Consider the following 229,568-nt stretch of genomic DNA (forward strand, 5'->3'; position numbering starts at 1 on the left):
TAGACAAATACAAACCATTTCCGTGAGAAAGTATGTGGCCTGATAGCCTGTGTGCCTGTTCAGTCTGCGTTCCTGGAGCTCACTGCTGAAGGAAGGGCAGCTTCAAGGTCCTGCCTGCTCTCTTTCTTGGGCTTTATTTTTATTTTTTAACCAGACTGGGACCATGCTGTTCTACATCTAGAGGGTGTCTTTAATAGCCAGTCATTTTAATGACTGTTCTGCATTGTTTTTAAAGGTTTCTTAAACACTGTGCACTGCCATTTTGTGTGTGTATGAGAGAGAGAGAGAGAGAGAGAGAGAGAGAATTACAAAGACTGACTTGACTTCCCTCAGAACAGCTCTTGAGACGTTCCTTTGTAAAAAATAAAAATGGCCACCTTATCTATTGGAGGACAGAGACGTAAATGTCACATGGGCTGCCCTGGGCTGCCTCAGGTGCAGAGGGCACTATCCTGTTACCAGAGCTGAAGGAAGAATTAACTGCTAGTCCAGTCAGGTTTCTGAGGGAGGAACCATCATGTCCTTCAAATGATGGCTGAAATTAGGTCAAGGAGCTCGGGTCTGCAGTAGAAGGTTTATCAATAATTAATTAATTAATTAATTACCTGCCTTCAGAAGATCCAACGGCAGGGCAGAACAATAGGAAACACAGCTTTAAAAGCCATTTAAAATTGATATAAAATGACAGCTAAAGTGGGCCATCATATAATCTCAAGTACTCAAGACCAGGGTAGAGCGTCTTGTCATGCAGTATATAAATATTGTGAACTGTAATAAAATAAACTATGGTGTGATGAAGAAATAAACTATTCAAAATGAAACCTTTGGGTGAGAATAACGACACGTGAGGGGAGAAAACCATTCGATTATGTGGGCGGGGCTTACCTGGGGCTCCCCCCATATATTTTATTCAAGTTGCGCCCCCTGCAGAAAAGAGAGCGGACTTTCTGTCCTCGATGTGACGCACGAAGCGGAGCAGCGACCACGTCCCCCCTCAGTACCCAGGACCCCTTTCCCGACGCCTTCCGGGGCGGGTGAGCAACACCTGTGCAAGACCAAGTGTGCACCTGCCAGCCGCGAGCGGCGCTTCCCACGTTCTGCAAAGCGCACCTGGCGGCTTCTCTGCTCGCGCAGCCTCTGAAAGGGGGAAACGTTAAGCCCCGCCCTCCTCCTTTTCTCGGACCGCCATTGGTCTTTAATTTGCATTGCCCCGCCCGTCAACCCTCGCGCGCCGGCGAAAGGGCCCAGGCAGCCGCCGGTCGCTATGGCGACAAGGGGCAGGCGCCAAACAGCTGCTGTTCCCGCAGGAGGAGCTTCGCGGCGGCTGACGCCGGGCCCGGGTCTCCTGGGGGTCTGTTGCAAAGGGGCAGGGGAGGAGGTAGGTCGCTCTGCTGCCTCTACTGCGTTGCATATTCACGCCCCACCCTTTTCTCTCCAAGAACTCCCCCACTCCTCCTCCACTCCCCACCACCACAACAACCCTGCCAGGTAGGGTAGGCTGAGAGGCAAGGACTGCTCCGAGGCCGCCACCCTGTGGGCTCCGTGGTGACCAAGTGGGGGATTCGAACCTTGGTCCCTCTGGGTTCTAGTTTGGCGCTCTTCGCCACTGTGCCACACTGGCTCTCCCCGCACTCTGCTCTCCTTGGTAAGTGGGACTAAGATTGTTGCCTGGAATATGAAGGACGCAGGAGCAGTCTGGAGTATTTTTTTCCTCATTTGTGGGCAATCTCGGGTGCTTGCTTCGTAATTATGAATTCTGCTGCTTTAGCTACAGATTTATGTATATATGGGACCCAGGTGGCGCTGTGGGTTGAACCACTGAGCCTAGGGCTTGCTGAGCATAAGGTTGGCGGCTCGAATCCCTGTGACGGGGTGAGCTCCCGTTGCTTGGTCCCTGCTCCTGCCAACCTAGCAGTTTGAAAGCACGTCAAAATGCAAGTAGATAAATAGGAAACACTACAGCGGGAAGGTAAACGGCGTTTCCGTGTGCTGCTCTGGTTCGCCAGAAGTGGCTTAGTCATGCTGGCCACATGACCTGGAAGCTATACGCCGGCTCCCTCGGCCAATAATGCTAGATGAGCGCGCAACCCCAGAGTAGCTCGCGACTGGACCTAATGGTCAGGGGTCCCTTTACCTTTACCTTATGTATATATATATATACTGTAGATACTGTATATTTTACAAAGTCGTTTTTCCGTTCCTATGGACACCTCTTAAGAGATGATGGCCAAACTTTGCATGGAGGTTTGTGACATCAAGGAACAGGTTGTCGTCTGTGTTGGGATACAAGTGGGCACCACTGAGAACCAATATGGTAGATTGTGCTTTTCAAAACTGCCATGTTTTGTTTTGTTTTGTTTGTTTCTTAAGAGTTCCTGAGTCGCACTGGGCACAAGACTGCTTGTTTCCAGTAAAGTTCCTTGGAGATGGAGGAAGACACCAATGAAACGGAACCCCCTTCTCAGGGGACAAAACAATCGGAGGAAGCAACTGAGGCACCAAGAGAAGAGATGGAGGCTGTGGGTGCTGCTATGGACTCGGAGGCAAGCCTTCAGAGCCAGCCCAGTCCGCAGCCCCAATTTTCAGCAGAACCCATGGAAGTCACTTTTGACAGAGAGGCACCAGCCCAGGCCCCCCAAGATGTTCTCCCAGCAGAAACCAGCAGCCCTCCGACCCTGCTGGAAAATTCCAACGAGACTGCTGCCACCAGTTTACCTGGTGTAAGTATTCACACAAAGCATTTGTCATGGTGAGTCCCGTAAATTGGCAGAGGTGCCCCAGTGGCCCAAAGACATGGGGCTTCTTGTTCTGCAGTTGGGCACACATGCAGCATCCTAGGAAGCTTACCTTTCATTTTGAAAGACTAATAATAAAAACACGATGTTTCTAGTTCTCAGGAAAGTATTGGTAGGCCTCGAAGTATTTGGAGTATTGCTGGGTGGACACCAGGGAGAAGAGTTTCAGGGCCTTGCAGTTTGGGCATGAAATTGATAAACTATTCAATTTTTGACAGCAAACTGAAAATGTATAACCTGCAAAGGTCTTAACAGCTGGACACCCCCCTCTCCCAACTCTTTTTCAAAACTTTGGCTTTGTGAAGGTGCTATCCTAAGAGGGAATATTGTTGCTTATTCATAGGCAGGCAAGGAGACCAAAGTGGGTGGCAATTTGCATTTGAACTTTCAAGTGCCTATTTATAAGTCTGTAAGTGGCTTTGTCATGCTGGCCACATGACCTGGAAGCTATACGCTGGCTCCCTCGGCCAATAATGCGAGATGAGCGCGCAACCCCAGAGATGGTCACGACTGGACTTAATGGTCAGGAGTCCCTTTACCTTTAAGTGCAGATTTAGCAATGATTGCCATAAATAGAAATACAAATTAGAATTAATTATTAGGCCATTTTCATGCATTTGTATGTATATATTATTGGGTTTTTAATTTGAATCTATAATATACTTCTCTGTTTATTGTAACATTTGTACTCTGCTAACATTTATTTATTGATTATTGTCATATGATCATACCCCTTGAATGAAAAAAAAACTTCAACGTGGTTTTCAAAAGGAATAAAACAATAAAGTTATCAATAAAAACAGCTAAAATATTTTTTTAAAAAATCAGTGATAATCTAAAAGCAAATAAAAACACATGTCAGTGTTCTTCATGTCTGGACAGACTTCCCTAAAGAAAATTGTTTTTAGCAGGTGCTGAAAAGAGTCCAGTGAAGGCGTCTGCCTGAGGTCAATAGCCAGGGAGTTCCAAAGATTGATTCCTTACAACTGCGAAACAAGCATTATGTGGCACCTGGGCCACTTCTGGTAGTAGTAGCAGTGATGATAATACTGGGAATATAAAACATCTTATGATAGTGGGGAAATCTAGCCAGGGAACTTCTGGTGGTCAGTGTCAAGAGCTGTGGCCTCTTCCTCCTTTTGCCTCTTTGGACTGGACTTGGTGGTTTCAAAGAGAGAACAGCCACCTCTGACAGTTTAAATAGAGAACTCTCCTTTGCAAAGCAGCGTGTTCAACCCAAAACTTTGTTTTGCCTCTTAGGAAATAGCAGCTAAGCAGCCTTCAGAGGAGGAAGAGCCTAGAGTCCCAGAAGTAGAAGACCAGACTCTTGAGGAAAGAGCAAGCCCTCCCACCAGCAACAAAAAGACTCAGGAGTTCCCCGTCAGGGAAGCAGCAGACAACCAAGGGGCAGGTCCTGGTCCTGCTCCGGAAGTGGAGAGCCTGGCTGGGGCAGTGGAAGGACGTAGCCTCATGCGCACCCAGAGTGTTGCCTGGAGAGAGGAAGCCAGGAGCCCCAGAGAGGTAGTGGTGAGCCCCAGAGAGCCCCTTGGCTCGGCACAAGCTGCAAGCTCCACAAGCAGTGGTGGGCCTGGCACTCCGGCCAGAAAGGCCGAGGCTGAGGTGAGCCACGAAGTCAATGTTGCCCTTGGAGGCACAGGGCCCTCAAGTGAGGATGAAAGGACCAGCCGGGAAACGGGGGTGAAAACAGCCCAAGGAGAGAGTGGCCTTTCCAAAACACCGACTGCAGCCAGCAGCCTGACTCCAGCAGAGGGGCAGGAGGAGTCCGCTGTCTCTTCGGCCCTCCCTGGCATGACATTAGAGGAGACCAGCAGGCCGCTCTCGGCGCACCCACTTGTGAGTATTGCTCAGAAAGGGAGCGGCATCAGAAGAACAGTGGAAAAAGAGAGGCTCCACCTCCTTTCTGTCTTCTTACAGTAAAATGCAATCACATCTTACACACATTAAACTTGTGCGACTTCACACATGCACGATTGAAGGCCGGTCAGTTTGAATTCCACAAATTAAATGAAGGCAAGGTTTTCACCGTGCGAAAAGAGCTTTTAAGCTCTCTGTCCTGCTTACCGGGACAGGCCATCTCATTGTGCCTTCTCTGGAACTGTGGGGATGTTTGCACAAGATCTTGTGGGAACTCAGGCAGCGTTATGAGAGCATTGCCAAGCCGGCAGGCTGAGTGGGCCTTGCCCAGTAAAAACTCTCTTGCTTGGGAGACAAGGCCCATGTGGCATGCCAGCTCTGGAAAAGAAAGGTATGCATTTTTGCATATATGCACCACACTCAGAACATGACCCCAGTGTAAGATCTGGTTGTACTGAACATTTTTGAAAATCAATAAAAAAATAATTGGCAAAAAAAATCTGATTGTACTGTACAGTACAAGCGTTATTGAGAGTCACCCAGTGAAACATCAGTTTCATTCAAGGGCCCATCTAGACATTTTTAAATTGTGCATTCATGATGGTTTGTGTTTGTGATGGTGTCAGGGCAGCTCTGTAAGGACGCATCTTTTCCCATTCTGTTCTGCACCCCCCCCTTTTCTGTTCCACTGCCAAAAATGACGTCAGAGTACACTCGCAATGTAAGCACATGTAACTTGTGCACATTCAGCTTTATGCACTTGGCAAAATTAAAAAGGGCGCGAAAGGGGGTGAGTATGCAGGGAGGAAATCTTTGGCAATCCCACCCTCCATTGCAGCCAATGTGCTTTGACTATACACAATTTTGCTTTAGGTGCGATCCCCGGAGCGTAACCCCTGTGTAAGTTGGGGGCTTACTCTATTTGTATCATTGTCTGCTGTGGCGAAATGATTCAATTTACACAATTTACATTAATTATGTAAATCACATAAGGTGGTCATTATATTATTCTACCACCTTTATTCCACAAATGTAATTTTTTTTTTGCAGAAGACACCCAGACCAAAAAATAAAAAATAAAAACAAACTACCAGTCTGGAAGGCCACAAAATTCATGGTTGCATACAAATTTAATTTATGGCATTTGTGCTCACAATATGTTTTTGATTGCCACTGGGGGGGCCCTTTCCACACTTTGCATTTATTGCTGTGCACACTTTACGACAGGAATACTTAGCATATTGCTGCTGTATGATGTGATCTGACTCACCATTTGTAACTCCCTCCCTCTGCCCCGTCTCTCTTCCTGGCACAACCACTCCCCCTCCCCAGAGTTGCCAACAGGCAGCTCCTTCAGCTCCCCCCATCACTGTCCTGCTCTGACCAGCCCCTCCATAATGCTTCCTTGGGACTCATTACCTGTACCAGTTGGGCTTACCTCAGTAAAAAGATGTTGATGTTGGGGTGTGTTTGTGTGTGTGTGTATTTTTTTTTTGCTAAGCAGAGCCTCCCCCCTCTGGCTTTTTCTTTCAGAGTTTGTCTTGGGTCTTTGGCTATAACAGCGAACTCCCAGTTTTCAACCTGCTTGATGAAGACTACCGAGTGATCTTATACGTCTCCTCTCACACGGCCGTGATCCATGATGTCCTCAGAAACAGGCAATATCTCCTCCAGGTAGGGGTCAGTTCTGTATCGGTGCTGGAGAACCCATTTGTTCTCTCCTCCTCCCATCAGGCCAAATGAGGAGGAGGCTTCAGGCAGCAGACACAGATAGCAGGAGGGTGAGCTGGTGTTGGAGGACAGAGCTGAGTTTAGCACGTGGCCTGTCTTTTTTTTTTTTTGCTCTGCCAACTTGAGAGATTTTTCTGCATGAGGCACAGAACAAGATGGTGCCACATCCCATTGGGCAGCCACCTTGTGCTACCCCTCAGGGCAGCAGCCGGGCAGATTGCAGGGGCACACACACAGCTCTCCATCATCCCAACACCGCTCCCCTGCTGCCCCATGCTAGGTTCCTTCTGCTAGTCTGCTGCCCTGCTGCCGGTGATCCTGTCCAGTAAGCGTCTGCATATGAAACTGGACGGGGCACCCTCTTGCCCTGTACCACAGGTGGAAAAGGGTCCTGTGTCGGAAGGGTTTTTTCCTGTTTGCTCTTGTTGTCCTACCACCCGCCTGCTTGGCGGCACATCTTGCCTAATGGAGAGAACTGTAATCTGAAGTAGCCATGGTGAAAACTGAAGGGTGGTGGGTTTTACTGTAGATGACTTAATCCAGGTCACATTTCCCTCTGGTCATAGGGCGCTCTGTTTGAGGCCAAAATTTGTGCCCTGCAGCTCTCACACTGCCTTCCCAGAGCTGGGCAAGCACTAACGAGGCTGGGGTATGGACTCTAGGACCCTGTCAGAGCCCTCACACCTCCGTCCCAAAGTACTGTGCTTACTAGGCTTTGGGAAGGAGCCCCTGCTCCTCATGTAGGGAAACCGGGTGTGCTGCCCTAAGTATGCACCTGCCGTCGGCAGTGGTCCTGACCCCCACTGAGATGGATTCCCCGACCGATTCCCCGCAGGGTTATGTCCTCGATAAGAAAAGGTCCAACATTTAGCATACTGGCTTGAGGGAGATTTCCCATGAGCTGCCTCTCCAGGGCTTGCTCTCTTCCTTTGACTTTCCAGGGACACACAAGCTGCATTTCCTGCATCTGCGTAAGTGAAGACCGAAGGTGGATAGCAACAGCTGACAGGGGCCCCCAGAGCATGGTGACTGTTTGGGACGGATACTCTGCGTAAGCATCTGGTGGTGGAGGTTTGCTAACCATTTATTTCTGCGTTAGACCTCTCCCACGATAGTGTTGGTGTTGTGACTTGGTGAGTAATTGGGCAGCCATGAAGTCAAGGTCTTGGCTGCATCTGTCCCACCAGGGCATAAGTGAACCTGCTTCGATTTCAGAGCGTTCAGTGTGTGTTGTGTTCTCCAGGATTCCTGTGCACACCATATTTGACAGCCACCCAGAGGGCGGAGTCTGCGCCATTGCAATTTCCCATGATTGCAAGTTTCTGGCTACCATCGGGGCTGGAGAAGTGCAGGTAAAAGGAGCATTTCCTGTGCTGAATCCTCTAACTAGAGTGCCTCAAATTTGTGGAGGAGAGAAGTGAGGGGGGCACTCTCGATGGTGGGAGGGGAGGCCGTGAACAATTTTGTTTAATGGGCTATAAGCACTCAGGAGTCAGGATTTCCCAGAACATGGACTGAAGAGATCCTCTTTGGACTTTGGGGTGGGTCTTCTAAGGGAAGTGTGTTCTGGCACTTTTTCTGATCTGAAAAAAAGCACTGGGGGAGGTACTGGGGGAGGTATTAGAACAAGTATACACACTTTGAGGTGAGGTAATCCTTCAAACAAACTTGTCCCAAGCTCTAGTTAAAGGTAGGTAGCCGTGTTGGTCTGACGTAGTCGAAACAAAATAAAAAAATTCCTTCCAGCAGCACCTTAAAGACCAACTAAGTTTTTATTTTGGTATGAGCTTTTGTGTGCATGCACACTTCTTCAGATACCTTCAGATACCCAAGCTGTTAGGGGCCTCAGAGACCTAACAAATGGGCAGTCAGTATAGTTCTTTGAGACAAAGTGTAACCTCACTCCTGTCCATAATCATGCTGACCCGATGCCCAGTTAGGTTTCGTCCAGAGTAGTATGCCATGGGGGATGTGCAAGGTCTGTTAAGGCTTAGGAGAGTATGTCATTTTGTTGCCTTAAAATGCTTTCTTCATCATATCAGAAAGTTTGCATTTGGAGGTGGACCTCACCTGAGACAAAGCCTATCTGCAGCGTAGAAATCCAGCCGCAGTTTGGTTTCCAGGTGAGACATGGTTTGTTTTATTGATGGATGGGTGGCTGGATTGGATTTATATCCCACCCCTTCCCCTCCAGGGAGCCCAGATCCTCAATTTAAAAGCAAAAACAAAGTAAGAGCATTTCATCTAAGAGCAACTGAGCAACCCTGCCATGGTATCCTGTTTGTGGTGGTGAGGGTGTTCTTAGGATCTCTTAGATGACGCCTTCATCCTCCTCCGCTTACTTACGGTACTTTGTATTCAGCCTTCCCCTCATAGAGCTGTAGGCAAGGTACATTGGATCCCCCCACCCCCTTTACCTTCTTATCAGCCTGTGAGATAGGCCAAGCTGTGACATGCCTCTGGCCGCTGCATGAGTACCTGGCGATTTGAGCTCAGGTCTCGCCATTCCAAATGCTCCACACAGGCTTGTCTCGTTCTTTTTTAAAGCACCGTTCTTAACCTGAAACTGTTCTTAACCTGAGGTACCACTTTAGCTAATGGGGCCTCCTGCTGTGATTTCTGTTCTCATCCTGAAGCAAAGTTCTTAACCCAAGGTACTATTTCTGGGTTAGCGGAGTCTGTAACCTGAAGTGTCTGTAACCCGAGGTGCCACTGTAGTAGAGACAACAACAATTCATCAGTGTAGCAGAAAAAAAGTGTGTGAACTGACTCTTAGTTAATAGTTAGGCATCAGATTTCATTTAAAGCAGCCTTTCCCAACCTGGAGCTCTCCGGATGTTCTGGACTACAACTCCCATCATCCCTGCCCATTGATCACACGGTCTGAGTTGGGGTCTGAGACATCTGGAGGGAGTCATCCATTTGAGGAAGGCTGACTTAGGGGTCAACCTCCATGTAGGCTTCCAAATGAGAAGAAATTATAAGTGCCATGAGCTAAAGCATGGGTAGGCAAACTAAGGCCCGGGGGCTGGATCTGGCCAAATCGTCTTCTAAATCCGGCCCGCGGACAGTACGGGAATCAGCGTGTTTTTACAAGTAGAATGTGTCCTTTTATTTAAAATGCATCTCTGGGTTGTTTGTGGGGCATAGGAATTTGTTCATATCCCCACCCCCCCAATATAGACCGGGCCCCCACAAGGTTTGAGGGACAGTGGACCGCCGTCTGCTGAAAATGTTTGCTGACCCCTGAGCTAAAGTGTCATTCTGCTACTGCTGTCACCTCTGAGCTTGTTCTTTTTCCAGAATTACATTGCCTTTAATTCCCAAGACCATAAAGAGCTGGTCAGCAACAGTAAAATTCAAGTCCTCTTCTACATATGGGTAAGGTGGAATAAAAATGTCTGCCGTACTTTGGAATGTTGTTTTAGCTGGTAATATGTTCATGGGGGATGTAGGTGTTCACTATTTTATGACTGCACAGCTTCAACTCAGAAATGGTCAGAATTCAGCCTCCTGGAAATCCCAGCCAAGGTTCAAGGCTGCCTTTGGCCTGGGTAGTGCCGGCACTTCTGAAAACGGGCCATAACTCAGCTTTTGGTTTGCACGCAGAAGGTCCCAGGTTCATTCATTAACACATTCAGTGCATTTATCCTCCGTTCATCAGCTGGAAAGGTTCCCAGAAGGCTTATAGATCAACAAAAAAAGACACAGGCTCTGCCCTTGTTATATAAAGACATGGCACGAAAGGGAAAAGTTCTGGGGAGGAAAGAAGAAAATGATGTTAGAAGGTTCTTAGAATAATCTATTTACTGGAAATGGGCTGCTCACAGTGAGGTGGGGCTGGGAGACAGGCTTTGGTGGTGTCTGAGATTTGAATCTGTTTTTTTCTCCATGTCTCCTTAGAATACCGACATCTTGCACTACCATGCTCCCACCCTGACAGATAAAGTGAGTATTGCATTAAACACCTTAGGAATGTACAGAACTGACCCCTTTGGAGGGCCTTTGGGAAAGGCGCCCCCCTGCTCTTGCTCTATCTCTCCACCACTGTTGTTGCCAGCTGCTGCCTGTCACCATCTTCTTCTTTATCATGGTGCCCCCTGCTTGCTTGCCAGGCAGAGAGCCAGTGGGCAAGCAGGCAGTGGCATCTTTTGCTGCTCCTCCTTCTCAGCACCACCCATCAACTGGGGGTGGGGCTCAAATAATTTATGGGGAGGCAAAGGGACCGCAGCCCCTAGGAGTTTGCTCCTATGTTTTGTGTTATGGTTCTGCAGCAAGCAAATCCAAAGTCCTTCAGCAAAAACAGGTGACCAGAAGATCTGTGGGCAAACTCACCATGGCTGATTAGATACCCAGAGGCCAATTCACACAATTGGCTGACCCTGGCTATCTCCAGTCCAAGGGCAGTGTTGTAAACAGTTTAAAGACTTGCCTGTTGGTACCTTGATGGCGCAATTAAACTGAAAGCAAACCTTTAACCTGGAGGGTATGTTGTCCCATCCAGCCCTGCTGCTTGTATTCATGTCATTTGACTCATTCTGTTTTGAATGTGTAATTGCTGAACTAATAATAATAATAATAATAATAATAATAATAATAATTTATTATTTCTACCCGACCCATCTGCCTGGGTTTCTGCAACCACTCTGGGCGGGTTTCAACAGAACATTAAAAACAGAATAAAACTTCAAACATTAAAAACTTCCCTAAACAGGGCTGCATTCAGATGTCTTCCAAAAGTCGGATAGTTGTTTATTCCCTTGACGTCTGGTGGGAGGACGTTCCACAGATCTTGAGGCTGGCGTGCTGCACACTCTGCCCATCATCCTGCCCAGCCAACGGATTTTGAGGGGCATGACTGGGTTTGCGGGGAAAGTGGAGGAGGGCAAAAATACTCTGCAGTTGTGCTCCAGAGTATATTCTGAACCGGCAGCTCAACACATTTTGTGCAGTGGGAACAAAGGGTTTTGTGTTGCTGGGAACCCGGAGATTAATAAGGATCATAGAAGCATAGAATTGTAGAGTTTGAAGGGACCCTAAGGATCATCTAGCTCAGTCATCCTGCAATGCAGGAATCTCAGCTAAAACATCCACGACAGATGCTCACCCAACCTCTGCTTAAAAACCTCCAAGGAAGGAGAGTCTACCGTCTTCCAAGGGTGTCCGTTCCGCCGCCAAATAGCTTTTGCTGTCGGAAAGTTATCTCCCCTCCCTCCATTTTCATAACCTTATGTCAATATTTATTTTTTATTTATTAACTGCATTTCTATCCCACCTTTTTCTCCAAAGAGCTCAAGGCAAGTCTGGCTCATCCATGAGGCGAGGCGAGGCGGCTGCCTCAGGTGGCAGGATTCACAGGGGCAGCAGATCTGGCCTCAAAGGAACGTGTCGCCTGCTGCCGCCGACGCAGTGGCAGCAATGGCTGCGGCACACGCTTTGAAGGGTGGATCTGCTACCTCCTCGGCAGCCTCTTGCAAATGGTCTCCTCCTACCCTTGTTCCCAAAGGAGAGCTTCACTCACCTCAGCTTGTTCCCTGGCCGGGGGGGGGGGGTTCTTTTGTGGCTCACCTCAAGTGCCAGAATGTCTTGGCTTGAGGTGGCATACATGGTTCTCCTTCAGTCCCCACAACAACCCTGTGAGGTGGGTTAGGCTGAGAGGCAGTGACTGGCCCAAGGTCACCCAGTGAACTTCATGGCTGAGTGGGAATTCGAACCCTGGTCGACCCAGATCCTAGTCCAACACTCAAACCACTACCTTACACTAGCACATGGCAGTCTCTCCTCCTTCCTCTCTTCCTTTCTAATCTTTCCCTCTTTCCTTCTTTCTTTCAGGAGTGTTGTAAGGGCTGGTTCTCAGAGCTCCTGCCCACTATCCTCCTGCCTTTTAAAAACAAAAACAAAAACAAAACAAAACAAAACGCCTTCAGCCATACAACATCTCAATTGGCTCAGAGACTTAAATCTGTATTTTCCACATAAAAATTAGCATATGCAATATTTTGTGCAAATTGTGCCCTGTGCCTATGCCCAAGTCTTCCTTCCTTCCTCTCCTCCACCTTTCCCCGATCTCCTTTGTTTCTCTTAGTTATATGGATGGGGCAGAGGAGCTGTGCTTGCTGCTTGTGCAGTGCTGGGGGTGGGGGTGAGAACTGCTGAAAACCCACCCACCCACCCTGCCCTCTCTTATTCTCTGGTAGGGACAGGTGAGGAATTTGCTTCGAATGCAAGACCACTTAATTCACACTCCCTGAAACAGTATCAAACTGAAACAATGTGCTTGTGTCTGAATTAGGTGATGCAGTTTGGCAAGCAAAAACCTCATATATTATGGGATACAGGACACAAGAGTGTTGAAAGCGATGTGCAAAATGTGTTGTGTTGGCTTACAAGAATGTGTCCATTGGAAGGATTGTGCAGCTATAGAATTTTTTAAATAAAGATTTGCCAACTGATGCAGAAATGGGCTACAAACTGAACTTAAAATTGGAAAAAAAGAGAACTGGAGAGAGAGCTCACATTCTTCTATCTCTGTTCTCTGCCACTTGTATGCATTTGAAAGCTCTTCTGTAGCGGGCTGCTTTGTGTTTTGCTTGGTGGTGAAGGGCATCTTTCCCTTTCTCCCTTCTCCAGTCATTCAACAAGGTCGTGGGGATCTTCAGCCAGACCATTTTCCACTTCAGCTCTACACAAGCCATTACTGGGACTATGGAAGGGAAGCTGGTGGTCTGGGATGCCGTTTGCCCTCACTCCAAGTCTTCTGCCATGTGCCTCAAACCCTACAACATGAAAGCCATCAAGCTGGTGCACCTGCAGCGGGATGGGATCACGGTGCTGGCCATCACAGACAAGTGAGCAGCTTATCTCTCTGCCTTGTCGTCTGGGCATCAAGCGACCATGCTAGATCTTCAAGTACCTAGCCATAGCCAGGCCAAGTGGAAAATCCACAAAAGTATTCAGTAAATCCATAAATTCCATATGTGTCTGGGAGAAGGCCATCTTAACAGGCCCATCCTACCCCTTACGGGGGGGGGGGGGGACACCTGTCACCAATAGCCCCAGTTAGGGTTGCCAGACTCAATAGAGGACAGGACTTCTGTGCTTTTAATTGCCCTGCTCTCTTTTGAGTCTGGAAACCTTAAAGAGAAACCAGCAGACCCTTTGCTTGGAAATGAAACAAAGGGTCTGCTGGTTTCTCTTTAAGGTTTTTCCAGACTCAAAAGAGAGCAGGGCAATTAAAGGCACAGAAGTCCTGCCCTCTCTTGAGTCTGGCAACCCTAGCCCCAGTTAGGTTTGCCAGACCCTCCAGGGCTGACCTGAAGCCTCCGGCCTTGCCTAACCCTCTCCAGATGGCAGGAGGAGGGCTTGAATCTCCAGCGGGGTGAGAGGGCCCTTTAAATAGGAAGACAACATGTGCAGCTTGCAGGCATCAGCCCAGCAGTAGCCAACTGCAAATTATTGGATTGACTCTCAGGGCACGGGGTCTGCCCTCCTTCCCTTGTTCTTCCCCTGTCCCATTAATCCCCATCTCTATACATATTGCACAGACTTTCCAGGGGCCACCCCCTATGACAGTGTTTCTCAACCTTTTTTGGGCCACGGCACACTTGTTCCGTGAAAAAAATCACGAGGCACACCACCATTAAAAAAGTTAAAAAATTTAACTCTGTGCTGCCCTATATTATAATTATGACTGTAAGAAACACTTGCCAAATATTGCTTTCCGGCGGGTTAGTGTTGAGTATTGGCGGCCGCCAGGCTTGTTTGCACTGAGCTTTGGGAAAGAGGAGGAGAAATATTGCTTTCCGGTGGGTTAGTGGTGTTTATTGGCGGCCGCCAGGCACGTGAGAATGCAAATCGCCCTTCTCGTCGCCGCACGTCGCGGCACACCAGCCAGCGTCTCGCGGCACACTAGTGTGCCGCGGAACAGCGGTTGAGAAACGCTGCCCTATGACATCACTGTGGCCCCAATGACATCATCAGGGGGTCTCTCAGGGTTTGGGCCCTGAAATCTTAGGGTCTGGGATGCTGCTGACCTAGCAACCCCAGCCCAAATGCAGCCTGCCACTCTTCTGGTCCAATTCGCCCCTCCTCCCACTGCTGCCTCACTGTACTGTATTTAGTTTGGCTGTCATTTATGGGACACCTGGTGAGTGTTAAGAGAAGTTCCCAAATTTTACCCAGCAGAGGGCACTGCTGCATTCAGTAACAGAGAAAAGTACAAAAGCAAGTGATGGATTGCAGAAAGGGGTTGGTTGTATCAAGCGCTGGCCTCGGTCCATTATATCTGAAGGAGCGTCTCTGCCTCCATCGTTCTGCCCGGACACTGAGGTCCAGTACTGAGGGCCTTCTGGCGGTTCCCTCGTTGCAAGAAGCCAAGTTGCAGGGAACCAGGCAGAGGGCCTTCTCGGTAGTGGCGCCCGCCCTGTGGAACGCCCTCCCGTCAGATATCAAAGAGAAAAACAGCTACTAGATTTTTAGAAGACATCTGAAAGCAGCCCTGTTTAGGAGGGCTTTTAATGTTTAATAGATTACTGTATTTTATTTTTCTGTTGGAAGCCGCCCAGAGTAGCTGGGGAAACCCAGCCAGATGGGCGGGCTATAAATAATAATATTATTATTATTATTATTATTATTATTATTATTATTATTATTATTATTATTATTAAGGGCTTCACAAGAGACCTGCCATCCTGTCTCACAAATAGCACACAGCACAGCAGCTCTATGAGAAGACCAAGGCAGCACTAGATGTGGTTGCAGGCTAAGCAGCTGCCTTGGCAATGCAGGCAACATATTATTTATCACAGGACCTGCTCTGTCACAGCAGACAAGGGCCAGAGCCTTAACATCTGTGCCATGGGCTTCCTGGAGGGATTGTCTGAATTGCTAACTGAACCTCAGAGAGCCAAAGAATCCTAAGAAACATAGTTTAGTGCAAGAGCAAGGAATTGTTTAGCCAAATCGCCAGCAAATTTCCCTCTCCCTTGGAAATAAACATTTGGAATGAGATTTCCAAAGCACACCTGCTCACTCGCCTCATTAAAAGCAAGGCCTGACCAAAGACGTTTGCTGCCTGAGGTGACGGAAGAGATGGCAGCCCTCACTCCACCCCAGCTACCAAAGCTGTTGAATTTGGCCTCAACAATGGCTGCAAGACGGTGCCCTCTCCCCCAAGTGGTGACATTCGGCTGCTGGCCAGGCAACACATCTTCTTAGACTTTGGCAGCGTTCACCACCCCCAGCTTCTGCCTCACTCTTCCTAATGGCAGGGCTGGCCCTCAAAGGATAAAAGACAGACACGGTCTGAACAATATACATGAGTGTAATAGTTAGAATATAGAAAACTGCCTTATGCTGAGCTAGATTATTAGTCCATCCACCCCAATATTGTCTACACAGACTGGCAGCAGCTCTCTAGAGTTTGGGGCAGGGGACATTGCCATTGGGGATTGAGCCTGGGATGGTGAATACAGGTGCTCTACCACTGAGCTATGGCTTTCCCTATCTACTTTCAATACGTGGTTGAGGTAGAGCTCTTTCTGGTGACGGACATTGGTCCTGATGATAATAATGTCCTGTGCTCCCTATTTTGTGGCCCTTAGCTGTCAGTAGAAGCCATTCACATTATGCTTGTCCAGATTCTGATTTGGCAGGGCAGAGGGAGATGGGCAATGCAGGCAGCAAATGCTGTTCTGCCCCCTCTGAGCTGGTGTGCTGCACTCAGATATGGCAGAGGCGCTCCCCACTGCTTGTCTTGGACATTCAGCTGCTGTCTTGCTGACTTGGATACAGAGAATGGGTGCCAAGGCATTGTGGCACCTCATAGAATCATAGAATCATAGAGTTGGAAGAGACCACAAGGGCCATCCAGTCCAACCCCCTGCCAAGCAGGAAACACCATCAAAGCATTCTTGACATATGGCTGTCAAGCCTCCGCTTAAAGACCTCCAAAGAAGGAGACTCCACCACACTCCTTGGCAGCAAATTCCACTGTCGAACAGCTCTTACTGTCAGGAAGTACTTCCTAATGTTTAGGTGGAATCTTCTTTCTTGTAGTTTGAATCCATTGCTCCGTGTCCACTTCTCTGGAGCAGCAGAAAACAATCTTTCTCCCTCCTCCATATGACATCCTTTTATATATTTGAACATGGCTATCATATCACCCCTTAACCTTCTCTTCTCCAGGCGAAACATACCCAGCTCCCTAAGCCGTTCCTCATAAGGCATCGTTTCCAGGCCTTTGACCATTTTGGTTGCCCTCTTCTGGACACGTTCCAGCTTGTCAGTATCCTTCTTGAACTGTGGTGCCCAGAACTGGACACAGTACTCCAGGTGAGGTCTGACCAGAGCAGAATACAGTGGTACTATTACTTCCCTAGATCTAGATGCTATACTCCTATTGATGCAGCCCAGAATTGCATTGGCTTTTTTAGCTGCTGCATCACACTGCTGACTCATGTCAAGTTTGTGGTCTACCAAGACTCCTAGATCCTTTTCACATGTACTGCTCTCAAGCCAGGAGGCAAACCACAAAATGTCACCCCTCTCCCTGCCAGGGAAGGGGGGGTGAATGAAGATCTACATCAGTAACAAGGGGGGCGGTAAAGATCTACATCAGAATCTGCTAACCCTGCGGATCCTGCCACCTGAGGCACTCACCTTGTCCTTTGCCCCAGGAAGCAAAATGTCTTTGGTCCACCCCTGTAGCTAGGTTTTTCTTTTAAGAGGCCAATCCAGAGCAATCACATATTGCCTATTTTAGGTTTTAATGTTATTCTTTGTGACCAATGTGATGGCAGATCTCTACAACAAATTGATTTTCCTTTTAGGAATTTTGTGACCTGTGATGTCAAAGGCCATGTGAAATTCTATGATGGAGACCTGCAGCTTCTTCACTGGTACAGCCAGTTTAAACTGGGATGCATCCGATCCATATCCTTCTCCAAGAAACCGATATGTCCTGTGGACACCACCAATTTCCCCACTTCTAGCACTTTAGCAGGGCTTCCCTTTGTTGTCAGGTGAGAACTGAAGAGAATCGCATTTGGTCCCACCCTGCAGGGCTATTTTCTACTCATGGTGATGTTGTCCCTAAAGCTGCCGCCACTTAAGGCCGTCTGTGCAGCTCCGCATTCATTTTCTGTGTATGTATCAGTCACAAAGAGGTAAGTCATACAACGAACCATACGGAAAAATGGAAATCAGTGGTAGGCATCCAGTAAATAATCATATTCACTGCCTCAGCATGTTACTCTGGATTAGGAATCAAAATTCTGTTTCTTTTTCATGGTGCAGGAATTTTATTATTTCCACGGCGGATGCGTTGGTGGTCCACGTCAAGACGGAAGGGACGAAAGTCAGCAAGTGCCTAGAGGAGCCCAAGAACGCTGTCCATGCCATCAGCTGCCACCCGAGCAAACCTCTCATGGCCAAGGGGAGTTACTGTGGGCTCCTGAAAGTGTGGAACTACAAGATCAATAAATACCTCATTAGCCGAATCTTTAAGGGTGAAAATATCCAGAGCCTCTGCTATGACTCCAGCGGTATTGATCCATACTCCTTCCTTTGCAAAAGGCAGAGCTATAGCTAGGGGGGGGGGAGAGGCTAGCTAGGCTTTTTGCCCCGTGTGAAGCCTTCAAAGGGGCGCCATTGAGGCTCCAAGCCTGTGTTGTTTGTGCATGCAAATGCCTGGGTGTGGGTGTGCCAAACTGGGTCTTTAACCTGTGTGAAATGAAGCCTAGTTTTGCCCCTGCAAAAGGAAGCCTGGGGAGGGGGAAGATTTTTGGCAGGGTGGGGGTGTAGGGAGGAGAGTGTTTCAGTCTATTGATGCCTTTGCAATAATTCTTTACATGCATACTGCTTAAGTGATGCTAGTTCTGTTATTATGGATCCTCAAAATCAGATTGACTCTTTCTGAGGAAGATTCCAAGGAAGACGCCCCATTGCTGGCCATTAACAGTGGTTTTTGTTTGTTCTTATTGCTTCCACACCAGCAGGGGTTTTTTTGGAATTGTAATCCTTTTAATTCTCATTTTAAAGGAAACATTATTTCTAGCTAGGTGCTTTCTAGAATTCTTTGTGTTGCCCTCCCATAATTTTTCAAACCTGATTTGCAGGACTTGACTAATAATAATAATAATAATAATAATAATAATAATAATTAATTGCACTTGCAGGGCCAAACTACTGAGCTTTTTTGGGGGGGCTACTGTGCCTTTAATCAGACGCTTCTTCCTTGTGGAGTCTCCCTCTATAGATTTCCTGTTCAGCATAGCTGAGGAATTGCCCTTTATCTCTTCCCTGTGGAGGGATGAAGAGTCGGCTCATTGGTGCTCTATCTTTTGAACAGAATGCAAATAAGAGTCAGAAGTCACAAGCGGGCAGTTTTTAATTAAAATTCCTGGACAAGAATAATTTCTTAGATAGCCCTATGGGAAGATCTTGTCCTTGCCAATATAGCATTATATTAGTTGCTACAAGGAACCAACACTTTAATACTTTCCCACCTAATTATGAGAAACCAGTAGAAAAAGATGTTGCCTTATACCAGCCATCGCTGACTTGGTTCCCTCCAGAGGTTTTGTGCTGCAGCTCCCGTCATCTTAACCAGCACAGAGCTGATGACGGTGGTTGGTTGTCCAAAATATCAGGAGTAAGCCAGGCTGGGGCCGTACGCCTTAGATAATCCAATCTTGCTGGGATGAGAAGTGTGCAGAACAACTATTTCTCCCATGCGTTTTTTAGGTTCATTATTGGCAGCCGGATTCATTGATGGAAGTGTTTACATTCTGGATTCTGTATCTTTGGAGAACGACTGTCCAGAGCCTTTCCGATATTCCAGCACTCCCATCACCGTCATGAGCTTCTCTCCTGACTCCCAGTATCTTGCGACTGCGGTGAGTATTCCTTCCCCTTACGACGTGTGAGTCACGTGGTGCTTTATTCCTACAGAAGCATTTCTTCTCCCTACAACACAGAAGCAGTCTGAGGTAATCCACTTCCTGGGAAAATGGAATCAATGTTTTACTGCAAATACAATTCGGCCCTTTCCTCAAGGAGTTCAGAGCAGTGTCCGTGGTTCTCTCACCCTGCCCCGTTGCCCCCATTTTATACTCCTAACAACCTTGCAAGGTAGGCTAAAAAGGCAGACAGTGACCACAATGAACTTTCACGGCCAAGAGGGGATTTGAAGCCAAATCTCTCCATGCTGGAAGCCCAAGGGCAGAGCACCAGCCTTGCCTGCCGTCGCTACAGGTCCCGGGTTCAAACCCCTATGGCATCTCCAGGTAGGGCTAGGAGGGACCGCTGTCTGAAGCATCCGTGTAGCTACACGGAGCAGTGGTCTGACTCAGTATAGGGCAGCTATCGAAGTCCAACGCTGCTGTGGCAAAGGAAAAATGAAAGGAAAGAGAGAAATGATTCATTGATAAGAAGTGGGGTTTTTCTTTAATTGTCTTTCAGGATGAAAACATTTCATTGAACCTTTACAAACAAATCATGGTTGAGGGGAAGAAAGTCTGGGACCGCCTGGCAGCCTTGCACTCCCATTACAAGCCCATTCGCACCATTCTCTTTGGGGTTCACTTGGACAGTGATGAACCTTGGCTCTTAACACTTGGCGAAGATCGACTCTTGGTAGGTGCTGTGAGCAGGACACAGTTTCTGGTCATGCTGAGTTGCATAGAGATGTGTTAGTCTGGAGTGGTTTCAGAATGGAGCCATTGGAGGCTGTGAACCAGGGACTTTGGAGGTCCAGCCAGTGGTCCAAGTCAGGTTGCCCAATGGCCATGACTGGCCCCCACTCTTCAACTTCAGCACTGTGGAGGTTCAGCAAGGGTTGAATACCAAACTCATTCCACCACACATTCAGTCAAATACACCAGCATTTCTCCTAATGCACGCATTTTAGTACTGTATACAGTTTTCTTAATACATACCGTATTTTTCGCTCCATAGGACGCACCTGACCATAGGATGCACCTAGTTTTTAGAGAAGGAAAACAAGAAAAAATATTTTGCTTTCTTAAATTGTCCTAGGCATAGCAGCCAACTCCTAGAGGCCTAGGTGCCTTTGCCCCCCCATTTAAATATTTGAGGAAGCTTATTTTGCAAAGGGGGAAAGCTCCTTTTTTTAAAGGGTCAGCTCAAAGTTGTGCAGCTTTTTTTGCAAATGGGAAAAGCCCCATTTGGGGTGTGTGTGTGTGTGTCATCTCAGAGTTGTGCATCTTTTTGCAAAGGGGGAAAGCTCCATTTTTTAGGATCAGCTCAAAGTTTCTGAGTTTCCTTGCAAAGGGAAAAAATCCTGTTTTTATGGGGTTCAACTCACAGTTCTGCAACTTCTCTAGGAAAGAGACCCATTTCTACAGTTTCCAGACAGATAATCTAATCAGCCAGTCACATGTCTCCCTCTGCAGACAACAATTGTGGCCTAGGCAGGGGGCCGGGAAGGGACCTAGCTCTCTTATCTCCCTCTCCGATCTCTTGCAATCAGCTGCTGAGTGGGTTCCTTTCACTTTCCCTCTTGTTAGCCTTTAGCTCTTTAAAAGAAAAAGCACGAACTGCCTTTAGCCCCTGGGCAATTCGGCTCCAGGGACCACACATTCGCTCCATAAGACGCACAGACATTTCCTCTTACTTTTTAGGAGGGAAAAAGTGTGTCTTATGGAACGAAAAATACGGTGCCTTTTTGGAAAGCATCATTTCCTGTCAGGAGCAAGCCAGCAGTAAACCAGACCATGCAAGTTGGGAGCTCACTCTTTATTAGCAGGAACAGGATCTGCACAGGACTGTCAGGCCTAATGAGCACAGCAACGTACCTCCAGTTGGTCTTGCCCCCATGAAGCAATTGCTGTGACTGAAGGTCCCTGCCTCCCAGGAGCTGCCTAAGTCCCTTCTTCTTGAGGTTTTTCCCCAAGTAATTGGAGACTGGACTCAGCTTGTTATGTGTCCAACTCTTCGTGACCCTATGGACCAGAGCACGCCAGGCACTCCTGTCTTCCACTGCCTCCCGCAGCTTGGTCAAACTCATGTTCGTAGCTTCGAGAACACTGTCCAACCATCTTGTCCTCTGTCGTCCCCTTCTCCTTGTGCCCTCCATCTTTCCCAACATCAGGGTCTTTTCCAGGGAGTCTTCTCTTCTCATGAGGTGGCCAAAGTATTGGAGCCTCAGCTTCAGGATCTGTCCTTCCAGTGAGCACTCGGGGCTGATTTCCTTAAGAATGGATAGGTTTGATCTTCTTGCAGTCCATGGGACTCTCAAGTCTCCTCCAGCACCATAATTCAAAAGCATCAATTCTTCGGCGGTCAGCCTTCTTTATGGTCCAGCTCTCAGTTGTATACATCACTACTGGGAAAACCATAGCTTTAATTATATGGACCTTTGTCGGCAAGGTGATATCTCTGCTTTTTAAAATGCTGTCTAGGTTTGTCATTGTTTTTCTCCCAAGAAGCAGGCATCTTTTAATTTCGTGGCTGCTGTCACCATCTGCAGTGATCATGGAGCCCAAGAAAGTAAAATCTCTCACTGCCTCCATTTCTTCTCCATTTATTTGCCAGGAGGTGATGGGACCAGTGGCCATGATCTTAGTTTTTTTTTATGTTGAGCTTTAGGCCATATTTTGCGCTCTCCTCTTTCACCCTCATTAAAAGGTTCTTTAATTCCTCTTCGCTTTCTGCCATCAAGGTTGTGTCATCTGCATATCTGAGGTTGGTGATATTTCTTCCGGCAATCTTAATTCCGGCTTGGAATTAAGGGAGACAATATACAGCTGCAAATAAAACATTTTAAGTACTGTATGTTTTAAGTGCAATATACAATGTGACACTAGATGGCGATGGTGAGCCTTATTGAAAACTCAGTATACTGTATTTTTCCGTGTATAAGATGAGCTTTTTTGACCCAAATATGAGTTTAAAAATTTAGGCTTGTCTTACACACAGGTAGTGCTGAGGGGGCGCGTGTGAATGGTTTTTTGGCGCAAGCCCGAGATTGTAAGTGGCAATTTTTGGCAGCTCCCCCCCCCCCAACAATCAAGTGGCCAATTGCCACTTAAAAACTCAGGCTCGTGCTTCGTTCCGGTGGGTGAGTGATTTTTGGCATTGGCCGCTTGATTGTTGTGGAGGGGGGGAATGCCGAAAATTGCTCACCCGCCAGAATGCAGCACACAACCGCTCGTGTCGCAGCTGCCTGATCGCTGCCATTAGCCCTCCTGCTTGCCACTGTGGCAGCCAATAGACAGCTGCCCTTGTTGCAAAAGCTCCCACAATAGGCAGCTCTCTATTGGCTGCCACAGCGGCAAGCAGGAGGGCTAATGGTGGCAATCAGGCAGCTGCAACGTGAGCGGTTGTGTGCTGTGTTCTGGCAGGTGAGCGATTTTCTGCATTCCCCCCAAATAATCCTCCCCAAAAGCTCAATCCCCCCTATTTTCTAAATTTTGAGGCCCCCCAAAAGTGCTGTCAACTTTTCCTTTTTTTGCGGGAAATTCCCTTTTCAGCGCCCTTACTTTCATATCCGGGAGTTAACAGCCCCTTATCTTCAAATCCGGGGGTTGACAGCTATGCCCAAAATAGGGGGTGTCTTCTGGACGGGGGCGTCTTATAGATGGAAAAATACGGTAATTTTTTTTTAAAAAAAATAGCATTTTCAGAATGTTTTTATATGTGTGTAGTTTCCATCACGGTGTCTGTGTGTCGCCAATCTCTCATCTGTCCTTTTCATGCCTCTTCTAGTTCTGGGAGACAAAGTGAGAGGAGAGCTTGTTGCAGCAGGAGGGGGAGACACTGTGACTCTCCCCCAGCCTAACTCATCTCTGCCTCATGGCCTCCCTCCTCCCCTGCTTCAGCTTCTACCTCTGATTCTGGACTTCTCTCTGCCACAGACTCTCCCAGCTCACTAAGCCCAGTCACCTCCTCAGCTTCCAACACCTCCACCTCCCAGTCTTCTTCCTCTTCTTCCTCTGACCACTCATCGTTGTCCCACCACCAGTCCCTAGGCTCTGAGCCTTCTTTCCTTGGAGATTTCCTTGGGGGTTCCCCAGCTCCCTCCTCCCACCATTCCTCTGTGTCCAGTAAATCCATGACATTTCCTTTGTATGGATGCATCATGGTATGTTAGTTTCACTAATCTGTGCTTTTTTTGCATGCTTTGGTGTGTGCATTTCTATACGCATTACCGGTACTTTGCTGGAGAACTGCATTATGAAATCCAGAAAAGTGCAAATTTTGAAGGAGGGTTCTGTTGCAGTTTGCCTATTGTTTCAGAAAATGTAAATTTGCTAGATTTCACTTTCAAACGTTAACTGGATCCAATTTCCCTCACATCCCTAGTTTGAACACAGTTCCTCCACACCCCCAGTAGAGTCACTTTCACACATTCGGCTTCAGGGAAACCAGGTGATGGACACTGATATTTGGACACTGCCGCCCCCCCCCCCAACACTGGGTCTCTGTTACTTTGTTTCCAGGTGGAATATGACCTGGAGAAGAGCGTCAAGGATGAGCTGGTTGTCATCCGAAGGGACCGCATCGAACAACATGCTGTCCCCAGGTGCATCACCTGGTACCCACCTCTCACCACAGAATATTTTTTCCTCACTGCCAACGATCAGTACAAAATGAAAATGTATAATGTAACCACAAGATTGTGCAGGTAACCTGGCAAATCTCTGGTTTATTTCTTCCGTGTCTCCTGCAATTATCCCACCCCTATCTCCCTATAAGTGCTGTACAGTATTTGTGTATCTTTCCAAGTGCAACTCCAGACAACCAGGTTCCAGCATCATCTCGCCACCTGCACTCCCACCAATGCACTGCTTCACAAAGCCGATGGAGCTCTGTGTGGCAATGGTCCCACCTCAGCTGCAGTATCAGTCCTGCCGCCTGCTCAGTTGCAGTCTTCTTGAGCTTGACCTCCTCCCTCTCCTGAGCTACAATATCTTATCTCTGGTCCATCTGACCTTTCATAGCTGCTTCTGAAACACAATCCTTTCCTTCCTGGTCACACAGCTTGCTGATTACTAGCTGGTACCTTAACCCCTAGGGACCCGGGTGGCGCTGTGGGTTAAACCACAGAGTCTAGGGCAGGGGTCCCCAGACTACGGCCCGGGGGCCGGATGCGGCCCAATTGGCCTGCCAATCTGGCCCGCGACGACCCCCGCCGCCCGCCGCCCGTTCTTATGGCGCGCAGCGCGGCAGCACTCTTCCGGGTCGGGAAAAAAGCGACGAAAATCCTTTGTGCGCATGCGTATGGGCCTCTCCCGACCCGGAAGAGGTCATTTCTGGTGCACTTCCAGGTCGGGGGAGGCCCATACGCATGCGCACAACGGATTTTCTGCGCTTTTTCACCCTGGAAGCGCGCCGCCGCGCCAGTAAGCGCCCGTGTGCATGCACACGGGCGTGCACTCCCCTGCCCGCCGGCCCACACAGGCGCGTGCTCCCCCGTCCTCCAGCCCGCCGCGCGCGGTGGGAACCGGCCCAAACGTCGGTAAGTCTGGGGACCCCTGGTCTAGGGCTTGCTGATCAGAAGGTCGGTGGTTCGAATCCCTGCAATGGGGTGAGCTCCTGTTGCTCGGTCCCAGCTCCTGCCCACCTAGCAGTTCGAAAGCACATCAAAGTGCAAGTAGATAAATAGGGACTGCTCCGGCGAGAAGGTAAACAGCGTTTCCGTGCGCTGGTTTGCCAGAAGCAGCTTTGTCATGCTGGCCACATGACCCAAAAGCTGTCTGCAGACAAACGCCGGCTCCCTCGGCCTATAGAGCAAGATGAGCGCTGCAACCCCAGAGTCGGCCACAACTGGACCTGATGGTCAGGGGCCCCTTTACCTTATCCCCTAGACCAGGGGTAGGCAACCTAAGGCCCGTGGGCCGGATGTGGCCCAATCGCCTTCATAATCCAGCCCACGGATGGTCCGGGAATCAGCGTGTTTTTACATGAGTAGAATGTGTCCTTTTATTTAAAATGCATCTCTGGATTATTTGTGGGGCACAGGAATTCGCTCATTCTTTTTTTTCAAAATATAGTCCGGCCCACCACATGGTCTGAGGGATGGTAGACTGGCCCATGGCTGAAAAAGGTTGCTAAGTCTGAGGAACCTGAGGTCTATCAGATGTTGTTGGACTCCAGCTCCCATCATCCCTGACCACAGGTTCCTTTCGCAGTGCTGAAACTCCTACCCTCCATTAGCAGGTCTATGGGAAGATACTGCAACTAGGGCTGTAAGCTTTAATTTGTAGATAGATTCATCAACTGAAATTTCAGTTAATTAATAAGTAGGAGCCCATTGTTATCATTAGGGAGGAAAGTTCAGAGCATGTTTTTACTTTTTCATTGCGGCACTTCAGTGCAAGGAATGAAAAGCAGGATACTAGGCTTTGCCTACCCCTTTCTTCTGACATGGAGTGGTAGTTTATATTTATTAAGTTATGAGTTAATCTGACCTATCTCCAAAAACAGTGCATTCTATACCCGGATAGGCATATATGTATGTATATTTAATAGATTGGGTGGCGCAGGGGTTACTCGAGAGAAACTAGTCTGTGGGGAGTGAAGGGGTGGCAAGGATTTATTAGATGACCACGATACAGGATTTTAATATACGTGGGGCAATGGCAAATGTATGTTTTTGTGGGGGTGGGGAGAAGGTGGAATGCCTGCTATCCTTCACTATCCTTAGGTGTGATCCCTGGATTAATTTGTTAAAAGTCAGGTGCTCAAGAGCTCCTGTTGTTGCTTTATTTTAGAAAGACTGTTGTGGGACCGGCCTATGGCTCCCCCCTGGAGAAGATTCTGGTGCTTCCAGTCGCAGAGGGACATGATCCTCAGAGACGGTACTTGGCCTACATTACAAAAGACAAGGCAGGTGAAGGTCTTTGGACCAGCCCCATCCTGAATCCCTTCGAGGTCTGGGATGGGCTCCCAGTTCTACCTCTGCCCTCCTCAAAAGTTAGGGAGGCTTGCAACCGACATTGGCGATGGGTCAGGGACAGCCGTGGGGTGTTGAGCACATTATTGTACACAATCCCAGACACAGGCACAGTTGTACAGAACAACCACAAAAAGTGCTACAAGGCACATTGCCATGCTCTTTTGTCTTTATGGTAAACTACAGTATTTATTTTTGTCCATATATTGAGGCACATTGTTGTGACATCCCAGGTTCTCCCAACTCAGTCTGCTCCTTTTTCAAAGCCAGGATGGCAGGGAATACCAAAGTCTGCTGGCTTTTGTTGGCTTGTTGCATGACTCCAGCTGTCCCCTCAGTTCCTGAACTGCTGGCAGATGGCCAAATAGATGTGTCAATCTTCAGCTGCCTTTGGTAGGCGTCTAAATTCCCCAGAGAGGTCTTCTCTCTCAACTTACCTGTTATGGTGGGAACAACAGTGGAGAATTCCTTGGCCTTGACACCAAGGATGGAGGTATCCCTGGCCTTCCGTACATAGAATTTAATTCCAGAATTGTAGAGTTGAAAGGGACGCTGAGGAATATCTAGTCCAACCCCCTGCATTGCAGGAATATGCAGCTGTCCCATCCGGGGATCGAACTTGCAACCTTGGCATTATCAGCACCATGCTCTAACCAACTGAGCTATTTCTCCATGTTGGACTCCAGCTCCCATCAGCCTCAGCCAGCCCGGCCAGTGGCCAAGGTTGATGGGAGCTATAGTCTGGCATCATCTGGTGGCCTGCAGGTTCCCCATCCTTGGTGTACACTCTAGGCTGTGGAGTGGGGAAGCAGACTAGGTGAGTCTTTGGGTTTTCTGGATTCTTCCCTAGGTCGGCCTTCAGATACTGCCCATAGACGGGAACCCACACAAGTCCTCAGCTTTCATTTGCCACCCTTCAGGCGTCACCAACTTGGAGTGCTCCTACGACGGATGCCACCTCTTCACGACGGGGGGTGACGACTTAACTGTGATGAAGTGGGACATTAATTTAGTGTAAGTCACAGCAGAGTTTTTACTTCCCCTGATCAATGCTGGGATGGCCAGCAAGGTTGACTTCCAGAGCAAACCACCAAAGGGCTAGGAGGAGGGAAGCAATTCAATTCGATTTACGTTTAAAGGGGGACTTAACTAATTCACACTTATTGAAACACAGCCATCCTTAGAAATTTTCACTTCTCCAAATTTTGCAATGCAGTTCTAGAGCCAAGTAATGTGCACAAAAATGTAAATACAAGGGTAAAGTGTGCATTAAAATTCATGTCTTAATTAAAATAAATATATTCATTTCAGTTAGAGAGAAATGCTTAGTGTAAGGGTGTTTATTAGAAGAAATCCACAAGAAATGCTGATGAGGACTTAAAAAACCATTTTAATGCAAACTGATGTGGAAATGTGGAGAACTGAACTTATATTTGAAAAAAGAGAAACTGGGAGAAATTGAGATGGACAGACCTGAGAGTGCTCTTGAGTGTGGGTAAAAGGCAGTACCTCAAACTGGCAGGGATGCAGGGCTGGCCCCATCTATTTCCTTATTTGTTTGTTTGTTTATTAAATGTATATAATGCCCTTCATCAGAAGATCTCCTCAGGGCAGTTCACACAATAAAATACAATATAAAAACACAGGTAAATAATTTGAAACAAAACAAGAAAACAATAACGCTACCATTAGGCAAAGTGAGGTGGCGGCCTCTGGCCATGGGGGGGCAGCCCCCTTGCTCTTTCGTTCCTGAGCCTCCCCTCCTGTACCCGCCTGCTGGAGGACAAAGCTGTGTGTGGCCTGTCCTGCCCCCACATCATGAACCTGCTGTCCTTCAGCGCAGGGACGCTCTCCTGTTGCCAGAACCGAAGTCAGATTCCCTTGCCAGTCCAGTCGCCACTTACCAGTAAATGGATCTCAAGTAGGAAGGATGCTTATCTACCTGAGATTTTGGAGAGTTGCTATTAGAGAACATGGGCCCCAGCGGCGTAGCAATCCCTCCCAGGCACCTTCCAGCTGGAGGGCACCCAGGAGGGACGTGGCATCTTGGGCCCAGGATGATAGCTACGAGTAAGTGGTAGCTGAAAGCACTGCAGGAATTGTAGGATATTTTCAGCAGGTTGTGTGTGCCATGTCCGGGCATTCTGGGGTGTGTTTTTTGTAGGGGGTGTTCAGACGCTTGTCGCTTGGGGTGGGAGTGGGGTAGAAATGCTCCCCAGGACACTCCTGGCAGTCAGCTGTGGGGCCACTGCTGTAGGGTAGAGGTGGGGAACTTGTGGCTCCCGATAGGTGGCTGGATTCCAACTCCCATCAGCCACGGTCCACATGGCCAGTCGCCAGGGGTCATGGGAACTGAAGTCCTGCAACATCTGAAGGGCCACAGGTTCCCCCTCTGCACCCTGCTTTAGGGCATCTGGCTAACTAGCATCAGAGCAAGCAGAAAAAAATACAGTGGGACAGCTGTACTAGTAATATTTTCTCCACGCTGGTGCATACATGCACACTCTTTGTCTATGTGACATAATCGGTTGGAGGTCCAGCCTGAGCAAGATTTAAACGAAGGCACTAGAATATAAATGATCCTGCTTTGTAATTGTTGGCTGCAGTCCAGGCAGTTTTGAACGGCTTTGTAGTTTGTTTATGGAGGAAGGCGCTTTATCAGCTAATTAGTGGTTTACTGCTGCCTTTGGCATCTTCTGTGTGTCTGCAATATTTAATGTCCAAGTTTAACTTAATTATATAGAGAAGCATCAAGCGTTTTGATCGCAGAAGGCACAGCCTCCTCCAGGGTGGAGGTGCATAGATCAACATTTATGTTGCTCTTTGAGGTTGAAGCAAGAGGAAATATTTGAAATCACCCTGTGTATGCATGACACCAAGCCATGGTTTGTTTTAAGTATACTGTAGTTTGTTCAACAAGCCACAGACCTTCACACAGATGGGCAAATGTTTCTTTCCCCAAAGCATGGTTTGTTTTCCAGCTTGGCAAATGTCTGGAATGGGGCACTAACCAAACCATGGTTAAGCCTGGCTGTTGGTTAAGCGTGGGCAGGACTGGAACAACAACATATTGATGAGGAGGATAAATTTACAATAAAGCAAGGCAAAATACCATTGCAATTGCAAAGTGTAGAACTTCAGCAAGGCTTGCAAACAACCATACAAAAATAATTTGTAAACCTTGCTGCAATTTACACTTTGTAATTGCAATGATTTTTTTTGTCTAACTTGAGCTAAAATGGTGAGACCATGTGCTGATTTATTTAATAAAGCTTTTGGGTTTCCTGAAGCAAAGAGTGGGAGCCAGGACAAGTGGGTTCAGGCTGACTAGAATATGCGTCCTTGAACTCTGGTCATGCTGTCGCTTGTCTGGATGGAGGGTAGAGAGGGACGTGTGTTTGTGTAGGAACCAGACTACTGTACTAAGGTAAAACCCACATTTACTGCTTCACCCACTTCTGCATCTGGCCCGCTGGAGGTTGTTCAGAAGGGGATGTGGCCCTTGGGCTGGAAAACCTCCCCCGTCCCTGCTATATTCAATCATGCTGGGATATGCAAGGATTCTAGTTGCACAGAACTCCTCATTGGGTGGGGTGGGGGGGATGAAGCACTCTTCAAGCAGCCCAGGCTCCACCCTGGTTCAGTTATCACTTTTTCATTAGTTTTGTGTCTCCAGTGAGATGCTCAAATGCAAAGAAGGCAGCACAAAGTGGATTCTTGCCTTGGCTCCTGCAGGGATGGGCTTGGAGGCTGAAGGATTAAATTAAATTAAATTGCGGGAATTGAGGGGCTTCATTATTTCTGTGTGAGGTGTGTGTTATGCCTAGAGTGAGAGTTGTGGACTCTTGTATATATTAATTTTATTGTGTCTTATGGGGGGTAAGGGATTACTATTTCATGTGCTCAGACCAGAAGGGGAGGAGGGAAGCAAACAGCTGGAAAATACAAAATCAGCACAAAACTAGCTGCTGTTTTTGTTGTGATTGTCAGAATGTTTTTAATAGATCATATATACGGATGTCTCCCCACTTACATGCGTTCAGCTTGTGTGTGACCTCCTTCTATGTGTGGTGCTGGGAAATAATTAAATTGATTTAAATTGCAAAAAGATGTGAAAAGAGCAAAAACGGTCCAGAAAGAGGGAGGGAACTGCAAAAACCATGGGAAAAGAGCTAGCAATCCCAGGAGCCTTTGTAACTATAATCCTGTCGCAGCTTTGCACCAACCTTTGAGACATGTGGAAAGTTGGAGTTTGTGAAATGAGGTTTGGAGGGAGCGGTTGTGATGGAGTTTGGCAGATTTTTGTGGCTTTCCAGAGGTCTGGATGATATTCTCCACTTTATGCGATTTCATGTACATGTGTGTGACATCGTACAACTAGGGGGTGTGCAGCTGCCCCCCCCATCAAGTAAATGAATAAAAATACTTAACTAACTGACCAATTGTGTCAAGGTAACTCGGTTTTGCCCCCTCGACATAAAGCCTGTCCCCCTAAAATAAATCCTGGCTACGCCCATGCATGCCCAGTACCCAGGAATGTAACCTGGTAAGAAGGAAGACTCTGTGTGTGTGTGTGTGTGTGTGTGTGTGTGTGTGTGTGAGAGAGAGAGAGAGAGAGAGAGAGAGAGAGAGAGAGAGAGAGTTTTTTAAAAAATATTAAAGTTTGGTTGTTTATTTAAAAATGTTTTAGGTGCTTTTGTTTTATCTGTAAGCTGCCTTGAGTCCCTGCCAGGGAAAAAGGCAGCATATAAATGAATACGAATACAACAACAACCACAATTTGCTAGTTAAGATGCCCACCTGCCACTCACAAAAGGAGGGGCCCCATGAACTCAGGACGATGTGAATACTCCCCTGCTACACCCCCCCTCCGCCATCACCACCACTTACCCAACAGCCCCAACAGCCCAACTAGTAAATGACCTGGCTTCTGCCAGACCTCCAGGCAACGGACTGAATCCCCTTATGTCATTCACAGCCATTGTTTTGGGGTACAAAATGCACCAGGAAAGTAAGAGGACCCACACAGCTCCCACATGGCCCAGCTCTTCTGGAACAAGGGTTAATGACCCACCTAGGGGTGGCGAGATTCTTTTGCCAAGCAGCCAAGAGGAGGGCTGGGAGGGGCAACAATCACTGCATTGGTCATGTGGTCAGAAATGAAGAGATGGAGCGAGGTTCAAGCTCCCCCAGCTGGTAGAAAACAGCATGGTCCCGCTCAGATTTTGAATGCCTGGCAACCAGGGCCGGCTCTAGGTAGACCACCGGTGGCGCAGGGCACCACGGCGCCGGCCCACCAGGAGGGCGCCGCGAGCTGCGCCCGCCCGGTCTGCCGGTTCGACAACCGCGCTGTGCCTGCCCGTCTGCTGTGGCGCTGCGCGCAGCACCCACCCACTGCGCTGGGGAACGGGGCGGGGGGGGCGCCAGAGGGATCCGTTGCTCCACGGCGCCAGGGGCGCTTAAGACGGCCCTGCCTGGCAGTGGCAACAAAGTAAAAGTGGTGGATTGGGCCCATTTCTTGGGCTGCTGCAGCACGGTGCCCCTCCCCATCGCTTTCAGCGGTTCCACCTGTATATCTGATGTATTCTGCTGGCATGTCCGTCATGCTTATGGTATATCTCAAAGCTCCTTCTCATACAGCAAAACTCAAGTATAGGATTGCACTCTTTAGGCTTTTTTGGAATTACACAGGATAATTTTAATTTTAAGGACCTGTTTTTCAGTGCATTAGGTGGCAGGGGCAATGGGGATGTGTGGGGCTCCTGTCTCATCCCTCTCCTCCAGACGTGTCTTTGTTGCTCTCCTCCTAGTGCTCTGGAAGCAGCTACTTTGCTGGGGGGTGAAGATTTGATCCCATTCTACAACCTTCTGGAAGGTGGCAGAGAGGGCGAGTTTTTCAAGGTAATTTAAGACTTGCATGCTCTCCTTATTTATAGCTTTGTTACTCTGCCTTTCCGCGTCCACACCCTCGAGGCAGCTTACAATAAGTCGATAAATGAAATATATATCACCAAAAAGCAGCAGCAGTAGAACCACAGGGATAAAAAGTGAGTCCAGCATCAGCCCAAGATACATTGCTGCCTGAAGCAACTCATTCCATGCAGAGAAGCTGACTGGACTGGTGGCTGAATCTTATGCCAGTGCTCCAACCCCTTCCTTCTGCTTCCTGACCCCATCCATGCTTCACCCTGGAGAGGGCCAGCCCTGGTGAGTCAGCAGATGAAAAGCAGCAGTCAAAAATAAGGAAAAGGACTGTGACTATAATTAAAGCAGAAAATAAACTTCACCTGGCCCCTTAACCCTAACGGAAGTGGTACCAAGCAAACTTATCTGGGAAGAGCTTCCAGCAGTTTGTGCACCACTGTAGAGAAAACTCTCCAGCAGCCACCTCCCTAAGCTCAGAAAACAGCAAAACACCGAGATAGGCTTTTGACGAAGTTCCTAATCAGTGGGAAGCTTCATTGAAAGAAAGTGCTCCTTTAGATACCTCACCTCCATATTGCTTCAGGTTTTAAAGTTCAAAAGATATCAGAAGAACCTGGCTCCTGGATAAGACCCAAGGCACATCCTGTTCTCAAAGGAACCAACCAGATGCTCATTATGGGAAGCCCAAAAGCATCTTCCTTCAATGGCACTCTTCCTTCTCATGTCCTCCAGCAACTGATATTCAGAGGCTGACTGTCTCAGATACTGGAGGCAGTATTTCAAATTGTGCTTCCAGTTAATGCTGGAGTAATATGTTCCTTGCTGTTGGGTCCCACTAGCAAGCCACATTCTACACCAGTTGAAGTTTCCAAATGCTTTTCACCTCCCCCAGATCCAAGTGCCCATTGAAGGACCCCAGAACCCTGGAGCCAGCACTGTTTCAAAATCCAGCTGTTATTGCATGTCCAGTTAGTTGCTTTGCACATGGGATCATTGCATTTTTCCATTTATACTTGATCACTTCCCCCCACTACATGTTTTTTAAAAAGATGAAACATGAACCGAATGTCAGGGTTCAAGTTTAGAGGAAATGGCTATTAATTATATAATTTATCTAGCTATCTAATTCATCACCTTTTATGTTTTCCATGCCACAAAACTCAGTGCGCCTTTTTCATAAAATCCCAAAGCTGGAAAGGATCTCAAAGATCATCTAGTTGATACCCACAGGCCACTGCTGATGTAGGAAACCCATTACTACACAATCCCTAATTGGAGGCCATTGAACCTTGTGCTTAAAAGCTTCTAAACGGCCTCGGTCCAGTATACCTGAAGGAGCGTCTCCACCCCCATCGTTCTGGCCCGACACTGAGGTCCAGCGCCGAGGGTCTTCTGGCGGTTCCCTCGCTACGAGAAGCCAAGTTACAGGGAACCAGGCAGAGGGCCTTCTCGGTAGTGGCACCCACCCTGTGGAATGCCCTCCCACTAGAGGTCAAAGAGAACAACAACTACCAGACCTTTAGATGGCATCTCAAGGCAGCCCTGTTCAGGGTAGCTTTTAATGTTTGATTTCTGTATTTTAATGTTTTGTTGGAAGCCGCCCAGAGTGGCTGGGGGAACCCGGCCAGATGGGCGGGGTATAAATAATAAATTATTATTATTCTGAAAAAGAGAGTTGGCTACCTTCTATGGCAGTGTGTCGAACAGCTCATGTAGCCAGGAAATCCTTCAAAATGTTTAGTCTAATCCCAATTTGAGCTGTTTGGTTCCATTCCTACCCTCTGGAGCAAGAGGAAAGAAATGTCCTCCATTATGTATGTGGAAGTAAATGAATATTTGAAGGTGGCTACCCTGTTACCTCTCTTAACCACATGCTCTCCAGGCTGTGAACAGACTCTGCTCCCTCACCTTCTCCTCATGGGCTGTGTATTACATTTCCCCCTCCTCCAGGAGCTGGAAGACTATTTTTATTATGCTCAGCTGCGTCATCAAGGTATTGACACCATGGAACCCAGAAAGGTGTCCACACACATCCCTTTGGAGCAAGTCCCTTTTGTCATGCGCGCCATGGGTTTCTACCCATCTGAGGAACAGGTCAGTATTACTACAGGGGAGAGTTGCACAAACCTGTGAGTAGGAATGGAATGGAAGAATCTGTCCATTTCAGTTATCTCCCCACACAATGCCCCCCCTCAAATGTTGGGCGCAACTCGGTGTCACTGTGTCTTGACGTTGTGGGGCATGCTGGGCACCCACAATGTGGGACTTAAGTTGGCACCCCTGTTTAGAGGAGTGTATTATATATGGGGAAATGGCTTGCAAAAAACATAAAGCATGAAAAATATCCTATTAAAATATGTATACAATCAGAAATTTGCACTAAATTTCTCAAAGTATACATACATATACTGACAAATTTTCACGAGGACTTAAAAAAGTACTGACTACTGCAGAAATGTTGAGAGCTAAAGACTGGGGAAATGATCCATATAAGGGCCCCATGCTGGTTTCCTGCTGTAAATTCCACCGTTCCAGCTATATGCCACCGAAGGTACTGTTCAGGTACTGCAAGCAGTGGTGATTGCAGTGCTTTTTTTCCTGGGGGTACTCAAGGGTACACAGTACTGGTACCTTCCCCCCACCAATGCTAAAAGTGTGGCACTTACTGCAACACTTTATGGTGAGTACCAGCCATTTTTTTCCTTAAAAAAAGAGGACTGAGTGGTTGCAGTGGTGGAGGAACCCTCTCTGGCACCCGGGGCAGGGCAGCCCGTACGGACTGCGCATGTGCAGTATCCCGCCTGTGCGCACTCCATACAGAGTGTCGCACATGTGCAGGCTGTACAGGCTGTCGCACATGTGCAGTCCGTATGGGCTGCGGCTTGCACAGTGGCTGTACAGGCTGCCACACGAGCAGCATCCTGTACAAACTGTGCATGTGCGGCAACCTCTATGGAGTGTGCATGTGTGGCAGCCTGTACGAACGCTGTGCAAGTGGCAGCCTGTACAGACTGTGCATGTGTGGTGACTCACATGGCATCCCATACAAACGGCACGAGAGCAGCAGCAGCCCATATGGATGCCACGCCCTCGGCTGCTTTCTAGCTGGGGAGAGGCAGGGGCCATCTTGTCACCCCCTCCCAGAGTGGCACCCGGGGCAGCCCGCCCCCTACGCACCCCTTCCTACGCCACTGAGTGGTTGGATATATTTTTGACATGAAATTGGCACAGATACCTGCCATCTCAAGGTAGGGCTGAGAGAGACAAACCTGGAGAGCTGCTGCCAGTCAGTGTAGACAGTACTGAGCTAGATGGACCAACAGTCTGATTCTGCATAAAGCAGCAGCTTATGTACTGAGCCAGATGGCACTGCATTGAAGAGAAGGGGTTTCCAGGGAGACCCAAAAGCTCCCTTGTAGGTTTTCTTGTGCATGCCTCCTACTTTTTCAGAGCAATCCTACAGGCAGTTGCTCAGAAGCAATGAAAGTGTGCGCAAATGATTGCAGCTGTATCTCATCTGTCACTTAGGGATGGCGGAAACCGCCAAAGGGCATTGCTGGCTGGTAGTCCTGAGGATGGGAGAGAAAGGGACATAGCAGAAATAGTGGTGAAAGAAGGTGCAAGTTGTGGAAGCCCCACTGAGCAAAAATTGTCCTTGTGTTTCAGGATTGCACAGGGCTGTGGAGACAGTTCAGCCCAAGCAGCATCTTCCCTTTGCAGGCTGTGTGTGTGCTTTAAAGAGAAGGTGCCTATTGGTGGCAGAATGACAGGAAAAGCTCTTCAAGGGTGACCAAACATGTAGCCCAGTTCCCTGCGCATTGTAGCGTAGCGGGGAGGGTTCATGGCCTACTTCCCTGCACTGAGCATAAATGCGCAGGCACAATAAGAACAGCGCTGGAGCTGCCCCACTTTTATGAAACAGCCAGAGGGTGTGAAAAGAGAACCAGCTCTTCTCCCCACCTCACTAATCCTTTGCGACTCGTTTTCCCCTATGCATGTCATATCCTTGGAAAAATGCTTCTTGGGAATGATGGGAGGGTTGTGGAGAGAAAGTGATATTTCTAATTTTATGACGGGAGCAGTAATGATTATAATAGCCTTGCAAGTGTCCTCACCTCTCTTCTTCCTTCTCATTCATTCATAAATCTCTTTCCACTAACAGAATCTGTGTTATCAGGACCAGATCTGATTATCTGGTATCTGTGGCTGGTAAATCACAGTCTCTGTTTTTTTCTTTTCAGGAGGTTTTTATTGAGGGGTATGTGTATTTATTTATTTATTTGATTTATTAAAATGAATATGCCACTTGGTTGTGAAAAACATCAAATTGGTTTTTTAAAAAAAGAATAAAGCAATGACATTACCAGTAAAAACAACTAACAGCAGATTAAAATGCACACAAACTTTCCACATAACTGGGGAAGCTTCTGTAAACAAAAAGATTTTTAGCAGGCACTGAAAAGAGTCTAGTGACAGTGCCTGCCCGATGTCAATATGCAGGGGGTTCCAAAATGTGGTGCTGCCGCACTAGAATATGGATTCCTTATGAATTCAGAACATCTGTAACAGTGCCAGTTCTGCAGATTGAAGCAGTTGAGTGGTCATATAGTGGGTTACTAGAGAGAGGCAATTCTTCAACTTCTACCCCAATACCCAAGTTTCTAAAAGTTAACTCTCTAATTGGGAGAGGTGCATTATTCTCTAGGGTTCATGCCTGTTAATTCATGAACATGAATTCCAAGCTTGCATCCCCTTGAGCTCTTTAACACTGCTGAAGTAGGGTTTTTCAACAATTATCTGGAAGCAGAATTAAAACAGAGGTTCCATGCAGCATTTGCTTGTTCATATAATATTAAACCATGGTTTAGTTTTATGTCTAAAAAAGGCTGTTTGTGCAAACAATGCTTTGTGTGGTTTTTCTGCTTTTCTGGACACTTCTCAGGTGCTGCTCCAAACACTAATGGTCTGATAGTTCAGATGTAACAGCAAACCAGTTTGCTTAAGCTGGACTGTATTGTATTTGTTTTTTTTTGTTTTTTTGTTTTTTTTGAAACCACCCAGCAGACTGTGGTACACAGATGGTATAGAAATGGAACAAATATATATTTGGACATCATTGCAAACAGCAGCAGCCAAATGGGTAAGACTAAGAGGAATACTCATGCAAACCATTTATTCCCAGTCCTTCTGAGCACGGGTTGGGGAAATGTGACCTCTCTATGCAGCAAAGTGTTCCTTTTTCAATGGCCATGAAATGTCTTTTATTGTTGCCTTGGCACAGAAGGTCAAAGCGTTCCAGTGGTGTCAGCAGCTCCCTTTACAAAGGCACATTTTTATCCCTTTAGATAGAAGACATGCTAAATGAAGTCAAATTCAGTGAATATCTGGAGACCGGCATGCAAGTGACTGACATCGATTTAGGCGACTTTATCAAGCTGTATGTGAATCACCGGCCTGCCTTTGGGCTCTCACTAAAAGAAATAGAAAATGCCTTCAAAGTGCTGGGCTATGAGAATGAGGACAGCGAGGTGGCCATTAGCAGGGATGAACTGCTACTGCTGCTACAACAGAGAGGTGGGCCTCAACCCAGAGGAGGGCAGCATTGGCCCCAAAACAGATTTGTCACAAAGCTAACAGGTTGTGTTTTTACCTTATTTGACCCAGGAGAGCATTTCACAGAAGAGGAGCTTGCAGAGTGCCTCACCACTTTGCTGGGTGCAAATCCTGAGGGGGGCCGCTCAGAGCTTGGCACCTACGACGCTACAGGTACTTGGCTACAGCAGTGGCGGAGGAACCTTCTCCGGCACCCGGGGCGGGGCAGCCCGTACGGACTGCGCATGTATGGCATCCCACACATGCACACTCCGTATGGAATGCCACACGTGCAGTCCGTACGGGATGCCCCACATACGCACTCTGTATGGGCCACCACTCGCACAGTGTCCATATAGGCTGCCGCTTGCACGGCAACTGTACAGAGTGCGCATGTGCGGCATCCCGTATGGACTGTGCGCACCCTTGACTGCTCTACAGCTGGGGGGAGGCAGGGGCCATCTTGTCACCCCCCCAGAGTGGCACCCGGGGTGGGCTGCCCCCTCTGCCGCCCACTTCGTACGCTCCTGGGCTACAGCACTTACTATGAAAACATCAGCAGAATGACAGCTAATAACCTAGAACAGGCATCCCCAAACTGCGGCCCTCCAGATGTTTTGGCCTACAACTCCCATGATCCCTAGCTAACAGGACCAGTGGTCGGGGAAGATGGGAATTGTAGTCCAAAACATCTGGAGGGCTGAAGTTTGGGGATGCCTGACCTAGAATGATGTGTATTAAGCCTAGTGTAAGCTGTTGAGGGGAGAGCCCTCCATTGTCCTGCATCCTAACATCAATTTCAATGCCTCTCGCCTTGCAGGTGCAGATGCCTTTATTGAGGAAGAAATTCCAGAGGAAATCACAGCGACGCACTTCATAAGAGACATTCTTGACTTACCTATTCCTGAGCCGAGACGGACAGAGACGGAAACAACAAAGACCACAAATGAACCTGAACCTGGGAGCAGCACCCTGATAATTAAATCTTAATGGCCTCTGATTTTTCTTAAGCCTTAAAAAGAAAACACATTGCTGTAGCTGCCTTAAAAAAAATTTTTTTTTGCATCCCTTTAGAAATTGTATTTTCTTTTGAAATAAAAAATGATCAGAGCCAGGGTCATGGAAGATGAAGGATTTTTTCTGGTGATAACAGAATAAATGATGGGAAGGAGGGAGCTGCGGCCCATGATAGGAAAAGAGGTGGCAAGGGAACACCTACCATAGCTGCATCACTCATGACTCATGTTAAGATTGTGGTCCACCAAGACTGCCCTTTCACATGCACTGCCAGTAAGCCAGGTGTCCTTCACCCTATATTTGTGCATCTGGTCCTTCCTGCCTAAGTGCAGAACCCTACATTTGTCCCTCATGAAATTCATTTTGTTAGTTTGGGTCCAGTTCTCCAATCTGTTAAGATAATTTTGAATTCTGATTCTGTCTGAGGCAGGGGCGTAGAAAGGTGGGGGGCGATAGAGGCACTCCGCCCCGGGCAGCACGATCCCGAGGGAGCCATCGCGGCTGTCCCGCCCGCACTGGGCGCTCCGGTGCCGGAGCATGAAGCTCCGCTACTGGTCTGAGGCGTTAGTTACGCACCCCAAAGCTTGGCATCACCTGCAAAATTTATGAGCACATCCTCAATTCCTTCATCCAAGTCATTTATAAAGACGTAGAGCAACAATAGGCCCAGGACAGAACCCTGCAGCATCCCACTGGTCACTTTTCCCCAGGATAACAAGGAACCATGAATGAGCCTGCCTGGGTTAGCGGGTGCAAAATACTTGCCTGGCCCTGGCAAACCACGCTACACCACTGCCTCAAAGCATGGGCGTAGGCAGGAGGACAGGGGGCAGCTGCCCCCCCTAGAAGCAAAAAATTAATGTATTTTACAGACCCTAACCAGCACTTTTCCCCTCCAAAAACTGAAGTGGAAAGGGCTTTGCTTTAGCATGAGCAGCTCAGTCTCTGCTTCCTGGGGGCGGGGGGGGCGGGCGGGAACACAGCTGTAACAAAAACACATCAAATAAATAAAGCAAAGTGGCTACCGGTAGTTAAGCAGTTAAGACAATGGAGCAGAATACCCTTTCAGGCAAGATTTGATAGCCACCACTTCACCCTATTGTTCTTCAGTGGGAGTTGTTAATGAGCATTCAGGGATCACATTAAGAGTTCTATTGGCGATTTAATGAGGGTGCAGAGGATTCAATTTGACTAAGGTGGCTCTGCAAGGCTAAAAGGAAGTGAATAAGAAAAGGGGGGGCTGTACCTTTGATAGACATAGTGATGTTTATAAAAAGCAGTGGTGTTCCAGTCTGCCCCTCCTCCTGCATCTGTATACTATAAATCAGGGGTGGCCACCTCCCAAGAGACTCTGATCTACTCACAGAGTTAAAAACTGGGAGTGGTCTACCCCCTTTTGGGGGGTTCAGGTCAAAGCTGTTGAGTTGTTTTTAGGGAAGGGAAGCCCTGTTTTTTGGGGTTTCGGTCAATCTTGTTGAGCTTCTTTTAGGAGGGAGGGAGGCCCATTTTTGTTTAGGGCTTCAGGTCATAGTTCAGCTTTTTTTAGGGAGGAGGAAAATTTTGGGTGAGCTTTTTTTAGGGGTCCCAGTGATCTAGCAGTGATCTACCACAGACATCCAGTGATCTACTGGTAGATCACAATCTACCTGTTGGATGTGCCTGCTATAAATCAAGCAGAGAGAAAGCTGCTTACAGGCGTACTGGTATCTTCCTCTTGCTGCAAAGTTCTAGCATCACAGCGTCACCCAGAGACACCCACAAATGTGAGTTATCCCTCTCTCTATTTCTTCCTTCCTTCCCTCCCTCTTCCATCCTTAATGAAATACTGGGGGGGGGGCAGAGAAGCCCCACTTGGAAAGCCGAACAACATGGGGGGGGGAATGGCTCTTTCAAATACAGTATCTACCAGTAATTGGGGGGGGGGAGACACCTAGGCCTCTAAGGAGTTGGCTACTATGCCTAGGACAATTCAAGAAAGCAGAATGAGTCATATGCTATGGTAATATATCAATAGAATCATAGAATTGTAGTCGGAAGGGACCACAAGGGTCATCTAGTCCAACCCCCTGCAATGCAGGAATTTTTTCCGAAGGTGGGGCTTGAACCCACGACATGGTTGAAATATTATGCTGATATGCAGCAACGCCTCAGAGACGTGACTGTGGCCGTGCCTTGCCTCACCCTCGCCTGCCCTGCCACCCCCTCTCACCTACCCCACCCTCCCTTCCTCTCCAGCCAAGCAGGGTAGCCGCCGACGCTGCCAGCCCCAGAAGCACAAGGTGGTAACCGCTGCTGCCGCTGCCGCTGCCACCATGATGTCGCCGGCCCCGCTGGTCCTGTAGCCCCGCCCATGTTCCCACTTCGTGGCCCCTCCCCTCCTGTGCCCTGGCCCCGCCCCTGAACGACCATGGCTCCCCCCCCAGTTTTGATCCTGGGTACGCCCCTGTCAAGGACTCATTGCTCCGATATGGCCCTCAGGGATTCTTATTCTGAACAATCTTTGCCAGATGAGAGGGAAAATCCAGCCAAGGGAGAAATGTATTACACACACACACACACACACACACACACACACACACACACACACACACCTATACAAGTGGTGGTTGTTACGGTTCTTCTTCTCCGGCGATCGCTTGTAGCTCACATAATGTTTACATGTTCGATGTTCCAAGTAGCACGTTGAAATGATCGTTAATGATAAAGGCTTGATGTCGTTGGAGTTTGCTAAGGCCAATGCTAGGTTGGAAGATTTGATTTCTACCCTTACAGAATTTAGGCTTGCATGGGGAATCTTACGAAGCCAAAGGGGATATATTCTATTGTAGTTCTGATACAGAATCTGGTAAGGATTCTAGAGTTACTTCTGTAGTGCTGGGATGGGGAATCTGTGGCCTCTGGATCTTGTTCTACTCCAAATCCATTATGCTTCATAGAAAGCGATTCACAAATGAAATGAATTAATAAATAATAGCACCCACCCCTGGAATCTGACCTGGAAAGGATCAGGGGGAGATTGGGTCAGGAAGACAATAACACAGGAAGAATGGAAGACAATAACACAAGGAAATTCAAAACAGTAACAATTTATTGTGCATTTATTCAAAATCCATTAAAAATATTTGTTTTTATTCCATGCTATTCCAGTTCTCTTTCTTCTTTTCACCAATCGGTGAAATCCCGTCTCTGCCTTCAATCAGCTCGAGACCGAGACACGTGGAGTTACACAGGGAGTAGATCATATATCCTAAGGAACGGGAAAACCCAAAATTCCATGAGATCTTTTGAGGCAAAATAATGTGAATAATTTTCAGATCTCTCTCTGTCCCCTGCCCTGCCCTGTCTTTTGCCAAAACAAAGGTAGCCACCCTGTGCCCAGACAGCAAGACCCCCTCTCTCTCGGCCTCCCTGAGGTGGTCCAAAGGAAACAAGAGCAAGGCATAAGGCCCCAGCTTGGCTGCAGGAGTTGCCAGAAGGAGGTCTACAAAATGCCATCCAACCATCTTAGGGACTCCACTCTGCATCTGTGGAGGGTTTACTCTGGAGCCTTTTCTTCTCCTGAAGCCATTCCATGAGGCAGCAGAGGTTTAGAATCAGAGTTCTCCTCCATGGGCTCCCATCTGGGGGGATGAGCCCCATCACGCCCTCACTCCCCTCTACAGCTTCCTCTGGATCTCATCTGCTCCATCTGCCGGAGCCTGTTCTCTGACAGAGGGGAAAGTCCCTCACTCACCGAGGGTTTGAGAGCCATTGGTTACCCTCCCCTGGTTCCCTGACCTCTTCTCATCCTTGACTGCTCATCCTTGTCCCACCACCCCTTGGCCTCTGTCCCCACAAGGCAGCTTCCCCCTACCTGATCTGGTCCCACAGCCACTGCATCCCTTCTGCCCCCGTGAAAATATGGATAAGGAGGTCTTGCCGCCATCATTCTGTCCCCTGCAAGAGAAAACAGGTAAGCAGGATGCCAGGAGTTCCTGCTTCTCTCACAGATGAAACAGGGTGATATGGAAATCGGGGTACACTGTCCAATCCTATGAGTCCAGAAATGAACCCTCGGATACGCCTCACCCCTTTGCATAAGCTGATTTCCACAATCCCCTCAGGAAACTCCTTGAAACAGCACACATAACAATACCTAGCTCAGGATGTTCGAAATGACGGCTATCACCTCCCTTTACACAAATCCCTTCCCGCCGCAGCCGAAGCGTCAACGCCCCCCCCCTCCAGGAGAGAGATTATCGAATTCGAGACACCCTCACCAATCATGCCCCAATAAACTATGCCAGCATAAAGAAGAAATTGTTTTATACTACTTTCAGTAAGGGTTTTCTTCTGGGTACTCTTCTGAGCTGAGATTTCGTTTCCTTTAATACTTTGTTGCGAGCTGTCAAAACGTTCCTCTGAAATGTCAACGTACTTTCGCTGTTAACATGTAGCCGCTCTTTTCCCTTTTACCCGTTACAATATTTATGTAACCCTTTCCTAGAACAGAATCTGAAATGTAACCCTTGATACCTTTTTCGTTCAATATTGTATCTATTTGATGAAGTATTGTCACAAGCTTGAAATCTTGTACGTTGCCCTGTATATTCTATGGCTTGACATCTTGTACGTTGCCCTGTATATTCTATGGACTTCCTTCATGTACCCTTCCCACCCTGACATCCCCTATACCACACTGCCATCTAGCTGGTCGCGAACAAATGACACCAATACACAAGTTCAAGGAAAGAAAAACAACTTTATTTAGAATTCAATATCATCGACGTCTTCCGCACCTCTGCCCAAGTCGCCCTGAAACAATAAAGAGAATATCCGTTGCATCAACTGGACTATCACCGGGAATTATCACCTTTTGTTTTCCCCATCAAGGACTATCAACCCGTTTGTCTTTACCAGATGACCCTCCTCCCAAACCCATTTCCCGCCTTTCATGTAACTATGTAACATGTGAAGAAAAATCCTATAAAAATGTGAAACTCCCTTTGTTCTGGGTTCTTCACTCCATCTCGCTGTGTGAGGGGGAAACCGCTGTTGCAACAGCTTTTTATTTCTTTGTTTCTTTGTTGGTGAATAAACTTTGCCTTGCTTTTGACAGCCCTGGCTTGATCTCTGTCCTTTCGCAATCGGTAAGCGGCAGTAACTGCGTTTGCTTGCCGGGATCTCCGGACTCTCCCTGGGTCAGGATCCAATTAATTGGGTTCATAGGGACCCCCCAAAATTTACTTCAAGGGCATCTCTAACTACAGGTGGGCTTTTGAGAAAGTCTTACCTGCTGAGTTCATTTGGATGTTGCCCTCACTCTGGTGTCCGCACTGCCTATAAATCTTCAATTATAATATCATCTGGATGGAAGAGAATGAAAATTAAAATGAGATTTTCCCACAGGCCCCCCCCTCCTTCAGTCAAAGGTGGGAACATAGCTGCCAAGTTTTCACTTTTCTCACGAGGAAGTCTATTTAGCATAAGGGAATTTCCCTTTAAAAAAGGGATAACTTGGCAGCTATGGGTGGGAAAGGCCTGCCAGGCAGGGAGCAGGTCCTGCAGGAGTCCCAGCAAGAAGACCTCAGAGGTGGGTCTTGGGCAAATAAAGGGACAAGGTAGTTTGCTGTCTCCAAGGTGTGGGGCTCACCTTCTTCTGGCTTCTGTCGGAAGCAGGCCAGGTCCGGCCGAACTACCGTCATCTGCAGAGGAAAGAAAAATCAGGGTCAGTTGGCAGCAAGAGAGCACAGAAGCAGCACCAAGCCAGGAAGGACGGGTCTCACTCTGTCTTGGGCCCAATCCCTTGTTCCAGAGGACCTCCCTGGGCCCTGCAGCCTCCTGGGCAGAGGTGGAAGGGCAGCCTCTGGCCTCACCCTGGCCCCCAGGGACACACACCGCATCATCTGCGTTAAAGGTCACTCAGGGATGTGCTCTTGGAGGGATGGAAGCAAACACAGGAAGGAATAGAAGGCGAGCTACTTACTCGGAGGCGGGGAAATTTTCGGGCAACGGCCAGCAGCAACGAAATGCTGCTGGCCGCTAATTTTTGAGCCTCCCCGCTTTCCCCCAGGGCGTATCCTCGCAGGTCCTGCAGGAGGAAAGAGCGTCTCAGAGTCAGGGGCCAGTCTGGGCCAAAGCGGCCCTCACTGCCCCCACCACAGAGTCCCTGGCACTTCTGGACCATGAGGGTTTGCCAGCTTTGGTCTTGGACCAAATTGAGGGCCAAAGAGGCTCTGTGCCCCAGAAATGGTGCAGTCCGTTGGGTAAGGGACGGGGGGGGGCAACCCTGAAACCACCCCTGATGCCATTGGGACACTTACGCTTAAAAGTTGCAGGAGGGTGCCCGGATTGGGGGCTTCCATTAGGAGACTTCCTAGGAGGAGACGGAAGTGGCGCTTCAGCTCCTGCGGGAAAAGAGAGAAGAGAGTTTGAATGTTGGTGAAATATGATGAAGAAGAAAGAGCCATGCAAAGGGAATTTGAGACACAGGACATACCTCTCTTTCCTCCTCCTTTTCTGGGCCCTGAATAACTGCCTCCATGGTCTTATGGAGGATCGCACTGATCATGTCACAGCTGAATTTGGGCCTCATGGTACTGCAGAGATGAAAGCGAGAGGGTTAGACGCTTCCTCTGAGTCTCCCTTGGAGTTCTGCCCCCCCCCACCCTCCATCCCAAAGACCCAACTCACCTCAGCTGGAGGAGGGCCTCCAAGGCAAGGGCCAGGGTCAGGGGGCGATCCCTGAAGTGCTCCAAGGGCCCCAAGATGTCCTGGAAGAGAACAGAGGAGGAAAATCAGCTCTTTCCGGGGCCTCCAGAGGACAGCTCCAACCCCCAACACCAGGCTTGGCTTTACAGGGGACCCTAAGCCGGCAGGGTCCTCCTCTCCGCAGATGCACAACCCTTCCCCCCACCTCCCCGCGGGGGTCCCTCACACCACCCCTCACTCACCAGAATGGCTTTGGCCGTCTCCTGCTTGGAGCACTTCAGGGTTCGCAGCCCCCTGAGCTCAGCTGCCTGGCAGCTCTGGATGACCCCGAGGATGTAGAATTGCTCATCCTCGAGCAGCTGAAATGCAAAAGTCAGGCTGTCAGTTCCTTGTGAGGGGAGGGCTTCTCTGCATCTGAGAGTGCAGAGTGGGGGGCAGGTCTGAGGGATCCAGTCCCTGTTCTTGTTTTCTGCAATACTCACCCCTGGGGAAGGGATGTGGAACCGCAGAACTGCAAAAAGAAGGACATGCAAACAGGTGAGTCTGTCCCTGAGCCCCTGGCAAGGCTATTCCAATAGTTTTCTCCTGGATTCCAAGTCCTACTACAGAGGTGGGACATCCCCAGGCCTTGGGGGCCAATCCTGGCCTCCTTTCCCCAGAATGTGGCTCCCCAGGGAAGGTGCCCCTCCCGCTGGCAATTGCCCCCCCAGCCATGCCCCCCAGCCCAGCCCCCTGCTTCATTCATTGGACTCCACGAAATGGGTTGGCCTCTGGGGGGAGGGGGTTCCAGCCACTGGCCCAATGGACCTTGGGTCGGATTCAGCCATCTGGCTCTTTCCATCTTTTGACTAGCTTCCCCCCCCCCATGCTGATTCCTGCCCTCCTCTGTCCAAAAAAGGAGGGCCACTTGCTCACCTGGCGCCACGGGCTGCTCTGGGCCTTGCTGGGGGGCCACCCTGTGGCAGCGCCGAAACAGGCGCCTTAAGCACCTGATCCTAGAAGAGATGAGCGGAGAGAGAGACTCAGACGCCGGCAGCCCAAATTCTTGTGTGTGAGGAGGGGTGTCTGGAGAAGACAGGGAACCACCACCAAATGGGCAGAACAGAAATACGTATGTGGAGAGGGGAGAGCTTTGGGTCATTCATTAACAATGTTACCAGAATTTATGGAAAGGGGTTTTTTTTCGCCGTACCCCCCTCCAACTGTAGCCCAAATCAACAGCTTCACTTCTGCAAATGTCCCCACAAAACACATCATCCTGACACAGTCCTTTCCTTTTTCCATTCCAAAGGCTCCCGTAAATAAGGGTAGAGCATTTGCCCTAACGAAGGCTGAGCCTTTTACTCACAAGGCGCTCAACCAATCTGCTCAGCCTATCCAAGTAACTGTCCAATAGCAACCAAGGAGCGCCGCTAAACAGCGCCCCCCAGCACAAAGCACACAGGCACTGCAACTGCTGACCAGCCGTGGCCTCTGCTCTACAAATAGGAATTCCCACTGGGAAAAGGGAAAAGTCAGAACCAGCCATGAAAACCGTTCTTGGTCCATTGAAACTTGTCTTTGGCATTTCAGTCTAGGCTCTTGTACTACCAATCCAGCTGTAGGCTTCTGAAACATGAACCACTTATAAACGCCATCTCCAACGCCTTGAAAGATTCCATCAATGGTGTCCCCACGACTCACCCCCCACCCCCACCCCCCGGAGATGAAGAGAAAGGGAAGGAATGCTACTTACAGCCTGCCCATTTCGTTGACGAAAAGATCCCACCCTCCACACTAAAGTAACTAACTATCTAAAATGCCCACCCAAGCCTAGATCTGACCCCAACCCCAACCCCTGCCCTAAGTCTATACCTAACCCCCGCCCTAACGCTACACTTAACCCTAACTACTCTATGTACAAAATATATACAAACTATGCACAGATGTGCACAAAAAACAAAGAACAAAAATAATATAAAGAACGAAAAATAAAATAAAATAAATAAAAGTGTTAAAAGAAAAGAAAAGAAAATCAAAATAAATGAAATAAAAGTAAGAAATAAAATAACAGTAAGAAATAAAATCAAAATCAAAATAAGAAACCGGAAAAATAACAACAATCCAAACTCCTCTCCTCTCCTATTCGCCACCAATCACCACCAACCGCCACTAACTCCTCTCTCTCTCCTCGCCTCACTACAAACCCACAATGGCCGCCTGCAACTCAGTGGCTTTTAAAGGAGAAGCAAGAGAAGTCACAAAGGAGGGCGGGTCCTGGTAACCATGGCAACCCCCCCCCCCGGACCTGGCCCCACCTGGCCCCTCCTGAGTGGTGATGCTCCTCTGTCAGAATTCGGAGGAACCTGCTGTTCCGCCTGCAGCTGGGCTGCATCTTCATTTCACATCCAGAGGGCCTTCTCGGTGGTGGCGCCTGCCCTGTGGAACGCCCTCCCATCAGATGTCAAAGAGAAAAACAGCTACCAGATTTTTAGAAGACAACTGAAGGCAACCCTGTTTAGGGAGGCTTTTAATGTTTAGTTGTTTTATTTCATTTTTCTGTTGTAAGCCACCCAAAGTGGCTGGGGAAACCCAGCCAGGTGGGCGAGGTATAAATAATAATAATAAATTATTATTATTATTATTATTATTATTATTATTATTATTATTATCCTTTTTCCTGCAGCCCCATTCCCCAAGGGAGACCACCCCCACATCCTTCAAGGCAGGCTAGGCATCTCCATAGCGCAGGATTGGACCATCTGCTTAGCATGCAGGTCTTCCATCCTGGGGGCTGGGAATTCCTCCCCCCCCAAATCCCAGAGAGCTGCTGCCAGTCAGTGCAGGCTAGCTGAAGAAAGATGTTGAGCAGCTGGAAAGTGAGCAGAGGAAGGCTGATGAAGGGCCTGGAAACCAAGCCTTATGAGGAACGGTTGAGGCAGTTAAAAGCCAAGCCTGATCCATATTATAGTGTTGTAAAAATTTGCAGAGCTACACGGTCCTAGAATTAAGTGGATCCTTGACCCAGGAAGAGTCCAGGTATCCTGGCAGGCAGACGAAGTTTGAGCGTCTCCTGCCTACCAAATAACAGAGGCCAAACCAGGACGTACGAAGCAAGGTACTTTATTAATTAAATAATAAAGCTATTGCAATAGCGATCCGTCCACACAAGCAAGTTGAAGTGAAGGGACCCCGAACAAAGGAAGCTTCACAAATTTATAGGTTTCATTTCCAATAGTACAGAATTGCATAAAAGGTGGGGAAATGGGTTCTGGGAGGGGGTAATCGCGAGAGGACAAAGGGGTTGATGGAATTCTTGATGTAAGATATCATGGTGATAGTCCAGGTAATGATTATGCATGTCTCCTTATTGTTTGACAGGAAGACTCTGCGGATGTGGGAAGATTGTTGATAACACCTGTTTATCAAATAAAATTGTTGTTCTCACTGAAAGTGTGTATTTGAGTCGTGCTCTTTTAGACTGGCTAGGTGGCAGTGTGGTATCAAGAAGAAGTGGAAACAGTCCGTAAAATATGTTGTGCCACAGAGGTGCCTATTAACTTGCAACAAAGTTTATACAAATATTCAACGTTTGCAATAGAGAGAAAAGACTACACTTAAAGTTAAAGAAGAAGAAGATATTATACAGTAACTAATAATACACAGAGAGGATACAATTCTAACAGCGGTAAAACGTTCACAGTTCAGAGCGATGTTTGACAGCTTATAACATTTTATCAAGGACAACGAACTAAAAGCTTAGAAGGGTGCATAAGTGGAAACCTTTGCAAATAGTAGAGTCAAACAATTAATTCTTCAGGATGGCAGGATTTTTTAAACAGGTACAATTTGATAGAAAGGTTCAAGGTATCAGTGCAAGGTTATATTATTGCGGTTTCGTAAATAGATACAGTTTCATACAGAGTAGAGAATAGGGAGATGCATCGGGTAACATGATAGAGGACACCATAACATTACTAAAGGAACAACGGAATAGTTTATTAGGGATAAATATATATATCTTAAAAAGGTCCATGGTTCAGCTGAATCTGGGTCATGAAAAGTACAAGGGAGGGCACCTCAGGCGGGGATTTGGGAGGGTGGAAGTTCCGAGAATGGGTGATCGTTATCGTTTTTGGTTATCTGGCTGGAGGTGCGATTATGCAAGTTTCCATGTGGGTGTGAGACAGGATTTAGCAATGGGTTATGTAAAAGGGTGCGTGTGTTTTCCAAGAGGTCTGGAGGAACTGTCTGGGTCAGCAGGGGATTAATTTACCTTGATACGGCAGAATAGGCTTCTCTTGACTTTTGAACCATGAAGTCAAGAAAATGGCTTCTCTCTGGCTAAACTGTCCCCTCTCTGTACATTGGTAGTCTCGTAATGCATGGGGGCAAATTCCTCTTACCCTGCCCCTTATAACATTTCCCCTCTCTGCGGATTAATTTTTAAGTAATTAAAAATTATTTCCGCACACCGGGGTAATGTACTCCCCACTCCCAAGGTGGAACATCGGTACTATCTCGGGGAACTCAGGGGAAGGACATAACGGAGCTTGAAAGGAGGTTGGGGAGGGCTTTTGTCTGCGGGGAGTTAACATAGCCGGGAAACATTGGAGGCAACAGCAAAGGGAGGTAAGGAGGAGGATCAAAGATAGAGCTAGAAAAAGGGTGCCTTTCACGATTTCCCTGAGCCAGGAGGCATTGGGAAGCTACGACCAGATATCCCAGTCTGAGACCCCTTCATTCTGCACCTCGTGGAGATCTTTTGTTAGGGAATCGATGGCTCGGAGGTGTGCTGTTATATTCAGGGTCTGATCGGATACATACATACAGCACTCCGCCCCGATGAGCTTACAGGTCCCGCCCTGCGCTGACAGGAGGAGATCAAGAGCCAAGCGGTTCTGAATAGAGAGGGATCGGACCTGAGTGAGTTCTGTTAACACTGCTAGCGTGGCGGCCTCAGATTCATTGATGAACCGCAACAAAATATCCGTTAGTTTTAAGATGTCCATATGGTTCGAGAAAGCCCCATAGGCTGGGAACACTGCGCGGAGCCAGGTCTCTGCCTTTGCCTTAGGTTTTAACGGGGTAGTCGGGGACCTCCTGTTTCTCAAGCGGCCGGTAGGTAAGTCCTGGGTTACCCGGAACCCTGGGTGTATGTGGCCGAGGAAGCAGGATCCTCTCATGTGAATACTGACCCACGTATAACCTCGGGAGGAACAGAGCCAGAATAGCCCGCTGAGGGGTTTCCCAATTCGTCCGGTGCTAAAGGCTTCTATGAGACCGTCAATGGGTGATTCTTGAATGAACGGGAACAAGACGGCTGTCAGGGCAGACTTGAGATCAGGGTAAGAACGGGAATGCGTGTGATTCCTGACTAAGGTGAGGTCCTCTCCGGGGTTTATTAAGATCGTAACGGGGCATTTGCTAGAACCCACATGGCTTCCAGTTCCTGTAAATTCTCTACAAATGGGTCCTTGGGACTCACCACTCAGGTATATATACTGTGAAGTGGGCTTTAAGAAAGTAAGGTTCCGGTTCAGGAGGTAGGTACTCTTATACTGTTGGAGGGTGAGGGGGTTTGCAACGAAAGGCACTCCCTGCTCTATGTGGGATGGGATATGGGTGCAGATCCAGCAGTCAGTTAAATTCGTGGCATGGGCGGCCCGCTGAAGGAGCTGGACGTACGTATTACTTTGCCATGCAGAGATATCGGAAATGCGCGGGGGCAAGGGAAGTCCTGTAAGGTTGACGTTTCTAGGGGCAGTGCCGAGGGGCTGTAAAGGGTCCTGTCGGTGGAGTAAGTGTAGGTCAGTTGAGACTCCCCCGCATCTCTGGGGTCCTACATGGTCCCATTCCGTACTAGCCCCACCTCCAACTGAGTGTAACCATCCCTCGACATACCTATTTCCTTCCCAGGTTGATGCCGTCCCTATGTCCCATATACAACAAAATTTTCGAACGCAGATACCTTGAATGGTCGTAGCAGTGGATGGATTGGTACACATGAATCCATAAGTCCAAAAGTCATAATGCATAGAGTCCGTGTATTCCCCCCAAAGTCCTTGTCCTTGTTCTGCGGGGTCAAAAGTCTTAATAGTGGTGCCCCATTGGGTCTGATGAGAAGTTCCATTGTGGCAAGTTAACCGGTTCCAGGAATGGTCAAGGGTAAAGAAAGCACGTCCCAATATAGAGAAGGAGGCAGACCTTATAAGTAATTCCCAGGTTTGGGTGCCTCGCAGTTGGGGTCGAAAGGCATGTGGTAGCCACCTCTTAGTTCCGGGAAGGCAGAATTTGAAGTCTCCAAGGTTGTTCAAGGAAGTAGGGTCAGAGGAGTCGACGGTCCGATGATCCAGGAAGAAGAACTCAGAAGGATTTTCTCCACAATTGAGCTGCTGGGCTGCGACGTAGGTGATGAAGGCGAGACAGTATCCCAGGAGCAGGGTCCGGTCCATCTCACGGGTTGGCAGAGGCGAAAATCTGTATAAAAATAAAGAAAGAACTCGACAGACACGATACAGTTAGGGAAGGGAGGGGGTGGTGGTTTTTGGGTTTGAGAAAGATAAGGGAGGAGGGTGGGAAAACTGGGTTGGGTTTTGGGAAGGTGGTATGAGAAAGGGAAGGTAAAACAAAAACTGGGGTTTCAGGTCCCGCTCCCGGTGTCGTGGCATTTCTGTTTCCGGAACTGCATTCGTATGGGTGGATGATCTGGGTCGTCTGGTTCAGGTACTACAAGGATCTTTGACATCCACTTCTCCAGGTCTCCTTGGTCACCTTCCTTGGCTGTTATTGGGATCGAGGTGGGTTCCTCGGGAGGGTCTTGGGGGGATTCGATGGCTGGCGCGGGATTGTCGAGTGGGACGGTGTCTTCGGTGGAGTTGATGGAAGATGGGGAGGTCCTTGCAACGTCACCCAGGTCGTTGGGGTTTGGTGCGGACTTACAGAAGGTGTGATGAATCCAGGCAGAACGTTCAGAGACCTTGATTGCAGTTGGGGTCGTCAGGAGAATCTGGTAGGGTCCTTCCCACTGGGGTTGTAAGGTGGCTCGCCTGTAAGTTTTAACCCAAATCCACTGTCCAGGCGTGAAGGAGTGAGCATCGACATCAAGGGGAACATTCTGACAGGTTGCTGCATAATGGTGTAGTTTCTTTAGTTGTCGTTGTAATTGTGTAACATATACAGTCAGTTCGTTTTCCCCAGTCTCTAGCTCAGAGACGGGGAGTTGGGTGGTATGAGTCGGGGAGGGTCTGGCGAACAGGAGTTCATAGGGAGATAGTTTCAAGAGTCCTCTCGGCTGGCTACGAATATTATGTAGGACTAACGGAAGAGCATTTATCCATTTTAGCCCGGTAGCCTTACAGATTTTTCCCAATTGGGTTTTTATAAGTCCATTCATCCGCTCCGTCTGACCTGAAGAGGCCGGATGGTACGGGGTGTGGAGTTCCCATTTAATTCCAAATGCCTTGGTGACAGACTGAACTACCTCTGCAGCGAAATGTGTCCCACGGTCAGAGTCTAATCGACGTGGAACTCCGTATCTGGGAATTATTTCCTGCATGAGGATTTTGGCAACGGTTTGAGCATTTGCTCGTTTGCATGGAAAAGCTTCTGGCCAACCTGAAAGTCGGTCTGTTATGACAAGTAATTGTTTAAACCCCATACAGTTCGGGAGTTCTGCAAAATCTAGTTGTAGGCTTTCAAAGGGTATATATGCCCAAGGTCTAGACCCTGGTGGTTTGCGTGGTTCTTGTTTTGGGTTGAATCCGGCGCAGATGGTGCAATTTTTGGATACTGCCTTCGCAAATTGGTGTGCACCTGGGGCATACCAATGCCTAAGGATGCTGTCTGCTAGGCGGTTTGCTCCCCAGTGTGTGAAATTGTGTAAAACCCGGAGGTGGCGGGGTACCCAGGCTTTAGGCATTGCTAGACGTCCGTCCGGCAAAACCCACGCATTGTCCCTTTGGTGTGCCCCCAGTTGTTGCCATGAGCTTATTTCTTCTACACTAGCGGTGCGATACATTCGATTGAAGTCTACATCGGCTGGAACTAAGATGGCTTGAAATTCATTTTCATACATTTCCCCTCTCATGGCCGCTGCCTTCTGGGCAGCGGCGTCCGCAATACTATTCCCTAAGGAGACAAAGTCCGTGCCATTTGTGTGTGCTTTGCAGTGTATTACTGAGATGGCCTTCGGGAAATGTATGGAGTCCATTAGTCTTTTCACTAGCGGTGCGTGAGAGATTTGTGTTCCTGCAGCTGTTAGGAATCCCCTCTGTTTCCAGAGGGTACCCGTAGCGTGTACCAGTCCGAAACAATATTTGGAATCAGTATAGATATTTACGCGCTTGCCTTCACTCAATTCGCAAGCTCTGATAAGGGCAATAAGCTCAGCTGCCTGCGCACTGTAGCGCGGGTTTATAGGTGCAGCTTCTAGGATGGTGTCGTGTGTTACCACAGCGTACCCAGTTTGTCTTGTTCCAGCCACGACCTTGGAACTTCCATCTGTAAAGATTGAGATATCTGGGTTTTCCAAGGGAAGGTGGTCTAAATCTTCCCGTGGCCTTTCGGCCAAGCGGACTGCTAAGGTGCAATCGTGATGGGGGGTCCCGTCGTCGGGCAGAGGCAGTAGGGTGGCTGGATTTAGGGTATTGACTCTTTTAATGCGCACGTTGGATGGTGTGAGCAGGGCAGCTTCGTACTGATTTAGTCGTTCGTTACTAAAATGTTGACAGTTTCGTAAGTTTAACAAGGTGGCTACAGCATGTGGTACATTTAGGATTAGTTCTTGATTTTGAACGATTTCTAGGGCTCTGTCCACTAATTCCGCAGCGGCAGCAATTGCCCTGAGGCAACCTACAGTCCCCTTAGCTACCGGGTCTAATTGAATACTGTAGTAGGCGACAGGACGTTCCTGGCCTCTGAAGGTTTGTGTCAGAACTCCGGAGGCTACCCCTTTCTGTTCATGCACGAACAGCGAAAAGGGGAGACGGTAGTCTGGCAATCCTAAGGCTGGAGCGGACCTCAGTTCCCTTTTGATAGTTTCAAAATTTTGTAGGCTTTCTTTGGACCATTCAAGGGGTTCTGGTTCGTCCTTATTAGTCATCTTTACAAGGGGTTTGGTTAATTCTCCATACCCTGGGATCCATGACCTGCAAAATCCGCTCATTCCTAGAAACCCGCGGAGCTGTTTCTTGGTCTTTGGCAGGGGAACCTTAGCTATAGCATCTACTCTTTCAGTTGTCAAAGCTCTTGTTCCGTGGCCAATTATGTGGCCCAAGTATTTTACTTCAGTTTGGCAATATTGTAGTTTTTTTGGTGAGACCTTGTGGCCCTTGTCGGCAAGGGCGGTTAGTAGATGGACGGTGTCCATGTGGCAATTAGTTGCGGAGGTGGAGCAAATTATCAAGTCATCTACATATATTAAAAGGGAGGAGCCAGCAGGAAAGGAGAGGTCTTGTAGGTCCCTATGCAATGCACAAGCAAAAATTGTTGGGCTCTCTACATATCCCTGTGGGAGTCTAGTCCAAGTCAGCTGTCCTTTTTCCCATGTAAAGGCGAACAGAAATTGGCTTTTCTCATGCACTCTTATGGAAAAGAAGGCGGAGCATAAATCAATGACACTGAAATATGTACTATCTGGTGGGATTCCGGTCAAAATTGTATTAGGGTTGGCGGTGATGGCGTGGCGGGGTATCACAAAGTTGTTGATAATTCTGAGGTCTTGGACAAGCCTGTATTTAACTGGGGCACCCGGGGGTGATGGCTTGCGTACCGGCAGGAGTGGACTATTGCATGGGCTGACGCAGGGAACAAGGATGCCTTGATCCATAAAATCCTGTATCATTGGCCTCAATCCTTCTATTGCCTCCTGCGGCAAGGGGTACTGTTTGATGGAGGGGTATGGGACATCAGTGCGGTATTTAATAACAACGGGATCTGCCGATTTTAAGAGTCCCACAGAGGTATTAGTATTTCCCCATAGGTGAACTGGTACCTTGTCAATCAGAGGGGTTGGTATTTCTAAATCAGTCAGGTTTTCTTCCTTTAAAATGCCTTGAAAGGAGACTGCCGCCTCTTCTGGCATGTGGAGGTAGATACCCTCAGTGCTGCAAGTTATAGTTGCCTGTAATTTACATAGTAGGTCTCGCCCTAGTAGGTTGACAGGGCTCGGGGTCAGTAGAAATGAGTGCTCAGCAGTCAGGGGCCCTATCGTTACTTTCGCTGGCTCTGAAAGAGCGCATGTCCTGGGGATCCCATCAATGCCCATTATACGTTGTTTTTGCTGACTGGACCTCAGATGACTGTCGTTTAAAGTTGAGAAAGTTGCCCCTGTATCTAGTAAACACTGATACTCATGGCCATCTATGGTGATTGTGCATATGGGGTCATGGGCTGATAAGGCAATTGTCGGGCATACCAGGGCAAGGTTTGAAGGATCCCCGTTTAATTGTCATTGGTTAGTCTCTGAATTAAGAGTGGGTTGCATTTGCTCCTGGTTAAATTCCAGCGGTAGTTGGAATGGGCGCTGATTCTGGAAAGGGTTTGGCGCTATCGGGTTAGGGTTTTGTGCTGCATTGGATCCCATCCCTAGAGCTGGTTTTGGTGCCACGGTATTTAAGAATAATGGACAATTTCGCTTGAAATGCCCTATTTGATTGCAGAAAAAGCATTGAGAGGTGGTCTCTCGATGCTGGACATTGTTAGCCCTTTGGTAAGGAGAGGCTTGTCGATTTGCATGTGCGTTCATCCCTCTAGGTTGTGTGGGAGCCTTTGAATTTCTGAAGGGGTAACTAGGTTGGGGGTTATATGCGGTACTGGCTGCACTCAAAGCCAAGGCGAGGACTCTAGCATCGTCCTCCTTTTCCTTCCTTGCCTCCTTTTTCTTTTTCTCATCCCTTCCATCATAAATGGTTTTCGCAAGCCCGAGGATCTCACTCATGGGTTTCCCTTCATAGGCTACTTGGAGGGAGAGGAATTTTCTGATGTCTGGACAAGCTTGGTCTTTAAAGAAGCTTTTCACCACTACTTGGTTGTCTGGGGTATCAGGATCGATCCCCCCCCATGTTCGAAAGGCGGTTATTAGCCTGGTATAGAAGGCGGTGGGAGTTTCATCAGGTTCTTGGGTTACCTCCCTGATCTTAGTCCAATTTGTAGATTTTTTTCCCGCGAGCCTTATCCCATGTAAGATGGCTTTTCGAAACGCCTTCAGATACCAAATCCCAGGCGTGGTGTTATAGTCCCATTCTGGTTCGGTTCTAAGTTGGGCTGCAGTTAGAGGCTCGATCCCTGCAGGTTTATTGAGTTGGACATCAGGTAATTTTAGGGCTTCTGTTGCTTTCTCTAAAATCTCCTCCCGTTCGGGCTCATTAAAAAGACCATTCAGAAGCATGTGTACGTCTGCCCAGGAGGGATTATGAGTAGAAAAAATAATGGCAATTTTACGATAGCACATGTCAGGATTGTCTTTTAAGGTCGACATCTGCTGAGCCCAATTCAGTAGGTCTGAGGTTAAAAAGGGAACATGGGAATAGACGAAGTTCGTCCCATCTGAAACTGGGACTGACCTTAAGGGATATTGTCCCTGGGTTTTCTCGGTAGCCTCTGGTTCCTTTTCTATGGGGTCTCTTTCCTTTGTGGACGATCCCTTTAATTCCGATAAAACTGTCACTAGTTGCTCCACTAAATTGGTTTCTGGGTCACGACTACGAGTTCTGCTAGCAACAGGACTTAGCTGGGGGGGTACTTCAGCAGGAATTCGGGCTTCGAGGTTGCCCTGAGGTGCTGGACTTAGACTAGGCATGGCAGGAGTTACAGATCCGCCCTCCACTGCACTCCGGGAGTCTTGGACCTCAGCCTCCCGTTGTCTGTTTGCGTTAGAAGGAGATGGTGCCGGGGCTTCGGCAGGGCTGCAGAGCTGGTCTACCGGCTCTTCTATAATTGTTTCCTGGTACGGTGGGGGTCTTGAACTCCTTTCCGTTATTACTGGCATTTGTGGGGCTGTTGGACCTTCAGTCCCTTTAAGAAGGATTTTTGCCTTTTCAAATAAGTTGAGATATCGAATTTGCAAGGGGTATTGGTCTTCCAGTGTTATTCTTAGTGCAGAGATTCGCTGGGCATTAAGGGAACCTCTCGGGATCCATTTTTCCCCCTCTGGATGGTCCGCAGTGACGCGGATCCAGTCTTTCTGACAGAGTCTTTTTAGCCGATTTTTGTCAAGTTTTTCCACCCCAGGTAATTCATGCCAATGTTCGAATATGAATTGTAATGGGCTTTCATCCTCAGAGTCCCCACTTTGGCGAAGCTTCCATTGAGCTTTGCCACGGCTGGGAGTCTGGGACAGGAATTCCTTTGAATTATGCGCACCCATGTTTATTCTGGCTCTTTATACTGCAGTTCTGGGTCCCCGACCCTGTTCCTGGACACTCTTAACTTCCCGAGTCTATGACTCACCCCCACGTCCTTGTGGTGTTCCTGCCTGCCGTTCGCGTGCACTAACTACTAGGCGGCCTGGTGCAGCTAGATACCTAAGGACCCCCTTCTGGTCATCAATTGCCTAGGGTCCTGCAGCAACTTTCCTGCCTCTTACAATCTAATAGAAAGACTACCTGCCCTGGACGCTTGCCCACGCAATGCCGGGTGGTTAGCCTTGGAAGGAAGGTTTTTTGAAAAGAACGGGTGACCTTGCGATCTAGAACAACCCCGTCACTTCCCGGTGGGGATCGGGGGTGTCTAGGGGCGGCTTCACCCGAAGATTAAGAGCAGAGGAATACGGAAAAAAGGTTGGGTAGATTGCTCAGAACTCCTGCGCAGATTGGCAGGAGCGAGCTGGGTCCGTCCTTCTGGGTATTTCGTTTAACGAAAGGACGGATCCCAAAGGCTCTAATTCTTCTTTATCCCTTATGCCTTTACAGCTTAGCTGCAACTAGAGCCCAAGATAAGAAACAGAAAAGGAGAGAACAGTGAAGAGTGAAGTTTTAGAATTTTAGTTGCTGCAGTAATCAGCCCACCGCGTGTCCCCTTTTAATACTCACGACCGATCCTTTCAGTCGAATCCCGTTGTCTCCAGCTTCCCACTGGTTCCTGAAGAAAAAACAGCCTTGTCCCTTTAAACGTTGCTTCGTCCTGGGGGTCCCGCTTGGACTCTCAATTACTACCAAGCGCCTCGGGTCCTGAGGTTGGTTTACCCCCCTGCAAAAGAGGCAAGGGCGCGCTGGGCTCCCCTTCCTCAGTGAACCCGGAGCTCAAGGCAAAACTGGGTCCCCGAAGTGGTCGCCAAACTGTTGTAAAAATTTGCAGAGCTACACGGTCCTAGAATTAAGTGGATCCTTGACCCAGGAAGAGTCCAGGTATCCTGGCAGGCAGACGAAGTTTGAGCGTCTCCTGCCTACCAAATAACAGAGGCCAAACCAGGACGTACGAAGCAAGGTACTTTATTAATTAAATAATAAAGCTATTGCAATAGCGATCCGTCCACACAAGCAAGTTGAAGTGAAGGGACCCCGAACAAAGGAAGCTTCACAAATTTATAGGTTTCATTTCCAATAGTACAGAATTGCATAAAAGGTGGGGAAATGGGTTCTGGGAGGGGGTAATCGCGAGAGGACAAAGGGGTTGATGGAATTCTTGATGTAAGATATCATGGTGATAGTCCAGGTAATGATTATGCATGTCTCCTTATTGTTTGACAGGAAGACTCTGCGGATGTGGGAAGATTGTTGATAACACCTGTTTATCAAATAAAATTGTTGTTCTCACTGAAAGTGTGTATTTGAGTCGTGCTCTTTTAGACTGGCTAGGTGGCAGTGTGGTATCAAGAAGAAGTGGAAACAGTCCGTAAAATATGTTGTGCCACAGAGGTGCCTATTAACTTGCAACAAAGTTTATACAAATATTCAACGTTTGCAATAGAGAGAAAAGACTACACTTAAAGTTAAAGAAGAAGAAGATATTATACAGTAACTAATAATACACAGAGAGGATACAATTCTAACAGCGGTAAAACGTTCACAGTTCAGAGCGATGTTTGACAGCTTATAACATTTTATCAAGGACAACGAACTAAAAGCTTAGAAGGGTGCATAAGTGGAAACCTTTGCAAATAGTAGAGTCAAACAATTAATTCTTCAGGATGGCAGGATTTTTTAAACAGGTACAATTTGATAGAAAGGTTCAAGGTATCAGTGCAAGGTTATATTATTGCGGTTTCGTAAATAGATACAGTTTCATACAGAGTAGAGAATAGGGAGATGCATCGGGTAACATGATAGAGGACACCATAACATTACTAAAGGAACAACGGAATAGTTTATTAGGGATAAATATATATATCTTAAAAAGGTCCATGGTTCAGCTGAATCTGGGTCATGAAAAGTACAAGGGAGGGCACCTCAGGCGGGGATTTGGGAGGGTGGAAGTTCCGAGAATGGGTGATCGTTATCGTTTTTGGTTATCTGGCTGGAGGTGCGATTATGCAAGTTTCCATGTGGGTGTGAGACAGGATTTAGCAATGGGTTATGTAAAAGGGTGCGTGTGTTTTCCAAGAGGTCTGGAGGAACTGTCTGGGTCAGCAGGGGATTAATTTACCTTGATACGGCAGAATAGGCTTCTCTTGACTTTTGAACCATGAAGTCAAGAAAATGGCTTCTCTCTGGCTAAACTGTCCCCTCTCTGTACATTGGTAGTCTCGTAATGCATGGGGGCAAATTCCTCTTACCCTGCCCCTTATAACAATAGATAACATTAAACAGAAGTGTGCGTGCAAACAAACAAACAAAAGGAAAAAGGGAGGGAAACTATTTAGCAAAAGGTTTACGATGGAAACGTAGAGCTGACTCTTCCCCATCCTTAGATAGATTCTTTATTGCAGCTAAAAGCCCACACAGGTGAAGTACATCAAACACAAAAAGTAAAAAACTGCATTTCAGAAATAAAACAAAGACAAACAGAGGTAGCATCTCTGTAAAAGTTACACCACAGCCATTTGGGGTGAACACAGTCGAATATCTATATATGTGTGTAAAATTGCTGAGAAATAATAGAATAAAATAACATATTAAAAGGTTTCAATAATCGTACAGCATTCTGGTTCGTCTCTTGTGGGAGAGAACTGAGGTTAAGAACCCTGCGCGAGGAATCCAGGGCAAATTTATCAGCAATTTCAGCAGAAGTTGTGTCTAAAGAGTGCAGCAGCTACCTTTTGACTGACAAAAATTCTGGCAACTTGGCTGAGTGTCCTGGAGCATGCACAGAAATCCTTGACCTCCAAGGGGGGTGTAGCCTTTCAAAGACCGCAGGAGAAATGTGTTCCTGAGCATATGCAGAATCCTTTTCCACTGGTGAGGTGTGGGGAACCTTTGGCCACCCCAGCTTTTGCTCGATTGCAACTCCTGTCAACTCCAGCAAGCAGGAGTTCAGCAACATCTGGAGGGCCAGAGGCTCCCCACACTTGAGCTAGAGACTGTGCAGGTATCTGTGGATTCTGGAGTCCCAGAATTTGCCTTAGCCCCCCCCCCTGGATGTTAGTGACTTCACCTGCCTGATGCTGCGTAGGAGGTGACTTAGGATGAGATGGCTGGCAGGTACTCATGCTATGGCCTGGCTGACTTGCTTACACAGTAAACGGGAAATGAGTACTCAGTGTGTAATCTTATCACAGTGAAGAACGGTAGCAGCTTCCCCAAATCTCTGCTAAGCAGCAAAACTCTGCTGTTGCGCCTGCAGCTGGGCTGCATCTTCATTTCACATCCTTCTTCCTGCAGCCCCATTCCCAAAGGGAGACCACCCCCACATCCTTCAAGGCAGGCTAGGCATCTCCATAGCACAGGATTGGACCATCTGCTTGGCATGCAGGTCTTCTGTCCTGGGGGCTGGGAATGTCGTCGCCCCCCCCAAAAAAATCCTGGAGAGCTGCTGCCAGTCAGCGCAGGCTAGTTGAAGAAAGATGTTGAGCAGCTGGAAAGTGAGCAGAGGAGGGTGACCAGGATGATGAAGGGCCTGGAAACCAAGCCTTATGAGGAACGGTTGAGGCAGTTAGAAGCCAAGCCTGATCCATATTATAGATAACACTAGTGTCATTCAGCCCGTTCAGTAAACGGGCACTAGAGGAGTGGCGGGGCCGCGGCCTTCCCTCCCTTTAGCAGTGGGCGCTCTGCTGAGCCCAGCTGGGCAGCGGGCGCCCGGGAGAAGCTTGTTTCGGCGGTGGCGGCACGGGGGGGCGGCTGGCCCTCCCTCGGCCGCCACTTCCTCAAGGGCGCTCCGCTGAGCCCAGCTGGGCAGCGGGCGCCCAGGAGAAGGCCGCGATTCGGCCTGTTGTGGCGCCGCCGCCACAGACAGAGGCCGAATCGCAGCCTTCTCCTGGGCGCCCACTGCCCAGCTGGGATCAGCGGAGCGCTCCGCCGAAGCGGCGGCCGTGGGAGGGGCCAGCCGGTCCCCCCACGCGTCGCCGCCACAGAAAGAGGCCGAATTGCGGCCTTCTCCTGGGCGCCCGCTGCTTGGCAGCTATGTAACAGTTACACACTTCCTGCAGAATTTTCAAAGTGTTTTTACTTAAGGCACGATGCCTTAAAGCTGCTCCAAGCAGCTTTGCACCGTTAAAGCAATCAATCAATCAATCAATCAATCAATAAAAGAGAGCAAGCCCTCAGTTGACCTCCTAAGTACAATGGTCGAACCAACCCCCAGAAAGAGTTGTAGATCTAAAGAACTAAACTGCATGTCTGTGGCCTGTTTGCACTGGTCTAATGACTGGTTTCGCAGCAAAACCTGGTATTCTCTGACATCCCAAATCTAATCTAATATCTGTTTACCCTAACTGGAAACAGTTCTCCATGCTCTCAGATACAGACCGTTCCTCAACACCTGCTACTTGACCCTTTCAAAACAAAACAAAACAAAACAAAACAAAACAAAACAAAACAAAACAAAACAAAACAAAACAAAACAAAACAAAACAAAACAAAACAATAACCCTATGGGGTAGGTTAAGCTGAATGACTGGCCCAAGGTCGCCCAGTGAGCTTCATGGCTGATTGGGGATTTGAACTCTAGTCTCCAAGGTTCTAGATTAGCACTCCAACCACTATACCACACTGGTTTTTATTATGAGCTCTGCCCATGTGGCCCAGATATTCCCAACATTATCTGAATAATGCGGGAGAAGCACAAGCTGCAGTGAATCCCACACCATCCAAGGACAGATCTTAGGACATGGTAAAGGTAAAGGGGCCCCTGACCATCAGGTCCAGTCGTGTCCGACTCTGGGGTTGCGGCGCTCATCTTGCTCTATAGGCCGAGGGAGCCGGCGTTTGTCCGCAGATAGCTTCCGGGTCATATGGCCAGCATGACAAAGCTGCTTCTGGCGAACCAGAGCAGCGCACGGAAAAGCCATTTACCTTCCCACCAGAGTGGTCCCTATTTATCTACTTGCACTTTGATGTGCTTTCGAACTGCTAGGTGGGCAGGAGCTGGGACCGAACAACAGGAGCTCACCCTGTTGCAGGGATTCGAACCACCGACCTTCTGATCAGCAAGCCCTAGACTCTGTGGTTTAACCCACAGCACCACCTGGGTCCCTTAGGACATGGTAGACCATGCTAAAAAAATACTAATAATCATTTCAAATAAGGACAAACTAATGGTAGTGTGGGTCCACCACAATCATTTGTGTGCACCCAATTCTAAAATGCATGTTTCAGGACTATAGAATCTTGCCCACCCTCCCAACACCACCACTATTGCAAGGCGTACTTCTAACAAGTATCACATTTTCATCAGCCAGGCTCCAGTTTGAAGGTGAATCTAGCTAGGAGATAAATATTTTGGGCCATAAAGCTATTATGTTAAATATACAGTACATGCAAATTGCTAAGAAAACTCAACATGGTCACATTTGACTTCAAAAAAGAAAACCACCCCAAAATGAAGGGACTGATAAAAAGGAAGTTAATAGGCAAAGCCAAGGGGGTCAAATCTCTCTGAAATGCTTGGGAGTTGTTTAAAAACACAAAATTAGAACTGGCATGCATACTGCAGATCAGAAATGGCACCACCAAGGCCAAGAATATGCCAGTATACAAGCAGAGTAAAGGAAGCTATTAGAGGCAATAAGGTTTCCTAAAAATGGAAGTTTTGTCCATGCGAGAACAGAAAGGAAAAGGAATTTGGCAAAAGAAATGCAAGCAGACAATAAGGGATGGGAAAATTACATAACATTTTAGGAGCATATTGCTAAAAACATAAAGACGATCACTGCCAACAGTAGTAGGAGAAGGAGTTGTATAGGTAGGGAGTGATAAAGGAGTTAAAGGTGTGCTGAAGGAAGATAAGGGTTGCTGAATGAATTATTTCCATCTGTCTTCGCAGCATATATCAGATCCTCCAAGAAGTGTCCCTATTTTAGCGGGACATCACGGATTACAGAAGCCCATGCGTATTTTTTTTAATCGAGACTTGGCAGCTATGGTCCCATGTGCTTCAGCCATTTCTCCCACTCTTCCCCCACCCCACCCGTGGTTGCAGGGCAGGAGCAGCTGTGGCGCCTGAGTAAGTGGCTGGAGCGGAGGGCAGGCATGGGGAGCGAGGGGATCAGGGCGTCCTCCCTGCCTCCCTCCCTCAGTGGAGGAAGGGGGGGGGACCTCGGCTGCGCCCAGCGGATGCATGCGTTGCTCAGCGCCCCGGTCAGTCGTATGCCTTCCTTAGCCTGGCTGGGGTAGGGGCATCTGGCCGCTCATTCCCTCGGGAGACCAGCCAGGGGCTGGCAGCTGAACGGCATGGCTAGCGCAGGTATCTACGCCTTGCCTCGCCCTCGCCTGCCCTGCCACCTCCTCTCGCCTGCCCGACCCTCCTGTCCTCTCCAGCCAAGCAGGGTAGCCGCCAACGCTGCCAGCCCCAGAAGCACAAGGTGCCACAATGTCGTCGGGCCCGCTGGCCCTGTAGCCCCGCCCACGTTCCCACTTTGTGGCCCCTCCCCTCCCGTGCCTTGGCCCCTCCCCTGAACGACCACGGCTTGCCCCCCCCCTAGTTTTGATCCTGGCTACGCCCCTGCCTCAAAGGGCACAGTTAATCTGCATACTTATTAAACTGACTCGACAAGCGGTTTCTATACAGCACAAATATCCCAGATCTATGCATTATTTCAGTTCATTCATTAGCTGCCTTCCATACAACAATCTAAAGGCGATGATGTATAAAGCAAGAAACCGCGAGTGAAAAATAAAAAATTCAATAGGATACAGCAGGGGTGGCTAACTCCCAAGAGACTGCGATCTACTCACAGTGTTAAAAACTGGCAGTAATCTACCCCCTTTTTTGGGTTCAGGTCAAAAGCTGTTGAGCTTTTTTAGGAAGAAGGCCCATTTTTTGGGGGGGGGGTTCAAGCCAAGGTTGTTGAGTTTTTTCAGGGAGGAAAATGTTGAGCTTTTTTTTTAGTGGAGCCACAGTTCAGCTTCTTTGGGGGGAGCCAATGATCTACCAGTGATCTACCGCAGACGTCCAGTGTTCTACCGGTAGATCACGATCCACCTGTTGGACATGCCTGGGATACAGGGACAATGCAAGATGGATTTAAAAGTGAAACAGGCACCACATAAAAAACAATCGAGATGCGTATAAATTTTATGAAGGAAATAAATTCTGAGGTAAACTTGTCCAACTGGAAAAAGCCAGGCGGGACACAAAAGGGGTTGGGGGCGGGAGGCAAACTCGGCCCTCCAGATGTTTTGGGACTACAACTCCCATCATCCTTAGCTAACAGGACCCAGTGGTCAGGGTCCAGGGATGATGGGAGTTGTAGTCGCAAAACATCTGGAGGGCCGAGTTTGCCTCTGCCTGCTAAAGTGTTTTGGAGGAAAGCGCAGGCATCGCCGCGTCCGGGCAAGAGCGCTTGCCTCACAGCAGACTGCGGCGCAGCGCCGCTTCCCTCAGAGGACAAAAGCGCCGGAACGCCCCTCCCCACTCCACAGCCGCGTTCCCGCCCACCTCGCCTTGGGGGTGGAGTTAAGCGCGCGCGGGCGAGCATCCGCCGAACTAGCGCCTGCGCAATGCCCCGTTCGCCTCGCCTCCTCCCTCCCTCCCTCCGGGGCGGAGCCAGCGAAGGATCCTCCGTCGTGCGTGCGTGCGTGCGGGGGCGCTGCCGCGGAGCGAGCCGAGCGAGGACGGACCTGCCTCCGCCTCCGCCTCCTCCTCCCGCTCCCAGCCTCTGCCTCTGCCGGTGCGGGCCCAGCAGTGCGAGAGGGAGCGAGCGCGGGAGGGAGCGCGTCAGCCAGCCGGAGTCCGGGCTCTCCCTCGCGGCGGCGGCGGCGGCAGCGGCAGCATGTCGGGCCGGTCGGTGCGGGCCGAGACCCGCAGCCGCGCCAAGGATGATATCAAGCGGGTGATGGCGGCCATCGAGAAAGTGCGCAAATGGTGAGCGAGGCTGAGCCGCAGGGAGGAGAAGGAGGAGGCTTTGTTTTTGTGTCGAGATTTATTTATTTTTAAGGGGTGTGTGTGGAGTGAGAGAAGGAGAAAGGGGATAAAAAAAGAGGGGCGGCGCGGGGGTGTCGGCGCCCTCCTCCCTCCTTTCCCAGACAGGCCAACATTTCTCCTTGCCTCCGAGTAGGTGGGTGGGAGTCCCATTGTGAAAACACCCACACCCACCCATGTGGCCTACTCATATTTTCTCCCCCCCAACCCCCCCTCCATGTCTTCTATCTCTCCCCTCACTCATTTCCCACCAGATACCCTTCAGGGCTTTCTCCTTTTAGCCCCTCCGCCCGCTCATTGTTGAACCCCCAGGCTCCCCCCTACCCAGTTCCTAGTACAGACCCCTGAGTGCTATCCCTCCTGAGTCGCCTTCCTCTCTCTCCCTCTCCCACCCCATCTATTCCCCCCAAGGCAGCTTGGGGGCTCCTCCCACCTCCGTCCTCTTGGGAGGCTTCCCCCCTCTTGCACATAAGTTAAGCACACACCGCAGCAGCGTCCCCACATCCTGAGGGCTTTTCTCCCTTCGCCTCTTGGTGCTGTGCTCTTTATTGGTTGTCTTCTTTCTATAGAGCCCCCAGAGTTGGCTACTGAGACTCCCCCCAAGGCAGCCTTACATACTTACTTCTCTTTCACCTTGTTTGCCCCCCACCCCACCACTGGATGCTCACACCAAACTAACCCACCCACCCAGTCACTTGAGTTTTTCACCACCGCTTTCTCACTATGGTAGCTTTTCCTCATCTTGCTCATAACCCCTTGCATATGCTCTCCTTTGTTGTTCTCTTCCCCTTACGGTCAGCTAGAAGTCCCCCAGGCACCTCCTTTTTTCTTTTTTGGGGGGCTCTTTTTCTGACTTCAGTTTCTTACGCATATATTTCTTTGTCCTTCTACCCCCGCCCCCCAATCCTTTGGGTTTGTGTCCCACCCCTTACCCTTTGATGGTTTTTGCTTAGCAACCCCACCTTCAGCTGCTTGATTAACTTCATAGAATCATAGAATGGCAAAGTAGACCATGAGGGTCATCTAGTCCAACCCCCTGCAATGCAGGAATCTTTTGCCAAATGTGGAGTTCTTGAACCCACAGCCCTGTGTTTAAGAGTCTCATTCTCTATGGACTGAGCTATCCCTTTCCCTCTGTATCATATCTTAGTGCATTTTGGGTGCCTTTTCTTTTACAGATACCTGGGTCTTTCCTCTTCCTAATTTCCTCCATTGTAATTATTTTAAGGTTTTCTTTACCCATGTCTTGTGTCCCCCCCCCAATTTTTCACTGTTAGATCTTCTTAAGCCTCTTGCTTGGTCTTATGTACTGTATTTCCTTCCACCTGCCTCTCTTCTCTCCCTTGCCCCTTTAGCCATTTGGCAAATGCGTTGGGGTGGATTCCTTGGTTGGCCTCCATGCAGGCATCTTCTTCCTGTCAACTTTCTTCTTGTCCTCCCTGTATATTTCCCCAAGTTCTCACCATTCCACATCCTGTTCGGCTGAATCTGACAGCAGGCAGATTTCTCTCTCCAAACTCTTCTTTCCTCTTTGAACCCAACATGACCTCTTCTCCTCCCAACTGTCCCTTGACCTAGATTTGAAGCATTCTTAGACCAGTCATTCGGTTTTTTATATATCTAGCCCAGGACAGGCCCTTCAGTGTCTTTGGCAGAGGTTTTCCCCCTGTAGTGCAGATCCTTTTAACTGGATAGAGACTGAATCTGGGGCCTATGACTGTGCTGTAGCCCCTGCAGGTATCTCGTGAGCGCTTCTCCCTACCATGAATTTTAAAGACACTCTTTACCACCACTTTGTTCAGTGTGCATGTTACTGCTTTCTGTGGCTATTTGCACAACATATTTCTTAGAATGTGCATGGCAGCACCTTCCCAATACAGTATCCTCTTGGTGACCTGTCTCCTACTTTGCTGGGGGGTGGCAAATCCCTTTTTTGCACACTCTAATGATCATTTGCTGTTGTAGCTCCTTTTATCCTTGTGCACCTTCTTTATGATACTCCCTGAAGTGGAGCATTGCTTCTGCTTGGCTCTCTTGCGCTTTTGTTTGGTTGGTGAGAAAGATAATAATGTGCTTTGTGAATTGTAATCTGTGGGTATTTCCTTTTTTGTTTTATTTTTAATTCAGAAAGGGTAGTATATTATGGCGAATAGGCAGGCATCAGATGTGACTTGGACTTCCATCTTTCATTCAAAATCCTCATGCACCTTTAAGGGTGAATGATTGTTTTAAATCCTTTTCACACATTTCAGAGGGAAATCTTGAAAGTGAGAATTCTTCAAATCCTAGGTAAAGTTTAGGATGCGTATGTGTTCTGATATTTTAATGGAAATGGGTCAACCAAGTGAACGTATTTGAAAGATTTTTAGTTTTCTGCTACAAATCACATTGATTCCAAGCTTGTATTGTTTAATTCTAAAATCCGAGTGGAGCTATAGAGGGAGGGTGTAATTGCTACTTGAATTTGTTTGAAATTATATAATTAAAGGTTGTAACCTTGGTAGAATTTGCCTCTTTTGTTAAATCTTTACAACGTTTTAGCATTTTATTCTTTTGTGGGGTTTTTGTGTAGTTTTCATTGTGGAAATCATTGTCGCACAGCTAAACAATACAGCGAAATGGTTATTGAAGCACAATAGGCAATCAGTGTGAAGTTTGGTATTTTTGGATCAGATAACATAGTATGAATGTAATTCAAGATAGGCTTATTTTGTAAAACAATGTGATTGAGTTTTTGTTATACCAATGCACAGCTCATAAAAAGCAGAAATCATTGGATTCAAGGATTTTGTGTTGGGTAAAATAGTTCTTTTATAGGTATATATTATAAACAAACAGAATACAGAAAAATTGGTTAGTATCCTTCTTTTCTTTCCAGAGTGGATGATTGCAGTTTTAAAAGCTGTGAGGTTTGTGAGCATTCCAGTTCAAATTGCAATGGGCAAATAGCTAAAAAGTGTCTTTTCTGATCCAGACTTGAGAAGAGGAATTCAAAATAGAAATCCAAGCCATTGTGTTGAAAAGCCGAAACAGTGCCAGCCTTGTGTTCTTAATGATAGTACATAGTTCTAGGAATAATGCTTTTGCTGTGCGCTTAAGAAAATGCACTTTGCTGGCATGCACTTTTAGGAGCCTCACATAATGCGGGGAGAGATGGAGATGCTCCTTATCAGCATCGTTGTAGCTGGGTGCTTGATGCTCCAATTGTTTTTTTTCAAGGCAAGTGTGCGTCTTGTTTCCTTTTGTCATTCTTTGCCAAAAGTGTGGAGAAGAGGAAATTGGAACCTTCTTGTTTAACAAATAAGTCAAGTGAAACTTTTTTGCCAGCATCTTCTGTTGTCATAGCAACTGTGCACAGGTGATCACACTGGCTCATTCCTCCAAGAGTAGAGTGGTGGGGAAAAGCCATAGAAATTTTGCAGACTTCAACCCAGACATAGCAGCCTTCCAGTTGCTGTGGGAAACCTAGTCAGATCCTGAAGGCAGCCTTGTTTAGAGAAGTTTTTAATGTGTGACATTTTAATGTATTTTAATCTTTGTTGGAAGCTGCCCAGAGTGGCTGGGGAAACCCAGCTGGATGGGCGGGGTACAAACAAACAAACAAACAAACAATAAAAAGGATTGTTCATGCCACAAGTTTATGCAGATCTCGTTCTTCAGATGAACAACGTAGGGGACACCCCCTTTTTTTCCATCGGGGAACAAGAACAGGAAGAAATGTACAAACCTTTACTAATGTGCAGTGAAGGGTTGGTGGATATTTCTGTATTCTGAGATGAAAGATTGTTGGCATGAAATTTAATGTCTTTACATGCCTTCTGTGTGCTGCACTGTATTGAAGACTTCAAGCTTGCTATTGCTGAAAACATTTTGTGTGGTATGGCACTAGTTCCCAAATTACGTTGGGCCTTCTCGGTAGTGGCACCCGCCTTGTGGAACACCCTCTCATCAGATGTCAAGGAAATAAGCAACTATCCTATTTTTAAAAGACATCTGAAGGCAGCCCTGTTTAGGGAAGTTTTTAATATTTAATGCTGTATTGTTTTTAACACTCGATTGGGAGCTGCCCAGAGTGGCTGGGGAAACTCAGCCAGATGGGTGGGGTATAAATAAATAAATAAATAAATAAATAAATAAAAAAAAAATAAAGTACAGTTCTGTGCATGTGTGTGTGTGTGTGTGTGTGTGTGTGTGTGTGTATGTATGTAGAATGAGAGAGAGAGAAATGGTGCTGGAAGAAGAAAAACCCGCCTGAAGCAGTCATGGGGAAAATAGCAAAACAGACCAGGCATATACGGTACATATAATCTCTCACTGGAAGGTTGTTGCAGGCAAAATGTTCTACAAAAAGTTATTCCGTTGCTATTACCAAGTGTGATTAATGAATGCTGGCAAACTTGGGAAACCCAGTAGTTTTAGCAGTCATTGGCTACCTTTGATGGTCCAGGTGCATGGATCACTCTCTGCATTCATTTGGTCCTAACTGTTGAGAACAGACAAGTCCTTCTCAATCAGCATGGCTACTGACACTGGTTTCTTCAGCCTCCAGTCAAACATGTGCTTGAGACAGAAAGGTTTATTGTTCAGTATTCATGTGGTTTGATAGTGTTGATTGTCTGTGGCTTGATGATTAGAGAATCCCCCCCCCCTTCTGAAGCACATGGATTTCTGCTTGTTCAAGGTGTGCATCTGTGTCGGTGGTGCAGCCTTCTATAGCTTTGAAAGCTCCAAAGTCTTATCTTAGGCATGAGGTTAAATAGGGCCTTGAAGGCAACCTATGATGAAAATGATTTATTTCAGTGCCAACGTAAATGTCTGTTGAGTATTTCTCATGTGTATGTGTTATGTGCACCTTTTTATTTGAGACCTATATGTGTGGTGCAGGCCAGAGAAACCAGGTGATCCTATTACTAGTAGAAATATAGTATATTCTGGCGTATAAGACGACTGGGCATATAAGACGACCCCTAATTTTCCAGTTAAAATATAGAGTTTGGGATGTACTCACCGTATAAGAAATACGGTCCGGCATATAAGACGAGCCCTGACTTTTCCCCAAGATTTTCCGGGGTTAAAAAGTAGTCTTATACGCAGGAATATACAGTAGTTGTGTTTAACAATGTGCTTAATCATATTGATGTGAGTGATATGTAGGCATATCTAATTTACTTTGGCTTGTGTACATAACCAGTTTGTAGAAGGAATTTTTATATTAATCTACCTTTTGCTTAGGTCCATATTAAGGTAATGTGCTAAACGAAAAAAGTATGTCACTTTTTATGCATAACTGAACTCGAGATTAAAACATGCCCCAATTTTAAAGAAGCTTAATTTGACCAAGATGTGAAAAATCATCGGGCTAGTCTGCTGAAATGGTGCGGTGCAGTTAACCAGATCCATGGGGGTCAGTTTCTTTGCAAAAGAGGTGCAACCCGATCTGCTTGCACTGCTGCATACCTAATCCTAGTGCACCCCCAAAAATCTTCATCCACAGGTGTACTAGCAGTCCCTAACCCCAGTCAGCTTCCTCCAGCTTCCCTGGAAGAAAACAAATGTCATTGTGCCACATTCACAACACAATAGAGAAAGGTCGAGATGAACTAAGAAGCAGAAGTATGACTGCCAAGTGAAATGCTTACAGGGAGGAAAAATATATATTAAAAAGTGTTAATTTAAAAATGCTGAGGGTGATGGTAGGTAAAAAGAAGAAATATTCATCTTAAGTAGTCATAGGAAATAGTAAAACAGATCAGATAGCAGCTTATGTGAAGTAGAATCCTAATCCTGCTCGAAGAAACTGCTGGATTTTCCCTGCTTTTTCTATATTATTCAAGATTACAGAAGGCATAAGTATCATTCATACAAATTATCTATAATCCATATTGCACTGAGGAAGCCCTATTCCATGCATACTACCCCATGCAGATTTTGGTATATCAAAATGTTTGTAGAATGGGGAACTATGTAATTAAAATAGAGTGTTTCCAATTAGATACTGCTTTTTGAAGGACAGGTCAGTGAAGCAGCATTGCTAAATTGGAGGAACTCATTATCTTTTTGCTAAAATTTGTAAGCTGTCATAGTGGCTGAATAGGACATACTGTACAGTCATACCTCGGCTCCCGAACACCTTGGGAGTCAAGCGTTTTAGCTCCCGAACGATCGAAAACCGGGAGTTTTCGAATGTTCTTTCAGAAGCCGAACATCCAATGGGGCTTCCGCGGCTTCCTGCAGCCAATCAGAAGCCACGCTTTGGACGTTGAATGTTTCGGAAGTCAAACGGACTTCCGGAATGGATTCTGTTTGACTTACGAGGTATGACTGTACTGGGACATAGTGTTTCTATTCCATATCCTTACCAGTATCTCTATTCCCTCAGGTTCCCTGATTCTTCAAGCATTCTGTCCCTTGGCCCAAACCCAAAGAACTGTGCAGTTAACTGTGCATGCTCAAGGGGACTTTGGACTTGTATTTCTTAATAAAGCTTTTGAATCTTAAGGAAGTTTCATAAAAGGTTTGTACTGAGAGGCATGGGATACTCAAAGAAGAAGATGTTAGTCTACTGGGCACATCTCAGGCAGCTTGTTAAATCCTGGCTAACAGTTTTTTTCAACATACCGTATGTAGGCCTGAGTTCAGTGCTCTTGATTATCTACATTAGTGGTGGTGGTGGGGACCTCTAGCCTGGGGGCTAAATGTCTCCCTCCAAGCCTCTCTGTCGGGCCCTTGTGACTCTTCCTAGCCACATCCTTCACTGCCCCTGCTTCACCCACTTCTGGAGTGTTTTTGCCTGGCTGGAGTGTGCCCTGGAGCTCTGATAATGTCCTCTGCTTACCTGGAAGAAAGATTGAGAGGGATATGTGAGTGTGTAGACTAGCCAATGGGTAAAATAGCTCCCCCTTGCACTGGCAGGTGACCCCCAGATTGTTGCCCACAAGGGAATGTGTCTCTTGGGCCAAATAAAGTTAAGTCAAATCAACATTATTAAATGAAGACTCTCAAATATCAGGGATAACTTTCACTAGATTTTTTTTATTTTAAAAAATACTAACATAGGTTTCCTCCTGTATTCTACAGTTGATCGAGTGAAGATGCTGTTTGTGGCTGCTTTGAGATGCTAACAGGTATATTGAACTTTTGGTTTTCAAATGCAGCATCTCTTAATACATTGTGGAAAAGATTCAGTTTAAATGTTGTTTTTATAACTAGAAACACTTACACAGGTGTCTTGTGTTCAAGAGAACAGCAATAGTTTCATTCACCCACTGGCTTAATTGCTTAATTACATAAGACATGCAGCCTTACGCTAACTGCTGAAGAGCTCTTTTTTTGATTAAGCGGTCTATAAATTTTGTTAAATAACAAATTACGTTTAGAACTCAAATTTAGAGTGTGTTCTACTTTAGTGATTTTCTTTCTTTCACTTGTAGGTCAGTGCATTGGATTTCAGAGCACTGATAAACATTTCAGAGCATTGAGCTTTCGGAATGGAGACTGGCTCTGTTGGATCAGAATGTTAATATAATATATAAAATACATGTTTTCAGAAACACCATTGTAAGAAATGCTGCTGTAAGACACTCAACACTTTTATGATATGGATGGCCCCCGTTTGTAGATAGTTTTGGTTTTCATCTTTTTCTCTGTGATGAATAGCTACTGAAATGAGTAGGTGAAATACAGCTATGGAGGGATTGCTGCTAATTTTCATAGTGTCTCATTTAAAAACAAAAAAAAAGCTTTGTAATATCACAGAAATGATAAAAATATAATTTGGACCTCTTTCTATTCCATTGTTATTTTAAAAATTCCACTAAACCTCTCACATTCTGTTCTACAAATTAAGACTTCTGGCCCACCAGGGAATCTTGTTTATCCCCTTCCAGTGTAGCTGCTTTTGTTACTCATACTTGCTGGGACTTGCAAGCAGTTGAGTTCCAGTTAACTGTACATGTATGTGTGCTATATCATACGGGAATTTAATGGGGTGCTTCAGACATGACACAACAGTGGTTTGGCATTGATTGAGTGGAGAGTGAGCAGTTTTGGGTTTGAGTGCCTCACGTGAAGTGATTACCTGGTTTGGGGCAAACCAGGGCTTGCTCATTTGCCTGAACTGGCAAGCTCTGGTTTAGCATTTGAGTTTCATGTGTTATGTATCCTTCCAAAATTTTGCTTTCTAAGCCTGACAGCCTCCCATTGTAGAAACACTCTCCAGCTGCCACCAGCTGCTTGGATTTTGCAGAGGGGATTGGAGGGCATACATACGCTGCCATGTGGTATTCCTGTCTCTAGGAATTTGGAGTTAGTTGGTATACCTTTATACTTTGAGAAACACTTAAAACGTGATTTCGGTTATGTTTCCCCTCAAATTAGATATTATCTGCTGTTGTGACATACTACATGACCAAAACATTGTGTGCAGTGCATGTGCTCTCTGAATGGGTAGATCTCTCTCTCTCTCTCTTGCTTTGTCACTTTTGCTTGTTGGGCTGTGCCAACAAGAAGCCTCAAAATGGCAGAGGTATCTGCTGGTTTTAAAAGATAACATGTCTCCTGTATTAAATGCAGACAACTACACTCCGCCGTATGTTCTCAGGTCCCTAGAGAACATACAACCAATTTCAATAGGTTGTTACAGACCTTCCACAATATATACTACCATGTCACTGTTTAATGTGCTATTTTGAAACTAATGTGTGTTATCTTTTTGTAGGGAGAAGAAATGGGTGACAGTTGGTGACACATCCCTCAGGATTTACAAATGGGTACCAGTAACAGAGCCCAAAGTAGATGATGTAAGTATTTCAAGCAGTGTTAGAAACTGGGATATAAAAGCCAGGAGCCGAATGGGTCCTGGAACCTGGCTTACAGGTGCAAAAACAGCATGGCTAGTTGCTACCCCTCCTCCAAATGCAGCAGCACTTTCTATTTATTTTTTTGAAATACATATAATACACAGTTCAGTGACATATTGTTAATTTCACATGTTTAATAGCAGTTTTTAATTGGACTCCAAAAGGGACGCAGGCGGCGCTATGTGTTAAACCACAGAGCCTAGGGCTTGCCGATCAGAAGGTCGGCGGTTCCAATCCCTGCGATGGGGTGAGCTCCTGTTGCTCAGTCCCAGCTCCTGCCGACCTAGCAGTTCGAAAGCACATCAAAGTGCAAATAGATAAATAGGTAGCGCTACAGTGGGAAGGTAAACGGCGTTTCCGTGTGCTTCTCTGGTTCGCCAGAAGCAGCTTTGTCATGCTGGCTACATGACCTGGAAGCTGTACGCCGGCTCCCTCGGCCAATAATGCGAGATGAGCGCCGCAACCCTAGAGTCGGTCACAACTGGACCTAATGGTCAGGGGTCCCTTTACCTAATTTGACGCCACAATTAAGAGAGGTGGGCGGAAATGACATGAATACTTTACAGTTTGTTTACTTATGAAAGCAGTACCACAATGGAGTCCCTTGCGCATATCAGAAGGCATCAGGGGAGTAGCATAGAAAAAGGGGATGATAACAGCTGCCCTAGCGCTTCTGCAGTGGAGATTTATTTCAGGCTACTGGAAATCTCAACTGGGTCGCTAGGTGGTGCTCTTGAGTTGCAAAAACTATTGGTGACGGGTTAATTTCGAACACTGATTTCAATAGGCCTTGCATATAACTGGAGGAAATGCATAATAATCTTCAGAAAACAAGAAGATTGACCAAGTTGTGAAAAAAAGCTAGAAAACACATAGCCTCCCGATCAGGCTTGAGTGTGCGTGTGTCTAAATAGGAATAATGGGAGCACACCCTTCCCTTCCTTTTGGGCTTCTATCTAATGTGTTTTAAAATATCAGAAGCTAAAAAGAATTCCTGTTGGAAAGAAACTTGCAAAATATTGGATTGCCTACTGTCAGCGCTTAATTAGAACGCTTGCATCAGAATGACTGTTTGCTGTGATTATACCACTTTATTAATGTATTTTTTTTTAAAAAAAACTGGCTATGTGATCTCTAGAACTGTTACCTAACATACAACTAACATTAGCATCATGGAAAATTTATTTTAAAGTCAAAGGTTTCCTGGAAAGATACCCTCCATTTTTCATTATTGCTATTCTGTCTACGCAGAGGCGTTTAGAGATTGCAGTGTTGAAAATTGCATCCTTTAATCATTTTGTAGGCTGTGTCTTTACAATTTACAGTACTTACTAAAATACTGATTGCATAGCTATGGTGCTTGTGTGACTGCAACATTTTCACCTGTTTGTCTCAACAGACATACACAAATGTGGGTAAGAGCAAAACCCCCCAACATGGAGTCAGTGCCTTCTGTAGCATTAGGCTGTCATCTGGCCATCTGCTTGTAATTTTTCAGAGTGTTGCCTGACCCTAATGCTCTCATCTCTGAGCCCTGCCCCTCTCTTTGCCCCCTTTCAAGCATCTGGCTTCTCATTCTCTCTGCAGGCACAGTGTGTGCTTTGAGAGCGGTGCATCTGTCACTTTCTCCTAGGAGACCAATTACGTCACCTTCTAATTGAAAAAGCTGCATCCTTTTTCATACATGGATTTTTCACGCGATTGATGTTATAATCCCTCACTCGGTTATTTTAGCTTCTGTAGTGCTGTTAGCATTTGAGGGAATGGATGGTGCTCCATGTAGCATCTGATTCTGATTAGGTTTGTGGTTTCACGTTGATCTTATTGTTGTCTGCACCAGCATATATAAGAATACTCCCCCTGCACCAAATCAGATATCTTAATTATTCATTTTAAATTGTGTAATGATATGAACTATAAAAGAGTAAATTATAACCCCCTCGAATTTAATCCACAACTTTCTATAAAAGATATTGACCAGAATTAAGTGCATTAGTGGTTTTTCTGTAGAAGGAACAAACTGCTTGAACTCTAGCATTCAAAAGACTGAGATAGAGATATAGATACATTCATAAAGTATGTAAAATGTATATTTATGTTTTATTTTTAAATATAATACAACAAATTATGGGCTTGGAAATGGAAACCAAGAACAGGAAAGCTATGGCAGGTGTAAGATCTAGCTTCAGAATCACATTGAAGCTGTCCTTTATTGCTCTGAACTTACCTCACTAGTCTTACATTCCTTTCTTAAGCCACTTTCATGTTCCTCTCCGCTGCAAAGTTCATTGGATGACTATAGAATCATATAATTGTAGATTTGGAAGGACCCCAAGACTCATCTAGTCTAACTGCCTCCAAGGCAGGAATTGCAGCTAAAGAATCCCTTACAGATGGCCATCCAATCACTGTTTAAAAACCTCCATTGACTTTCTGAGGTAGTCGGTTCCACTGTTGAACAGCTCTTACAATCAGAAGGTTCTTTCTAATATTAGGCAGAATTTCTTGTAATTTGAATCCACTGGTTTGGGTCCTCCTCTGGAGCATAGCTGCCAAGTTTTCCCTTTTCTCGCGAGGAAGCCTATTCAGCATAATGGAAAATCCCTTAAAAAAAGGGATAACTTGGCAGCTATGCTCTGGAGTAGGAGAAAACAAGCTTGTGCCATCTTCTATGTGACAGCCTATCAGATAGCTATCATATCCTATCATATCTCCTCTCAGCCTCCTCTTTTCCTGGCTAATCATACCCAGTTCCCTCAACCTATCCTCATAAGGCTTGATTTCCAGATCCTTGATCATCTTGGTTGCCCTCCTCTGCATACATTCCAGCTTGTCAATATCCTTAAATTGTGGTGCCCGGAACTAGACACAGTACAGGCAAATACTATTTTAGGCACGTCCAAGATAATGCGTGAGTATGCATGTATGCATTGCGCCAGACCTGAAAATAACACAGAAACATCACGAAAAGGGGCAGGGCAGGGTTTTTGAAGGCTTTTTCAATGATGGTTCAAATATACACAATTTCACATAAACATGTGGTGCCTTGGAATGTAACTAGTGCATAAATGGGGAGTTGCCTGTACTCCAGGTGGGGTCTGACCAAGGCAGACTTACTTACCTTGATCTGGACGCTAGATCAGATGCAGCCTATGAGGAAAAAAAAGGAGAAGCAGTACCATGTCTCTTGTCCTGAACTATTTGGAATAAGAGCAGAAGAGAGATTTAAATAGTAATATAGGTTTTAATGAGGCAAACTCTGCAGTTTTTGCTATTAGTTGTGAAAATGTGCAGCTTTATTTCCCATATTACTGTGGAGAAGAGTATTTGGAGTTTTAGGAATACAGGAAGCTGCCTTATACGGACTCAGATCATTAGTCCATTTAGCTCAGTATTGTCCATCCTACCTGGCAGCTGCTCTCCAAGATGTCAGAAAAGGTTCTCTTCTTGCCCTACATGCAAAGTAACTTCTGAGTTATGGCCCTTGACCCAAAATAGTTTGGCATTAATCTGCAGGAAAGTGACATTGCCCAGGTCTTTTTGCAAATACAATGAGATGATCAGAAATCCATGATTTGAAATAATTACAGCCATACCTCGGAAGTCAAACGGAATCCCTTCTGGAAGTCTGTTCAACTTCCTAAACGTGAAACCAAGGTGCAGCTTCTGATTGGCTGCAGCAAGCACCTGCAGCCAATTGGAAGTTGCGTCAGATGTTCGGGTTCCAAAGAATGTTCGCAAACCGGAACACTCACTTCTGGGTTTGCTGTGTTCGGGAGCCAAAACGTTTGAGTCACAAGCCGTTCATCAACCAAGGCATGGCTGCATATGTATTTTAACTATGGTATGACACATGCAGTTTAACTCAAATTATGATCAAAGAGTTGTAAGCAATATATTCTGTATCATTTTCTAAAGTAGTGAATATTCGCTAGACGAATTTTTCGTTATAAGAAAAGACCTGTGGAACGAATTAAATTCGTCTAGCGAGGCACCACTGTGTTAAAGAAATTGTATAGCTAAAACATACCTTCCTAACTAGGATTTTCCCAGTTGTAAATAAAATATGCTAATTGTACTTGTTGTGTGAAGTGCAGATCAGAAGCTTGAGTTAAACACTGTTCCCCCCCAATAGGTTTCTCCTCCTCAGTTTAAATTAAATAAATTTAAATTAAAACACCCTGGTCTCATCAGACTGGAAAATCAGCATTGATAATCACAAGCCTCTTCAACAGGATGTAATTGGACAACCTTTTCCACAGCTTTCATGGCTGAAGGAGAATACTTTTGTCATTCATATACTTGCATAGAATGATAGAATTGTAGAGCTGGAAAGGACTCTGAGGGACATCTAGTCCAGTTCCCTCCTCTCCCCTTCCGTCTCCTTGGGAGTCCTCTGGGCAGCTGATGCTGCCGTCCCTGGTCTCTGAGCTGCCCCACCCCAAATAGAGGTGCCTCCTCAAACTGCCCCACAGGGGCCTGGGAACCAGTCCCAGAGGCACCATTTGCCTGGGGAACTTGCCTGCTACAACAAACAGCCGCACAAGCCTTTCGGAGGCAGAGATGTGAGAGGGCATTAGAGGTAGGAGGGAAGGAAAGAGGGACAGAGGCTAGTATTGCCTGCGGCACCCCTGACCATCATTCAAGGCACACTGGTTGAAAACCACTGGGCGACACCATTTTGGATCCAGTTTCTTTGATATCAATACAGTGGTTCCTCTGGTTACGAACTTAATTTGTTCCAGAGGTCCATTCTTAAGCTGAAACCATTCTCATCCCTAGGTGCAGTTTCGCTAATGGGGCCTCACGCGCCTCTGGTGCGCAATTTCCATTCGCATCCTGGGCAAAGTTTGCAACCAGGATCAGCTACATCTGGGTTAGTGGAGTTTGTAACCTGAAGCGTTCGTAACCAGAAACGTTTGTAACCAGAGGTACCACTGTATGTCATTAATTGATTAAAATCAGTGGCACTGAGGGATGCTTGGTTTGCACTATTATACAAGAGATGCTTAAACTATTAAACTAAAGTTTCACTTTGTAAAACAAACCATAGTTAGTAACTGGGAATTGAATCGTGGTTGATTGGTTAAAATACCAAATCCCTGATCATTGGACCTTGCAGTGGAGGCCACACAATTTCATGACTTATTTTTTCCCCCTTCTCAGAAAACCAAGAACAAGAAAAAAGGTAAAGATGAAAAGTGTGGATCTGAAGTTACTACTCCAGAGAACAGCTCGTCTCCTGGGATGATGGATATGAATGGTGAGTGGAGCAGGGAGACAGTACCAGCTTCAGCAGATGCAGGTGTGGTGCGGAAGAGGGGCCTCTAGACATGGCCACTTGACTTCCGCATGGATTGATAACCAACGTTGGTTTAGTGTTTGGCTATATAATAGAACCCACATGGGCATGGCTGAGATCTGGGGTCCCTCCTGATACTAGTATCACCAGACATAGTTGTAGACCACTTTTTGAAGTGTTTAGCACAGGCATAGGCAAACTCCAGCCCTCCAGATGTTTGGGACTACAATTCCCATCATCCCTGACCACTTGTCCTGTTAGCTAGGGATGATGGGAATTGTAGTCCCAAACATCTGGAGGGCCAGAGTCTGCCTATGCCTGGTTTAGCAGATTAAACAGTATACAGTAATCTAAAAGGCTGCTGGGCAGCGGCTGCTTCAGAGAGAGAATTTTTCAGGCTGGCTTTGTGTTGAATTGGTGCTGGTAGGTTTGGTAATGGTTGGCTTTCGTCTGGCCTAGAAAATGAAGCAGTAGGAATGGGAAATATCATTAGATAAGTAAGTTGTAAGGGAAGGAAATCTTAGCATTGTTTCCATAAGTTGAAATGAAGCTTGAAGCAAGTTATATAAAGCATTTGCTGAGTGATAATTAATTTTGATCTCCTACATTCCTGAATTCACAAGTTCCATACCCCACTTTCTGTAAAGCATAAAACATTGGATAAGATCTGAAAGCAGCAAGGCAGTGCATGGGTTCAAGCACTTCCAAAGTCAGTGTGAGGCCTGAGAGAATTTTCCTAGCTTAAAAGAAGGATGGGGATGTATCCCAGATCTTGCTGTGAGCTTGGGAGAATACAGTATTGTCTTGCTCTTTTGTGAGACCTGGGGGATTCATTTGCCTTTCTTCTATCCAGCAGAGAGCAAGGGCTGGTCCTTCCATCTTGCTGGGCCTCTGAGGCACTATGAGCTCTTCCAACACATGCAAAACCACTCCCTCTCTCAGGAAGGGGTAACACTGGAAGGAGCAGCAATATTTGACTGGCGATAAAAGCTCAGCAGAATTTACGGTCCCTCTAGATTATTTTGGATACTACCCCCTGGCATATTGACTCAAAGCATTTTTAGAAATAGCCTGCTCAGCCTTCTTTTGAAGAGATTGTGCAGCCTTCCTAGGTCACCTCTCCAGTTGCTAGACCAATCTGATGGTTGAGAATGCTTCCCCTTAAATCTGTCTCTCTGTGCTCTATATCCATTTACTCTTCCCTTTTTGCACAAAAAAACAGTTAAATAAGCACACCGTAGCAGTGTTCTGAAGAACACAGAACGTCGTTTTTGGAAACCCTGCATTTCATCTCACTTGATGCACTTGTTTCACTCTGGTTCAGTTTTGTTATCTTGTGACTAATACTGCTTCAGATTCTCATCTGATGTCAGAAGAGATTCTACCGGTAGGTCACATGGGGGTGCTTTCCTGCTGTAATATGTGTCCCTGTAAAGCCTTCAACCTGACAAAAGAAAGTCTGGAGAGTTAAGGTTTTCTCTCCAGAAGCATGTACTTGACAGATTAACACTTAAAGTGAGTCATTAAATGTTACCATGGCTACCATCGGTGGAATCTGTAATTTTCCAATTCTGAATGTCTTGGTGAGAGGCAAAGTAGGTAAGGCGATAGCTTTTATTAGCCAGCATCTTTCATCAAGTGTGGGGAACTGTTGAAACTCCATGGAGGAGTTTTTCAATTGGAAGAAGAAGAAGAAGAGGAGGAGTTTGGATTTGATATCCCGCTTTATCACTACCCGAAGGAGTCTCAAAGCGGCTAACATTCTCCTTTCCCTTCCTCCCCCACAACAAACACTCTGTGAAGTGAGTGGGGCTGAGAGACTTCAAATAAGTGTGACTAGCCCAACGTCACCCATCAGCTGCATGTGGAGGAGCAGGGAAGCGAACCCGGTTCACCAGATTATGAGTCTACCGCTCTTAACCACTACACCACACTGGCTGTGGCCAAAGCCTATTTATTACCTATATTAAGTTGCCCTTTATTTTATTTGAGCATCACATGAAGCTGTCCTTAGGCTGATTCAAATCATTGGTCCATCTCACCCAGCAATGTCTCCCATAACTAGTAACTACTTTTTAAGAGCTCACCCTTGGCTCATTCCCACCACCTGCTACCATATTTTTTTAGCTGGTGGTGGTTAGGATTAGATTTAGTACCTTGTACAAATAAATAATGCATTCTGCCACTGAGGTATGGATCTCCCCATATTCAGTTGTGAATTCTTTCCCTAGGAGAGCTGCTCTTAGAGAGGGTCTGTATAACCAGGGTGGAGTGGGAAATTGGTCCTCTTTGCTATAAGCAAGTTCAGGTATCTGGAATGGGTCTAAATCTCTCTCGTTTAAGTGCATCCATACACAGCCATGTAGCGCTGACTAGATGTTTATTGGCATGAATGAAGGATGAATTTGCCGGAAATCTAATTACCTGCATTTACCTTGGTGCAGATTTGATTGAACTAGCCATTTTAGGTGCATGCCGTTGTCTGATGCAATTTAGAAGATGTAGCTGGATTTTACTCCATAGCTGTGATCTCCTTCAAGTGCCTTTTTAGATGAAGCATTTACCCCATGAAGGAGGAGCTACTAACTTTTGTAGCAGCCGTGTTTCCTATGCATCCCAGTATTTGTGACTGTCCTTTTGTCAATAATGGTCAATGCAGTTCATTCCTTTAAATTCCACCCTGTAATAAAATCAGATGAGCTTAGTTTGTAACCACTGCATTCAGGAGTTATGTGATCACATTCAACATAACAGGGGCATGTATAAGAAAGGGAAGAAGGAGCAAATCATGAAAGAACAGTATAAAGGAGTAGCCAACACTTGCAGGGAGAAAGTCAGGCAGCTATAGCTCAAAACAAGCTCAGGCTTGCAAGAGAGATTATAAATAATAATTGGTGACTTTTGGGCTGTGTTTGAAGCAAGAGCGGGTCCTCTGCATGAAGGATATGGAGAAATGCTATTGGGTGACAGAGTGAAGGCATAACTGCTCAACGTCCATGCTCAACCTGGTGTTAATGGAATAAAATAAATGATACAGAGAGGGTACTGTAGCCCAGGATAGGAAAAGAGGAGGAAAGGGAACACCTAGCTACTTTAAATGAATTCGGATCTCCAGGGCCTGGTGAACTGCTTCCAGGGAAACTGAACGAACTTGCAGGTGTAATCTCAGAATAAGCTTAGACTACAGAATAAGCTTAGAGAATTCATGGAGAACATGGAGACTGGAGGTGGGCAAATGTTGCCCCCATCTTCCAAAAGGGGAAGAATGAAGACTCTGGGAACTACCGGCTGGTCATCTTGATGTCAATACCAGGAAATGTTCTAGAACCAGATAATCAAACTGTTGGTCTATGAGCACTTAGAAAAAACAAGTCATGATTTAAAAGTTTGGTGGGTCAAGGGAATGCTGTGAATGTAGTGTATCTTGATTTTAGTAAGGCTTTCGACAAAGTCCCCCATGATATTCTTGTGGAGAACCTGGTGGACCGACTGAACCCAAAGAGTTCATCCTGGGTTTGTCGTCATCCTGGAAAAAAGTGACAAGTGGGTTGCTTCAGGGTTCTGTCCTGGGCCTGATGTTGTTCAACATCTTTATAAATTACTCGTATGAAGGAATTAAAGGAAAGCTCATCCTGCAGTTTGCCTGGCTGCCAATAGGTGGGCATGTCAAGTGCAATATGACAACAGAACAGCAAACAGGCATACAAGCAAGTATCAAAATGAGTTGCAGGACAGACGAGGGTTGTTTCCAGAAATTGTCCTCCTCTGCTGCCATTGTACATCTGACACAGCCATTTTGGGCTCTGCATCTGCTGCTGGGAAGGTAGAAAGCAGGTACAAAGCAAGATGGTTGTTGAGGAGCTGCCTTGGCAGGCATGCACCCTTGGGACCAAAAAGGAGGTTAAAGGTAAAGGGACCCCTGACCGTTAGGTCCAGTTGCGGACGACTCTGGGGTTGCGGCTCTCATCTCGCTTTATTGGCCGAGAGAGCCGGCGTACAGCTTCCGGGACATGTGGCCAGCATGACTAAGCCGCTTCTGGAGAACCAGAGCAGTGCATGGAAATGCCGTTTACCTTCCCCTCGGAGTGGTACCTATTTATCTACTTGCACTGCGTGCTTTTGAACTGCTAGGTTGGCAGGAGCAGGGACCGAGCAACGGGAGCTCACCCTGTCGCGGGGGTTCGAACTGCCAACCTTCTGATCGGCAAGCCTTAGGCTCTGTGGTTTAACCCATAGCGCCACCTGCATCCCAGGAGGTTACTGCAGGATATTTTATCCTCTTCAACCCCCTCTCCTCCATGAATGGTGGTTGGGATTGGAGTGAGCTGTGAGGGGATTGGGAATAGCAACAAGAGTGAGTGGGTGGGTAGGCAGGGGTGTGGGGAGTTGTGAGAGGTGGCGGTTGAAAGGGATGGGGGGCAGAAGGAGCCATGAGAGGCTGAAGAAGTGAGGGGTTGGGGGAGGTGGAAAGGGGTGGGGGGCTTGGCAGGATTAGTGAGCAACACATGCAGGTCAGCAGCCCCTAAAATGTAAATAACATTTTGGGAGTGTTCATCGCTTTCATCAAGCCTGTCTCTTATTTACAGATGATAACAGCAACCAGAGTTCCATAGCTGATGCTTCACCAATAAAACAAGAGAACAGCAGCAATTCTAGTCCTCTGCCAGAGCAGAACTCCACAGGGCAGGCAGATGGCCCTGGAACAAAATCTGACGACACTCAAGCAGATGCAAAAGAGGAGCCTGGTTCAGAAGGTAATTCATGTACAAATCTTCCTACTCATAACTGGTAGGTAAACAGTTGACATTCCATGTGCACCATATAAACTTCATTTGTTAGCAGACACACTGTGTCTCCCACTTGATACAGTGGTACCTCTGGTTGCAGATGGGATCTGTTCTGGAGGTCCGGCCGGATCCCGAGGTTTTTGCAACCACAGACACCGCTTCTGTGCATGCGCATGGGGCAGTAGAGCACTTTTGCGCATGTGCACGCGGCAAAAACTCAGAAATATATTTCCGGGTTTGCCACTTACGTATCCCGAAGTTTACATAACTGGAGGGATACGTAAGTGGAGGTACTACTGTAACTAATTTAAGATCTGCCCTCCTCCCTACTGCTTTGAAAACTGACACTCCGTTTTCACTTAGCTACTTTTTGCTTTCATTGACCACATTCACACAATGCTAAACCATGGTGTAGTTCTATGTGGACGAGCCTCCATAAGCTCAAGGAAAGTGTTAAGACTCATAAGCGTCCCATTCCCTCCATGCAGGGGGGGGGGCGCCACGCAGCCGTGCCTGCCCGGCTGCTCTGCCGCTCCGCAAGCCTGCCCGTCGCACAGCAGCGCCTTTGGCGACCGCGCTGAGCCCGGCCGCCTGCCCGCTAGTTGCGCTGAAAAATGGGGCGGCGGCGGGATCTGTTGCACCACGGCGCCAGGGCGCCAAAGGTGCTTAAGACGGCCCTGACTTCTGTGAAGTGTAGGCATGCTTTCAACAAATCCTTGGCTTAGTGTTTTGTACAAAACAGGGATTGTGATTTACAACAAGCAATGGTTAACTGCTAAACAACTTCAAACCATGTATTATGAAGCTGGCTTGTTTAAGTAACCATCGTTTGTTATAAACTATGATTCAGAGTTTGTAGATTTCACTAACCAGAGAATAGATAATTTGAAAGCAAAGCAAAAGTCAGTGGAAATATTGTTCCTGATGTGCTGCTTGTCTACATAGTGCTGTGGTTAACCCTTGGCTTAATGCAAGAGTGGGGAACTGGATGCAGCCTGTCATTTAGATTTTAAAAATCTGGAGCATGCTTAGAGTTTCTTCCTTCATAAGTTTGAATCCAGGTTGCAATGGCGAATATTCTGGGCAAAAGCAGGAATTGCATTTGGCACTGAATTTTAAATTTCAGCAGACATCAGCTCCACTTAGTTACTCCAATCAGGAGTTTAAATTGAAAACATGCTGAATGCAAGTGCTGCCTGCTGAAGAACAATTGGGAGCACACTCATGTTAAGGTTTCTGCCTGCTTGCAGCCATGGCTTTTCCTACCCACACCTGGTATCATATGGTGTCAGGTAAGGCTGGGGGTAAAATGGACTGCTGGCTCATATTTGACCAACAGACTAGAAGTTCCTTATCAATAAGGAACTTACAATGCAAAAAATAAGTCATTCTCACTTTGTGCAATTACTGTTGGTGATAAATTTTCACTGAGCTGAATGTAAAGCACAGCTCAGTTCTGAAAGCTGTTCACGTTTACCCCTTACTTTAAGATAGCTTTATTAAATTACCTGACTGCTTTAGTGCCAGTTCCAAAAATATATATTTTGTTCTCATCTTTCTTGACTCTTCTGCTGACTTGAATTCAGTTGATCACTTTCTGCATGATTACCTTTATATCCTAAAACTCACTGATTCCATTGACTCACTCTCTTCCTACCTGTTTGCTATTCTAATCCATCCTCTACTTTCCTTCTCTGTTGAGGTCCCTGAGGGCTCTGTTATTAGTCCTGTATGCTTGTCTCTCTAGATACGTTAGCCCCGTGTAAGCACACAATATTCCATGGTGCTTGTTATGCTGATGGTACCAAGCTTTACCACTCTAGCTCAGTTACAGGTAGGTAGCCGTGTTGGTCTGATGCAGTCCAAATAAAAATAAAAAATCCTTCCAGTAGCACCTTAGAGACCAACTAAGTCACGGGTGTCAAACACAAGGCCCAGGGGCCTAATCCGGCCCGCCAGACCTCGTCATGTGGCCCGCATAGCCGCCGCCGACAATAGCTGCTGACAGTAGTTCTGGAGCCTGCGATTGGCCGAGGGTCAAAACTGGGGGCGGGGCTGCAGGCGGAGGCCGGGGCGCTGGGGCCGCGCTGACGGCCTTGGCCAGGGAATTTCAATTTCGAATGAGGCTGAGGGAGGCGGTGGCACAGCGGCCAGACGGGGAAGTGAGATGCAGGAGGAGGAGGAGGAAGCCCGCCGAGGAGGTAGGAAAGCCCTACAGGCGCCACCGGCAAAGTTGGTGCCGGGACGGAGCAGCGCTGGATTTTTTTTTGGCGGGCTTTGCTGTTGTCTCCGAGAGCGAGTGAGGCGGCACTGGGGAGCCGCCGCCCGCCGCTTCCCTTCCTCTCCTCGGCTGCATCCGGGAGGTGGGCGAGCGGGCGAAAGGGACGCGGAGTGAGCCTGAGGGGGAAGTAGGCGAAGCGCAACAGCCGCTCTCTTGATGGAGCCGGGTTTCTCTTCCCTCTTCCCCCGTTTTCTCCTCATCCTCATAGACATTCGGGAGGGTGCCTGGCTTTTGCTCTGCCCCCCACCCCCGAGCCGCCCTTTGGCTTCTCAGTTCCGGCGGAGCTGCTCCCCGGGGGGCGGCCGGGAGGGAGGCGGCGGCAACGGCACGGGTTCCTGCTCTTCCCGCTCTGCCGCCGCCTCCTCTCAGCCCCTCGTGATGTAGGGCTCCAGATGGAGTCGCCTCGCGGTTTGAGTAGGTGGGAGGGGAATTTTTTTTTGGGGGGTGAGGTTTTCAAGCCTCCTCTGCCTGCAGTCCCGGTAGGGAGAGGCGGCGGCGAAGGCGACAACAGCGCGGGTGGGGGAAAGAGCAGCTCTGAGGCGAAGATGCACGTCTGCTGGGGCTGCCGCCGCCTTCCTCCTCGGGAAATCCGCTGCCCTCCCTCAGCGCGAGGGGAAGGGACTCTGGCGCTAAGGAGGGAGGATGCAAAAGCAAAGCAGGGAGTTGGCGCTGCACCGCATGTTCCTGCCCCTCTCCAAAGCATGGGGTGGGTTGCAGCGTGTGGTATCCTGCCTAGTGGGGTTTGGGTGTGCGCAGGGCAGGAGAGGGAAGCCCTCTTTCCATCTGCAGGTTTTTAATCCCAGCAGTGGCTTTCTCCTTCCTGCCGGAGGTTTAGATGAGCCCCCCCCCCCCCCGGAAGCCGTCGATCCCCACCTTTTGTTCAAATTTCCCTCGTTTACATCCCCTCCCACACACGCGCCACGACGCAGGAATGTGATCCGCGTGGGGGCGGGAATGAGCTTACATTATTACAAAAAACAGTAATAATTGAATGCAGTGACAATAATTTATGATAATAAAGAGTGGACACATAGTCCTACAGACACAACCGGCCCTTTGAGGGTGACCAAACTGCTGATGCGGCCCCCGATGAATTTGAGTTTGACACCCCTGAACTAAGTTTTTCATAGGTATGAGCTTCCGTGTGCATGCACACTTCTTCAGCTCAGAACGTTCTTCCTTCATCCAATTCCTTGTCTCCAAGTGCTTTTCTGTTTCTGCTTGGATGTTTCATAGGGGTCTTAAGATGCCTAGGACTGAACATCTTGTCTTTTCTCTCAGCTAACATTCCCATTTTATTTATATTTCATAAAACGTATACAATGTTCGATTGTAAAAAAACAGCAACCTCAGAGCAGTTTCTAAAGAGGAAAAAAAATGGCTATAAACACAGTTTAAAGCATGGGTAGGGAAACTAAGGCCTGGGGGCCGGATCTGGCCCAATCGCCTTGTAAATCCGGCTCGCGGACGGTCTGGGAATCAACGTGTTTTTACATGAGTAGAATGTGTCATTTTATTTAAAATACCTCTCTGGGTTATTTGTGGGGTATAGGAATTCGTTCATTCTCCCCCCCCCCAATATAGTTCGGCCCCCCACAAGATCTGAGGGACAGTGGACCGGCCCCCTGCTGAAAAATTTGCTGTCCCCTGGTTTAAAGTATTAATAAAAAACAAAATAAACAATAAAGTAAAATCAGAAATCAACATTCTACATTTATGACTAGGCATGTCTAAGCAAAAATGTATTTAACAGGCTCCAGTAAGGGTACAGTAAAGGCACCTGCCTCATGTCAATATGTTCCTATAATCAGATTGGGGGCTAAATTGAACCTTAAAGCATGCCTTATAAAATGCACTCATTCAGATAGTAAGCTGTGACATCTGTTTCAACTTTCATAGTTCAAGATTTATTATAGGTCAGATAATATGGATGTAGATTGATTCTTCCTCTTCAGAGGAGAGGTCTAAATTAACAAGTTTTTAATCAGAGAATAAGGAAGGACACCTTGTTCAGGTTTTGGCAGAGAAATCCATGCAGTTTTTCATAACCTCTACAAAACTGCATCTACTTAGGCCAGGGGTCAGCAAACTTTTTCAGCAGGGGGCCGGTCCACTGTCCCTCAGATCTTGTGGGGGGCCGGATTATATATATATATTTTTTGGGGGGGGGGAATGAATGAATTCCTATGCCCCACAAATAACCCAGAGATGCAATTTAAATAAAAGGACACATTCTACTCATGCAAAAACATGCTGATTCCTGGACCGTCAGCGGGCCGGATATAGAAGGCGATTGGGCCGCATCTGGCCCCTGGGCCTTAGTTTGGGGATCCCTGACTTAGGCTATGTCTTCTGTTCATAATGTTTAAGATTCTGACTTTAGATTCCTCCTGTATGTGATGGTAGGATGACAATTGCTTATAAGTTTATAAACACTGGCTGGATTCCTGGGTAGATCCAATTATGGAGCTTGTGTTTTAGCAAGTTGCACGAAATACAAAAGCCTTTCATGTTATGAGATACTACAGTGTGTACTTAAAAAACCCTTTTAATGCAAATCTAGCCTTTAGTGTGATCAGGTATGCTAGGTGTGCTTTCAAATCAAACTCTTACATTGCAGCCTTGTGAATACTGGAGGGGGTTACACCCACACCTTGCATTGCTCTGCTAATGGTTTTTCCATGTCCCACAAATAATTGTCTGGATCCTTGTACTTTACCTTCCCCATATCCATGTGGTCTTGGCCTCCCTCTAGTGGCCAGCTCAAGATTTCTTTTGTACGTTGCTTGAAGAAGAATCAGGGCTTTCCCCCCCAGCCAGAACCTTTTCCGGCAAACCCTCTCTGTGTACATCATCCTGGGCAGGCGGCGCGTTTTCTGTGTGCAGGAATTTGGATGGATTAGGAGCGATTTTGGCACTTTGCTTCTCTTCCGAAAGAAGCCCTTTAAGAGAGGCGACATTGTGCGTGTTTTCTCTAAAGTGTGAGATTTCAACAAGTTTGGCGTCATCCTGAAAGAAGCTCAACAACTCAGGGTTGTCTGTCAAAGAAGGTGGGAGTTGCTGCACCTAGGAAAAAAATACTGATAATTCATTTTATAGTGCTTTTTAGCCAAAGATCCCAGAGCGCTGTACAGTGGTACCTCGGGTTACAGATGCTTCAGGTTACAGACGCTGCAGGTTACAGACTCCGCAAACCCAGAAATAGTACCTCGGGTTAAGAACTTTGCTTCAGGATGAGAACAGAAATCGTGCGGTAACGGTGCAGCAGCAGCGGGAGGCCCCATTAGCTGAAGTGGTACCTCAGGTTAAGAACAGTTTCAGGTTAAGAACGGCCCTCCAGAACGAATTAAGTTCTTAACCAGAGGTACCACTGTACAACATTAAGAACATAATTTACACAACATCATAATGACAACATAATACACAGCATCATAATGAAATAATCATAACAGGCCCCCCATTTAAAAGGCCATAAATTGCTCCAATGCCCAAGTGTCCTTGCGTTCTAATCCAAAATCATTGTCTCCCTTCTAGCTAAGACAACAACAAATCTGTATGTAGTCTATGGCTGGGTGGAAAACAGATTAGCAACCTTGGTTAGATTAATTGACTTTAAAACCCTTTTTAAAGTTGGGCCAACACATCTTGGAAAACATAATAGCAATACTTAAAGCCTGCTATCTGCACTTTTAATGTCTTAAAGGTGTTCCATCTTCATTCTTATACAGAAGGAAATGCTTCTTCCCAAATTATGCCACACACACACACACACACACACACACACACACACACAAGCACATACCTTCTAAGAACAAGTAAAGTGCACATTTTTCTTCAAAACTATTGTTTGGTAGCATGCAAACTTATGCAGATTAAATAAACTATAATTTATTAGAGAGTATTAGTTATACTCTCTAATTTGGTGAGAACCCTAATGTGAAGTACTATATACATTGTGATTCAGTGCAACCTTATTAACTTTTTCAGATGCTTCTGATGAACAGAACTCACAATCTTCAATGGAGAATTCCATGAATAGTTCAGAGAAAGTGGAAACTCAACCTTTGGCAGAAAATGATATAACCACAGATGCATCTAAAAACTCTCAGGTAATTCAAAAATCATAGATACGCAAATAAGTACTGTCAACAGTGCGAATGAAAGTTTGACCTGTCTTGTCCATTGGATTAACATCTATGTGTTCATGCTTTCTAGTTCTGTGAATGCTTTGATTTCTTTCCACTTGAGCATTGACAGTGAGCTGTTGTGCTTTGCACGTGGTCTAAGCAGCAAGTTGTCATTAATATGGGAGAACTAGTAAATTGCTAGATGATCCTTTTAGGGCTGTATGTTCCTTTCCACATAAAGTGTTAATAAGCTGGAAAGATGGTAATGTCACCAGTTTGAAGTGAACAAATTATGGAAAAAGCATGTTCCTTTTCTTCTAAAATCCCAGCCAGAAGGTATGAAGGTTGTACTCCAGCCTCGATTATCTTCTGAGACCTCACATTATCCCTTCTTTCCCTATGTGTCTGGGAATTGATATAGCCTTAACAGTCCACAAGCTGCAAATATGTCTTCCAGGTGGTTACTGATACTTGTCTTAGTATGTCTTGCGAGGATCATAGAACCGTAGAGTTGGAAGGGACCCCAAGGGTCATCTAGTGCAACCCCCTGCAATGCAGGAATCTTGGCTAAAGCATCCATGACAGATGGCCACGCAACCTCTGCTTCCAAGGAAGGATAGTCCACAACCTCCTAAGGGGGAACTGTTCCACGATCAAGGAGCTCTTATTGTCAGAGTGTTTTCTCGTATGTCTTGGTGTGTGTGATCTTATGGGTTGGGGCTATAAGGTAAATGTGTGTTGCCATTTTGGGAACTAGGACTTACACGGGTAACTATGATGGCAGCTTTCATGTTGCTTTGTGCGCCATGACACTTGCTTTCTGGGGTTGTCTTATACCTCTGGAGCACAATAACATTATTTTGCTTTTATTCAGTACTCATGCTGATTCTTCTTTTTTCTCTCCTCCTGTTAAGGACTCTGAAGGAGCGCCACCTTCAAAAAAGATGAAAGTAGAGGCTCCCTCTCAACAAAACGTTGATGAAATATAGACACTAGATTTTTCCTGGCCAGTTTTTATGTAAGGTACATCAGTGGGCTAAATTATATAGAACAACCATATTTACATATATTCTCTTGGATGAGGACAGAACTCCTATGAACTTTTCAAGTTACCAAGCAAAAATCCAAGAAACCAAGCAAAGGCATAATCTCTTCAGGCACTGAAAAGTTTTCTTTTCTGTGAAGCAAAACGTTGAGAATTTAAGTTACTGTCTCTGAAATGGTTGGAGTAAACAACTCAGGAGGGGTCTACGCACTGTTTCTAATGTCAAAATTACAATTATGTTGCTGCTGTATTTTATCACATTCTCTATTTAACATTATAAGATATTTAAGGATGGTACAGGTCAGGTCTTCTCATGTGAAGTTCATCCTTCTGATGTGATGTCTGCTTTTTTCTTTTTTGTGTGTGCCTTGTGTTCCAAAACAAAAAAACAAAACAAAACCAGTGCTAATTTTTAAAACTTGTTTTTGACAGTTCTCTCCTCTGCAGAGTGGCCTACGGTTTGTACAACGCCATATAGGAAACTTTTCATTGTGTTTGTTTTGTTTGTTTCTATTTTATACCCTGGTGCTTACTATTTTAACATAAGAGCTATTGTGAGAGAAATCAGGAAGCCATTTTCACTGTTGGAGTCCAGAGAGAACCATACAGCTGACGCTTGATTTTTCTGCATCCTCAGGGATGACTTATTTTTAATGCATCAATTTGAGCCACCAAGACCCTCTTCTGGCAACCTCCACAGAAATGCATGCAAGTTACACAGTAACAATAGCTTTGAATATTTTCCTGATGGCATGCCTCCCCTTGGCTGAATAATGTAGTCTTTTAAAACAGATATACCTAAAGTGAACATGCTCTGCTGTTTACTTACCTTGGTGCTGGTTTGGAAAAGTATTGAAGCAAATTATGCGTTTTAAGTACTAGATCTAGATAACTTTATCAGAGTCTTTTTTAAAAAGTGGGTCAACTATAAATACAGGTACAAATAGGCATATGTATTATGACAGATGTAGTTTTGATTGAAATGAATTTCATTGTACTGTTCTTTTACAATCAGTTTACTGATACTCCAGGCAATACTGTACTTGAGGCTTACTTTTGTTTCAAGAGTAGCTTGTAAATACAGTCTTGTTACTTCTGTAATCTCTTCTTCAGACATCTCTCAGTTTTTGAAAAGTTCAGTTTTATTTCTTGCATGTTTGACTTGGCAGGAGGCAGTGTGTAAATCATATCCATGCTACACAGCCATTGAATATGCTGAACCATCTATCCATATCAGATGCTTCAATGCGACTTGTAATCACTAGTATAACCACACAGTGGTGACTAATTCCTTTTGAAATCAGTGCAACTTTAGTTGTAACGTTTTAGACATTCCCAATGGGGCTTAATTGCGACTAGAACTAGCTGGGGTCTGGCTTATTATGTTTTGCACATCTAAAGAGGTGTTGAGCCCTTAAACCTCCATTTGATGGCTGGGGAAAATATGTGTGTGAATGGAAAACACAGAGGTGGCATAAGGAAGCAATGTGTCTTGATAACTATGAAGCTGCAACCTGCAGCCGTAAATGTGGTTGCATTTAATTTACAATGGAAGTACTGGGTGACCTTTTTATTTTTAAGGAAAAACAACCTGCCTCCAATCAAAACACTGCATAAAAGTAATTTACTAAGCTTTATTTCTGATTTCTCCAGCGGTGAAAATGGCTTGAGCTTTAACTACTGTAATGCATTTGCAATGAATTCCGAGAAAAGTTAGAAGAGGTGGAGGTGCCAATTCTGACCTTCCATCACAACATTTTTTAAGCTGCAAAGAAACTGGCTATACGCCCAAGGCTGATATATTTTTTAATGTTAAAGCAAACATTTTGCATCTCATCAAAATTAAAATTGGCTGTGAATTGTTCATGAAAGCAGTGTGCTCCCTCCAAAGTCTCTTTGTGCTTCGATCACAAAATTCATTTAATATCAAAAAGAGCTGTTATATTTGCACAGTATACATAAAGGGTAAACTGGTTTCCCCAGCCCTTGAATTGTGTATCTGCTTCAGAAATGTGGGTTATGACTGGTTAAATGGCAATCGGTATGGACACTAAATCCATATTTAACCAGGGTTCGTTTTTTGAAAACATATTGGCTGATCTATGACATAGACAAATATATTTTTGAACTTTAAAATTGTAATTATGTAGCTTTTAATTGATCAGTGCTAAAATGTCAGTGGGTTGGAAACCACTGTTGATATGTTGTCATGCCCAGTAGTTGCTGTCTGTACAAGCTTCAATTTTGTGGTTGTGTTTTTGATTTGTTTTACACAGGTTTCCAAGAAAGTAGATAGGCTTTTTAAATTTCAGAGCTGAATCCTGTACTTAATAAAATATAAATAGCACTAAAATACCTCAATTTTTTTTCATTAGGTAGAAATGTTTATTGGCATTACTGACACTGATAAGCTTCGTGATGAAACTGGCTTCTTAATTCCTACTATACTTTCTTTCCTCGGTTATGTGTCAGCCATTCACTAAGGCCTGCCGCCGCCACACAATTCCCAGTGTCTTTCAGTTGGGCTCGCTTGTGAATTGAGACCTGCAAATGAAAGATGGGTGGCAGTAGCCTTTGATGAACTGTGCAATCATTTTCCTATTCCATGACTCAAGAAAAAGAAAACCAGCATAACCACAGTGGTTAGTGGCTCTGCTTTGATTTGCAATGTTAGATATTTGGATACTCTATCAAGAAATAGGGGTTGGAGAAAGCAAATGGAATTGGACTCCTTGCACCCATTAGTATCAGTCTGCACCCTTTTATCAGGATGGAGGAAGATTTTGATGCTGTTTGGTATGCAGAAATTTAAAAAATGTGCATGCTGTAACTACTCTGCCTTTTGATAGGCCATTTGGATGTGCAGTTCAAACACATTTTTAATGCTTGAAAGTTATAGTTTAAATTGAACCAGCAAGGAAGGGATCTTGCAACCTTTGAGATTTGGTACTGGGTCCAGCTCCTTGGTTTGCTGCCATCTTTTGGGATTTTGTTTTATGGGCTTGCTTGGAAAAGGCTGAATTGATAGCAGTGGGGAAGGGGTGAGGAGAGTCTCAACACACCTTGCATCTGAGTGACTGGAAGTTCTCAGGCAGGCAATAGGTGGTGTCCACCAAACACACAGCTGTGCAATCTGTGCTCATTTCAGTGGAGGTCATGCAGCATCACTGGTTGGTGGGTTGAATCTGACTCTTTTTTTTTTAGAAATAGCGTGAATATCAAGAAGTGCTTCCTTATCGACACACTGGGCATTTGGACACTCAGTTACTCTCAAACTACATCTGTATACATAAACTAGCAAGGTAGCTGATCTTTGTGGGTTGTGGGGTGAGGAGGAAGACCTTCTAGATGGGCAATTTACTCAGTCAAAACATTTTATAGCAGAACTGTTCATTTTGAAGTTCTTAATAAGGGTGGGGGAATAGTTGTTAACATTCCAAAAAGTGCTGGCACTTAACAACAACAACCAGTCAGTGAGGCAGCATAAAAATTACTGGCTTTTGTGGTAGTTTGCTTCATACAGAAACATTGTCATGTTTTAGAATGTTCTTTATATCTAAAGCCCTGCTAGAAGGTGTAAAGAATTTTGTGGGTTCTTTTCATTACCTAATTGTTTTTCCACCTTAATGATTTTGTGTGTTGTACAGCAGTATAATTTTTCACTTATTTATTCCATCAGTAGCTATGGTTTGTACAATGTACAATGGTTTCATTAAAAAAATAAACTTTAAAGTCACAACACAAAATGCTGTGTGAACAATCTTTTGAATAAGAACTTAAATTAGTTGACTCAAAAGTGTGTGTGTGTGTGTGTGTGTGTGTGTGTGTGTGTGTGTGTTAGCTTTCACGTGCCTTGGGAAAGGACTGTAGTAAGCAACATACAGCAACATTATTTGCTTACAGAATGTCCTAGATTCAGTCTCTGGCATGTTGGGCTGGGAAGGAACCTGGTCTGAAAAGCAAAACTGTTGCCATTCTAGATGGTTAACTGAGCTAGATGGCCCTGTGGTCTAGCTACATTAAGGCGGTTTCCTACAGCACTCTTACTTGACAGTAAGGTATTTATCCCAATGGGACTTCTGAGTAAACATACCTAGGATCACTCAAAAGTATTGTGGCAGATTGGCAGGCTGACAAGTGTTTTGTCTTGAAAGCTTTAGGGGACTAAAACTGGTGCTTTAATAAATTGCCCTTTGAGGTGCTCTAAGCCACTATTTCCCTTTCTTTTCTTTTTGCTGCAAATAGACTTAACAAGGCCGCTTCTGTGGAACACTGTCCCATGAGTTGTGGCACAAACTTACTGACAACTGGAAGAGGTTGCTTTGCCAGCAACACTCCTACTAGTGAGACACATATTTTATTTAAGTTTTATATATGCCACCCTTCACACAAGCATAATTCAGGGCGATTCACAATAAAATAATGATAATTTAAATACTACAAATAAAAGCAGTTTCCAAATTCATAATGGCAACAGGACTCATTCACACAGCAGAAATAAAATAGATGGAATTCTTTGGCCAGGCAAGATAGCTTAGCCCCCACCCATAGGATCTTATGCCCTAGGCCAACAACCTTCATGTGTTATAATTTAGCTGCTGCCTTTTTTAATCTGGCTGGGTTGTGTCTCACTAAGGCAATATTCACACCATGCATTAAAGGTGCTATGATTCCACGTTAAACAATAAAGTGTTCCCCCAGAGAATTCTGGGAGCTGTAGTGAAGGGTGCTGAGAGTGATTAGGACACCCCTAGTTCCCTTTCCAGAGCTAAAATTCTCAGTTTCCTGGAAAGTGGGGGCGACACTTAAACCACTCTGGAAATTGTAGCTCTGGGAGGGAAGCAGGGGTCTCCTAACCATTTCCAGCACCCTTCACAAAGTTTCCAGAATTACGGGGTGGGGGTGGGAGAGAAGAGAGAACTGTAACTTTAATGTAGAATCACAGAGCTTCAAATGTATGGTGCCAGTCATACTTTGAGCATACCCATTAAAATGGATGGCGCTAAGTTGCAGCTAAGACTGCGTGCACATTCTCCCCTCCCTCCCTGCCTCAAAGAGCTCTGGGCATGGTAGTTTGTTTAAGGGTTGCTGGGAGCTGCGACCCCATGAGGGGTAAATGACAGGGGAAAGACACTGCTTCGAATATGCTTCAAAGGTTGTAATGCTGCGTGTCCTCCTATTTCAGTGGGCCTGCTGGAGCAAATTCCAATAAAATATTTGAGGGGGGCGTCTCACCCCCCCCCCAAGTTGATGGACGTTGCCATTCAAACAGGATGTGTGCACCATTTCATATGATCGATTATGTGGGGCGGAGCTTACCCGCCCCACCAAAAAAACACATTTTTTTCCAAGCTGGCACCCCCCCCCCCAGCTGGCAAGTGTGGCTTCAAGCCGCCTGTTTCCATCTACAGCAGGCATCCCCAAACTGCGGCCCTCCAGATGTTTTGGCCTACAACTCCCATGATCCCTAGCTAACAGGACTAGTGGTCAGGGATGATGGGAATTGTAGTCCAAAACATCTGGAGGGCCGAAGTTTGGGGATGCCTGATCTACAGCTTTTCTGGTTGCCGGAAGTCGCCAATGTACTTATGGCTGGCTTTCGGACGGGGAGGCGATGGGTCCGCTTTGTTCTCGTTCCTACGCATTTCGCGTTTCCCTCTCGTGTTTGTATGCTGTGAGCCGCCCTGAGATCCGCGGAGGAAGGGCGGTATATTATACAAGTCTAAGAAATAAAACAAATCCCTATCAGCCGCCAGCCTTCCTGCGTGAGGTGTGAACCCGACGCCTGTCAGCCACGAACCAGGCACTGACTCTCCGCCGAGGCCAAGCAGAAGGGCGCGCACAGCCGACGAGGCTCCCAGGCGCCCCGCTCCGCCCCTTCCCAGCCCAGCCGAGGTGGCGGCGGAGGCGGCCGCCCGAGAGGCAGGCAGGCGGGGCCAGGGGGGGCGGGAGGCGGCAACGGCGGACCCAGGCGGGGCGGGCCGGCCGAGGAGCTCCACTCGGCCGCGCCGGGCCTGACGGGGCAGACAGAGCCGGCGGGGGACGAGCAGGGCAGCGGCGGCGGCCCTAAGCCTTCAGCTGCTCTGCGATGGCGGCCGGCGTGTTCCTCCGGGCGGGCCGCTTCCCGGGGCTGGAGGGGGCCTCTCCCGCCCCGGGGGCCGCGGCGCCCCTGTCTCGGCGGGCGGAGGCGGCCGGGCTCTCCTCGTCGGAGGACAGCGAGGACGAGGGCGGCGGCGGCGCTGTGGCGGCGGCGGCCCCTCGCGGGCGCTGCGGAGTCGTGGGGCCCCCCGGGGGCGGCCGGCGCCGTGCGGTGGGCAAGCGGTCGGGCGCCGCGGCGGCGCAGATCATCCACTCGGGCCACTTCATGGTGTCGTCTCCGCACAGCGAGCACCCGCCCAAGAAGGGCTACGACTTCGACACCGTCAACGAGCAGACCTGCCAGACGTACCGCTTCGGCGCGGCCGCGGGGGCCGGAGGGGGAGGCGGCGCGGCGGACGGCGGCGGCGGGGGAGGCCGCCTCAGCATCGACGCCTCGCTCACGAAGCTCTTCGAGTGCATGAGCCTCGCCTACAGGTGAGGAGGGGGCGCCCGGGGAAGGTCGCCCGCATTTCATACCCTCTGATGAAAAAGAGGGGTGATGAGGATGAGGATGATAATAATAATAACAGCAACAATATAAATATAAATAATAAATTCCCCGCCCACCCGACTGGTTTGCCCCAGCCACTGGGCAGCTTCCAACACATATAAAAATGTTAATAAAACATTAAACGAGAGAAACCTGCCTACTGAAGGCTGCATAGTTACTTATGGCCTTGGCTCAGGGGGTCGCATACCAGTAACTCCAGACCAGGGGTCAGCAAACTTTTTTCAGCAGGGGGCCAGTCCACTGTCCCTCAGACCTTGTGTGGGGCCGGACTATATTTTTTGGGGGGGTGGGGGGTGGGAATGAACTGATTCCTATGCCCCACAAATAACCCAGAGATGCATTTTAAATAAAAGCACACATTCTACTCAAGTAAAAACACCAGGCAGGCCCCACAAATAACCCAGAGATGCATTTTTAAGAAAAGGACACATTCTACTAATGTAACAACACACTGATTCCTGGACCGCCCATGGGCCAGATTGAGAAGTTGAATGAGCCGCATCCGGCCCACAGGCCTTAGTTTGGGAACCCCTGCTCCAGACCCTCCAACATTTTCCCTATGAAAATAGGGATGACCTGAGGAAAAGAGGGTTCATTGCGGGATCGAATCAGAAACCGGGATGGCTTCTGTAAATTCCGGGAAAATAGGGACGCTTGGAGCATCTGTTATTTACTACCGCTACTGATCTTATTTTGGCTAGTTAGAGCAAGCCTCAGTTTGCTTGTTGTTTTGTTTCCAGCCACCTTTTCTCCAAGGCACTACATGCTTCTTTCCCCTTCCTTCACAACAACCTGGTGGTGATTTATTTATTTATTTATCTCATAAGATTTAAGCACTGCTCGGTGGTTATTTTTCTTTCTTTCGCAAAGCAGTTTACGAAAGGTAAAATGGTAAAATCGAGACAAAACTCATGACTCTACTGTGGAAATGTACAAAAGTTAAAATACTACAACAGATTAAAATCACCTCAACTTTTTAAGCATCCAGATAGGCTTGTCTAAGCAGCCGTGTTTTTATCAGCCTCCACAAAGAGCGCAGTCAGAGATCAAAGCACCTGCTTGATCTCAATAGGCAGGGAGTTCCAAAGTTTAGGTGCTGCTGCATTAAACAAGTATGAAGTGGCACCTACAGTAGTGCCAGTTCCGCCAGTTGAAGTGGTTGAATGAGCAGCTGTGCGGTAGGCTAGGCTGAGAAATGGTTGCTGGCCCACCAAAGTCTGTTTGGAGATAACGGGGCTTGCTTGTGAGTGGATGTGTGTGCAGCAGGCGCATGAAGCAGGTAGGGTTGGTGAGAGCATCAACTTCTAATACCAGCCCTTTAGCACAGAGTCCAGTGTGCTGCTGCCCTACATGCAACTCTTGTGGAGGAGAGTTAACCATGTCACTGGGCCAGCACTGGGCATGGGGTGTCCTAATCTTGGGAAGTGATTCTACTGTTGTTGTTTTCGTTCTGATTGAGTGAGTGAGTGTGCTTTTTTGTATTAATAGGGTGCTTCATAGAGAGCTTATGTATCAAAACATTGGTTGTAAATGGATACCAGTTGCCATGCAGTGGTAAATTTTCAGCTGTAGGAGGTCATTGTGATTGCCTGCACAAAGAATGTCAGGGACTGCAACCCCCACCATCTTCAGCTGTTGCTCTTGCTAGCTAGGGCTTATGGGAGTTGGAGTCTAGTCTCTGATTATTTTTCTCATGCTCTGACTTCCTCTGTGCTAATGTGTTACAAAAAGTAGTAAAACTTGGAAGCCTCATCATCACCTCGTTTCCTTGCCTGCCAATTGCCCTTGCCCTCAGTCACATGATATCATTTGCCCTGTTTTGAAAAAAGTCAGGAAGCTGTGCTTCCATTCTTCTGCACCATTGATATATATATATATATATATATATATATATATATATATATATATATATGTAGGCATTGCACGCGTGGAGGTCACAGCTGAGGTTGAGGAAGCCTGCTCTGGAGGCTTGTGAGAGGGGCAAGTGTGGGCTGATTTAGTGTAGGACAGGCATCCCCAATCTTCGGCCCTCCAGATGTTTTGGACTACAATTCCCATCATCCCTAACCACTGGTCCTGTTAGCTAGGGATCATGGAAGTTGTAGGCCAAAACATCTGGAGGGCCGCAGTTTGGGGATGCCTGGTGTAGGAGAAGACGTTAAAAAAATGTACTGAATTTGTGTTGCAAAGAATGTGAGATTCTGTCTTCTCTTGCATGGTAGCAGTTTTCAAGTACGCATCAACAATTGTCTTGAGTGTGACCCCAAATTAGCCAAAGTAGTTAACTGCAAATCTTATTTGCAGAAAGAGCTATAAAAGTAAGTTTATGGTGGAAAATCTTAAGTTCCTTCAAGTCAGCATGTTGTTTTGGTTTCCACTCCTCTTTTGCCCATTGCAAGAAAAGAGTGTGCTTTCTCTTTACCATGCTTTCTCCTTTGTATGCATTTAACTGAGAGATTGAAGTGTCAAAAGCTACGTTGATAGATGTCTAGAATTCCATGAGAGAATGGAAACAACTTTTGGGAATTTACACTACAGTCTGTTTTTTCTTAGACGATTCTCCTCGTCTTGCCTCAGGAACATGATTTGCTCAACATTGCAATGTAAATTTGTGCTAAGCTAATTGGATGTGGTAACAAATGGTAGAGCTGCCCTGTTGGATTAGACCAAGGCCTGTCTTGTTCAGCATTCTGTTCCCTACACAGAAGGTCTGTTGTCATACTACTATGAGGAAACTGTTTATAACTTTAAAACACAGTGTCCGCTTGCTTTTTTTTAAAAAAGTCTGCCATTAGACTGTCTGTTTCAGAAGTTGGAGCTGGCACATAAGCCAGTAATCTAGCTAGAAAAGCAGGGTGTGGAAAGGGGCTGTGAAGGGACCGGTGAACTTCCTTGCAAGGAAAGTTTATGTTTGGGGCTCTGGAGAAAGAGAACTAAGGAATGTGTGCAGCCACTATAAAGGCCTGTATGCATGGTGTGAAGGAAGTGGATAAAAGTTGCTCTTCCTGCAAGAGATTCTGAGCAGACAAAAAGCAAAACTTCACACATTGCAGCCACAAGATATGGAGATGGTTTTAAAAAGAGACGTGAGAAATTCAGGAAGGATAATGGCTACAGTCATAATGGCTGTGTGAATACCAGTGGCTGAGGACCATGAGCAAGAGAGTGCTGTTGCACACATGGTCTGTTTGGGGGCTTCCCAAAGCCATCTTACTGGCCACTATGGGGAAAGGGATGCTGGACTAGGTAGACCTTTGGCCTGATTCAGCAGGGCTGCTCTGATGTTCAAGACCAGTTTGTGGGGCTGCTTTCCAGACAGTGAGTTACAAAGCAAACTTGCTTTCAATAATGCAAAAACACAGTGTCAGGTGGACTATTAGGGCTACAGCTGAATTTTGTTTCTAAGTGGGCTAGTATTTGTCCTGTTGTTGTAGGAGGGACATGTTACATTTTTCTAAGCTAGTAATGTAGTATGCAAATTGTGCATTGTGTGCTAAATTCAATCTGCTACAGTAATGAGACCTAGAAAGTCTTTTATCTGCCTCTACAAAGTATTGCAGGGACATTTTCTTCTCTATGCCTTCACTGCCTAAAGATCAAAGTATCACAACAGGATCAAAGATTGTGACTGATCCAGATTAGATAGGTGTCTGTAGGTGTGCACTGTCTCACAATGCTTTGCAACAGTGATTCTCCCTCAGTTAATGAAAACTTGCAAAATATTTTGTGAAGGATTATGTTAACTTCAGATTTACCCAAACCATGCATGCATAGAAATTGTGTTAACTACTTCCTTTCCTCCTGTTATGGAAAGAGTGCTAGAGGCAAAGTAATGTTCAAGTGACACAAAATATTGTTACTTTTTCTGCTGTTGAATGTTTTCCCTTCTTGTTCTTAACACGGATGTGTAAATATTGCTTGTGATTTGTGTAAGCTCTTTTTAGAATATGCAGCAAACCGAAGCCTATAATAATGGAGTAATGCACCAGCTTCATAAAGCGAGCAGAAATTACTTTGTTGATCCATTTGCGTGCTTTGGAGGCGATCTTATCTGTTAAGGAGACTTTGCTTAAGATAGATGTGTGGCTGGTGGTTATATTTTAGGAATGATGTTAACACTGGGATTAATCAGTGCAAGCCCTCTGAATCTTGTTTGTTGAGGTTGCCCAGACTAGGATATCAACAAAACCTAGCTCCTCTAAATTTTGGGTTAAAATGATGTGTGAAATTATTATTTATTATTGTTGTTGTTGATTTCAGTGCTGTGAGGGTGGGTTAAAAAAATGAAATAGATAACTTCCCAGACAATTCTCAATATTGGGGGGGGGGCAGAGCAGGGAGGGAACAAGCATTGAGGCACCTTAAAGACTAATAGCTTATAGCCATGGTCATAGGAAAATGAAATTCAAACCATACTGTTTACAGTTCCTCTCTGTCCCCCACAACTCACTCTCTCTCTCTCTCTCTCTCTCTCTCTCTCTCTCTCTCTCTCTCTCTCTCTCTCTCTCTCTCTGTGTGTGTGTGTGTGTGTGTATCACATCACTCAGGACAACACTTTCTTAGGGAAGTGGACTGTTGTCCACAGAAGCGTAGGCCACAATAGTTTCTTAGTACAGACAGACCATTTGCTGTTGCAGCTTCTATCATGGTGTTCCAGGCAATTAGAAAATGGGTGAAATATTTCAAATAGATCAACATTCACTGGGTAAGGATATGCAGGCACTTCACAGGTTTGCATACCAACCACTGATATTGTTGTAATAAACTATTACCATGTCAATTTTTTATTTGTTGAACGTGTGCAGAAAAAGGCACATTTACTTCTCTCTTACTCCTTCCCTCTGCTACCTTTACATTTTTATTTGGAAACAAAAGCTTCAGAGCAAAAAGGTCTATGACTCTGAAACTAACGTTGATAACTTGTCATGCCCAGTTGTTGCTGCCCACAGAAGCTTCAAGGTTATGCTTATGCTTTTAAAATGTATTTTTACATAATTTCCAAGGAAGTAGATGTCAAAGCTGAATCCTGTACTTAAATAAAATATATAAACAGAATGAAAATACCACATTTCCCCCCCCCAAATCAGGTACAAACAAATCCAGTCTTTCAGGCCATAGAAGTCCTGGTCTGAAGTCTTTAATTTTACGGAGGTTTTCAGTATGAAAGCCGTGTAGGATAGTTTTGCTTGCATGCAGCTGCTCACTTGGAGCAAAGAAGAATTGCTTTCAAGTACTGTAGTTTGGTAGGGAAGTATCACAAAGGCTGATTGTGTCTCTTTCCCCTTTCCTTTTAGTTAATAAATAACTAGCATTTGGAACTATGTGGAATAATGGAACTAGTGATTTTTTGTGTGTGTGGTAATTTTTGTGAACTTATTTGTAAGGCTGCTACAGCTTGAGGCTAGTAGGTAAAATAAAAAAGAGTCTCTTCTTGTTCCTTTCCCTGTGTGCAGTTTAGGAACAAGGCTGGCTTTGGTACGCTGCATCTTTTACCCCGTGAAAGGAGCAGTTTCCCAACCATAGCCCTGTAAAATGTACAGTAGTAGGGGGATTCTGCAGTAGAAAAGCGAGGACAATGGTCTCTGTGAAACCAACCATTGGATCATGTGGTTTGTTATCTCTTTCTGGTGAAGGTGAAGGTAATGCTCGAAAAATTGACTGACGCTTTTCCTGCCTGATTAGCCAGTTTACCTCTGGGAGATTAATCTGTCATTAACAGACCCCCGAAGTGAGCAGTTTTTCACAGGAAGTGGTTTGGGAAGCAGCCGAAAAGACTAGCAGAGCATTTTATTTGTATTGTAAATATTTTTAAAAAGATAATAGAATGCAGCAGATCGGACTAAAAGGAAAGAAAATTGATTGCACTGTTCATATTACGTTTTTGATGTATGATTCTACCTTGCAGTGGTCGGAGTCTATGCCAAGCAAGCATCAGCCTTAATGTTGCATTTATTTATTTTTGGTGCATTTGTACCTACCGTACCAATCTCTCACCAAAGAATATTGGGATTCTTTAGTTGTCTCATCCAGTTGTGGGTCAGTCCCTTTTCTCTGTTCCTACAGAGCTGGAAGTATGGACTTGTTTATGGTGCATGTGAAATGAAAAGACCTGTGTTTCCATGGTTTAGGGTCCAAGAAGAGGCAACAGTGAAAAAGAAGAAATGGTTGTATGCTTCAGAAAGATTGTTTTCCATTAAACAGTAGAAATTGTGTCCTTCTGTAAGAGCAGTTCATCAATGGGCTAAGCCTCCTAGAGACAGTGCATAATCTCATTCAAGGATCTTCATCGACAGGTTGGACACCCATTTGTTGAAAATGCTTTATGTACAGAAGGTCCTGTGTAGAACAGAGTCATGCACTGGATAATCAGTTTACATCCTGCCTCGGATGAAGTGGTATCGATAGTTCCATGCCTGAATTCCTTGCAGCCCGATCATCCAGAGAATCCTAAAGTAGGAATTCAGCCTGCACTCTAGGTACCTTATACACATCCTGTTTCTATGCTTCTTTAGATGGAACCAAGGTGGTATTGTGGTCTAAACCAATGAACCTCTTGGGCTTGCCAATTGGAAGGTCGGCGATTTGAATCCACACAATGGTTGTGAGCTCCCGTTACTCTGTCCCAGCTCCTGCCAACCTGTCAGTTTGAAAGCACGCCAGTGCAAGTAGATAAATAGGTACCGCTGTGACGGGAAGGTAAACAGCGTTTTCGTGCACTCTGGCTTTCGTCACAGTGTTCCGTTGTGCCAGAAGTGGTTTGGTCCTGCTGGCCACATGACCTGGAAAGCTGTCTGTGGACAAACGTCGGCTCCCTCAGCCTGAAAGCGAGATGAGCGCTGCAACTCCATAGTCACATTTGACTGGACTTAACCATCCAGGGGTCCTTTACCTTTTACATGGAACCAAGTCCTCCTGAGCTTGATGGGATTGAATCCTTGGCATGTGAACACAGGATCAAAATTCTGAGCAGTATCCTACCTGTGGATGAAGTGGCTGCTTGAAAAGGAAAAAGTTGCATAACACAGGAATCACAACATTGTTTATTGAAGCTGTTATATCCGCTGTAATGGACATGTTGGCTTCTAGAGGAGCTTTTCATTCCATTTCATTCCAGAGCCCACCTGTTTTTAGACTACAGTATAAAATGAAAACAGTAGTAAATGAAAATGGTGCCGTTAGGTAATTTTAGACTTTGGACTTGATTGCCTTATTGGAATGCCACTCTTCAGATAATAGGTGGATATTACTTCACAAGTGTTAGAAACTCAGATATATAAGCTAGGCAGCAAGTCACCAAAATGGAATGCCTCATTCCCATTTTTGGCCAGACGACTCAAAAGTTATATTTCTCAATACAACTTTTTCATTCCTGAAATTCATTATGATTGTGCAGATAAAATATAATGGATAAAATTCTACAGGATGTGTTGCTAGTGTGTGAGAACATTCAAGATCCAAGGATCCCCAGGCATGCACCCCCAGATGGTGGAGATGTCAGGCCCGGGCATCTTGTTTTGGTTACAAAGTGCGCCTGGGGAATTTTGAATGCTGACTTCACCTACTCCAAAATGTCATCCTTGCTGTGTTTGGGGTCCCACCTGCTCATTCTCCTAAGTAGGGTCTTGGACTTCTGCCCCCAAAGACTGGTACCACTGGGTTTGCTTTTGCTGAGTTCCATTTTGCATTGCTGGGGCTGTTCCAAGTGTTTTCTTTCCTGCTTGTGCAATAGTTATTTCCCAGAACTATTAGCAGGCAATTTTTTGCATTTCCTTCTGGGAGGAGGGCTCTGTCAATACTAGCATATTGTGACAATATAGGCACATCTATTTCTGTAGCTACACAGATGATTACTATTACACCGTGCCTTGATTTATTTAACAGAAATACAGTGGTACCTCACAAGATGATTTTTTCGCAAGACGAATGTGTCTTGCGATCTGATGGTGACTTGCAAGACGAATTCGTTTTGCGAAAAATTCATCTTGCAAATCACAGTTTCCCATAGGAATGCATTGAAATTTAATTAATGTGTTCCTGTGGGCAAAAAGAAAAAAGAATTTTCAGTGCATTCCTATGGGAAACCACGATTCTCAAGATGCATTTTTCGCAAAACGAATTGACTCGCGGAACGAATTAAATTCATCTTGCGAGGCACCGCTGTAAAGCCAAAATGGGTAGTTAGAGAGACACTTCTGTGGGTATAGGATCTGATAGCTAACATTTTCATGTAAAATCTGCATATGTTCTTAGTTGGAATTCTTTGTGAAAGCACCTGCCTGTGTGCTGACAGAACTGCCTGATCTCTCTCCCAATGGCAGAGAAGTGTTGCTCTTGATAGGGTGCTTGTGGATTGTGCTGCTATGCCAAAACAAACCAAGGCAAGAAGTTCACAATACTAAATGGGCTGTGTCCCTAGCAGCAGGTCAACAAAGGCTGTGAGGTCTGCATTGCATTCTTTAAGTAAGGACTTCTTAAACTTCTTAAACTTTACCATCTCAGACTTAACCAACCCAAAACAAACAGTTGTCTGTAAATAGATGTTAAATCTCTTCTCTTTTCTCCACCTCCCCTCCTCCGCCCACTTGCTGCTGATCCCTTCCCAAATTCACATTGCTGAAGCATTTACAGGAGCTCTCCTTGAGCTTTTCCTACAGTTTCTCTCTTGCAAAGCTTATCATTCGGTAAAAAGCCACAATTGAGAGAAAACACGGGGTTTCAGATGCACAATTACACTTGTTGACATCCATCTAAAATTCATTGGCAGGAAATAGTAGTAGTAGTAGTAGTAGTAGTAACAACAACAACAACAACAACAACAACAACAACAACAACAACAACATTTATATCCTGCCCATCTGGCTGGGTTTCCCCAGTGACTCTGGACGGCTCCCATCAGAATAGTAGAAACACGATAAAACATCAAACATTTAACATTTCGCTAAGCAGGGCTGCCTTCATATATGAATGGGGAGAAATGGCCAGGGAGGAAAGCCTAGTTCTTCCAGTCCACCTGCTGTTCCTTAGCTCAAAATTGCAGCCTTCCAAGGTTTCTCTTCATTTGAAATAGAATAGTTGGAAGTCTGTTATATGCAGTTGTCAGGAATCTGTGGCCTTCCAGATGCTGTTGGACTCTAGCTTCCCTCAGTCTCTGCCACCATGGTCATAGAACTGTAGAGATGGAAGGGGTCATCTCAGAGAGGTCAGCTGCTCCCCACCCCTGATGTAATATGTAGTTTGCCTGTCAGCCATAATATTGCTCAAGATTTGCCTTTGGTGTTCTAGCAATCCTATGCTAACAAACGACAGCTGCATCTGTTATTTTGTTAATTTTGCTCTGTACTAGACCAAAAATCTTTTCAAAAGCACCCCTGCTTCCACATCAAAAGCTGGCTGCAAAGCTGGAAGTCTCATGAAATCCGAAGTTTGTCTGCAAAGGGAAAGTTTGCATTTATAATCCTTTTACGTGGCCTTTGTTAAGCAGACAAGTGGATGGCAGCTCCTTTTCTCAAGCTTGTCAGAGGTGTCAATGCTTGCAGCTTGATTCCATCACCTCTCTGCTGGCTGCCTGGGAGCCAGTCATGGGCACAAGCGGACTGACTGCACTGCACTCCTTTCACCAGCACTCAGCCACATTGTAGGGTAGTTAAGTGCCACTTGATAAGGCAAACTGCTTTGATGTGCTAAGTGAGGCAGCACTTGACTTCTCATCACTCTGTTCTGTCCCAGTGGCTGAAGAATGGCTCCAGGTTGGAGACTTTTCATGCTGAGGCCTGATGTTCCATTTAGAGCAGCTATTTCAAGGCGTCCCTTCTGAGCATTTGTATGTCTTCTTTACGGTAGATGAACGCCAGCCACAAATGTGGTTTTCACCACTCAGCAGATGCTTGAAGCCATGCCTTTGACAAATCTACCTGCCTGTTACACAAGTTTCCAAACACCTTTGTAGCACTTACCTACGTATTTAAGAAATGTAAAGACCGCTCTCATCATTTGGCCCCACAGTTGTTTGCAATAATAAAATGGTAATGAAATACAGTATATAAAACAATATAACATTTCTTATAAGAGAACAATGAAAAAGAGAAATAAAAAAACTCTAAATAATTCATCACGTTATTTAAATATATTGGTTTGCTTAACCCATCAACCAAACAGTTCATTAAACTAATGAAAGCAACATTGCACTTCATCACAAAATGATATCATTTTTAAAAAATTGATAAAGAGTGACAATTTCTTTACAAATTGATCTTTATCTGTAGAAAATCCTGAACCCAAATATCATATGTTTATATACTATAGCTGTATCCCATCAAGCATTCTGATAAAGCTACCGTACTTTTCTTCTTCCTGTACTTGGGAATTAACATTTTTGCCACTGCCAATATGTTAGTAACCATCTCAACATTTGTACTATCCAGACATCATTCCAAATAATTCAATAGTATTCCAGTTGGTATTCCAGTTGGTTCATTTGGGATATAGCCAGTCATCTGTTTAATACTAATGCAACACAAACCACTGAAAACTAGGAATCACATTTCAAAAATAAATGTAAATAATCTGTGTAAATTTTTCAACATCAACCATTATCCTGAGACAACTTCTTAATTGTTTTTTTTAATATGGTGTAAAATATCATTCATACATTTACAAAAAAATCTTTCATATGAGCAGCAATTAGTACTTTACTTATATTTTCTCCCAAGCAATTTAAATGTTAATAAAAAAATTTCTAGTTATAATAATAAATGCTAGAAGGTTTCGGGGAAAAGTTCAACATTTGATAAATCAGGTTATAAAACAAAAGATCCTTTTGGACCCCAAAGTGGTACTGCTTAATTATCAACCCCAAGAATTTAATTAATAAGAATTTAATTTTACACTTGTTAACAGCTGCAAAGTTAGTAATCACGAGACATTGGAAGTGCCTAGATGTGGACCTCTTTCAAACCTGGATCACACAGATTTGGACATAATACTTATAGACACACTTGATACTTTGCAACAAGAACGCTGAAGTGGTGGTGGGGGAGCACTACTTTTCATGCAACATGGTTTGTCAATCAGGTATGGCTTTCACCCCCCCAAAACAGGAGAGACACTACGGAATGACACTTTTGTTCATTGTAAGGTGGTGGACTTTCCTTCCTAGGAGGTTTTTAAGCATCTGTCATGCATTACAGGGTGTTGGACTTGATGACACTCCGGGCCCTTTCCAACTCTTGTTGTTTAGTCATTTAGTCGTGTCCAACTCCTCATGACCCCATGGACCAGAGGACGCCAGGCACTCCTGTCTTGCACTGCCTCCCGCAGTTTGGTCAGACTCATGTTGGTGGCTTCGTGAACACTGTCCAACCATCTCATCCTCTGTTGTACCCTTCTCCTTGTGCCCTCCATCTTTCCCAACATCAGGGTCTTTTCCAGGGAGTCTTCTCTTCTCATGAGGTGGCCAAAGTATTGGAGCCTCAGCTTCACGATCTGTCCTTCCAGTGAGCACTCAGGGCTGATTTCCTTCAGAATGGATAGGTTTGATCTTCTTGCAGTCCATGGGACTCTCAAGAGTCTCCTCCAGCACCATAATTCAAAAGCATCAATTCTTCCAACTCTACAAATATATTATTCTGTTACTCTATATGAGCAAGAGAATATAGTCTTCAGTAAGAGAATAATTATATGAAGGGTTTTTGTTTCTTTCTTTTGTTTTTTGCTAGTTTGTGTCTTTGGATGAGATGGTTCATGTTTTCTCCAGTGTGCTGGCCCCCTCTTTTTCATTGTTTTCTTCGTTTCATCTCTTTTGGCATCAGTCTACGGAATATGGATAAATGTTTAGATGAGATGCTTTTGACTTTGGCTATGTACAGCTGCTCAAAGTGGAAAATGAAGACTACAGCCAGCTTTGTGTTAACTCTTAAGATGCTGTAGGTACATGATTACTGCAGTAACATTACAGTCATACCTTGGGTTGCGAACGCTCCAGGTTACGCGTTTTCGGGTTGCACTCCGTGCCGAACCCAGAAGTACCGGAACGGGTTACTTCCAGGTTTCGGCGCTCGTCCCTTTACCTTTAAGCCCTTTCCGCATAGGGGATCTTCCCCATCCCCTTGAAAATTTTGGTTGTCCTTTTCTAAACCTTTTCCAACTCTACAATATCCTTTTTTGAAGTGAGATGACCAGAACGGTGAGTATTTCAATTGCATTTGCACCATACATTTTGTCTTGATGATCAGAGGTTGCTCTTAAAGGATCAGGAGCAGCTGTTCTTGACCTATGATGTGTGTGTGTGTGTGTGTGTGTGTGTATGCATGCATGTATATGCATATCATTAGATTCCTAGAGAAGCCATCAAGCTGACCTAATTGTCTTTTATAAACCTGCAGCAGCTGTTCATTTTCAACATAATCCATTCCTACATTTATTTCCACTCCTGACATGAATCAGGGTATGGGAGAAAATAGCCTGTATCTGTTTCCAGGTAGACTCAATTTTTCCAATTTTCCAATTTTGGTGAAGTGTGTAGTGGCTAAACTCATGAGCTATGAACTGGAAAGCATTTTAAAAATATACATATGAAAAAACCTTTGCAAATCTGCCTTAGAAGAAGACTTCTATGTATCTGAAACAATTATTTTTCTCATCAGCCGAGTCTGGTCCAGTAAAATACTATTTCTTGTGCTGCTTAGAGAGATGGTGATGCAAAAGCTTTCCTGTGGAAAGGTTTGGGGGACTGAAAAATCTCCATGCTAGGATGATTTTAAAATCCTATTTGCTGCCATTTCCTGGTCTTATCCAGTCTTCTTGGGAACCCCCAGATGGATTGTCCCATATAGGTCAGATCCATCAGTGTGAAACTTCACTCCCCTTAATGGCACCCCAGATCCACTGCTGAGGATAAATTGGGAAACTTCAAACTGCAGGACAGCAAGAGGTGCCAAAAGGATGGTGCCTCCCTCTGCTACGTGCCCTTAAATAACCAGGAACTCACGTGGCTTTTTCAGGCCTTGTTGGCCAACACAGGAGTGGCAAATATGATGAGGCAAGCCAAACATGCAAAGCATTTTAAAAGACATTCCTTACCCTCCATAGAAGGGCTGCTCTATAAGCAAGTGCCGATCAGAAGGTTGGCGGTTTGAGTCCCCGCTACGGGGTGAGCTCCTGTTGTTCAGTCCCAACTCCTGCCAACCTAGCAGTTCAAAAGCACGTCAAAGTGCACGTAGATAAATAGGTACCGCTACAGCGGGAAGGTAAACAGTGTTTCCGTGTGCTGCTCTGGTTCGCCAGAAGCAGCTTTGTCATGCTGGCCACATGACCTGGAAGCTGTACGCCGGCTCCCTTGGCCAATAATGCAAGATGAGCGCCGCAACCCCAGAGTCGGTCATGGCTGGACCTAATAGTCAGGGCAGGGGTCCCTTTAGCTTTATAAGCAAGTGCTGTGATTTTTCTGCAGCCAGTGATATGAATTTTAAATAGAGAGATGTTTGCTTTTGCTTTCTAAGGACCTTCTAGTATTCAGATAACACATACTTTTAGAATTCAGATAACACATACTTAGGACATACTTTTAAAATCTGGCTGCTGTGACACAGGTCATTTTGAAAATTTATCTCATTTTAACTTGTTGCAAATCCTGTTTAAGTTATGAAAGAGGTCTTTTGGCCTTCACAAGGTTTCCTGCGTTTATATTCTTGACTAACTTATTATAATTATTCTAGACTAACTAGACTAACTTTTTCTGTGATTCATGTTTTGCCTGGTTTCTGTTCAGTTTAATGCTTTCAACAGTAAACAGGTGCTGTTGATGAGCTTTTGAGTTGTAACTGAAGGACTGTTTTTGCATTGTGGACAGGATCAGCGTGGGAGAGGTGAGCTGGTTCTCCAAAATGCTCTTTTCTGGAACACCGAAGAGACTGTTTAGAATAAGAACCTTGTAGTCTTCAGGGTATTTATAGGCCTGTCATGTTGTGTGGGGAATGCTACATTATCCTTGGTGACAGAAGAGCCTAGCTTCAGGTTTCTCCACCTGTTGTATGTGGTAATTTAGCTCACTGTTCTATGAAGTCAGTATACCTTCCCCAAGCTCCTGTTCATCTAGGGTAAGAGACAGGCTAATAAATAATTGGAATAAGGTTCCTTTGAGGTACTCCACAAGAGCCAGCTTGGTCAGCTTTGCTGATAAACGAAACACCATCTCAACCTGGAGTTGCTGCTTAGACTTGAAGGCTTTGCAGAATTTGGAATCCCCCAGAATCCCAAAGCATTTGATTATTTGCCAGCACCCATTACTTGGTTTGGGTGGTCATTTTTAATACTTGGAAGGAACCATAAGGTGGCACTTCCAGCTTGGCAGTTATTTTTGGAAATGCTTCAACTTCAGCCGGAATTATGACTCACATCACATTGTTAAGCAGTTCTCGCATCTTTAGGATAACAGGGCTCCTGTATATACAATACAGTAGTTGAATAGCTGAGTTAATTTTGACAGGTGAATCTTCCCAGTCTTTGCAATACCATTGGCAGGAGAGAAGCTGAATTTTCTGAAATCTTCCATTTCTTTGTACAGTCGTACCTTGCGAGTCAACATTTTGACTCCTGAATGCCGCAAACCCAGAAGTGAGTGTTTTGGTTTGCGAATGTTCTTTGGAACCCGAACGTCTGACATGCCTTCCTGCGGCCAATCAGAAGTCGTGCCTTGGTTTCCGAATGTTTTAGAAGTCAAACAGAATTCCGGAACGGATTCCGTTCGACTTCCGAGGTACCACTGTACTCGCTAAACCAGATTGGCTTTGCATTTTAAAGTCAGGTGTCTCTTGCAACCACCCCTGTGACTAGGGTCGTATTTTAGTCACAATTTTACAAACTGACAAATAAGTGTGTCCCAGTTTAGCCCATGTTGAACTGGGATTTTGAACTCCAATCCAGTTCCCTGTCCCATCTTCCATGCTCATTTGTTGTAGCCAGCTGGTGTCTTCTTGCCCCTGGCTGAACTTTTTAGGTGGGGCAAACACAAGTGCAGCTGAGCATGTTAACTGCAACTTGTTATGGTAACAGTGGCAGAGCTATGTCGTCCCCTCTGTTCGTGTCCATCCCAGCCACAATAAAAGGAATAAAGGAACCCTTGATAACTTAAAGGAGGTCAAGAGTTTGCTCCCAGTTGTATCTGATCTCTTGTAACGTTCCTTTGCAGTCCAGTGCTCTGTGTTAAACCAGCTCCACACAGACTTCTGTTTCACCTCACTTAAACCTTCATCCTCTTCCACACTCCTGAAGCTCTAGCAAGATTAGGAGAATGGAAGTAGTTCAGAGAAGGAAGGAGTACAGGCATTGCTTTTTTTCTGGGGGTATTCAAGGGTACACAGTACCAGCACCTCTGTTTTTTGTTGTTAAAAAGTGTGGCACTTACTATAACAACTTCGTGGTGAGTACCAGCACCTATTTTTCTGGGGGGAAAGCACTGGGTGGAGGTATTACAAAGGTTATTTTTAGAGGCAGGAAGTGAGATAAATATAAAATTCTTCCAGGGCATCCTCTCTGCTCCCTATCCTTACACCCCACCAGCTTGTCAAATATATGGAAGAAATTATGGCACTGCCAAATAAAAGTGTCCATATGGCAGAGCTCTCTTCCACTCCGTCTGCCATAGGAATAAAAAAAATAACAATTCAATCTCATCAGGTTGCTTCAAAATATGGGTTTCCAAAGGGATAGTTGTTCTTGTTCTGAGTCAGTCATAGCATTGATGATTGCAGTTACTGTGTTTCTCCGAAAATAAGCCATACCCCGAAAATATGCCATACTCCAAAAAAATAAGCCATACCCTGAAAATAAGTCATAGTGATAGGCAGTTTAACCTTGTAGGTTAAACTACTGTACCATACTTAATAAAAAAACAAGACATCCCCTGAAAATAAGCCACCATGTGTTTTTTTTTGAGGAAAAATAAATATAAGACAGTGTCTTATTTTTGGAGAAACACGGCATATGTTGCAGTCTTCCATTGCAGGTTCTTCAGTTACTTCTTATTATAATAATAGCTATCACTACTGCTGCTGCTTATAACACATTAAAACATCAGTATAAATACATAATACCGTGTTTCTCACATTTTAAGACACCGTCTTATATTTATTTTACTTAAGAAAATAAGCCTATGGCTTATTTTCGGGGGTGTCTTATTTTTTTAAAATTACCTCCTCTTCCTGCTGCGGCCTGGCGCCCAGAACTGGCTGCTGCTGCTGCGCTGCTGGGCGCTTTGTTGGCGCTTCAGCAGGGCACGCTGCTGGGTCCCGCCACCAGGTCGGGGCTCAGCGTGGTGCGTGCTGCAGCTCTTGCCGCGTCCCGCCGGGTTGGAGCTCGGCAAAGCGCGCACTGTTGCCTTTGCCGGCTCCCGCTCCGTTGGCTCCCGACTCAGCAGGACCCGGTAAGGGCAGCAGCGCGCGCCACGCCGAGCCCCAACTGAGCGGGAGCCGGCAAAGGCAGCAGCACGCGCTTTGCCGGCTCCCACTCAGTCGGGGCTCGGCAAAGCGTGAGCTGCGGGTCGCGCAGGGTCCTGCTGGGTTGGGGCTCGGCGCGGGGCGTGCTGCAGCTTTTGCCGGCTCCCGCTCCATCTGAGCTCCACGCGGCGCATGTTGCGCATCCGCTTCCGGCAAGGACAGGCATCTTCCTTTTCCTGTTCCTTACGGAAGCGCCATCCGGACCTGCTCCCAGCACAGTATAGTACCAGTACCCCAGAATGTCTTATTTTGGGGGGATGCCTTATATTTTATTGCCTTGAGAAAATCATGCCATGGCTTATTTTATAGGCACGTCTTAAAATGTGAGAAACACGGCACCATAAAAGCAGAGCAAACAACATCCATAACTGACACAGGAAGCTCGGCAGCTCATTAATAACAAAAAACATGTGGGGGGAGGGGGATGTACCTTAAGTCTTTATGGTGCCACAATGATGTGCACAATTCCAGAGACTGGATTACCAAAGCCAGCCTGTCTCTATGCAGGTAGGGTCACAGCTAGAGTACGACCACAGAGTGATAAAAGGCACTGTACACACTCCTGATTGGCTTCAGCAAGTCTCACAAGACCTCAACCACTCCTATTGGTAAGGGCAGGGGTTCCCAACAAAATTTTCTCGAGGACCCCTCATCGAGCCGCTATTGTGACAAGGACCCCCATTAATTCCTAATCCTAAAATTAAAAAGTGAGAGCCAAATTAAGAGTCTTTTTATATTTTATATATATACGTTTTTTACAGTTACAACAGAGTACTCCATCAGTATACAGTTAGTTTTAATTTTCAGTTCTTAATGAGATGAGTTAAATCTGTCCTTTGAGTCTATTATTTCTGAAATATTAGGTTCCAAACTTGAAACTTTCACTCTGAAATCCGACTGCATGTCGAGCCGATTCCTATTTTTGTTTTTCATGAAACACATGGGAGAAAATGCTTGCTCACACCGATATGTGGTTGCAAATGGAAGGATCTTTTTCATTGCCTTATCTCCAAGTTTCTTGTAGTCCTTGCGTGCTGATGCAAGGTTCGAGAGTCACTGACTGACTTGCTTGAACATCAAATGCATTATCTTCCTCTTCATCTGTAGGCCTTTGTCATTTTAACAAACCACTTTTTAACCAACGGTCCATTTTTAACTACGCGAACTGTAGCTTCCGCGAAAAACAACGCTTTGTTTACAAACACTACTGTTTTGCAAAGAGGCAGCACGTGCCAGGGAGGAGGGAGGGGAATGGAGAAGACAGGGTACCTGCGCAGTAGCGCACAAATGAAGCCGACGCGCGCAAAGCATCTTGGGGAGGTGAGCGTTAGTAGAATGCGTGCGCTGCCTCTTTGCAAAACAGTAGCGTTTGTAAAGCGCCACCTAACGGCATACAGCAGAACTACTGCCTCTATCTAATTCTAGCTTTGCGCTAGACTCTGCTCATGCAGGAAGCGGCCAAAACAAAAAATCTTATCATACGAAATATATTTAATATATTTTTTATTCTAATAGTATCTTGCGAACCCCTCTGGCATAGCTCGCGGACCCCTGGGGGTCCCCGGACCACCTGTTGGGAACCACTGGGTAAGGGGAATAAGATTGCAAAAACACGCTTAAATGTGATCTCCAATTTAGCTCTTTCCTCCTTGTGGCAATAGAGCACCAGGCCAGAGTTAAATGTGTCCTTTCTTGATGTGAGCCGATGGCTGTGCCTGAAGCTTTCAACTGCAGTTGGGGATTTGCTTTCTAGCCATTTTGAAAACTGTATACAAACAAGTCAGTGGGTGAGTTTGGACTTCATTGAAGCCGCCCAGACAGGAGGGAAATAACAATTCTTATTGGCTCAATACAGGAATGTTTTTGTCCTGCATGTCTGCCGTTTTGCTCCACAGCACAATAAGTGAGCGTTCTTATCTGATGCTCTGAATGAACCTTTGTTTGAGAAAATATTGTTAGTTTTGGCTTGAAGAGAGCTGAATTCACGCGTCCAGTTTCCCACAAAAGAGATTAGATTAATTTTCTTTAAGAAAAAAGAAATGTGGAGAAAGTGTGAGCCGTTGTCGAAACTGGTTTGTTTAGTTCAGTTGAACTGAAAAAGGCTAGGTAATTGAATGTGTATTGAGAATTAGGTTTAGGAGTGTTAAGTTGCTCAGTTTTATTATTGTGCATTCAGATTAATTGTTGTAAAAGTCTGGTTAGTGTAGCAGAATATGGATATCACCACTTAACGGTTTTATGACCAAGTTCCAACTAGGAATTGAACAAAAAGACACCACTCATCTCCTACAAGGATTTACCAGTGACTCAGTGCCAGAATAAAATTAGTTGGCTGCATTTTCTACATGCAGAATGTAGATGCCAACATGGTTGAATGCACTGTACCACTTCAGATTTACAGGTGGGAGATAATCACTTTTTCACACTTCCCCATGTCTGCAGATAAAAACTAGCATACTAAGAAGAAATGAGTTGCTAGTTTTCTTTTTAAAACCAATATACTGCACTTTCTATATATATGTTTATTATATAACATAAATTATTCACATAATGTAGATATTATAAAATAAACCATCAGCTATAATTAAGGTGCAGTTAAGGGTGTTAACATGTGATAATGTACTGTTGAGCAGGGAGTAGGGTCAGGCATAAGGGGCCATTTGTTATGGCTTTTTTAATAGACAACTGGAAGAGGAGAGATGTGCATGGACAGAGAACTGGGAGTGGATGGGTGCCCTATTTGCCATCCTTTGGACCCCCTGGGAAACCCACCAATCCAAATTTTCTGTAGCTTGGAACTGACAGTGCTGAGTAGGTCATAGCTGTGGGCAACCTAGGGTGAGGCCACCACGTTCCATGACACCTGTCTGTTGTGAGATCTTGTGGGTGATCTTTGAACTCATTTAGACTCTGGGTGAGAGCCAAGGTGGATGGGTGGTGCCCTAGGTAAGAGCCAGGAGGCTGAGAGGTATTGTGTCAGAAGGAGAAGGAAAAGTTGTGTTACTAATTCTTCTGTATATTTTTGTAACATTTGTTCTTGCTTTAGTTTTCTGATATATTTTTATTAATTGAGAGGTTTGGAAATGGTATAAACAAAGAAGAGGATTTCAGAATGTTAACCCCCATCCCATGCTGCAGTCTGAACTGTAATCCATAAACAGACCCCTGCGTTGCAATATAGACAAGCTGAACAATATAACACGATGGTCAAAAACAATGGCACTAAACACTACTTATAGACTAATACAAATGATCAGAAATTACAACCAAAGTCTCTAAACCTTCAGCCAATCGTGATCAATTCTTCATCAGCCACACTTTTAAGAATTAATACGAGAAGGATGCAGTTCAATTTCTTAACAAGCTGAAATTGATCAAGATTGGCTGATGAAGCATGGAACGAAACAGATTGGTTATCCGGAAACTCTGTTCCGGCAATATTTGGTGACAGATATGTATATATCAAACTTTTGAATTATTTTACCATGACTGGTGAAGACGATTTAAAGTTCAGCAGTCTGGACTGTGGCAGTCATGTTTCTCCACTGTACAACCCAGCCTTTTGATTCAGTCATTCAGAGCATAGTTGCTTTCAAGGGCAAAGGAGCAATGAGCAGATAGCAGCCAAATCACAGGGCCTGTGGTCCACTGAAGCAGCATGTGCAATGCACTAACCAGCCCTCCCCAACCTGGCACCCTCCAGTTGTTTTTTGACTCCAACTTCCATTAGTCCCAGCCAGCTTGACCACAGTTCAGGTATCATGGCAGTTGTGGCCCAGCACACAACTGGAGAGCACCAGATCACGGAAGGAAAGCATTAGTTAACATTAAGAATATAAGAATAGCCTGGTGAATCAGGCAGCCACCCCAGTAGCCTCTCTAGTCCAGCGTCCTGTTCTCAGAATGGTCACCCAGATGTCCGGAATCTAAGTGCAGTAGCAGCACTCTCCCCACCTGTTTCAAGGCAAAGAAGGGAAGCAATCTGCATGGCTCAGGTGCTCTTTCACTGCTTGAAGTTTGGTTTAGCAGAAAACATTGATTGTCATTCTCTCATCAAGACAGTCTGCACAAGCGTTTCCCCCCCGCTGCAGTTCTGCAGGTAGCACTTTAAGGGCCAGCGATCTCAACTGCTGCCACAATGTCTGCCTGTTTGTCCAGTGCCTTTTCAGAGCTGCTCTGTTACTGCTGTTCTACTATTTCACTGTCTCTGTACTAGTGCTTATGTGCTTTAGCTTTGCACTATTATCACTGGTGGGAGGTTTCTTAAACCTGAAAACCTGTGTTGTTGTTTTTAACGTTGGGGCTGGCTTACTGGGCGGGAAATAGTAACCTGCCATTTTCATTTCTGACCCTCTGTTTCATGGCCGTTGGGTCAGTAGTGCAGACGACCCTTTGCCGCAGTGTAGCTGTAAGGAATTGCTTTTGTTTCATGAACTCAGCTGTGTCGCCGCACCTTGTGGAGCACCACAGAGCATTTGCCCCCTTTTGCTCCTAATGTACACCTGCGATGCTGCACAGGTGCTTACCTGATAAAATTAAATTGAAAGTCACATGAGACGCACATGCCACCCAGAAATAAACAACCTCCTATTGTAATCTCTCGGCATGTGGCAAGGGATTCCTGATTAATTTTAGGGGAATTATACCATCATCCTCAGAGGTTTGGGGGTGGCAGCCTGGGAGAGGGCATTCTCTGTGGCAACCTCCCTCCCCCCAACAGAGGTGCATCTAACACCTTCATTGTATAGCTTTTGCTATACAGACTGAGGTTGGGGGGAAAGAGCTGCATTTCCCTCCACTGCTGCACGGCTTGATTCTTCCTTGATCTTCTGGGGTACATTTGCTCCAGTTTGCCCGTGGATGGTTCCCTGCTTTCAGAACTTACCATGAACTCAGCTTTGCTTGCTTGCTTTCTCAAATCTAATGTTCTTCATATCTTTCCTGTGCTGTTTTATCTTCTCTAGGAGGTTGTAAATAAATGGCACAAGAGGGTTTTTGTTTTTTTTTAAAGAATACTTTGCTCTTAGGAAATACAGGATTAAAGGGAGGCAGTATGACATTCTGGGAATTAGCAGCTTTAAAAAGTCACCTCATGCAGTGCAGGTTAATTAAAGTATTGCCTGCCTCTTGGTTTGGGGATTAATTATGATCTGACCTGCCATTAACTTGGACTGAGAACTTGAATCTCTCCCTCCAGGATTTCAGCCAAGAGAGAGTAGAGTGCATTATACACATCCAGACTGTAGAGCTATTTTTGTTTCTAAACAAGTTTGTCAATATTTGATTACTATTATTTGTTAATAACTTGCTAATAACTCCGAATAGCATTTACATACAAAAATCTAACTTTGCCACCCTAATAACATATCAGAGCCTTTTTTTTAGTTTTAATTAAGTTTTAATTAAGTTTTTGAAGGTGGTCTTCAGTTGTTTGTTAGATGTTTTTAATTGTTATTAGTATTAGTATGTTTGCCACCTTGGGCTCCTTTGAGGATGGTGTGGGGTGTAAATATGATGATATTGCTTGTCATTTATATCATGTCCGTGGCCTGAAAGGAAAAAAGCCACAATATATAGAAATAGCTCTGCCTCAGTGTCCAAGGCTAATGCAGGGATGGTGCACCACCAAGATTGCAGCTGGAGAGGGAGGGGTTCCCCACACTTTGCATTCCTAGGGAACCCCCACCCACATGCTTTGTATTCAAGAGAAAAACCTGTGGCCAAAGCTGCACACTGTGCATTTGAAATATCATATATTTGGGCCCTCAGTATCTGTTGATTGCTGCCTAAGGCCACGAAGTCTTATCTTGTGAGAGTGGGAGACACAAATACCCTTGTTGCACAAAACTTTTCCTGCCTGTCTTGGATGCACAAGATGCCGAGGTTGCCATCGCCAGCATTGCTTGATAGGAAACTGAGCGTTGGACACCAGGAATATCTGAACCCCTGTAGTCACAGTTTCATTGTATGTTAGGCAATTGGAGCTAAGGCAACAAAAGAAGCTGAAGTATTATATCTACCTTGGGCATTCACTCTTTTGGAAAGCCCTGGAATCTCAGGAGACAAAGAGATGCGTTAGTAGATGATTCAAGTCTGTGATTTTCCCAGTAGTGATGTATGGAAGTGAGAGCTGGACCACAAAGAAGGCTGATTGCCAAAGAATTGATGCTTTTGAATTATGGTGCTGGAGGAGACTCTTGAGAGTCCCATGGACTGCAAGAAGATCAAACCTATCCATCCTGAAGGAAATCAGCCCTGAGTGCTCACTGGAAGGACAGATCGTGAAGCTGAGGCTCCAATACTTTGGCCACTTCTGGACGACAGAGGACGAGATGGTTGGACAAATGGACAGTGTTCTCAAAGCTACGAACATGAGTCTGACCAAACTGCGGGAGGCAGTGCAAGACAGGAGTGCCTGGCGTGCTCTGGTCCATGGGGTCACGAAGAGTCAGACATGACTAAACGACAAAATACTTTTCAGTGTCCAGCAGGATGATGTGTGTTTGGTGGTGGTGTTTTGTTTTAAATTGTATATATTTCATTGCTATATAATGGAATGGAGAAGTCTTTGCCAATCTGGTGCCTTTCAGGTGTTTTTGTTCAAACCATCTGGAGGGCATCAGGTTGGCAACAGCTGGAATAAGGAGTAGGGAGTCAAGTACAGGAGCTGCATAGGTCAGGTGCTGTGGTAATAGCACAATACAGAAGGAGCTAAACAGTTACCACAGGTTTTTGCTACCCGCTTTTGACAAAGCAATTGTCAGTGGGTTGGCTGTAAAATGTGCAGCAGCAAGTCACTAAAATCTTATTTAGGAATCTATTTTGAGCAGGGTGGATTTGATTTAAGTCAAATCGATTTAAATCACTAGTCAGTAAGACTTGATTTAAATCATTATTTTTTTTACTGAAAGACTCATTCTTGCTGGTATAATCTTAATATTTACAACCAGATGGAGGTTTCATTTTTGGAATAATAAATTTTCAGAGTAATTTTTACAGTTATATCAAAAATGACTGATTTGGTTATACTATTAGAAATACATAGACAGATAATTATGAAATAATTGTGAGGTTTAATAAGTTAACTGTTTATATTTGGACAACTTTTCTGCTGTACTTTATTAGAAAGAAAAAAATCATCATTTCCTTCATAACAATTTAAACAATTTATTTAACTAAAACAATAACATTATAGCATATGTATCCATGTTTGTTAACTGATGTGGTTAAACAATAATAATAAAAGAACAGACTGAGTTTTAGCATACATGAAAAACTTAAATCAAATTCTTATTTCCTGATGAATAGCCTTTGGACTATAATGTAACTTGAATAGAAAACTATCTTTAGAAAGATTTTTCCTCCAAAAGCATTTTATTTTTAAAAATCCAATTTTTTTTAAAAAAACTGATTTTAAAAAAATAAATCTGATTTTTTGAAAAAAAAATATTTTAAAAAATCATTGATTTTTATCCACCCTGATTTTGAGTTTAAGGGGCATGAACTTCACTTTGGATATTTTCTAGGAATGCAGTTAACCAGCCCATTTAGTCAGAATGACAGGACGCAACTTTTAAGTTAAAAACAGTTTTTACAGTAAAGCACCAAGAAGTCTGATTATGGATTTCCTATGTCATTGTTTTGCCCCAGAAATTGTAGTTGCTCCCTTGTGTGTGGTTTTTCAAATGGAATGTAACATCAGAGAATGAACCCAGAGGGAGAGCCTCGTGTTTAGTGAATTTGTGTTCCTGATGGGGCGAGGCATTTTCTTTTAAAGCATGGCAAGGATTGAAGAGGTCCTATGTGGCATCAGCCATTCTGCTCAAAGTGCTTAAAAACAGATAAAGCCAAACACTGCCTCCCAAGCAGTGGACCAGAAAGGAAGCCAGGTGGCTGTGTCCACCCTGTCTAGACTTAAGCCCGTCACAGATGCCGTTGTCGCCATGAACCATTACAGGATTATTTGGAGAATAATGCTAGCTCTGGCAATCCCAGGGAAAAGCAAGCAGCTGTCACTGGACCAGCAGGTGTGAGAGATCAGGGCTTTTGTCCCTGCACTAGATGCAGGGAAAGCTTGTCACTTTTCCAAGCTTCTGTGCGCCTTCTCATGCCTGCAGTTGCCTTGCTTTCTCTAAATCACGTTGCATATAGCCAGGCAGGTGGCAAAGGAGCAAGAGCTGCAGGGCCCATTTTAGTCCCACAACCCACATGGCTTTTGTAAACTCAATTCAAAAGTCCATCCATCTCCTGCACTTGGAGGCCATCAATTGTAGTGCTCACTAGGGTTGCATGGATTTTTTCCAAATTAATTTTGAACACTCTCTTCAGTACACACACACACACACACACACCCTTTAAATCAGGTTAGATCAGCTTCCGAAACCCACGATATCCCAGCACAGGATATCCCAGTTCATGTTGCCTCTTGGCACCCTGCCCTCATTTGTCCAGGCAAATGCAGTGAGTTTTCTGTGCTTTCTGGCTAGTGGTGGTACCTTGTGCTAGCTGCGTGAATCCCAGCATGTCCTTGCTTCCTCCTTCAGAGTGATGCCACACCCCGTATATGTGTGTGCATGTGTGTGCATATATGTGTGTGCATGTAATGGTGTTGGTTGCTTCCTCACAAGTAAGCCGTTCCAAACCCCGTGCTTGGTTTTTACAGGGTTTTATTATATACATATGTACCGTACAAGACAGAGCATCAAAAAGCATGACTGTACTATTCCGATTCAGAATCTGGAAGCACCTCCCTTCATGACTTCAGCCAACACAGCCCCCTGGGCACCCTAAACCTCCTCCGTTGGTCCCTCCTCTCCCCCCCCTTCTCTGTTGGGGTGAGGGTGCTGGTGGAGCGCCTTCTCCGCTAGAGCTGTTCAGTTGAGGGACTGGCACTGTAGCTTCTGGAGCCTCCCCCTCTTTGGTCCACCCTCTGCAGCCCTCTCTCTGGAAACCTCATCTTCTCAACATCCCTAAGGGTCTGCACCTCCTCCTGAGCCCCAGTCCCACCTTCCGGAGGAAGCTGCCAGCCGCTAGGCTCTGGGGGTCCGGCATCCGGAGAGCCCCTGTCCTGATTCACCTGGCTCTCTACTGACCCCTGGTGGTTCCCTGACAGCTGCTATGTGTGGTTTCCTTGCTCTAAGGGGCATGGAGTGGTGGGTCATCAAGAATCATGGCTGGATGTTTCAAGGCACATTTTAGTCCCTCTCATGATTACAAACAGTTTGAAAATAGCTGTTCTCAATGAACCCCATCAGCTGTTCTGCGGTTCAGCAAAACATGGACTTCCTCTGCTGTCTTTGAATGAATTGATCAGTTGAGGTCATCTGGCGTCACTTAATTCTGTCTCTTCCATGCTCTAGCGACCGCATTCCTCATTTTAAATTCAGATTGGAACAGATGCTCCTCTGTTCATTTTTTAAGTATGTTTTTTCACCTCTATCTGCAATAGTGTTTGGTAAGTGTGGCGAGATGGTCAAGAGGTTAATATTTAAGTCTGTCCTCTGCCTTACAAGTTGTTTTCCACGTGATTTTTTTCTTCCCTTTTTCTTTGCTTGCTGTCTGTTGGCATGCTGCCCCATGGTGACCTTTAAAACCTTTTTGCACATAATTTTGCTTGTGAAAGGCAGCATTGAGAGAGAGGTTGAAACATGGCCCATCTGTGCTGGGCCAGAGTTAATACTTCCCCTATAGCCACTTCAGTACTACTTTTGACTCAAGTTATGAGGCCATCCTGCAGGAATACACTTAAAAACTTTCTATGTCTTAATCTCCACCAGCTTTCAACACAGGAAAAATTCCCGAACACAACCAATCCTGAAACGCGAAATATGTTTTTAAAGTTGTAGATGATTCTGGATGGGCTTGATTTCTCAGGGCACTGGCTTCATTTTTTAGGCAGTCTCTCAGGAAATGCTTTCAGCAGTATAGCTGAGAAGGAACCTCTGCACATCAACCATTGAATCCCTTCATGTTGCAAAGGGTTCTTGGGCATGTTCTAACTTCTAAGGCTCTTGGGTCTTACCATTACCCTTTATGAACTGGGTGTGCCGTAGAACATCCCAACACTCACCGCACGGCTTGCAGTTGCAGGAGATAATCCACAGCAGTGGGTGAGCTATCTTTCCTTTCCTAGAGAAGCTTGTCCTCACCAGCAAAGAAAGACCTGATAGGCTTTCATGGGACTCTCCAGCATTCCTTAGGGAGGGGCCATAGCTCAGCAGAAAACCACACGCTTTGTGGGCAAAGGTCCCAGGTTCAACTCATGGCATCTCCAGCTAAGAGAAATGATGGCATGGGAGAAATCCCTCCCTGCTTGAGAACCTGGAGAGCTGCCCCCATCAGTCATCTGTTAGGTTAAAATGACAAATACAGTAGTCTGACCTTGTAAGGCTTATAGGAAGCTCATACAAGGCAGTTTTTAAAGCCACTGCTCCAGAGTACTATACTCAATTCTGACACCTCCTCTCAGGTTAGACACCATTGCCATTATCGGACGTGGGTGGTGCTGTGGTCTGAGCCTCTTGGGCTTGCTGATCGTAAGGTTGGTGGTTTTAATCCCCGTGACAGGGTGAACGCCTGTTGCTCTGTCCCAACTCCTGCCAACCTAGCAGTTCAAAAGCATGCCAGTGCAAGTAGATAAATAGGTACCACTGGGGCGGGAAGGAAAACAGTGTTTCTGTGTGCTCTGGCTTCCGTCATGGTGTTCCGTTGTGCCAGTAGCAGTTTAGTCCTGCTGGCCACATGTCCCGGAAACCTGTCTGTGGACAAACGCTGACTCCCTTGGCCTGAAGTGAGATGAGCGCCGCAACCCCATCGTTGCCTTTGACTGGACTTAACCGTCCAGGGGTCCTTTACCTTTACCTTACCTATAGGAGAACAAGGGAGGTGTTCATTGTGAGTTCCAGCACCTCTTTTTCTAGAAAAAATAGCACTGACTATACCCCAAATCCAGAAACTAGCACAGCGATCAAAAGGGATGTGACTCTTTTAAGGCACATATTAGCTTCAACAGAACAGAATGTCTAAACATCTGCTGCCTTTTTTAAAAAAAGTTGTATGTGAGCAGGGCTGGCTGGAGTAGAAACATGGGTTTGCCCTGGCAGCAAGACAGACTATAGTAAGGGGTTTCAATGTCCCCCATGAGTCACAACTTGTCCCCTTTAGCTCTGCTTTCAGGCCTGGTCAGAATTAAAACTCAGGCCCAGGTAGCCTTCAAAGCTGTCAGCCCGGTGTGCTATATCTTTGCTTTGGTTTGATTCAGAATACATTGTTTATTATTGTTGTTTAAATCTGAACCTTCTCTGCTTTGTTGCAGCGGCAAGTTGGTTTCACCCAAGTGGAAGAATTTCAAAGGCCTGAAGCTTCAGTGTAGGGATAAAATCCGGCTCAACAACGCCATCTGGAGGGCTTGGTACATTCAGTGTAAGTTGTGCCCATCCTAAACGTTTGGGTGCTTTGGGGAAATCCACACATTAGTACGTGGCCAGCCTGGGACTTCTGTTTGTTTATTACATATCACATGCCTTGTCCTCTTTCAGAATGTGCAGGCAATATAAGCAGCAGTATAAAAGCCACAACAAAGCCACCTTGTCACACAAAACCAGGAAGAAACATCCCATAGCCAAATCAGGCAGGAGGGGCAACTTCTCCATTGATACCAGTTGAAAGCAAAATCTCAGCCTTTCCTGGGAACCCCAGTAATGCCAGAGGCAGGCAAGTTTCCCTTTTGAGAAAGCTCCATGGTTTAGGCTCCACCACTGGAAAGGTTCTGTCTCCTCTAACTCCCTCTATGCATCAGAGGCCAAGGCCTGCTCAACCATTCTTTGCTCCCTAGGAATGTGCCCATGGTGGGAGCAAAGCCAGCTGCCCCTCCTTTGGTTCCTCTCCTCTCTGGTTTGATTCGAATTTGTTCTTTTTATTTTATTATTATTGAAAGTAACCTTGAACATTTTTAATTGAATGGTGAGGTTTCATTTTAAACTAAAATAAAAGGGAATGTTTGAACCTGAACCCCCCCCCAGACATCTCCCTGGTTCAATTGTTCACTACTTCCCCCAGCGATGTGGGGTCTTTCTGGCGATGTCCTTCACTTCTGCCTCTGGTGAGGGGAGGCTTGGAGGAGGAAGCATATAAGTTTGAGGCCAGTTAGGGACTTAGGAAGCTGCCTTACACCAAGTCAGACCCTTGATCCATCTAGCTCTGTATTGTCTACCCGGGGATTGAACCTGGAATCTTCTGCATGCAAAGCAGGTGTTCTACCGCCGAGCTATGGCCCCTCCCCACTCCTGTCAATTTCACTTTCTCATTTTTCCATCTTAAGTTCAGTTTTCGCCATTTCTAAATCAGTTTGCAGTTTTTAAGAAATTCCCACAAACCTTCAAGTGCATAATCATGTGCACATATCCAGGTATGTGTGAATATTTTTATGTACATTTGCCCAATATGCTGATTTCTGTATATTATTTTAATTAATACACAAATTTCCATGCATACTTTTTCCTAATACATTTTTATTTATTTAACAAAACTTATAATGCTGCTTAATTGTGACGAAAACCTCCTAAGTCGTTTACATAGCATTTAAATTACCTATATATTATATGCTTTTTGTAAGCATTTCTTCGTTGTAAAACTGTAAAGCAAAATTCGGAGAATTGCAGATTTCAAAGGATAGCTGTGTTTTTTGGTTTTCATATTGATTGAGGAAATGTGAATTAGGTAAGCGAGTTTCTCCTCGAGCCTTCCTTATGATCTCTCTCTCTCTGTGCATACAAAAACCAGCCCTTTATGGAGAAGATTGGAAGGTTCCCTACTGAATTTCTGCCATGTACAGTAGCTGAATTCTGCTCCTCATGCCACACTTTCCTTTTTATTTTTTTCTTAACACTTGTGCAGAACCCATAGCTGCCAAGTTTTCCCTTTTCTCACGAGGAAGCCTATTCAGCATAAGGGAATTTCCCTTAAAAAAAGGGATAACTTGGCAGCTATGGCAGAACCTGGCATGTGGACAGCCCTGGTTCTTTAACAGTGGAAGTCCTGTTCTGTGGCTTACATAGCATGGCTGTTAAATCTGACCTTGCTTGCTCCCCCTAGAGATGTGCACTGCTAATGCTCTGGTTTGTGTTGCAGATCTGGAGAAGCGGAAGAACCCTGTGTGCCACTTTGTGACTCCCCTGGATGGTTCTGTGGAGGTAGATGAGCACCGGCGCCCTGAGGTACAACAGGCAGAGAAAAATGTGACTGTGGTACAGAGGATATGGCTTCATGCTGATCTGATTTTATGCTGCTTTCACCTTAATTGCCTTTGCTTATCAGCCCCTTCCTGCCTTTTCAAAGTTCTCTGTTGTGTTTTGACACTGGGGTAGAGAGGGGGGGGGGTAAGGAGCACAACAAATCAGTACATAAGCAAATGCACATACAGTATTTGAATGTAGACTTCCTTTCAGTTCTGGGTGGGCAGGTGGGTCCCACCAACAGGAAGATGGTGTGTCAGATGCTAGAGGCCAGGTGGTGTAGTTTGTTAAGAGTGCTAAGGGTTATTTTGAGATCCCTATTCCCCCTCAGAGCTACAATTCCCATAGTTCCCTGGGGAAACGGATTAGTTCTTAAACCTCTTTGGGAGTTGTAACGTTCCCAGATTTGTAACCTTCCCATTCAATAAGCAAGGGAAGGGAATTGGAAGGGAATTGTAACCTTCCCTTCCAATAAGCAAGGAAAACCTGTTGAGTGGGTGGGTAGGAGAGAAATAAATGAAGGGTGGGGAACGGGTTTCTCCCACTCTTTGTTTATTGATTCCTCCATTCCCCCGGTGCCCACGTGAGGTTGCAATTGCATGTGTAAAGTGAACACAAGTGACTGTACTTCACCACCACCACTTCATTTTTAAAACAGTTTTTTTTCCTCAGGCTATTGCAACAGAAGGGAAGTATTGGAAGCGGCGGATAGAAGTAGTAATTCGAGAGTACCACAAGTGGAGAACCTACTTCAAAAAAAGGGTATGCTTTTTCACACCCAGTTTTCAATTTGGAAGTAGACCAGTATCTTCTCAATTGCCTCCAGAAAGGAAGGAAAAGTTTCAGATTACCAATGAAGGCTTAAGAATGAAAAGGGTTGGTAATTCAACTATATTAGTACAAATACAGTGGTACCTCTAGTTATGAACTCAATTCGTTCTGGAGGTCTGTTCTTAACCTGAAACTGTTCTTAACTAGAGGTGTGCTTTCGCTATTGGGGCCTCTTGCTGCCGCTACGCCACCAGCAAACGATTTCCGTTCTCATCCTGGGTAACTTGAGGTAACTCTTCCAGGTTAGTGGAGTTTGCAACCTGAAGCGTTTGTAACCTGAGGCATTTGTAATTCGAGGTACCACTGTATGCTGGTCCAGAACAATAAAATGTTAATTTTGTACTGATTTGTGCATTCTGATGTCACTCATATTGTCCTGGATCACCTGAATAGTCCCAAGTATCATCGAACTATAGAGTTGGAAGGGACCCCCGGGGCCATCTAGCCTGCAGTGCAGGAATCCCAACTGCATCATACATGACAGGTGGCCATCCAACCTGTGGTAAGAATTTGCTTCTACTCCACGCTGTTCATTACCCAGGTGAGGAGCCTTTTAAATTAAACATGCAACCAAGGAAATGAATTCAAGTTCAGTATCCAGGAGGAACCCAGAATTTATTGTAGCTATTGCAATAGGGCAGAGCTCAACTCAACGCGGTTGTTCTATCCGAACGGCCAGTTAATAAGAATTAGAACAAGGGTATTATAGGGGACCCAGGTGGCGCTGTGGTTAAACCACTGAGCCTAGGGCTTGCCGATCAGAAGGTCAGCGGTTCGAATTCCTGTGACGGGGTGAGCTCCCGTTGCTTGGTCCCAGCTCCTGCCAACCTAGCAGTTCGAAAGCACGTCAAAATGCAAGTAGATAAATAGGAACCTCTACAGCGGGAAGGTAAACGGCGTTTCCATGTGCTGCTCTGGTTTGCCAGAAGCGGCTTTGTCATGCTGGCCACATGACCTGGAAACTATACGCTGGCTCCCTCGGCCAATAATGCGAGATGAGTGCGCAACCCGAGTCGGTCACGACTGGACCTAATGGTCAGGGGTCCCTTTACCTTTTTATTATAGGCAAAGCACACAAAGAGAGTCCTAAAACATCTAAATATTCTTAAAACATAAACATCCTTCTACATACATCAGGAAAGATTGCAGGTCATAGGATGGTAAACATGTATGGCTCCATACTGTGATCTGCTCCCCCGCAATTACCGTACCTTGGGGTGCCCCAGGTGCCCAGGCCTTTTGAGTCTCTAATGTCACATTTCTATCACTGTTCCCCTTGCAACCAGGCCTTTTTTCGAGCTGTTGACATGCTTCCTTCAAGGATAGCTGTTTTTACACTCCTAACTCATGCAAACTCATGATAGACTCATGATAACATCCTAGAGGGTCACTTTCAGGATTTGATAGGGTTTCTTGTTCATGGCCCAGATCTCTCTGGAAACTGGTGCCACTGCCTGAACCGTTTCTCCGCTGGTAGCTGGGTGGGTAGGGAGCCTGTGGTGGCACAGCCTCTCGGGCTTATGCCTCTCATTGTGGCTGCCTCACTCCACCTCATGGGCAGGCCAGCTCTGAATGATAAATAATCCTAAATTTTTAATCTTAATCTTTTCTGTTTGAATTGTTAATATTTGTCCTTGTGAGCTGTGAATTGTGTTATATTATTTCTGGCTTGTACGAGTCCGCTGTTTTATTTGATTTGTTTTGTTGTGTTGTGTTTTATGATGGGCGTAAAGCCGAATAAACATCTTTTGAATGGTAAATAAAATATTTTGCTTCAAGGCAGTAAGAATCCCTCACACAAATAGGAGCTCCAGTTCATGGTAACACTAGAACTGTGTTGTAATTCCGTGGGGGAAAAAAATCTCTTTTTCTTCTTCAGTTGCAGAAACATAAAGATGAAGACCTCTCCAGCTTGGTCCGGGTAGGTGCTGAGTTAGCTCATTTTGTTTGTTTAAATACTGAAAGTATTTTAAAAGTGAAATCCCAGCACTGTTAAGAAGAAGGTATTCCTCTTATTTTTGCTTAAAAATTAGGTGTGAAACTAGGGCAGTCTGCAGGTCAGAGGGGAGGTGAGGGGTGCTGTAACCAGTAAAATTCACTGAATCGCTACAGTTGAGCACCAGTTTCCAGAGTTCTTTACTGGTTCTATTGATTATTCTATAGAAAATCCACTATGAGTTGGGTTTTTCTTGCTTGCAGCTGAGCCAACCAGAATGCCCATGACTTAACTGAGAGATGTGCGTCAAGCTCTCCTTGAAAGAAACCATATCCCCAAAGAATTGTTCATTGCAGTATGTGCTCTGTGACTCTCCTCTCAATTGAGAGAGAAAGGAAATAATTGCTGAGTTTTATGCCTTGTGGACTCCTTGCTAGCTGGGTGCAGCTCCAGACACTCCTGCTTCTTTTAATGTATCGTTTTTGTTTTAAAATGTATTTTCAAAGAAACTAGGTGCTGTACAATCCAAAACACAAAGAGAGTAATACAAAATATGACAGTCCCCACTAAAATTGCAAATACCGACATCCAAACTGGGCCCTGTTTTAACTTTTCCCTCCCTCCCCTGACCAGGATGATGACATGTTCCTCTGGCACAAAGAGACATACGGCAGGGAAACGCCAGTCCCTATGGAACTGGACTGCCTCTTCAGCACAGACATGCTTATGTCAGAGCTGCCAGACACCCTCTTCTCCACACTGTCATCTCACCAGCCAGTCTCTTGGCCAAATCCCAGAGAGATAGGTAAGAGAAGCTTGCCCTTTCCTGTATCCTCTGTGGAGAAGGAATTCCACAGGATAGGCTTCCAAGTGCTTCCAAGTTCTTTCCTGTTGGGGGGGGGGGCGAGGAAGTACCTTTCTGTCTTCTTTCCAAATGTGCTTCCTGGCAGCCACCAGTATTGGGATAGTTTTAAAAAGACCACAGCATCTTGCCTTGGAACATTTAAAGGGGTATCTCTGACTATATATAGAATTACATCTCCTCTGTATCTGTGTTTTACTTTTTCTAGTTTCACATTTCTTTTTATTTGCCATAACCATCATTTTTTATTGTATTCTGTATGAGTTTATGTCAGTAAGCTTTTAATTTTTTAAAAAAGATCATCTTCCTTGATCACAGGCCCACCCGTTCAGGTGTTAGGGGAAGAACTTCCAGGCCAGGCGTCCCCAAACTGCGGCCCTCCAGATGTTTTGTCCTACAACTCACATGATCCCTAGCTAACAGGGCCAGTGGTCAGGGATGTTGGGAATTGTAGTCCAAAACATCTGGAGGGCCGAAGTTTGGGGACGCCTGTTCCAGGCAAATCCCACTCACTTTAAACATTAAGCACTTGTTTCTTTCCATTCCTTAAGTTGGTGGGGAAGGGGGGAAAGGTGGGAAACTGGTAGAACCTCTTGTCTTGAATCTAGAGGTCAAGGCAGATTATTTTCTTTAGAGGAATAGTTTCTAATCCAGAGAATAGTCCTTGGTGAAAGGTTCAGTGATAATGGATAAGCTTCCCTGAAAGAGCCTCTGTGGTTCCATGTACCCAGATGGTGGTCTGATTCCGTAGAAAGGCAACTTCCTGTGTGCCTAGCAAACCGCACCCATTACTTCCAATCCGCCCACAAAACACACAGGCACAAGGGGAGCATTGGCGGTATTCTTGGACACACTCTCAGTTGATGTGAGGTGGTAGAAAGTCTCAGGAAACCCTCCCGTGCTCTACGTGATGTGGTCTTCCACACACCCTCCCAAATCTTCAGAAACCCCTTGCGTTTGGGGGACATATTAGGTAGTGTAGAAATTGTTTCCTGAAAATAGGAAGTTTGATCATCACTGCCTCAGAGGGGAAGCGACCATGTTTTGTAGCATGCTGCCATCGTTTCACAGCTTTTCAGATCACAATGTTGCTCTTGTTATGTAAATAGGGAGGGTAGCAATAGGAGACAGAAAACACAGAGAAGTTGGCCTGGCTCTAGTGCTGTATTCCAGGGGCCCAAACTCCAGGTATTAGTTGTTGGGTCCCAGATCTCCTGCAACACCCCCCCCCCGCCTCCACACACTGTGCTTTTGGGCAAGTTGGGCACACTGGTGCAGTATTGGTGAGACCTGTACCACCCTCAACCTCAGTTTCCCAGAATCATCCATACTAAGTGCATACAACACAGTGCCCAGATGTTGTGGACTACAATTCGTATTATCCCTGGCCATTGGCCACGCTGACTTGGGCTTATGGGAACTGTATTCCAAAGTATTAGAGGGCACCACAGAGAATCAAGAACAGGGTTAGCTAAACTGATGCTTTCCTGATGCTACAGGACTACAACTCCCATCATCTCTGACCATTGGCCATGCTGATTGCGGCTGGCCAGCACCCTGGTCTAGAAGCTCTCCAGTTCACCTTCTCACTCTTTTTCTCTTTGAAATTTTCCAGCACACTTAGGAAATGCTGACATGATTCAGCCAGGACTCAGCCCTCTCCAACCAAACTGTATGGATACTTTTGAGTTCTTTCAAGGTAAGAATTTTGCAGGGGTTACACACTCATGTTTGCCAGTACATATTTCCCCTGGTATCGTTTATGAAGCTGTATATTGAAAGTATTAGGCTATGCTGATGTTTTGCTGCATTGCCCTCCACTATCTGGATTTTGGAGTATCCAGAGTTTGTTCCTATAAGGTGTAGTTCCTCCAAGAGGAGGTATGTGCTGTTCCACTGGTTTTAGACTGGCAGTCAACATTTGGGTGTGATTAACATCACCAGCAACACCACCGTGCTGCGAATAGAGCTGCATTTCATTTAGCATCATTGTCTCTATTCAGAGTTTAGGGGGTATGAATACTGACCCTTCTGTAGGCAAAGCAGCAGTACCCTCACTGGGCAGTGGACCTCTCTCTAGATTGGTCTGCACATGTGGAAGAATGCTGAAGGGGTAGAATGGCCCTGTTGTTATTGTGGTTGTCGTCATCACCACCTTTACTTGGGTTTTTAATTGTTGGATTGTAAGCCTTTGGAAAGGCAGAGTAAAAGTGTTAATAAAAATATGTAACAGTGGTTATGCTACTTGGGATATAGCTTGCATTAAAAGTAGGGCAACTATGTATTGAAATAAATAAACAGAAATGAAATAAAAATAGGTATTTGGGTCCTGGTGTCTTTCTGAGAGGCCCCTCCTTACTAAACGCAGGTTTTCCATATGTAAACTAAGCAGATTCCCTTACTTTATTGTTGTTTTAAGTGTGGAAGGTGCTTTTTTCTTTTTTTAATTTCCTGATGCATAACAAAGGTTTACTGTTTATATTTAAATCCAGCTTGGCAAAGTGCAGCTGTAAAATGAATAGGAGTATCCAAGAGTGATTGTAATATTTGCCTCCCCCTCTCCATCTTTGCCCAGATCTTTTTTCTTCCAGTCGTCCTAGTTACTTCAATGCTACCCCCATCACTCCTACTGCCAGCTCTGCCCTGGAAGACACCTGCAGCCATTCTTCCCAGGTAAGGATGGGGAAGAATTGTTGCTCAGTGGCAGTTAGAGTGTGTGCTTTGCATGAGGAAGGTTTAGTCTCCCTGCAAGGCTGGGGAAGGTCCATGTAGATCTTACTACATGAGCTGGTGTGTGTGTGTGTGTGTGTGTGTGTGTGTGTGTGTGTGTGTGACTGACTGACTCTAGCTGTTTGGTCTTAACTGTGATCACCTGTGAGTATGAAAAGTAGGTGTAGATGATGAAGCAGGGACATTTTTGTAACTCAAGTTAGGGGTGTGTGCGGGTTTTTCTTTCAGGCTGTCACTATGCCACAAGTTACTTGTTACTTACAGTTTTGTCCTGCCCTTCTTCCATTCCTCCCATTCCATCTACACAGCAATCTTGTGAGGTAGGCTAGGCCAAGAGATCATGTGTCCCAGGGTCACCAAACAAGTTTCCATATAAAGCAAGGACCTGAACCCAGATCTCCCCAGTCGAAGGCTGACACTCTGTCCTGGGGTAGCTGATGTGATGCAAATGGGTGCCCTTCAGGTGTTGCTGGACTACAAGTCCCATCATCTTTTACCTTCTGACTAAGGCTGCTGGGAATTGTAGTCCAACAGCATCTGACGGGCAACAGTTTGGCTATCTCTGCTCTATTCATTCCAGCAGGCAGGCTGTAATAACTAACATGGTTTTATCTTAATAGCTAATAATAGGGCGGGGAAGAGCATGTAACTTTAGTAAGAATTACTTGTGATGCTGGGCGACGCCAACCGTGGATCCTATTTCTCTCCTCCAATACTTACCAGTTTAGAAATACAGAACATCCCACCTGGTATCTGGCCACATTTAACGTGCCTCTTCCCTCTCTTTTTCAGACATCCGACCTCTCTTCGGGTTCTTTGCCCAACACACTTCCCCCAGTGGACCTCAGCGAAGGGCTTGTCACCACCCCAGTTCCTGCCCGTATCATTCCCACTGTGACAGACGTTGGTGCTGACCAGTGCCTTGGCCTGAGGAGTGGGGCGGACTCCTTCCTGCAGCCCCCCAACTTCAATTCTGAACCCCCTCTGAGCAGCCAGCCACAGTTCCTGTCTCCATTCCCGGCTCTGGTGCCGCTCCTGCCGCCAGGCGTGCTGCCCCAGCCCCTGCCGCAGCAGACTGCGCTGCCTCTGAATGCCAGCATGGCCTCCCAGGGGTCCATGTTTGCTGCTTCAGAGGTCCCAAAGTTTGGGCTCTGCAAATCTTCAGTGATCACTCACACAGCCTCAGCCACTCCGACGCACAATGTCCCAGCCACCACCTTCAGCCAGAGCCAGGCTGGCCTCCTGGCAACCCAGCAGCCAGGGGGCGGTGTGCCTTGCAACCTGACCCTCCAGACTGCTGTGGCACAAAGGCAGCCTCTGCTGCAGCCACGCCCCACCTTCGCGCTCCCAGTGGCCAGTGGCGGGACGAGGTCCAAGAAGCTGCAAAAGATAGTGCCTGCTCGGAAACCGGAAACCGTCTCCTTGGTCTTGAAAGATGCCTTCATTGCCCCAGGTGAGTGGTCCTGGACTGCCCCGTTGGGTTGGGGCCAGGTGCAGTCAGGCATCATGGGTGCTACCAATCTGTCTGCACACAAAGGGTTACGGTGCTTGGGTCCTTGCCAGTCTGTGTGTGTGTGTGTGGCAGGCACCCTGCAAGTCTGGGGACAAACCTTCATCCTGAGAAATATTCCTCAGGTACTCAGCATCCAAAGAGACTGTTTTAGGTGAGTGCAAAAGGGCCTGTCTGGAGACAGCGGGATGTTTGACTTTTAAATAGCAGACCTTGGTAAAGATGAAATATATATATATATATATAAGATATATTAGAAAAACCAAATCTCATATCAGATATTTAAAAGTTCTACATACAGTCAAGGATTTTGATAGGATACAACAATAGCATACATAAAGTATGAAGAATTAATAGAAAGTTAAGGTTAAAATAAATTAGAATTAAGGTAAACAAGAAAAATAGTATGTAGAGAATATAGAAGGAACAATAAGGGAAAAACTCAGAAACGGTTGAGAAGTCGACGGGGAAGGTAAAGGGAGGGAGGGCATAGGGTGGGGAGAGGGTGGGGGTGGGAAGGGAAGAACCGATAAATAAGACACCTGTAACATAATGTTATGGATGTATTTGTTTTCTATTGACATTTTTATCGACATTTTTTGATTGTTGTGCTGTGGAATGAAATAAATATAGTTATTTTTATAAAAAAATAATTTAAAAATGATGAAAAAGTCATATACAGTGGTACCTCTACTTACGAATTTAATGCGTTCCGAACGCACATTTGTAAGTCGAAAAAAATCGTAAGTCAAATCCCATAGGAATGCATTGGGAGAAAAAATTAGTAAGTCGAAGCAGCCCTATCTAAAAGTTCGTAAGTAGAAAAAATCCTATCTAAACCGCATCCAAGATGGCGGATGGAGCTCCATTCGTAAGTAGAAACATTCGTAAGTAGAGGTACCACTGTATAGATAGGTCAATCAGTTGCCTCCAGGAATCCCACAAGCAGGCCGTGAAAGGAAGAAACCGCTTCCACTGTTGCCCCCTTGCAAGTGGTCTTCAGAGGCATCTCCCTCCCTTCCATATCGCAAACTGTTTCTGAAACTCCCCACAACGTTATGGGGTGGTATCACTGCTGAGGACACACAAAGCCTCCTTGGCCATGTGCAACTAGTCACATGGAGCCAGGTTTATAAACTAACAGCGTGGCATCAGGCATGGAGAAAAATAGCACCAGGGCAACTAATGCCAAGAGACAGAGTAGCGAGGGCCCTTGAGGGGCAGGGAGGCCACTTTTCCGCTGAGCTGCAGGCAGGAGTGCTCTTGGCGTCGCTGCCCACCAGACTCTGCTTGAGGCCTCCCCACAAAAAAGCATTTTGCTGGCTTCTATTTAAAATTATTTATGAAGAAGGAACAAAGAATAAACACAAACGACATACTGTCATTTTTAACAGTAAATATTTCATGGTCCAATTTTGTTACTTTTATTTATATGCCCAAGTTGTGTCAATTTCCTGTTGTCTGCGAGAAGTGTGGGGCTCTAACTCTGATAACATGAGGCTATCTTTAGAAGCTGCCTTTACGAAACCTCTTTGCCATATAGGCGCGGGTGTCTGGTGCCACCAGGCTGCCATATGCTAAGGAGTCACATTGTTCGAACTTGCTCAGGGCAGTGTCCTCCAGCTGGCTCCGCAGAGGCCTTTCTCTGCCCTTGTCCATAACTGCAGCTGGCAGGCATTGGAAATGGGACAGAGGCTTTCCCGCTGAGCCTCTCTGGGGGTCTCCCAACAGCTCCTGGGTGCCACTGCTGGCCTTCTTGTTACTCAATAGCTCTGGCCAAGCAACTCTCCCAGCCTGTGACTCGTTTCCCCCTCTTGTAACATGAGGCTACTGACCTGCTTCTGATACATTCCAAAGCTTCATTATTTAATGGGCCTGAAAGCCTGAACTGTGTTAGAAAGAGATAATTTTTAGGATCTCAGCTTTCTCCACAGGATGGTGCCAGCTAATCAGCTGGAGCTGTTCTTCTCTCTTTTTGTAATTTTCTCATTATTTGTATTATTTTAAAAGACTGCTTTGGATAATTGAGGAGATTTCACAATGTTAAAGTGCATACTTCAAAGCAGTAGATAAGTAAGACTGACGTATCGGTTCAAACACTCATTTGCTATTTTGTTTTTCATGTAGAATGTCGCTGCAAATATCCTGGAGAAGTGTGACGGTTTTTGATACTTCTGTAATGGCTTTAGTTTCCAAACAGGGTGCATTCGGGGATAGATGCATTGTGTTGGGATTTCCATAGAGCACCACTGTGGCAAAATGGCAAACCTACCCCATGTTCTTAGTCTGTAGTCCTTGTGCCTCTTATAAATAAATACTTACATCTGTGTTCAGATCTTGCAGTCAGGAATAGGTACAATCGGGAACCAGAGCTTCCCTCCCGCCCTGCTGTGGGGTGAGGTCTCCTTACACACACACACACCCCTTTACTTGTCTAAATAACACACATAGGCCCCAAATACCTGAAAGACCAACTCTCTCCTTTAAAACCCTCTCAGGTGTTAAGATCAGCAGAGGGAAATCCTCTTGGTAGTTCTACCACCCTCAGAAGTTCATGCAAGCAGCCCATAAAAGGGCTTTCCCTGCGGCAGCTCCTTGGTTATATAGTTTCCGATGTGTGCTGAAGATGCTCCTCTTTGTTATTGGATTTGTTTGTTTATTAATTTCTCACCCTTTCTCCCAAAGAAGCCCAGGGTGGCAAGTGACAAACATATTAAAACAATTCCAGTACAGATGCAGACTGGGGAAAAATTTCAACTTGAAAGGCTTGTTGGAAGATGAAAGTCTTCACTAGGTGCCAAAAAGACAACTGAGACTGTGTTGGTCTAATATTCAAGGCGAGGGAATTCCTGACATCTGCAGGAGGCCTTCACCTGCAGAATGCAGTGGTTGATTGGGTATATAAGGGGTGAGATAATTTTTACCTTGGCCTTTGACAAAATGAGTGTGTTTTTAAGACCCACCCTATTCCTGTGACAATAATTTAATCAACCGTGTCATAATTATCTGGCTCCAGCATTTCATTTCCTGTTTCTTTATATCTGTTTCCTCAGGCTCTAGACTTGTGCCATTTCTCCTCATTAAATAGCTGGAACTTTTTTAAAAAAATTGTCATTCTTTAAAAAAATACCACTGAGGTGGTAGTTTGTGATTGTCACAGAATCTAGTCAATCAGCGCCCTGCAGGGCTGAATCCTGGCCAAGGGCAGACGCGCGCAGCCAGCATCTGCTGGAAATGGAAATAACCATTTTCTCCTGAGCTCAGTTCTTAAGGGAAGGTTGGACATGTGACCAGAAATGACGAGTGCTGACCCACAGCGGGGTTACTACTCACACTATGTCTATATACACTTGAACTGGATTGGACCACGTGTGTGTCACAAATGAACTGGCCCATATATCAAGTGTACCATGCCATGGACTGTAATCTAGTTATTTGCACTTCCATCTCTCCATGTTCTGAAGGACAGTGCAAAGCACAGGAGGCGAAAATCATTGGGTTAGATCAATACTTCCTCGTGGAGTAGGTGGAATATAGTCTCATTGATTTCAACAGGTCTGTTCTAATTCCACAACCACAGTTTTTCCACTATTAGCCAGGGATAAGCTTATGTGCGGACATGTTGAAAATGTAAAGAATAATGTTATACCTTAAAATGGTGCATTTTAAGTGCTGGATGGAAACCCCCAATGTGGCTCCATCATAGCATGCTCCTTCCCTAAGTTGTGGTTCTCTTCTTCTTCCTCTCCTGGTTCCCCCTTCTGCTGTGTTTTTCAGCTGCCTTTCAGGGACAGTCCAGAGCTGTGATTGTAACTCCAGCGCCATTGAAAAGAGAAGGGGTTTGGGCCCCAAGGATGTCTCAGCCCAATGTTGTAATTGCACCTTCTGGAATGGCCAGAGTAAGAAGCACAATGTCTGTCTTGGGGCAGGGAATGGGGGAAGACAGGGCAGCTGGTGCTGGGAGCTGCCAACGTACAAGACATGCCTTGCGTTTTTCTCTCTGCCTTTTGTTCCCAGGCACCCAGAGCAACAGAATTCCACAGCAGTATTCTGCTCAGCAGCCCAGGCCAGCAGTCTCCAAGCCCCCAGCCGGTCCCAGCTGCTGTTCCACATCTTTTTTCTTCTAGTGCAATCCAGGAAGTGCTGGTGAAAGGCGAGCAGGCCCCTCCCCACAAGACCTGCTCACAGGTCCCCTCGCCTTCACCCAGTAAGTTGAAGAAATGCAAATCCTGGAACGGAAGCATCCCTTGCTGCGTTCAAATGTGCATCAAGAGGATTTGGGCATAGGCATTTGCAAAGATTCAGAGGGCACTTGATCAGCTCCATGGAAACTTGAGTGCCTGTTTTCAGCAGCCTCTGTTTTCAGCACTGGACTCTTCCTGCAGCAATGCTCTGTTTAACTCATGAGTGCCCCATGTCAGACAGAGAGAGGCCCTCACGCCACAGTGCGTGGTGGGGAGCTTGGCTCCTCAAGGTGTGTCCATCTGGTGAAATGGTTCTCTGCTGCAGGCAGAGAATATCCCACAATGCAAATGCAGAAATCAACTTATGAATGATGGGTGGAAAGACTTACATATTTGTGTATTTATTTAAAACATTCTGAAATAAATACTGCCCGTTACATTACATAGTAGAGTGCGTTAGCCATGTATTAAAACCGCTGCCGGAATTGGTGTGATGGAATTTTTATGCTGTATTTAATTTAGATGATGGTCTAGTCTTATTTTGGTTGGACTGTTTTTTCTAAATTGTTTTAAAACATGTAATCCACTCCAGGAACAATTGATGAAGGGTGGATTCAAAAGTTATTTAAAAGTAGATAAATAGATAAAAAAACAAATAACCAGAATATGAAAACACTTTTAAATAGACTAAACTTTGTTTGGCTAAATTGGCAAAATCTTTAAAAATATCTTGATAAGCTCAAATGTTTTGACTGGTGCCTAAATGGTAGTCTCAGTGCCCAGCTAACCAAACTGGCAGAAGTGCTGCTCTTGGTGATATTGATGTCTGGATAAGTGTATAAATCATTGGGCAGGCCAGATCTTCCTCTCACACACTCACTCATTCTCACTCATGCTCATTCTGACTGCTAAGTCCATCCCAGACACAGCAGTCATTACTGTATGAAACTGCCTTATGCCAGGCTGCTATTCTGATTGGCAGCAGCCTTAGACAGGATTTTGGACAGAGAGCAGCCTTTCCCAGATATTCCTTTGCTTGGAGACTGCAGGGACAGAATGTGGAACTTTTCTGTGTGAAAAGCATGTACTTTGTTGAACTTTGGTTCGTCTCTTGAGCCCTAGTAGGATACCATGTGCGTGCAAGCATGTGTACATGCCCAGTATTCTAAAGGAGAATACTTGCCAGGACTAGGGTCTCAGGACAACAGAGAATGGGGAGTAGAGGAAAGGAACTGCTGTAGCTCACAGACTGCCTACTGGTGAATGAAAATAAAGTGACATGGCTGCTTGGCTGCTCTAGAACAAGTGGCTTTCAAGCTTTCTGTCTTAGGGAAACTCTGCCACATCATTTATCCCCTGTGCATCCAGATGGGGCTCCTGAAAAATGACAGAGGATTCCTGGACATGTTCTCAGGCTCATGTTCATTCTGTGCAAGCTTTGTGAACTCTCCCTCTGCTCTGAGTGAGCTAAGAGTGCGCATTGCCTTTTTATTGTTTTTATTAAAGATTTTCTTGAGTTAACAAAAGTACATCGTCTGTTTTCAGATCACAAAGTCCTTTCTACAGATCAGTTATTTTCAATGCGAGACATTGATGTTGTGGACAGTTTAAGGAGAAGAGAATTGGGGAGGGAGAGCTGTGCACCGGCAGAGGAAAGGACAGTTACAGTATTGTGTCCTTTTTAGAGGAAACTTGTTCATTATTACTGACACTGAGAAAAAAATGATGAAGACGTTCCAAGGAGCCCCAGATTGGCCTGGTTCACACATAATGCAAGAGCATTATGTTAATCAGACTGGCTTAGCATAATGTGTGAACCCAGCCCAGGTTAAAGGTTGCTCATTAACCAAGGTTTGTAGGTGGTTTATAAACCTCAATGTTGTAGGATTATGTGAGAACATGGCCCTTCTTCTTAACTCTGGTTAAAGAGTCTTCACCATCCCAAAAGCTAGAGTGTTAAGAGCAGCAACAAATTCAAACCAATCTCAAGAGCTGGCTGCTCTTGCTGGTGTTTTTAACTGTGATGGAATAAACCAAGGGTTAAGCATTTGTCTACCAGGTACCTCATCTGTAACTATGGTTAACATTAACCTCACTTTCGCATTATGTCTGAACCAGACCGTTGCATCGAAATGGTATTTTAGTGCTGCTGCTCCTTTAGTTGATTGCACTTCCATCTGTATATTTTGTGTTACGGTTTTATTCCTTGTCCACCTTGAGAGGGCTTTTGCTTTGAAAGCTGGTATAAAAATATTTTAAACAAAATAGATAATACATATATATTTTAAAAATGCTCTTTAGCATATCAATCAAATCCCTAGAGAAGTTGCGGCTTGATCATTTAATTTGTTGCCAGGAATTCCCTTGGACTGATTGTGGGTTGTCTCCCCCCCCCCTCTTTCAAAGGCCGAGAATGTCAGGCCTCGCCATGCCCTTCGGACCTCAGTGCCAGCCCTCAGTCCCCACAGAACAGCTGCTCAGGGAAAACTGCAACTGATCCTCAGATGACTGCTTTTAAGGTTGGTGGTTTGGCCTTTTGTGGTTCCTTTATTCACCCATCACAGCATTAATGGCCTGGAGGAACCCACTCTTCTGCATGTGATAGCTTGGGGTAGGTTGAAGGATGGTTGCTTATATAGTAGTAGGGTTATTTTACAAAGAATGAGGGCAGGTCATTGCCTCAAGGAGAAAAAAGTACAATGAAGATTGCAGAGGATGTGGAGAGAAGGGTTTATTTTTCTTACACTTCCCTAGTCTTAGTTACAGGTAGGTAGCCATGTTGGTCTGAGTCGAAGCAAAATAAAAAAATTCCTTCAGTAGCACCTTAAAGACCAACTAAGTTTTTATTTTGGTATGAGCTTTCGTGTGCATGCACACTTCTTCAGATACACTTGAAACAGAAGAGTCAGACCCTTATGTATATACAGAGGGTGGTGGGGGTGGGTGGGAATGGGTGGCTGTCTGTAGGCAATGAAAGGTCTTCCTCCCAGAGCTTGAGAAACAATGACAGCTCCCTTTCTCAAGCTCTGGGAGGAAGAGCTTTCATTGCCTACAGACAGCCACCCAATCTTAAACAACTCCTCACCCACAATAATACAACCACCAGACTTAACATGGACACTGGTACCAGAGCCTGCAATAAACCCAGATGCCAACTTTGTTGCCACATACACCCGGACAACATCATTACTGGCCCCAACAACATCCAACATACCATCTCAGGACTATTTAATTGCTCATCTTCTAACATTGTGTATGCCATCAAATGCCAACAGTGCCCTTCAGCTCTCTATATTGGACAAACAGGCCAAACCCTACGCCAAAGGATAAATGGACATAAATCTGACATCAGGAACCACAAGACAGAGAAACCAGTAGGAGAACACTTCAATCGCCCAGGACATTCTATGCAAGATCTCAAAGCAGCTGTTTTATTACAGAAAAATTTCAGGAACAGACTGGAAAGAGAAGTTGCTGAATTGGAACTCATTACCAAGCTTAAAACCATGGAGCCACCTGGGATGAACAAAGACATTTGATTCTTATCTCATTATGCATGATCAGCTTTCTTTAGCGCCTCAGCCCTTGCTTTTCCCCCGCAGGACCAATTGCAGTCATCATCAGTCGTTAACAGCCATCTACAGGTTTACCACTCCCATCAGCCCATCACCCATTCCCACCCACCCCCACCACCCTCTGTATATACATAAGGGTCTGACTCTTCTGTTTCAAGTGTATCTGAAGAAGTGTGCATGCACACGAAAGCTCATACCAAAATAAAAACTTAGTTGGTCTTTAAGGTGCTACTGAAGGAATTTTTTTATTTCCCTAGTCTTAGTTACATTAAGGTAGGCTTTGCCAACCTGGTGCCCTCTAGATGTTTTGAACTGTAGCTCCCATCAGCACCAGCCAGCACAGTCTAAGGGGGGTTGTAGTGCAAAAACATCTGGAGGGCACCAGGTTGGCAAAGGCTTCCTTAAGCCAAAAGGACGACAGGGTTGCTTTGGAGTCTTCGACCTGGTTGTCATTGAGTCCATCGAACTCTGAACCTTCCTAACCAATCTTTTTCTGTGGCCTGGCTGCTCCTTGGCTTGTTCACAGCTGCTGGTCTCTGGTCTTTTATTAACCTTCTTGTGCCAAGAAGTTGGCATTGGCATTGGGAAAGGGCTCTTCCTGGTATTGTGGCAAAGCTCCACTGTAGAGGTTGATTGTGAAAGCAACTAAAAGAGCCACATTTTTACTTGGTACAGAGTCGCAGGATGAAGCATATTTCAGCAGAACAGAAGCGAAGGTTCAATATTAAGATCGGCTTTAGCACCCTGAACAGCTTGGTGTCAGCAAACTCTAAATCGGTAAGCTGTGTGCTGGGACCCTCCATCTCCTGCTCCATCTCTCTCACCTACTAGTGCGGGCAGCAGCCACCAAATCGTGAAGTTCTTATAAACTTATACAGTCCGGCAACCTGTATTCAGCAAATGTGCATCATTTGGAACGGGAGTGATTTTTGTCTTAATTTAATATATTCTCCCAGTTTGGTTAATTAGTGTAATTTATTTTGGTTTGGCCAGTCACAAGGAAGAGCAGGAGCTGTTCAGGCAACTGGAGCCCCGCCCTAACCACTAGAAATCTTATTCTAGCCCACTCCTTTAGCTTCTGAGATTTGAACAGCCATGGCCCTACACACTTTGAAGCATATATTTACATCTGTAAGGGATAGAAGCTTGTTTTGTATTGCTAATGAAAGCTGTTGATAAAAGTGCTTTTTCACGCAGCACATAGTTAAATTGTGGAACTCTCTCCCCCTGGAGACCATGGTGGCTGACAACAAGCATAGCTTTAAAAGAGGTTTCAACAAATTCATGGAGGAGAATGCTTTCAATGGCTTCTGGCTATTATGGCTGTGCTCTGCCTTTACGGTTGGCGAACCAGTTGCTGGAAACTGGGGTGTGGGGGAGAGTGTTTTTGTTCTGCTAGAGGGTCTCCCACAGGAAACTGGTTGGCGACTGAGAACAGGATGCTAGACTAGATGGGCTATTTGCCTGATCCAGCAGGCTTTTCTTATGTGCTTCTCAGGATGCTGAAATCTGCTCCCATTTCTACATGCTGCAAGTTTCCTGCATTCCCACAGAATCATGGCATAGAAATGCTGCTCTGTGTGTGTGTGTGCATGCGCATGCACACGCATGTGTGCAAATGGACACACCCCAATGGTTTCTCATCCTCCTTCCTTTTCCTTGAACTTTTGTAGGCACACAGCCTTACAGTAAACATAGTTCTCTCCCCACACCTTTATCCACAAAACAACCCTGTGAGGTTTAAGCTAGGCCGAGAGGGCAACTGACAGACTGAATCCAGGTTAGGGAGCTGCCTGGTTGAGTGCAGGCTTGAACTGACACTCTGCCCTCCTCACTGTATTGACTCTCAAGTTCGCTGAGCTCACTCACAATGGGTGCCTTTTTGTATCTGCTGCAGATCAGCCATGCCCTCACACTCCAGAAGACGGTGGAATATATCGCGAAGCTTCAACAGGAGAGATCCCAGATGCAAGAAGAAGCCAAGCGCCTTCGGGAAGAGATTGAGGATCTGAATGCTGCCATCATGTGAGGGTTGAAAGCCTTATGGGGCTCTCTCTTTCCCTTTCTACCAAAGTCAGGGGACCATTCCCACCAGGACCAGTATAGGCACAAAAGGATGTCAGAATAATACTAAACGAGGGATTCAGGAAGTGAATTCCCACAGCTGTGTTTCTGCAGAAACCTAACTGGTCCCAGTGCACACCCCGGTAAATGCTGCCTAGTATACAAGCATGGACTGGGTGTTAGGTGGTAGCAGCACTTTCTTCTGTCTTCAAGTAATGCCACCTTCTGGGTCAACCCAAAAGCCTTTTCTCTGTCGCAGCAACTGTTTCCAGCTGCATTGGCCTTCCCCAGCCTGGTTCCCACTTTCAAAAGTGACTTATAGGCTGCTGGGGTTCTTTTTAATGGAAATGGCAGTAGGCTGGTATCTTTCACGGCACGGGGTCACCCATCCTGGAAATGAAAGCAATATGTCACCCAGAAACCACTTTGGCAAGCAGGATGTGTTGCGCTCTCTAGGTTTTGAATTCCCTTAAAAGCTCTAGGTTGGTGAGGTGGGTGTCCCCGAGGGAGGGGTCCTCCTTCGGGGGCCTCCTGGCTATGGAACTCCCTCCCATTGGAACTTTGCCAAATTTGCCACATTGCAGACATTCAGAATACTCTGAAGACTGATCTTTTTCAACAGACCTTGCAGTTAGCTGGGTAACTGTCTGGCTCAATTAATGTTCTCTCCAGTTCTGTAATTTTATGTCAAGGGTTCTAAATTTTGTCCGATTTTTATATTTTGTTTTGTCTGCAAGCCACTTTGGATCCTGAAAATGCTTTCAAACAAATGAATAAAGCTACTGAAAGAAATCACCACAATACTACTACTACTAATTTTTATTTATACCCCGCCCTTCTGGCTGGGTTGTCCCAGCCACAATACTCAGAGCCACCTCAACCCCAATAGCATAAGCACAATCACTGTTAAAACTGATCTGATTATATAATACTCAACAGCAGTAAAAATGTTAGAATCATTCTGAGCCCAGAGAAGAAAAGCAGGGTCTTCTGATGGCTGAAAGGGGAAATTTTCCTGTAAGCAAGGAGCCACCCCTGAAAAAGCCTAGTTTGGATCAGGTGAAAAACAGAACAAAGCAATCTCTTGCTATTTAGTCCTATGTGATCTTTGGTTCTATATTTTTCTTTCAGTGGGTGCTTCCAGGCGGGGACTTAACTATCACAAATGGGTCGTTGGTTGCAGATTTTTTTAAGCCTATTGAATTTTTTATGGAAAGAATAAGTTTAGATTAAGGGGATGGGGGAATATGGGCTGGCAGCGTTGTGTGAGCCCTGCAGAAAAACTTGTGTGCGTGAGCAGCACAGACCTCGCAATAAACACCAGCCTGAAAGCCCCCAGACTTACAGTGGAGGGAAGCGTTTCATAGTTCTCTCTCTTTATTCTTCAGTTCTTGCCAGCAGCAGCTCCCTGCTACGGGTGTTCCCATCACACGGCACAGGTTTGATCAGATGCGGAGCATGTTTGAGGAATACGTCAGGAGCAGGACCCTGCAGAATTGGAAGTTCTGGATCGTATCCTTTTCCCATGCATGCAAATGAGAGCCTGCCTTGTTTGCTGGTCAGATCCTAATCTCAGTTCACTGATCTCAGCACTATCTACTCAGACAGGCAGCTCCTTGAGGGTGTCTTTTAAAGGCTTCATCTGCAGCCACTCGGCCCTGGGCCTTTTTGCATGCTCTGCTGCTGAATTAGGAGCAGTCTCTTAGCATGACATAAGAGCCCTTAGAACTGCCAAGGGCCATTGAGCTTCCAGAGCTGTGGGCACCCACGTCTTGTGCATAGTTAGCGATAAAGGCCACTTGCTTCAGGGTGCAGATTTATAGCTTAGCTTTAGCAGTCAAGGCATGCCACTAGATTGTCCCTTGAATCCACCCAAGCCTGAGGGTCATATGAGCCTGCCTTCTGCCTTGCCAGCATTTCCCACTTTCAAAAGTGACTTATAGGCTGCTGGGGTTCTTTTTAATGGAAATGGCAGTAGGCTGGTATCTTTCACGGCAAGGGGTCACCCATCCTGGAAATGAAAGCAATATGTCATCCAGAAACCACTTTGGCAAGCAAGATGTGTTGCGCTCTCTAGGTTTTGAATTCCCTTAAAAGCCCAAGAGGATTTTTTTGCGTCAGTGGGAGAGACAACTCATCGGAAGCCTTGATGCTTTGACATAGTGGAGAGATGATTCTCCAGGCTTCAGTTTAAGATTATAACTTCTCATTTCCTGTGATGTATATCAGACAGGAAGGCTCTGGCAGGAAGGAAGCATTTTTCTTTTCTTTCTATTTCACGACGTTGTATGTGTCTGAGCCTTGAACAGAGCTATTTACAGGACTGGCCTGGAACTAATATTGCTGTCCCCAGTTGTTGCTTCTTGACTTCTGGCTTCCCAAGCAGCTGCTGCTTCTACCAGTTAGAATTGTCCAGCCACAGCTGCATGGACATCAGCATCAAACATGGCTAGAAAGTTAACTGATGGGAAATCTCTTATTTATTTGCTTAGAGCATTTGTTGATTGCCCAATCAACAGAGTCCTAAGGGTGGTTTGTACCAAGTTCAAAAATGCTAAAAGTACAAATGTTGAAAAACAAATTGAAACGAGCAATTCAATTTCCTGCCCCCGAAACCAGCACAAGGTATCAATTACAGAGTTTAAAGTCCAGTAGAAACAATCCATTCCGTGGGCAAAAAACGTACAGTAGTTCTAAAAGGCCTAGGAGAATAAAAGGGTGTTTGCCTAGTACCCAAAAGATCTTGCTGTAAGCATCAGCCAAGCCTCATTGTGTTGTGTTTCCCATAATGGGGATGCCCCACTACAAAGTAATGGGCTGTGCAAGGGTTGGGCCATCAGCCCAGCGTCCCATTTTGGCAGGAGGCAGCAAACTCTTCATTCAGGGCACTCACCATGCCAGTCTACGCCTCTGGTCTGTCCCCTGTGCCTGGTACTCTGAAGATTCAAGCCTCTGAGCATCCAGGTTCCATTCAGCTGCCCCGTTGCTTTTCTCCCTGTTAACTGATCTGCCCATCACCTTGTTCCACCCCATTCAAAAGCCACCAGTAGCTGACAGCACATCCGATAGCCATGAATTCCATGTGTAGTGTAGCAGTTTTATTTGGTAAGCCACCATACATAAGATAAAAAGGCATTCAGGTGAGTCAATTCTGCGTGGCATGAAGGCCTTTTGAGAGCAAGTGAGGAAGTGGAGCAGGACACTGTAGAAAAGTGGCCTCTAATGGAAAATTTAGTGGCTTCCAAAGAACCCCAGAATTTTAAATTTTGTTAAAGAGCATTATCCTAGTCCTCATGGTTCTGGACGGAGTTCTGAAAGCGCACGTACATTAGGGATTGCTAAAGCAGTTCACACAGTGCCCCATTTTAAGCAATGTGTTTCCTTTGTCAAGACTTAGTTGCCATAACTGCCCTCACCCAGATGCACGATGAATTCTAGAACAGTCTCTGTTGTGCATTTCTGTTGCAAAAATATGAGTGCGTATTTACTTTCCCCTTAACTCACATTGCTGTGCAGTTCAGCATCATAATTAACCCATTGTTTGAAACATTCAACGGAATGGTCTCTACAACCAGCTTAGAAGAGTTGAACCAGACAGCATTGGCATGGGTAGACCAGCACTGCTCCCTGCCTGTCTTGAGGCCAAGTAAGTAAGGAGTTGGGAGTTTCCAAGGGGTTGTTTATCCCATATTCCCTCCTGGAGCATCATAGTGGTAGCTGAAACATCACTGGAGAGTCTCGGTCAAGGCTGTTAACTCAGTCTGCTGTAGTCTGATTTGGAGTAAGACTTTCATTAGCCCAAATTAGCACATCTAATGGTCAGGGAAGCTGGGAGTTTTTAGTCCAGCAGTACTAGGGGGAGATTTTTCCGTTTGCACGTAAAAAAAAAGCCAACTTGAATTCTGTACATTCAAGTCCTGCTTTATGAACATTTAGTATGTGAAAGTTTACATATCCAAACACAATGAATTAGTACCCAAACCTCTCTATACACACCACAGATTCAGATATCCTAAAAGAGATCATTTTTTACTTCCTTGTTTGCTCTGTGGTGGTTGGCAGAGATAGAAGAGATCAGACAAATGGAGAGGATTTCCCCCCAAGTATTTTTGGCTTGGGGGGTGGGTGTCAAAATCTGAGGCGATTAAAAGCAAGATAGTGTCAAATGATTCTGAATATCTATGAATTCAAAATTTTCTCTCAAATTGCTTGTCAAATGGAAATTCCTTTTGAGAGCAAAAGCACCAAGCAATGATGGACATGATTTTCCACAAAAAATGTGTACATTCTGAGACCTAGTGAATGGTGGGGAGCAATGGATCCTACTACATTACTGCAACTAACCAAACTGGAAGCCCCATGGAACAGCAGGATCCCATGTGCTAAGAGCAAACTCACTCTTTGACTGTGGATCCTTAGTAGACTAAAGAAGAGGGAGGGTATCATCAGGCTTGGAGGAACTCCAATGTTGGCAAGAAGTGCAAAAAAGTATTCGGAAAGAAAACAGATGTGGGGTGAGGTGGAAGATGGCACAGCTTAAGAGAGGACTGAGCCGCTTGCTCTTCCAGGGATAAGTTGGTATCAAGCAACAACCTCAAACTGCACAGCTGCTCCTTTGCAGTGAGCTCAACCCCTGGTAGAACAGGTAGTGTGCCCACCTTCCAGAGCAGGGAACCACCAGCCCACAATAGTTTTGAGTGATGCACAGTTCAGTGAGGTACAACACCCTCTGTGTTGCATCAAATAAACTAGGGTCCATTACAGCCCAAGCTGGATACTTTTATGATAGACCTGTTCCGTTGCAAGAATCTCTCCTGTGCAGCTGTGGTCACACTTAGTATGTGCATCTGTGTTTGTCTTTGTTGGAATTTTACTGCAAAGCACCCTTGAGCTTGCATCACTTCTTTTGTCAAATCTTGGTTTCTTTCTTTTGCTTCTCTTCCCATCCGTAGTGGTTCTGAACACTCTTCGCCACTTGAGCACAACCACCTCCATTCTCTCTGACCCGTCTCGCTTGCCAGAACAAGCTACCGAGGCAATGCGCAAGCTCAACAAAGCAGAAACCTAACCAAAGGCAACAGCCTGACCTCAAGCCGCGACAGATGCCCAAGCCTTACCGAGGCCCAGAGAGACTTCCTTGTGGTCGATCCAACTTCCAGCACATGGGGGGCCTTGGCACTTGGCTGAGAAAGATGTGTGGCGGTGGGGGGAGCCAATTGTTAAATACTGTGCTTGGGTTTAGTCAAACGGGAAAGCCAACTCAGGTAAATAACGCAGAGTGAGATATCTGCACCCAGCAATAGAAGCACTACTTCAATGCAACATACTGAAAATATATGCAGTGCTGATGTTTTTCTGCAACTTGACCTCAGGCATCATGGCTCGGAGATGGGGATGGAGGGGGCAGAGGCACGACGAAGAGCCATGTGTTAAAAGGGAAATGTGTTTCCATCTTTGTGAAATATAACTTGCTTTTATATTTTGTTCCTGGATTTTTGGTCTCCCTTCTACGTGGGATTCTGGCTTCAGCCTTTACTGGCTAAGACTTACGCATCCACGTGACCCATATTGGCAGGAAACGGAGCATAAAGTTCCTTCCTGCTGCCATAGTAAAAGGCAAACCACCTTTGAACCAGAGCTAAGCTATGTTGGTTGGCTATGGTGGGAACAGGATGCTGGACTAGATGAGCTCTTCTCCTGTTCTTATGAAGGGGGCTTCCCCTGCAGATTTTGAAATGGCTTTGGGAAGGGGGGGAAGGGCATAGTGTTCGCTTGTCACCTCCTCGACCCCGGCAGACGTTCAGGTGCATCAGAAGCAGTCCTTTGGATCCTGACTGGTGACTAGGGTGGGAAATACATTCATAACCAAAGGAGAAAATGTTTTAAAAATTCACAACGGTACCCAGAATGCAGGATGTCTTTTGTTAATGTGAAATCCCCTCTAGCTTTGTAGCCTTTGGGGAGCCAAGATATGCTGACACGCCCACCCCCTTTACACGGGAGAGTGTTTCTTTAAGCTCTGCTCATTCTGTTCTGAAACAGAGACCTTTTTACTCCTGTGCAACTAGTTTAAGCTCTAGGCTGTGTGTTAGCCTTGCAAAGGGGTTCACAAAAGTTACTAGCCCATCAGCAAAAGGTTCAGTAGCCTGCCTGCCCACACATCTTATTAGCATATATTGGCATGCTGATGGCTTCCAAAACAAAACTTACCTGCCTGGTCACCTTCAGTGGCTACTTGGTTGCCCCAAGCCACAGGCCTGTGCCTGAAAGCCCAACACAAATGACTTAGTGCCACCAGAGAGATGTGAACTGTCTTTTTAACTTTAGGAAATATATCCCTAGAAACATGCTATGTTCTAGCCCAGGCATGTCCAACAGGTAGATTGTGATCTACCAGTAGATCACTGGATGTCTGTGGTAGATCACTGCTAGATCACTGGCACCCCTAAAAAAAGCTCACCCAAAATTTTCCTCCTCCCTAAAAAAAGCTGAACTATGACCAGCTCAACAAGTTTGACCTAAACCCCCCAAAACAGGGCTTCCCTTAAAAAAACTCAACAGCTTTGACCTGAACCCTCCCCCAAAGGGGGTAGATCACTCCCAGTTTTTAACTCTGTGAGTAGATCAGAGTCTCTTGGGAGGTGGCCACCCCTGTTCTAGCCATTTAAAAGCCACTTCTGTTACTATCACCCTGCTCAGCTATAATATTCCTTAACCAGGAGGTCACTTCAGGCTCTGATTAACATTAACCAAGGTTTAAGGCCAGCAGAGGGAATTTATGCATGAGAGGCAGGCTGTTTTTGGGGGGTGGGGGGTGGGGAGAGATGTGTCCCACAGCCTGCTTCTACCTCTACTAAAATGATGACATATGGCCATATGCAGACAGCATCTAAAAAGAATGTATGCTTGGGGTGTGGGGTATAAAAGAAATGCCTCTTAAGATTCTGCTTGTCATCTACAGTCTTTATAATTTATAACAAGATACATTTCAGCATTCAGTCTGCTGCAATTTTTTCGCTTGTCAAAAAGCATGTTTTTTTAAAAATCGATTAATATAACCCATTAATTGATTAAACATTGCAGCCCTACTCATAAGTATTTGTGAATTTTATAGCTGCTGAATGTACAATGCAGATTTGGCACAGATACCATTCTGCTTCCTGTTTCCAGGCCCTTTTCAGCTTGATGCATTTAATTTAGAATAGTGGTGTCTTGTCTGTGTGGACATCTGTTCTAGAAGAACTCCATGCAGCTATGCAGGAGGCTGGCCTGATACTGTGAATCATTCTTCTTCCCCAACTCTTCTTAACCCAGTTGTATCTGCACTTTGCATTTTGCTCCACCCTACTTTTAAATAATAATAATAATAATAATAATAATAATAATAATAATAATATCTGAAGTGCTTTTTAAAAGTCTGTATTTTTAAAACCTAAAAGTTCACCAGAGCTCTGCTTAATCTAGGACCGCTGCTTCCTCCTCTTTGGAACTGGTCCTCCATTCATAGCTGTCTCTCAGTAAGCTACATTTGCAGGAGGTGGGACCAGATTAGAATCATAGAATTGGAAGAAACCACAAGGGTCATCTAGTTCAACCCTCTGCAATGCAGGAATCTTTTTTCCAGTGTTGGGCTTGAACCCGAGTCTCATGCTCTACTGATTGAGCTTTCCCAACTCCTGGTCTCTTCTCTCAGCCCTTCAGCTCCTACTTGGGTACCATACATGCTTTATAGTGTGGTCTTCCTCTGGAGCTTTCTCCAGTTCCCCTCAGCATGCTTTTTAGTGGACCTTGTCCCTGAAGCCACCGCCATGCACAAAGCAATGCAATCTCTTCTTCTGTTGAGGAGTATTTTAAAACCAACCTGCTCTATGGGTTTTCTCAGCATCAGAATGGCTGCAGGCTACCTAAAAATGTAGCAACAGTTTTGTCCTGTGACCTGCCAAGAATTCTAACTAATGTTGGAGTAGAGCATCAGTTGCCAACATCTGCAGAGCAGCTGACAAGGTGATTTCTTTTGGGCAGGGTGGTTTCTGCTGGCTCTGGTGGCATTGGAGGGAGGGAGCTACAGAGCTAGCAAGCACCTTTCTCTCTCCCTTCCCCAAATTGTTAGGAAAGCTCCTGAACCATCTCATATCATTTCATACAGGCCTGACAGTTAATAAAAGAGGTAGGAGCTTCCTCGCATGGGCCAGATTTAGGCTCTGGGCCACTAGTTGACCTGTTGTTGTGTGAAAAGAACTATGACCTCCCTTTCACCCAGTTCTGTTATTTCAATGTTTTTCTCAGACATTGGCAGCCATAGCAGTATTTGAAGAGGATTCTTGCCAAAAAAACAAGACACTAAACCTCAAGCTGTAGTGGGGGGCGGGCAGTTGCTCTGAACCATCTCTGTTTGTGGCCCTGAGTTCCTCTACTCTCCCATTTCTTCAAATTTCACTCCTGTCCAACACCTGAACAGCATCTGAACAGCAGCAGGTACCGTGTTCCTCTGTTTCAGGAGCTTCCCGTTGTCATTCCCCTGCTCTCAGGTTGTGGCACTCTGCAAACAAGAGAGGTTTTTAAACTCTCCATTTGCTGAAATGTTTTCAGTTTACCTTCTGCTCTTGATTTTGTGCAAGTGCATTTAGCTTGGGAACGGAACATCCATCTTTCCCAGGAGCACTGAGCATCTTTACTCTGCAAACCATAAAGAGGTCAGCCTCTTTACTTTTCAGAAGCTGCTCTCAGGTACTTGCCTTCAGTGCAAAGATGGAGTTGGGTTCGCGAGAGTTCTTTTTGTGGAAAAGAGCTCTGCAATAGGCACATGCACACAGTTTTGCTCAGCCTGGGCCTCCCTGGGTGTACAAGGTTTGGCCGTTTCTCTTAGCATACAGTGGCATGAATACAGTGGCTTGGTTGACCCAGATGTGAACACGGCAAGGATCCTTTTCCTTTTAAGACCATCTTCCTCAACATTGTGCCCTCCAGATGTTTGAATTACAGCTCCCGTTGCCACTGAACGTTGGTCATGGTGGCTGGAGGGGATGGGAGTAGTTGGTCCAAAATGCATAAATGCCACCAGGCTGGGTGAAGGCTGGTTCAATAGTTTCATCCCAACTGTCTTCATACCTCATGAGCTGAACCAGAGAAAAAATATTCCTTTTGGACCAGGGATGGGAACTCCCATGAGCCCCTGACATCCTGGCCACAGATGGTGGGAGCTGATGTCCAGTGACGCCATTTGGCAGGGCAAAAGTGTCTTGGACTGGCTGTTAAGAGTTGAAGAACCCTTTCCCCTTGGCATTTAATCTCCTAAGGCAGGCATCCCCAAACTTCGGCCCTCCAGATATTTTGGACTACAATTCCCATCTTCCCCGACCACTGGTCCTTTTAGCTAGGGATCATGGGAGTTGTAGGCCAAAACATCTGGAGGGCCGCAGTTTGGGGATGCCTGTCCTAAGGGTATCACTCCTGAGATGCTTAACACTGCCTACCTTTGCTCAGGTGAACCTTTTTCTTATGAACTCCACCATCATTTTCCTCAGCCAGACAGGTGGTGATGAGTAAGTGAGCAATCAAGATTCTGTATGGCTTTGAAAAGGTACCAGTGATGCAGAGAGGTAGTTTCCATATGACTGTTCTTTGGAAGGTTGTGGATATTTTGGGACTTGCTTTAATCTGAATGATGCTCATAAAGTTGCATTTTGCTTAATAAATGGGGTTGGAAGCAGTACAGATAATTTGTATATTTCCTCAATTATTGTTCTGGGCAAAATTGCTTGTTTTGCAACTGCAAACGATAAAAGCTTTTTATAATTAATTGGTTGTATTTCTTTTCCTTTTTAACAAGCTGTGGGAAGATCTCAGACCTGCCCCTCCTTTCAGCCTTGTGGAAGATAAGATTTTTTTTGTTGCATGAAAATGGTGCTCCATGGCAACCTCTTGGTTTGGTCTCTTTCAACAATGCAATTGCACTTTTCTACAACCAAAATAAATACTCTCTCTTTTTTAGGATTCCATGGCGTGTCTTGTATTGTGTCAGGTTTCAGTGGAGGCATAGAGTCTCTGTGGTCATTCATCTGGTTTAGACTTCTGCTCTGCCCCATCCAGAGGATTAGGGAGCTGGAAAGTGTGATGAGAGCTCCAAGCAATTAAGATGCAACATTAAATTGTGGCTGCTGCCTCTTACGATGCTGAGTCTGAGACAAGTCTCTTTGAGCCCCACCACCCATCTTGTGCTTCTTTGTGTAAAACTAATCTTTCTCTGGGATCTTAAAAAAGCCCAGGACTGGGGACAGAACACTTGAGTTCTGGAGGTAATGCACGTCCGTCTTCTTCAACCTCAAGCACCATGAAAACACAATATCTTGTTGCTTCCACAGCCCAGTTCTCCAAGCTGTGAGGCTTCAGAGATGTCGCATTGGAGAGATAAAGGTTTTTGCGGTTCGAGGACCCGCCCCCCCCCCGCAAGAAATAAAGACACAGTGACACATGGTATAAGGGTTAATGGGTAGAATAATGCCAAAACTTTATTGGTTAAAGCAAGTGAGAGGTATTGGCTTAGGCATTGGACTTGCTAGCAAGCGTGACTCCACCCCGATGAGGAGCAGCGTGAAAAGGGGTGATCTGGAGGCTGCCGCGTTCTTTTAAAACAGGTAACCCGGCCCACAGGCTGACCCTATTGGCCAGCCAAGTCCCTGAACGCAGCAGCATGGATGGGTGGAGCAGGGGGCCGGACACGCCCCCCCCCTGCTCAGCGCGTAGAGCGGGTCCCACCCGCAAATTCCCCCCTCCCGGAAGAGGAGGGATCTTGTGAGCAACAGTTTTTTAGCATACATATTTGTAGGTGCAAAGTCTTAGCATTCACATCCCAACAGATACTGCTCCCCCATCAAATTCTAGGGGTGGGGGCATGCACCCTAACTATGCATCCAGAGTTCCTCCACTTTCTTCATTTATGTATTAGAACTCCTGAACATCCAATGTACTGTAGCTGAATCTTGGGAGGATTCAAGACACACAAGAGAGTCCTTCACACAGCAAATAGTTATACTATGGAACTTGCTCCCACAGGAGGCAGTAATAACCACCAGCTTGGATGACTTTAAAAGGAGATTAAACAAATCCACAGACGAGGCTATCAATGACTGCTGGCAAGGATGGCTTTGTAGTAGAGGTCATACATATATCTGAAAGCCAGTTGCTAGGAAACACAAGTGAGGAGAGGACTGTTCTTGCAGTCTTCCCAGTGACTTCTGGAAGTCCACTGAGAAGAGGAGGCTGGACTAGATGGGCCATTGGCCTGATCCAACAGAATTCTTCTGATGTCCTTATGCAGATGAACAACAATTCATCCAGTTCTTTTGGAAGGTTTAATTGAAGAGGGTGGGGAAAACCCATAAAGTACCACCCTGTTATCTTTTAAGAATTTATGTCATGAATAAGTACCAGTTTTTCCCCTGATGAGTGCGTTAAGCAAGCAAAGCTAACCATGCCAGCGTTGCCAGCATTTTGAAGCTGAACTGTTCTAGCAGTCCTATAATATTGTGTGCATTCCCCCCCTTCTGCTGCCTTGGAGTTTTGTTTTTTTAAAAAAGTTTCTGCAAGGCGGTTTGTGTCTCTTTGTGATAAATCACGTTTATGCTTGAAGAATCTGTGGGCAACCACACTTTCCTCCGTAAGACAAACATGCTGCATCAACTGTTCTTTGTAAGCAACAAAGAATCGGAATAATCAAATCAACACTATCAAGCTTTCTCAGAGTTGCAGGTCTGCAGTTCACACTTATTTTGAGTGTGCGCGAGTAGGATGCGTGCAAATGTCTGCAGATCTGCTAGCCAGATAAATGGGGAGTGAAAAAAGTCATGCTTGCAACACATTATAGTGATGATATACTGTAAAGGCTTACTTTACAATAATTTACAACAAATAAGCTAGTGCTAACTGAATATTTATAATTTTCAGAGTACTATGCCAAGAGTTTTGATGGACTTTAAGGACCAGCAGGTTTCTCTGTGTAACTTCGAAATTTTACCATCAAATATTAGAGACTCTTCCAGATGACCTCTTCATTTGGCCTTCATCTGCCTAGTTTTTATTATTGAGCATTTGGTTTGCTTTGCTTTCAGGGTGTTTACACATCTTCCTGTTAATCTGTTAGATCACCCCACGCATTTCATTGCATTTCCCCCATCAATTTCCAAACCACACGGAGTTCTCTCTCTCTCTCTCTCTCTCTCTCTCTCTCTCTCTCTCTCTCTGTGTGTGTGTGTGTGTGTGTGTGTGTGTGTTTTAGAGGATTTGTTACACTATTAGGGCAACAGAACACTTCAGTACACAGAAAAAGCAGTATTCAAAAGCAGAAAACTGAAGTTCCATTATGCATTTGACTCCCACAAAATATTGCCATTCTGGAGACACCTAAGTCAAGATTTATGCTGAGATTCAAGAAGAAGTTGTGAAATAAGAATGAAACTTGACCTTTGCAATAGATTTAGTGAAACCTATATGTAAATGTACCAGTAATTTCCCGAACAGAAGATGTTCCTGGCAACTGGTAAAAGTTCTATTAAGGTAAAGTCCTAATAAGGAACCTTTGCAGTCATTCTGGGTCCTCTTAACTCTCCTCAAACTCAATGCACATGTTACATTCTATTTTTGTCTTGTTTCTACATTTTCGTTTTTTCCCTACAGCACTTTGTTTCTTTATCATTGAAATTCTTTCAATAAAATATTAATACCAATTTTAAAAAAACCCACCTTAATGCATCAGAAACAAAAAGTTCAGATGGTGAGACTATCCAAAGCCAGGTCTACAAGGTCTAAAGAAAATAAACATGGATGCTGAAGGTGGTAGTATTTTTTTTTACCAACTGCTCCTGTAGATCCTCTACTTTGATTCACTGTCAAACAGCTCCTACCATCTGAACGTTCTCCCTGAAGTAGTCAGAATCTTCTTTCTTGCAACTTGCAGCCATTGGCTGGAGTCCTGCCCTCCAGAGCAGGAGAAAACAAGCTAGTTTCCTTTTCCATGTGACTTAAGATTTTTGAAGATGGCTATTGTATCTCCTCTCAGTTTCCTCTTTTTCAGGCTAAACATATCCAACTTATTAGGCAAGGTCTCCGACTCCCACCTGCTATTTTAATATAAAAAATGATAAACATTCTTTTAACACCTTCAGGAATGTTACATGTTAGAATTCATAGCTACGTCCATTTCATTCGCATGCTGCAAAATGCCAACCTCAAGGGCGCACCAATGGAACATGCCAGGGCTTGCTTCCAAGTAAACATGCTGCAGGGTCCACCTGCACGCATCCTGCATTGCTGGAGGCACTTCCATAAGCCTCATCTCTTTTCTCTTTTCCATGCTTGGGAGAAGTTACTGAGAAAGTCTGTGCAGCAAATGAGATCCTCAGCACAATCCTCTCTATGTTTACTCTGGGTAAAGTCCCTGTGAATTCCATGGGGCTTATTCCCGAGGGAAGTGTGGACTGCAGCCCGGGGGGCACATTCCCTTCCAGAGGCCACATGTCAAGGGTGGGCGAGGCCAGAAGCAAAAGAGGTGCAGCAAGTAATGCAGATTTGCCTTTCTACTGCACAGCCCCAGAAATGCTGTTCTCCATCCAGGGAACACAAGCAGAAACACTCACAGGGGGGACCCCGAGGCCCAGAGAGAAAGAGGCCTGGGGCTCCCCAACTTGTCTGTGCAATGGAACCCTCCAAACTCTCAGAGCCGCCACCCCAAGTGCCCCTATTTTCCAGGGAAGTCCCTGATTTAGAGAATCATAGAGTTGGAAGAGACCACAAGGGCCATCCAGTCCAACCCCCTGCCGAGCAGGAAACACCATCAAAGCATTCTTGACATATGCCTGTCAAGCCTCTGCTTAAAGACCTCCAAAGAAGGAGACTCTACCACACTCCTTGGTAGCAAATTCCACTGCCGAACAGCTCTTACTGTCAGGAAGTTCTTCCTAATGTTTAGGTGGAATCTTCTTTCTTGTAGTTTGAATCCATTGCTCCGTGTCCGCTTCTCTGTCCGAGAAGCTGTCCCTGATTTGATCCCCGAATGTCCCACTTTTCCTTAGGACGTGCCTATTTTCATTAGAGAAATGTTGAAGAGTATGGTATTATCCGACCTCTGAGCTGTCTGAAGGCAGCCCTGTATAGGAAAGCCGCCCCCCCCAAAAAAATGTTTAATGTTTTATTATGTTTTTATATATGTTGGAAGCTGCCTAGAGTGGCTGGGGCAACCCAGTAAAGATGTGTGTGGTATAAATAGTAAAATTATCATTATAGAATAGGAACATCCGTACTTTCATTGGAGAAATGTTGGAGGGTATGAACTCTTGGGTGCCGAACAGGTGAGTTCCCAATGCATTTGGAAAGTGGGTGTGTGCATAACAGGCAGTGCAGAAACCAATGCTAACCTATAAATGTTAAATATACAATTTAACTTTAAATAGCATGATTTTATTTTGTAATTCATTAAATGATATTCTCCACACCACATTTTGTTGTGAATCTTAAAAGGTGGCTTACAAATACATAAATAAATACATAAATACATATAACAGAGGATCTTCCAAATACTTTACATATATATTTAAATATTTAAAGACACCCCCCCCAGTTTCTTCCTGAGATCAAGAAAATATATATTATTGTATAAACCTCTCTTTAATAAAAATTACTCTTTATAAAATACACACACAAAAATGTCAATATAAAAATAAATGGATTTTTTAAAAAAATAGAATAAATATATGCATTAAAAACATTTAGACATACTGCAATGTGAATTTCTTGGGTTTATAAATCAAATTAAAAAGCCACATTTATTGGCAGGATTCGACTTTCCACAGTAAGGAATTGTCTCCTTCCCATTCTATTTGTGTTTTGAAATGACGTTTTGATTCCCTTGCAATTAAATCCTTACTTAGAGGTAAGCCCCGCTGAGCTTTAGTTTCTCCAGGGGAAATGTCTTCTGTATACAAAAAGGTGACCAGTTGATCTCATTATTGTGCAGCTGCCCCTCTACAAAATCTTTATCTCAAACAAACTGTATTTTACTATTGAAATTCAACATGCAACTCTGGTACTCTTGGAAAGCATAATAATATATCATTTTCCGATTAGTAAAAGTGGCTTTTTTGGTGTAAGAAATATTTTCATCGGGACACCTGGTCTTTCGGTGCTGAAAGCGCTGGCGGCATTCGGCTAGCTGCGTGATCTTTGCTGGAATCCCCCAGCCAGTGATATTCAGTATGCGATCCTGGCTTCTGTGAAACTGCTTGAGCAATCCAAGGAACGCCGTTACGGTGGCACAGCCTTCCTCTGCCTTTGGCGGTTCTGAAAAAGTGCAGTTGGGCAATCCTGTGAAGCTGAGACGGATGTTGGGCGGAAGCGCAATTGGCCCGGAAACATTCACCTGTGGAAGTTGAAACAAAGACAGAACCTTGTTAACAATGACATGTCCTGCCAGGGGCTGGGAAACCTTTCTGGGCCAAAGCACAACGAGGACAGTTGCCACTCCTCTCTGGGCACTCAGGGATGGGCAAGGGGTGCCACCTTTGTTCTGGCAAAATACAGGACAGGACGGTGTGGAGCAGGAGGGGGCATTGGGGCAAATCCACAGTGCGGTGCTGAAATAACTTCAAAGCAACCAAATAGGTAACTTCAAAGCAACCAATTGCAATCTATTGCAGCCTAACTGGGTGGTGTCTGTCTGTCTGTCTGTCTGTCTGTCTGTCTGTCTCTCTCTCTCTCTCTCTCACACACACACACACAGGGCTGGTGCTAGGGTTTTTTGCGCCCTAGGCAAGATCACCTGGCGCCCCCCATTAATAAAAAATAAAATAAAATAATAAATAGAAATAGAAAAAATAAAAATAAAAATAGAAAAAAATTAAAAAGTAGAAAAAACAAAAAACAAAAATAAAATAAAAAACAGCTGAGAGGCACGGCGAGGTGGCCTCAGGCTCGTGCTCCCCGCACACCTCCGGAGCTTCGCTCGCGGAGCGCGAGCCTGGGGCCGCCTCCACTGCAGCTGTCAGCTGTTGAGCGGCTTCAGGCCGCTCTTCGGAGGCGCACACGCGTCTCAGGATAGCGGGTTGAAGCCGCTCAACAGCAGACAGCCGCAGTGGAGGCGGCCCCAGGTAGCACTGGCAGGCGGCGGGCAGGCTAGCCAGTGCCCCCTCCATTTTGGCGCCCTAGGCAGCTGCCTAGTTTGCCTAAATGGATGCGCTGACCCTGCACACACACTTGTAAATCTGCCTGTGATTTGCTACACAGAGCTGAAATACATGACACTTCACACATACAGTACTGTACAGTAATACAGGCAGGCCGGGCAAAAAATAAATGGGGGGGCATATTCTGATGAGGAGACAAGCTTTGTTCCATGTGTTAAATTTCTGAAAGAAAAATATTGGGGGGAGGGGGGAAATAAGCCTTGTGAGGAGCTACTTCTCCCCCACCCTCCTCTCTCAAATATCATGCAGGCATCTATGTTCAGAATTGGGACTTCTGGGCTACACCAACACAAAACCGCTTGTTTCCAGATACTCAGAACCTGCTCCTCTCTGAGGGACCACCTTCACCCAGCCCAAACTTCAAGCAACTGGAAGCAACAACACAAAAGAAAGCCTTGCCCTGGTTTGCTCTTCCTTGGGGGCAAGATGAGGAGAGGGAGCGAGAAGGAAAAAGGAAAGGAAAGGTAGGAAGGAGGGAGAAAGAAGGAAAGAAAGAAAGAAAGAGAGAAAGTGCAGCAGCAGAGCAGAAACGGGAGAAATGCAGGACAACCTTTGTTGAATCAATACAGGACATAGCATTTTACACTGAAGTAAAGGACATACTCTATGATGCACGACGGGGGGCAACCCTAGGGGGGCCCACACAGCCAACACCCACACAGTCAAATGCGCCTGCAGAAACACATTCAGACAGGCATGCACACACACACATGCCTGGCGCCAGCAGCTGGCTAGGTTGGGCCCTGACTGGGGGTCCCTAGACCTATAGGTCTGAGCATTACATGTGGGGGCAATTAAACCTGTGGGTAGTCACTGTGGATGAGAGTCCAGCTTGGCTTCCTTTGCAAAGTGGCAGCCCTGGTAGCCACCCACGGTGGGAACGGGAGTCTGTGGAGCTGGTGTGGAGGGCAGGAAGTGGTGTTGCAGACCCTCCCAAGTGCCTCTATTTCCCCAGGAGAATCCCAGATTTATAGAAGCTGTCCCAGTTTCTGATTTGGTCCTGGGATGTCTCATGTTTCCTTAGGATGCCCCTATTTCCATCAGAGAAACATCGGAGGGTATGGCGTTGCTGCTGCAGCTGTGGCAGGAGTAGAAAAGTGTGCCCACACTGGGGGCTGGAGGTAGAGCTTCTTGGGCAGTGGGGCCTGGGAAGGCCATGTGGCCTAGGGAGAGTCCCAAGGGCCTGATGGAGATCCCTGGAGGGCCTGAGGCTCCTTGCTCCTGAGCTGAATGCTCCTAGCATTTGATATTGCAATCTGCTCCATGATCCTCGGATAAAGGGCAGTATAGACATTCAGTTAATAGGAAAAAAAATCCATTCGGCATACTTACATAGGCATCGAAAAGTTCTTTCGCCTGGTGTCCCAATTCCCCACAACAATCTTTGTCCCACCGTTTCTGCCTTCCATGGGGAGCCGCGAGTGCCAGGGCCCAGCAGAGGACAAAGGCCAAGCTGTGGATTCCTGTTCAGGGGGGCAAAGGAGGAAATAAACAAAGAGCAGAGTTGGGCAGTATGGGGTTTGCTCTTCCCTGTGTGTTTTACACCGGTGATTTCCAGACTGTGCTCTGGGGTGGGGACCCTGAGGATGGGGCGGAAGTTCATCAATGGGCAGGTCCTCAAACACAGATGGGCTTCCTGGCAAGACCCCTTCCCTGCCACAGCTGGGCTTAGAAGGCCACAATGCAGAGGGGCGAGGGGGAGAGTTGAGGGGAGGGGAAATTTGATCCTGGACGCTAGTATTAATATTTATTACCCTCGTTGTTTGTTTTACAAATGTTTCACACCATAAATTCATCAAAGTGGCATGCACCATTTGCTCTCAACGCAACAATATGCAAACCGAAACCCAGCCCTTCTGTGAATTTTGCAATGCTTGGGTGCAAAAATTATTGCTGTTGTTTTTATTAATACAGCACATTATTACAATTATTAAAAATGCATTTCCTGGCACAACGTGTGCATAAAATGCATGTGTGAGTGAAAACAACACACACAAATGCTTTATGCTAGGGGGAAATGGCTTTGCAGGAATGCATATATAAGGAGAAACAGAGACAAGCATGGATTCCCAGTGGTGGATTTTCCTAAGGACTTCTTTTTTTGGTATCAAATTCCAAATGGATGTGGAAATATGAACTGAATTTGAAAGATGAGAAATGGAGAGAAGCCAAAATGGGCAGATTTGCTCATCTGTAGTTGTTCAGCACTCTCCATTCAGCCAGGACATTTTTTAGAGAGCCAGTGTGGTGTAGTGGTTAAGAGTGGTAGACTCCTAATCTGGGGAACCGGGTACGTGTCTCCGCTCCTCCACATGCAGCTGCTGGGTGACCTTGGGCTAGTCACACTTCTCTGACGTCTCTCAGCCTCACTCACCTCACAGAGTGTTTGTTGTGGGGGAGGAAGGGAAAGGAGAATGTTAGCCGCTTTGAGACTCCTTCGGGTAGTGATAAAGCGGGATATCAAATCCAAACTCTTCTTCTTCTTCTTAGTGTGGCAGAAACGTTGGAACTCCCTGTTTATTGACACCAGGCAAAAACCTTCACCCTCACCTTTTTGCTTAGATAAGCCTAACCAGAAATGTTGACATGTGCTTTGAGCTTATTGTTGATTTTAATTATTTTCCGATTCTTTTAAATAGCTCCTTTAAACTTTTTTTTTTTTTGGGCTGATTGTTTTATACTTTTGGTAAACTGTTTAGAAGGGTGGTTTTTTGTTGTTGTTTTTGCAGTCAAGCAGTATATAAATTTCATGAGGAAAATAGATAAATAATAAGCCTGGTCCAAGACATTTTGCTACCTGAGGCGAAGATGGCCTCTCCCACCCCCAATTCAACAACAGGGCCAGAGAAAACATGTTTCTGCCTGAGGTGAAAGCGTCCCTCTCAGAAGCGGACTGGAGAGGTTGCTCCTGGCCACAGGACAGGGTCCCCCTACCTACCACATCTGTGGGCAGCTGGCTAGCTTAAGGGGTGCAGGGAACCAGGTAGGCTTTGTTCTCTATCCCCCTGTGATCAACTGAAGAAGCCATATTTACCAGAAAATCAGGTCACCAATAATATCTCCCTTTGATGAAGCTCTTTTAGAGCTAGTTACAGGTAGGTAGCCGTGCTGGTCTGAGTCGAAGCAAAATAAAAAAATTCCTTCAGTAGCACCTTAAAGACCAACTAAGTTTTTATTTTGATATGAGCTTTCGTGGTACTGTATGAGCTTTCTGAAGAAGTGTGCATGCACACAAAAGCTCATACCAAAATAAAAACTTAGTTGGTCTTTAAGGTGCTACTGAAGGAATTTTTTTATTTTGCTTCTCTTTTAGAGCTGTTGGTGCCGATTGCCTCCTCATTCCCCCCTTATACAGTTATCATTCTTGACATGTAATATAATGGAAATTCGGACATTTACATTGCAATGCTGCCTTCTTCATCCCCCTCCAGATCTTTTTTTGTTTTGTTTTATTATTAATAATAATAATATGGCATACATACATACATCTATGATATATAAGTAATAAAAAATATACTATGCTCACCTTTGTGACTTTGCATGACTAGTTGAGCAACCTTCTCCAATTTTGCTGTCGAGTGTCAAGCTTCTGTGTCTTTCTGGATCAGCCATAGTGTCCAATTTATACATGTCGAAGAGATGGGAGTTTTGACTCAGCACCACCAAAAGTGTGGAAGATCTTACGTGGGGGCTGAGAGGATTCCTTTCTCTTGAAAGAGAGAGTCTTTCTCTGCAAGCGACCTGCTGCTGCAGTGACCAGGGAAGTCAAAGCTGATTAGGATCGTTTCCTATTGCGTTTGCAATCGCTGGTTTCCTTTTTCTAACTTTCCTGTTTGGTTTAGAGTGTTGCTTTTCTGATTTGAGCAGGTGGGTGTTGAAAGGATGGCCATCCCTGCCCAGGCGATCTGCGGCCTCGCTGGGCACCTGGCCTCAGTTTCTCCAGTGGCAGCGGCACGTTTCGGAGAGAACTCGGGCAAGGACCCCGTCATGCCCTCTCAGTGCATCTCACCCCCATCGTGGCCAACTTCTTCCTCATTGCAACACATACACACACACACACACACACACACGGCTTGCCATCATAGGAACCAACTCCTAGGGGCTGAGGTCCCTTCAGCCCCCCCCAAAAAAATATTTGAAGGGGCCGCCACCCCCAGAGTTGATGGGCATTCAAATGGTTGCATGCACCAAGTCTTGTGATCAATTATGCGGCCTAGGACCCTCGTACCTATGGGACCGCCTCTCCTGGTATGTCCCACGGAGGACCTTATGGTCTTCAAATAAAAACATCTTGACAAACGACGCTGACGCCAAACCCCTACACATATCAAGAGAATCAGAAACATTGGCAATCCACCACACCCAACTCCCCATCCCCCCCACCTTCCCCCCCCTTACTCATAATGTCTCAACAAGTAAAATTGATATGTAAAAATGTTACACGGAAGAAGAAGAAAAATGAGACATTGCACTACCTTTGTAACCCAAGAAAATCCTTAATAAAAATAATTATAAAAAAATTAAAAATATAAACATCTTGGAGATCCCGGGCTACAGGGAGGTTAGGCAGGGCCAGCTCTAGGTATAGTCCCGGTGGTGCGGGGCACTAGGGCGCCGGGCCGGCAGGCGGGGCACTGCGCGACGAAGCCGCGCAGAAGCCATGCTGCGCGCTGCGAGGGTGCGGGCGCCGGAACGATTTCCGCGCCTCAGAGCCAGGGCGCCCGACCTGCTCGAGACTGCCCTGAGGTTAGGCTGGCCTCGACCAGAGCCAGGGCTTTTTCTGGTGGAATGCTCTGTTACAAGAAACTAGGGCCCTGTGGGACTTTACATCTTTCCACAGGCCCTGTAAGACGGAGCTGTTCTGCCAGGCACAGTCTGACCCTCTCTCTCCTTCTGTAATCCTCATAGAACTCTAACCCAATGGTTGCCATTAATTTGAATCTGAATTTATTTTAAAATGTATTTTAATTAATTGACTGTGATTTTATGTACACTGTCATAGAATCATAGAGTTGGAAGAGACCACAAGGGCCATCCAGTCCAATCCCCTGCCAAGCAGGAAACACCATCAAAGCATTCCTGACAGATGGCTTTCAAGCCTCCGCTTAAAGACCTCCAAAGAAGGAGACTCCACCATACTCCTTGGCAGCAAATTCCACTGTCGAACAGCTCTTACTGTCAGGAAGTTCTTCCTAATGTTTAGGTGGAATCTTCTTTCTTGTAGCTTGAATCCATTGCTCCGTGTCCACTTCTCTGGAGCAGCAGAAAACAACCTTTCAACCTCTTCTATATGACATCCTTTTATATATTTGAACATGGCTATCATATCACCCCTTAACCTTCTCCAGGCTAAACATACCCAGCTCCCTAAGCCGTTCATCATAAGGCATTGTTTCTAGGCCTTTTGGTTGCCCTCCTTTGGACACATTCCAGCTTGTCAGCAGGGCCGTCTCAAGCACGTCGGGCGCCCTGGCGCCGTGGTGCGGAGATCGCTCCGGCACCCCCGCCATGCTCTGTTTCTTGCCGCGGCTGGTGGGCAGGCGCAGCACGCAGCACGGTTTCCGGGCGGCTCCACTGCGCAGTGCCCCCCACCGGGCCGGCGCCCTAGCGCCCTGTGCCACCCAGACTACCCCTAGAGCCAGCCCTGCTTGTCAGTATCCTTCTTGAAGTGGGGTGCCCAGAACTGGACACAGTATTCCAGGTGAGATCTGAACAGAGCGGAATACAGTGGTACTATTACTTCCCTTAATCTAGACGCTATACTCCTATTGATGCAGCCCAGAATTGCATTGGCTTTTTTAGCTGCTGCATCACACTGCTGACTCATGTCAAGTTTGTGGTCTACCAAGACTCCTAGATCCTTTTCACAATTACTGCTCTCAAGCCAGGTGTCACCCATCCTGTATTTGTGCCTTTCATTATTATTTTTTGCCCAAGTGTAGTACTTTACATTTCTCCCAGTTAATATTCATCTCTGTTTGCTTTGGCCCAGATGTCTAGTTGTCTAATCTGTTAAGGTCATTTTGAAGTGTGATCCTGTCCTCTGGATTGACTGCTGCTTTGGACTCAGACTTGCTGGAGCTAACGAGAGACACTTTTGGAGTGTGGTATTCTGCACCATCTCCACTGAAGACCACCAGGCGTAAATATATGCAGTGCTCAACCCCCCCCCCCCGATAAATTCAATTCACATTTGGGTCATCCATCAATACTGGGGACTGCTTTCAGGTATAGTTCAGAGATTTTCACACCAATTCAGTGCTACTAGTACTTCATTCAAACAAAGTAATTCATTCTATGTTCATGCCATGCACTGGGGGTATGGAGCGGTGGGTGGGGTGGGGGACAGGATAGGGCTCCTAAATTAAAATTTAGCTCATGCTTTCCCACACACGAAAAGTTTCCAACTGGCAACACACCAAGTTCGGAGAATATTTTCTTCTTATTCCTTACCTTGAATCAGTGGCATGTCACTAATGCTGAAGGAAGTGACAGCTTTGATGTGCTGATAATGTGAGGAATCATGACGCTTTGAGGCCAGATGTCCTGATAAAATGAGAAAGTTCAGAGGTCAGGAGGAAGGGACCAGCCTACTCAAAATCCTTTGGGGTTCCCCCCTCCACCCAAGTGAGCTGGAATGTGAGGGTGGCATCTGGATTCCCCCCACAGCAGAGCCTAAAATGCCCTTATCTCCAAACCCCCACCCCAGCCCTATGATTTCAAGGAATCAATTCTGAGAGGAAGAAACCACCATTTTCATTTCTGGGCAAGATTAAATCAGAGCGTTGAACATAGCTGTCAAGTTATCCCTTTTTTAAAGGGATTTTCCCTTATGCTGAATAGGCTTCCTCGCGAGAAAAGGGAAAACTTGGCAGCTATGGCGTTGAAGAAGCCATGCGAAGTAGCCCTTACAGGGGGAAAGCAAAGCTCATTTTCATCCTAGTATCCTCCCACAACTCAGTATAATCATCAAACTGTTAACCGTGATTCCAATTTCAGTTTGATTTGTAAATGCTATCCTAGCATCTTCTTTTTTAATCTTCATTTCGATTTCTGTAGAATCATGGAATCACCGATTTTTTGAGTTGGAAAGGACTCTGAGTGTCATCTAATCTCAACTAGATCATAAATGACAATGTGGCCATCAAACATCTACAGTGGTCAGGGCCGGCGCGTCCATTTAGGCGAACTAGGCAGCTGCCTAGGGCACCAAAATGGAGGGGGTGCTGGCCAGCCTGCCCCCCCGCCCCCCAGTGCTGCCTGGGGCCACCTCCACTGCACCTGTCACCTGTTGAGCGGCTTCAGGCCGCTATCCTGAGGCATACGCGTGCCTCCGGAGAGTGGCCTGAAGCCGCTCAACAGCTGACAGCCGCCGTGCCTCTCAGCTGTTTTTTTATTTTTTTCTACTTTTAATTTTTTCTATTTTCTATTTTTATTATTTCTATTTTCTATTTTCTATTTTTTTCTATTTTCTATTTTTATTTATTTATTTATTTATTTATTTATTTATTTTTAAACTTTTATTGGGGGGGGCGCCAGAAGGTGATCTCACCTAGGGTGCAAAAAAACCCTAGCACCGGCCCTGACAGTGGTACCTTTGTTTATGAACTTAATCCATTCCATTTCTTAAACCAAAGCGTTCTTAAACCAAGGCGTGCTTTCCCATAGCAGCAGGGGACTCAATTTACAAATGGAACACACTCAACAGGAAGAGAAACATGTTCTGCTTCCAAGGCAAAGTTCACAAACCAAAACACCTACTTCCAGGTTTTGCAGCGTTCTTAATCCAAGTTGTTCATAAACTAAGCTGCTCTTAAACCAAGGTACCACTATACTTAAAACCAAGGAAGAAGAGCACACAGTCTTCCAAGGGAGACTGTTTCACTGTTGAACAGCTGTTGAAAGCTCTTCCTGGTGTTTAGTTGGAATCTCCTTTCTTGTAACTGGAAGACATTGGTTCGGGTCCTATACTCCAGAGCAGGGGCATACCCAGGATCAAAACTAGGGGGGGGGGCAACCCATGGTTGTTCAGGGGCGGGGCCAAGGCACGGAAGGGGAGGGGCCACGAAGTGGGAACGTGGGGGGGCTACAGAGCCACGGGGTCTGATGACATCGTGGCAGCGGCAGCGGCAGCGGCCACCTTGTGCTTCTGGGGCTGGCAGTGGCGGCGGCTACCCTGCTTGGCTGGAGAGGACGGGAGGGTCAGGTAGGCGAGAGGGGGTGGCAGGGCAGGCGAGGGAAGGCACGGCCGCAGTCACGATGGCTCCGAGGCGTTGCTGCATATCAGCATAATATTTCAACCATGTCGTGGGTTCAAGCCCCACCTTAGGAAAAAATCCTGCATTGCAGGGGGTTGGACTAGATGACCCTTGTGGTCCCTTCCGACTACAATTCTATGATTCTATTGATATATTACCATAGCATATGCATCATTCTGCTTTCTTTAATTGTCCTAGGCATAGCAGCCAACTCCTAGAGGCCTAGGTGCCTCCCACCCCCCACCCCCCAATTACTGGTAAATACTCACATTTGTGGGTGCCTCACATTTGTGGGATAACTCACATTTGTGGGTGCCTCTGGGTGATGCTGTGATGCTGGAACATACCGGTACGCCTGTACAGGAGCCTTGTAAGCAGCTTTATCTCTGCTTGATTTCCAGCAGGCACATCCAACAGGTAGATTGTGAAGAGGGCAACCAAAATGAATGGTCAAAGGCCTGGAAACGATGCCTTATGAGGAACAGCTTAGGGAGCTGGGTATGTTTAGCCTGGAGAAGAGAAGGTTAAGGGGTGATATGATAGCCATGTTCAAATATATGAAAGGATGTCATATAGAGGAGGGAGAAAGGTTGTTTTCTGCTGCTCCAGAGAAGCGGACACGGAGCAATGGATTCAAACTTCAAGAAAGAAGATTCCACCTAAACATTAGGAAGCACTTCCTGACAGTAAGAGCTGTTCGGCAGTGGAATTTGCTACCAAGGAGTGTGGTGGAGTCTCCTTCTTTGGAGGTCTTTAAGCAAAGGCTTGACAGGCATATGTCAAGAATGCTTTGATGGTGTTTCCTGCTTGGCAGGGGGTTGGACTGGATGGCCCTTGTGGTCTCTTCCAACTCTATGATTCTATGATTCCTACGCAGCATCAAGCAGGTGAAGTCACTAACATTCAGGGCGGGGGGGGGAGACCTAAGGCAAATTCTGGGACTCCAGAATCCACAGATACCTGCACAGTCTCTAGCTCAGGTGTGGGGAGCCTCTGGCCCTCCAGATGTTGCTGAACTCCTGCTTGCTGGAGTTGACAGGAGTTGCAATCGAGCAAAAGCTGGGGTGGCCAAAGGTTCCCCACACCTCACCAGTGGAAAAGGATTCTGCATATGCTCAGGAACACATTTCTCCTGCGGTCTTTGAAATGCTACACCCCCCCTTGGAGGTCAAGGATTTCTGTGCATGCTCCAGGACACTCAGCCAAGTTGCCAGAATTTTTGTCAGTCAAAAGGTAGCTGCTGCACTCTTTAGACACAACTTCTGCTGAAATTGCTGATAAATTTGCCCTGGATTCCTCGCGCCGGTGGGAGGGTTCTTAACCTCAGTTCTCCCCCTCAAGAGACGAAGCAGAATGCTGTACGATTATTGAAACCTTTTAATATGTTATTTTATTCTATTATTTCTCGGCAATTTTACACACATATATAGATATTCGACTGTGTTCACCCCAAATGGCTGTGGTGTCTGTTTGTCTTTGTTTTATTTCTGAAATGCAGTTTTTTACTTTTTGTGTTTGATGTACTTCACCTGTGTGGGCTTTTAGCCGCAATAAAGAATCTATCTAAGGATGGGGAAGAGTCAGCTCTACGTTTCCATCGTAAACCTTTTGCAAAATAATTTCCCTCCCTTTTTCCTTTTGTTTGTTTGTTTGCACGCACACTTCTGTTTAATGTTATCTATAATATGGATCAGGCTTGGATTCTAACTGCCTCAACCGTTCCTCATAAGGCTTGGTTTCCAGGCCCTTCATCATCCTGGTCACCCTCCTCTGCTCACTTTCCAGCTGCTCAATATCTTTATTCAACTAGCCTGCACTGACTGGCAGCAGCTCTCCGGGATTTGGGGGGGGGGAATTCCCAGCCCAGCTCCAGGCGGAACAGCAGGTGCCTCCGAGTTCTGACAAAGGAGCATCACCACTCAGGAGGGGCCAGGTGGGGCCAGGTCCTGGGGGAATTTTTTGCCATGGTCACAAGGACCTGCCCTCCTTTGTGACATCTCTTGTTTCTCCTTTAAAAGCCACTGACTTGCAGGCAGCCATTGTGGGTTTGTAGTGAGGCGAGGAGAGAGAGAGGAGTTAGTGGCGGTTGGTGGTGATTGGTGGCGAATAGGAGAGGAGAGGAGTTTGGTTTGTTGTTATTTTTCCATTTTCTTATTTTAATTTTGATTTGATTTATTACTTTTATTTTATTTGATTTATTTCCATTTTCTTTTATTCTTTTCTTTTAACACTTTTATTTATTTTATTTTATTTTGTTCTTTATTATATTATTTTTGTTCTTTGTTTTTTGTCTTTTCTGCACATCTGTGCAGAGTTTGTATATATTTTATATATTTTTATTTTGTACATAGAGTAGCTAGAGTTAAGTGTAGGGTTAGGGCGGGGGTTAGGTCTACACTTAGGGCAGGGGTTGGGGTTGGGGTCAGATTTAGGCTTGGGTGGGCATTTTAGATAGTTAGTTACTTTAGTGAGGAGGGTGGGATCTTTTCCTGGACAAAATGGGCAGGCTGTAAGTAGCATTCCTTCACTTTCTCTTCATCTCCGGGGGGTGGGGGTGGGGGGGTGAGTGGTGGGGTCCCCGGCACAGCCTTGGCTCTCTGGTGAGATTGGCCTTGAGAGTGTCTTTGAACCTCTTTTGTTGGCCACCAGCATTACGCTTTCCATTTTTAAGTTTGGAATAGAGTAGTTGCTTGGGAAGATGATAATCAGATATCTGAACCACATGACCAGTCCAACGAAGTTGGTGTTGAAGAAACATTGCTTCAATACTGGGGATCTTTGCTTCTTCCAGGACACTGGTATTAGTTTGCCTGCCTTCCCAAGAGATATGTCACATTTTTCAGAGACACCATTGATGGAATCTTTCAAGGCGTTGGATATGGTGTTTATAAGTGGTTCATGTTTCAGAAGCCTACAGCTGGATTGGTAGTACAAGAGCCTAGACTGAAACGCAAAAGACTAGTTTCAATGGACCAAGAACGGTTTTCATGGGTGGTTCTGACTTTTCCCTTTTCCCAGTGGGAATTCCTATTTGTAGAGCAGAGGCCACGGCTGGTTGGCAGTTGCAGTGCCTGTGTGCTTTGTGCTGGGGGGCGCTGTTTAGCGGCGCTCCTTGGTTGCTATTGGACAGTTACTTGGATAGGCTGAGCAGATTGGTTGAGCGCCTTGTGAGTAAAAGGCTCAGCCTTCGTTAGGGCAAATGCTCTACCCTTATTTACGGGAGCCTTTGGAATGGAAAAAGGAAAGGACTGTGTCAGGATGATGTGTTTTGTGGGGACATTTGCAGAAGTGAAGCTGTTGATTTGGGCTACAGTTGGAGGGGGGTACGGTTCCTGTTGGAGGGCGAAATCCCCCCTTTCCATAAATTCTGGTAACATTGTTAATGAATGACCCAAAGCTCTCCCCTCTCCACATACGTATTTCTGTTCTGCCCATTTGGTGGTGGTTCCCTGTCTTCTCCAGACACCCCTCCTCACACACAAGAATTTGGGCTGCCGGCGTCTGAGTCGCTCTCTCCGCTCATCTCTTCTAGGATCAGGTGCTTAAGGCGCCTGTTTCGGCGCTGCCGCAGGGTGGCCCCCCAGCAAGGCCCAGAGCAGCCCATGGCGCCAGGTGAGCAAGTGGCCCTCCTTTTTTGGACAGAGGAGGGCAGGAATCGGCATGGGGGGAAAGCTAGTCAAAAGATGGAAAGAGCCAGGTGGCTGAATCCGATCCAAGGTCCATTGGGCCAGTGGCTGGAACCCCTCCCCCCAGAGGCCAACCCATTTTGTGGAGTCCAATGAATGAAGCAGGGGGCTGGGCTGCGGGGCATGGCTGGGGGGCAATTGCCAGCGGGAGGGGCACCTTCCCTGGGGAGCCACATTCTGGGGAAAGGAGGACAGGATTGGCCCCCAAGGCCTGGGGATGTCCCACCTCTGCAGTAGGACTTGGAATCCAGGAGAAAACTCTTGGAATAGCCTTGCCAGGGGCTCAGGGACAGACTCACCTGTTTGCATGTCCTTCTTTTTGCAGTTCTGCGGTACCACATCCCTTCCCCAGGGGTGAGTATTGCAGAAAACTAGAACAGGGACTGGATCCCTCAGACCTGCCCCCCACTCTGCACTCTCAGATGCAGAGAAGCCCTCCCCTCACAAGGAACTGACAGCCTGACTTTTGCATTTCAGCTGCTCGAGGATGAGCAATTCTACATCCTCGGGGTCATCCAGAGCTGCCAGGCAGCTGAGCTCAGGGGGCTGCGAACCCTGAAGTGCTCCAAGCAGGAGACGGCCAAAGCCATTCTGGTGAGTGAGGGGTGGTGTGAGGGACCCCCGCGGGCAGGTGGGGGGAAGGAGGGGCTTTAGGGAAGGGGTTGTGCATCTGCGGAGAGGAGGACCCTGCCGCCTTAGGGTCCCCTGGAAAGCCAAGCCTGGTGTTGGGGGTGGGAGCTGTCCCCCGGAGGCCCCGGAAAGAGCTGATTTTCCTCCTCTGTTTTCTTCCAGGATATCTTGGGGCCCTTGGAGCACTTCAGGGATCGCCCCCTGACCCTGGCCCTTGCCTTGGAGGCCCTCCTCCAGCTGAGGTGAGTTGGGTCTTTGGGATGGAGGGTGGGTGGGGGGCAGAACTCCAAGGGAGACTCAGAGGAAGCGTCTAACCCTCTCGCTTTCATCTCTGCAGTACCATGAGGCCCAAATTCAGTTGTGACATGATCAGTGCGATCCTCCATAGGACCATGGAGGCAGTACTTCAGGGCCCAGAAAAGGAGGAGGAAAGAGAGGTATGTCCTTTGTCTCAAATTCCCTTTGCATGGCTCTTTCTTCTTCATATTTCACCAAAATTGAAACTCTCTTCTCTCTTTTCCCGCAGGAGCTGAAGCGCCACTTCCGTCTCCTCCTAGGAAGTCTCCTTATGGAAGCCCCCAATCCTGGCACCCTCCTGCAACTTTTAAGCGTAAGTGTCCCGATGGCATCAGGGGTGGTTTTAGGGTTGCCCCCCCCATCCCTTACCCATTTCTGGGGCACAGAGCCTCTTTGGCCCTCAATTTGGTCCAAGACCAAAGCTGGCAAACCCTCATGGTCCAGAAGTGCCAGGGACTCTGTGGTGGGGGCAGTAAGGGCCGCTTTGGCCCTGACTCTGAGATGCTCTTTCCTCCTGCAGGACCTGCGAGGATACGCCCTGGGGGAAAGCGGGGAGGCTCAAAAATTAGCGGCCAGCAGCATTTCGTTGCTGCTGGCCGTTGCCCGAAAATTTCCCCGCCTCCGAGTAAGTAGCTCGCCTTCTATTCCTTCCTGTGTTTGCTTCCATCCCTCCAAGAGCACATCCCTGAGTGACCTTTAACGCAGATGATGCGGTGTGTGTCCCTGGGGGCCAGGGTGAGGCCAGAGGCTGCCCTTCCACCTCTGCCCAGGAGGCTGCAGGGCCCAGGGAGGTCCTTCCTGGCTTGGCGCTGCTTCTGTGCTCTCTTGCTGCCAACTGACCCTGATTTTTCTTTCCTCTGCAGATGACGGTAGTTCGGCCGGACCTGGCCTGCTTCCGACAGAAGTCAGAAGAAGGTGAGCCCCACACCTTGGAGACAGCAAACTACCTTGTCCCTTTATTTGCCGAAGACCCACCTCTGAGGTCTTCTTGCTGGGACTTCTGCAGGACCTGCTCCCTGCCTGGCAGGTCTTTCCCACCCATAGCTGCCAAGTTATCCCTTTTTTTTAAGGGAAATTCCCTTATGCTAAATAGACTTCCTCGTGAGAAAAGTGAAAACTTGGCAGCTATGTTCCCACCTTTGACTGAAGGAGGGGGGGGAGGCCTGTGGGAAAATCTCATTTTAATTTTCATTCTCTTCCATCCAGATGATATTATAATTGAAGATTTATAGGCAGTGCGGACACCAGAGAGAGGCCAACATCCAAATGAACTCAGCAGGTAAGACTTTCTCAAAAGCCCACCTGTAGTTAGAGATGCCCTTGAAGTAAATTTTGGGGGGTCCCTATGAACCCAATTAATTGGATCCTGACCCAGGGAGAGTCCAGAGATCCCGGCAAGCAAGCGCAGTTACTGCCGCTTACCGATTGCAAAAGGACAGAGATCAAGCCAGGGCTGTCAAAAGCAAGGCAAAGTTTATTCACCAACAAAGAAACAAAGAAATAAAAAGCTGTTGCAACAGCGGTTCCCCCTCACACAGCGAGATGGAGTGGAGAACCCAGAACAAAGGGAGTTTCACATTTTTATAGGATTTTTCTTCACATGTTACATAGTTACATGAAAGGCGGGAAATGGGAGGAGGGTCATCTGGTAAAGACAAACGGGTTGATAGTCCTTGATGGGAAAAACAAAAGGTGATAATTCCCGGTGATAGTCCAGTTGATGCAACGGATATTCTCTTTATTGTTTCAGGGCGACTTGGGCGGAGGTGCGGAAGACGTCGATGATATTGAATTCTAAATAAAGTTGTTTTTCTTTCCTTGAACTTGTGTATTGGTGTCATTTGTTCGCGACCAGCTAGATGGCAGTGTGGTATAGGGGATGTCAGGGTGGGAAGGGTACATGAAGGAAGTCCATAGAATATACAGGGCAACGTACAAGATGTCAAGCCATAGAATATACAGGGCAACGTACAAGATTTCAAGCTTGTGACAATACTTCATCAAATAGATACAATATTGAACGAAAAAGGTATCAAGGGTTACATTTCAGATTCTGTTCTAGGAAAGGGTTACATAAATATTGTAACGGGTAAAAGGGAAAAGAGCGGCTACATGTTAACAGCGAAAGTACGTTGACATTTCAGAGGAACGTTTTGACAGCTCGCAACAAAGTATTAAAGGAAACGAAATCTCAGCTCAGAAGAGTACCCAGAAGAAAACCCTTACTGAAAGTAGTATAAAACAATTTCTTCTTTATGCTGGCATAGTTTATTGGGGCATGATTGGTGAGGGTGTCTCGAATTCGATAATCTCTCTCCTGGAGGGAGACGCTTCGGCTGCGGCGGGAAGGGATTTGTGTAAAGGGAGGTGAAAGCAGTCATTTCGAACATCCTGAGCTAGGTATTGTTATGTGTGCTGTTTCAAGGAGTTTCCTGAGGGGATTGTGGAAATCAGCTTATGCAAAGGGGTGAGGCGTATCCGAGGGTAAGTCTGGGTCAAGAAAGGATTAATCCTTCCCTGATATCAGGGCTGGCTTCCTTCTGACCGGACTTTGACAGTTGATAAAATATGGCTCCTGTTTGGCCAAGGAGATGGTTCCCCTCTCTGTTCATTTCTGGACTCATAGGATTGGACAGTGTACCCCGATTTCCATATCACCCTGTTTCATCTGTGAGAGAAGCAGGAACTCCTGGCATCCTGCTTACCTGTTTTCTCTTGCAGATGACAGAATGATGGCAGCAAGACCTCCTTATCCATATTTTCATGGGGGCAGAAGGGATGCAGTGGCTGTGGGACCAGATCAGGTAGGGGGAAGCTGCCTTGTGGGGACAGAGGCCAAGGGGTGGGGGGACAAGGATGAGCAGTCAAGGATGAGAAGAGGCCAGGGAACCAGGGGAGGGTAACCAATGGCTCTCAAACCCTCGGTGAGTGAGGGACTTTCCCCTCTGTCAGAGAACAGGCCCCGCAGATGGAGCAGATAAGATCCAGAGGAAGCTGTAGAGGGAAGTGAGGGTGTGATGGGGCTCATCCCCCCCCCGGAAGGGAGCCCATGGAGGAGAACTCTGATTCTAAACCTCTGCTGCCTCATGGAATGGCTTCAGGAGAAGAAAAGGCTCCAGAGTAAACTCTACACAGATGCAGAGTGGAGTCCCCAAGATGGTTGGATGGCATTTTGTAGACCTCCTTCTGCAGCCAAGCTGGGGCCTTATGCCTTGCTCTTGTTTCCTTTGGACCACCTCAGGGAGGCCGAGAGAGAGGGGGTCTTGCTGTCTGGGCACAGGGTGGCTACCTTTGTTTTGGCAAAAGACAGGGCAGGGCAGGGGACAGAGAGAGATCTGAAAATTATTCACATTATTTTGCCTCAAAAGATCTCATGGAATTTTGGGTTTTCCCGTTCCTTAGGATATATGATCTACTCCCTGTGTAACTCCACGTGTCTCGGTCTCCAGGGATTTCACCGATTGGTGAAAAGAAGAAAGAGAACTGGAATAGCATGGAATAAAAACAAATATTTTTAATGGATTTTGAATAAATGCACAATAAATTGTTACTGTTTTGAATTTCCTTGTGTTATTGTCTTCCATTCTTCCTGTGTTATTGTCTTCCTGACCCAATCTCCCCCTGATCCTTTCCAGGTCAGATTCCAGGGGTGGGTGCTATTATTTAGTAATTCATTTCATTTGTGAATCGCTTTCTATGAAGCATAATGGATTTGAAGTAGAACAAGATCCAGAGGCCACAGATTCCCCATCCCAGCACTACAGAAGTAACTCTAGAATCCTTACCAGATTCTGTATCAGAACTACAATAGAATATATCCCCTTTGGCTTCGTAAGATTCCCCATGCAAGCCTAAATTCTGTAAGGGTAGAAATCAAATCTTCCAACCTAGCATTGGCCTTAGCAAACTCCAACGACATCAAGCCTTTATCATTAACGATCATTTCAACGTGCTACTTGGAACATCGAACATGTAAACATGATGTGAGCTACAAGCGATCGCCAGAGAAGAAGAACCGTAACAACCACCACTTGTATAGGCGTGTGTGTGTGTGTGTGTGTGTGTAATACATTTCCCCCTTGGCTGGATTTTCCCTCTCATCTGGCAAAGATTGTTCAGAATAAGAATCCCTAAGGGCCATATCAGAGCAATGAGTCCTTGACATGGGCGTACCCAGGATCAAAACTGGGGAGGGGGAGCCATGGTCGTTCAGGGGTGAGGCCAGGGCACAGGAGGGGAGGGGCCATGAAGTGGGAACGTGGGTGGGGCTACAGGGCCAGCGGGCCGGACGACATCGTGGCGGCAGCGGCGGCGGCCACCTTGTGCTTCTGGGGGCTGGCAGCGTCGGCGGCTACCCTGCTTGGCTGGAGAGGACGGGAGGGTCAGGCAGGCGAGAGGGGGTGGCAGGGCGGGTGAGGGCAAGGCAAGGCACGGCCGCAGTCACGACGGCTGCGAGGTGTTGCTGCATATCAGCATAATATTTTAACCAGTAGATCACTGCTAGATCACTGGCATCCCTAAAAAAAGCTCACCCAAAATTTTTCTCCTCCCTAAAAAAAGCTGAACTATGACCTGAAGCCATAAACAAAAATGGGCCTCCCTCCCTCCTAAAATAAGCTCAACAAGTTTGACCTAAACCCCAAAAAACAGGGCTTCCCTTCCTTAAAAAAACTAAACAGCTTTGACCTGAACCCCCCAAAAGGGGGTAGATCACTCCCAGTTTTTAACTCTGAGTAGATCAGAGTCTCTTGGGAGGTGGCCACCCCTGATTTACAGTATACAGATGCAGGAGGAGCAGACTGGAACACCACTGCTTTTTATAAACATCACTGTGTCTATCAAAGCTACAGCCCCCCCTTTCTTATTCACTTCCTGTTAGCCTTGCAGAGCCACCTTAGTCAAATTTAATCCTCTGCACCCTCATTAAATCGCCAATAGAACTCTTAATGCAATCCCTGAATGCTCATTAACAACTCCCACTGAAGAACAATAGGGTGAAGTGGTGAGTTATCAAATCTTGCCTGAAAGGGATATCTGCTCCATTGTCTTAACTGCTTAACTACCGGTAGCCACTTTGCTTTATTTATTTGATGTGTTTTTGTTACAGCTGTGTTCCCGCCCGCCCCCCCGCCCCCAGCAAGCAGAGACTGAGCTGCTCTTGCTAAAGCAAAGCCCTTTCCACTTCAGATGTTGGAGGGGAAAAGTGCTGGTTATGGTCTGTAAAATACATTGTGTTTTTTTGCTTCTAAGGGGGGCAGCTGCCCCCCTGCCTACGCCCATGCTCCAGAGCAGGAGAAAACAATAGGCAATAAACAACTATGTGGTGGAGGAAGACAGGGGAACTGTACATTTGCAACTGCATCAGATTTGGCCCATGCTCTTGCCGTTGTGAGTCAGCTTTTCCATGAAAGAAGCTGTTTTCACCACACACCACTGTACCAACTACCTATAGAGAAACCAGAGGATGTCTTCCAGCCCCCAGCCACTGTCATTCTGGCGGCTACCAATACCTATTTTTCATGAAGCCCTAATTTCAGGACAGGGGCACTGAATCTGGACTTTGGGGTGTCAGTCCAGGGCTCTGCTGCCCAGAGAGCCCCCCAAACATCCCCCTGAGATTATGAGAATGGTGAGACAGAGACAGTGGCTGAGGAAGGGGGGTGACGGGGGAGGTCTGCACTGGGTGCCATCTCTGAAGAGGGGTGACAAGAACGCCCCTGGGTGTGGTGCCACGAGCCGCTGCCATCACACCGCCGCAGCCACATGCCAGAGGATCCTCCACTCACGGCTGCATCTTCCTCTGCCGTCTGTACAGCACTTGAGCGGCGCTGTTAGCAAACCGCCTGGTGGCACATGCGCAGCGCCGCTCGAGTGCCATACGGAGTACCCTAATCTTCCACTGCCACTGCAGCCGCAAGCAGAGGATCCAGCTGCCATATGTACGGCGTGCATGTATGTGCAGTGCGTAGCAATGCACGCGCATGCGCGGTATGTAGTGGGGCACACGCACGCACTGGCAGGTGGTCCCCCCCCCGATACCCCCCGGGTGCCAGTTCTCCTTACTTCGCCACTGGACAGAGACAGCAGGAAACAGTTCTGGTACCACAACCTGTCTTGGCCAGTAAGCAAGTGGTGCCAGTTACTTCAAAATCTCTCTCTCTCTCTCTCTCTCTCTCTCTCTCTCTCTCTCTCTCTCTCTCACACACACACACACACACACACACACGTCGGCAAGGCAGAGGTCCAAGGGTCGAGGATCAAGGCGTCGGTCCAAGGAGCAAGGCGAAGGATCAAGGAACAGGAGGCCAGATGCAACAAGGCAGGGATAGCGTTGCTGTGGCCAAGAGCTGAAGGGAAATGCTGAGCTTTTATCCCTCCCAGCTCCTGCCACCAGGTGCAGTGAGTTATCAAGTGGCCTCACCTGGGTGATTACTCCTTGCCTCTCCAGCACAAGCTGAGGCCTCACCTGAGTGGCCACTCATTGCCTCTCCAGCACAAGCTGAGGTCTTCACCTGAGTGGCCACTCCTTGCTTCTCCAGCACAAGCTGAGGCAGGCCCCAGTCCTGCAAAGCACTACAGGCCCCAGAGCCTGTCTCCTGCCCATACTCCTGACACACAACCTGTCTTGGCCAGTAAGCAAGTGGTGCCAGTTACTTCAAAATCTCTCTCTCTCTTTCACTCACACACCATTTCCCCAGGGTTGAGCATTGCACTGCAAAACAAGGTGCCAATCAAAGCCTCATTTCTTGACCCCAATAAGAATTCAAGGAGGTCCAACCCAGGACTTAGGCCACATTGACATCACACATTCAAAGCATCAAAATCCTGGGAGCTGTGGTTTGTTAAGAGTGCTGAGAGTTTTTAGGAGGGCCCTGTTTCACTCACAGAGCTACAATTCCCAGAGATCCCTGTGGAAGAGGAACTGATTGCTAAACCATTCCAGGAACTGTAGCTCTGTGGGGGCTATCCTTGCAGATCACCATTTATTGACGACATCCCTTTCTTGCTTTTCCAACTGTGCCTTCAAGGGGACGTACACCGAATCAATCTATCATCTTGGAAAGCAAAAGAAACCATAAAACAGCAAAACCATTAGCCCACAGTTTATTGTTTTGTAACTGAAAAAATGACTTTTCTTTTCAGCATGTGATGATAATGTGAAAGAAACCTGTAGCTTGGAGGATTACAAACTTCTCATTATCTCTGCTTCACCATTTACAGCAAATGGCCATATAGAAAAGCAGCTTAAATTTATCTCTGCTATTCGACTTTCTTGTCTACAAAGGCTTTACCTGTTGAATTTTTCATTGCTTTTCTGTGTGTCACTATTTTATGAGCGAACCCAGTTGGTCATCAGCATTTTTCCTTGTTATTTTCAGTGTGGTCTGGTGTACACTAGGGATAGCTGATAGGCCCATTTCATAGCATAAGAGCCACTGGATTCTTTACTGAAGTGGAATCCAAAGCTGTAGACCTCATCGAAGCATATCTGTTTCCGCGACATGGGAACAATCTGCTCAATTTGCCAGATTTGGGGGTAGAGGAGAGTCTGACCAATAGAAGAAGATGATATAGCCTTGAATGCATTGCCTTCAATGTGCATTTTTGTTTCAGAGGGCCTTTTTGGGTGCTTTCTTCTTCTTCTTTTGCTCTAAAAAGAATAGGAAAAGGAAGAGATAAATAGTTTTGTCTCAAGATTGCCACGATTAAATACACATATGCAAGCCTATGTGGATAAGAGCAGCCAGATAATGAAGATTTAAGAAGAAGCCACTGTCGTGAGGTTAATTTGGAAACTAATTCCTGCCCCCAAAGGAAGCCAGACATGCTGGGCCACGTTGAGGAACTCTCCAAAAAGATAAAACAGGCTCAATCAAGTAAAGGCAATGCAGCCATAGCACTTATCATTTTCCTCTTACTGTGTGCCATGGACTGGCTAGACCAGTGGTGGCCAAACTCGGCCCTCCAGATGTTTTGGAATTACAACTCCCATCATCCCTAGCTAACAGAACCAGTGGTCAGGGATGATGGGAACTGTAGTCCCAAAACATCTGGAGGGCTGTGTTTGGCCACTATTGGGCTGGACACAGAGGAAAGGTGGGAGGCACCAGATGGGGAATCCATAAGGGATGAAGGCTCAGAGCCTGGGAAGTGGTGGTGGGATGACGATGAGCGGTCAGGGGAAGAAGAGGGAGACGCCAGGGAGGAGGTGTCAGAAATTGAAGAGGTAACGGGGTTTAGTGAGCAGGGAGAGTCTGTGGGAGAGAGAAGTCCAGAAGCAAGAGAGGAAGGAGGCCAAGAGGCAGAGAGAAGTTCAGCTGGTGAATAGGCATGGGGGGGTCTCCCCATCCTGCTGCAACAAGCTTCCCTTCTCCTGGTCTCCCAGGACCAGAAGAGGTATGTTTTGGAATATATATATATATATGTGATAAGAATAATATTGGAGAAAACTGGGTATTGAGACTTGCTTAACCTAAAAAATATATCCCAGTTTCCAGCGGCCCTTTAAAGTATGCTTCACGCAGAGTATACACAGTCAGAAATTGACCTGGCTAAGAAAACACCACCAAGAGCGTAGGGAATTATCTCCCTTATATGAAACCCCTTACTAGCTGCACACTTGTAAAAGTATACAGATGAAAAATACAAACGGTTGGGTTTCTTTAACTGAAAAACAAACTGACTCTAAAGAGACTTTAAACTAAAGATAAATGCTTTCTCTCTTAGCAACTTTATCTACCCACATTCCAACCTTCAATCCATTCCAAACCTCCCACAAACTCCCACATAACTCCCATTAAACTACCCGAGAATTAACAGCAAACTAGCTTTGTAACTAAACAACTCTCATACTAAGATTCAACTAAGGAATCTCTTAAACTGAGAGTCTCTCTTACTAAGATTCAACTTGGAATCTCTTAAACTGAGAACAACTGAGAATCAACTAAGTATTATCCAACTAAGGTACTGATCTCACCGAGAGATACAGTTCTCCTAAGAGATACATTCAACTGAGAGAGTGATCTACTAAGAGACGAATCAAACTGAAAGATCTAACTAAGAGATACAGAAGGCATTTTTGGCAGAGCCTTATATTCAAGGAGCAGAGCCCACGCCTGTGAGCAATTAACAGAAATCACCGGCACCTGTTTCTCTTAAACAGACAGTATTTACATTAGACCGGCTCTACAGTAACTTGACTATTCAAAAAATCCAACAGTATGAAGTAGGAGGAGCAGAGACAGGCACATCGGCATAGTCTAAGATTGCTTGAGAAGGACCCAGGGGAGGAGGAGAATTAGGCAGCTGTGGGAAGATGGGGACCTTCAGCCTTCACAACTGCCAACCAATAAGAGTTGCTGTGCTCATTAGGCCTGGCACCCCTGAGCAGGCCTTCTTTTTTCTAATAAAGAGTTAACTTCATCAACTCTGTGTGATTTATTGCTGGCTGGTTCACTGACACCTTTTTCCTTACATTTTGATTAGTCTGGTTTCTTTCCTATGCTGCCAGTCTGGTGCACCTGTTAATATAAGGAGGCAAGTCATTGTTTTTTTCTGTTACATTCATACCTTGGTCTCTGCCTGGTCTGATTTCTTGGGCCTGATTATCTACAGTGGAACCTCAGTTCTCGAACGTCTCTGTTGACGAACGTTTCGGAACCCGAACCTCCGAAAACCTGGAAGTAAATGCTTCCGTTTTCGAACGTGCCTTGGAAGTTGAATGGCTCCGCTGCGTGTTTTTCCATTTTCTCAACTGAATTTGCCGACAGCCCTTTGTGCCTCGGTTTTTGAATGTTTCAGAAGTCGAATGGTATTCTGGAACGGATTACGTTCAAAAACTGAGGTTCCACTGTAAAGGTAAAGGTACCCCTGACCGTTAGGCCCAGTCGCAGACGACTCTGGGGTTGCGTGCTCATCTCACTTGTGTTTTTCTCCCTCATGGCTTGGATTTATGGCCTACTTGAAATGAGGCTGCACTTTAAATTTTAATACTGTATTTTAATCTGTATTTTAACTAATTGTTTTTATGTTTTATTGTGGTTCTGTTGATGTCAGCCACTTATGGCCTACTTGAAATGAGGCTGCACTTTAAATTTTAATACTGTATTTTAATCTGTATTTTAATTAATTGTTTTTATGTTTTATTGTGGTTCTGTTGGTGTCAGCCGCCCTGAGCCCGGTTTTTGACTGGGGAGGGCGGGGTATAAATAAAAATTTATTATTATTATTATTATTATAGGTCGAGGGAGCCGACGTTTGTCCGCAGACAGCTTCTGGGTCATGTGGCCAGCATGACTAAGCCGCTTCTGGTGAACCAGAGCAGCGCACGGAATCGCTGTTTACCTTCCCGCTGGAGCAAGTACCTACTTATCTACTTGCACTTTGACATGCTTTTGAACTGCTAGGTGGGCAGGAGCAGGGACCAAGCAACAGGAGCTCACCCCGTCGCAGGGATTCGAACCGCCGACCTTTCGATTGACAAGCCCTAGGCTCAGTGGTTTAGACCACAGCGCCACCCGCATCCCTCTGGATTTCCTTTTATTTTGTTTGGCTGCCTATAAGGCTACCTTTCTACAGGATATGCCGCCTTTCACCTCTTTGTTCCCGCTTCCTCCAACTTGGGTTTCAACCACCACATTTTATTACACCTCTGCCTGTTGCCTGTGAGTTTCTAACTTTTTCTCACTGAATTTTTCTCATTCTACAGTATTACCATTACACCTCCTTTTCCTTTACCATGTTCTTCTTTTTGCCTAAATAAAGAAATAAATTATACCCTGCCCATCTGCCACCTTGGGCGGCTTCCAGAAGAATATAAAAACATAATTTATTTTCTCCTATTAATATTCTTCTTCCTGTGATTTGCTCCCCACGCCATCCCTTGATGACCTGTCTAGTTTTATTTTCTTATCAGACTTTGGCTTTCTTTCTTTCACTTTCTCTATTTCGGCTTCGACTGCCCCCTTGCCTTGCAGTGCAATGCTCCGCCCTGGGGAAATGCAGAGCCAACTTCGCTGCGCGCGCACCGCTTCCCAACCCCAGCGGTGGGAGCGCGCTGGTAGCGGAGGAAACGGGGGGAAGCGCGTGCACGGACTAATCTGGCAACTCCGGACTGTTTTGCCAAACCGAAGCAGATTCTCGAGAGGGCATTGCGTGTATTTACATCCGAGGAATTTCCTACCCAGCCTGTCAGCAAAATTCCCAGGGCAGCTTTGCAACATTTAAACACACAATAAAGCAACATTCCAAACGTGCGGCGCATCCTGCGCGCCCGGCGAAGTGCGCAAGGCACCCGTTGATTGCAGCAGCGTCTACAAAGAAGTGATTCCAGGCAAGGATCCCGCGCAGCTCAGCCCTCGGCGCGTCCACCCGGAAGCAAGCCCAGGGAGCCTCGGCGTCGCGCGGCAACCCAGCCCGTCGCCTGGCAACGGGGGACGCCGGCGAGGGATGCTCGGCCATGGCGGGTCCCGGCGCCGCCTCCGCCGCCTTCTGGGAGCACCTCCGCCGGCTGTGCCTGGACCAGTTTCCCTGCGGGATCGGGAGCTGGGTGAGCTGGGGAGAGGGGAGCAGGGAGGAGGGCGACGGGAGATGGGGGCTGGGGGGAGGGCGGGGGAGAGGGAGCAAGGGGAGCGGACCCTCGTGCTCTCTGTCCCTTCCGCCCAGCAAATAACTAGCTGCCCCATGGCACTTCCACGCGGGCTGGCCGAGGTGTGGGGTGCCAGTGGCGGGCAGGGGCAGATCCCAGGCCTCCCCCTCCCCCTCAGCAGTGTCTTACAGTGGACCGAGTGTGTTGCAGTGTGAATGGAAGAGAATGCAAATTTCAGCACAATGAAATACAATATAAGAAATAACATAAGCAATACACACACAGATACACACACTCACAAAATTAAAAATCATGCTCAGTACAATCGCTACAGCAGGTGGGAAGATGTTTTAAGTGGTCTGCCAAGACCAGGGGTCAGCGAACTTTTTCAGCAGGGGGCCGGTCCACTGTCCTTCAGACCTTGTGGGGGGGCCGGACTATATTTTGAAAAAAAAAATGAATGAATTCCTATGCTCCACAAATAACCCAGAGGTGCATTTTAAATAAAAGGACACATTCTACTCATGTAAAAACATGGTGATTTCCGGACTGTCCGCGGGCTGGATTGAGATGGCGATTGGGCCGCATCCGGCCCCTGGGCCTTAGTTTGGGGACCCCTGGCCAAGACCCTCCTCACTTATCAGGTTGTCCATCGGAGCAATAGATAGAGAGCGGCTTCTGTAGACTCTCAGCCTGTGGGTTTCGTGTCTCCTTCTCTGTAGTGGCCCCAGCAGAAGCTTATACACTCCTCCTTTCTGTCCTCCGCAGAATAAGTCCCGTTTCCCACCGAGGAAGGCTAAAGTTTCCTCCATATGGGCCTTGCCAGAGGCCAGAGCTTCCTCTCGCAATGGGTTCCTGCCGCCAGATGAGGAAAGTGTGGAATCGCTCACCGACTACCTGAGAAGCCTCGGCTCTCCGTGGGCCCTGCCTGCTGACTGCAGCCCTGAGGACCAGCAGCTGAGGGAGCTGGCTGTGCAGTCTCCAAGGGACATCCAGGACAGCCTAATCTTCTCCTACTTCAAATCGCTCAGGATTGTGAACAAAAATGTGGGTGGCCAAGACCCTTGGGGGGTTAAGGCCATAGCGCAAGGATTAGGGAACCCCTCGGCTCCCCTCCAAGGTCAAGTGGGGCCCACCAGCCCTCCCCGTTTGACCTGTAAGGCCATTGTGGCCAAGCTAAGCCCACTTACCTGTGGGGGCAGCACCTACAAAGCCTTGTGTCTGTTGCTTTGCAAGTGCCAACAGTCAGCTGATGGTCGAGGGAGTGGGTTTTTGTTTTTGTTTTGCAGAGCTGTGCAGGTGTTGACAGTCATCTAATTGTTGGCACTTGCATAGGTCAATGTGGCCCTAAAGAAGCCTCAGGGATCAGCTGATTTTCAGGGCTTGCATAGTTCTGTGTGGAAAGCACCCAAGCCATGTTGAGGGACAGCCTGTGGCCCAGGGAACAGCCTAGTGCATATATTCTGTTCTGATGCCAATGCCTTGGTTGTGCCACTTTGACTCAGAGCTTGAGTGCTCCCCTTCTGTGGATAGCTCAGTTGGTTAGAGCATGGTGTTGATAACACCAAGGTTGCAAGTTTGATCCCCGAATGGGACAGCTATGTGTGCCTTCATTGTAGGGGGTTGGACTAGATCAGTGATGGCAAACCTATGACACGCGTGTCAGATGTGACATGCAGAGCCCTCACTGCTGGCACGCGGCCCATTCGCACTGTTGTTGTTGTCCCCCCCCCCCATTTGTTCTCCTGCTCCTCCTCACGGTGCAGCCCGGATCCTTTTTTTTTGTTGTTGTTGCTGGTAGCCAGAGATTGGTTTTTTAACCCTTTCTGTGTTGTTTTTTCTGGCGCTTTGGCAGACGATGATTAGGTGTAGCAGCGTTCGTTTTTTAACCTGTTCTGTGCTGGGGTTTTTTGGCGCTTCGGCAGACTATGTCGGTGCTGCGTGTTAATTCCAGCGAAGGTATTATTCTTCATTTATTTCTGTTCTCTTCCCCCCCCCAAAAAGCACAGCAGCTTTGGGGCATCCCCCCCCAAAAGCAAAGCAACTTTTGCACCCCCCAAAAAAACCTCCAAAACTTTGGTCAGCAGCCCCCCCAAAAAGCTCAACAACTCTGGGCACTTTGTGATATAAAGGGGTTTTTGGTTTGGTTCGGTTAAATAATTAGTTTTTGGTTTATTAAATACAGTTATATATTACAATTATACATTTTTGTTATTTAAACTATAAATATCGCGAAATTATGGTTTTTTTCTCGAAGTGACACACCACCTGAGTTATGCTCAGTTTTTTGGCAAATTTTGACACACCAAGCTCAAAAGGTTGCCCATCACTGGACTAGATGGTCCTCAGGGTCCCTTCCAACTCTAGGATTCTGTGATCTATGTGCATCAACTGCTCCTTTCTGACTGCAGAGTGCTCAGGTGGGACGTAACTGCCTTCTGTATTTGGATTACCATGGCACTGCATTTTTGAGTGCAAGTTGCACACAGTTCTGACAATTTTAAAACAAGAAATTGAGTGTGATTTTTGTTTGCTGGGTAGGGTTAATTCATTTTCTTAGGTCACCTGGCTGCATTCCTGCTTGTAACCACTCGCAGTTTAGTCAGGATAAGAGGAATGGGCTGGATGACCTTTGAGAGACCTTTGACTCCCTGAGCATGAGCGTTGTTTGTGTTTTACCCTCTTTCTAGGTGACTGAAATTGATGCTGATTTGTTAAAGTTCCCCAACCTGGAAGAGCTAATCCTGAGCGCAAATCACATCAGCAAGATCAACTCCAGTAACCTCCCTCCAACCCTAAAGGTATCTGCAGGTGGGAGACATGGGAGAAGTTGGTGGATTGGAAGATACATGGAGCTGAGAAAGTCAGGTAGTTGGTGGGAGGACCGGCTGCCATACCTGCCAAGTTCCTCTCTGAAAAATAAGGGACTGGACCGAAAGTAGCATACCGGAAGTAGCATGACGGCCATTTTGGAACTGGGCGGAGCATGCTCAGAAGTGACTTTTGATGCTGCTGTGCCCAGTTCCAAAATGGCTGCCACACCAGAAGTCGCGCTGCAGCCATTTTGGAACTGGGCAGAGCAGCATCAAAAGTCGCTTCTGAGCATGCTCCGCCCAGTTCCAAAATGGCCGCCGCACCAGAATAAACCGGGAAAAAACAAAAATCCGTTTTTTCCGCTGGGGACAGCCGGAAAAACGGGGGTTTCCCGGGGAAAACGGGAGACTTGGCAGCTATGCCGGCTGCTGAGCTTCCCACTGGAACATAGGATTGGCCACTGTGAGAAACAGGCTGCTGGAATACACAGGCATTTGGTCTGATCCAGCCGCAGGGCTCTTTCTGGGTCAGAAAGAGTCAGATTGCATTTCTTGGTACAGAAAGTATTGATATTAATTTAAGATGGTTCTGGAAGCTTCTCTGTGTGAAAGAAACGAGCAGAAAGTTCGTGTTGTTTGGGTTTGTGCTTTCCCTGGAGGTAAAATTCCTATTCTTTCTCCTTCTATCTGAGGAGTCCCATTGAACGATTTGGATGTGTATCCAGCACTTTCGCCCTCTTTGTCACCCGAAAGGTTATTTCCTCCCTCTCCCTCCACTTGGCAGGTCCTAGAACTTTGTGGCAACGAAGTGGATGGTCTGAAGGACTTGTGTGCCCACCCGCCTCCTGAACTCCAGCATCTCGGCCTCGGCCACAATTGCCAGCTTGGTTCGTCTGAAGAACAGTATCTCACAGACACTTACTGGTAACGGGAAACTTTTAATCAGGCAGGAAGAGGAATGGAGGAGAAATTTAGTTTTTTGGAAGGCAAACGTCTGATGGGGCTTCTGCAGCTTTCGTTTGGCTGCAGGAACTTCCTGCAGCCAGTCAGAAGCTATGCTTTGGTTTCCGAACGTTTTGGAAGTCAATCGGACTTCCAGAATGGATTCCGTTCGACTTCCAAGGTACAATTGTACGTGCATTGTATTAGGGGGAATTGCCTTGCATAAATGTGTATATTAGATAAAATTGCATGTAAATGTATGCACAGTTCTATTTCATCTTGAGTAGGGGTTCAGTATACATGGAAATTTTGTATATCCAAACTCTTGGTACCGCTCCATGGCTAGCACTCCCTGATCCTGTTGCACTGAGTAGGCCATGCTCAACGATGATGGCGGAGAGCTTAAAAGCATTTTCCATGCTGCGTAACCCCAACCAGACCTTCCAGCTCTGGAAGCCATGGGGTGATTGTGAGAGATCTTGCAGGAATGTGGGTTGCCCTGCAAGATCTTGCACAAGCACACAAAAGCTCCCTGCCATGCTTGGATTTAACCTGTGCCCTTCAATCGCATATGGTTGAGATCATGCCAGTTAAAATATGTGTAAGTTGCAATCATACTGTATTACGAAATAATTACAGATTTTGATATCGAAATGGGGAGAACTGAATTTAAGGTTGGAAAAATGAGAAATGGAGAGAGACTAAAATTGATGGGTTCACCCGTTGCCAGGTGGGACACACAGAGAATGTGGGACACTATGTTCATATGTGCATGCATATCACTGAGTCCAGTTCAGATGCCTTTAATCTCGAGGTGCCCAATGTGGTCCTCCCCATATCCTGTAGGACTCCAACTCCCACCAGGCCCAGCCAGTAACACCCATGTTACCTGCCCCTGTTCCCATTAGCTCTCACTAAAGACCCATTCCCTTCCCTTCCTTGGCTCATTTTGCTTTAGGCCGAAACTCGTCTCCCTCGACTTGAGCTACAACAATTTCACCAACTTGCTGAGCCTCCTCTTGAAGCTTTTGACGATGAAGAAGCTGCGGGTTCTGGTGCTACAGGGAAACCCACTCGCCCTGCTGCCTGGCTACAGGGGGTTCGTCATCGACAGCCTGCCAAAACTCTGCACGCTTGATGATGTGATCATCACACCTGACGAGAGACACGACTTCTTAGACCTGTCTAGCACTCCAGGTGAGCAGTCCGTTGATGGAATTTCCACATCCCTGACAAGTGGCCAGGCAGGGATATCTTAGTTCCAGCAGCCAAAACATCCAAGGTGTAATAGTCAGGGCAAGCAAAAGAATTGACTCATACTCAGAATGCCAAACATAGCTTTGCAGTGCAGCTGGACAACTGGAGCCTCAATATTCGGTTTCTCCCCAGCCCCTGTAATATTGTGGTCCTTGGGTGACCCCTAGTGGTGTAGACTTTTAGGCCTCTTCTGAAATAGAATAGGATTTGTGCGGAAGCAAAGCTAGAGGAAGTTAAAATGCTGTGCCAGAGCAATACCCTCCATCATTTTTATCTTAGAATCCCCTCCCTCCTCCGCCATGAGGTCACAGAGTCTCAGAACACATTTTGGTGCAAAACATTCAGGACTGCCACCTTGCGTGGTATCATGGAGTCACAAAATGCGCGTTTTGGGGCTCTCTGATATCGTGCAAGGTTGCAATCCCGTGTTTTGATGTGACATGCTGGATTGCCTCCATTTTAACCCTCAAACACCCGTGCGAATGCTGAGCATTCTGTGAAGACACAGAATTCTGATTGTTGGAAAGCCAGAGGGAATGGAATGGAGTGTCCTGAGAGTAGGTGTAGCTGAACCCTGAACAGGAGCATTCTACACTGCAGCATTTTGTTGCAGCTCCCGCTTGTACCCACCCACAATTCGGTGCTCTCTCTACCCCCAACCCCATGAGAACTTTGCACAGCTGAAACAGCGCACCTTCCTTTGCCCCCACGGCTTGACCGGTCCTGCTTTGCTAAGTTGTTTGCGGGCAGATGTTACATCCTGCCTGGGTGTGTCTGTCTATCCTGTGATCTGTATGTATTCAAACGGATGTTGCCGCTTGATGTTTCGTCTCCTGCTTTCGCAGAGCTCTTAAGGTGCTACACTAAAATGGTCGTGGTCGTTGGCAAAGTCAGAGGTGTCCCTAATCCTGTTGGCCCAGAGGAACCGGAGACTGGACCTGAGGCTCCAATAATCACCTACAGCTACTACGTGACGTATGAATTTCCCAAAGATGAAAAAATTGAGGAGAAAGAAACAGGCAAGGTAGACGTTCTTGAAATGGGGTTGTATGTATGCCACTGATTAAACTGGTTCCAGCAGTTCTGCACTTTCTCCAGGGAGCCCTGGGAACTGTAGTTCTGCAAAGGGAGATAGGGAACTATTATTATTATTATAAAGGTAAAGGTAAAGGGCCCCCTGACCATCAGCTCCAGTCGTGTCCGACTCTGGGGTTGAGGCGCTCATCTCGCTCTATAGGCTGAGGGAGCCGGCGTTTGTCCGCAGACAGCTTCCGGGTCATGTGGCCAGCATGACAAAGCTGCTTCTGGCGAACCAGAGCAGCGCACGGAAACACCGTTTACCTTCCCGCCAGAGCGGTCCCTATTTATCTAGCAGAAGCTGGGACCAAGCAACGGGAGCTCACCCCGTCGCGGGGATTCGAACCGCCGACCTTCTGATCAGCAAGCCCTAGACTCTGTGGTTTAACCCACAGCGCCACCTGGGTCCCATTATTATTATAACAATTATTAATTAATTAAAAAAAATCACCCTTCAGCCAATGATCATAGGGTGCTTTACAATGTAAAAACACAAAAATGCATAGCATGATGGGGGGAAGCCATGACAATTACTAGTATACCTTTGGTAGTGTGAACAAGCCTTACTTACCCTATAGAGGCAGCTTAAGTCCTACACATGGGAGTATTTGCATAAGGGCACAACAGTCCAGTGAGGACTGAACCTTGCTTGCAGCTGTTATGTAGAACCATCAACTGCGAAATGAGGTGGAATTTGGGATGGATGCATTTCAGTAATGCAAAGGAGGGGGCAATTTCATCATACCAGGAGGAGACACTGCAGAAAATAATAATTATGCTTTTTGCCCCCTTTAAAGCTGAATGGCAGGGACGTGGGTGGTGCTGTGGTCTAAACCACTGAGCCTCTTGGGCTTGCTGATCAGAAGGTCGGTGGTTCGAATCCCCGCGACGGGGTAAGCTCCTGTTGCTCGGTCCCAGCTCCTGCCAACCTAGCAGTTTGAAAGCACGCCAAAAAAGTGCAAGTAGATAAATAGGTACAGCTCTAGCGGAAAGGTAAACCACGTTTCCGTGCGCTGCTCTGGTTCGCCAGAAGCAGCTTTGTCATGCTGGCCACATGACCCGGAAGCTGTTCCGTTGTGCCAGAAGTGGCAGCGCCGTCTTAAGCGCTCCCGGCGCCGTGGTGTGCCGGATCCCTCCGGCGCCCGCCGGATCCCTCCGGCGCCCTACCACCCCGTTTCCCAGTGCGGTGGGCAGGTGCAGCTGCGCTGTAGACCGGTCGGCTGGCGGGTAGGCGCAGCTCGTGGCGCCCTCCTAGCGGGCCGGCACCATGGTGCCCTGCGCCACCCAGCCTGCACGTAGGGCCGGCCCTGAGAAGTGGCTTAGTCATGCTGGCCACATGACCCGGGGAAACTGTCTGCGGACAAACGCCAGCTCCTTTGAGCCAGTAAAGCGAGATGAGCACTGCAACCCCAGAGTTGTCTGCGAATGGACTTAACTGTCAGGGGTCCTTTACCTTTACCCTTTAAAGCTGAATGGCAAAGTTAGCAGAATACAAGTGTCAGCTGCAATAAACATTCCAATGTTGATTTTTTTCTGTTCAGGATTGCAACCAGCCAGACAAGCCCCTTTTCAGAATATTCCCCTCCCTTCCCCCTGCAATAGTTACCCACAACAAGCTTTCTGTCAATAGTAGATGCTTCCCTTATAGCACAGAAGCAGTCACTTGTAAATGCAGTTTTTCAGGGGGTCAGAGAAACACTGATATACACCATTATGCAGTCTTTTCCAGGCTGATCAGTTCCTGTTGATAATTTTTTGGGAGAACTCCATTTTTTAAACTAAAGATAAGTTTCAAAGCTCCTAAATGTAGCAATTTTGCTTAGACAATTTTTTTTTTGCTTAAAAATATCTCTGCCTTTTAATATTATGTATTATTTATTCTGTAACTAGTTGGTGGGTTGTAAATAACTTGCTTTATTCAATAGTATACATTAGGGCAGCCTGCCCCAACCTTCTGCTGTCCAGAGCTTTCGGACTACAACTCCCATCAAGTGTGCCAGTTGAGGGTGATGGGATTTGTAGTAAAAAAAATCTGGAAGGGACCAGTTTGGGGACGGCAGCTTTAGTGCCACCTCTGCCTTCCTCCCGTCCCCCCTATTTTGATCCATGGAATGCAGCTGTTCTGGGTGTCTGCATGTTTCCCAGCTATGAAATTTTCACATGATTCTTCTTATATATTATAATGGCAGGATGTATCAACAGCACCGGTATCAACTACATTGAATGTTGAAAATGCACAAGGAGGAGTGGAAGGAGGGGGAAGCAATGAGCCCACACCTATGGACTCTCCAATCAAATCTCCTACTGATCCTGGTGAGTAGCTCCACAGGGCCTGACGGAGTAAATTGGACCACAAGTGAACTTGCCTTCTGCATGTGTTTCCAGCCCCACACAGATAACTCCAAGAAACCTAGCTGCAGGGAGTTCCCCATGTGCTTAGCCTTCTAGCTGAGCTTAGATGAGCCTTTGGGCACAGCTGAGGGCTTCTGCAAGCTTTAAAACTCATGCAGATATTAATTAGGGCAATTATTAAATAGCTCAGCTCTAATGTCCTATGAGGGCACTTTGCTAGACTGTAGTAGATTTGAACTATCTAGCTGCTGAGGTTTAGCTATAGTTTCTAAATGATGCCTGTTAAAATCCTTTGCTAGGCTTCTACTAGGAAGTTGCTTGGCTTCCTAGTTTCAGAAGTCATGATTGCAAAGTGGGGTATGACTCTTCAATGGCAGAAAGGTGTTTCCAAGCTCTTTCCCAAAGTCTGTGGATGAGTAACGGACAGCCTTTAAAATGTCACCAGGTTTAAATGCACCATAAATGCAACTACACCTATGCTAGTCTCTTCAAATTAAGTCCAGGTTTTCTTCACCTGCTGTGGAAAGGAGGGGGAAAACCTGTGGCCCTGTAGATGTTGATGGACTACATGTTCCATTATCCCTGACAGTTTGCCATACTGACTGGAGCTGATGGGAGCTGGAGTCCAACCGCACCCGGAGGGCTGTAGATTCCTGCACGCTTGTGCTAAGGGACAAGACCAGGCATCCCCAAACTGCGGCCCTCCAGATGTTTTGGCCTACAACTCCCATGATCCCTAGCTAACAGGACCAGTGGTTGGGGAAGATGGGAATTGTAGTCCAAAACATCTGGAGGGCCGAAGTTTGGGGATGCCTGGACAAGACAAAGCACAAGTGCGATCCCACTTCACCCCCCCCACCTCTCCTTTTCTGTCATATGTGTCAAATCAATTCTGTCAAATTGTTACACCTACAATAACTGCATTTAAATCAGTTATGGACATTGTAGTCCAGAACATCTGGAGTGCACCAAGTTGTTGGAAGTTGGTTTAAATCAATAAAGCCTTTCTCTCTTTGCTTGGACCCCTTCTTTGCAGGGAAACAGCACAGAGAAATTAATTCTGCTTAATGAAAACTTGGTGTGATTGCAAAGTATGCAGGCTGTTACCTTTAACTGAACCACATCTTTGGCCCAGTTAAAGAGAATCATTGTTGACCTTGATTTTCTGTTACCTGAAGGTGATTATTTCCAACCAAACTTGGAAATGATTATTGGCCTAGTACGAAAGCGGCTATCCACTTCTTAAATGGTGTTGCTACTGCTTTATCTCTCCAGCCATTGAGGGACCTGTTAGCAGAGCAGGCTGGTTGATTATTAACAAAGGACATTCTTATCCTGAACTAGCACAAGAGTTTTGGTGTCTGTGTTTAACATGCTGAATTGCACATCAGATGTTGAGGCAAGAAGGGGTTGCTTTTAAATCTACCCGTCTGGTTTGGTGCAAAACCCCAGTCATGTTATAAGCAATGGGGCAGGGTAGGGGGTGGGCCTCTGGGGCCCGAAGCCCAGGGCATTGCAAACCAGAGAGATTCTCTGTATTCTTCTCAGATGCTTTTGCCTGGCTAGTGTCCTTGGAAATGTGATAATGCCTTTTGCTTGCCTGGATGAAGGGCTAGAGGGCTACATCAGGCGGGTTTCTGCAAAAACCAGAAATTTGCATTGCTAGACTGTATGCTTCCATACAACAGGAAGGGTAGAATCCATTGCTCTGCCTCCATTTTGCCCCTGGCATCTGCTCGCCCCTCCCCCTGGCCCCTCAAAGGTGGCACATGAGGGAATGTGGCCCGACCTTTGAGGTGTCCTGTTCTGAAGATGTGCTTCCCTCAAAAGCCTTTCATTTCTCCCCCTTAGGAAATGTTTATTCCACCCCTCGAAAGCCCTGGGCTGAGGTCATAGACTGTGACCACACGAAGGAGCATGTCACCACAGATATGGTTGCTCTGAAGGCCTATCTTCTTGCCGGAACCAGGGTGACAGTTGTGGAGGAAAAGGTTACGTATTCCAAGGCAGATTCTGTACAGCTATAGATGCAAATATGTAACATATTCAAACGGTCTTTTATATTTACATTTTTAAATGGTTTTTGTATATGCAATTGTTTTTACATACAGTGGTGCCTCGCTTAACAAATGCCCTGCTTAACGAAATTTCCGCTTAACGAAAGGATTTTTCGAGCGGAGGTTGCCTCGCTAGACAAATTCATTTTATGAAAAATTCATCTAGCGAATTGCGGTTTCCCATAGGAATGCATTGAAATTCAATTAATGCGTTCCTATGGGCAAAAAAAAAAATCAAAATTTTTTCAATGCATTCCTATGGGATTCGCTAGACGAATTTTTCGTTATAAGAAAAGCCCCGTGGAACGAATTAAATTCGTCTAGCGAGGCACCACTGTATGTAATTATGTTGTTAATCGCTTCACGATGCCCCATGGGAAGTGATTCTGGCCTCTGCAGCAGCCTCAGCTTTTGTAGCTGGAGTCAGTCTGGACCCTGCCCTCACAGGCCAGGTGGAAAAAAGCTTTCAGGGTAGGTAGCAAGTCTTCTAGGATTCACAGCCAAGATAAGAATATACTGTACTAAAAATCCATGTTAACATATCTATTCTGGATGTTGGCTTTTTAAATGTTAGCAGATGACATGAATGTTACAATGTTACATTAAATGTTAAAGGTAAAGGTAAAGGGACCCCTGACCATTAGGTCCAGTCGTGACCGACTCTGGGGTTGCGCGCTCATCTCGCATTATTGGCCGAGGGAGCTGGCGTATAGCTTCCAGGTCATGTGGCCAGCATGACAAAGCCGCTTCTGGCGAACCAGAGCAGCACACGGAAACACTGTTTACCTTCCCGCTGTAGCGGTTCCTATTTATCTACTTGCATTTTTGATGTGCTTTCGAACTGCTAGGTTGGCAGGAGCTGGGACCAAGCATCGGGAGCTCACCCCGTCACAGGGATTCGAACCGCCAACCTTCTGATCAGCAAGCCCTAGGCATAGCTGCCAAGTTTTCCCTTTTCTCGCGAGGAAGCCTATTCAGCATAATGGAATTTCCCTTAAAAAAAGGGATAACTTGGCAGCTATGGGCCTAGGCTCAGTGGTTTAACCACAGCGCCACCTGGGTCCCTGTACATTAAATGTTACAATGACATGAAAACGCCCCTTTGCTTTTGCATTTTGAAAGTTCACTCATAATCTGGCCTTTCGTAGCCCTAATAAACTCTCTTGCTTCACCAGGTTGTCTCGTGGCCCGTTGTTCTCACCCCAAATGAAAGCCCAACCAAAAAAGGAAAAGATAAGGGGAAGGGGAAGGGGAAAGGGAAGGAGAAGGAGAAGGAGAAGGAGAAGAAGGCAGAGAAAGGGAAAAAGGACAAAGGCAAAGATGAGAAGGGAAAAGCAAAGGATGCTGGAAAGGTAATGAGAGGTGAGAGTTGCGCCCGACTGTTGCTCCAGTCAAAAGTGTATGAAGCCAGACAGCGGAGCAGTTAATGCCTGAAACAGAAATGTCAGTTTGCAAAACATGCATAAAGCATTTTATGTATGTAAACGCAAAATTAGGGGGGGGTTATTCTCAAAAGGTGTGGCCAGAGAGGATGGCAAGGGTGGTGGAAAGACTCAAGGATAATAATAATAATAATAATAATAATAATAATAATAATAATAATAATATATTTGTACCCCACCCATCTGGCTGGGCCTTCCCAGCCACTCTGTGCGGCTTCCAACAAAAATTTAAAATATATTAAAATGTCACACATTAAAAACTTCCCGGAACAGGGCTGCCTTCAGGTAGTTATTTATCTCTTTGACATCTGATAGGAAGGAATTCCACAGGGTGGGTTCCACTACCGAGAAGGCCCTCTGCCTGCTTCCCTGTAGCTTTGCTTCTCGCAGTGAGGGAACTGCCAGAAAGCCCTCGGTACTGGACCTCAGTGTTTGGACAGAACGATGGGGGTGGAGATGCTCCTTCAGGTATACTGGACCGAGGCCATTTAGGGCTTTAAAGGTCAACACCAACACTTTGAATTGTGCTCGGAAACGTACTGGGAGCCAATGTAGGTCTTTTAGGACCGGTGTTATACGGTCTCAGCGGCCGCCCCCAGTCACCAGTCTAGCTGCCTAGGAAACATTTTAACATTTCATGGTGCAGTGCAGTATCAAAATATTTTTGTTTAATTTGTTGAGTATGTAGCTGCATTGTTTAATACTTTCTGCATATTCCATGATCATATTGCAAAGTAGCTGTGTTCTGTGTTATACATCAAGCACTGCTAGGAGTTGTTTCTTTTTAATTTTCCGTTGCATTTCTTATCAATTTTAAAAAAAAGGTGTAGTGTGAGCAAACTTTTAATCTAACAGTATGGCCCAGATAAAAAAAAGTTTGAGAACCACTGGGTTAAGCAACCCGGGAAGCCTTCCCTTCCCGTTATGTCCAAACAAGGTTTGTTGCTCCTTAACAACAAACAGCCTTAACACCTCATTTGTGCCGTGGAGCATTGTGGGGCAGCACTTTCTGTGCTGTGCTCGCTGTGACTTGAAAGAGTGTGGGCTGAAGTTAGCCCAGGTCCAGGTCCAGGTTTTTTTCAACGGAGGCAGCTCTGGCTCCGTGTGCTGCCTTGCAAACGGCCCTTTTCTCTTGGGGGGGTGCACGTTGACCATGCCTCCTGGGGGGATCCTGGCCATGTCATTGCCAGGTAGCCAATCGGGTGGCTGGGGTGTGTGGCTGGTGTGCCCCCCCCCCCCAGCTTTGATCCTGGGTACGCCCATGACTCTGCTTTTGCTGCTGTAGTCCAAAATATCTGGAAGGCTTTAGATTGGCGAAATCTGTTTTGCATTTGTTTGTAGGGCGAGCCTAAAGCATTTGGATCCTTTAGGTGAGGCAGCAGATGGTGTCTTTCCCCCCACTCCAGAGAGAACCCTAAACTTGCCAAGTTATTTTGGTATCCAAGGCAGAAAACCCCAGAAGTGTCTCTTTCCTTCTTTGGCAGGTAAAACAAAAATAACAGTAATAAAAAAACTTCTGCCTTTTGTGACAGCCATAATTAGCTGCCTTTGGTCCCTGCCTCACTTGCCCAACAGTGGAGCCAGGGCTGGTTTTGGATTTTCTGCTGTTCTCAATTGACGACAACAAAAGCAATAATAAGTTACCATATTTTTTTGTTTTTTAAAAAAATGTATTTAGCAGATTATGTTGCATTTGCAATAGAACTGCCAGGATAACAGTGTTTAAAAACATAATAAAATTTCCAAGATGGTGGTCTTGGAATTGCATACCCTCTAACATTTCTCCAACAAAAATAGGGACATCCTATTCAATAATAATAATAATAATAATAATAATAATAATATCCCACTCATCTGACTGGGTTGCTCCAGCCACTCCACTTCCAACATAAATAATAACATAATAAAACATTAAACATTAAAGAAACTTCCCTATACATAAGATGTCTTCTAAAGGTTGTATACTTATCTCCTTGGTTCTGGGGTTGCATAATTCCATACCCTCCAACATTTCTTTGATGAAAATAAGGATGTCCTAAGGGAAAGACAATATTTGATCTGGGATCAAATCAGAAACCAGGACGGCTTTTGTAAATCCGGGACTGTCCCTGGAAAATAGGGACATCTGGAGGGTCTGGAATTAGGATTCAGTATCAGTGAATCGCAAATAAACAAGGAATTAATTCATAAATATTTAAATTCAGTGGTACCTCTACTTACGAATTTAATGCATTCTGAACGCACATTCGTAAGTCGAAAAAATGTGTAAGTCGAATCCCATAGGAATGCATTGGGAGAAAAAAATCGAAAATCAAAGAAACCCTATCTAAAAATTCGTATGTAGAAAAAATCCTATGTAAACCACATCCAAGATGGCAGACGGAGCTCCATTCGTAAGTAGAGGTAACACTGTAAATAAAAAGTTAGCTAACTGTAACTCCTCCTCTGACCCATGGCAATTTTTGTAGACTCTTTAAATTGACCTACTTGAGTTTACAATATACATTATTGCAGCAGCTGCATTGCGGTTGTGTTTGTTGTTAGTGTTTGGTTACTGCGGCTGTTAGCTGTATATTCTGAAAATCTTTGAATAAAAACATTAATAACCCAGAATGAATTGATCTGATGTGCTGCCACATCCCCATAGGGTGGGAAGAAAAAGAAATCCCCTTCTCCCGAGCTACGAAGTGACCCTCCCATCGTGAAGATCCTGGGCTCAGGCCATGTCAATCTGGAAAGCCTTCTGGCGGGAGAGCCTCTCGTGGAGACTGTGTGCGACTTTGGCATCCTGATAACGGAGTCAGCTGTCAAGCCCCCATCTCCGAAAGAAAAGGTATTTGGCAACTGAATCTGTGTTAAGTGCAGCCATCAGGTCAGAAAAGGTTGCTTTCCTGATAAAGCCCCCCCGTGGGCAGAAATGGGCCTTGGTACTCCTATTTATTTCACCAACGTTGCCTGAAACAGGACAGAAACGGCTGTTAGGCCTGTGCTTAGAGAGTCAGAATGGGAGGTTAGGTTGGCCCCCACCCCAACATAAATCCTGAAAAAGCTTTCCCTGTCATCAACCAACATGGCCAAGGTGGTTTCAGTCGCATGGTGGGGCCTGGATTCCAGTCGGAAGGGATCCAAATAGTCCACATGCTCCAGATGTGCCTGGAGGGAGCTCCCACTCAGCCACCTCGCCCAGGAAGGCTATCTGCAACAAGGAAAGCAACGTGAAAAGCGAAACTTGAAAGTATGGGGGGGTAACATTTTCCTGATGCAACATCCTCTAGCCTCCCTGCAAACAAACCAGAAAAAATGCTCATTCAGCAGCCAACAACATCTAATCTCCCCACAACTAAGCCAGGATAAAAGCAGTCCAAGAGGGTTGTAGTGATTGAGAGCTCAGGAGTCATGAGGCCTTTCGCGTGGCCCCTTTGTAGCACCCTGGGGGCATGAGGTCTACTGCATGGAGCAAGGGCTATGAGATGTCACCCCGCCTACCAAGCAGCCGCATGGCCCACAAATATGGGGCTGCCCATCAGCTGGGCTTCTTGTGGCCAATGTTATGTGCACATTGCCTTGAGAATGGTGGTTTAGAAGAGGGGTCAGCAAACTTTTTCAGCAGGGGGCCAGTCCACTGTCCCTCAGACCGTGGGGGGGGAGACTTTTTTTTTGGGGGGAGGAAATGAACGAATTCCTATGCCCCACAAATAACTCAGAGATGCATTTTAAATAAAAGCACACATTCTACTAATGTAAAAACACCAGGCAGGCGTTCCAAATAACCCAGAGATGCATTTTAAATAAAAGGACACATTCTACTCATGTAAAAACACGTTGATTCCCGGACCGTCCGCGGGTTGGATTTAGAAGGCAATTGGGCCGGATCCGGCCCTTAGTTTGCCTACCCATGGTTTAGAAGATGATTAATAAATGTACCGTAATAATGATAATGACCTCAGGTTGTGCCACGGAGTCTCAAAAACGTGTAGGTCAAGCCTCCATCTGGCAGTACAGACTGTTCCTGGAAGAACTCTTGGTCTGTCATAACCTTGGATGGGAAAAAATACCCACATTTTAAAATAACTTGGCTGATCAGACTGAAAGTACAGAAGTGTGGTTTAAAGGGTGTGGATCCAAAGTATTTAATCGGTATGACATTTCTGCACTGCCTTTTTTTTTTTTTTTAGTACATGTGTGTTTCTAGCCTCCCTAAAAAGCACAAACTTCTTTTCCGTAGGATAGTAAAAAGGGTGCAAAAAAGGACAAAAAGGGCAAAGCTGTGGCTGCCGAGAGCGCAGCGACAAAGAAGGCCACCCCACCTGTCAAAGGTAATTCCAGGAGAGCCCCTTCATATTATGGTTATTTTGGGTGACTTTGAGTGCTAGAAATCTGCATGAAGCCCAGGCAAACTGCAAAGTTAAAATCTTCACTAAGATGACAATTATGCAAAACAGTGGTGTTTTGCATACCTAACTGCCTGTAACTAGGGCTGTGTACCCACTATATATTTAAAGTACATTTGAAAGACATTTCCTTCCTTCTGGGAACGGTAGTTTGTTAAGGGTCACTGGGAATTGTAGCTCTGCTTGGGGTAAACTTCATTGCCCATAATTCTTTCAGGGAAAGAATGTGCTTTGAATATTCTTTAAAGGTATAATGGGTACGTACCCTAGGGATGTAAGAAAACATAGTTTTCAATTCTGCCCCAAACAGCACTGGTTCCAGTCCACAACCGTTTGTTTTCTGCCCAAAACTATTCTACTTCTCTCTCCATCTGCTGTGGGGAAATTGTATAGCTCACATTATTAATTATGTAAATTACATTATTGCATTGTCATTACGCTATTCCACCCTATTAATTCCAGTGCAAAGGAAACACAGTATGGATGGGAAGCAGGAAGCAACGTAATCAGCAATGTGCTCCTTGTGGACTGGAAGCCACAAGAATAGTGACTATTGGCATAACTGATTTGTGTTCCAGACATGGGACGAAGAAGCAAACATTGGAAGTTAATTTTGTTTAACAAAATTTCTGTAAAGCTTACAAAATTTCTAAACACATATCAAACATAACAGCAAAACATTAAAATCATCAATAAAAGAACGGTATTTAAAACTGTCACAGTGGCCGGAGTGGGCTACTTCAGAGTAACGACTCTACACCGCTCTGCATTTTATCTTTTTATTGGTGCTGCGTATTTACAGTGCTGAAGGCAGTGCTATTTACAGAGACACATCTTATCCGCTAGAATCAGAACCTCCGAGTGGCGTTTGGCGCGTTTTTCTCCAACATAACTTGGGGAGACCCAGCCTCTTCCCCCTACGTTTTCGGCGCAGTTCCGGAGTTGGGGGAATAGGTCTGCCCCCCTTGCTTCCCTCTTCCTGTCCCACCTGGGACGATGGCTCCGCTACCCTGCCTGAGCCTCGGACCCCACTTCCTGCTTCCCCACTTGAGATGGAGCTCTCCCTGCTTTCCCCTGCGCTCGGGGATGGGCTGGAACTCAGGAGGGGAGGGACTTCGCGATATCCCCTGTCCCTCACATCCACCCCCCTCCCAGGCCCCCCTTCTCCTCGGGCTCCAAGGGCGTCGGTGACGACTGAAAGCCTAAAAACTCTGTGCTGTCCGAGCCTGTTGGTGTGAACACCTCTCCCCAATCCCTCGAGCTCCCTCCTTCCGCCTGAGAAGACTGAAAGCCCAAGAAGTTCGTGGCGTCCGAGCTGGTGGGGGTAAAAATACGCTGCCAGTCTGCCTCTTCCTCTGACAGGGTGGACCTCGGAGACACCCATACCTCTTCCTCCGGGTTCTCAAACTCCGCTTCCCATCCCCACGGTGAACTGCTCTCTGCGACCTCCTCCCCTCCCCCTCCCCCTCTCTTTCCATGTGCCAGGGCTTGGGTCTGTGTGGGAAGAGTGCGTGGAATTCTTCCACCAAGAATTCCTCCTGTATCTGAGTGGCTGGGACCCATTCATTTTGGGAAGGCGGCTCATCCTCCCATGCCATGAGGTACTCCAGGCCCCCCACCCCTCTCCGTGAATCAAGGATGGCCGTGGCTTCATTGAGTTGCTCCCTGCCTCCCCTCTCCCCCCCTCCCTCGGGGGTCTGTTCGCTGCCTCGGAGCCTGCTGCTTTCCCTGTATGGCGACAGCAGCGATCTATGAAAAACTGGATGCACCCTCATGTCCTCTGGCAGTGCCAGCCTGAAGGCAACCGGGTTGACCTGTTGCGTGACCGTGAAGGGGCCCAACCTTCTGGGTGCCAACTTCTTGCACCGCCCTCTTGTGGGAAGGCCCTCCGAGGACAACCAAACCTTGTCCCCCACCCTGATGACCTCCCCGTGTCGCCTGTGGCGATCTGCCCCCTTCTTGTACGCTTCCTTGGCCCTCTCCAAGTGTTCCCTGAGCTGCTGGTGCACCGTCTCCAGTTCCTCTGCCCAATCCTCTGCCTGTGGGCCCTCCTCCTCCTCCCCCTCCCTCTCCGGGAAAGATCTGAGGTCGCGCCCGTAGTTGGCCTTAAAGGGCGACACCCCTGTGGAGACGTGCACCGCATTGTTGTAGGCAAATTCTGCCAGTGGCAGGCGATCCACCCAGTCCGTTTGCCTCTGGCTGACGTAGCATCTCAGGTACTGCTGCAGAATGGCGTTGACCCTCTCTGCCTGTCCATTGGTCTGCGGGTGCCGGGCCGTCGACAAGCTGACCTCCACCTGCAGGAGGTTCATGAGCCGCCTCCAGAACCTGGAAACAAATTGGCGGCCTCGATCCGAAATAACTCTTAAAGGTAATCCATGCAGTCTGAATACGTGGTCAACAAACAGTTTGGCTGTCTCTTCTGCAGAGACCGCCCTGGCACACGGTATGAAATGGCCCATTTTGGACATGAGGTCCACCACCACCAACACTGCGGTCTTGCCCCTGGACGACGGCAGGTCTGTGATGAAGTCCATGGACACTACTTCCCACGGCCTGTGCGGTGTGGCTAATGGCTCCAGCAACCCTGCTGGTGCTGCTCTGACAACCTTTGCTCGCTGGCAGGTGTCACAGCCCCTTACATAGTCCCGAACATCTTCCCGCACCCCTGGCCACCAGAAGTGTCTCATGACTAGGTGAGTGGTTTTGTCCCTTCCAAAATGACCCGCCGTTGGGTTGTCGTGCATCTGCTTGAGGACCTTACCTCTGAGCTGGTTGGTGGGCAGGTACAGGGCTCCCCTGTAAAAAAGCAGCCCCCCGCGTTCTGCAAAGTCTTTTGCTTGCTCCCTCCCCCCTCGTAGGTCTCTGAAGATGCGGGTGGCAAACTCATCTGCTGCCGTCAGTGCTGTGAGTTCTGCCTCGCTCACCACTGCTGCTCCGCAGGACCATGTCGACGGGGTGCTGGTGGCAACTCCTCCTCCATGTACTCTGGCTTGCGGGAGAGGGCATCCGCCCTGACATTCTGCTCCCCCGGTATGTAGTGGATGGAGAAGTTGAAGTGCGAGAAGAACTCTGCCCACCGTATCTGTCGCTGGTTGAGCACCCTGGCTGTTCTCCAGAACTCCAGGTTCTTGTGGTCCGTGCACACCTGAATGGGGTGCTTGGCGCCCACCAGGAAGTGTCTCCAGTGTTTAAACACAGAATGGATCGCGAGAAGCTCCTTATCAAACACCGTGTAGTTGCGCTCTGGTTGGGTCAGCTTCCTGGAGAAAAAGGCACAGGGTCTCCACTCTCTGTTGGCATCCAGTTGCAACAGGATCGCTCCCACAGCTCTGTCTGAAGCATCGGTTTCCACGCGTAGGGGCGCATCCTGCACCACGTGGAACAGGTTCTGGTCTGAGGCGAACACCCTCTTGAGGCCTTCGAACGCTGCTTGCGCCTCCGGTGTCCACGTGAACTTCTGCTTGCCTCTCAGGCAGTCAGTGATGGGAGCCGTAACCCGCGAGAAGTACTTGATGAACTTCCTGTAGAAGTTGGCGAAGCCTAGTAGGCGTTGGGCATCTTTGCGCGTCCTGGGGCTGTGCCAGTCCAGGATGGCCTGCACCTTGTCCTTGTCCATCGCTAGCCCCTTGTCTGACAGCTTGTAGCCCAGGAAGTCCACCTCTTTGGTGTGAAACTTGCACTTCTCCAGCTTCACATACAGATGGTTCTCCTTCAGGCGCTGCAACACCTCCCTGACATCCTTCACATGCTGCACTGGGTCATTGGAGTAAATAAGGATGTCATCCAGGAAGACCAAGCAGTTCTTGAAGAGGAGGGACCCCAGGACGTGGTGCATGAAGGCCTGGAAGCAAGCAGAGCCCCCTTGCAAACCGAAGGGCATCACCAGATATTCAAAAGAGCCCAGTGGCGTGAACATCATGGTCTTCCACTCATCGCCTTCCCGGATCCTGATCAAGTTGTAGGCCCCCCGCAGGTCGAGCTTGGTGAAGACCTTGCCCCTGCGTGCCGCTGTCAGCAGATCGTCCACTCTGGGCATAGGGAAAGCCACCGGTTCCGTCACGCTGTTGAGCCGTCTGAAATCCACCACCAGACGGCGCTGTTGTGTGTCTTTCTTGTCCACCCAGAAGACCGGGCTGCCCCCCGCTGCCTTGCTTTCTCTGATGAACCCCTGCTTGAGGTTCTTGTCGATGAACGCACGCAGATCCTCCAGTTCCTGGTCTGACATGGAGTACAGTTTGGCAGGGGGTAGCGTGGCCCCTGGCACCAGGTTGATCTGACAGTCAAAGGACCTGTGGGGAGGCAGGTGGTCGGATTCCGCTTCGCTGAAGACTTCCTGCAGGTCCCAGTACGGCTTGGGTATTGCCTCACCCCCCTTGACGTGCATGGTGGCCACCGTGGCTATTGGAGGCCCCTCCCCTGGTTGGTGCTGCATGCAATGTTCCAGACAAAAGTCTGATCCAAACGTGATGCATCTCTGGTGCCAACTGATGGAGGGGTCATGGCGCGCCAGCCAGCTCATGCCCAAGACTATGGGGGGGTCCGAGATGGTGGTGACGTTGAATGCTAGTGTCTCTGAGTGTCATCCCACCCTCATTCTCATGGGGGGGGGTCTGATGGGTGATGGCCCCTCCAAGTAACTCCCTGCCATCAATGGTGGCGACGTGCAGGGGAAAATCCAGCTGCAGAAGTTGGATCTGGTGCTCTTCTGCAAAGTTTCTCGAAAAGAAATTTGCGGACGCCCCCGAGTCAATTAATGCTAAGACCGTCAGGGGGTACCCATTTGGGAGCGTTAGAGTCACTTCTAGAACCACCCCTGCTCTGGGGGTGGGTGGGCTGGTGCTTCTCCTCGCTGCGCGGGTGGGTGGGTTGGGGCTGTTGGCTGCCGTTTGTGCCTGGCTGCTGCCCCTTGTCTCCTGCAGCCAGGCTGTCTCGTTTCCCTGCTGTGGTGCTGTGTCAGTGGGGGAGGGCACAACCGTTCCCGCCTTTCCTTGCCACTCCCGGCGATGTGGGCAGTCTCTGACGAGATGCTGGGGGGAGTTGCAGAGGAAGCAGTTTCCGCCCCTCCCCTCCTTGCGTCTTGGTGCCGCCGGGGTTTGAAAAGCCCGCGCGCACGTGCGCTATCAATTTGCATATGTTCCTGGTCTTGGCTGGCCCCAGGCGTGGCTTGGGAGGGCTGTTGGGGGAGTGGCTTCTCCAGAGACCGTGGGAACCAAGCCTGCTTTGCGCGCGTTGCTTGCTTGTCGTTCCACCGGGATTCCTGTCTCACCCCCACCGCCAGAGCCGCTTTGCTGAGCTCATCCATGCTATTGGGCTTTGGACCTCTCGAGAGCTCATCCTTGACATCCTCATGCAACCCCAAATAGAACGCCGTTTGCATCGGAGGCGAGTGCAGTTCCCACCCCAGTCTGTGCACCAGCATGGTGAATTTCGCCCAATATTCGCGAACTGTCATTTTTCCCTGGCGTAAATTATGCAGTTCCTCTTTGGTCTGGTCCATATGGCTATCAGACGCATACATTACTCTTAAGCCTTCTAAAAATAGTTTGACATTCTTCATGCAAGGATTTTTTGTCGCTATTAACGGTCTGAGCCATTCCCTTGCTGCCCCGGTAAGGTGTTCCACTACAAACGCTACTCTGTGTGCATCATCAGGGAACTCATCATTGTGCAGCTCAAGGGCATACAAGATCTCAGTCTCAAAGCCATGATACTCCCTTGGATCTCCATTGAACTTGCTGACTAGGGTCCCTGCTCTCCTTCCTGGCAGCACTTGGAGTTGGGGGGCCCCTCTCCCCTTGTTTTTCTCTGCATCCAACTTGTTCTGGAGGTCTGCCGCTACCACCCTTAACTGCTGCTCTTTTTCCTGTAGCGGTCTCACCTGTTCAGCAAGGTTTTTGCAGTCCTCCTTGACCTGCTCCGTTTCTTGCTTAGCCGCCTTTAATTCCCCCTGTGCCTGCATGGCCAGTTGCTGCAGGTCCTGCTGGGCTTTCTCCGCGATCTGCCGCCATTTCTCCGCTTCTGGCGCGCTCATCCCGGCAACTCCAAAGTAGCCCAAAAAAAAAAGACTCGGAGGTTGCTGTCACAGTGGCCGGAGTGGGCTACTTCAGAGTAACGACTCTGCATTTTATCTTTTTATTGGTGCTGCGTATTTACAGTGCTGAAGGCAGTGCTATTTACAGAGACACATCTTATCCGCTAGAATCAGAACCTCCGAGTGGCGTTTGGCGCGTTTTTCTCCAACATAATAACTTGGGGAGACCCAGCCTCTTCCCCCTACGTTTTCGGCGCAGTTCCGGAGTTGGGGGAATAGGTCTGCCCCCCTTGCTTCCCTCTTCCTGTCCCACCTGGGACGATGGCTCCGCTACCCTGCCTGAGCCTCGGACCCCACTTCCTGCTTCCCCACTTGAGACGGAGCTCTCCCTGCTTTCCCCTGCGCTCGGGGATGGGCTGGAACTCAGGAGGGGAGGGACTTCGCGATATCCCCTGTCCCTCACAAAAACATTCAAAAGATGATTAAAAGCAATAATAAGCTAAAAGAGATGTATATTTGGATAGGCATGCCTAAGCAAAAATATTTTAAACAACACCAAAAGGTCCTGACGCCAATAAGCAGGGAGTTCCAAAGTGTAGCTGTTGCCACACCAAAATACTCTTTTTTTTATTGAATGAGTATCCTATGGCACTTGTAACAGCGCACCGACTGAGGCAGCCAAGATGGGGTTAGGCAAGGAAATTTATGCTCCCATTTCCATTCCCAATGGAATTCTCTGGCATTTCTCCCTGTACCTGCATTTTTGCGAGCATTTTGCTTCTCTTATGAGGACCAGGAACTACTAGTTCTTTTTAAAAGGGTAATGGAAAAATCACCAAGAGGTCATGATTCTATGTCATTCTGTTAAGACTACTTCGGAACAAAGGAAGCTGCCAAGTCAGAACCATTTCCCCATCTACCTCAGTATTGTCTACACTGACTGGCAGCAGCTCTCCAGGATTTCAGACAAGGAGTCTTTTCCAGCCCTCCCTGGAGAGGCCAGTGGGGACTGAACCTGTGACCTTTGGCTCGCAAGGCAGGTGCTCTGCCACTGAGCTGTGGCCCTTCCTCCTTGTCAGAGTGGACTGGTATGACTATCTTACACACTGTTACGTTGAGGAACTGATTTGACCTTTCCTGGAGATCTCAGGCCATTACAAGGAAGCTGGGTGCGAGAAAATCTATGAGTAGATTGTGCCCCTGTTGGTTAGACATGGTCAGACCCATTTTCCATTTTAATTGCACCCAGAATCAGTTGCAGCCACCTTACGGTAGGACAGACTCTGCTTTCTGTTACATCACACACTAAAGGCGTCTGCACTTTCCTTGGGCTTGAGGTCCAGGAACTCAATGGGACTTTGTTCTGTGTTGGATTGTGCTGTAAGTGCACATTTTAGGCCTTCATTTAAACACTTGTAAGGAGCTGAGCTTGTTCCAACTACAGGAAACGGCTGCCGTTGTCTTCCAACTGGTGTCAAATATTTAGTTACTAGCCCATATAACTAAACATAATATATAATTTGGTGCTTGCCGCTTCCGGTTTTCCATGAAACTGATTATGATGTTTACCTGGGAGGCAGGTAATTCCTTTCAGCATCATGTGGAGAGTTGTTAAGCCAGGGCAGAGATGACTTTGTGATAAACACTCTGACTTATCCATGTGTCAGGGTGCCTGGGTGGGAGAAATGAAGGGGAAATATGTTTTGATATAGAGGCATTTCCTTAAATGGTTTGTGAAAGGCAGACAATTTGTTTGTAGATGTTTGGGTGAGGGTGGGGGGAAGAATTAGGACTGTTGAAGTTGAAAATGTTGCTTTCATAAAGTCATGTGGCAGGGAAGTGTGGTATCAATTCATGCACGCGGGATTCTGCCTACATGCACCCCAAACAGCAATGAAATGTTTTGGCATCAAAAAATAAACCTGGAAGGTGAAGAAATTGTTGCAGGCGCACCACCTTCTGCTCCACCAGGGGCACTTGAGCAATATGATTTTGTGGTCAACCAGCCTTCCCCAGCCTGGTGCCGCCTACCTGTTTTGCACTACCTGTTTTGCCCCCAGCACCTCTGTGCCGGCTGGAGCAGATGGGAGTTGTGCTGCAAAAGAGCTGGAGAGAACACCCAGTGGCAGAAGGCTGGTTCCAACAGGAAGCAGGGCAATGACCATGTTACTGTAAACATATGAAGTGGCATTGAAAGTTATAACCTTCAATTAATTAATTAAATTAATCAAAACCTTAACGATTGGGCGCGGTTTAGCTCAGGGGATAAAGCTACAAGCAGTCTGTCTCTGGGATCTTTAATGACTCCCAATGTCAATTCCAAACAATCTGATAACCTGCACCCAGGGCCGGCTCTACGGGCAGTCTGGGTGGCGCGGGGCGCCGGCCCACCAGCCGCGGCTAGAAACGTAGCGGGGCGGGGCCGCCGAAGCGATCTCTGCACCATGGCATGCTTGAGACGGCCCTGTCTGCACCTTTGCTTTTTCCTTCAGCTTAAAACCTCCTGGAGTTATGAATTTAAAAATTACTGAATGGGTAGTCCCTCCTGGCTACATAGGAAGTTGACTCACACCCATCTTCCCAAGTAGCTCAGGACACTGACTGAGGACAGGGTTGCTCTCAGACCTGCAGGCTGCAAAACATTTGCTCTACCACTGACTGACATCCTTTCCCATTGCTGCCCCCCCCCATCAGCTCAGCCCCTTAGAGGTATAATAGTCAGTTAAAAACAAACCAACAAACCCTGGAAGGCTACACGGGTTGAGGGAAAAGGTGTATATCCTTCAAGGGGTCAGTTATAAGTACACCCACCCAGTGGGTAGGAGGCTTAAAAGAAGCAACCGTACATATTTCTCCCTGCTTTTTCCAGGAAAGGGGAAAAAGAAGGACTCTCCAGACGGGGCAGATACCCTTCAGAGCCAGCCAGTACCGCTGACGGTGGAATTCCAAATGCATCATGAGAAATGGAAGTCAACTTCACAAATCCTTTTAAATTACAACATGGCAGAGTAATTGTTTTGCGGGGAGCACAGATTGTGCTTTTTAAAAAGCTTCAGGGGTGAGGGATGTCTACCTGCCGTGGGAAGCTGAGGTTGTAAAGGCAGGCAGTGGCAGCAAAGGTTATGCCAGTGCAGGGATGCCTTTATATCACACACCTGCAACTTTGGCCTGACCTCAGAAATTTGACCACTCGGCTCATCCAAGATGCAGGGAGCATCACTTTCCTGTGGAACACTGAAGACCTGGTGCCTTTGGGTGGGGGGCAGCGACACGGCAGAATTGATTTATTTGCAAATGTTCCGAGGTCCAGATGCAGAACTGTCCAAAGGCAGAATCGGCACAGGTTCCCCCTCCCTCAAAACGGTTCTGAATAGACAAGAGTTCCCCAGCCTTTCTGCTTCCAAAATCCAAGATCAGCATTAGTGGCTAAACCCTGCCCACCCCCTCCCCCCCCAAATAGAGACAAAATATTTGATGGGACCATTGGCTTAAAGAAAATGTACGAACAGTATGTCGTCTGTCTTTGATTTTCAGTTTAGCCTCTAAACTTTTGTAAGAATCAAGGGAATAAAATCTTTAACCATCTATCAACAGCCAATATATGCTCCTGTCTCACTGTGTGGGAAGTTTGAAACCCGCAAATACGGACACCCGAAAGCCTACAGATGTGGGTGTAAATGCATGTGTGCTCTGTTCTTTATTTGTGCCTGATAATTGACACTCCAAAGCCTGCAAAAGCTTTACTCAACAATAGCTCAACAATTTTGTCTTCAGCATCTAGTGCAGTGGTACCTCGGGTTATGTACTCTACGGGTTACATATTTTCGGGTTACGTACCATTTTACTGTAACCTGGAAGTAAGTAAACCCGGAAGTGAGCTCTCTGGAGGCCTCGCTGTTGCCCGGCGCGCAACCCTGACATTGGTGGGCCTGCAGAGGCCTCCGCGACTGGGCTGAAGCCGCAGAGGCTTTCCGAGGCTGTGCGGATGTCTGGACTTCACTCCCAGCATTCACGAATGCCAGGAGCCAGGCGGGGCGGCCGCTCGTCCCCTGGATGCCCCCTCAGTCCTGCAACTGCTCTTCCCTCGGCTTGCCGCTCCTCCTGCCGCTGCTGTGAGGCCGGCCAGCTGGCCGGCAGATACCATGGAGAGAGACCCGGCGGCGCTGCTGCAGGTGAGCCCCAGTGACCTTCGCCGGCGGGGCCCGGTCTCAGGGCGGGGGAGCTGAGGGGAGCCGGCTGGCCTACCTGCCCACCCACTTGCATGCCTTCCTGCTGCACAGGGAGAGGCGGCGACGGCGGAGGGCCCGGCGGCCCCCAACCACCTGTGGGTCTCGCTTAGAGGTAACTCGGAAATGGGTGGGGGGTTGCGCACCGAGCTATGTCTGTCAAGGCAGGGGAGATGGGGCCTCTAGGACTACCCGCCACAAGGTCCAGCCATTCGACAAGGAGCCACCTCTCAGCCGCGCTGCTCCCTGGCAGAGTCATTGGGTGTGCGAGGCAAAACGGCCCCCGATGGGTCTCCTCTCTCCTAGTTGCTCCAGGAGGGTGGTTGTGTGTGTGTGTTTTCCGTGGGATGGCCCCCCTCAAAAAGGGGCAGTGCTTGGGCTCTGGAGGAGAGTGGAGTGGGAGGCAGGGCTGCAGCAGGAGAACATTGATAGCATGCCAGGATGGGCAGCCTCCAGGATCAGAGCATCCTCTCTCTATCCCCCCCCCCAATCTTCCTTGACTGCCAGCTGATGGGGCCGATCCAGCAAGGTTAAGGTGGAAGATTTATTGCCTTCCTGCCCCTGTTAGAAGCAGGGGTTGCTGGAGGCATCTCCCCACTGTGGGGAGACTGGGCAGGCCATTAAGCTGTAAGGCTCTTCTGCTCCTGGTTGATTGTGTGACTGCAGAAATGGATAAAAGGCCCCCATCCAAACTGACTATCATCAGTGCATGTAAGGGGAAAAAATGTTAATTTTTCATCCAAAATACTGTCTTATTTATTTTATAGTACAGTACATTGATAATTAACGGACACGGGTGGCGCTGTGGATTAACCCACAGAGCCCAGGGCTTGCCGATCAGAAGGTTGGCAGTTCCAATCCCTGCGGCAGGGTGAGCTCCTGTTGCTCGGTCCCAGCTCCTGCCAACCTAGCAGTTCGAAAGCACGTCAAAGTGCAAGTAGATAAATAGGTACTGCTACAGCGGGAAGGTAAACGCCGTATCCGTGTGCTGCTCTGGTCCGCCAGAAGCGGCTTTGTCATGCTGGCCACATGACCTGGAAGCTGTATGCCAGCTCCCTCGGCCAATAACGCGAGATGAGCGCCGCAACCCCAGAGTCGGTCACGACTGGACCTAATACCTTTATTATTTTCTTCATTTTATGGATCAATGGTCTCGTTAGACAGTGAATTTCATGTTAAATTGCTGTTTTAGGGGGTGTTTTTCAACGTCTGGAGCGGATCAATCCACTTTCCATTACTTTCAATGGGAAAGTTCGCTTCAGGTTAAGAATGGACTTCCGGAACCAATTAAGTACTTAACCTGAGGTACCACTGTACAAGACATTTCCCACACCAGCAAATCGCATCATTGTAACTTTTGGGACTACCCTGGACATGCCACCTAGCTAGCAAGTTTAATAGAGTATCTTTGGTTTGGTGAAATATGTTCTATTCATCAACCTGGATTATTAGTTCCATTTTATCACAAAGCAAGTTTCTAGACCTCATGGTTTCAGAGAAGCTCAGAAGAGAACTGAATAGCAATGGTCATAGTTGAGACAGAACTTGTGTTGACTTACGTCTCCTACTGCACCCTGCCTCTCATGTATTCTGCAGTTTGATTCACATTGTTTATTTTGCAACAGAAAATCTATGCTTTCCTTGAGTTTTATTTATATTGGTCTACAGAAATTGGGCAGTATTTTTTGTCTTTTGCTCTCCACTTCCAGAATCAAACACAGCCCCTATACTGTAGGGCACCTTTTTTCAAGCTGGTGCCCTCCAGATGTTTTGTGCTACAACTCCCATCAATCCCCACTGCTGTAGGGAGTTATCTCTGCACCCGCATCTCTCTCAACCATTTCCCTTTCAGCCTCCTGCATCAAGATGATTGGCAGAAGGGTGCAAGATGATTATCTTCCTCTCCCTTCCCCTTAGACGCAATTTCAGTCTAGTAGATTGCCACCTCATTAAATAAAGACGTATTTGCCAATGAAGCGCATGCATTTGGGGAAGAGCCACAGAGCATTTGGGAGAAGGAATGCACTTAACTGGGTGTCCATATCAAATTTCGCTTAAATTATCTACCGAAGATTTACTAATTTACTGCAGGGGCCGCTCGGCGGAGCGAAGTGAGGGAAGAGGGTTCCTTCCCACAGATAACTGAAGAAAGCGAAGCAGCCACCGGCTACTCAAGGCCGCCGCCATCTTGGTTCGGTCAAGGCGCAGCGGAAATACGTCATCTCCTGCGCCACGGCTAATGCCATAGAGCTGATTTTGTGAGGCGCAGATGTAGCCTTTCGCGCCCTTTTTCTTCTACGAGAGTCCCGGTCTTTACGTTTCGCCCCGTCGCCTTCCTCAGAGACTGATCTTCCCTCGGCTGGGACTATTAGGGATTTACAACGCTAGGGCGACAACAAAAATCCTCCTGATTGGAAGTCGCCTCCTCCTCCTCCGCTCTATCATCACTTCCACTCTGAAACGGAACTGGTCCAGTTTATGCTCACGCTGAGCGGGAAGGAGAAGGTGCGTACTACAGAGGCGCGAAAGGGAAGAGTGGCGCTCCACTGTGCATACGGCGAGCTTGCTCCCCGCCCGCCGCCAGAGGCCACGTGCCTCAGAGTCCCAGTCGCTGGAAAGTGTGAGCGAGGTGGAATTGCTGTCGGCTGCTGCGAGAACGGAGCGCCCTCTCGTCTATATATATTATATAGAGCACGTCTGTCAGTGGAAGACAGGAGTGCCTGGCGTGCTATGGTCCATGGGGTCACGAAGAGTCGGACACGACTAAACGACTAAACAACAACAATATTAGTGACAATAATTTGAAGGTATTGTTCAGCTAGTTGGAGTGTATTTTCCCCTAGCTTAGATTTTTGATTTATTTTGCAATACAACCAGCTTTTCTCTTGTTTCCCGTGTGTGGTGGTGGGGGTGGGCGATGTTAGGATCTCTTACTCGCAAGTAGGACCCTGGCAGATATACATGCCTGACTGGCATGTTCTCTCCCTCCTGGTCGATCGTTCAAACGCTTTCTTCTGCCTGAAGATCACAGCGACTGATGCCAACTGACATCAGCACACTTACGGATCCGCAGAGTTTGCACAATTGCGTAACAGAACTCAATAGCACAGCATTTGGCTAGTTACAGGTAGGTAGCCGTGTTGGTCTGAGTCGAAACAAAATAAAAACATTCCTTCAGTAGCACCCTAATCTACATTTATTTACATAAACACACACAAGGAGTACTGCAACATGGCTCCCCCTCTCTCTCTAGCATCAGGCAGAGTAAAAACAAAGGACGGTAGTCCCACTTCAGGAGAAACAGTAACACAAACATCCTGTTTCTGTCAAGTCCGACTCTGTGGAAAACATGAAAACATACACCATCATGTGATAGACAACAATCCCATGAATACAAACACAGGGAATGAATCTCTAACAGGCGAGGGGGGGGGTTCAGGCACTGGGGGTAATAATGGTGGTGGTGGTAGAGGTAAAAAATAAGGGGAGGGGGAGGTCACCCCAATATGACAGTGAAAGGAGATCAGAAAGAAATGGGGGAGATACAGTTAGAAGAAGAAGGGGTTTGCCCACAACCACCCCGAGGAAAAAAAAAACTAAATAAAGATACATGTCCTTGGGGGAAACCCTCTTGGTTCAGGACTCCTCTGTGGGCACCCCCATCTTCATCCTTCTCTGCGCTCGCCTACCAAAACAAACCCCAATATATATTTATTTTTTACAATAGAAGAGAAGGACTGAACCGAACCAAGCAAAACAAAACAAGGCAGCATGAATTGCAGAACGGTTGAATTTGGACAGGGGTTTGGGTGGTGGTTCAGTCAGTGGCAGCAGCCTCCCTAGACCCGGGTTTGACAGACCTCTTTGTCTGTCTCCTTGTTTGTTCCAGGAGGCTCCCTTCAGGCTCCCTGGTGCGATACCACACCCCTGGGTCCTATTTAATGGTGGGTGGCCTGGGAGAGCACTTGAGATGGCTCCCCCAAGCCTGCAATCTCCCCCAACTCTTATGATTTTGTGACCATATGGAGGGCCAAAGGTTCCTTACTCCGGTCTGAAAGGTTATTCCAGTGATTCTCAAGGGGTGTGGCAGGAACAGGGATTTTCAACTCTTGACAGATGTGAAAGATCAGAAAAGACAAAAAGGCTTATTTGTGTTGATGAGGAGATGAGTTTGTCTGTCTTAAATTAGACCTAAAATTAAGGAGATTACCTGACAAAAGCAAGCACTTGCCTCTCATTGAGTTTGTATACAGACTTAAGGTCCATACGTAAGAGGCTCGTTTATAATTATATTTTGGGAATGACTTGTGTTCTTATGTAGCTGCATTGTTTTTTACTTTCTGGGTTCCGCATGATCATATTGTAAAGTAGTTGTGTTCTATGTTATAAATCAAGCTCTGCTAGGAGTTGCTTCTTTTTGTGTTCCAATGTATGTATTGTTATCAATAAAAAATTCAGTGTGGCACGAGCAAATATTTATTCTGAAAGTGTGGTTCAGAGAAAAAAAGGTTTGAGAACCACTGGTTTATTCAGTAAACACAATAATTTAAAACGAGTGTGACTTGAAGCCCTGAATCTGCCTACAACCCTTCTAGTTTTCTATGTTCTTGTAAACATTTTTTAAAATTGAATTTATATACCGCCCTATACCTACCCTATACCCAAAACATCGTACTGTATTTTTATTTTCTTAAAAAAAATCTGTTCCATCAATTTCCACTGTTCTTGTTCTTGTGAATGTAAAAACAGATTTGTGTGCCATCCGGGCTTGGATTGTTGATAATTGACCTGTTTGCCCTCCATGTGGGTTTTGCTGGACAAGTGTCTGGACTCACGGCGACTATTGCAAGATTGACCCCAAGACAGGAGGCATCGTCATGCTTGGCTGCAGGCATGCCCATCATTCTGGTGTGACCATATGCGAGGAATGCTTCGTGGCAGTTAACGGAGCGGCATGCTGCACACTTGTTGGCTGGGAATACGAGGACACAGTGTCAGTCTGGCTCTGCTGGCTAGCTGAGGTTTCTGAGGCTGGGCCAGGAAATTTCAGAGACTCCCCCCACTTTTCTCCCCCTCTCCTCTGTTTCAGCATCCTGTGGTCTTCGTCAGGTGGCACAACCTTTCTTTTTATGCAGGGCTGGCCCATGGCATACTGCTGCCCAAGGCAAAACAGCAAATGCCTCCTCCTCCCCCAAGTCAAGTTGCATGGTACCCAATCCAATGCCAAGGAAGTTGCTTTGGCATCTAAGGCAGGCTCCCAACTCTCATCAGCCCCAGCCAGGTTGGGGAAGGCTCTTTAATATCTTAGACAGACATTCTTTCTCCTCATTTGCTTCCTAAGCCTTTTACCTGGAGATGCCATTGTAGATGATCTCACGAAGGAACACCTGAGATACTTTCCCAAGGCCTCCTGGAACTTGGGTTTGAAAGCCACTGTGCTGCACAGGATAATTTGCAAAATTGCTTAGGGAAAACCCGCGTTTTTGGTTGACGAGAGAGGCTTAGTAATTTATTGTGAAGTTTACACCCTGCCCTTCTTTATATAAAATGATCCCAGGGCAGGTCACAGCAACAACATACAAATACGTTGAGGTCACATCGAAAGATAAAATGAGAATTAAACACCACAACAAATCATCGTTCGATAAAGCTGATTCCTCATTTGTTCCGCTTCAGGGAACCAACCTGACTGTTGCTCAAAGAGCCTGGCGGTCAGGAATAGGAAAAATCTGCTCCAAAAGCTCGTGATTTTAAGGTCCAGAATTAAATAGCCTTATGTTGTCCCTTTAGTTGACACTCCCAAAGGAGGCTCTTAACAACATCAAAGGAGGTTTGCTCCATAACAGTGAATGGGGCACTGCCCCACTAGGCTAGCCTGCTTTCAGCGCCCCCACCTGCCTGCTTTCTTAGCTACATTCAGTTCAGAGGGCTGGCACTGCCTGACAGCTGCCTCCTCCTTGGGCTCAGCAGGGAGAAAACAGCAGGGAGGAGAAGGAAGATGGGGACAAAGCTAGAACTAGTTGCCTCTGCCTGCTGTTGCCTCTGGCGCCACCTGCTGTTCGTCTCCCTGCTGGTGCCCTACCAGTCTCAATGGGTAGCAACCACCATTCAGCAACACTGAGTCCTTTTATGAACTACATTCCCCCCCCTCTTTTAAGCCACATGGAATGAAAAAGCAGAGACGTGTTGTGGTTGACATCTTTTTCAGCAAACGAGTTTGTGTAGCAAATCCGCATTTCGAGGGTTGCCTCAAACCATCTGGCGTGCCCAGTCCCAAGGCAGTTTGCTCTTTGCAAGAGCCCCAGCGCCCACAGGGGGCTGGTTGTCTCAGAATCATAGAGTTGGAAGAGACCACAAGGGCCATCCAGTCCAACCCCCTGCCAAGCAGGAAACACCATCAAAGCATTCCTGACATCTGGCTGTCAAGCCTTTGCTTAAAGACCTCCAAAGAAGGAGACTCCACCACACTCCTTGGCAGCAAATTCCACTGCCGAACAGCTCTTACTGTCAGGAAGTTCTTCCTAATGTTTAGGTGGAATCTTCTTTCTTGTAGTTTGAATCCATTGCTCCATGCCCGCTTCTCTGGAGCAGCAGAAAACAACCTTTCTCCCTCCTCTATATGACATCCTTCAATATATTTGAACATAGGGCTGCACCTAGAGCCAGGCCTGAACAGAAAGTCAGTGGAGGGTCTGCAGTAACAAAGGCAGGGCAAGAGGGAGGGCAGAAAAATCAGCAGTTGAGTGAACCAAAGGACTGTTGGGCTGCAGGCCTGGTCCTTCAATGTGGGCAGCAGCTGGACTTTAACAGTTTTCTGTTATGTACTGAGCTGAATCATAGAACAATAGGATCCAGAATCAGCAGTCTGATTGGTTCGCAGGAGCCACCCAATCCAACTCCAGATGGAAGTGAATCCGCAACCTGATTGGCCTGCAGGAGCAGCCAATCAGGCTGCTGGCAGAAGTGAATCCACAACCTGATTGGCCTGCAGGAGCAGCCAATCAGGCTGCTGGCAGAAGTCAATCCACAAACTGATTGGCCCACAGGTGTAGCCCTGAAGTAGCCAATCACGCAAGGCCCATTGTGTAAATAATGTATATAAGCAGATGGTTTTGGGAAAAGGGCATTCTACTTCTCCTTGATGACTACGAGCTGAATAAAGAGCATGAAATTCACTCGCGACTCCGAGTATATTTCATTTTCCTTCCTCAACATCATCCCCCACCCTCTTTATTTTCTTGATATGGTCTCTCTGTTTGGCTCCCCCCTCCTTTTCTTTGGAGAGGGGAGGTGATTAGGAGAAACGGCAACTGAGAAAAGATAATATCAGTTTCCTATCGCAATCACTGGCTATGCTCATGGGATATGGATTCCAGCAATGCCCCGACTAGTGCCCCATTCCGCCTCTAAAGCTATGCAGCTGCCCAGTGGGAATCTCATGTGAGGTATTCTGAGATTCTTCAAGAGCAGGGGTCAGCAAACTTTTTCAGCAGGGGGCTGGTCCACTGTCCCTCAGACCTTGTGGGGGGCTGGACTATACAGTATTTTGAAAAAAAATATGAACAAATTCCTAGGTAAAGGAATGCCCCTGACCATCAGGTCCAGTCGTGTCCGACTCTGGAGTTGCAGCGCTCATCTCATTCTATAGGCCGAGGGAGCCGGCGTTTGTCTGCAGACATGTCATGTGGCCAGCATGACAAAGCTGCTTCTGGCGAACCAGAGCAGCGCACGGAAACGCCGTTTACCTTCCCGCCGGAGCGGTCCCTATTTATCTACTTGCACTTTGATGTGCTTTCAAACTGCTAGGTGGGCAGGAACTGGGACCGAGCAACAGGAGCTCACCCCGTTGCAGGGATTCGAACCGCCGACCTTCTGATCAGCAAGCCCTAGGCTCAGTGGTTTAACCCACAGCGCCACCTGGGTCCCTTCGAACAAATTCCTATGTCCCACAAATAACCCAGAGATGCATTTTAAATAAAAGGACACATTCTACTCATGTAAAAACATGCTGATTCCCGGACCGTCCGCGGGCCAGATTGAGAAGGCGATTGGGCCGCATCTGGCCCCCGGGCCTTAGTTTGGGGACCCTGTTCAAGAGGAAGCAGGATAAGCGTCAAAGAAGCTCCTACTTCCAATTCCTGCTTCTTTGGATTGGCATTCAGTTGTGTTACAATTTACTTTATAAATCTGATTCTGTTCTTAAAGTCTGCCTTTATTGCTATTATTAATAAAGGCAGCATTTTATGTGAACCACTTTAAAAAAATATTAAGCAGTATATAAATCTTGATGGATAAATAAATACCATATTGGCCCAAATATAAGCCGCACCCGAATATAAGCTGCACCTTTAAAATTGGAGGGGGGGAAGAAAGAAAGAAATACCCATATATAAGCCGCTCTCTTCCTTGCTGCTCCAGGCTGCATACTGGGGGGGGGGGGCTGCGTTGTTCCTGGCCTTGGGGGAGAGGACAGCGAACTATGCGTGGGGCAGGCACTGCTTCACCGCGCTCCTGGCGCTGTTTGCCCCACGCTCCTGACTACATATTGTATAAGGTCGTGAATATAAGCCGCACTTTAACTTTTCATGGTCGGAATTTGGGGGAAAGTGCGGCTTATATTCAGGCCAATACGGTAAATGCCCTGTGTTCTACAACTGGATTTCATATAACCAGCAAATTATACAGTATTTGTATTCTGCTAAACCAGTCAAGTTTCTTTGCGTGGTTTACATAAGTAGTTGGGGTCTAAGCTGGGAACCACAGCTTAAGTGACCGGAATTACTTCCTACTGTGAATACATCTTATTTTAGTCTTGTTTCAGAAAATAATCAACTTTTTCCTCCAAGGGGCTCATACATGATTTCCCTTCTCCTCTTGCCCCACCAATATTTTCTCCTCTTAACAAACTTGTGAGGTAATTTAGGCTGAGAGATAGTGAGTGGCCAGAGGCCACCTAGTAATCTTTAAGTCTGAGTGGGATCTCTACAGGCCTAACCAGGCTCTCTACTCCACACTAATTAAGAATATAAAAGCCCCATCCGCACTATACATTTAAAGTGGTACTATCCCACTTTAAACAGTCAGGGCTTCCCCCAAAGAATCCTGGGAACTGCAGTTAGTTAAGTGCTGAGACCATCCGTTTCCTCTGTACGGAGGGAAATGGGGAGAAAACTAGACCAAGCTGGCAGTTCCTGCCATTGGCTCTGGCGCCATCTAGTGTTGGCCTCCCTGCCTTCTGCCCTACCAGGTTTCAGGAGTGCCAGCTGCCCCTGCAAGCCACCATGGCCTGGCTTGATAATGGGCACATGTTTACTGCTCCCTGCCTTGGGGGTGGGGGCACGGAGTCTAAGCCAACATTTCCTTTCTCTCTTCAGTGGAAGCTTTTGAGGATTCGGACAGCCTCTGCGTCCCTCAGTACAACAAAGACAGTGAAGAAAGCACAATCCTTTTCCTAGAGATGGCCACCAACCAGGAGTTCAGCCCAGATTTGGTGAAACGCATTAGGGAAGCGATCCGCGTCACACTCTCTGCCCGGCATGTTCCCAGCCTCATTCTGGAAACTGAAGGCATTCCAGTATGTCAGCACAATCCTTTTTTCTTCTTACTGCTGCTATATGCGTTTTTTTCATTGTCACCTTGGAATAGTAATTAAGCAGCACTTGTCATCTCTCTTCAAAGCCCACACATGCCTGGAAATTTTAGCCTCATCTTTTTTTAATTAAAAAAGTGGAGTGGAGTTTTATAAATACCGGTAGTTTGTCCATGTTGCTTAGCAACTTGTGTGTGTTTTTCTTCCTGAATAAGCCTTCTCTTCTTTTTCCTCCTTTTTTTAAAACAACAAAAGAAAGAGTCCCCTAATAAACCCCTCTGTTCTGTTTATAAATATACATGTGTCCTGTTGATACACTGAGAACTTTTGGGCATTGTTGATAATTATAAAATGAGATGATTGCCAAAAAGCTGCTCCCCGCAAAAAGCATTTTGGATAGTTCTGTTCTCCAAAAAGATAGGTTTTTGTTTTGTTTTGCAAGAAGTCTCTCTCTCAAAAAAACAAAAATGAAAAACAAAACCCAAAATATCTTGCAAAGCTTGTGACCAAATGTTTTTCACAACTGAAGGCGCACAGAGACAAGGAAGGCCTGTGAAGAAAGTTTTGATCTACTTCTGACATTCATGTGCAGGAACATAGGAAACTGTCAGATCACTACTCCATCTAGCTCAATGTTCTCCACACAGACTGCCAGCTCCTCTCCGGGGTTTCAGGCAAGGAGTCTCTCCCAGCTCTACCTGGAGATGCTGAGGATTGAACCTGGGACCTTCTGCATGCAAGGTGGATGGATACCTTGCCCCTGAGCTACGACCCTTCCAATGATAGGCTTGTTCTCGATGAGTTTGTCCAACTTCCAATGTCCAAGCTATCGCTGCCTCCCATGGAAGCAAATTCCGCAGTTTCAATTATGCACTGTATGACAAAATACTGGTACTTCTGTTGCCTGTCCTAAATCTCCCAACATCCAGCTTCGTTGGATGGCCCCGAAGCTGTGTACACACTACACCTTTTAAACCAGATTCAAAACACCTCCCCCCCTCAAAGAATTCTTGGCAGAGAGTTAAAATTCTCATCAATCCTTAACTAATTATGGGGTCCAGAATTCTTTGATGGGGGGAAAATGTGTTTTAATGGTATAATGTGTATACCTGCCTCCCTGAAAAGCAGCAGTGTAAGGCCCAGTGTATTGAAAGAGGGAGAGGAGCAGTATTGGACAGACTTTAAAAAGGATGTTGAGTAAGTCACTCGTGGCTTCTCTTAAATTATATTTATATTTAATGTGTGTAAGAGAGGCAGGGATTTCACACATGGCTGTGAAAAGCTGCGAGCCAATTCAGGAACAGTTAAATAACAATTAATGGGAAAATTAAACAACACTTCACAATGACCCAACTCGAAACTCCTGCTAGTTCCTTGGCAACTGGGGGTTTGATGACTCCATGAATAATGTCAGTTAACTGTTGCCAGTTTAATAACAGTTTCTGTCACAGGACTTTTCAGTCTCTCAGAGCCTCCACTCTCCTTTCTGCCCTACAGTCTCTTCCCTTCTTCCCTCCTCTTCAGCTTCTCCACACTCCTGCTTCTCCTATTTTTTTGTAGCCTGGGGGCCACATTCCCTTCTGCACAGCCTTCTGATGGCCATGTGCCGGTGGTGGGTGGGGTCAGAGACAAAAGTGGGTTGAGCAAGAAACGTAAATGTTGCCCCTGTACAGTAGCCCAGTTTCTCCACACACTCAAAGCACCCTTCTCTGTCCTCCATGTAGGCGATTCTCTCTATTCTATGCTCAACTCACATTCAGAGGCCCCTGGAAGCAGGCATTGCATCATCCTTGCAGAAGGAAAAGAGGTTTCATCAGAGAGTCTTGAGAATGGGGGCAAAAATGAGGGGGCACAAAAAACTGGGCTGCTGTCCCTTACAGGGATTGAATCTGCAACCTTGACATTATCAGCACCACACTGTAAGCAACCGAGCAAGGTGCTCTTAATTGTGGATTCAGGATGATCTGTCAGGGTGGTTATACATGATTTTCAATAACGCTGGCACCTGCAAAGGTTTTGGGGCAGGCATGTGGCTTCATTTTCAATCAGTGCATGCCCTATAATTTCCTCCTGAAATCCTGTAATGGTGTAGTGGTTAAGAGCGGTAGACTCATAATCTGGGGAACCGGGTTCGCGTCTCCGCTCCTCCACATGCAACTGCTGGGTGACCTTGGGCTAGTCACACTTCTTTGAAGTCTCTCAGCCTCACTCACCTCACAGAGTGTTTGTTGTGGGGGAGGAAGGGAAAGCAGATTGTTAGCCGCTTTGAGGCTCCTTAGGGTAGTGATAAAGCGGGATATCAAATCCAAACTCCTCTTCTTCTTCTGTAACTTTTCAGAGCGTACATATTCTGGGGTTGCTTTTTTTGTCCTGATGTTGCTGCCTCTCCAGACCCCAGTAACACTGCAGCACTATCGCAGAACAACTAACAAAATGGAATGATTTGCAGACGCTCCCACATAAATCCAGCAATCGGGCATTATTTTTGCTGCACACCACACCCACAAAAACCAGCAGTCTGGAAAAGACCTAATATTGCAAACAAAGACACCATAAGTCTGTGCAGGGTTGTGGTCTAGATGAGGTGAGATAACTTTGCATGTGATAGCAGTTGTGGGCAGTCCTACTACTCAGAAAAAGAGGGGTAGATTCAGTTTTGACAATGCCCCTTCTATGTTTCCTTTCTAATTTATGTATGTAACACTCTGCAGGTTTTGTTGATCAATGCCATTTTATTATAAAATCAATAAAATATTCTGTTATGTACTGAGCTGAATCATAGAACAATAGGATCCAGAATCAGCAGTCTGATTGGTCCACAGGAGCCACCCAATCCAACTCCAGGTGGAAGTGAATCCGCAACCTGATTGGCCTGCAGGAGCAGCCAATCAGGCTGCTGGCAGAAGTCAATCCACAAACTGATTGGCCCACAGTAGCCCTGAAGTAGCCAATCACGCAAAGCCCATTGTGTAAATAATGTATATAAGCAGATGGTTTTGGGAAAAGGGCATTCTTCTCTTCTTCTCCTTGATGACTACGAGCTGAATAAAGAGCATGAAATTCACTCCCGACTCCGAGTATATTTCATATTCTAAAAAGAGAGAGGTGTTGAGTATACCACTGGGGCATCAATGGTACTGGTGAAATCTCACCTGCGCCCTCCACAAACCTGCCCATGACTAAAAGTTCCTCCAAAGCCTTGGACCCCCCAATTCCTTCTCCAGCATTCTTAAACGTTACTGTGTACATGTATTCATTAAAACCTCATCATATATTCTTTAATTCATGTAAAATGGCTGGCGTTTACAAAGCACTGTAATCTTTATTAATAAGCAAATACGGAATAGTACATTAATTAATGCCAGCTGGTTCAGAGAGACGCCAGTTAACCGAGGAAGTATACTAAGATTTATCTAAAGTGGGTTTCTTTTTAAAGTCTTGTCTTCTAACAAATGCATGGCAGATCCCTTCCCCCCCCTTTTAAAAAAAGAATCTGTGTTAGCAGATGGGATTTAATCTCTTGTTCGTGTTTCCTGCGTAGTGTGGCAGCCTAGTCTTTTAATGCACAAATACAAAAATGATAGATGATGTTGCTTCAAATACCCACAGGTGAACAGAGAATTGTGGAAGAATACATAGACATGTGTAGCACATTTCAATTGGATATGCACCCAGAGAGGTTTTTAAAGGCAAACGATTTTTGAATACAAACTCATAGTCATAAAGGGCATTATTTTTATTCATTAAACAAACTACTACTTAACTAAACTTAGGTAAAGGTAAAGGGACCCCTGACCATTAGGTCCAGTCGTGACCGACTCTGGGGTTGCGGGCTCATCTCGCATTATTGGCCGAGGGAGCCGGCGTACAGCTTCCGGGTCATGTGGCCAGCATGACAAAGCCGCTTCTGGCACACCAGAGCGGCACATGGAAACGCCGTTTACCTTCCCGCTGTAGCGGTACCTATTTATCTACTTGCATTTTGACGTGCTTTCGAACTGCTAGGTTGGCAGGAGCTGGGACCAAGCAACGGGAGCTCACCCCGTCACAGGGATTCGAACCGCCGACCTTCTGATCAGCAAGCCCTAGGCTCAGTGGTTTAACCACAGCGCCACCAACTTACTTTTTTAAATTAACAACTAAACTTTACTTTAAAATGTTACAATTTTTTTTTGCTGTGGCAATAAGCAGGTGTATACAAAGATACAGTCAATTTTCATTATCTTTGCCAGGTAAAGAGGTTATTGCACATCTTTCTGTCCAGGAGAATGAGAGATCGCTCAGCAGGTGTGAGCAAAAGTTGGTGAGTGGAGCTCACAGAGGCAGAGCCAAGAGACAGAGGCAGATGCAGTATTTTATTCAGCCTCGAACCTGCAGCTTTTATCTCCCCACCCCTACCCCCCATCCCTGTGAGCCATGGCAGCTGAGGGGAGCAGGGTTTCCACCCCATACTCTCTCCTCCTTGCCATGATCCACATTTTCTGTAAAACATTACAGTGTGTATGAGCACACCTGGCATATCGTGTGCACACAACTGTGGAAGAATTTAATCTTCAGTGTCTCATAGCCTACAACATTTCTCCAATGAAAATAGGGACGAGATATTCCATCATCATCATCATCATCATCATCATCATCATCATCATCATCATCATCATCATCTTCTTTATACCCCACCCATCTGACTGGGTTGCCCCAGCCACTCTGGGCTGCTTCCAACACATATAAGGTAAAGGTAAAGGGACCCCTGACCATTAGGTCCAGTCGTGACCGACTCTGGGGTTGCGCGCTCATCTCGCTCTATAGGCCGAGGGAGCCGGCGTATAGCTTCCAGGTCATGTGGCCAGCATGACAAAGCCGCTTCTGGCAAACCAGAGCAGCACATGGAAACGTCGTTTACCTTCCCGCTGCAGCGGTTCCTATTTATCTACTTGCATTTTGACGTGCTTTCAAACTGCTAGGTTGGCAGGAGCTGGGACCGAGCAACGGGAGCTCACCCCATCGCAGGGATTCGAACCGCCAACCTTCTGATCAGCAAGCCCTAGGCTCTGTGGTTTAACCCACAGCGCCACCTGGGTCCCTACACATATAAAAACATACTAAAACATTAAACATTAAAAAAACTTCCCCATACAAGGCTGCCTTTAGATGTCTTCTAAAGTTACTTACCGCCTTGGCTCAGGGTGTTGTATAACTCCATACCCTCCAACATTTCTCTGATGAAAATAGGGACGTCCTCAGGAAAAGCAGGACATTGCAGGATCAAATCAGAAACCAGGACAGCTTCTGTAAATCCGGGACTGTTCCTGGAAAATAGGGACACTTGGAGAATCTGGTGTTGGCCTGATGCAGAGGGTTCTGATGAGCATAGAGATTTAGCCACTGCCTCAGTGACTTCCAGGTTAGAATACTGTCCGTGGAGACTGGTCCATTATGATATTTCTTTCTGCTCTGCTTCCAGAAAGGCCGTTTCCATCCTCTGTCCTCCAAAACTCTATGGAGTCTGGGGACATAGCTAAGGTCAATTTTGACCCTGGCATTTTATTATAAGACATCCTCTAATCACCCAGTTGTGATGTTCTCGGGGTCCCCTGCAAGGCCTGTCTCTGGGGGGTCCCTGAGGCAACGGAGGCTGGTGCATTAGGGCAAAGGTGGTACTGCCCCACCAACCTTAGTGTACTCTCAGCTAGTCCCTACCTGCCTGCCTTCTTACAACCAATCCAGGTGGTGGTACTGCCTATCATCTCCCTCCTCCTCCTCAGTCTCGTTGCACTGGTAGGACTCTGCAGGACGGAGGATGGGGACAAAATTAGAATTAGTGGGCTCTACTTGTCATTGGCTCTGGCACCTACTGTTTGGGCTCCCTGCCTTCTGCGTGAGTACTGCAATGGGCTCTGTGTGGGCCAGAACTCTGAATTCGTTCAAAATGATTGTCGCAACAACCTTGGAGTGCTAATATACAACTCTCTCCAGCAGGTGTCTTCCTTTAGACGTGGGATCTAATATTTGCTTTTAGGCATACTACTGTTTTGTGCAGAACCATTACCATTAGTGCTCACCCTAAGCAGCCTTGCTTTCGAAGAAGAAGAAGAAGAAGAAGAGGAGGAGGAGGAGGAGGAGGAGGAGGAGGAGTTTGGACTTGATTTCCCTCCTTTCACTCCCCTTAAGGAGTCTCAAAGCGCCTAACAATCTCCTTTCTCCTCTCCCCGCACAACAAACACTCTGTGAGGTGAGTGAGGCTGAGAGACTTCAGAGA

General features: G+C 46.5%; 5 protein-coding genes and 1 long non-coding RNA gene across 9 annotated transcripts; 4 read left to right on the forward strand and 2 right to left on the reverse strand.

The window, feature by feature from the left end:
• The first annotated feature begins 1,290 nt into the window (after positions 1-1,290).
• CFAP251 (cilia and flagella associated protein 251) lies at positions 1,291-38,961 on the forward strand. 2 transcript variants are annotated; one of them, XM_060269929.1, is made up of 22 exons: positions 1,291-1,378; positions 2,371-2,720; positions 4,056-4,649; positions 6,204-6,344; positions 7,343-7,452; positions 7,645-7,753; positions 8,444-8,524; positions 9,705-9,782; positions 10,305-10,349; positions 13,032-13,249; positions 17,231-17,422; positions 17,697-17,944; positions 19,146-19,297; positions 19,863-20,036; positions 23,864-24,048; positions 26,138-26,252; positions 27,170-27,333; positions 32,130-32,220; positions 34,195-34,338; positions 37,590-37,818; positions 37,909-38,010; positions 38,657-38,961. In XM_060269929.1, exons 2-22 carry the CDS (start codon positions 2,427-2,429, stop codon positions 38,824-38,826), a joined length of 3,636 nt encoding a protein of 1,211 aa, XP_060125912.1. In that variant the 5' UTR covers positions 1,291-1,378; positions 2,371-2,426; the 3' UTR covers positions 38,827-38,961. The 2 variants fall into 2 exon arrangements, with proteins under 2 accessions (XP_060125912.1, XP_060125913.1); XM_060269930.1 differs by lacking the exon at positions 1,291-1,378 and adding an exon at positions 1,385-1,645.
• Positions 38,962-45,525: 6,564 nt separating this feature from the next.
• LOC118076153 (uncharacterized) lies at positions 45,526-46,529 on the reverse strand. Its single transcript, XR_009556949.1, has 4 exons — positions 46,459-46,529; positions 46,026-46,054; positions 45,786-45,902; positions 45,526-45,605 (listed from the first exon to the last, which is right to left on the reverse strand). It is a non-coding gene; the product is annotated as an uncharacterized LOC118076153 (long non-coding RNA).
• A 5,586-nt stretch (positions 46,530-52,115) lies between these two features.
• Positions 52,116-56,893, reverse strand: LOC132591313 (protein NYNRIN-like). The gene has a single exon (XM_060269396.1). The coding sequence runs from the start codon at positions 55,787-55,789 to the stop codon at positions 52,166-52,168; it is 3,624 nt and encodes a 1,207-aa protein (XP_060125379.1). The 5' UTR covers positions 55,790-56,893; the 3' UTR covers positions 52,116-52,165.
• An 8,779-nt stretch (positions 56,894-65,672) lies between these two features.
• On the forward strand, positions 65,673-96,125 carry BCL7A (BAF chromatin remodeling complex subunit BCL7A). Its single transcript, XM_035098711.2, has 6 exons — positions 65,673-65,922; positions 74,696-74,777; positions 80,004-80,100; positions 84,726-84,893; positions 91,195-91,316; positions 92,249-96,125. Exons 1-6 carry the CDS (start codon positions 65,831-65,833, stop codon positions 92,321-92,323), a joined length of 636 nt encoding a protein of 211 aa, XP_034954602.2. The 5' UTR covers positions 65,673-65,830; the 3' UTR covers positions 92,324-96,125.
• A 2,235-nt stretch (positions 96,126-98,360) lies between these two features.
• MLXIP (MLX interacting protein) lies at positions 98,361-156,438 on the forward strand. Of its 2 annotated transcripts, XM_060269524.1 has the most exons (17): positions 98,361-98,952; positions 126,833-126,939; positions 128,647-128,732; positions 129,423-129,512; positions 131,461-131,502; positions 132,151-132,322; positions 133,995-134,078; positions 134,955-135,052; positions 135,902-136,562; positions 140,397-140,518; positions 140,637-140,826; positions 143,210-143,322; positions 145,054-145,155; positions 146,276-146,403; positions 147,831-147,954; positions 149,959-150,088; positions 151,395-156,438. In XM_060269524.1, exons 1-17 carry the CDS (start codon positions 98,468-98,470, stop codon positions 151,508-151,510), a joined length of 2,850 nt encoding a protein of 949 aa, XP_060125507.1. In that variant the 5' UTR covers positions 98,361-98,467; the 3' UTR covers positions 151,511-156,438. The 2 variants fall into 2 exon arrangements, with proteins under 2 accessions (XP_060125507.1, XP_034953841.2); XM_035097950.2 differs by lacking the exons at positions 140,397-140,518; positions 140,637-140,826 and having other exon boundaries at positions 98,363-98,952.
• Positions 156,439-186,956: 30,518 nt separating this feature from the next.
• Positions 186,957-213,089, forward strand: LRRC43 (leucine rich repeat containing 43). Of its 2 annotated transcripts, XM_060269475.1 has the most exons (12): positions 186,957-187,093; positions 187,901-188,179; positions 189,823-189,933; positions 190,730-190,869; positions 191,846-192,084; positions 192,990-193,168; positions 195,411-195,534; positions 197,425-197,564; positions 198,806-198,982; positions 201,720-201,905; positions 203,298-203,388; positions 212,367-213,089. In XM_060269475.1, the coding sequence occupies exons 1-12, from the start codon at positions 187,004-187,006 to the stop codon at positions 212,507-212,509; spliced, it is 1,899 nt and encodes a 632-aa protein (XP_060125458.1). In that variant the 5' UTR covers positions 186,957-187,003; the 3' UTR covers positions 212,510-213,089. The 2 variants fall into 2 exon arrangements, with proteins under 2 accessions (XP_060125458.1, XP_060125459.1); XM_060269476.1 differs by lacking the exons at positions 203,298-203,388; positions 212,367-213,089 and having other exon boundaries at positions 198,806-198,992; positions 201,720-201,869.
• Positions 213,090-229,568: the final 16,479 nt, after the last annotated feature.

The sequence above is a fragment of the Zootoca vivipara genome, chromosome 17 (genome assembly GCF_963506605.1).
Source record: "Zootoca vivipara chromosome 17, rZooViv1.1, whole genome shotgun sequence".
NCBI classification, from domain to species: domain Eukaryota; kingdom Metazoa; phylum Chordata; class Lepidosauria; order Squamata; family Lacertidae; genus Zootoca; species Zootoca vivipara.

Excerpts from the sequence above, each read along its gene's own strand:
- LOC132591313 (XM_060269396.1), bottom strand. The coding sequence starts at position 55,789 with ATGGGCATTGATGGGATCCCCAGGACATGCGCTCTTTCAGAGCCAGCG.
- BCL7A (XM_035098711.2), top strand. The coding sequence starts at position 65,831 with ATGTCGGGCCGGTCGGTGCGGGCCGAGACCCGCAGCCGCGCCAAGGAT. Across the intron at positions 74,778-80,003 it reads CAGAGCCCAAAGTAGATGAT|AAAACCAAGAACAAGAAAAA; the intron begins GTAAGTATTTCA and ends CCCCCTTCTCAG. Across the intron at positions 84,894-91,194 it reads AGAGGAGCCTGGTTCAGAAG|ATGCTTCTGATGAACAGAAC; the intron begins GTAATTCATGTA and ends TAACTTTTTCAG.
- LRRC43 (XM_060269475.1), top strand. The coding sequence starts at position 187,004 with ATGGCGGGTCCCGGCGCCGCCTCCGCCGCCTTCTGGGAGCACCTCCGC. Across the intron at positions 189,934-190,729 it reads ACCTCCCTCCAACCCTAAAG|GTCCTAGAACTTTGTGGCAA; the intron begins GTATCTGCAGGT and ends TCCACTTGGCAG. Across the intron at positions 197,565-198,805 it reads TGACAGTTGTGGAGGAAAAG|GTTGTCTCGTGGCCCGTTGT; the intron begins GTTACGTATTCC and ends TTGCTTCACCAG.
- MLXIP (XM_060269524.1), top strand. The coding sequence starts at position 98,468 with ATGGCGGCCGGCGTGTTCCTCCGGGCGGGCCGCTTCCCGGGGCTGGAG. Across the intron at positions 140,827-143,209 it reads GGTCCCCTCGCCTTCACCCA|GCCGAGAATGTCAGGCCTCG; the intron begins GTAAGTTGAAGA and ends CCTCTTTCAAAG. Across the intron at positions 143,323-145,053 it reads CTCAGATGACTGCTTTTAAG|AGTCGCAGGATGAAGCATAT; the intron begins GTTGGTGGTTTG and ends TACTTGGTACAG.
- CFAP251 (XM_060269929.1), top strand. The coding sequence starts at position 2,427 with ATGGAGGAAGACACCAATGAAACGGAACCCCCTTCTCAGGGGACAAAA. Across the intron at positions 6,345-7,342 it reads ACAGGCAATATCTCCTCCAG|GGACACACAAGCTGCATTTC; the intron begins GTAGGGGTCAGT and ends TTGACTTTCCAG. Across the intron at positions 8,525-9,704 it reads AGCCGCAGTTTGGTTTCCAG|AATTACATTGCCTTTAATTC; the intron begins GTGAGACATGGT and ends TTCTTTTTCCAG.